This window comes from Bubalus bubalis, chromosome 24 (assembly GCF_019923935.1).
Source record: "Bubalus bubalis isolate 160015118507 breed Murrah chromosome 24, NDDB_SH_1, whole genome shotgun sequence".
In the NCBI taxonomy this organism is placed as follows: domain Eukaryota; kingdom Metazoa; phylum Chordata; class Mammalia; order Artiodactyla; family Bovidae; genus Bubalus; species Bubalus bubalis.
This window is the reverse complement of record NC_059180.1, coordinates 9164094-9435191: the sequence shown is the minus strand read 5'-3', so window position 1 is coordinate 9435191 and position 271098 is coordinate 9164094. Positions and strand designations below refer to the sequence as shown.

The 271098-nt window shown below is 53.3% G+C and overlaps 3 protein-coding genes across 8 annotated transcripts; 1 reads left to right on the top strand and 2 right to left on the bottom strand.

Annotated features, from left to right (window-relative positions):
• Window positions 1-37346: 37346 nt before the first annotated feature.
• GTF2IRD1 (GTF2I repeat domain containing 1) lies at window positions 37347-157780 on the bottom strand. 5 transcript variants are annotated; one of them, XM_025275718.3, is made up of 27 exons: window positions 157571-157771; window positions 118912-119040; window positions 112791-112932; window positions 110208-110363; window positions 107663-107846; window positions 106631-106941; window positions 105577-105666; window positions 103367-103450; window positions 97985-98168; window positions 92598-92623; window positions 91091-91199; window positions 90227-90264; window positions 89561-89641; window positions 88832-88921; window positions 84405-84452; window positions 83190-83255; window positions 81947-82130; window positions 78517-78566; window positions 78246-78302; window positions 76483-76566; window positions 74812-74995; window positions 74065-74093; window positions 50510-50587; window positions 47542-47734; window positions 44550-44587; window positions 41488-41627; window positions 37347-40424 (listed from the first exon to the last, which is right to left on the bottom strand). In XM_025275718.3, exons 2-27 carry the CDS (start codon window positions 119032-119034, stop codon window positions 40356-40358), a joined length of 2838 nt encoding a protein of 945 aa, XP_025131503.3. In that variant the 5' UTR covers window positions 119035-119040; window positions 157571-157771; the 3' UTR covers window positions 37347-40355. The 5 variants fall into 5 exon arrangements, with proteins under 5 accessions (XP_025131503.3, XP_044792280.2, XP_044792281.2 ...); XM_044936345.2 differs by lacking the exon at window positions 41488-41627 and having other exon boundaries at window positions 157571-157780; XM_044936346.2 differs by lacking the exon at window positions 110208-110363 and having other exon boundaries at window positions 157571-157772.
• Window positions 91880-92353, top strand: LOC102416106 (cytochrome b-c1 complex subunit 7-like). The gene has a single exon (XM_044936348.2). It carries the CDS (start codon window positions 91888-91890, stop codon window positions 92218-92220), a length of 333 nt encoding a protein of 110 aa, XP_044792283.2. The 5' UTR covers window positions 91880-91887; the 3' UTR covers window positions 92221-92353.
• Window positions 157781-190825: 33045 nt separating the features above from the next.
• On the bottom strand, window positions 190826-266349 carry CLIP2 (CAP-Gly domain containing linker protein 2). Of its 2 annotated transcripts, XM_025275615.3 has the most exons (17): window positions 265999-266349; window positions 243979-244168; window positions 226307-226857; window positions 222503-222627; window positions 220820-221033; window positions 219586-219783; window positions 218334-218437; window positions 216072-216132; window positions 210822-210926; window positions 207967-208902; window positions 205311-205368; window positions 202552-202635; window positions 201274-201430; window positions 199609-199768; window positions 197645-197836; window positions 197060-197122; window positions 190826-192867 (listed from the first exon to the last, which is right to left on the bottom strand). In XM_025275615.3, exons 2-17 carry the CDS (start codon window positions 244100-244102, stop codon window positions 192856-192858), a joined length of 3144 nt encoding a protein of 1047 aa, XP_025131400.3. In that variant the 5' UTR covers window positions 244103-244168; window positions 265999-266349; the 3' UTR covers window positions 190826-192855. The 2 variants fall into 2 exon arrangements, with proteins under 2 accessions (XP_025131400.3, XP_044792265.2); XM_044936330.2 differs by lacking the exon at window positions 210822-210926.
• Window positions 266350-271098: the final 4749 nt, after the last annotated feature.

Genomic DNA, 271098 nt, shown 5'->3' with positions numbered 1-271098 from the left:
GCGCACCCGCAGCACCGCCCAGCGGGAGTTGTAGTCTCTGATTCGTCCCCATCAACGCGACGGAGGGGGGCGCTGGACTACGACTCCCAGGAAGCCTCGCGCCGACCAGCCCGGAGCCAGAGGACGCGGCGAGCTCGGCGCCCGGCCCTCTCGGGCAAGGACTGTCAATGGAGGCGCGGGTGGTGGGAGCGAGGAACATGGCTGCACCTGGGGCCTGCGCGGCTGCCCGAGTGGGGGAGGGGAGCGGGGACGCAGGGATGAAAATCCAGGCCGAGTCGGCTCCCTTGCCAGGCTTCAGCCGGCCGCAGCCACGGTCCCATCGCTCGCGCTCACTCTTGCATCCGAGATTCCCTGCAAATTGGGAGGCTGGAATACAGCAAAAGCCGGGAGCCCCAGGCCGGCCTGCCGCCTTCCCTGCTTCGCCAAGGGACTTCCTCCGCCCTGCACCACCCTCCGGGACACAAAGAACTCCTGTTAGTTTTTAAAGCTTGCCTCGAGAGACTCTTGCCGCAACTTCGGACTGGGCGAGGGAAGGGCACCATTCTGTTTTTATTTACCCCTCCACCTCCAGGCTTTGCTCACTTTTCACTCGACATGTAGAAGGAAACTTAAGACGGAAAAGCCATGGAGGGCGAGCAGAAAACGTGATTTGCAGCCCGTTTTGTTCTGTCAACCGCTAAGCAATTTTCCTCAAACCCCACCCCCCCGGTATTTTTTTTTTTTTTTTTTTTTTGCATCTCAACTTTCATTAGCTTGCGAATTTCGAAAATGGTGAGATATTACTGTTCACCCCAAGTTAGAAGTTTAAAAAACTCGAGGCCAGAGATTTTAGATGTTTATGTAAAAACACAAAATCGGGTGATTATGTGATGTTTCTCCCTGCCGGAGATTAGGGCCACGCCGGCCATCCTCCCCCCTCCCCCTCCTCCTCGGTAGGTGGCGACCACGGCGCTTTTTTCAGCCTTTGTCGCTCGCAAGAAAACTTTCCGAGCAGCTAGTCTTTTGATGTAGGGCCAAGACCTTTCCTTTGAATTTGGGTTCGCAGATTAGCCTTCCCCATCTTCTTCCGTAGACCGCACCCATAAAGCCTCATCCAGAATGTCCATGTTGGATTTCTTTTAAAATAGATGGAGAATTTAAAGATCCCTGCGAAGCAATCCGATTCCAGAAGACGTCTATATTTTCCCTATTTCCCCTGCAATCTTTTACTGTCATTTTGTCCTCGATTAATTCAATTAGGACTCTTTCTTTGTCAAGTTTCTGCACAGCATTTAGTTTTTCATAAGAACAATTTTCTTTTTGCACTCATACTTCATTAACATTTTGGAATATTTAAATTCCATCTTCCCAATATCAAGTACAACTGACGTACTTAGGGATAAACATTAACTCTTGAGAAGCCTACAATTCAGCTGGTAATAGCAACCACCACAGGAGCTGCAAACTCAGCTGCTGTGAGCATCAGTTGAGGATGTTTTATGGAGAGATAGGAACCCTGAGGGCTTACCTGGTGGCTCAGACGGTATAGAATCCGCCTGCAATGCAAGGGGGTCCAGGGTTTAGTCCCTGGGTTGGGAAGATCTCTGGAGAAGGGAATGGCTAAAGCGTCTGCCTGCAACACGGGAGACCTGGGTTCAATCCCTGGGTCGGAAAGATCCCCTGGAGAAGGAAATGGCAACCCACTCCAGTGTTCTTGCCTGGGAAATCCCATGGACAGAGAAGCCTGGTAGGGTACAGTCCATGGGGTCGCAAAGAGTTGGACACGGCTAAGCAACTTCACTTCACTTCACTTCACCCACTCCTGTATTCCTGCCTGGAGAATTCCATGGACAGAAAAGTTCATGGGATTGCAAGAAGTCCAACACGACTGAGGGACTAACACAACTTTTTTTGTGTGTCCTGAACGGATTATTGGGAATACTGAGAAATTAAGGACAGTGATGGGATGATGCACTGGGTGTGGTGAAGTAATGGAGGAGCACTGGAAGGGTGTTAGGAAGTAAGAGTTCATTTAGTCACTATTACCCTTGTCATTGGAGAAGGCAATGGCAACCCACTCCAGTACTCTTGCCTGGAAAATCCCATGAGCGGAGGAGCCTGGTAGGCTGCAGTCCATGGGGTCGCTAAGAGTAGAAAACCACTGACTGACTTCACCTTCACTTTTCACTTTCACGCATTGGAGAAGGAAATGGCAATCCACTCCAGTGTTCTTGCCTGGAGAATCCCAGGGACGGGGGAGCCTGGTGGGCTGCCGTCTATGGGGTAGCACAGAGTCGGACACGACTGAAGCGACTTAGCAGCAGCAGCAGCAGCACCCTTGTCATTAAAAACTTACGTGGGAGATAGTCCCCTTTTTATGCAGTTAACAGTTCCGTGTGAAATTTTGCTGCTGCTTCATGAACAACTCCAGCTTCCTTGAGGTTAAGGTTGAACTGTCGAATCCTAAAGCTGGTCTTAAAACTTTAGGTGGCTTTGAATTGCCTCTGGACAGAAAGCTGGCCCTTTGGGGACAATGAGCAATGTATAGAAGTCAACCTTTTTTCCCGTGTACTGCTATTAGCAGGTTTAACCCTCAAATTCATACTTACAGTCATAAATATCACACATGTTCAGTCTTAAGACCTGGCTCATCTTGCGTGTTAGTGGTGCACTTGCTGTTGGTTAACCAGTTTTTCCCTCACCTCATTGGTACAGTGAAGTCGCTCAGTCGTGTCTGACTCTTAGTGACCCCATGGACTGCAGCCTACCAGGCTCCTCCGTCCATGGGATTTTTCCAGGCAAGAGTACTGGAGCGGGGTGCCATTGCCTTCTCCATCATTGGTACAGGTGCTATGTTAATGGTGATCAGAATTACATGCCACTTGAGATACCAACTCAGCACAGCCAGCTGTTTTCCAACACAATATTACACTGCTGTTTTAGGGGTTGAGCAACAAATGAAAAATACCAAAAAGAAAAATTGATTTGTATATTTCGGAATGATTTCTTATGGAATCCTCCTTTGTTCAAATCACACTCAACTTTTGTTTAGAATCACATTCAACATAACACGATGTGTGTACCAAAACTGAGATTGCAGTCTGACCGCACCATGCGGCATGTTGGATCTTAGTTCCCTGACCAGAGATCAAACCTGTACCAGTGTAAGCTCAGAGTCCTAACCACTGAACTGCCAGGGAATTACCAGCTGGCAGAATCTTGCAGGTTATTTCAAATTATTTCATATACATCTCTTTTTAATGTTTAACCTAGCATATGCAGTCCTGCAGGTGAGTGTCCAAAAACAGGACACTCCATTCTATTGCATACAGTAGCCCCTCCTTATCTATGAGGATAGTACTGAATTCTCTATATACTATGTTTTTTCCTGTATGTACATACCTATAATAAAGTTCCTTGTTTTGGGGGCATTTTTTGGCCATGCATGAGTATCTTATTTCCCCAACCAATGGTTGAACCCAAGTTCCCTGCAGTGGAAGCACAGGATCTTAACCATTGGACCACCAGGTTAGTCCCTTATAACAAAGTTTAACTTATATATTATGCAGGGTGAGAGATTAATGGGCTTTCCAGGTGGCGCAGTGGTAAAGAATCCACCTACCAATTCAGGAGATGCAGGTTCGATCCCTGGGTTGGAAAGATACCCTGGAGAAGGAAGTGGCAACCCATTCCAGTATTCTTGCCTGGAAAATTCCATGGACAGAGGAGCCTGGTGGGCTACAGTCCAGGGGGTCGCAGAGAGACACAATTGAGCGAACATACACAAGAGATTAATAATAACTAAGAACAATATAACAATACGTATTGCAATAAAAGTTACATGAATGTGGTGTCTCTCTCTTTCTCGAAATATCTTATTACACTATACTCACCCTTCTTATGATGAGGTGAGCTTCCAGGTATCACCAGAGTTAATCTGTTCTTCTGCATTTTACGCCTTGGTGCCTCCTTTGCACTTTTATGAATAAAGGTTCTATTGGACATCTTCTTCCGGAAGAGCCCGGTTTCATCACAGTTGAAGACTCTCTTAGGATAACATCCTTTCTCCTTAATCAACTTCTTCAACTCCGCTGGAAACAGGGCAGCAGCTGCTTCCTCAGGAGGCACAGCCTGTCCAGTAATTTTTATATTTTTCAGTCCAAACCTATTCCTGAATCTGTATAGCCATCCCTTACTGGCAGTAAAGGGCTTGGTGTCACTTGTTTCAGGGGCTCCCTGGCTGAAGTCCTCATAGAGGGTCAGTGCTTTCTGACGCAACACGTTGCTGTCAATAGGAACACGCTTTCTGTTCATGTCTTCCACCCACAAATCTAATGCCTCTTCCATCTTAACTATGCACTCATCACGGACTGTGGCTGTAACTTTTGCAGTTCGGGGCGCTACAGCAAAACTAGCACGAATTTCTTTTTCCTTCTTCATAATTTCACGGATAGAAGATTCGTTCTTACCGTAGATCTTAGCAACCTCAGCATAAGATTTTTTTTCTTTCCTTACTAAGTCGAGAACTTTCACTTTTTCAATCAAAGGAAGCACTTTACGGCTTCTCTTTGGCATATCTGAACCACCAGCATCACTACTCTTGCGCTTTGGAGCCATTATTTAGTAAAAGAAGGGTTAACTTGAGCACAAGCTCTGCTGATACCTCGGCAGTAGATCTGATAACCCAGGCAGCTACCAAGAGACTACCGGGCAGGATACGCTGGACAAAGAGATGATTCACGACCCGGGGCAGGACGGAGCGGGCGGGCGTGAAATTTAAAACTTATGAATTGTTTATTTCTGGAATTTTCCATCTGCAGCCAGCCCTCCATATCCGCGGGTTCTGCATCTGCGGATTCAACAAACCGTGGATGGAAAATATTCCAAAACAAACAAACAAAAAAATGCCAGAAACTTTCAAAAAAGCAAAACTTGCCTTTGCTGGGTGGGCGCCCAGCAACGATTTACATAGCATTTACATCGTATTTACAATGATTTACATAGCATTTATATTGTATTAGGTATTATAAATCCAGAGATCATTAAAAGTACAAGGGTGGGTGTGTGTACACTGTATATGAATCCTACAGCCATTTTATATAAGGGACTTAAGCTTCTGCAGATTTTGGCACCTGGGGGTTTGGGGAAGGTGGGGGGTCCCTGGAACCAATCACCCTTCTAGACCAAGGGATGGCTGTAATGTTTTCCAAATGCCTGTAACTGAAACCGTGGAAAGTGAAACCACAGATAAGGGCGGGGTGGGGGTGGGGGGTGGCTGCTGTCTGTGGGAGACAAAAGCCAAGTCAGAGGAGATTCAGAGATTCAGCCAGGCTAGAGATAGATCTAAACCAAGTGTGAGCTCTTCCACCAACTTAAATGCATCTTCACACAATCTCCAAGCACACACAGCCTTGTTAACTGCTTTTAAATAGCAAGTCACATGGAAATGTTGAAATGCCTTCACTAGTTCTGAAAAATCATCACCATCTTGGATTTTTAATACTGGTGTCAGGAATCTGCTTTCTCCATTATCACAGGACCCATCCCCCTATCAACCACCTTTATGACAGAAATGCACCTCCACCACTTGGTCAAGGTCACTGTGATTGAGCTTTTGTTTGATTTTTTCTTTTTTTTTTTTTGGTTTGTTTGCACAGCTTGCAGGATTTTAGCTCTCACACCAGAGACAGAACCCAAGCCCTGTCAGTGAAAGCTCCAAGTCCTAACCACTGGAGTGCCAGGAAATTTCCTAGTGCTCCTTTTAAAAAGATGTTTGGTTGGAATCCAAACTGAATAATTAATTTTTTGTGACCCTGTCCTATATTTTATATTGCCCCAAACCATAACTCTAGCAAAAGCTGAGACACTCTTGACATACCCATTTTTCAAAGTAGATCCATCTTTCGATGAACACTAAACAGAGGTCTTTTTCCCTATAATTCTGTTTGATGCGGGACCAATAAATTTCGGGTCCAGTTTCTTGGGTGCTCTTTATGGTATCAGTTCAGTTTAGTCGCTCAGTCGTATCCGACTCTTTGCGACCCCATGGACTGAGCATACCAGGCTTCGCTGTCCATCACCAACTCCCGGAGCTTGCAGAAACTCATGTCTATCGAGTCAGTGATGCCACCCAACCATTTAGTACTTATATAGAGAGAATGGGATGAAAAATATATATCTTGATTAAAATAATAGTTTGATCTTTTAGATCTGGGTTTCGTTAGGAATTGCACGCCTTGTCCAGATCACATGGGAAGGGCCAAAATGACATCTTTAGCTTCTGCCTGGGTATCTGCCCTCTAACAGATAAATCCTGTGTTATTACAAGCATGCTTTTTTTAAGGACTGTTTATAAAACACTATTTGTAAACAGCTTTTTGTTTGGACCATTTGAATATTACAACTGTGGAAACAGTATCTTTGACAGAACTCTTCCAAAGGTGGAAAAAATAAATAAACCCAAGTTATAATTTATTCATAATAATTAATAATGTAGATGTGACCTAAATAGACCTTCTTCTAGCTCTTGCTATGCCTTTTTGTGCAAACATCTGGCCTGTGCTGTGAATCTAATATTCATGTAACACCAATTGAAATAAACAGTTTTATGTGTTGGTTTGGTGGCTAGGTGGTAAAGAATCTGCCGGCAACGCGGGAGACCTGGGTTTGATCCCTGGGTTGAGAAGATACCCTGGAGAAGGGAACAGCAACCTACTCCAGTATTCTGGCCTGGAGAATTCCATGGAGAGAGGAACTTGGCAGGTTACAGTCCATGGGGTCGCCTAGATTCGGACACGACTAAATGCCTTCCCCTTTCACTTACTTAGCTGGATTTAGATGACTGTTGGGTTTCCCTGGTGGCTCAGATGGTAAAGAATCTGCCTACAATGCAGAAGACTTAAGTTCCAGAAGACCCCCTGGAGGAGGATCCAGAATTCTTGCCTGGAGAATCCCATGGACAGAGGCACCTGCCACACTACAGTCTATGGGGTCACACAGAGTTGTTCACAACTGAAGCGACTTAGCACGCATGCATGCAGATGAGTGTTATCTTCTATTTAGTTTTAATGTGACTTTTGCTGTAATTGTTGTATAACTTTTTTTTTTAAACTTCTTTTTTAAAACATAAAATCACTATAGTATTTTCACTGACCCCCTCAAGGATTTGGGGGAATCAGGTAATATGTAAGTGAAAATACTTTATAAAATCTTAGTTAAGTGTTCTATAAATATTAAGTGGTATAATTTAGCATTTAAAGCAGTATTTTAAAATATCTTAAGAACAAAATGTCCATGTTTCTTTTATAACTACTTAAGGATTTTTTAAATGCTTTTTATTCTACGATTTAGGAAAATATATTCACAGATACTTACATTTATCACTGGACATGATGAACATGAATTTGAGCAAAATCTGAGAGATAGCAAAGGACAGGGAAGCCTGGCATGCTGCAGTCCACGGGGTTACAAAGGGTTGGACACAACTGAGTGACTGAACAACAATAACACGTATTCGATTCAGTGAACCTGTAATCACATCTGACAGATCAGGTGATGCAACTAATAAAATAACTGGTATTATAAGCAGCACTTCCTTTTAGAATATTATCTCTGCCAGGAAGATTGTACCCGGAAACCTTTGAGTAAAAAATCCAATCAAATAAATTATTTCTAAATAAAATGTATAATTGATAGCCTTGCAACGTATCATTTGTAAAATCAGTGTTGGACTCAATACTGAGAAAAAAAAATAGCCCCATTCTTTTCCTTTGCTATTTTTGTTTCAAATATCAGCTTCACGTCTGGGTGCTTGATTCTTATCTTTGCATTTACCAGGTCTATTTTTCTGGTGAATCAAAGCAATCTTTTTAACCCCCTCCTGAACCTGTGTTTATTATAATTAAGGCAAATACAATGGGTAAGTTTTCGTCTAAGAATAAAGGGAGTTCTGAGGAAGGAAATGGCAACCTACTCCAGTATCCTTGCCTGGAAAATCCTATGGACAAAGTAGACTAGTGGGCTTCAGTCCATGGGGTCGCAAGAGTCAGACACGACTTAGCGACTAAACCACCAAAGGGAGTTCTTCCCTGATGGACTAGTGGCTAAGACTCCCAACTCGGGGACCCCAAGTTTGATCCTTGATCGGGGAACTAAGATCCCACAAACCACAACTGAGAGTTTCCATGCCACGACTAAAGATCCCCGATGGAGCTGCTAAGACTGAAGATTCCATGTGCTGCAATAAGACCCCACACAGCCAAATAAATAAAATAAAAATTTAAAAATATTAAAAGAAATTAAGAATAAAAGGAAATTTATTAGCGGGGAAAGAAGAAGCCAAAAATGATACTGTTCAAATGTGAAGTTAGCCCATCATCAGTGGGTCAAGTACTGTTTCCCCAGAAGTGGAATGGCACACCAATCATTGTCTCTCTTTCCCCAGAATCTAAGGAGAGAGGTTAGCCAGTCTTTGGGTTGTACCTGGGGTTCTTGGAAAGACTGATGTTGAAGCTGAAACTCCAATACTTTGGCCACCTGCTGCAAAGAGCTGACTCATTTGAAAAGACCTTGATGCTGGGAAAGATTGAAGGCAGGAGAAGGGGACAACAGAGGATGAGATGGTTGGATGGCATTTCTCAATGGACATGGGTTTGGGTAGACTCCAGCAGTTGGTGATGGACAGGGAGGCCTGGCGTGCTGTGGTTCATGGGGTTGCAAAAAGTCAGACACGACTGAGCGACTGAACTGAACTCAACTGGGCTTTTTGACTTCCATGTTTTCCAGCAGACTGTGCAGTTCAATCCCAAATGAACTCAGATTGATCCCAAAGTGAGCAACAGCAAAGAGGCTGAGCACTTATTAAATTCTGGAAAGACTGAGACAACGTTTCTGTCCTTCAGAAATGTATAATAAGGGGAAATACTTACTGAGCATTCCCTCCATGCCACATGCTGTGCTCAGCACTTGCGATTACCTCACTACATTGACAACTACCCCCTGTGGTAGGTGCTTAGAACTTCCTCATATGCTAAAAAAGGCTCAGAAAGGTTAAATTACTTGGCTAATGATATACAGATGGCAAAATCCAGATTCTAAGCTAAATCAGCATGTCTCCAAGTCTGGATTCTTCACTGTTGATGTCTTTGCAGGCTAGAGTCATCTCAGTTGGGCTGATGTGACAAATGAATCAAATACAAGGTACACTCAGATAAACACAATGAGACAGTATGAGATGGCTGGTGATAAAGCGAGCAACTTTATTTAATTCTTGGCTGCTCCTGTAGGCCATGTGGGAGCTTAGTTCCCTGACCGGGGATCGAACCCTGGGCCACTGCAGTGGAAGCTCAAGAGTCTTAAATCACTGGACTGTCAGGGAAGCCCTGAAAGCAGGCAATTTTAAATGGAAGAGGTAGTGTTTGCAATGAATATTAAAAGATGAGTGGAGAGGGAAATGGCAACCCACTCCAGTATTCTCACCTGGAAAAGTCCATGAACAGAGGAGCCTGGTGGGCTGCAGTCCATGGAGTTATATGACTGAGCACACACGCATGAGCGTGGAGGGAGATGGGTTGGTTGCAATAAACCGGTAGAACTGAAAAGAAAAAAGATGACTACTTTCCTGGCAGTCCAGTGGCTCCACCCTGCCAATGTAGGGAGTAGGGGCTTCGATCTCTGGTCAGGGAACTAAGATCCCACATGAAGAGACTAAGAGTTCCCATGCTGCAACGAAAGATTCTGCATGCCACAACAAAGACCTGGTACAGCCAAATAAATCAATACTTAAAAAAAACAATAATTAAAATAAACACATATATCTCAAAAAAAAGAATTTAAAAAAAAGAATTTTTTTTTAATTGAGGAGAAACTCTCTTAGATTTCTGTGAAACAAAATGCATGTTTTATGGCAAGACAAGAGAAATGTAAACAGAAAAACTCTTGTCTGCCTTCCTCCTTCTCTGACCTCCTATCTCTGCCCACTGGGCATCTGTGTTGTATCTGCATTTTGCATCAGCCACACCTCCCGCATCCTCAACATGCTCAACCACAAAAAGCAACCTTCTCAGCATCAACAAGACAACTCCTTAAAAGACATCATTCCTGAGGGATGGGTGGGAGTTTGGCTTAGTAGATGCAAACTATTACATCAATATACAGGATTGCTAAACACCAAGGTCCTGCTGTGTAGTGCAGGGGACTATATTCAATACCCTGTGATAAACCAGAATAGAAAAGAACATGAAAAAGGATGTACAGAAACGTATAATGGAATCACTCTGCCGTACAGCAGAAATTAACACATTACAAATCAACTATGCTTTAATAAAATCAATTTTAAAAATCATAAGTCATTTGATGTACATTAATGAAATGTCCCAGAAAACTTACACAACTGTGCTTTGACTTCTAACAGGCAGACAGATCTCAGAGTTTTCTGAGATGCTCTTCCTGGGTTATAATCCTCAAATTTGGCTCGAATAAGTTTTCCATTTCTTTCTTAGATTGACTGCTTAATTTTTCATTGACACGTCCCATACCTCTAATCAGAGGCATCCTGGGGGGTGGGGCAGGCAGGGAAACCTATAGTGGTATATCTGTTGTTGTTATTCAGTGGCTAAGCCATGTCCAACTCTTTTGCGACCCCATGGACTGTAGCCTGCCAGGTTCCTCTGTCCATGGGATTTTCCAGGCAAGAATACTGGAGAGGGTTGCCATTTTCTCCTCCAGGGGATCTTCCTGACCCAGGGATCAATCCCATGTCTCCTGTGTCTCCTGCATTGCAGGTGGATTCTTTACCCTCTGAGCCATCAAGGAAGCCCATATGGAATACTGTTCATCCTTTAAAAAGGAGAGTCTGCAGTATGCAAGAACATAGATGAAGCTTGAGGACATTACGCTAAGTGAAATAAGCCAGTCACAGAAAGACAAATACAGCTCTTTCACTAATGTGAAGTATCTAAAACAGTGAGACTCGTAGACTCACAGAGTAGAATGGTGGTTGTCAGGGGTTGAGGAAAAGGAGAAATGGGCAGATGTTAATCAACAGGAATAAAGTTCATTAAGCAAGGTGAACAGGTTCTAGAATTCTGCTGTAAATTACTGGACCTGTAGTCAACTATAATATACACTGGAAACTTTAACAGCACAGCTCTCACGTCACATATTCTTACCACAATAAAAAATTTAAATGATTTTTTTAATGTAAAAGAAAAAAAATCCATGGACCTAAAATTTTGATCCACACTGTGTATTGTGTTCACTCTCCAGATAGCACCACTATACATATGCAGTGTGAAAATGCCCATTTCCTCCACATCTGCCCAAACTCAGTGAAAAGGGAAGATTTTTCAGCGGTTCTAATGTGCACACTGTGAACGAAGTTGGGCATCTTTTCATATTTTTATTATCCATTTGCATTTATGTTTTTGCAAACTAATCATTTGCATTTTCACAGTTAGGTCCTTTGGTCTCTTTTTTTCCCTTTATTTCTTGCATGAGTGCTGTTTATTTATTTTTAATTGAGGTATGGTTGATTTACAACCCTGTGTTAGTTTCAGGTATATAGCAAAGTGGTTCAAATATAGACATGTTTTATATATATATATATATATATATATAATGTCTATTCTTTTTCAAATTCTTTTCCCTTATAGGTTTTACAAAATATAGAGCTCCCTGTGCCATAGGGAACTGTTCCCTGTCCTTGTTAATTATCTATTTTATACACAATATTGTATATATATTCATTCCAAACTCCTAATTTATCCCTCCTCCTTCCTTAACTGCTTTTCTAAATGAAAGCAAATTTTGTGTTTAAGGGATTACAAATATTTCCCCAGTTTGTCTTTGTGACATTTTTTTTGTGTTGCTGTTGTACTGAGAAGTTTCATTTTTACGTGGTCCGAGTTATCCATTTCCCCCCTATGTCTTTGGTGTTAACCAATGGTAAAAAAATCCTCGCCCACACCAAGAGAGAAGAGCGAGAAAGAAGGGTGAGGGGAGGGACAGAGCTGCCTGTATACACAAACACCCATATGTTCTCCCCACAGCAAGATTTCTGTATTTCTCTCATCTTCACCCTCCTTTGCTTGGCCTGCCTGGGGTTTTCCAGTTCACTGCCCCATTTAAGGCTCTTCCTCTGGGTCCCCGCGGGTCCAGGTGGGGCGCGCGGACCGTCCTCGCCTGGGACCGCCTCCTGGGCTCCCAGACCCCGAAGGCTTCTTCACTTCCCTCGCAGCCCCGGACCATCGTTTTCCAGGCGCGCGGCCGAGGTAGACCTGGTGTACCCCTCCGCTGGCACCACCGGCTGACCGGCTTCATCGGTGGCCCGCAGCGCGCTGATTTCGAGCATCCGTGCCAATCCCGGAAGCACGTGGCCGAAGGAACTGTTTCCTAGGGTACTTCGGTCCTGAATGCGGAGGCGGAAGAAAGGGCTGAGGGTACCGCTGAACCGTGCCGCAGTCTCTCCGGCCGCGGCCAGTCAGCGGGGAAATCCCCAGCCAGGCAGGGATTTCCCATTCCCTACAGTTTGCAGGCAGAACATAAACAGCTTAGAACAAAAGCACCTTTGGTCCATCGCACGTTTCTGCTTCTCATTATAAACTGTGACTAGGTGAATGGGTATTTTGGTTTTTCTAGTTCAGTCTGCGCAAGCTTGTTTAGCATGGCTTCACCTCCTTAATCCTTATCCGAGTCCTGTTCAGACAAACAGCATCATTACCTAAAGAGTGAGAAAGATTTCCCTTTGACGTGTCCTTTCTGTCTTTATAAGTAGCTGAAGAGTAAGTTTCAGTTTAATATGGATTTCAGTTTTGTTTTATTGTAGTAAAATAGATACGTATAACATAAAATCTACCATTGAAATCATTTTAAGTGTATAATTCAGTGGTATTACATGCATTCCTCACGTTGTGTAACCATCACCCTATTTCCAGAACTTTTGTCATCATCCCAAACAGCTATCCATTAAGCGATAACCCCCACACTTCTCTTTCTCCCTGCTCCTAGTAAACTCTATTCTACTTTCTGTCTCTTTGACTTTGCTTATTGTATTTTCCTATATATTTATTTTTACTTATTTATTTGGTGGCGCTAGGTCTTGGTTGCAGCTTGTGGGATCGAGTTCCCCATCCAGGGATCAAACCTGAGCCCCCTGCATTGGGAACACGGTATCATAGCCACTGGACCACCAGAAAAGTCAGTGGACTTGCCTACTTTGGATGCCTCTTCAGAGTGGAGTCATACAACATTTGTCCTTCTGTGACTGGCTTCAATCAACATATTTTTAAGATTATATGTTGTTATATGCTTCAGAAATTCATCCTTTTTATGGCTGAATAATATTCCATTGTATGTATATACTATGTTTGCTTATCTATTCATTGGCTAGATCATTGCCATCTATTGTAATGCTCAAAATTCTCCAAGCCAGGCTTCAGCAATACGTGAACCGTGAACTTACAGATGTTCAAGCTGGATTTAGAAAAGGCAGAGGAACCAGAGATCGAATTGCCAACATCCTCTGGATCATCAAAAAAGCAAGAGAGTTCCAGAAAAACATCTATTTCTGCTTTATTGACTATGCCAAAGCCTTAGACTGTGTGGATCACAATAAGCTGTGGAAAATTCTGAAAGAGATGGAAATACCAGACCACCTGACCTGCCTCTTGAGCAAACCTTATGTGCAGGTCAGGAAGCAACAGTTAGAACTGGACATGGAAAAACAGACTGGTTCCAAATAGGAAAAGGAGTTCGTCAAGGCTGTATATTGTCACCCTGCTTATTTAACTTATATGCAGAGTACATCATGAGAAACGCTGGGCTGGAAGAAGCACAAGCTGGAATCAAGATTGCCGGGAGAAATATCAATAACCTCAGATATGCAGATGACACCACCCTTATGGCAGAAAGTGAAGAAGAACTAAAGAGCCTCTTGATGAAAGTGAAAGAGGAGAGTGAAAAAGTTGGCTTAAAGCTCAACATTCAGAAAACTAAGATCATGGCATCTGGTCCCATCGCTTCATGGCAAATAGACGGGGAAACAGTGGCAACAGTGGCAGACTTTATTTTGGGGGCTCCAAAATCGCTGCAGATGGTGATTGCAGCCATGAAATTAAAAGACGCTTACTCCTTGGAAGAAAAGATATGACCAACCTAGATAGCATATTCAAAAGCAGAGACATTACTTTGCCAACAAAGGTTCATCTAGTCAAGGCTATGGTCTTTCCAGTAGTCATGTACGGATGTGAGGGTTGGACTATAAAGAAAGCTGAATGCTGAAGAATTGATGCTTTTGAGCTGTGGTGTTGGAGAAGACTCTTGAGAGTCCCTTGGACTGCAAGGAGATCCAACCAGTCCATCCTAAAGGAGATCAGTCCTGAGTGTTCATTGGAAGGACTGATGTTGAAGCTGTAACTCCAATACTTTGGCCACCTGATGCGAAGAGCTAACTCATTTGAAAAGACCCTGATGCTGGGAAGGATTGAAGGTGGAAGGAGAAGGGGAAGACAGAGGAGGAGATGGTTGAATGGCATCACCAACTCAATGAACATGCATTTGGGTAAGCTCCAGGAGTTGGTGATGGACAGAGAGGACTGGTGTGATGCAGTCCATGGGCTCGCAAAGAGTTGGACGCGACTGAGCGACTTAACTGAACTGAACTGAACTGATTGGCTATGGGCTGCAGTCCATGGGGTTACATGACTGAGCATGTGTGCATGAGGGTGGAGGGAGATGGATTGGTAGCAATAAACTGGTAGAACTAAAAAAAAACAATAATAATGCTGCTATGGACATTCATGTGCAAGTATCTGTTTGAGTCCTTGTTTTCATTTTTTTTTTAGATATAGACCTACAAGAGGAATTGTCCAGTCGTATGGTAATTCTGTGTTTAACTTTATGAGGAATCATCAAACTGTTTTCCACAGGGACTGCCCCGTTTTACATTCCTACTTAACAGTAATTGGAGGATTCCAATTTTTCCACATCCACGCTACCACTTGCAATTTTCTTTTTTTATTAGTGTGTGTGTCTGTGCTTGCCAGCTTTTAATACTAGTTATACTAGTAGGTGTGGGGGCTTCTCAGGTGGCACAGTGGTAAAGAATCTGCCAAGCAGGAGACATGGGTTCAATCCCTAGGTTGGGAAGATCCCCTGGAGGAGGAAATGGCAACCCTCTCCAGTATTCTTGCCTGGGAAATCCCATGGACAGGGGAGCCTGGCAGGGTACAGTCCATGGGGTCACAAACAGCTGGACATGACTTAGCAACTAAACAATGACAAACAAATACACTAAGTCACCACCACCACTGGTGATTATAAAGTGGTATCTCATTGTGCCTGTTTAGACTTGTATTTCGCTAATGATGAATGAAGTTGTGCATCTTTTTAAGCGCTTATTGAAATCACCAATCACTTATTGAAAGCCATTTTGAAATCACTGGAGAAATTGAGTCCTTGGTCAATATTTTTTTTAAATTATTCATTTATTTTTAGCTGTGCCGGGTCTTCATTGCTGCTTGGGGCTTTCTCTGGTTGCGGTGAATGGGGGCTCTTCTTCATTGCAGCACCCAGGCTTCTCATTGTGTGGCTCCTCTTGCTGCACAGCACAGGCTCTGGACTCTTGGGCTTCAGTAGTTGCAGCACATGGGCTCAGTCGTGGTGTAGGGCTTGGTTGCTCCAAGGCCTGTGCGATCTTCCCGGACCAGGGATCAAACCGGTGTCCCCTGCATTGGCAGGCAGATTCTTATCCACCATGCCACCAGGGAAGTCGGGGCCATTTTTCAATTAGGCTGTCTGTTTTGTCCTTGACGTGTAGCAGTAGTTCTTTATATATTCTGGATATCAGTCTCTCATCAGATTTATCTATTGCAAGTATTTTCTCCCATTCTGTGCGTTGTCTCTTCACTCTTTTTTTTAAAAAAGTTTTTATTGGGATATAGTTGATTTACAATGTTGTGTTAGTTTCAAGTGCACAGCAAAGTGAATCAGTTACACATATATTAACTCCTTTTTAGAGTCTTTTCTCATACAGGTCATTACACTGTATTGAGCAGAGTTCCTTGTGCTGTAGAGCAAGTTTTTAATAGTTATCTATTTTATATTGGTTTGGTCAAAAGTTCGTTCAAGGTCCATAACATCTTACTGGAAAACCAAAACGAACTTTTTGGCCAGCACGATATATAGTAGTGTATATACTCCACTCCCAACCTCCCAACTGATTCCTTTGCCCTCTTCAGGAATGAAATAACATGTACTTTGATGCACAAAATTTTAATTTTGATGAAGTCTAATTCACCTGCTTATTTACTCGCCAGTGCTTTTGGTATCATATTTAAGAAACCATTGCTAAATCTCAGGCCATGAAGATATTCCCCTATGTTTTCTTGGAACAGTTTCATAGTTTTAGCTCTTACATTTAGGTCTGATCCATTTTGAGTTAATTTTTGTATGTGGTTCAGGGTCGAGGTCTAATTTCATTCTTATGCATATGAATATTTAGTTTCCAGTTTCCCAGCACCATTTGTCAAAAAGACTGTCCTTTCCCTATGGAATGGCCTTGGGGTTATTTCTGGGCTTTCTCTGCTGTTCTGTTCCATTGGTCTAAATGTCTGTCCTGCCATTATCACTGCTATGATTACTGTAGCTTTGTAATAAGTTTTGAAACTGCGAAGTGTGCATCCTTCAACTTTTCTTTGTTGACCAGTTTCTGATTTCAAGAGAAAAGCTGAAACCATAAGTAAATAAAAATCATAAAAAATAAGTAAATGGAATCATGATGTGTACATACTGTTTTGTATTCTTTTCCTCCCTCAATATTGTGAGATTCATCCACGTTGTTCTAAGTAGCAATTCTTTGTTTCATCATAGCTTGATGATAGGTGTTTTTCGCTTGTTTGTTTTGCTTTTCTGGCCATGCCTCATGGCACTTGGGATCTTAGTTCCCTGACCTGGGATCAAACTGGTGCCCCCTGCAGTGGGAGCTCAGAGTCTTAACCCCTGGACCACCAGGGAAGTCCAAATAGGTTTAATTCTTGTAAAAACATAAAGCAAAATATTGGTACTAATTTCTAAATTGCATTGTTCTGGGTGGGACCATGTATTAATAGTAAAACAGCACAGTTTTTTCTGTTTCACCAATGAATTGGAAAGCAAGAGAAAACAAGTAACACTCAGCCGCAAATTAAAGGTTAACTTTGTTTTCAAGTAAAGTGAAATGATCTCTGAGCTATTTCCTGACATATCGCAGACAGACATAGGAAATGAAAGATATTTTTTTCTTTAGAACTCAGACTAAGAAAGTCCATTCTCTCAAAATCAAGTTTCAGCAATTGAAACGGACAAAAACTTATTCATAACAAATATCTGCACATTTGCTATATTTCAACATTGTTCAAGGCCCCAGAAAAGCCCTTAAATGTATGAACTGATAGGAAAAGTCATGTTTGGCCCTTTTCATGTGTGATGGCCACATATTCCAAATTTAGATTCTAGCAAAAATGCAAACAGTGCCGGCATAAACCTAGTTAATAAACCAACCAGATTTTTTTCTAATACAATACAAAACACAGCTGTGACTATAAGCCTACTAAAGAACTGCAAATCCATTAGCCCAAGCAATCCCTCAGATCTATAGCTGGCTGCATTTGAGAGGGAGTAGGCAAAGGTTCTCTGGTTTAGGTTCCTCCAGGGTGGGGGGTGGGAGAGTCCAGAAGAAATGGGGCACGTGCTGTATATATAGGTGCATGCTGGCGCAGAAAGCAAAAGGGGGAAAGGTAGCTTGTACTCATTCATTTATTCACTCACTCACTCATTCAGTGTTACTATCCAGTATACATTTCCCCTCTTCGTGAACTTTTCTCCTCTATGACCTTCATTTTTTAAAAATGCCTATTTATTCATTCTTGGCTGCATCAGGTCTTAATTGTGGTGTACAGGATCTTTGATGTTCCATTGTGGCGTGTGGGCTTAGTTGGCCTGAGGCACGTGGGATCTACGTTCCCTGACTAGGAATTGAACTGGTGTCCCCTGCGTTGGAAGGCAGATTGTTAACCACTGGACCACCAGGCAAGTCCCTCTATGAGCTTCATTTATTGTCCCACCCTCTGGGCTTCCCTGGTGTCTCAAAATCCGTCTGCGATGCAGGAGACCTGGGTTCAATACCTGGGTTGGTAAGATTCCCTGGAGAAGGGCATGGCAACCCACTCCAGTATTCTTGCCTGAGAAATCCCCATAAACAGTGGAACCTGGTGGGCTATAGTCCATATGGTCGCACAGAGTCGGACATGACTGAGCGACTAAGCACAGCTGGGTTTAGGACAACAATGCCTCAGCACACAGTAGGCCTTTGGTGTTTGTTGACTGACTGAAGGAAGGTAAAGCTCAGGCTCTGAAACCTTAGAATTAACCCCACCACATCTTGCCTCTGAGATATTCAGCATCCTTGCCTAAACTCTCTGAGCTACATGTCCTTATCTGCATGTTGGAGAGAACACCATCTATTTCTTAGGGAGACTATGAGAACTTATTTAGGTCTGCCATATTGCCTATATCTTTGCGACCCCATGGACTGTTGCCCACTAGGCTCCTCTGTCCATGGAAGTTTCCAGGCAAGAATATTGGAGTGGGTTGCCATTTCCTACTCTAGGGAAACTTTCTAACCCAGGGATCGAAACCGAGTCTCTTGTGTCTCCTGCAGTGGCGGGCAGATTCTTTACCACTGTGCCACCTGGGAAGTCCACCATATTGACTAACAGGCATTCAAGAGAATATGCTTGAATGCTTTGGAGGATGCAGGGAGAAATATGGGCCTGTCCTCTGGGAGTCTACAGACTGGTGGGAGCTCAGAGTCATAAAGAGGTCATCACATAGTATGACTAATGCACTGTCAGGAGGCCCAGAAGAGGTAGGGAAGGGACCCTTGAGTCAGGCTTTGAAGGACACATGGAAGTTTCTAGCAAAGAAGATGGAGGGTGGAGGATATTAAAGGCAATGTGAAAGTGTTAGTTGCTTAGTTGTGTCCAACTCTTTGCAACCCCCTGGACTGTAGCCTGGCAGGCTTCTCTGTCCCCAGGATTCTCTAGGCAAGAATTCTGGAGTAGGTTGCCATGTCTTTCTCCAGGGGATCTCCCCAACCCAGGGATTGAACCCAGGTTTCCCAAATTGCAAGCGGATTCTTTACCACTGAGCCACCTGGGAAGGCAAAGAGAAGAGCATGTCAAAGGTACCGAAGTGTCAAGGTGCACAGCTCACAGAGGGGGCGGCAGTCAGTGCCAGCCGGGACTTGGGGCCAGGAACAGACCAGGCTGCAGAGGGACTCACAGCTGACGACAATGGGCCTTCTGTGCCGCCTAAGAAGTGTGTGCTGGACATGCTAGTCAGGATGCCTGTCATTCCAGCTGCTATTTCCAGGCGAAATTGTGCCACCCACTCAGGGAAGCCGGACTAAGCCGCTTTAAACGGACAACAAAACCTTCATTCAAGTATTTTATTTACATGGAATAAAATGATTCCTTTTTGTGTGTTTAGTTAAAGGAGTTTTGACAAATGTGTTTACCCTTGCAACCCCCCGCCACCATCAACATACAGCACCTTTCTATCACCCTGAAAAAAATCCCCTCCCGCCCCTCTGCACGTGTTGATCGTCTCCCCCGAACTCCAGGCCCAGCCTCACCTGATCTGCTTTCTGTCACTACTGTGCCTTTTCCAGAATTTCATAGAAATTTATATTTATTTTTATCGCGATAGTGGGATCTAGTTCCCTGACCAGGTGTCGAACCCCAGGCCCCTTGCATCGGGAGCACGGAGTCTTAGCCACTGGACCACTAGGGAAATCCCCGCTATGTAGTTTTTGTGTCAGACTTATTCCCTTCACTCAGTCGAACGTTTTGGAGATGAATTCACGCTACTGTAGTATCAGTAATCCGTTTCTCTTTACTGCTGGATACTAATCCTTTGTACAAATGTACCACTCACTGTTCATCCATGATGAACCTTTGGATGGTCTCCAGTCTGGGGTTATTATGGACAAAGCTGGATGTTCCTGTGTAATCCTTTGTGTGGACATATTTTCACTTTTCTTGGATTAATAGCTGGAGGTAGAACTGTTGGGTGTTAAGGAAAATGTGTGTTTAACTTTTAAGAAGCTGCAGAACTGTGAGAGAAGAGGAAGGAAGTGGGGGGTGGTGGGTAGAGGGGCAGAGAGATAAGAGAGAGGAGACAGGGACTTTCCTGGTGGCCCAGGGGTTAAGACTCTGCAGGGCACGTGGGTTCGATCCCTGGTCGGGGAACAAAAAAGAAAAAAAGAGAGGGAGAAAGAGTGAGCTTCTCTCAGGCCAGGGGGGCAGTTAAGTTAGAATGCAAGGGGATCTTTTGAGGGAGGGAGGCTCCCGCAGGGCAGCCCCACAGCACTCACTCACGCACGCTCATCTGTGTCCCCGCCGCACCATCGTGGCCGCAGCATCCCAAGGAAGCCAGGCCTCCTCCCAGTCCATAAAACCACACGGAATATTACATGGCACCCTAGGCGCCCCCATGGAAAAGCCCCAGGCAGGTGCAGCCAGGAGTCCCTGGAAGCCAGAAGCCGAGTGCAGACTGGGGGCGGAGCCAGTCTTGAGGCCCGGGATCTAGGCCTCGGGAAGCAGGCAAGGTGGACAGGGTGGGAGGTGGGCAGGCAAGGTGGGGCACGGCGGGAGGTGGGCTGCCTGGAGAGGCAGCGCCCACTCGGCCTTGGCAAGGCCCTGGGCTTGAGGCTGGAGGCCAGGAGGCCCGAGGAGGCGCCTCTCCCATGAGCTCACTTGGCAGGCCCGGGGGAGCCGTCTGTTCTGGCCCACTGGAGCGCTGGCGGCCAGCACAGGGGGCCAGTCCCTACAAGCCCTCTGGGAGGGAAGAACTATCTGGATGGATTCACAGCAGCAAAGGGAGAGGGGAAGAGGAACAGCGCAGAGCCCTGTGAAGGCCCCTTCCCACCCACAGGCCTGACATCCCTCCTATGGACGTGGGAAGCCACAGGCTAGGAGCCCTGAACCGGGTCCCTGGCAGCACGGGACACCCAGTTGGACGGCCTCTGTGGGGCCTAATCTGGCCCCGTCACCAACAGACCAGCCAGCCATGGCTTCCACCCCTGAGCAAACTAGCCAGAACCTTTCCTAAAGGAAGAACACAGTGGCTTTCAGCGTGAAGACAGTAAGAAGTGTTCCCCATGGGGCTTCCTGTCGCCATCCGCAGGGCACCGGCTCTCCGGTTTCTCTTGGATCTAGTCTGCCTTGACCCTGGGCCAAATTGGCCTGGGAGATGCAAATCACATTGGGAGGCCTAGGAAGCCAGCCTCAAAGCCAAACCTGCAGAACCAGAAGGAGCCCTCTGCGCAATTCCCAGGCCAGAGTTCTGAGCCCCAAGGCCTCTTTGCACACCTGGCCCTGGGTGTGCTCTTGGAGGTGGCTGCTGTTGCCTCTGGCAACTGGTTGCCTGTCAACTTTCAGCTCCAGGTTGTGTCCCAAGAACCTTCTCTGCAGGTCCATTCTTGTGTAACTTGAAAGACCTTGACCCTTCCCGGCTCCCACAAGCACACCTTTATTTTCTGCTCCCTCAGACGAAACACCTGTGGCAGCAGGCTTGCACAACAGCCCTTCGATGGCCCCCACAGACGGACTCTGTCCCAAGCTCAGGGCTGTGGGAAGCGTGTGGTCTGCAGTCTGTGTGTAAATCTGTTTTACATACTTACAAAGTTCAAGTTTTCTGATTGTCTGCCCTCTGGCTGTGAACTGGATGGGACACAATTATAGTTCAAAACATTTGCCTGAAAAAAAATTAAAAACAAAACCAAACATTTGCTTGCACAAAAAAGACAAATATTGTATGATTCCACTTGTATGCAGTACTTAGAGTAGTCGCATTCACAGAGACAGAAAATAGAATGGTGGTTGCCAGGGGCTGAGAAATGGGCGGGCGGTGGGGAAGAGGGGTTGTTGGATGGGTTTCAGTTTTGCAAGATGGAAAGAGTTCTGGAGCTGGGTTGCACAACACCATGAATATACTTAACACTACTGAACTGTACACTTAAAAATGGTTATGAGGGCATGTCTCATGTTATGTTCACTTGACCACAATTGAAACAGTTTATGGGGGGTAAGGAAGAGAAGGATTGGGAGTTTGGGATTAGCAGGTACAAGCTATTATATATAGGATGGATAAACCACAAGGTCCTATTGTATAGCACAGGGAACTGTATTCAACATCCTGTAATAAAGCATAATAGAAAAGAATATGAAAAAATATATTTACGTATAACTGAATCACTTTGCTGTACAGCAGAAATTAATGCAACGTTGGAAACCAACAATAAAATTTTTTTTAATTTACTTTATCTGCAGAAGATCGTGACTGTTTTATGGCTTTGTAAGTCTCACAGAGGATGACTTTATGTGTGGGGATAGTTGTCAAAAATAAGCACTTTGTAGGCACAGAGTATGAAGAAGTTAGGATGCTGAGGGGAGAGGGAGTGAAACTGGTGAAGGGAATTAAGAGTTATGAGCCTCCAGTTATAAAGTGAATCAGCCACAGGGATGTAAAATAGCATAAGGGATATAGTCAATAATATTGTAATAACCTTGTTATTACAAAGGGGCAGACGTTGTCTGCAGACTAAGTCTATTATCAGACTTATCATGATGATCACTTTGTGCTGTATGCAAATGCTGAATTACTGTGAAGTACACCTGAAACTGGGCTTCTCAGTGGCTCACCTGCCAGAGCAGGAGACATGCGAGATGCAGGTTCGATCGCTGGGTTAGGAAGACCCCCTGGAAAAGGAAATGGCAACCCACTCTAGTATTCTTGCCCGGAGAATTCCCATGGACAGAGGAGCCTGGCGGGCTACAGTCCATGTGGTCTCAAAGAGCTGGACTGAGCAACTGAGGACATACACACATCTAAAATATTAGAGTGCATCAACTATATTTGAAGTAAGAAATGAAAGAAGAAGTAGTGAGGCTGGGCCAAGGATGTGGTTAGGATGATACAACAAAGGCGCTACAGACACGCAGTGTGGCCGCATCCCAGGGGATGTGTGGCCTGTAATAGAGAAGTACCTGGACCCCAGCAGCCTCAGTTTTGCTTTTGGCCACAAGTTGCTGCCTTGGTTTCCAAGGCTGCAAGACACTGTTGATTCTGAAGAGGGGATGTTCAATGCACATTTATTGTCTACTGGGACATTTTAGGACCACATTTTACAAGAAGGCCTTGTTTCATTTGCTGTTAATCCTGGGAAGTTATATGAAGCTTTTTGTTTTATTACAGAATAGTGTTTTTTTTTTTTTTCATTTAGGACTTATTTTGAAAAATAATGAGTTCTATTCAAATGTATGCAGATACCTTCCAGAGAAAGGTAATATAGCAAATTGATCTTGATCAGATAGTATGGACAACATTTCTGGATTTTTATTTTTTCTTTTTTTTTTTGGTCATGCTGTGCAGCATGTAGGATCTTAGTTCCCTGACTACATATGGAACCTGGACCCCATGCATTGGAAGTGTGGAGTCTTAACTACTCACTGGACTGCCAGGGAATTTCCTGGAATATTTATATTTGATGACTCTATTAATTAATGCCTCTGACTTAAAAGTAACCAAAAACTGCTAATATTTTTACTAGAGGGACTTACTAAACACGGTCACAATAAATGAAGTACTTAAAATTAGTTAAAAGCTCTGAATCTAAGCATCATTTTGAAGAAGAGATGAGGAATAGAGGAAGGTGTTGAAATAATGTACCGTGGTAGTCATCTAGTGCCTTTGGTTATTTGGACATTAATTTCAGAAGTGTCCCTATAATTATATTAAATTAAAGATCTCTCAAATTACAGGCCATAGATATGCACTTTCAATGTTGAATAATTCTATAAAGGTGCTAGTTAAAATGCTGCTCTGAGACTAGAATGAAAGGATGTCCATTTAACTCAGTGAGGTCAGGCCGGCTTTAGCCCCCAAGGGATCTGTTAGGTTGAATCTGAAGCAGCTGTTTAAGAGATTCATTTAAGCAAAAGCTTTGGTTTCTTGGCTGGCAGTGTCCCCAGCAAGGAAACCACGTGACCACTCGGGGTAAGGCCAAGTCCCGTCAAGGACATTCAGAGGTTTATGAAGTGGCTGCTTCAAGTCCACACCCCACCCCAAAAGGACTGTGTCCATTGCCCCGGGCTGGGGTGAGGGCTCCCTGGTGACTCTGATGTGCAGCCAGGGAGGAAAACCAGCCAAGAATTGATTGACAGGAGGGTGATGACTTTGGTTTTACTTCCATTGTCTGTCCTGGATTGGAGTCCCACAGATTAAAAAAAGCCAGTGGGTAAAAATATTTTAGTGACCTGGTAAATGGCTGCTCTAAGTCCAGCTAACATGTATAGCACATGAAGCATTTAAAGTGTTTTCAAGGATGTTCTCTGCTTCGGAGGCTTCCCTGGTGACCCTGCAGCAAAGGATCTGCTTGCAATGCAGGCGACACGGGTTTGATCCCTGGGTCAGGCAGATCCCCTGGAGAAGGAAATGGCAACCCACTCCAGTAGTCTTGCCTGGGAGATCTCATGGACAGAGAAGCTTAGCGGGCTACAGTCCATGGGGTCACAAAGAGTCCGACACCACTTAGTGACTAAACATCAACAACAACAACTCCGCTTTGCTCTCTACAATCCTGTGAATAGATCTCGTTGTCATTATGTTTGTGGTTGAATAAAGCTGGTTTAGAGAGATCAGGTGAGGGGCCCAGCTGGCAAGGGGCGGAGCCCGGGCTCAGACTGGCTTCATCCATCTGTCCCTTTGTTCTGAGACTGAAACAATTCTCTTCTGTAAGGGCCCATCCATTCTACCTTTTGTTCTCTGCTGCAATTCAGCCAGCTTGGTTCTTTTTCTTATTCTTTCTCTTACGTGTAAATTGAGATCAGTGTAATTGCCGAGAAACTAGGAATTAAGAGGGCAGCCATCCTGAGAGTGAAAAGTGAGGGACACAGTTGGTCGGTCTTGAAGCATGAAACACTTCCAGATGCCAAAATCACTTACCGCCCGCTTCACTTTGTTTGGCAGGGCTAAAATTAAATACCGCTTTGCAGTAGCTGCGGTGGGAATTGAATTTTTGCATCTTTTGTTAGACACTTTGGAAATGACCTTGAAAGAGAGGAGAACCTCAATTCGTGTTCCTTGGGAAAAAATACTGTCAAGAGAAGAGCAGCAACACTTGAAAACAGTTTCCATTTTTTAAATCAAAGGACTCGTAAATCACGGATTTTATTTCAAGACAGGCAAGATTCAAGCGCAGGAAAGAGAGCACTTCATTGGTAAAAATGTTTTTAAAAATTTCAAGTGAGATTATTTGCTGCAACTACTTGAAGAACTGCTGCCACCTCATGGAAAATTTTGATAAACTTCCAGTTCAGTGGAGAATCCACGTTTGCTGTCTTCCAGGATCTTCTAGTCACCGCTACTGGGACCAAAACCTCTGAAAATCTTTGATCTGCAAACTGAAACTTTTATTTATTTTTTTGTTATTTTTATTTCTTCTTATTATTTTTAAAGAGTTTTTTTTGATGTGGACCATTTTTAAAGTCTTCGTTGATTTGTTATAATATTGTTTCTGTTTTACGTTTTGGTCTTTTTTGGCTATGAGGTGTCTGCGGAGGGACCCCACCCCCTTACCCCCTCACCCCCCCAGCCCAACAGGGATGGACCTGTAATCCCTGCATTAGAAGGCAAAGCCCTAACCTCTGGATCTCCAAGACTGTTCCTGAAGCTTTTATATCCTTGGAAGTCACTTCAAGAATGGTTAGCATGTCATAGAATCAATGGGATTAGCTAGTAAGTAACAATACTTATTTTCAAAACATTTTAAATGAAAAAAAGTTTAATTTAAAAATTTAAATAGTTACTTTTAAAATAAAGAAAGATGATTTCAATTGCAATTGAAATGAGCAGAGAGGACCTAATGATGAACTGTGTTCCCTTAAGCCCTTCATCTTTAATATTTTAAGAACACTTCTGGAACAAAGAGACCAACGCTAGCTAAACATGGCCAACCCCTTCACACCTGCCTGGTCTCATACACGCATGAAACGACCTTCCCACCACTGGGTTCAGGTGAATTCTTTTTCAAAGCTCCACTAAGAGATGCTCCTTCCTGGAAACATCCTTCAGCCCATCCGGGCAGAGTGGGTCATGTTTCCCTCTTTGTTTCTGCAGGAAACTGTGCCCACTCTTAGGGTCATATTTACTCTTACCGTATTTACTGTTGTAGCACCTTATTATTCTTCCTTTTACTGTAATAGTTTTGTGGAGAGAATGAATAGTGTGAGAGCTGGGAGTTCTCACTCCGAGTTCAAATGCTGGCTTTGCCTATTACTAGCTTTATAGCCTTGAGCAAGTTTTCTCTGACGCAAAGGGGAGATAATAATAGTCTTACCTCAAAGGGTTATTATAAGCTTTCAATGAGCTAGTATCTATTGGGTGCTTAGAGCAGGGCCTGGCACAGAGGCAACCCTCTGGAAGTGTGACCTCTCATTGCTCCTGTCCACATTTTTTTTTTTAATTTATTTTTTAATCGGAGGGAAATCACTTTACAATGTTTGTGTTGGTTTCTGCCATATAACAACACCGATCAGCCATAATCATACATATATCCCCTTCCTCTTGAACCTCCCTCCCCTCCCCTCATCTCCCCCCTCTAGGGCATCACAGAGCACCAGGCTGGGCTCCCTGTGTTATATAGCAACTTCTCCCCCCTCATCTCCCCCCTCTAGGGCATCACAGAGCACCAGGCTGCGCTCCCTGTGTTATATAGCAACTTCTCACCACTGTCCACATTTGTTTTTTGAATTTTGGCTGCACCGTGCTGCATGTGGGATCTTAGTTCCCCGACAAGGGATCAAACCCAGGCCGCTGCATTGGAAGCACAGCATCTTAACCACTGGACCACCAGGGACAACCGCACTGTCCACATTGTAATAGCCCATGTGCAGGTCTGTCTCTCCCTAGGACGGGCTCTTTTCATCTGATTCCTCCATTTAGAACAAAGTGAGTCGATCAGTTGTGTTTAGTGAATGCAGGCATACACAAACCGAGATGCTTAAAAGCTCATTTTCCACACAAATACTGTCCCAATAGTGATCTCTGACGGAGCGTGTGTGTGTGCTGGGACCAGAGCTCTCTCGCCCCTGCCCTGGCATGTTCCAGCTCCACTCTCCAAGTCCAGTTCTAACATGTACACGTTACACCGGGCTCCAGGCCGCCTTGGGCACCAAAGTAGACACAGAAAACATGTAGCCCAGAACTGAATCTGTGCCCATGATGGTAACGCATCTGGGTCAGAAGCCCAACGTGGGAACCGAGGTTTCCTTTCCAGATCCTGAGCTACAGACACCCCTGGCTGCCCCCCAATATGTCCATTTTCCCCTCTTAGTTTTTTTTTCTCTTTCTTTTTTTAAAAAATGTTGTATATGAATCACTGGTGGCTCAGACAGTAAAGAAACTGCCTGCAATGCAGGAGTCCTGCGTTCGATCCCTAAGTCAAGGAAGATCCCCTGGAGAAGGGAATGGCTACCCACTCCAGTATTCTTGCCTGGAAAGTTCCGTGGAGCCTGTCGGGCTACAGTCCATAGGGTCGCAAAGAGTCGTACACGACTGAGCAACTAACACATTCTTTCACTTTATAAGTGCAATGAAATAGTAGTATATATACATAAATACAAATATATATATATTTAATATATAAATATAAATGTTTGGATGTCTATCATTGAGTCTTTATTCAAATTCAGTTAAAAAGATCTTTATTGAGTTTGTTACCATACTGTTTCTGTTTTACGTTTTGGTTTTTTGACCACGAGGCATATGGGATCCTAGCTCCCCCACCGTGGATCAAACTCACATCCCCTGCATTGGAAGGCGATGTCTTAACCACTGGACCACCAGGGAAGTCCCTCTTAGTTATTGCGTTAACCTCCTCGGGCCATCAAGATAAAGTACCATAAACTGAAAATAAAAACATCAGAAATGTATTGTCTCATAGTTCTGGAGGCTAGAAGTCCAAGATCAAGGTACCAGCAGGGGTGGTTCCTTCTAAGGGTGGGAGGGAGCACCTTCTAAGGGTGGGGGGGAGCATCTCCTCAAGGTCTCTCTTCCTTGGCTTCCAGTGGTTTATCAGTGGTCTCTGGAATTCCTTTGCTTTCACGTGGCATTCTCCCTGTATCTCTTCATATTGTCTTCCCCAGTGCTTGTCAGTTTCTGTGTCCAAATTCCCCCCGTTACTTGTGCATTTAGGGTCTTCATTGCTGCGAGAGGGCTTTCTCTAGTTGTGGTGAGCAGGGGCTACTCTTCATTGCCCTGCACGAGCTTCTCATTGGAGTGGCTTCTCTTATTGCAGAGCACAGGCTCTAGGCTCAAGAGTTTCAGTAGCTGCATGCCGAGGGCTGTAGAGCGCAGGCTCAGTAGTTGTGGTGCAAAGGCTTAATTGCCCCAAGGGGCATGGCCAAGGGAACCTGGGGCCAGGGGATGCACAGCAGGAGCCCTGTCCTGTGACCTAGCAGGGCTGGTGGAATGTAGCGCTGGCCCCGGGCTCCCAAGTGACCCTGGCTTTCAGGAGCAGGGCTCAGTTACCTCTCCTGCTCTGGGGGTGGGGTGGGGCTTGACTTGCAGCTGGATCCCACCGTACCTGCAGCTAAGAAGGGCTGCGTCACACAGGATCCAGGTGTCCAGACCAAATCACAGACAAAATCATGCCGCTGATCTATGGCTTTCCAGTGAGTCTTCAATTTCTGGAGCCTTCATGCTCCCCACCCTGTGGCACCGAGGGGTGGGCGTGTGGGCCACAGGGGTTCTGTCCTGGCCCCGCCTCCCCCAGTGCTTCCTCCTGGCTCCAATTTCCTCTCTGTGGCAGCCAGGGGCTTCCTGTCCTCTCTGGCTGTCTGAACAACTTCCTCATCTTGCAGCAGGTGTCTGGATTGCTTCTGAGAAACACAGACAGGCTGGGAGCAAGCGGAGAGCCTCTGGGATTGTTCAAAGCTGTTCATCAACAGCTCAGCTTGATGAGGGCTTGCTAGGCTCAGCCATGGGTAGCGGGGGAGTTGAACTGAGCCTGTCTGAACTGAGCTCTGCTTCTTCCTCCATCTCCCCCAGCTCAAAGACCACCTTCTCTTTGCAGATTAACAGAGTCTGGCTGCCAAGGTAAGGTTGCCAGAAAAATACAGGAATTTGAATTTCAGATCAACAACAAATAATTATTTTTAGTGTTAAGTTCTATCTCAAATATTGCACAAGATGTACATAGACTAAAGGATGATTGGGTGTTGATCTGAAAGTCACATTTAACGGAGCACCCCAAATTTTCATTTGCTAAATCTTAGGATGAGATGCCTCTGGCTTTCAGTGTTCAAATCAGATTTCTCACAAAGAGAACAAAATAAAAGAAAAAGAAAAAAAAACATCTGGTGGAGAGAGTAGTGTCTGGCAACAGCTGCCACTGCTCAGGGTCTGAGGGTGAAGAGACCTCTTCCCGGTGAGGGGGCACCCCTGAGATACAGAGAGAGGCCCAGACTGGGAGTGGGCGCCCAGGTTCAATCATGACTCAGCCACCAACTTCCTGTGGGTCACCCTGGGCAGGGGGAGGCCTTGCCTGGCTTCCAACATGCTGTCTGTGGCCTCAAGCACCCATTTATTCATCCCAGTGGTCCCAAGAAACCCTTACGTGTGTCAGACTCAGGCTTGGGAGAGAAGCGTGACTCCTGGAGCTTTGAGCAGCTGGCCAGCAGTTGGTATGTGTAGGATAGAGAAACGAAAAAGGATCCTGGGACTTCCATGGTGGTCCAGGGGTTAAGACTTTGCACTTCCAATGCAGGGAGTGAGAGTTCGATCCCTTTTTGGGAGACTAAGATCCCACATGCTGTTAAGTGTGGCCAAAAACTTTTTTTAAAAAATGAAAAAGGATCCCCATGATCCAAGGAGATAGAATTTCCTCTTCCCTCCTCCAGATAGAGAGTTATTCAGCTCCCACTGGGCCCTGAACCATTCTTTTACTGGTGCCCGTGGCCGCTCAGTGATCTACAGGGGCTGCCTCTTGGCAGCATCACCTACTGTGGCATTTAGAGTACTTAGCACTGGCACCACCATCACCAGCAAAAAGCCCTCTCGCCAGGTACTTTTTCTTTACAATGAGGGAGTTTCAAGATGCTCTGGAGGGACTTGCAGGATTGGGTTGGATCAACACAAGCTTGAGTCTCCCAGACACCCACCTATAAGTGTCTATGGGCTTCTGATCACCTGGGTTTGGGCCAGGGAATCTTTGATGGCAAGCTGAGGATGGTATGGTCAATATTACATGTTTTTCCCAGGATGGATGGATGGTAGGAAAAATGGTCTTTTGTGTGTCTGTTGCTCAGTTATATCCGACTCTTTGCGATCCCATGGACTGTAACCCACCAGGCTCCTCTGTCCATGGGATTCTTCAGGCAAGAATACTGGAGTGGGTCGTCATTTCCTCCTCTAGGGGATCTTCTCAACCCAGGGATCGAACCCACGTCTCTTATGTCTCTTGCATCGGCAGGCGGGTTCTTTACCACTAGCGCCACCTGGGAAGCCCAGATGATGGGGTACATAGGGCCAGATACAGAAGGGTCCAGAGCGCAGGGACTTCTGTCCCAGTGGAGTTTGAGGTGTGCTAACCTCCTGGCATGTGGAGGCATTCTGGTTCATCCACTTGGAAGCTCTCTGAACCTGTACCGTAGAGATTTTTATGATGACTCCATTACGTAAGCAAGACTGATGAAATCATTGGCTACTGGTGGATAGTCAAATCCAGCCTAAGGTCTGTTCACCTGTCAACCAGCCCCCTTCCTTAGGGGCGGTCCAAAAGTCACCTCATTAACATAACATATGCTTCAAGGGCTTGTTATGAACTACAAAAGACATTTTGTTGTTTCATCAGGAAATCCCAAGGGTTTTAGGAGCTGATACTGGGAAAACAGATTAAAGCCAAAATATATATTTCTTCTCATATAGCAATATCCCACTGGTTGCATGATAATTCTATGTTTAACTTTTTGAGAAACCCACAGAACCTTCACCATTTCACATTCCCACCAGCAATGAAGGAAGATTCCAATTTCTCCACATCCTCATCAACCCTTGCTATTTTCTGTTTTATTTTTTATAATAGCCTTCTTTGGCTCACAGATCAATAATCTATTTGAAATGCAGGAGACCCGGGTTCGATCCCTGGGTCGGGAAGATCCCCTAGAGAAGGGAAGGGCAACCCACTCTGGTATTCTTGCCTGGAAAATTCCATGGACAGAGAAGCCTGGAGGGCTAAAGTCCATGGGGTTCGTCACGACTGAGTGACGAACACAGCTAGAAGGTGGTACCTCATTGTGGTTTTGATTTGCATTTCCCTAATGATTAATGTGAAGAAAGCTGAGCGCTGAAGAATTGATGCTTTTGAACTGTGGTGTTGGAGAGGACTCTTGAGAGTCCCTAGGACTGCAAGGAGATCCAACCAGTCCATTCTAAAGGAAATCAGTCCTGGGTGTTCTTTGGAAGGAATGATGCTAAAGCTGAAACTCCAGTACTTTGGCCACCTCATGTGAAGAGTTGACTCATTGGAAAAGACTCTGATGCTGGGAGGGATTGGGGGCAGGAGGAGAAGGGGACGACAGAGGATGAGATGGCTGGATGACATCACCGACTCAATGGACGTGAGTTTGAGTGAACTCTGGGAGTTGGTGATGGACAGGGAGGCCTGGCGTGTTGCGATTCATGAGGTCGCAAAGAGTCCGGACACGACTGAGCGACTGAACTGAACTGAACTGAATGAGTAATGATGTTGAGCAGCTTTTGATGACTTGATGGGCCATTTGCATATCTTCTTTGGAGAAATATCCACCTAAGTCTTCTGCCCATTTTTCAGTTGGGTCGTATGTATTTTCTTTTGAGTTGTTGGAGTTCTTTAGATTCTCCACACAGCAACCAGAGTGAGTTTTTAAAAAGCATCAATTGGATGGTATTGCTCCCCTGACGAAATAAAACTATTTGGTGGCAGCCAGGGCACTGTGGATGAAGTCTTGCCCCCCCAGCCCCATCTCACACTCTCTCCCCTTCACCCATCGTTCACCCCACCTCTACAGAAAGCAGCCTGCGTCCTCCCCACTCCCCTCCCCAGGGCCCCATGCCCTGCTCCCTCTCTCTTGAGGCGTTTGCCTGCCTTCTGCTCTTTGCTTGGCTGACTCCTACTGACCTTTAAGGGCTCAGTTTCATCCTTGACTCTTCCCTGGCCAACTTCAGCCTTGGTTCCTTATATCTTGTTCATTTCCTTCACAGTTCTGATCTTGTAGTTACATGTTGGCTGTTGTTGTTTTTTTAATCCGAGGATGAGATGGTTAGATGACATCACCATCTCAATGGACATGAATCTGTGCAAACTCTGGGAGAGAGTGGAGGACAGAGGAACCTGGCATGCTACAGTCCATGGGGTTGGAAAGAGTCAGACACGACTTAATGACTGAACAACAATTTATTTATTTATTTGGCTGTTCTGTGGCACATAGGATTTTAGTCGCTGAGCAGGGCAAGCTCTTGGAGAAGGAAAGAGTGTCAGAGACCTCCCTCCTCCTCAAAATGAGGCTTCAACAACCTAACAAATGGGAGAAACGATTTGCAAATCATACAGTTGATAAGGGGTTAATGTGGTACTAGTGGTAAAGAATCCTCCACCTGCCAATGCAAGAGACAGAAGAGATTCCGATTTGATCCCAGGGTTGGGAAGATCCCCTGGAGGAGGAAATGGCAACCCACTCCAGGATTCTTCCCTGGAAAATTCCATGGACAGAGGAGCCTGGCAGGCTACACTCTATAAGGTTGCAAAGAATCAGACACGACTGAGCGACTTAACACGTACAACACACATCCAAGGTATATAAAGAACTCAAAAGTTAATAGCAAAAGTAAACAATCTGATTAAAAAATGGGCAGAGGGGGAATTCCTGGTGGTCCAGAGGTTAGAACTCCATGCTGAGGGTCCAGGTTCAGTCTCTGGTTGGGAAATTAAAATCCTATAAGCCACGAAGGTGCAGGCCAAAAAAAAAAACCAAAAACGACAGAGGAAGTAAGACAGAGAAAGACAAACATCATATGATATCACTTAAATATAGAATCTAATAAAAATGATACCAATGAACTTCTTTTCTAAAATGGAAACCGAGTCACAGATCTCAAAATCTTTAGAAAATTGGCATTAACATATATACACTACCGGGGACTTGCCTGGCAGTCCAGTGGTCAAGATTTTGCCTTCCAATGCAGGGGGCATGAGTTCAATCCCTGGTTATGGAACTAAGATCCCACATGCCTCATGGTGTCACCCTCCCACCCCACCCCACCCCCCCAAAAAAAAGAAGAGTGCATTTCAGGGAATCCCTTGGCAGGCCAATGGTTAGGACTTCTCACTCTCACTGTGGGGCTTCCCTGGTGGCTCAGATAGTAAAGAATCTGCCTGCAATGTGGAAGACCCAGGTCCAATCCCTGGGTTCGGAAGACCCCGGAGAAGGAAATGGCAGGCTACAATCCATGGGGTCGCAATGAGTCAGACATGACTGTGCAACTACCATTTCACTTCACTTCGCTCTCACTGTGGAGGGCTTGGGTTCAAGCCCTGGTCGGGGAGCTGATTCCACAAGCTGTGCAGTACTGCGAAAAGACTCCCAAAACACAAAAAACAAGACACATATACACAGTACTGTATAGAAAACTGATAACTAACAAGGACCTCCTGGATAGCACAGGGAGCTCTAGCCTCATTTTGAGGGGGAGGGAGGTCTCTGACACTCTTTCCTTCTCCAAGAACTTGCCCTGCTCCACAACTAAAAGATCCTATGTGCCACAGCTAAGGCCTGGCACAGCCAAATCAATAAATAAATTGTTGTTCTGTCATTAAGTCATGTCTGACTCTTTCCAACCCCATGGAGTGTAGCATGCCGGGTTCCTATCTATATCAATATTCTGCTACCATGCCATCAATATTCTGTAATAACCTATATGAGAAAATATATAAATAAACACGCACACACAATGGATTATCAGCCACAAAAAGAATGAAATCCTCCTATTTTCTACAACGTGGATGGACTTAGACGGTATTGCTGTTGTTCAGTTGGCAAGTCGTGTCTGACTCTTTGCGACCCCATGGACTGCAGCATGCCAGACTCTTCTGTCCTTCACTATCTCCTGCAGTTTGCACAAATTCGTGTCCATTGAGTTGGTGATGCTATCTAATCATCTCATTCTCCGTTGCTGGACACAAAGTCAGACACGACTAAAGCGACTGAGCGCACATGTGCGTTTAGGAGATGTTAGGAGCTACTGTTTCAGGCCGTGTGTTCAATAAACTTTTTTTTTCACCCCCAGGGGACAATAGCACATTGTGTGGCGTCTTCTGAGAGCACCTGCTGGGCCGGGACTGCCTGGGGAGGCTGCACAAGAAGAGGACCTTCCTGCTGGACCACAGAATGGGGCAGACCCTTGTCAAGCAAAGCAAAGGGGGCGGGCCAGCCAGGCTGAAAGCCGGGGCAGAGGCGTGGAGGTATGTGAGCCTCTAGAATGTTCTGAGAACAGCGAGGACATGGTTTGGCTGGAGCCCAAGGCACACTGGGACATACAGAAGGAGCTGTAAGGGGCTGGGCCCCAGATGCCAGAGCGAGGCCGGAGGATTTCCTCCCGGGGCCAGCGCGGGAGGGAGTGTTCAGAGCTGTGGTTGAGGAAGGTTCCTCTCTGCGGCACTTTCTCAGATGCCAATCCCAACATCTGTGAGCCAAGGACTCGGCTATAATTGGGGATTGTGACAACACGTCTAATTAACAGTTTTAAAAATATGTGTATGAGCCTGCGTGTGAATGTGTAGACGTGTGAGTGTGTGTGTTGTGTTTTCTCTAGTCCTTCCAGCTGTGCCTCCTGCTCATGTCCCTTTCCTGTGGACTGAGAAGAGTGTCTTAGCAACTTTCCTGGGCAAGCCTTGAACTGGCTGGTACCCACTTCCCCCCACCCCTTTTTAAATGTACTTCTGTTCTTCATCAAACAAGGAAGAAACCAGAAGAGAACCCTTCCAGATGGAGGTTGCCCACTGCTTTTCTGTCCGGAGTTGGAGAGGGTCAGCTCCATGTAGGACCCACCCTGGGGCAGTGCTTGGTGGCCTGAATTCTCTGAGTCAGCCAGGCTTAGTTTTGAATCCTGGCTCAGTGCTCAATTTTTCCTAGTTGTGTAACCCCAGATAATAGCCCTTGATCTTCTGTGAACCTCAAATTCTTCATCTGGAAGAGGAAGAAGGAATATTTACTTTGCAGGGCTGCAAGGATTAGCATTGCACACAAAAGGTCTTACCTAATGGCTCTGACATTGTAGACGGTTAGCACAGAGTGGTTATTTTATTATTATCTGCAAGAGTGTAAGCCAGGTGGAATGTTTTTGGTACCTCTTGTAGCACCGAGTGTTTATCCTGGCTCCCACTTCCTGCATCTTAAGTGGGTGTTTCAGGGACACGGATGTTGAAACAGCGGGCTTCTGGAGTCCAAACACTTGACCAGAATTCAAGCAAGCAGGCTTTCATGGTGGAAAAATGGGCAGAGGCACCTGTCATGGTTCCCCAGAGACGGACTTGGGGTAGGGTGGTGGCGGCAAGCTTACTGGATTCACTAGGAAGGAGGATTTAGAGTTATAGGAAAGAAATTTCCTTGTAGTCCAGTGGTTAGGACTCCATGCTGAGGGCGCAGGTTCGATCCCTGATGGGGGAACTGAGATCCTACAAGCAGTGAGGTGCAGCCAAAAAAAATTAAGGGAAGAATCATAATACATGTTTTTTGTTTTCCTTTTTTTTTAAAGGAGATGAAATGTAAAACTTATGAAGTAGAGAGTATCTGATTTAGACTAGGTGGTCTGGAGATGCCCCAAAGGAGGGGACATTTCAGTGATAGGTAAAACGGGAAGGCATAGCTACGTGGGTTGGGAAGAAGAGAGAGGCTGCTTTGTGATAGAAAGGCGGTGCTGGGGAGACAAGATCAAGGGGGCACAGAGGACAATCAGCCAAAGAGAGTCTTGGGGATGCTGGGGTCTGCTTTAATCCACATCTCAACTACTACCTACCTTTCCACTCCTGCATCCTCCAACCTCGACCCAGAAACCTCTAGCCCCGCTCCTTCCCTGTTTTCATGCTTCAGTTTCCTCATTGAAAAATCCTGAAGACCATTTCCCCCAAAGAGCACTGACCTCTTATTGAGCCACTAACACAAGGCTTCAAAGAGGTGCTACAGTCCATCTTCTCTTTCTTCTTCTCTGCCGGGGCCAGGTGGGAGGGAGGAGACCCTCTACCTTGGAGGTCAGTAAACAACCCTCAATAAAACTTGGACTTTTTTTTTTTTTTTTAATGTATTTTGGCTGCTCAGTAATTGCAGCAGGCAGGCTCTTAGTTCCCTGACCAGGGATTAAACCCAGGCCCCCTGCATTGGGAACCTGGAATTTTATCCACTGGACCACCAGGGAAGTCCCCTGGCTCCTTATTTAAAGAAGTATCTGGAAGGGCTGTTGTGAAGCCCCTGCCAGCAGAGCTCGGGCTCACCTTCCTCTTTTCAGTAGAAGGGGGGCAGCTGGGCAGGTGAGGGAAGCTCCCTGCAGGGGAGCAGGTGTATGGAACTGCTGCCCTTCCCCCCTCCAGCCTCACCCTCGCTTTGTCCCTGCTTCGATGATGATTGCTTTATTACTGTTTTCAGTCTGATATAATTCCGGCATTTTCCATAATCTTGATCTTTTCATTGATACCAGATTTCTATACAAAGATTTGTATATAACATGATTATGTACCCACCAGAATACATTCCCCAGCAATTAGAACGTTTAAGATGCAGCTCCTAACGTTGCTTCTGCACATTCCTCATTTATTACTTTTGAAAGTGTTTTGTGAATTTTTTTTTTTTGGTGCATGTGTTTACACATTCAATAACAATTCTCATTTAGAGTTGCAAAACACGAAGCCAATTTTGAACCCAGACAGATGGCAGCTAAATGAAGTTTAATTAAAGAATGAGCGCTTTGAATCAAATCACTTTAAAAAAGTACAGTACACTGAGATTCTGGGGAGGTTGCATAAACAGCATCTGGGCTCTCTTGCGGAAAGCAGGGCCTGCTGGCAGATCTGGGGGGGAGGGGAGGGGCGGGGTGGGCACACTGTGGACCCAGCGAGCAGGCGGGGTAGAGGGTGGAGGGAGGCGGCCAGAGGCCCCTAAGCACATCCTCGGTACTCAGCCCGGACACACCTCCCAAAGCCCCGAGCCCCTGGGACGGGAAGGAAAACGCTTACAGATCACCTCTTGGTTCAAAAGCTTTGACTTGGGAAGGGGGATCCCCTTTATTTCTGCAATGAAGCCTGGCACCAAGGCACGAAGTTTCGCTGCACCAACCCGCCTATTTGCATGCGTCCGAAAGATGACAAAGGCGGAGAGTCCGGCCTTTCGGGGTTCCAGCGCCCTTCCCCGGGGCTCCCCGCCTCTCCGCGCAGCCGCCTGCTGCACCGTCTGCAGCACGCAGAGCCCCGCCCGCCCCGGGCAGGAGCCACTTCCGGCTCTGGCCGCAGATCTGAGCGCGGGGGCGGGGAGGCCCGGACCGGTCTAGACAACCCGGAGGCGCCAGCCCGGCGGCTGGGGCGCCAGGTGGGCCCGAGCCTCGGGTCGGCCGGACTGCAGGGACGCAGGCCAGTGGCCAGGCTGGAGGCGCGCTCACTGCCCGGTGGCTGCCGTGGAGAAGAAAAGGGCACAGATCTGTGGGGTGGGAGGCAGAGGAGGGGGACAGACAGGGAGGGCCGGGAAGTTGGCACTGAATGCTGCAGGGGAGGGAACGCAGTGGGGGCTTTTTAATGCCGGGAGAGACAGGATTAGATGGAGGAAGGCTGAGTGCCAGGAGAGAGGGTCTGACGGCAAGGTGGCAGTTACCATGCGGTCCTTGATCTCCTAGGCAGTTGATGCCTTGAGTGCGGTGGGTGGTCAATGGTAGTGGGTCACCCCTCCCCTGATCTTGGAGATTAAAGGCGGACTGGGCTCAAAGCCAGGGAACTGAAGATGGAGTGGAGGGCGCCAGCGGGTCCCGGGGCCACTGGAATGTGGCAGAGAGAGGAAAAGTCTGGGTGGGGGCATGCCAAGTTTGTGGTTCCTGCTTCTTGTGTCCTTCCAGGAGGAAGAGAGTCTGGAAGGCTGGGACAGGACCTTGCCTCTCAGCTCTGAGCACTGGCTGACCCAGAGGGCTGGCAGGAGCTCCTGGCCTGTTTGGATTGTGTACTTAGCTGACTCAGGACTCAGTTCCTCCACATCGTAGGCTTCCTGCTGGACCCTGGCTGGACGCCGCAGTCCACCCTGACCCCTCCACGCCCCAGCACTGGCGTCTAATTGACCTCCAAGTCCTGTTGGCTGACCTCCTTGTTATTCTTCACCTGGCCCAAACCCCCACCAGCTCTGTCTGGAACAACGGCAAGAGCCTCCCACGTGGACTCTGGCTTCTCTCTCTGCGGGGGAAGCCAGGCCCTTCCAAAATACAGACCTGGTCTTGGTTCTCCCCTGGCACTCTGTGCTGTGGCTCTCACCAGCGTCCCTCCTCACCTCTGCCCAGCCCACAAGGTCTTCCACTAGGACCAGGGGGAAAGGATAGTGTGGCTGCAGAGCACCAGGCTGGGCCAGCAGAGCTCACGCTGCATTTCTGCCCAGGTTCACCCCTCATCTAGTACCACATGCAGGGCACAGCCTGTGGACTACCCTTGCCTACCTTTCCATCTCACTTCCAGCCACTCTTCCCCTGCTCCAGCGACTCCTTCTCGTCCCTAGAACGCCCAGGTTCTCAGTCCAGTCTCCCTGCCTTTGCACATGTGGCTCTCCCCCACGACAGTGTCCAGCCGCAGCCCTCCCTGTTTTGTCCTGCCAACTCCTAAGACCCTGATGCTGGAAAAATTGAAGGCAGGAGGAGAAGGGGACGACCGAGGTCGAGGTGGTTGGATGGCATCACTCACTCAATGGACGTGAGTTTGAGCAAGCTCTGGGAGATAGTGAAGGACTGGGAATCCTGGCAGGCTGTAGTCCATGGGGTCGCAGAGTTGGACACGACTGAGCAACTGAACAACAGTCCGTTTCTTGAGTCTGTGCTGGGTAAAGGCACCCTGCCATGTGCTTCCAGGGCGTCCTGTCCTTCCCCGGCTTTCCCATCAGGACTGAAGGAGTGGCCAGTATGGCAAGCCTGAATGACTGCCAGACCCTTTGACTTGTCTTTCTGAAGTCCAGTCTCATCACTTCCTTCACCTTTCTACCTGTCACCAAACTGGTCTTTCTGACCAGTAGCTGTGACCCACCACTCTGCTTAAATATCCTGAGCTCTAGCAAAAACCTGGGGCTTTCCAGGTGGTTCAGCTGTAAAGAATCTGCCTGCAAATGCAGGAGACACAGTTCGATCCTTAAGTTGGAGGGTTCCCTTGGAATAGGAAATGGCAACCCACTCCAGTATTCTTGCTTGGAGGTTCCAAGACAGAGGCGCCTGGTGGGCTACAGCCCATGGGGTTAAAAAGAGTCAGACATAACTGAGAGACTGAGCACGTGCACACAGTAGCAAAAACCCGCCTCAGGGACTTCCTGAGCAGTCTGTGGTTGAGACTCCATGCTTTCAAAGCAAGGGGTGCAGGTTCAATCCCTGGTCTGGGAACTAAGATCCCACGTGCCGCACAGCGTGGCCAAAAAATAAAAAACAAACCAAAAGCCATGTCAACTCTCCAGGCCCAACCCAAAGGCCCCGTCTCCAAGATGTCTTCCCTCCAGCTATGGAGATTCCATGTCTGCTTATCATATCTGACCTTCTTGACGGCACCTTTTATTGGGGCCAGGACAAGACAACCCTCCACCACACTGCACGCTCCCTGAGGCCAGGGGCTCGGCCCTGCACTTCACCTGCCTCTGGTACTGCGTCCTGAGGTCATGTGACCCCAGCAGCAGCAGCAAAATGAATGAAGCCTGTACCCAGGGCCCTGTGATCAGGGCCGTGGCCTCTGTTCTTGGCAAAGACGGAAGGCCTGGGCAGACCAGCTGAGCCAAACTTCCTGACCTCATTCCAGGGACGGCAGCTGCAGCCACAAATTCCAAAAGAGAACAAGTAACAGGAACAGAGGCAATGCTTTTTTTTTCTTTTTTTTTCTTTTTTTTACTTATTTAAAAAGGCCTTGGTGGCAGGAATATAGTGTAAAAATCATTGGAAAAACTAAAAGGCATCGATACATATCCGAATATACACTTTGTACATAAATTACATTTCCTTTAGTCTTTCTGAGTGAGGTCCTGATTCAGCACTGAGGTCTAGTAATTCAGAGGTCCCGGGAGTTGCACGTTCAGGCCGGCATAGTCCACCATGTACATTGGCCATTGCTAGAGAGAGGGGGGACAGACAGCCTGGGTTAGGACTCCAGGTGACTCTGAGAGCCCCCCGGGACGCTTTCTGAAGGACTTCCTCGGATGCTATTTATTTTGAGGCTGTGGGAGGCCCAGAGAGGGGGGTGTGACCTAAGATCTCACGGTTCACCAGTGGTCGTGGGGCCAGGGCTGGAGCTTTCTGACCTGTTCCCACCTGTGTCCCAGGGACCAACCGTGTGGGCAGACATGGGCAAGAAATTGGGGATTGCTCAGAACAGGTGGCCTGAGCCCCACAAACTCAGCCTCCTCCAGGCCTCAGACTCCAGAGCAAGCCTTCCTGTCTCTCTGGGTGGCAGGAGGGTTGAAGGACCCTCTGTGAGCACCCTGGCAGGGACAGAGGCAAAGCCTGAACTTCTGTGCTTTTCGGGAAGGGGTCCGAGCATAAACAAACCCTAAAGTCGTTTTCAACTGGCTTCCAATATTCTCCCCATTTGGACTTGGGATTCCAAAGCTAGTATTTTAAATCAGAAAGAACCCTTGAACTGTGCCTTTAATGAGGCTTTCCTCTCGAGAGGAGCCACGTGACAGAGCAGGTGGTGATCTGGAGGTGGGGTGTCCATCCACCACTGACCAGCGTGAGGCCGCAGAATTAATGGGCTTCTGTCCCAGGTTTTCCTCCGTACTGTGGGTAACACCCATGCCTTGCAGCTCTGTGGCTCAGAGCATGTGATGTGAGCACAGAGATTAGTCTAGCATCCGACTGTCCTGGAAACCCGGAAGTCTGCTCAAGGTCCTATCGAGTGGAAGGAGGTGTCAAGTCCCTTCCCACTCTGAGGCCTCAGCTTGCTTATCTGCATAGTGGGCCTGTGAATTCCTTCCCCGGGGTGCCTGTTAGCGCCTGATGAGAGGAGAGGTGGACTAGCTCATGGGTGGGGCAGGCAGGAGAGTCTGCAGACCCTGCTCAGCACCCGGCGTCTCCCCGCACCCTGGACCCATGCCCCAGCGTAGACGACCCTGCCCGAGTGCCAGCTGAAAGCCAGAGGGAAGAGCGGTCAGGTCCTGTTCTGCGCAACTTTACCACGAGCGAGATCTGGTTGGTGGATGCTACCGACTCCGGGTTAGAGGAGGAAGAAGAGGAAGACGAGGAGGAGGAGGAGGAGACGGAGTTCCCTTCGGAGACCCGCTTTCTCTTGCGCTTGGGAATGCTGCTGTCTTTGGCTGGTGGGAGAAAGGGTTGCTGATGCCGGGTGCCAGGGCCACTGTGTCTCGGCTTCCTGACCCTTCCTTGGAGAAGGTCTTATTCGCAGGTTTGAAGTCCCCTTCTCAGCACTCAAGGCTCCTGATCCCCCAGCGGCTGAGGCCCATCTCCGCAGCCGCCTTCCCTGAGCAGCCCCCACGCCAGACTTGCCCACTCTCCTCCTCCCGCTCACTGTCTGCTTTGCTGACACTATGGCCTCCTCCTCCAGTGAGGCTTCCCCAGCAGGCTCAGCTCAGGCCCAGGGTTTCCTTATACCCTTCCCGGATCAGGTAGAGTCCAAGGTCCCAGGCTCCCCAGAACTCCCAGACTCAGAGCCGTGCAGCCTTGGGTCTCAGGGAGAGTCACTCAATGGCCTTGTACCTTCGGTTTTGTCACAGGTAGAATGTGAGTGAGATTCTGCAGGTTTGCTGGGAGCGTCTCACGAGATAATGTACCTGGTCCCCAGTAAATACTCAGCAACTAAGAACTGCTATCAGTATGGTTGCTACTGTTACCGCCGACATGTGATGACCCAGATCTGACAATGCTGTGACAAACGACAGGTCACAGGCACTGGTGAACAGGCAGCGTCCCAGTGGAGAGAAAGCCTGGTTTAGAGCCCGAAGCCCAAAGTTCAAACTCCACAGCTGCCACTTACTAGCTGTGTGACCCTGGGAAAATGATGAACCTCTCTGAGCCAAAAGGGTTTGGAAACTGTATGATATAAGACTCAAAGGAGACTAAGAGTATGAAGGAACCCAGTACTAAGCCCAGCGCAGAGCAGGACCAGCAAGGGTTGTGCTGTTACTGAATCCAGTTCATGTGATTATGAAAGACTTAGCAAAAAGATTTGCAGTTATGTGTGGGGGACTTCCCTGATGGGCCAGGGGTTAAGAATCCGCCTGACAATGCAGGGGACACGGGTTCGATCCCTGGTCCGGGAAGATTCCACATGCTGAGGGGCAACAAAGCCCGTGTATCACAACTACTGAAGCCCGCACGCCCTAGAGCCTGTGCTCCTCAACAAGAGAAGCCACCGTGATGAGGAGCCCTCGCACCGCATCCAAGAGGAGACCCTGCTTGCCACAACTAGGGAAAGCCCGCCCATAGCAATGAAGGTCTAGTGCAGCCAAAAATTAAAAAGATAAAGATTTGCAGCTGTGTATTGGGAACTTCTCTGGTGGTCCAGTGTCAGGACTCCACGCTTCCACTCCAGGAGCTACAAGTTCCACCCCTGGTCAGGGAACTAAGATCTCCCTGCACGGTGTGGCTCCCCTCAAATATTTGCAGCTGTGTGCTGCGTAAGTGGAGATTTGGGCTTGACTGAGGGGATACAGCTTATTGACACAGCCCACGGAAAGGTCTTAATGACACAGATAAGGGCGTGCTGGGCCTGGGTGGGCAACTGTCTAGCTGGTGAAGCAAAGCCAGAGGCTGGGGTCTGAATGCGGTATAAGTGGAGATCCCGGGAAATAGAAGACTGTGGAGGCAGAAGGAACCCAGGCTGTGAGCCAGAGAGGAGGGATTTTTGCAGGAGGCTCCATGTGCAGACAACTCAGAGGTGCTCACCCCGGGCAGTGGCCACCATGGAGGTTCACTGTAAGACCCTAAAGATGGCCATGGTGGGGGGTGGTGGATATGTCTCTGATAAAGTGAAAGTGTTAGTTGCTCAGTCATGTCTGATTCTTTGCGATCCCATGGACTGCAGCCCACCAGGCTCCTCTGTCCATGGGGATTCTCCAGGCAAGAATACTGGAGTGGGTGGCCATTCTCTTCTCCAGGGGATCTTCCAGGCCCAGGGATCGAACCCAGGTCTCCTACATTGGCGGGTGGATTTTTTTACGGTCTGAGCCACTAGGGAAGCCCGTAAGTCTCTGATAATTTGTCCCAAACTCTCCTCCCAGAGGCCTCCATGAGGCCTTCTGCATGTTTGCCTCTGACTTGGGAGCAGCTCCCAAACCTAATCACCTCCCTATCCCATGCCATGCCCTTGGCATCAGCACATGCTAGAAGGCTGTGGCATTCCAGGGGAACCCTGACCATTTGGAGTTAGGACCTTACGTCTTGGGCTGGGGTGGGGTAGCCTCGTTGAATCCTGTCACTGTCCCCACTGAACAGCCACGCTGGGGCCCACAGTCCACGGTGGCCTGTGGTTCAGATGGATGGTCAGCACACCAGGCTCGAGGAGGCCACCAGCTCACTTTGTGGCCTTGCTAAGTCCCTCCCCCCCCGCCCCCCGGGCCTCAGTTTCCCAGCTGTACCATGAGAGGTGGGACTAGATCAGTGTTGTTGTTGTTGTTTGGCCGTGGCATGCGGCCTGCGAGATCTTAGTTCCCCAACCAGGGATTGAACCTGGACCCTCAGTAGTGAGAGTGCAAAGTCCTAACCTGGACTGCTGGGGAATTCCCTGTAAATCAGTGTTTCTTAACCAGAGGTGCACCTCCCAATCCCTGGGGCTCCAGCCTCTCGAGTCCTGTGACACACCTGCTTGATCAGAATCCCAGAGTTTCCCAGGTTCCAGGACCCCGAAAGGTTCTAGAAGACTAGGGCCTAGTGCAGGTGTTGCCCTGAAAATGCAGGCAGAGTCCAGGGGCCCAGCCAGTCTTGGGCAGCGCCCACAGGCCTCACCCCTGCAGGGCACAGGTCACCCCCTCTCCCCACCCCAGGTGGCTTCCCCATCCTACCTGACGCCCCCTCCTGCTGGCTCCTGCCTGTCCCTCCTTCTCTCTAGCTGATCTGCCAGGCTCAGCTCTCCATGGCAGGGCCTCCCTGAAGGGCACCTGTAGGCTCCCTGGGGAAGTTCCAGGCAGGACGACTACTCTTTCCTCTATCGCGTGCCCCCTGGCTCAGCTGTGTCTGATCCCCGAGAAGCAGAAGGGTGGCCTCCTCAGCCTCTGACTTACCTGGCACCTTGGCATCACTACAGATTTCTGCAAAAGGTCTGAAAAAGAGAGAAATGAGGTGGCAGTCAGAACACCAGGTTGCCCCTCCCCCTCCTCACCTGCTCCCTGAATGTGGGCGACATTGTGAGATGAAGAAGCTGCCACCAATGCTGGAACATTAGCCAGGAAAGACCCGGATGAAAGCGGTCAGTGTCCCCGCCCGGAGCAGGCGGGGTGATGGCAAGCCTGGCACTGTCAGTGCCCAGCCAGGTAGGTCACCCCTCGGACTGGTTTCCTCTAGAAAGCGAGGGTGTCGTCTGACCAAGTGATCTGAAGTGTGTGCCTACATTTATGTAAATGGATATACGAGATAGTACTATTTTTTAAATATATATATATTTTTAAAAAGGAACCTGGATTCTTTTTTTTTTTTCTTTTAATGTTTATTTTTATTTATTTAGTTTTGGCTGTGCTGGGTCTTCGTTGCTCTCTCTAGTTGCGGCAAGTGGGGGCTACCCTCTAGCTGCAGTTCCAGGGCTTCTCACTGCGGTGGCTTCTCTTGTTTCAAAGCATAGGCCCCAGGGCACGCGGGCTTCAGGAGTTGTGGCTCCCAGGCTCTGGAGCACAAGCTTAGCAGTTGTGGCACACAGGCTTTGTTGCCACGCGGCATGTGGGATCTTCCTGGATCAGGGATCGAACTCTTGTCTCCTGCATTAGCAGGTGGTTTCTTTACCACTGAGTCACCAGGGAAGCCCTAATATGTCTTTTACTTTTTATTTTAATGATTATTTTACTTGCAGCATTATTATAAGAACCCCCCCAATTAGATGTAACCTAATCTTACATGTATGTGTATATATATATATAAAATGGGTATTAAAAGAAAAAAGAAAGTAGAAACATGGAAGGAAAAGCCCAGAATGTCTTCTCTCTGGGAGGTACATCTATTGGGGATGGCTGTGCATTTTCTCCTATTTGCCAGAAGTTACTTCAGGGGGTGAACATACATGGGAAGGGAGGGAAACCTCTACTTTTCATCTGAGGCCCCGCTGAATAACGTGGGGCTTCCCTGGTGGTTTAGCTGGTAAAGAATCTGCCTGCAATGCGGGAGACCCGGGTTCCATCCCTGGGTTGGGAAGATCGCCTGGAGAAAGGGAAGGCTACCCACTCCAGTATTCTGGCCTAGAGAATTCCATGGACTATATAGTCCATGGGGTCACAAAGAGTCAGACATGACTGAGCGACTTTCACTTTCACTGCATAATGTGATTTCTCCCCCCAGATCTATAGATATTTTATTGTATCTTTAAAGTATCACGAGTCCAAACAATCCTCTGGCATACAGCTATTTCCATAGCTGGACAACTCAGATCAATTGAATGATACAATTTTTTGGACACAATTATTTTACTTTATATTATTTTATTAAAAAATAATTCTTGGCTGCCCCCCCCCAAAAAAAAAGTTGTATTTTTTAAATAAAAAAGCCACAATACGTGTGGCTTATGGAATCTTAGCTCCCTGACCAGGGATCAAACCCAGGCCACCGCAGTGAAAACGCTGAATCCTGATCACTGAACCGCCAGGAAGGGTGCGACTCCACGCTCCCACTGCAGGCAGTGTGGGTTTGACCCCTGGTCGGGGAACTAGATCTCATATGCTGAAACTTTGTACAAGGACTTCAGTATTGGGAGCTGCAATGAAGACCCAGCATAGCCAAAATAAATGAATGAGTGAATAAATACATAAAAACTTAAAAAACCCTCAAAAACATGGAGTGTAAAATTGGAAAGAAAATGTGGGTAGAAGAGAAAGTCAAAGAAAGGCACCACCAATGTTAACTCTAAATAGGAGGGTTATGGGTTATCTTCCTTCCTTCTACCTTTTTGTATTTTCCAGGTTTGCTGTGTGTATTTTTTTAAAATCCGAAAAATAATCAAATAAACTATTGTATTTAAAAAAGTATATAGGGATATACAGTAAAATACAGACAGAGGCTATTTCTAGGGTTGGGGGTACTGAATTACTGTTATTTTCTAAATACAGTAAAACAGGTAAAAATGGTATAGTAAAAAAAAAATCAAGTTTAATTAAAATTGAAAAAATAAATACCTATGAATGCTGAGGCCATGTGTTTCAGTTGAAAGGGGTTAGAATCAGCACATCTGGCACTATAGCCTAAGTGCTTGTGTCCCTGAAGAATTCAAATGTTGAAAAAAAACCTAATCCCCAGTGTGGCGATATTTGTTGGTGGCACCTTTGAGAAGTGATTAGATATGGAGGGTGGAGCCCTCATGAATAGGATTAGTGCCTTTATATAAGAGGTTCCAGATTGCTCCCTCATCCCTTCCACCCTGTGAGGACATAGTGAGAAGATGCTCACTTGTGAACCTGGAAGAGCCTCACCAGGGACCAAATCTGCTGACGCGTTGATCTTGCACTTCTCAGCCTCCATAATAGTGAGAAATAAAGTTCTGTTGTTTAAGCCACCTGGCGCATGGTACTCTGTTACAGCAGCCTGCCCAGACTAAGATGTCTGGGTCTGGAGCCCAGCTGACCCACTGTGACTTACACTGTCCCTGTCTCACTCTGGATATCTGTTTCTTCATCTTTTAAGAGGAGACTGCTGGGACTTCCCTGGCAGTCCAGTGGTTAGGATGTGGCCTTCCAGTGCAACACGTGCGGGTTCAAGCCCTTGTCAAGGGAGTTAAGATCCCAAACACCTCGAGGCCAAAAAACCAAAACACAAAACAGAAGCAATACTGTAACAAATTCAATAAAGACTTTTAAAATGGTCCACATCAAAAAAAAAAAAAAAAAAAAGATGAAAGACAGCTAGGCTGTCTACCAGATTCTGTGCAAGTGAGAGTTTCCTCTCTCTCCTTTTCTCGCTGTTTCTGTTTTGGATTCCTGGCTGGGCCGGTTCTGGGGGTTCCCCTCCCAGATCCAGACAGCACCCTCCCTCCCCCACGCACCCCCCCCACCCGCTGGGGCAGGTGCCGGGGGCACTCACTGGAGCTGGTTGATGATGACCATGCGGACATGCTCGCGGGCCTTCAGGATCTTCTCCAGCCGGTGGATGTCGTATGTGTTGGGGTTCCGGAAAGGGATGTCATCAGGCAGGCCCGTGACCTCAACGGCGTCTGGGCTGTCCCGGATCAGTTTGTAAGGGACCAGCACGGGCCGGTTCAGGCCCAGAGCCTCGCCTAGAGCGCACAGGAGGTCAGGGTGAGGAAAGATTCCCCAGTCTAAGGCGAGCTCTCTGGGGAAGGGCTGGGACCTAGCATGGCCCACTCGGTAGCCACTGTACCCCAGAGAGTTTGTAAGTCAACACACACCACTGGTTTGTTTGTTTGTTTTAACCCAATCAGCAAAACTAAAAATCCAGGGGTGGGGGATGAGGAGGGAAGGATTGGGAGTCTGGGATTAGCAGGTACAAGCTATTATATATATATATATATATATATATATAGGATGGATAAACACCAAGGTCCTACTGTGTAGCACAGGGAATTGTATTTAATATCCTGTGATAAACGAGAATGGAAAAGAATATGAAAAAGAATATATATCAGATCAGATCAGATCAGATCAGTCGCTCAGTCGTGTCCGACTCTTTGCGACCCCAGGAATCGCAGCACGCCAGGCCTCCCTGTCCATCACCAACTCCCGGAGTTCACTCAGACTCATGTCCATCGAGTCAGTGATGCCATCCAGCCATCTACTTATAAAACTGAGTCACCTTGTACAGCAGAAATTAACACAGCATTGTAAATCAACTATACTTCAATAAATTAAAAAAAAAAAAATCCAAGGAATTCCCTGGAGGTCCAGTGCTTAGGACTGCTTGCTTCCACTGCAGGGGGCATGGGTTTGATCCCTGATTGGGGAACTAAGATCCCGCAAGGCCAAAAAAAACCATATATAGATGTAAAATCTACTCCTGTTGTGTTGGAAAAAATAAAAGTCCTTACTTAGGTATTTATGGACGAAATGACGGAATGTCTTAGGTTTGTTTTAAAGTACTAAAGCTATCAAACCATGCCTATGGAATTCTGTCCATGGGATTCTCTGTGGAGAATACTGGAATTCTCTATGGAGAATTCTCTAAGCAAGAATACTGGAATGGATTGCCATGCCCTCCACCAGGGGATCTTCCCAACCTAGGGACTGAACCTAAGTCTCCCGCATTGGCAGGTGGGCTCTTTACCACTAGCACCACCCAGGAAGCCCAATGAACTGGGCTTAGATACAAGATATAAGCACAGAAGCCAGGTCTGTGGATTACACGGTGGGTCACTGAGTCATTCTCTCTGCTTTGAAAACTGATTTCAAAATAAAAAAGTGAAAAAGCCACAGCAAACCACACAGCAGAGTCGCTTCCTGTTACTGTCAAAATGAAACCCCAAGTCCTGGGCTGCCCCCCTCTCTGCACTCATCGAGAACCTCTGCCCCCGCACCTTCCCACTCCTGGCCCACCTGCCTTCTCGCTGCTCCGCAGTCACTGAGCTGTTCCCTACACCTGGCAAGCATCCCTGTCTGTCCCCCCTGATGCGCAAGTTCCTGCTCAAACGTCCCTTCTTCCAAGGAGCTTTCTTGTTCACGGATCCAGCCATGCCTACGCTCCCATTACCCCTGCCTCCTCATCACACTTCTATACTTTTCTGTTTTCCTTCGTCCCTCTCTGAAATTCTTAAAAAGAAAAAAAAGTCTTCTAACTCTCAACTACAATACAAAGTAGATAATACTGCTAAATTCATCACAAACAAAACACATACAGAGCTGCCCAAGAGGCAAGGGGTGCAAGCAACAGGTGTCTTTCGGTGGATGAATGGACAAACAAAACCTAATACACACACTGCTGCTGCTGCTAAGTCGCTTCAGTCGTGTCTGACTCTGTGCGACCCCATAGACGGCATATACTAGGGAATCTTATTCAACCTTCAAGAGGCAGAAAATTCTGACACAAGCTGCAACTTGGATGAGCCACAAACACTGTATCTTTTCACTTATGTGAAGTATGCTGCTGCTGCTGCTGCTGCTAAGTTGCTTCAGTCGTGTCCGACTCTGTGCGACCCCATAGACCGCAGCCCACCAGGCTCCCCCCATCCCTGGGATTCTTCAGGCAAGAACACTGGAGTGGGTTGCCATTTCCTTCTCCAATGAATGAAAGTGAAAAGTCAAAGTGAAGTCGCTCAGTCGTCTCCGACTCTTCGCGACCCCATGGACTGCAGCCCACCAGGCTCCTCCATCCATGGGATTTTCCAGGCAAGAGTACTGGAGTGGGGTGCCATCGCCTTCTCCAATGTGAGGTATGAGAGTAGTCAAATTCAGAGAAACAGAAAGTAGGAGGGGAAACGGTGAGCTGTTATTTAATGGGTGTGAGTTTCAGTTTTGCAAAATAAAAAAGTGGTGGGAAAAAAAAATGTATACAGAGCACCTAGTGCTGCCTGACACTCAGTAATCTAGAAACTGCTTCATTGGTGGTGGCTGTATTATCAACTGTACCATCCTGGGTTCTTCCCTAGCACCTGGATGCCTTCTGCAGGGGACTTGGCACTTTGCATCTATTCCATGGCCAGTGCCCTCACCACATTGAGCCTCCCTGATGGCGGGATCAGACTCCTTCCTCTCGATTCTCAGGGCTGAATGTGTGCTGGGCAGACAAGCGTCCGCATGAACAGGCACTCGGCCGTGGGCCACGGCCTCTGCCCCGCAGCCCAGCCCTAGAGGCGCTTAAGGCTGACCGCTGTCCCAGCTGTGTGCACCGCTGATTGTTTCCTCCGCCCGGCCCCCGCCCCGCTTTCTTGGTTGGGGGGCAGAATGAGGAGTCAGGTCTCATCAGTCACAGGGCAACTATGTCCCCAGGGAGCACACAGGCCAGCTGGGGACAACTGGATGCCAGGCTGGCTGCAGAGGAAGGGGGACCCCAAGGAAGGCTGCCCTGCAGCCCTGCCCTCCCGCCCTCACTATGCACTGACCGTATTTCTCGTTGAAGAGCTCCTTCACCTGCTCCCGGAGGATCACCTTCTCCCCGAGCCTGTTGGCATCATCTTCGTCTACAAGAGGAAGGCAAGGGGGCGTGAGGGTCCCCACAGGCTCGGCCCCGGGACCTGCTCCTTCTCCCACTTGGTGGCCCAGACCACCACTGGCTGGCACAGGCTCTCCAGGGCCCGCCCACTCCCCTGCAACCTGTTGCTGGCCTCAGCCATCTGTCTGTACACCCATCCACCCATCCTGCATTCTCTGAACAGCTTCCCCAGCGCAGGCCCTGCATCAGGCATGCAGCACCCCGAGGAGAAGGAGGCCAGGAGCCTCCTCCCAGGGACTCACAGCCTAGTGGGGGTGACAGCCAGGCCGCGCGCCCACCCAGAAGTGTGACCGGGGACACCCCCGAGGAGATGGGAGAGGGGGTGTGTTCAAGGCGGGGTCTCTTGGAAGGCAGGATGGAGTGGGGGTGGGGAAAGACACCTCAGGTGTAGGATCAGCCCCCGTGCACGGGCATCGAAAGGTGAAAGGTCACAGTGTGCTGGCTGGGGCTGAAGCACAGGGTGGGGCCGGGGAAGTGGATGGAGTGGGTCGGGGGGCAGGGAGGTGGGGGGCTTGTGCCGCCTGACTGAGCTGGGCTTGCAGGAAGTCACCTGGCTGCCTCGCAGACCCAGAGTCCAAAGCTTGTGACCAGGCAGGTTTTGGGATTGTAGGGGCTGCACACGTTTCCTGGTCAGTGTCCAGGGGGGCTCTTGAGGGGGCACCTTCTGCCCGGACCCTGTGCTCCCCTCCCTCAGCCCTCTTCTTGGCCTGGAAGAGCAGCTGGGGTCAGTGGAGCTCCCAGAGACAAGCCTGGGCTGGGCCAGGGAGAAGCGGGGCAGGACGGCATAGAGGAGGTCCTGGCAGAGCAGTCGTGGGCATGTGTCCCGGGAGCGGGCGTTCCAGGAAGGGCCCCGGGGCACCGTGGCACAGTTCACCACACGGGCTGGGCCTCGGGGGGCGGGGGCAGGGAGCTGGAAGCCGGCAGGGAGCCAGGGCCTGGGAGGTGAGGGGCAGAGCAGACAGAATGGGTCGGCGAAGAAAAACAACTCCTGTTCTAATCTGGAAAAATCTCACAGAACTCAGTTCCATTTGGGAGGCCCAGGGCTCTGTGCCACTCAGACTGTCTGCTGCCCCCGCCTGCACTTCACACCCTGGGCAAGAGGCCCAGCCCAGCTCCACCGCCAGGGAGGGGCCTCGCCCGCCCAGCCCTGCAGGGCAGAGAGCTTCCCACACTGCCTGGCACCCCTCCTCCATCACCCGCTGCCCTCCCAGTACCCCCTCCCCCTCCACCCACCCACTGTAGCCCTGTCTGGTCCCGTTCATGCCCACGCTTCTAATTCTAGCATCCAGATATCCGAATCTCAGAGTTCTGGGATCTCTCTCTCTTCAAGCACAACCAACCAGCCACCCAGGTGCCAGGGGACACTGCCAGCGTCAGGCATCCCAGATAACATCTTCCTCCTGCGTCCCCAACTCGGGGAGTGATGGCTGCACCTGGCCACACTGAGACCCCGAACTCGGCACCCGGGAGCCCTCCCACCTTCCCACACACCCCATCACAGCCCTTCCCCATGGTCTTCAGGACCCCAGGGGTGGCAGCATCAACCTGACCTCCGTCCACGTCAGCAGACAACTAAGACAGAGTCTTGGGCCCCGGGGCCACCTTGAGCCTGCGGGGAGGTGGAAGACACTTTCTATCCAGCTACTCCCCCTGCCGCCAGGGATGGCTCCGGGACTCTGCCCGGACATGGCAGCGCCACAGAGGCCAGGGAAAGATCAACCTGGATCCACCCAATGTGCACTGGACACTCCGCCGGCCGCTTTCCCAGACATGGTCATGGCTGTTGCTCACCACAGTCGAGGCCACAAAGGTTCAGAGAGGTTAAATAACCTGCCCAAGGTCACACAGCCGCGCAGGGCCAGGAAGACCCTATTTGACCCAGAAGTCCGGGTCTTTCGCTCTACCAGGCACACTGGGTTTCCTGAATTTTCAGTTTCCCATCTCTAGATTGGGAGAAAAGGGTTGATCTTTAAGGTGTTTCCTCTAAATCTCTCGTTCTATCAGCTCATAGTTCCACGCCTCTGTCTCCTCTCAAGCCCAGGGCAGGGCCAGGACTCAGTCAGTATATGACAATGCCTTCTGGATTAAAAGGAAGTAAGACAGTGGACTTTCCTGGTGGTCCAGTGGTTAAGAATCCGCCTCCCAATGGAGGGGACGTAGGTTCGATCCCTGGTCGGGGAAGATCCCACGTGCTGCAGGGCAGCTAAGCTGGTACGCCACCACTACTGAAGCCCGAGAGAAGCCACCACAGTGAGAAGCCTGGCACTGCGGCTAGGTCGTCCCCGCTGGCAAAAGGAAGTCGACAGCACCTCAAAGACAAGCCCGAAAGCTCAGGTTCTCGTGGTTGCTGGATGTGACTATCACCTGGGCACATGGGTGTGTCTGGGAGCGTGGGACTCACTCACCCACCCCGCCTTCCCCTGCAGACCCCTGCTGCTCCAAGGCCAGTGGGTGGAGAGAGACACAGGGCGGCCCTGAGCCTTACACTGCCCTCGCCTTGTGGGGGAGGCAACGCCAGGCTCTGGGAGGGCGAAGAACTTGGAGTCGAAATCCTAGGCTTGTGTTGGTTCAGTCACGGGTGGGTTGTGTCACCTCTCAGCATTTCTGCTCACTGTCCTGAAACAATATTTGTCTTGGACAAATATTTCACAAGCATGGTCCCATGCGGATACAGTGCTGACCTTGCGTCAGAGCACAGAAAAAGTCCGAGATGAGGCAGGAGACAGTGAGGAACACGGTGTGACCCATCGGGCTTGAGAACTGTCAGTGAGAGCCTGGTGGAAGCACGGGGGGCGAGGGGGACCTCCCAACCCAGCCGGGGAGCATGGAGGGCTTCTCAGAGGGGGTAACAGCTGTGCCCCCCAAGGCCCTGTGGGACTCGGCCTGATCGGCACATGTCGGGGCTCCAGGCGATCCACGAGTGCTCAACAAATGTTTTGTGAGTGTGTGTGTGTGCACGCGTGCTCAGTTGTGTCCGACCTTTTGCAACCCCACAGATTGTAGCCCACCAGGCTCCTCTGTCCTTCATTATCTCCCAGTTTGCTCAAACTCATGTCCATTGAGTCAGTGATGCCATCCAACCATCTTATCCTCTGTCATCCCTGTCTCTTCCTGCTTTCAATCTTTCCCAGCATCAGGGTCTTTTCCAATGAGTCAGTTCTTTGCATCAGGTGGACAAAGTATTGGAGCTTCAGCTTCAGCATCAGTCTTTCCAATGAATATTCAGGGTTGATTTCCTTTAGGATTGACTGGTTTGATCTCCTTGCAGGGACTCTCCAAGTCCCTGGTTTGATTTCCTCCAAGGGACTCTGTGTACTTGGACGAAAAAGGAGGGAAGCCCTTGTGGGATGAAGGCCAAGGAGGGACCCAATATTTGGGAGGTTGAACTTGAACCACAGGTGCCCTCACTTGACCTCCAGCCTTGCAGGGGCAGGGATGAACACACTCGGGTCCAGGCTCAGAGATGCCCAGGACAGAGCTGGCCTGCTGTGACGTGAATTGTGGTCACTGTCCCCAGCTGGTCCCCACAAGTCCTGGCAAGCCCCGGACATGGGGGAGGAAGGCCACGCTTCGTCCTAGCCTGCATGGCTCAGCCCAATGGGCCTCTTGGCAGGCTGTGGGTTGGTCACCTCCTTCCTGACACTGCCAGGCTCCTGCCACCACCATCATACGCCCACTGCCTGGAGAGGCGGCAGCCAGGCCGGTGGTCACCAGGGACCTCCCCAAGGACGGCTGTGGGCAGGGCGGGGCGGCCCTGGCAACCATCACCACTGAGTCTGGTTTGCTAATGAGCAAAACGAGGGTCAGAGAACATGAGAGAGAGAGCGTGTGTGTGTGTTGTGTGTGGTGGTGGTGAGGCACAATCCCTGGGGCCTGTGGGGTCTCGGCCAGAAGCCCCATGGTCTTTCGTAGACTGAGCCCTGTTGCCGGAATGTAAGACCGATTAAGACCACACGCTCTGAAGTTTGACTGCCTGGTCTCAAGTCTCGGCTGTTATTAGCTCATGATCTTGGGTCACCACTGCATTTCCTCATTTGGAAAGTTGCAACAACGACCACACGGAGCTGAGGACGTCCTGCCTGTGCCTGGCATGGTCTCGGGCTAGTTGTCATTACTCTTCTTCCCTGGGGGGACCTGATGGAGTGTCTGCAAACCCAGGCTGGCTATAAGGACTCCAACAGTTGCAAATGTTTCAGAACATTCTCCATTTGGAACATCACAGGGCTCCATGAGGAGGCTGTGTAGCCTCCAGGTACCTGCTTGAATGCCTGTAGACAGTGGGGAGAAAGGGCATCCCCAGGGCCAGCGACAGCAGATTCCAAGGCAATCTTGACCATACCCCTAATGCTGTGTGGTGTCTGGAAAAGCACTCAACCTCTCCGAGTCAGTTCTGACATCCCTCCAATGGGAATCCTGGCTTGTCAGGGAGGGATTTAATGATACTACATTAAAAAGAAAAAAAGTAAGGTCTTATGCCATCAATGTCCAGTTATCTTTGACATGATTAGCAGACCACGGTCTCAGTCATCTCACAGAGTCTCAGGAAATGAAATCTTACACAGGCAACTCTTCCAGAAGATGGAAGTTTATTTCTTTTAAGTCTCTGGGTTTGCTTGACTCATTTAGGGGAGGACATTTTCTAAAACTCATCGAGCGGGCTTCCTCGGTGACTCGGGGTAAAGAATCCGCTGGCCAATGCAGGAGACCTGATTTCGATCCCTGATCCAGGAAGATCCCACGTACTTTGGGGCAACTAAGCCTGTGTGCCACAACGACTGAGCCTGCGCTCTGGGGCCCGGAAGCTGCAACGACTGAGCCCGCGTGCCTAGAGCCCGTGCTCATGACGAGAGGCCACTGTCATGAGAAGGTCGTGTGCCACAACGACAGAATAGCCCCCTCTCGCCACAACCAGAGAAAAGCCTGCACAGCAACGAAGACCCAGCACAGCCAGAAATGAATACAAATAAACATAAAACAACCCCATACCAAATACCCCTTTTCTAATTAAGCACACAATTTGGGGGTAGGGGGAGGTCACCCTCATGACCTGAACCCCAGTGCCATCCAGAAAGTGCTGCTGAACTTGCCCTGGCTGCAGTGACCTGTCCCCCACTGCCCTGGGCTGGCATTTCTCCTGCCCATTTTGGCTTTTTCCAGTTTTCTGGTTTCTCTCTCTATGGTCTGCCCCCAGGAGCTCTCCTCTTGTCCTTTCTAATCGGCTGTCTGTTAGTCCAAGGATTAACTGAATTTTGCCAGGGGAAAGCAAGCAACCAAGCTCATTAAATCACAGCCACGCTGGGTACACAGGTTTAAGCCAGGCAGCTCAGGGTGACGCCTGGGGTGGCCCCACAGCGCTCTCCGGGGGCAAAGTACAAGAGCCCGGAGCAGCCTGGCCTTTCTGCGCCTAGTCTGAGGTGACCAGCTCAGGTTGATGACTGTATGCTGGGAATTACGTTCCAAAATGACACAGAGGCAGCCGGCAGCGAGAGAGGGGAGAGGCCAATCTCTGGGGGAAGAATATAATAAGTATTTCTCCTCTCTCCTCTTGAAGCAGCCTCTCCTCTCTGCCGGGCTTGGACTGGGCGATCCAGCCATAAACCAGACCCATGGACCCCCCTGGTGGTCCAGTGCTTAAGAAGAACCTGCCTGCCAATGCAGGTGACCTAGGTTCAATCCCTGCTCCAGGAAGATCTAATATGTGGCAGGGCAACTAAGCCCATGTGCCTTAAATCCTGAAACAAGAGAAACAACTGAAATGAGAAGCCCACAGAGTGCAACTAGAGAAAGCCCATGCACAGCAACGAAGACCCAGGGCAGTCAAAAATAAATTCACTAAAATAATAACAGTTGTTTTTAATTGTTATTTTTGATTGTCACCTGGCTTCCCAGGTGGCGCTAGTGGTAAAGAATCCACCTGCTGATACAGGAGATGCAAGAGATGCAGGTTTGATCCCTGGGTCGGGAAGATTCCCTGGAGAAGAAAATGGCAACCCACTCCAGTATTCTTGCCTGGAGAATCCCATGAACAGAGGAGCCTGGTGGGCTACAGTTCATGGGGTTGCAAAGAGCACACACACACAGAATGATAATAATAGTTTAAAGTAAAAAAGTAGAGCCAGGCGGGCCTGGCTCTCAAGAGACCAGAAGATGGATATCCATGGGCACCCCACCTTGGTGGAATAGCTGCCTTGTGCAGGGAGCAGGGGTCACTCAGATAGGGGACAAGCCACATCCTTCCCTGGGCCCCTGTGACTTGTAGGATACTGCACTTTCCTGGCACCAGGCCTTCGCCAGGATGAAAGGATACACTCAGTTCACCTCTTAACCCTTTCCAGGATCTGTGTGTAGGGGCAGCAGAGTTCCGTCATCTGTTTTGCAGATGGACAAACTGAGACTCAGAGAGGGCACAGCCATGCTGCAGTGGGGTGGGAGCCCTCGCCCTCGCCCGTGATCTCATGTACCCAAGAGAATCTTTCGTACGTGTGCCAAAGGAAACATGCTCAGGTGGGCTAAAGAGCACTCTTAGTAACAGCAAGTAACAGCAAGACCCAGACAGCCTAGGACAGGAGAATGAATGAATTGATTGTGGTATAGTCAATGCAGTGGAATATTACAGAGCCCTGAAAAAAAACAGCTATGGCGAAACATTGTAACGCTATGTTATGTCTTGTTAGGTGACAGAAGCAAGTTCCAGACTTTCTATAATAGGATACCTTGGGGACTTCCCCGGTGGTCCAGAGGTTAAGAATCTGCCTTCCAGTGCAGGGAAAGCAGGTTTGATCCCTGGTCAGGGAACTAAGATCCCACATGTGACAAGACCCCATATGCCACTGAGCAACTAAGCTGGCAATGAGGAGCCCGAATGCCACAACTAAGACCCTATGCAGCCAAAAATAGACACATTAAAAAAAAAAACTCTAAAAAATAAGACACCTTGGTTATAAAAGTTTAAAAAAATAAGCAAAATGAAACAATTTTGGTTTAAGCAAGTATTTTATGCAATAGACATTAAAAAAAAAAAAAGTGTGAGCAGTGATTAAATCACAGGGGATGACACCATCAAAGACATTTTTGGGAATCTGAATACAAACTGTATACTAGATGAGAGGGAGTTAGCAAGTTTCACAAGCGTGACAACGGTATTATGGGTCTGCAAAAAAGAAGAGCATTGTTCTGGAGAGATGTGTGTTGAAATATTTAGGCGTGAAGAGTCAAGATGTGCCTGCAAGTTACTTTGATGGAGAAAGAGGCAGAGACAGAAACCAATGGGGGTGGGGTCTGTGGGTGGGAGAGAGACAAGGAGGGAGGGAGGGAAGGAATTTGGCAAAATGTTAAGAATTAATGTGCTGTGCTTAGTCGCTCAGTCGTGTCCGACTCTGTGCAACCTCATGGACTGCAGCCTGCCAGGCTCCTCTGTCCATGGGATTCTCCAGGCAAGAATACTGGAGTGGGTTGTCATGCCCTCCTCCCGGGAATCTTCCTGACCCAGGGATCAAACCCAGGTCTCCTGCATTGCAGGTGGATTCTATACTGTGTGAACCACCAGCTTCCAATGACTCCAGGGAATTCCCTGGCAGTCCAGTGGTTAGGACTCCGCTCTTTCACTGCAGAAGGCCCAGGTTCAACCCCTGGTTTGGGGAACTAAGATCCTGTAAGATGAGAGTCTTAGCAAAAAAAAAAAAGAATTAGTGAATTCAGTGAAAGAATATACTGACAGGCATTATACTATTCTATTCTTTTTTTCCTGTAGTTTTGAAATTTTGCAGGAATAAAAAAACCCCAAGAGAAAGAGACACATAAAATTCAGAATATTTGTTCCAGGGGGAGAGGCAGACAAAACGAAGGAGAGCGTGTGGGTGGGTATGTTACTGGCTCTGTTCTGATTCTTAGATGGGTGGTGGGTTCACAGGCATTCACTGTAGTATTTATTAACAAGCGCCCAAACAAGTATGCATGCATACGAATGAAAGAATAAAAATAAATGAATACAAATGCAGTGTGGTATCCTGCATTGGAGTCTGGAATGTGAAGAGGGTATCAATGGAACAGCTGAAGAAATCTAGCCTGAGCTTAGTCCACTGCAGGCACCACCTGATGTCGAGTTTTGATAAGTGGACCATGGTTCTACAAGATGTTAGCGTCCTACATGGGTCAGACCGTATTTCGGAATTCTGTACTATCTTTGCAAGTATTTGTAAATTAAAAATTATTTCAAAATAAAAAGTTACAGCCATCAATCAATTGATCGCTCATTACATGCAGGGATGGATGGCAGAGTGTCATGTGCTGGGGACCATGATGGAGCTGATCAGTGCATGGGTTCCCTGGGTGGAGGGAGGGAAGAAGACATGCCTTCTCTCCCAGAGTTCTCTAGGGCTGGGCTCTATGCCTCCATCAATCCATCTCCCTTCTCCAGGATGGAGGTGGGTGGTGGGTGGATCACAGCCTGCCTGGGCAGGTGATTCAGGTTCCTCCTGGAGCCCAGCTGCCTGGCCTCCAGCTGACCCACTGCAACAAGAGCCTGAAACAATGGCCAACGGAGGGCTGTTTGGCCGGGGCCTCCCCTTCTGGGGCTCCTCCAGGCCCTCCCCTCTGCCAAACACCAGGATGCAAGCCCTCCACCGGCTAACGACACATGCCTGGCAGAGACAGGACCTGGCGGTTTACACAGTCATGCTCTTTATTCCTCACAAGCCTGACCTCTAGGTGTTATGATCCCCGTTTTACAGATAAGGAACCTGAGGCTCAGAGGAGTCAAGGTGCCTGGTCTCAGCCGCCAAGGTCACATGGTTTGCGACGGATGGCACTAAGGCTCAAACCCAGGTCTGTCTGACCCCTGGCTGCCATTTTCCCACCTGAGAACAGCCCAGAAGCTTGGCAGAGGGCTTCCTCCCAAATTCTCTTGCAGCTTCATTTAATTGTAAATTAAAAATTCGCTTACAGCTTGAACCTACAAGCCAAGCTGGGCAGAGCAAACATCAGGTTTTCTTGGGGTGGTGGCGGGGGGGCATCTATCCTGGGTGGACGGTCCTGGGAGCGGACATACTCATGGCCCTTCCTAAGGGAAGTTACCTCCTTCCTTCTCCCCTCCCCTTCCCTCTTCCATGGTCCCAAGGCCAACAAGGCCTAGGCTGAACTGTGAAATGTGGGCACAACCAGCCAGGTGCAGAAGGCCGCCCACTAAGTGTGACTGGCAGAGCATCAGTGCCCAACTTGGGCAAGATGGGCAGAGGCAGTCAGTGGACCACATAGGCTGGGGCTCTGCTGTGCCAGGGGCCAGGGAGAAACGAAGTATTTTGAGGCCACGATCCTTACCCTACAACAGCGGTGAACTCTGCAGCCAGGGACCTGAGAACAGATGTTCCCTGTGGGCCGAGCATGTGGTCTGTCTGCACGTGTTCACGATTACAGCCCCAGCACCCACAGCAACGCCCGACGCATCACAAGCACTCGGCAAATAATTGTCCAAGAAATTAAACTCCCACGTGCCAGGCACTCTTCTTAGACCTCGGCACGCATTCACTTAACCCTTCCGACAACAACAGGAAGTCGGTCCTAGGAGTATCTCCCTCCTGCAGATGGGGGGACCAGGCACAGAGAGAAAGCCACCTGCCCAGGTGACACAGGGAGTAAGCAGGAGAGCCACGATTCATCCCAGATCACTGACCACCAGGCAGTACAGCCTCTCCGCCGAGGCTGCGAGGACAGGCAGAGGGTCTGAAATCGTACTGAAGGCTCATCACGACTCAGTTTCTGCACGTGAGGAGGAACCAGATCTTCCTTCTACCCCGTCCAGCTCTCTCTGCACCCATAACCCCAAACCCATGTTTCCACCTGCCTCCCCGAGCACCTTTGTTCTACACATCCCTGACCAGTCTCTGCCCAGGCCTCCCTCAAACCTGTCCCTCCTCCCGTCTCATGGGACCCTGACCCCACCCTCCCACACGGTCACTCAGGAGGGAAACCTCGGCTGAATAGTGGCCCCCAAAGCTGTCCATCCCCTAATCCCTGGAGGCTGTTTCTTCACATGGCAGAAGGGACTATGCTGCTACACTTAAGGATCTTGAGATGGGGAGATGATGCAGGATTACTTGAGTGGACCCCAAATGTAATCACAAGAGTCCCTGGAAGAAAGAGACGAGGTCAAAAGCAGGAGAGGGGACAACAGAGGTTGGATGGATACGCTCTGAAGATGGAGGAGGGGCCACAAGCCAAGGAAGGTAGGCAGCTTCTAGAAGATGGAAAAGACACAGAAACAGATTCCCCCGAAGAGCCCTTAGAAGGAACCCACCATGTGGACACCCTGACTACTCCTGTAACGAAATGAACCTGTGCTGCTTTCAGCCACTGAGTTACTGCAGCCACAGGAAACTCCACCCCTCTGCGCCCCTTTGCCTCCAGCTACATTTTTTTCAGGTCGTCCCAGGTGGTAAAGAACCCATCTGCCAATACGGGAGACATAAGAGATGTGGGTTCAATCCCTGGGTTGGGAAGATCTCCTGGAGGAAGAAATGGCAACCCACTCCAGTATTCTGGCCTGGAGAATCCCTTGGACAGAGAAGCCTGGCGGGCTACAGTCTATAGGGTTGCAAAGAGTCAGACACAACTGAAACGACTTAGCACGCATGGTTTTTCAAGTAATCATGTACGGATGTGAGAGATGGACCATAAAGAAGGCTGAGGGCCAAAGAATCGATGCTTTCACACCGTGGTGTTGGAGAAGACTCTTGAGAGTCCCTTGGACTGCAAGGAGATTGAATGAGGCAATCCTAAAGGAGATCAGTCCTGAATATTCATTGGAAGGACTGATGCTGACGCAGAAGCTCCAATACTTTGGCCACCTGATGCGAAGAGCTGATTCACTGGAAAAGATCCTGATGCTGGGAAAGACCGAAGGCGAAAGGAGAGGGGGGCCGGTGGAGGATGAGCGTCACTGATTCAATGGACATGAGTTTGAGCAAACTCCGGAAGATAATGGAGGATGGAGGAGCCTGGCGGGCTACAGTCCATGAGGTTGGGAAGAATCAAACGTGACTTAGTGACCAAACAACAACAACAACAAAATCCAGGTACATCCCGTCACCTTTGATGCGGTGAGAACTTCTCGGCTGGCCTCCCTGATTCCACCCTCTGCTTTGCAAGCCGCTCAGATTTATCTAAACTGTCCGTCTGACCATGTCCTTCTGTTGCTTTAAACTCACTGAGGGCCTCTGTTGTTTGTGGGGCAAATCCATCCTCCTTCCCCTGGTGAACAAGACCCTCTGCTGGAGTTTTCACCCAGCCCTGCACTCCCCGGGTCCCCACTTGAGAGGTCATAGGGAACCTGTTGTTTCATGAAACAGACAACAGAAACCTGGGGCTCCCCTACTTTGTGGGGCGGAGAGGAAGCCTCTTCCCACTCACCTTGTGGGGCATCTATAATCCTAAGCTGTGGGGACTGGGGCCTGTTGAGACGCCATCGTCGCTCAGGGCCTGACGTCTGATGTCCTTGCAAGATGCTCAGCCACGTCTCTGGGCCGTGGGACCCTCAGGGTCACAAGGGGAGAAGGGCCTCCCCCCAGGGAGAAGGGGGTTCTTCCACTCACCCCCAGGACACCACCCCCTCCTGGCTCCTCCCGGTGTTTTCCTGACCTACAAAGACTGAAGGTACCAGGGTCCCGACCTGCTGACTCCACTCATTTCTGATGATCTCATTCTGTTTGGGCTTTATTTATGTATTTTTATTTTTTGGTCTCATTAGGCGGCGTGTGGGATCTTCGTTCCCCGGACGATGGATGTGACCCCCTGAATTGGAAGTGCGGAGTCTTAACCATTGGACCACCAGGGAAGTCCCCGTTTGGGCTTCAAATATTACCAGCAATGCGCTTGTGATTCTCCAAATGACATATCAAGTCTGGACCGCTCCCCTGAGCCCCCTGCTTGTACGTCAAACTGCTCTTGGAGATGGGTGCATGCTTAGTCCTGTCCGACTCTTTGCGAGCCCAAGAACTGCAGCCCGCCAGCTCCTCTGTCCTTGGGATTCTCCAGGCAAGATCACTGGAGTGGGTTGCCATTTCCTCCTCCAGGGGATTTTCCTGACCCTGGGATCGAACCCGCATCTCCTGTGTCTCCTGCACTGGCAGGCAGATTCCTTATCGCTGAGCCACCTGGGAAGCCCCCAGACTTAATGAGCCACAAACATGCCTGAGACCTCCCCCACTCCCCACCCTGGCACCTCTTCCTGCATCTTCCGAATCTCAGCTACCTACCAGCACCTCCATCCTTGCAGAAGCTCACTCCAAATCCCTGAGGTCAAGCTCGACTCCCCTACCCATCCTCTTGCTCCCAGCCCCCACCAGCAAGCAAATTGTTGGTTTTAGCTACAAACTCTGCCTAGAGTCAAAAACTCATCATGGCTGCAGCCACACCCGGGGCCTCGCATGTGTTGCTATGACCACCTCCTTACATCGCCCCCTCGCTGCCTCCCTGCGTGTCCTTACCCAGCAGCCTGAAGGGTCCTGTTAGATCCTAAACTGGATTCTGTTTCTCCTCTGCTCCGAAGCCTGCACTGGCTCCCAGCTCCCTTGGAATAAGGGTCAGCATCCTGATCCAGCCCCCACAATCGGCCTTCTCTCCCATTTCCACCCCACCTCCCACCCTGGCAGGGGACCTCAGGGTCTCTGCAGTCTATACTTGGCCTGCAAGATTCTTCCCTGCGCGCCCTCTGGCTCACTACTGCCCCCTTCAGGCCTTTGCTCACAGGCTTTTCCTGGCCACCCCCATATCAACCCACTGCGACTCCCTAAAAATAAACACAACTTCTCCCATCTGCTTCTCAGCCCTCAACATCTGGTACCCTTGATCCTTCGCACATCGTCTGTTCTCTGCAACCACACCAGAATGTAAATCCCACGAGGCAGGGTGAAGAAAGTGAAAACATCAGTCACTCAGTTGTGTCCGCCTCTTTGCAGCCCCATGGGCTGCAGCCCTCCAGGCTCTTCTGCCCAAGGGATTCTCCAGGCAAGAATACTGGAGTGGGTTGCCATTCCCTTCTCCAGGAGATCTTCCCTACCCAGGGATCAAGCCCTGGTCTCCTACATTGCAGGCAGATTTTTAACCGTCTGAGCCACCAGGGAAGCCCTCAGCTCAGTGCCCGGTCCAGCAGACACTTCGAGACTGTTCACGGACTAAGTAACTGGCCCTTTGCTCCCAAACTTGAAGGGGTCCCTTCTGAAGGTCCTGTCCCCAAGCCTGCAGAGGGACTGCTGTGTCCCCATCCCCACCTCCCACCACCGCAAGGTCTCTTTTGCCACCAGACCCTGGAGGTGGCTCAGACGGTAAAGAATCTGCCTGCGATATAGGAGACCTGGGTTCGATCCCTGGTTCAGGAAGATCTTCTGGAGGAGGAAATGGCAACACACTCCAGTGTTCTCGTGTGGAGAATCCATGGACAGAGGAGCCTGGTGGGCTATAGTCCGTGGAATCGCAATGAGTCGGACACGACTGAGGGACTAACACTTTTACTTTCTTTCCCTGGAGGTTGGTAAGATCCAGTCCACCCAGGAAACCACGTGTGCTGAACCATCCTTTGTGCCCCCCTCCCCCCCAGGCCTCCACTTTCTGTGGCTCAAAGACGCATTTATCAGCCAGAGAGCTTCGGTTGGGCACGAGGTGCCTGGTGACCCCAGAGCTGATCCCATTCCAGCGCAAATAAAGGCATTGGTTATTCCCATCGGCTTGGATGGTCCCAGCTGGGGAACTAGTTTCGGTGAGGTTTTCTGGAATGCTACAGAAGAGTTTGAAGCCCCTCACTGTTCCCTTCTGGGGCCCGAGCCCCCTGCCTAACAACTGCTGGGAACCTTGGGGTAGCCCTCCCCTCACCTGGCAGAGCTAGGGGAGGACAGGGCTGGGACCACCACCGACCACCCCAGGGGCAGGGTGGGGGGCAGCCTGCGACCCCCGCTGGGCCCCCACAAGCCAGGAAAGGGCGGGGCCTCCTGACACCACATTGTTCCACGGCCCACGGGGCCGCCTCGCCTGGAAGAAAGGAGGCAGCCGGCCAATTCTGGGCCTGGCAGCCAGTCGTCTGCCCACAAAGGCCTCCGGGCCCCGCCCAGCAGATGCCAGCTCCTCCCGGGATGGCAGAAGGGAGATCATTACTGGAGCCTAATTAACAAAGAAAAGCAGAGATAATTAAGTGGAGAAACATGTGGCTGGCGCTGGAATTGCGGTATCTTTAGAAACTTGAGAAAGGACGATCTTATTTTGAGCTCTCGAGAGCCTGACGGAGTTGGAAGGGTGGAGAGGGGGTGGGGTAGGGAAGACAGAAAGGGGGGTTGTGTGCGTGACAAGGCTGGAGAGTGGACCACGGAGGCTGTCCCTGCTCCGTGTGACCTCAAGGCTGAGAGATAGCAAGGTTACTTTCCCAGGTCAAAGACAGTGCGTTAATTCATCCAAGGTCACAGACAGTAAATCCAAGGTCACCTAGCTCCTGAGTGGGGCCAGCAGGGGACTTTCCCCTGTTTCTATTCAGTCCCTTCCCCAATGCCCTCTGCTGAGGTCAATGTCAGGCCCTTTTCCGGAAACCCCACCCCTCCCAGCACCCAGTGAGTGACAGGAGACCTAGAAGAGGCCCCAGTGGGGACAATGACAAGAGGTGCCATGTGGGGCTGGGGCCATTCCTTCCTCATGAAAAGTGAAAGTGTTAGTCGCTCAGTCGTGTCTTACTCTTTGCAACCCCATAGACTGCAGCCCGCCAGGCTCCTCTGTCTATGGGATTCTCCGGGAAAGAATACTGGAGTGGGTTGCCATGCCCTCCTCCAGGGGATCTTCCCCATGGAGGGATGGAACCTGCATCTCCTGCATTGGCAGGCAGATTCTTTCCCATCTGAGCCACCAGGGACCCTCCCCACAAAAGGGATCAGAGTCCTCCCCTTGGCCGACCCTTCACCCAGAAATGAGCTTCTCAAACTGGGCCTCAGGCAACACTGGGGTGGGAAGTAGGTCAAATGGGATGCCAGCAAGTCATATTTTCTCAGCAGGATGTAATCCGACAGAGTTCCTTAAATGAAAAGCCAAGTGGAGCGTTTGTGGAGCGGGGCCCTTCCGAGGTAAAGCTGGGGCTCAGCAGAGCTTGGACCCTGGCCTGTGGGGGTGCTCGGGCTCCGGCCGTGGAGACATCAGCGGAAGGGCTTGCCAAGGCCGGGTCTGCAGGGTCCAGTCCACGCTGCAAAGCCAGGCCTTCCAGGCCCTCCACGCTCAGGCCTAGCCGGCCTCTTGGCCTTGCCCGCCCGCCCGAACACGACAGGCCATTTATTCCTCTTCTTCTTGCCTCTCTGGGACACCCAAGACAGCCCTGGTTTGGCTGGGGGTGGTGCAGGTCAAGGGCAAAATCGGACTTGCTAGCCTTACAGAGGAAGTCGGTAGCTCTGCTCTGACTATGGGGTCCCTAGCCCCTTTTCTCGGGTGGTGAGTGGGAGTAGGGGGGGTGCCTGGCTGCTCACCACTGAGTTCCCTCAAGCTGGCAGGGAGGATGAGCTGCTGGAGACCAGAGAACCCAACCAAAAGAAGAGGAAGCTGGCTGAGGCCTAGGGCAACTGTGTGTTTGGCCAGAAGACAGCCAGGATAGACAGCTGTGAGTAGGGCAGCAGGGATGTCAGTGGGTGGGGAGGCCCCTGGGTCTGCACCCTCCCTGGTTCTAAAGGGCTGGGGCTCTGGGCAGACATGGCATGCACAAGCCAAAGGTAGCTGCAATGGGTAAAGCCTTCTCCCATGTCCTGCAGCGACCCGAGGTGAGTGGCTGCTTGGATGCCTCCAGTGACAGAGAACTCACTACCTAACAAGACTTTTTTTTTTTTAACTGCTGCGCTTCAAGATCAGTTCTAGAATATTCATTTCCTTGATCCCGCTGGTGTTGCCTAGGCCTCTGCTGTCATCTGAGATCTGCAAAGAGCTGCCTGACTCAGCTCTTCGGACCTGCAAATCCCTCCACCTCCTTCCCTCGGGCTCCACCTCCTGTGTTCCTTCACAGGCTCCTCACCCTCAAGGTCCCGTGAGGGCAGTGAGCCCCTGGGCTCTGCCCTGGGACCTCTCTGCCTGCCCCACGCTATCCAGAGTTTATGGTTGCAGCTGCCACCTTCACCCAGGCTGGGCCCAGCCCCAGTGCCACCCTACAGGCTCAGGGCACCACTTGGGTCCTGCCAACTGCACACGTGCTCCTGGGTTTCTTGCAGGCCTACAGATCCAGCCCTGAAGATGGATACCGCCATCACCCTTCTGGAACCTTCTGCCCTCTCTCCTTCCTCACTCCCCACTGCCACCTCTAGATCCTAATTCCACCTACCCCTGGGTCCTGCCGCCCACGCTGCCCCAGTTTTGCCTTCTCCCATCTACCTCGGTGGGTAGAAGAGTGGTTACCATGGTAATGATAAGACAAGACAAACCCAACCCTATCATTTCCTTGACAGAAAAAGCCTCCAATACTATGGGAGAGAGCTTGAGTCACCAGCGTTTACGTCAAGGCCGGGTATGATTCCGGCCTCACCCTGGTGCTGCCATCCACCCCCGCTGCCCAACGCCACTGGCCCAGTCTCCAGAATGGAATGGCCCTGAGCACGACTGTGGCCCTGTGTTAACCACCTGACTGCTTCCTTCAGCCTCAGTGTGCTCAGCAGCAAAAATGGGAATGAAGAGAGTACCGACGTTGCAGGCTTGCTGTGAAGACACCACGAGCCTCGGGTCAAAGGCCCAGGGCCAGGCATGCTGTGGGCGCTCAGCGAGGCACTGAACTTGCACGGGACTCTGGAAACCCAGGCTGCTCCCGTCCTACTTCCCGGGGATCAACCTGCTGGCAGACACGCCTTCCAAGCCCCTGACCCTCCCTGTCCTGACGACCTCTCCTCCCTCCAGCCACGTCTAAACCTCTTGGTCATCAACAGTGGTGGCCTCTCCACAGTGTCCAGGTCATACATTCTTCTGGGACTGTTCCTTCCCATCTTCCCAGTCCTTCCCCTAGGACCCTGACTCCAATAATCCTTCCTCCCACACCCCTCCGCCACAAGACACACAGTCTTCTGTCCCTATCACCTTTCCCCTGTCCCTCTCTGGGCAGAGGGGCTCTATCTGGCACGTGGTCTCAGCATCCCCCATAACCCTCCTATTCTCAGGGGGACGCCCCTCCTCTGGCCACCTCCCCATCCGCTCTGCCACTAGGTCACTCATTTCTCTAAAAATCACACCATCACTATTCACTCTCCAAACCCCTCTGCTAAATCCCATTCCACCCTGCAGCTCCTACCCCATTTCTCCCTTGACCCTGCTGAGTTCCATGTCTTTCCTCTCGTTTTGCCCCCGAGCTCACGATTCCAATCAGGCCCCCTGCCCTCCTTGAAACCGCTCTTGACTGCGCCGCCCCTGGGCCCCCGGGCTGCTCCACCCCACCGCCCCATCTCGGGTCTGTACCTGACCCTGCAGCAGCTCTGGGCCCGGGCGATCTGTTTCCTTTTCCAACAGTTTGTCACTGAGTTTCCAGGACATCACTCCCTCTGGGGGGGTTCACTTATCTCTCCTCTGCTCTCAAAGGGCCCCAGGGTTCATCCTCGGACCCCTTGTGACTGTCCATGCCCAACACCACTATGACCCATTTTCATGACTGATATACACGTGTCTCCAGAGGGACTCTCTGCAGCTGAATGCTCTGCCCCTGAGTCACAGTCTCCCCCAAATGGGACTCTCTCTTGTTTACAGATCCAACTGCCTTCCCAACTTACCCACTTGGGTGTCAAATCTGCCCACCACTCAGATCCTACCTCCCCTCCTCCTCCAAAGTCTTGATGCCATCTTTGATCTTTCTTTCCCATACCCCTCATCCACACTCAGAAATCCTGCTGGGGGACTTCCCTGGTGGTCCAATAATTAAGACTTCGCACTTCCATTGCAGGGGGCACAGGTTCAATCCCTGGTCTAATCCCTGGAACTAAAATCCCACATACCATGAGGCTTGGCCAAAAAAATAAAAAGCAATCCTGTTGACCCTATTTTCAAAATATGTCCAGGGCCCCAGGGCCTTTGCACTGATGGACTCTTCTCCCTGGATGTCTTGACCTAGATTTCTACATGGCTTATACCCTCTCTTCATTCAGGCTTTTACTCCTGGTAGCCTCTAAAACTGTGCTCTTGAAAGAAAATCCTAATTTTGCATTTGTCTCCATGGTACTCATCACTATTGAATATATTATTTGTTCTTATTTATCTGCCTCCCTGACTAGAATATAAGCACCATAATGGCAGAGTTTTTTTTTCTATTTTGTATTCCCAGATATCGCTTGGCATAGAGAAGGCAGACATTCAATAACGTTTTGTTGTTGTGCAAACAAGTGAGCTCAGAGGACTGTGAGCCTAAAGGGTTAGACAGGACTAATGTTATAGATTGGAGAAGGCAATGGCACCCCACTCCAGTACTCTTGCCTGGAAAATCCCATGGATGGAGGAGCCTGGTGGGCTGCAGTCCATGGGGTTGCGAAGAGTCGGACTCAACTGAGCGACTTCACTTTCACTTTTCACTTTCATGCATTGGAGAAGGAAACAGCAACCCACTCCAGTCTTCTTGCCTGGAGAATCCCAGGGACGGGGGAGCCTGGTGGGCTGCCGTCTATGGGGTCGCACAGAGTTGGACACGACTGAAGTGACTTAGCAGCAGCAGTAGCAATGTTATAGATGCTGATAGCCAGAAGGGGGCAGCAAAGGCCTATCTAGTGTGGATAGGGGGTTGTGGTGGGAAGAGCCTGGGAGCGGGCTGTGTGACCTCCAGTGAGCTCCTTAACCTCTCTGAGCCTGTTTCCTCCTGTAGGGCTGGTTATGGGGGGCAGGGAGGAGATCATATGTGTTAGTATGGGAAGGCTTGGTAGCTGGCAGACCATCGGATGAGCGGATGTTAGGTGTCCATGGTGTGAGGAGTTGCCCCGTTGTCCACTCTTGGGGGACTGGGCTGTCATTTAACTACAATGCACCCTGATGACAGAGCATTATAAAGTGATTTAAAGACATGGGAAAATGCTTATGCTTTAAGCATACGTGTTTGTAAGTTTAGAGAAAGCATAAGATATACAATTAATAAGCTTGGGGGGAAATCTGGAAGAAATTATCATCATAAAAGTGAACAGCCATTTATGGACGTCCCTGGTGGTCCAGTGGTTAAGAATCCGCCTGTCAATGCAGGGGACACGGGTTCTATTCCTGGTCTGGGAAGATTCTACATGCTGCAGGGCAATTGAGTCTGCGCACCACAAGGTGACTGAGCCTAAGGTGGACCCTTGAGACACAACTGCTGAAGCCCATTCGCCTAGACCCCATGCTCCACAGGAGAAACCACCACAGCTCAATGAAGAGTAGCCTCTGCTCGCCACAAATAGAGAAAGCCCACGCGCAGCAAATAAAGACCCAGCACAGCAAAAGAAAAAAAAGAGAGAGAGAACCTCCTCCAGGAAGCCTTCCTGACCCCCTGGAATAACAAAATTGCCTGCCAACCCCACTGGCCAAGCCCTTCCCATCACAGCTGGTCCAGAACTGACAGCTTTACAAATACTTCTCTGAATCATCAGCAGGGGGAAACCGTGCTCCATGGCTGACCCACCGCTGCCCACCACTCAGCTACCCAGATCACCTGGGGAAGCAGGTATGACCAGCTCCATCTCACCAAAGGGGAAGTGGAGGCTTGGAGATGAGAAATAAGGGCCCCAGGGTCACACGGTGAGTAAGAAGGGTCAGGGCTCTCGGCCTGGGTCTGTCTGTGCGCCAGCCTGTGCTCTCCCACGGCCCCCACCCCCAAAATACATTATCTGTCACCCCCCACGTGCCCAGGGCTCCCGCCTCCGGTACAGCCCCCCTTCCTCCAGGCTCTGGTGCCTGCTGCCGTTCCGCCTTCCCTTGAGACCTGATCTCCTGCTCCCATTCCCCTGGGAACCCCAGGAGCTGGTCCATATCAGACTTCCGTGACTGTCCGACAGTCTGGGAACAACCCTTTCTGGGGCAGGAGCGGCACCCAGTGACCTCTGGTGAACCCTTGGAGGCCCCTGGGAGCCTGGACACCTTCCCAGCCCAGTGTGACAAGTGGCATGAGTAAGCGCAGAGCGGGCCAGCTCCAGCCCCTCCAGGCTGACACCTGGCCCGGGGAGTCAATGCCTGGAAAGGCACTGGCAGTTCCCTCTCTGAGGCCTGGGGCCAGGCCCACATTTCCGTCTCCTCTTCCAGGCAGTCTGCCATCCTCTCCTGTACCATGTGGGCAGAGAAAGCATTTCCAAGGGGCTTCCCTGGTGGCTCAGACGGTAAAGAATTTGTCTGCAATGCAGAAGACCCGAGTTTGATCCTGGGTTGAGAAGATACCCTTGGAGAAGGAAATGGCAACCCACTCCAGTATTCTTGCCTGGAAAATTCCATGGACAGAGGAGCCTGGTGGGCTACAGTCCATGGCATTGCAACGAGTCGGACACAACTGAGTGACTAACACTTTCATTTTCTCTACACACACAGGGGCTATGGGGAAGGCTGATGGGTGGGTGGGCAGACTGGCACAGAGAAATGGGGGGCAGGTGGCCGCCACGGGGTAAAGGCTGGGATTCAAGAAGCTGCTCAAACAGGAAATGTGCCATCAAAACCCCCTTGTGGGAGGGCGAGCCGTGGTCATGGGAACAGGTCACCCCAGAAGGACGAGAAGGCTGCTGGCTGCCTCTCTGCCCCCAGTGTTTCTCCCCAAAGCCCGACTTGCCACTATTTGGTGGCTGCTCTGAATGACGTGCCACCTGCCTGACATCAGATGGAGCAGGGAGCCAGGTGTGGGGTCAATGCTTCCTCCACTACGGGCTGGGCATCCTGGGAAAGTCACTGAAGTTCCCTCGGCCTACTTTTTCATCCATAAAAAAGGGACAGAAGGATTTTCCTGGTGGTACAGTGGATAAAAATCTGCCTGCCAATGTGGGGGACACGGGTTCAATCCCTGGTGGGGGAAAATTCCACACGCCGCGGAGCAACCAACCCCGTGTGCCACAACTCCCGAGCCTGCACGCTGCAAGTACTGAAGCCCACGAGCCCTAGAGGCTGTGCTCCACAACAAGAGAAGCCACCGCAATGAGAAGCCTGCACACCACAGAGCCCCTGTTCGCCACAACTAGAGAAACCCCGTGCACAGCAGTGAAGACCCAGCGCAATAAAAAAAGGCGGGGGAGCGGGCAAGGGACAGAAAAAGGTAACAGGGCCAAGCGCTGAACTCGTAGTCCAGGACACATCAGGGGTCAGAAATGACGTTTTCTTGCTTCGTTTTTCCAACTCATTAAAACACATGCCCGCTCTGGGAGCTGCTGTATTTTCAGGCCTCTACAGGGCCTGGGTAGGAAGCCCTACACGCACAGGGCGTGTCGTGGGGAGGCCATTGGACCACCTCGCCATGTTTCTCCAGCAGAGGGAGGCCTGCCCGCTCCCACGGCCGCCGCTCGTAGGAGCAGGATGGACACTGCCCAGCATGGACACCTACTGGGCAGAAACAGAAGTCGGGGCGGGCAGCAGCTTGAAGCTGATTCAGTGGTACAAGTGCTGACGGGGTCGCGGGGCCCCTGCTTCGGGATAGGCGAGTGGACCAGAGGCCACCGGCCATGGCCCTGGAGCCAGGCAGGTCCACGGCCCAGCCACAGTCACCAGGGCAAGGATGGGCCCGGGAATGTGATGAGAAGGGGATCCACGGGCCTGTGATGTCCTCACGAGCACCTGAGCCCTCCTTTCCGTGTTCTGTCCTGCAGACCCCGGCAGCCGAGGCCCCACCTCCCCATGGGGGCGACCAGCTGCAGATCACAGGCCCAGAGGCCAGCTAGGCCACCTGCTGGCCGTGTGATGCAGGCTCATCGCTGAGATGCGAGTCTCAGTTTCCCCCTGAAAGTTGGGCTTTCGTGCCAAACTCCCAGATCGAGGGAGTAAACGAGATGCCTCCTGTGTGTGTCCATTGCTGTAACCATGGTACCCAGAACACTGCCTGGCGATGGCAGGAAGGACCTCCAGAAACACGTGTAAAACGGACCCAGGTGAAGCGATCTGCACTGGGTCTGATGCCCAGAAACGTCTTGGCAAGGTTTCCTCCAGGGCCACTGTCTCTACCTTACTGACATCATCCGATGGCACCTCTGAGAGTTCTAGAAAAACACCTTGGGCGTGGGCCTTGGACTTCTCCTACTCACCCATCTGACCGCCTGCTTCTCCTCCCCTCTCCTCCTGGCTCTCCAGTCCGGCTCTCCCGAGGCCCCGTCAAAGCCTTCCTCTCCTGAAACCCTCTCTGAGCACCCTTCCCTCTGCTTCTCCTCCTGAGGGTTCCTGCAGCCAACGGCAACTGCCGCATCACTATACGCCTTGGTGAGTCTGACCCCTCCTGGTCACACCCTCCCAGAAGCCCACCAAGCCAGGCCGGGGCACAGGGAGCAGGTCCAGGCGGGAGGGTCAGGGTGTACAGAGACAGGTGGTGAGTGATGTGGCCGGGGCCATAACATCAAATTCCTGTTGTTGTTTAGTCACTAAGTCGTGTCTGACTCTTTTGCGACCCCACGGACTGTAACCCACCAGGTTCCTCTGTCCGTGGAATTCTCCAGGCAAGAATACTGGAGTGGGTAGCCAGTCCCTTTTCCAGGGGATCTTCCTGGCCCAGGAATTGAACCCACATCTCCTGCATTGCAGGCGGGTTCTTTACCACTGAGCCACCCGAGAAGCCCTCAGATTCCTGTACTGCAGGCTCTTTATGTTCCCAGCAAGCCTCCCCAAGGGCCTGGGGCTGCCAGTGGCTCTGGGTAGGAGGAGAGGAGAGGCAGCAAGGCTCTGGGCTCAGCACAGGCAGCCACCTCCTCGGAGGCCTGGGCCATCCCTAGGTGCTGATCGGGTGGTCATGTCACCCGCGCGGGGACAGCCTCTGCTCATTCAGGGTTTGGGAGGGCCAGGACATAGCCTGGGGGAGGATGGATGGGAGTGGATGTCTTGAGAAGGGTCAGGAGAGGCGTTTAACCAGTGGGTAAATGCTTACCCACATCTCACGACCAAGCTCGCGGGTTCCCACGCAGACACTCCTCTCTCTGAAGTTAGGAACCCACCTGCCATCAACCTTATCCACTCAGCAAGGACCCTCATGGGGGAAGTTGGGGGTCACTGACCCAGCCAGGCCCTTCCCTCCTGAATCCTGGCTGGGTGAAGCTTAAAAGTCACCTGTGCCCTACCACCATCCCTTTCTGCGTCGCGGGAACTGGGTCCCAGTTCTAACTTGACCTTACTTCCCGCTTCCCCAGCCCCGGGGCCAGTTCCCAGGGCAGACATGGCAGGGCTCCTGCTCCAGGGCCCCAGAAGCTGTGCCCCACGGTGAGCTCCGCTCTGGCCGCTGCCCCTAGCACTATGACCCGCCCCTGCCCCCCTACGCCAAGTGGCCCTCCCATAGCCAGCACCTCTTACCAGGCTTCGGGATGAGTCCTTGGAAAGGCCTGGAAAAGAAACAGAGACAGGAGTGTCAGGGGAGAGCCTGGGAGCTTGCAAGGAATGTGTGGGGCCTGCCCCAGAACAGCTAAACCAGTATCTGCAATTTTCAGGAGGGAAGTGGGCTGCATGGTGTGGCCTCTGGGATCTTAGTTCCCTGATCTGGGATCAAACCCGGGACTCTGGCAGTGAGAACATCGAGTCCTAATTCCCAGACAGCCAGGGAATTCCCCAGAAACTGCATTTAACAGGATGTCTGGGGCTCTGTGTGCACGGGACCTTGGGACCCTGGGATGCTGGGACGGTCGGCAGGGCCTCTGTGCACCAGGTGGAGCAGGGTCTCCTGCTGGCGCCGCCCTGCCAGCTCCGCAGCGCCATGCACATCACTTGTCTCGGTCTCCTCCCCTCTGACATGGGCCAAAGGCCTCTCTCCGGGGGAACAGGAGTGCAGCGAGCAGCCACCGAGGCAGGGAGATGGGGCCCATGAAGGCTGCCCCTGCTATGGTGTATGGGGGTGCGGGGGACCTAGTCTCATCTCTTTGGGGCTCTGTGCACCCCAGCTGGCCTGCGGGGCCCCCTCCTCCAACCCCCAGGATCCAGGTGGTGCTGGGAAAGCCACCTTGTTCCGCCGGAAGGGCAGGATCACCCGAAGGCCAGGCCAAGGGTCCGCGACGTGAGGCCCCTCCTGGCCCTTGCCTCCTCTCTCTTCCCCCGTCCCCTGAGTACCTGGTGACGGTGAACTTGATCTTGTCAGCCACCGCGAGGATCCTCTCCAGGTTCTGGGAGCCAAAGGTGCAGGGCTTTCGGAACGGGATCCCCGGGGGCAGCCCCTCGATGATGACCGAGCCAGGGTTACTCTTGATCCGCTTGTAGGGCACCTGGACTGGGTACTTGATACCCAAGGCCTCCCCTGCGGACAAGAGGGACGGAGAAGTGTTGTTGGGAGCCACAGGCAGGGCTGGTGTGTTGTCAGCAGCCGGGGGTGCTCTGTATATATGAGTGTGATACACTCCTGTACATGGGGGAATGGGAGGTATCGTGTAGCGCAACAGACAGGCACAATCAGTAGGAGACTGGGAAGTGGGGGGCCTAGGGGGCTGTGGAGTGGGTCTGTGCCTGAGCCGGGCTGAGGAGCAGGCAGGGGATGTGTGGCTATAGTTGCTGGGGAGAAGACTGCTCCTAACGTGTCAGCCTCACAGCTCGAGAATCTGAAAGCCATCTTGCAGATGGTACCTTGTGGGCACACCTGGTCCTTCTCTACAACACTTGACCCTCCTCCCTCAGTGAGGTTCCGCCTCACCCTGGCTCTGGACTGGCCTGGCCAGAGAGGGCAGATCGCATGTGGGAGCAGGGAAGCTAGCCAGGGTGTGGCTCAGACCTCAGGGCCCTCTTTCCATATCTGGGGCCCGGCCTCACTTCTGCTGCCCACCTTCTGCAGAGGGCAGTGGCATGTCCATCCCAGGGCCTGTGCTGACAGCCTGGGGGCTGTCCTGAGGCCACTGCTGACCCACCGTCAGGCTGACATGAACATCCATGGCTCCCTGCCTAGGCAGGGTGCACCACGGAAGCATCCTCCTGGACCAAGGGTTGGACACCCCTCAGTGTCCCAGGTAGCCCGCTTATGAAGACAAGCCTGCGGAAATCTCCCACGTCATGGACAAGGAGAAACAGCTGAATTTTTTCTGGGCAATAAACTAATTTTTATCTCGTGGACACTGAGAATGGTATCCAGTTCCAATTCAGTCGCTCAGTCACGTCTGACTCTTGGCGACCCCATGAACCGTAGCACGCCAGGCCTCCCTGTCCATCACCAACTCCAAGAGTCTACCCAAACCCATGTCCATTGAGTCGGTGATGCCATTCAACCATCTCATCCCCTGTCGTCCCCTTCTCCTCCTGCTCTCAATCTTTCCCAGTATCAGGGTCTTTTCAAATGAGTCAGCTCTTTGCATCAGAATGGTATAACTGGTCTCATTTCCCCTTTTGCTCTGGCTCCTAGGAAACTCAGAGCCCCACATTCATTAAGTATAGAACTGCTGAGTCTTCATGTCACCCCTGGTTTGCGCCATTGCTTCAGCTTGTCTGTTCGGTGTTTCTGAGACATAATTCACATATCATAACATTTACCATCTTAAATAATCCAGTGGTTTTATTATTATTAGTAGTAGTAGCAGCAGTAATGTTTTTTTTGGCTACATCCGTGGCATGTGTGGTCTTAGTTCCCTGACCAGGGATTGAACCTGTGGCCCCTGCATTGGAAGCGTGGAGTCTTAACCACTGGATCGCCAGGGAAGTCCCAGTGCTCAAGAAATGTTTGCATGCGGGTTGAGTGGTCTTCCCAGAGGAGACCACGGCCCCACCTCTCTTCCCTTCCGGCCGGGGCGCCCTGGGGCTCACCATATTTCTTATTGAACAGATCCTGAACTTGCTCCCTCAGTGTGTTGGCAATGTCGATCCGTGAGAGTCTGGCGTCATAATTTTCTGCCAAGTGAAAAACAATTACGGATTTGGGCTGTTAAATGAAAAGGCACTTGATGACTTTCACAGAATATGATTTTCTAATTATGGGGAACTCCTTCTCGGGCAATTATCAGCTCCTTGGAGGGGCCCCTCGGAGAACTCCAGCACTAACATCTTGACGGGGACGTGTGTTTGCTCCGGAAGGACGCACACTGTTGCGATGATAGCAATGAGTGGGAAATTAAGTTAATTGTTGACATTCGAAAACCACACCAAGGAGCCAGCCCTGGAGGGGCGAGACCGCACGAAAGGGAGCAGCCCTGCATCACGAAGAGCGGAACGGGGCCTCGGTCAGGGTCAGCAGGGAGGCGGGAGGCTAAGCAGGGAGCTGAGGTCACTGACCACGACCCCGTGGAGCCAGGGCAGTTCCCACGGTCACTCGCTCACTCACCCGGAGGCTATTTGCTAAGAAGCCCACGCGTCCACCTGCCATGAGGCCCCCGGATGTTGGGGGAGATTAGAGCCTGACACTGCCTTGTGGGCAAAGAGAGGTGGGGGGAGGCTGGAGGGAGGGGATGGGTCTCTGGGTAGTTGGATCCCAGTTTGCTAAAAGGGCCGAGTATGAACAGCCACGGGGTAAGGTGAGAGACTCGACTCTCCCATCATAGAAAGTTCTGGCCTGGGGAAGAGTGAGAGGCTTGGTGCTAAGCAGGTGCCCCTCTGGGATTTGGGGCCCAGGACCCCATGCTCCTCCACCCCCAGGGGCTGGCCCTTCTTGTCTCTGGTCTGGCTGACCCCACTTTCTCCTTAGAGTCATAGGGCCCACCTGGGGAAGACCCACCCTGTGGGACTCCTAGCCACTCTCCAGAGCTGCTCTGACGTGCACGTGGACAGCTGCTCTCAGTCACAGCAGCCCCCACTGATGCTATGCACACACACACGCATGCTCAGTCATGTTCAACTCTTTGAGACCCTGTGGATTGTACAGAGCCCACCAGGCTCCTCTGTCCATGGGATCTCCCAGGCAAGAAAACTGGGGTGGATTGCCGTTTCCTCCTCCAGGGGATCTTCCTGACCAGAGAGCGAACCTGCATCCACTGCATTGACAGGCAGTCTTTACCGCTGAGCCCCCTGGGCAGCCCACTGATTTGATCTCAACCAAAAGGCAGAGTAGTCCTACCAGCCCCCACCATCGGGAGGGATGGGACGGAGCCTCCCTGGCCCACTGTTTCTTACCCAGGGTCCCCCCTTCAGCCCTGAGCTCAGGCTTTGCCCCATCCTCCACCCCTCTCCCTCCACACTCATGTCCTTCCACCCCTCCTTGGCCTGGCCACAGTACTCCCTTTCAGGAGAATCCTCCTTGCCCTCGGCAACTCCTCTCCTCTGATTTCAAAGCACGAAGGGCATGGCCGGCTGCCTGACACAAAGCAGGCAGGTCAGCTGCCTCCCCAGACTGACAGCGAGTGGCTCCTTCACCCCGCACCCCACTGTCCCCTGAACCCCTAGACGCTGGCAGAGAGTCTCCCTAGAGCTAATGCACTACAGCCCTGCTTGGCTGCCTGCCCACATGGCTTAGACCACCCTCCTCGGGGGGCCCTGAGGTTGGCAGCCAGCCCCTCCCACCCCCAGCCTGGCCCTCCAAGGCCAGGTCAAGGTCATGGCATTGGGCCAGGAAACCCCATCCTGAGCTGCAACCTTACCTTGAAAGCCCTGTCTCTTCAGGCTCTCGTCCACAAGAGGGTCCCCGGAATCCCTCTCTGGGGGCGTTGGGGGAGGGGAGAGAAGCCAGGGTGAGCGGGTAGCTCCTGGGACCCAGGACAGAGGTTGGCATCTGGTGGGGACAAACTTGGTGGGGAGGGTGGTGGGGGAATGCCAGGGGAGACGGAACCAGGAAGGAGGAAGCAGGAGGAGAGGCGGTGGCAGACGCCTGGGACCCTTCCCAAGCCCAGCCCGTAACCCTGGGCAGGGTACCTTGGCTGTCCGCAAGGGGCTCTTTGACTCCTTCCGTGAGCAGCTCAGGCCTGCAAAACACAAGAGGGGCTATCACTAAGGTCCCTTGAGGCCTCCCCAGCTCTGCCCTCTGGGCCTCAGTCTGCACATCTGTGCAATGGGCCCTCTTGATTCTGGACAGTCCAGGTCTGGGGTCCCTGTGCCCAGGCAGGGTCCTGCCAACAGATCTGGGGGTGTGAGATCTGGCAGCTGTGCTGGGCTCTGAGGATCCAGCCAGGAGCGAGATCTTGGTTCCCCGAACAGGAATTGAACCCGTGCCCCCTGCATTGGAAGTTCAGAGTCTTAACCAGGGGACCACCAGGAAGTCCCAGGTTTTAGTATATTCAGCAAAGTTGTTTATGCAGCCATGCGAGCATGCATGCTAAGTCGCTTCAGTCCTGTCTGACTCTTTGTGACCCCATGGACTGTAGCCCACCAGGCTCCTGTCTAAGGTTTTTTCCAGGCAAGAATACTGGAGTGGATTGCCATCTCCTTCTCCAGGGGATCTTCCCGACCCAGGGACTGAACCCACATCTCTTAGGTCTCCTGCACTGGCAGGGGTTTCTTTACCACGAGCACCGTCGGGGAAGCTAATTTCAGAACATTTACATCTCCATCCAAAATGTACCCTTTTTAAAAGTAAAATCAGTAAGAAGTGGCTATTTTTTTTTTACTAATATTCTCAATAGTATTTTTAGCTAACTTTTTAAAAGGAGGAATACCAAAATAAAATAAATATATTCAAGTGCTCAATCTCTCTCTTCCAATTATCTCCTACAATCACCCCAACTAGTCCTTAATCTTAACATCCCAAAGGTCCCACTGGACAAAGTTAATCACTCTTTTCTACTTGAATTATTTTTTCCACTTGGCATTCAGGAAACTGGGATTACTTAAATTCATTTAAAAATCTGGTGTATATATATATTTATTTTAAGAAATGAACTCCTGATACTGGCAACCACATGGATGAGTCTCAAAAGCCGAGTGAAAGAAGTCAGACCCAGTGAGATGCACAGTGCATGATGCCATTTATATGACATTCTGGAAAAGGCAAAATGACAGAAAACTGATCAACGGTTGCCGGGAGCTGGGGTAGCCAGCAAAGGGGCACAAGGGAAGCTTCTGTATCTTTTTAAAATTTTTTATTTGTTTTTTAAATCTTTTGCTTATGCCACAGAGCATGTGGGATCTTAGTTTCCCAACCAGGGCTCGAACCTGCGCCCTCTGTGTTGGCAGCACGGAGTCTTAACCACTGGACCACCAGAGAAGTCCTGCTTTGTATTTTGAGGGTAGTCATGGGACTGTATGAGCTTGCCAAAAATCAAAGAGCTGCACATTTAAAAAGGGTAAAATTAAACCTCAATAAACCTGATACTAAAAAACACACAAAAAACTCCAAACCATCTTGATTGAGTGTGACAAGCCCTTTGCTAAGCCTTGACCTTCAGAGCCACCCTATAAACGGTACAGTGTGCCCCAGCGGACACCTGAGCAACCTGCCCAAGGTCAAGGGGAGGAACAGGAAGAGCCAGACTCAGACCCACGAGTCTGGGAGCCACCCAAGTACTTCCGGTTCAGTTTGAGGAGATGGATGAGGCAGGTGGCCCCCACGTGTTATGCTCCTCCTGGATTCTGACAGCTTCCCACGTTCTGTCTGCCCCCCAACCTCTCCCTTGTGTCTGAGCCCTGTAATCCACCTGCCATCCCTCTCTGCAAGGTTCCCCCACACCGCAAACCTAACAAAAGTCAGAGCCAACTCTTACATTGTTTTTTATGTTTTGGCCATACTGTGCGGCATGTGGAATCTTAGTTCCCAGACCAGTGATCAAACCGGTGCCCCCTGCATCAGAAGTGTGGAGTCTCAACCACTGGACTGCAGGGTAAGTCCCTCAGCTCTTGACTTTGACCTCCAACCTCATCATCGGCATCTTGGAAAACGGCATCACCACCATCCTAGCTGCTCAGTCCCCAACCTTCAGTCATTCAGCCCCTCTTCCTCTCACACCCACATCGTATACATTGGCAGATTCTACCAGCTGCATCTTCAAAACACTGCCTGAATCTGATGACTTCTCACCATCACACCTTTACGGAGTCCAAGATGCCACTGTGTCTTCAGGGCCAGTTACAGCCTCCTTACTGGTCCCACCCTTCTCAAAACCGTCCAGTGAGTTCTCATTACATGTGAAATAAAATCCAAACCCTTTACGCCAGCCCAAGACCCTGTATAATCCAGCTCTTTCTACCTTTTGTCTCGCCACTCACACTCTTCTCTCGCTCAATCCACACCAGTTACACTGGCACCTTGCTAGACTTGAAACGCACAAGCATGTCCCTGCCTCAGGCCTTTGCACCTGTCGTTCCCACTGCTTCAATGCTCTTCCACCAGATATCTGCAAGGCTTGCATCATTAGGTCTCTACTCTGATGTCCCCTCCATTGACAGGTTCCTCCTGCCCCTCTCTGCCCCTTTAACCTGCGTTACAGCATTTACCTCTACCTGATATTATATTGGGATTTTATTTGATGAGGTCAGCCAACTCAACAGCAGGACTCAGTGGCATTCACTGATGTATCACTGCTGGCACATGGTGGGCACTCAAGGTGCATTTGTGGAAGGAAAGAATCATGTATCCACTATCTGTACCTGGAGCACCACCCTCCCTGCTTAATCTGGTGCAAGCCAGGCTCCACAAGAGCTCCCTGCCCTGCACCCCAATGCCAGTCTGCCACTCTAGGCGTGAAGGACACCCTGAGTCTCCCAATTTGGGGGCCATCTACTCCTGTGGGCAGAGCAAACCTTTAAATATCCCCTCTTTCTTGTTACTTTCAACCAAACCAAACCTAAGTTTGCAAGACATCCCAGTAACACAGAGAAGAGTGAAACAGGTCACCCCCAGGCCCTCCTTCCTCTTTTAAAAATTCAATAGCTGCCTCCATCTCCTCCAGAGGGACTTTATATCTCAGTTGGGCACACAGGCTGGATACAATGGACCTCCTTGGGTCCTCGCTGATGAAAACTAGATGCTTGAGGAAAGAGAAGACACCTGAAATGCCAACGCCCGATTTTCCAATCCAGGGAAAATGGGGCATTGTCAGTCCGGATGCCTCCAACCCCCAGAGGATGCTCAGAATGAGCCAGTAGGCGTATTCCTGTCTTACATCCAGGCAAGCTGGGGACTGCTGTCCTGGGGACTGAGAGGCATCAATCCGGTTGCTTTAGGTCCTTCAGGCCTCGGCTGGGGCTGGCAAACTTGTACCTGCACAGTTGAGGCCAAACTTCATCTAGTGCCCTATCATCAAAATACAAAAGCGCCTTCCCCAATCTAAAGAGGAAAATAGCTACTTGGCACTTCTCCTTGGTGCTGAGCAAGCCTGAAGCGGCTCCCGTGGACCCTGTCGGGCCTTACCTCTTGATGACAAACTGGATGCTGTTGCTGGCTTCCAGGATCTTCCGGAGCTTGGCGATCCCAAAGCAGTTGGGCCTGCGGAGGGAGATGCCTTCAGGCAGCCCCACCACAAACAGCTCCTCTGGGTACATCAGGAACTTGGAGTAGGGCACCTTGACAGGCTCCGAGATGCCAATGGCCTTGGCTGCAGAGATACGGCTGCTGTAGGGCCATCCAGATCTACGGGGCCACGAGCCTCGATTCCCACCTCCCATGTCTGCATGGGGGGGCCAGAGCCCTTTTGAAACTTAGCTCTCAGCTGAACCTTCCTGACCCTCCTGAGAGGTTAAGTACCGTCAGCCTCAGTCTTGGGGGTAAGTGGCCCAGAGCCCAGAGGGGATGTGACTTGTCTCAGGTCCCGGGATCCCTCAGGTCCCGGGGATTGGAATCCAAGTCAGCGGGACCCTCAATCTTACGTTCAGTCCACGCCCTCATGCCCTGGCAGTGCAGGAGAAACCACTGACAGCTGGTGAAACCTGGTATCGGCTCCACCCAAGTCCACTCATCCCCGTGCTGCCAGAAAGGCCCTCTGGAAGGTCCCTCTGCCACCATAAATAACCCCAATCCCGTGTGGTCCAACACCACTCCTCGCGAACTGGAGAGATCTGAGGCCCAGGCCAGGCACTACCACTCACTAGTCGTGGGGCCTCAGACAAGCCATGGCACTTCCCCAGGCCTCGATTTTCCTCATCTGTAAAATGGGTATTAGGACACAGGGATTTTTGTGAGACGGATGGGAGAAGGTGTGTGAAGCACCTTGCCAGCGCCTGGCCAACCACAGGGGCTGAATGAAGAGTAGGCTTCTCCCCTGCCTTTCTAGTAGGAAAGATCTTGCCATGCGTGCATCCTCCTGAGGACCCTGAATGAGGGTGTCTGTGGGGGACAGAGGGGCAGTTACAGCTGACACAGCGGCCTCTCCCAACTGAGGCTAAGGCAGACCATGAGTGTGAGTGTGTTGATGGAGAAGACAGCGGTGCTGTGTTTCAGAGGGTGGGGTTCTCCAGCAGTGCCTCAGTCTCCCCAGGCGGGATGTCTGGAGCTGAGGAGGGGGCTGGGCAGCAGCCCCTGCAGTGCTCCAGCGCCCCCCCCTCCCCCGGCTCCTCCCTGTTCAGGAAGCAGCTGCGATGGGGGGTCAGTCCCTCTGATAACAGGGCAGCTGGAGGGAGACCCAGATAACCCCAACCCTGCCCGGCTCCTCGCTCACCGTATCGCGTGTTGAAAAGCAGTTCCACCTGCTTCCGCAGAGGCCGGATCACATCGCCGTGACTGTCTGGAAGGCAAAGGGCAGTGTGCTGAACCTCCCCAGTGGCAGCAGGACCCTGCTTCTCAGCTCATGTCCCAGCTTTGCTGGCACTAAGGATGCCCTACGCTGAAACCTTGGAAAGGGGAAGGGTGGTGATGGCAGATAACCTATTTCCTCAGAAGTGGCCTCTCTGCAGACAGGTCCACAATTCCTGGGCTCAAATATCTGCTTGTGAAATCGGGTCTAGGGCATCACCAGGCCTGAATGGAAGGTTCTGAGGCCTAAGGATGACCATGAGATTTTCTATGTGAATGTCACTCTCGACCAGCACAGTGACTTATGTATGTATGTATGTATGTATGTGTGCTCAGTCATGTCCAACTCTTTGTAACCCCCTGGGCTGTAGCCCACCAGGTTCCTCTGTCCATGGGATGTGTCAGGCAAGAATACTGAAGTGGGTTGCCATTTCCTCTCCAGGGGACCTTCCTGACCCAGGGATTGAACCTGCATCTCCTGCATTGGCAGGTGGATTCTTTACCACTGCGCCACCTGGGAAGTCTAGTCAAGCACAGTGACTTAGCTAGTGTGTGTACACTAAGCCTGCAAATTGAGTGTGCTGCCACCAGATGGCAGTAGACATCTGTTAAAATTTTAGAGTCACACTCCCCACTTTTGGGATTGGGAAAGAGACACTCCTCTCCTCTGACACCCACTCATTCCATTCCAGGGGCAGACACAGCCCCATCCTCACCTTGACCTCCCTGCCTGTCCTACTCCCACTCTTTGCAGGCTGGGAATGAGCCATGTTCCTGAGACTAAACATGTCTACTGGACCCAAAGCCAATTTTGTGCTTTCAGGCCTTGTTCGACTTGTTCAGGAAGACTAGGCTCAGACCTCAGCCTTAAAAGCTTTCTGGAAAGAAGTAGGGTGTATATAAAACAAAATAAGAAAGTCTTACAGTGTCTCTTACCAGGAACAGCTGCTCCTACCTCTGACCACGTACCTCCTAGTTCTAGAAAACAGGTCTATAAACCTTCTCCCAATTCAAGTAGCCTATAGGACACCCACCCCCAAACCCAGTGTCTGGAGAGAGACAAAAGGGAGCTGTCGGACAGGGGAGGGGAGGAGGCCTGGGTAGGGAGGGAGAGAGAAGTGGGAAGCAGACAGTGCCTTACCCTCCACTGGCCTTTCCTCGGGCCGAGGGTCCTCGCCGGCGCCTTTGTCTGAAAGAGAAGAGGGAGCCATGCAGCCACATTCATCATCTCTGCACCTCCAAAGTGAGGTCGGACAGGCAGGGAGCGCAGGCCGAGTCCGGAGAACAGCACGGTGACCCCCAGACAGGATCAGGGACCCCAGTTTTGCACAAGCACCCACCCTCGCCTCCACGTGAGCTTTCGAGACCGGACACCTTTGGGATGCGTGGCCTGGAGACCAGCCCCACGCCACCCCATCCTTCCTTCCACTGCCTCCAGGCTCTGCTCCAGGAACAGAGGAAACGCAGCAACAAGACAACGCCTGTCCTCCTAGCGTGACGCCAGACACAACACGTGATGTCAGACGGCAGTGACGCCATAAAGACAGACAGAAGCACAGGACTTCTCTGGGGGTCCAGTGGTTAAGACTTTGCCTTCCAATGCAGGGGTTGTGGGTTCGATCCCAGATCAGCAAGCCCACACGGCTCATGGCCAAAAATCCAAAACATAAAACAGTAGCAATATTATAACAAGTTCAATAAAGGTTTTAAAATGGTCTGTATACAAATAAAAAAAAATCTTAAAAATGGAGACGGATAAGGGGATGGGGATGTGAACCTATCTAAGGTCATAAGGTTCCAGGGCCTCTGACAAGGTGACTTGGCCCTGGCAAGGACTCAACCTTGTCCCCAGATGTGGGTCCAACTGGCAGCAAAGACATGGCACAGGGAACAACACGGGAGGTTAGGGCTTAGGCTGTAAGCGGGAGGGGGGAGATTGGCCTTGGGGGGGACCGGGGAGAGGAATACGTGGGTCGGATCCAAGTGTCCAGGAAGGAGAGGGACACAGGCAGGGAGAGGGGAGCCGTGCCTGTGGGAAGGGTGGCTGCAAACTCAAGAGATGGACAGATTTTGGCAGGAAGATGAGATACAAGTGCAGACAGGAGTTGGGTGCCGGGGCGGGACCTCCATCTGCAGCAACTCTTTCGTGCCAGCACTGGAAGAAGGCACAGGGATTTTCAACGCTTGAAACAACCGGAAGGTAACTGCAACTTAGGAAGCTTGCCCTGTGTTGCCAGGTGCTGTCTCACGCGGGGCCAACCCTTGGACGGCCCCTTTTCAGCCCACAAGGCTGGGCCGAGGAGGAGGGGTGGAGCAGGTGGATCCCGGGTCTGCACTCGGCCAGCTGGTGGAGAGGATACTCCATGAGAAGGGACGCAGGGACTCCCGTGACAGGGAGAGCTCCCATGACGTGGTCAAGGCCCCACTCTCTCGGTGCGGGAAAAAGGGAGCCTGCTTTTCAGATCACCAGACGAGCTGGAGCCTTGGGGCTCAACCCCGAAGGTTCTGGAAGGTTTCATCTCTGCTCAGCCCCTGATTTTAAAAGGGCCAGAGCTTTAGGACTAAACTTTCATCAGGGAAACAGGTACGTTGTGGGCAGTGGATGCTGGGCCCACCTGACTCCGCCTAGACAGGCAGTTCCGAGGGCTGACATCAATTCCTGGAAACAGTGATGGAGGGTGACCAGGCGGATCACCAGCCCAGCCCCCAGCTCCACACACACAGCTCCCCGCTTCCTGTCTTCTCCCTTGTCCCCTCCCCTGCTTCTGTCCCCAGCCTTACCCAGGTGCTGATCCCCAGGGCAGCCCCTAAAAAACACCCCACATGCTAGGCTCCATCTCAGAGACTGGTCCCCAGTGAACGCAACCCACAACACACATCCTGGGGTTGTGACTTTCTCCTGTGCGTTTCAGCGCAGTGTTCCCGTCTGTCAAGGCCATGGGGAACATCATTCTTGGACAGATGGACCATTCCTCCCCAGGGATCTGCAATCTGCATAATCTTGCTGCCTAAGGTCTCACCAATACATGTTCAAGGAGGGACCAAGCCCTCCAGGACACTGGGGGAAATCTTCCCCCAGTGGAGGCTGGGATCCCCCTAGAGCCCCCTTTTCTTGCTTGAAATTAAAATAACTTTTTCTTTTTTCTTGGCAGTGCTGAGTAGCATGTGGGATCTCAGTTCCCCAATCAGGGGTCAAACCCCGTGCCCCTTGCATTGGGAGTGGGGAGTCTTAACTACTGAACCGCCAGGGAAGTCCTCAGCTACCTTTCATTTAAACTGAAAACACTACTTAAAACTGTGTTTAGAGTCGAAACCCTTTTGTTTATAAAAGTCATAAGGAGCTTCTCCAGCCAGCCCAGGGTCAGTTGGAAATGTTGATGGCATAATGAGTCGACCCACTCCTGTGGCTGACCCCACACGGGGTCCTTTCTGAGGGCTCACGGTCGCCCATGTAGACACCCGTCCCAGAACTGCGCCTGGGACTGAGTCCACCTGTCTTTGCTTTGGGCAAAACCTCATCTCCAAGTCTGTCGTCAGCTCATCTTTGTCCGCCGTGACTTCTCACATCCTATAGACAGCGGATCGCAGGTATTACCTGGAGACCCATTCACCCACAGCAGACCTGGGGACCCTCGATACCTCCTCCTGCTCTAGACTCCCAGGTCCAGGTCACTCTCCTGTTTTCCAGACCGTTTTTCCTGACAGGGAAGACGGAAGCAGACAAGCAGCAGAGACGCTCTGCCTTTATTCTGTCACCACCCATCTGGGCCCGTAGGAAGCCTTCTTATTTATTTTTCTAGTCATTTGTTTATTTTTGGTAGGGGAAAATTAAAAAGTGCAGCAAGGCATACAGAGTATGGTAACCAACCCTCATGGACCCACCAGCCGGAATGAATATATGTGAGCATTTTGTCATATTTGCACATGATTTTTTAAAACATTAATAAAACATTAGCGATACTATTTTTACATTTCAAATTTGGAAAAATGCTATATTGTCCATATCTTTTTGCACTTGCTTCTCACACTGAACATGATGAGCTTTTTTTTGCACTGTTCATTGAAATACACCTACTATGCTTTTGCACGGTGTCCTTAAGTAACACCCCCCCTCCACCCCACCAGTCCCCATCCCCCCATCAAGCCCATACTTGACATCACACGCAACGGTAACAAACTCCAGCCCTCTTCCTAAAGTTTCCTGCCCTGGCCCAGCAGCCCTTGTTACAGAGTTTTCCAAACTCAAATCATTTAAGGACTAATATAATTTTCCACCATATCTGGAAACCTTGTATAATTTACTATTTGTCTTTCTAATGACTTACTTTTCAAAAATGTTAACTATGTATAATTCTTTTTTTTTAATGAAAAAAATTTTGGTTATACCTCATGGCACGTGGGATCTTAGTTCCCTGACCAGGGATTGAACCCACAGCCGACGCAATTGGAAGTGTGCAGTTTTAACCACTGCACCACTAAGGAAGTTCAAATTCTTATTTCTTATTACCTATGATAACATCTGTTGATAATGGTTGGAGCCGAGCGTGTGAGATTCATTAAATTATTCTCAACTTTTTGTGGTTTTGAACATTTCCGAAAAACAAAACATGGAGAACTCCACCCTCCTCCTGCTAATCTCCACCTGCCCAATCATTCCTCTTGTCTAAATTATCACAAGTGTCTGTCTTTCTCTCTAGCCCTCTAGCATCTATTCTCAGCTCCCACGGTCAGAGTGGGTGAGTGTGTGTGCTCAGTCATGTCCGACTTTTCGCGACCCCATGGCCTGCAGCCCGACAGGTTCCTCTATGCATGGAATTCTCCAGGCAAGGGAGTGGGTTGCCATTCCCTCCTGCAGGGGATCTTCCTGACCCAGGGATCGAACCAGGGTCTCCCACACTGCAGGCAGACTCTCCCACACTGCAGGCAGACTCTTTACTTTTGGAGCCACCAGGGAAGCCCCGTAAACACTAGACCACCAGGGAATTTCCCTATTTTTCTATTGCTTTGCTTACTGTCTGTCTTCCTGCACTGGCATGTCAGCCCACAAGGGCGGGGGCTTTGCGGTCTGTTGGGTTCACTGCTCTGTCCCCAGCACTTTGCATGGGACCTGGTATATAATAGGTGCTCGATAAGTAGCTACTGAATAAATGAACAAATTTATCCACATGGGAGCTCCTGGGAAAGACAGAGTAACCAAGCGGAATATAACTCAGAGTCTAGTTCAAGTTTTCAGAAAGGAACCTAGCCTGGCTGGGGGAGCCAGGCATATACTGAGTTTCTTCTAAGGGGGGCAGTCAATACCCAGAAAAATCCCAGGGAGGTGGGTTCCAGCCCATCTCTTTTCTGTTCCTGTTAGTTGCTCAGTCGTGTCTGATTCATTGTGACCCCATGGACCATAGCCTGCCAGGCTCCTCTGTCCTTGGGATTTCCCAGACAAGAACACCGGAGTGGGTTCCCATTCCCTTCTCCAGGGGATCTTCCCCACCCAGGGATCGAATCTGGGTCTCCCACGCTGCAGGCAGATTCTTTACTGTCTGAGGCACCAGAGGAGCCCAGCCCGTCTCTTACCAGTCAGCATCTCCATCCCGTAACCAGAATCTTCTGAGGGCAGATGTCCAGGCATCGAGTCTGTCATTTCCTCAGAGGCTGGGGAAGGGTCTGGAGGCAAAACTCCACATGATGAGAGGATCTTCTGTCTGTCCCACCTTACCATGGTCCCCAGGGACCCCCAGCCCTGTACACCCCTAGAGCAGGACCCTACTGGAAACCTCCCCTTGGACTCTGGGAGGGTAGCTGTGCCAGGGGTCAGCGGGAGCCCAAGGGGCCTGGAGCCCTGGATTTACCCCATACTGACCCTCCAGAGGCCAAGGACATGCCCCACTTCACAGACGTGGAAACTGAGGCCCAGAGGGATCCAGGTCTGGAGTCAAACTCAAGTCTTCTTATTTCAACGACCTTCTCTTTTTTATTTTCTTTTTTTCTTAAAATTCTTTCCATTCTATTTGCTTTTTGGCTGTGTGGCATATAGGACCTTAGTTTCCCGACCAGGGATTGAACCTGGGCCCCCTGCACTGGCAGGGATGGCTGCAGAAAGCACCCAGAATGCTGCACCCTTTCATGGTCAGACCAGACCGAAAAACAGTGGCCTGGAGACACCTTCTTGGCCAGGGCAGGTGCTAGAGAGACAGTGGGTCAGCCCAGGAGGGGACGTGTTGGTTGCGGCAGTCCCAGGGCCCCCGTTTTGGGAGCTGCTCCATCTCTGAAGGTTCAGGTGTGGGCGGCAGGATCAGCCCTTACCTGGGACGGTGACCTGGATGATATCCGGATCCTCTGGCTCAATTTTGATGGGTCTCAACCCACCCAGCTCCCCGGAGGTTCCTGCGAAACGAGGAGGAGATGAGGGATCCGGTCATGTGGGGGCATGAACTTGGCCCGGTAAGGTAGGTCACTCCTGAACACTCCCCTGTCTGGGACTCGTTAGTAGCACCAGAGAAAGTCAAATCAGCTCTGGTGTCTGATCTATAGGCAGATGCGGCATATAGACCTGGCCACTGAGACTGGAATTGCCAAGGATGAGGAGGCAGTGGTAGAATCCTACACAAAGCCACCACATCCCACGTGCCCCTCCGCGGCCCTCAGCCTGCTCTGCAGCTGGGAAGGGGGGACAGTGGTGAGCAGAGGATTTTCCTTAGTCCTCCAGGAAAGACTGATGGGGGGAGGAGAAGGGGATGACAGAGGATGAGATGGCTGGATGGCATCACTGACTTGATGGACATGAGTTTGAGTAAACTCCAGGAGTTGGTGATGGACAGGGAAGCCTGGCGTGCTGCAGTCCATGGGGTCGCAAGGAGTCGGACGTGACTGAGCAACTGAACTGAACTGAACCGGGCTCATAGTCTGAGCCTGCTTCCTGCCCAAGGCACCCACCGCTCCGGACACATGCAGTGGGTTCCAGCTCCTCACCTGGCCCGCAGTCTTCGGAGAGACTGCTCTTGTCTGACCTGTGGGAAGGAAGTCGAGAAACGACATGGCATCACCCCCTGTTCTCGCCCTTCGAGCAGTCAGGGGCCCTCAGTGGCTGCCAATCCAGAACACACCCCTGACCGTACCGGCTCCCACCCCAGCAAGACTCCCAGGGCCCCGTCGCCCAGGACAACAGTCTCCTGGCTGCCCCGGCCAAGGCTCTGCTCCCTCTCCTGGGGTGACCTTCCAGGTGCCCACCTTGCCCACCTGCTGGCAGCTCCCGAGGCCTGGGTCTGGCCGGTCTGGGAGCCCCACAGCTTAGCACGAGGTGGGGGTGTGATCAGGGCTTGCTGGGGGGGACTGAGCTGTAGGGACCACCAGCCTGGAGGGGGTTGGGGGCTCTGGGGTGGGGGGAAGTGAAGCTGGGGAGGGCCCTGGGCTGGATGATTCAGTTCATTCACAGAGCACCGTCAGGGCAGAACCAGACCAGACGAGGGGACTCAGGGACAGATGGCCCATTCCTGGCGCCCAGGAGCCCAGGGCCTCCGTGCGGACATTGGTGAAGGGTGACCAGGCCATGAGCAGAGTGCAGGGCCTTGTGGCCACGCAGGGCAGACGCCGGTCTAGTCTGGGTGGCAAGGAAGGTTTCTTAGATCCCGAGGGTTGACGAGAGTCCTCTGGGTGAAAGAAAATCAGCGGAGTCTCTGTTCCTTCTGGGTCGCTTTAGAGTCTCCCGGGCCCGCAGTGGGGTGGGGCACACAGTGTCTGTGTAGAACGGCCCTGTGCGGGGTGTCCAGGTGGAGGGAGCCGGCCTGTCCCTGCTCCTCCCCGCAGAGGTGGGGTGGGGATGGCGGATGGCCTTACCGGGTGGTCCCAGCCAGATCCAGGACGGCAGCACGGGCCACCTCCGGAGAGGCGTCCTCTGGCGGGCTGGCTGGCTCCAGCTTCGTGGGGTCTTTGGTAAACTTGTTCCCTGGTAGGGAGAGCCAGGGAGGGGCAGGGTGGTCAGGCAGGAGGCTCGCCAGCCTTCTTGGCCTGGGGGGGCGCCTGGGGGCAGTTGCTAGGGGGCACCCATCATGTATGGCCTGGCCTCTGCCCCTCCCTGTGGTCTCTGTATCCAGCCGAGCTGGAAAGGGGTCCAGGGAGAGAGACCCCTCCTGGGACGAGGAGTAAGGATGGCAAGGATCTCAGAGGACTGGGCAGGAAGGAGAAGCTGGAAATGACCACTCTGACCGCACATGTGCTACTGGGGCTCAGGGAGCCCTTGGGAAAGGGGCCAAGTCTTCCCAAGGCTGTACCACGGGACCACCCTCTACATTTAGTTATCCCAGGAACCCAGAGCACCAACCCAGAGGATGGAGCTCTTACCACTTCACGGGTGTGGAAACTGAGGCCCATCTGACCTTGCCCAAGGTCACAAAGCTGGGGGGAGGTAGGGACCCAGATACATTGCACCCCAAGATGCGAGCTCCCTTTGCAGTACGCAGCAGAGCCCACCTCTTTTTCATGAGAGGCGGCCCGCCCACTGCTCAAGGCCTGGGCACTTGGGTTTGCATCCAGACCCCGGAGCTCACTAGCTGGACTTCAGGGAAAAGAACAGAACCCACTTAAGAGACTATTGAAAACTAAAAGTTAAAAATGCTAACAGCTGTCAGATCAACATGGCGGGCCGGCCAACTGTTTCAGCATCAAGCAGGTGGCTGGAAGGTATTCGAAAATGGTATTACAGTGCTGCCGGGTTCAATAAACTGGGCTTAATGCGAGATGACACAATATATGAGAATGACGATGTAAAAGAAGCCATAAGGCTTCCTGAGAACCTTTATAATGACAGAGTGTTTCGCATTAAGAGAGCACTGGACCTCAGCATGAGGCAGCAAATCCTGCCTAAAGAGCAGTGGACAAAATATGAGGAGGATAAATTCTACCTTGAACCGTATCTGAAAGAGGTTATTCGGGAAAGAAAAGAGAGAGAAGAATGGGCAAAGAAATAATTCAGTAATCTATATCTGTGGATACAGCTGTTCTCAAGTATTTTTATGAAGTTGGTTAAACCTGAAGTGTACAATGTAGAACTATTTGGGCTGTAAATGTATTACTTTAAATACATATTATAACTATTGTTGGGAAAAAAAAAATGCTAAGAGCTGAGGAGAGTACCTCTCACGTGTTCGCATTTGACAACATCTGGGGCTGGGTGTCCTGATGGTCTGTCTGCACCTGGGAGCTGGGGGCCCCCATGTCTGCCCCAGAATGCAGAAGCCACCCCCAGGCTCCCTTCCCACACCAGGGTCCGGTGTGATGGCAGCTCAGGCACTCAGGGGCATCAGCTTGGTGGCTTTAGAACAAACTGGACAGTCCCCACACATACCTGTGAAAATTCGCTCGTCGAACATCCTGGGGAGAGAGGAGAGATGGGCGTGAGAGGGGAGCCGGGCTCGGGCCCCTTCCGTGACAGTCACTCTAGCCCCACATGCAGGCTGCAGCTGCAGACCTGGCACCAGGTTGGCCGCACATGGGGGCAGGAGAGGGCACGGTCCAGAGGAGCCAGATAACCGCCAACAGCCAAACACCCCAAACCATTTCTCCACAGTCAGGGGAAGCATCGATTGGCCAGGCCCTGGGGGGGTCCCAGAGGGTCCAACCTATTCATCGCGACACCCGGGGGCATGGGGGGGCTTCCTACAGACCTCAGTTCTCCTTGGCCACAGTTGCTGGATAACTCACACCTCTCTCCCCCAGGGCTCCACACCCTTTACCCACCAACACCCGCATCTCAACGACGGGAGATCCCGATCCCCCAGCACAGGCTGGGCTTGTCCCAGATTGTAGCCTTGTAGGGTGACGCATGGGACCTCTCAGGGGTGTCTCAGAAGCCTATGGGACCCAAGCAGGGAGGGGGTCGGAAAAGACTTCCTGGAGTTGAGGATGAGGAGCTCAGGTGAGAGGCCAGAGAGGTGGGCCAGGTAGAGACACGGGGGAGGGCTGGCAGTTCCACAGGGCCAGCTGGAGGTGTCCCGTGGGAGGTGACCAGCCTGCAGCGCTGTGCCCTGGCAGGTGGTCTCTACCCCATGGGCAAAGGGAGCCTCCAGGAGGGCATGGCACCCTTGGATCACTCCATCAGCACACAGAGAGCAGACTGCAGCGGGGATGGCGGATGGCCCAGGGGCCACGCAGGGACTCCTGAGTCATTCTGATAAGACACCTGGAATTCTTATTCCAGGAAACAGAATGGAGTAAAGGTCGGCAAGGCTAGCTGCCTGCATCCGGGGCTGCTGTTCTCGCTGCTTTGCTCCCAGCCCCCACCAGGGTGGCCCCCAGCAGGCTGAGGAGCTTCACGCAGCTGGTCGGGGGGCAGGGGGCGGCTGCAGTACAGCCTGTGTGCCATGGAGTGGCTGGACAAGGGGCCAGGGCTTTGGGTACTAAACTCAGGCTGCAGAGGTGACATGGGACAGATGAAGGGATGTGTGTGTATGTTAGGGGCTCAGTCGTGTCTGACTCTTTGCAGCCCCACGGACTGTATAGCCCACCAGGCTCCTCCGTCCATGGGATTCTCCAGGCAAGAACACTGGAGTGGGTTGCCATGCCCTTCCACAGGGGAATCTTCCCAACCCAGGGGTCGAACCCGGGTCTCCCACATTGCAGGTGGATTCTTTACCCTCTGAGCCACCAGGGAAGCCCCAAAAAGGAACGGATGTCTGAGTCGAAATACAACGGGACCCGACAGTGCCCAAGGCAGACCCAGAGGGAAATTGAAACAGAGGCAAAAAGGTTGCTGACACAAGGCAGAGCCTGGGTGGCCGGGGCGGTGAGCCTCCAAGCAAGACGCCTTCTCTTATTCTGAGAGGCCTCTGGCTCCTCCCATGCCCCTGGAGGCTCATGCTTGTTGGGGTCCCCCGAGGCTGAGCAGCAGCTGCAGGGAGGAATTCTGGGGACACCTGCCTTCTTCTCCGAACCACTTCCTCAGCCCCGCCCAGCAATGGGAGGCCGCCAGCATTAATGATGGTTTTATGATCTATGGTCACATTTACTTATCAGGGAGCCCAGGGGAGGGGGCTTGAGACCTTGGCCTGCAGTTCCTGGTAGAACTGGAGGCAGCGGGCAGATGACAGGGAGAAGGTCTGATGTGGGAAGCCCCTAAGCCCCTTACTCACATCCATTTAGTCCCCAATCAGTGTTATGAGGCTTGAACAATCATCAGCCCCATTTTACAGATGAGGCAAGTGAGGCACGGAGCAGTTCAGTAACTTGCCCAAGGACACACAGCTGGGAAATGGTAGGGCCATTCAAACCTAGGTTGTCGGCACTGATACACTCAAGTACTCTTCTATATGGAGGGAGATGAGGTCGAGGGAAAGGTCTTGTGTTTGCTGAGCAGCTACTACAGGCCAGGTATGTTAGGTCCACCTCCTCATTTTAGGATGAGAAAAACCTGAAAGGTGGGGCATCACTTTTTTAAAAAAATATTTATTTGGCTGGGCTGGGACTTAGTTGCGGCATGAGGGATCTTTAGTCGTGCGTGCAAATTCTTTTTTTTTTTTTTTTTTTTGTGCATGCAAATTCTTACTTGTGGCATGTGGGATCTAGTTCCCTGACCAGGGATCAAACTCGGGCCCCCTGCATTGGGAGCGCAGTCTTAGCCACTGGACTATGTCAGTGGGGGGTGCGGGTACCATTATCTCTGTTTTTACAAATGAAGACACTGAGGCTTAGAAGAGAAGTGCTATTCTAGGTTATCACACAGTGTGTGATTTCAAACCCGGTCTGCCTGATTCCAAGCCTCCTCCTCCAGGAAGTCCCACAGGCTTGCTGCTCTGATGCCACCGAGTCTGCACCTGGAAACATGTTGTTTTGATTCTCCCGGAACTCATCACAGGAGTGACCATCACTCCTGGGGGCAGGTGAGGATTGTGCCTGTTGTTTCATGAGGTCCTCAGTAGAGCTCAGTGAAGGGCTTGGCCCTCAGGAGGCGCCTGGCAAATACTAGTGAAGGATTAAACAAACTACAGTTTGGATAGAGGGAGATGAAGGTGAGGTATTTGTGTCACAGCGAGGACGCAAATACCACGGTCAGGTATGTAAAGGGTCACAGGGATGTCCTTGCTGCTTTCCGCCCCACCTCCCTCGCTACCAGGAGTCAACTGAAGGCAAAGGACCCAGGCAGCAGCAAAAGAGATTTAAGCTAGACAACAGTAGGCACTTCCTGAAAGAAGGGCGCTTGATTCCAATTCACCTCCAGAGTGATTTATCAAGTGGGATCCCCGCCCCGGGGAAGGGGTTCAAAGGGCACAAGAGGCGGCTCAGAGGTGGTCCCCCTGCCACCGTGTGACGGCGGGTGGTGGGGGCGCTGATGGGGGGAAGAAGCCACCTGCTGCCGGAGGGGTAAGTTCTTTCTGAGTGAGGACAGGGGACGGCTTCCAGGCAGGAAAGGGAGCCTTAAAAGACAAGACAGGTGGGAAGGAGGGTGGGGAGCAGCGCCAGGTAGAGGGAAGGGTTTCAGCAAAGGATGGAGACAGGTGAGGCGGCAGGAGCTCAGAGAACCAGGAACGAAGGTGGAGAGAAACCGAGGTGTGTATGGAGGTGGCTGACAGATGACAGCGTGGCACCCTGGGAGCAGTCACATGGTGAAGGGTTCTGAGAGGGGGTCCCCCACCGTTAGAGCTGGCTTTCAGAGTCACCACCCCCAGTGGCAGCGAGATGCCTGCCCAGCTCTGGGCCATGCTCAGCCTCCTCTGCTGGTGACCCCTCCTCTTCCCAACCCCAGCCTCTAACATGGGGATCCCAGGGTCCAATGTGGGCCCTCTTCTCGTCTCACCTCTATTTCTCTCCTCTGCCCTGTGATCCCTTCCTGGACCACACTGCCAACTCTCGAGATTTCTTATAGTTTTTTTTTTTTATTTTTTTTGGCCATGCTGCACAGCATGAGGGATCTTAGTTCCCTCACCAGGGATTGAACCCAAGCCCCCTGCACTGGGAGCGTGAAGTCTTAACCACTGGACCACCAGGGAAGTCTGCAACTCTCAGATTTCTATCTCCAACTCAGACCTGAGCTTCTGACCTCTCAGTGGGGCTTCTGAAAATTTCATCTCCTGAGCATCTCCAAGATGAACTCAAGCAGCCATGTGGGGGTGATCCTTCTTTCCTGCCCTCCACCCCATTTCCACGGTCCACCCACCAGCACACAACATCGGCATCACCCCTCAGATTCGATCCCCAATCCAGCCACTTCTCTCCCTCCGCGCATCATGCCAACCAGGCCTGAGGCCACAGCCACCAACTCACACCAGTCTCCCCCAGCAGCCAGGCTGGCATCCAGCAACCCTACAGAGGTCCTTCCCAAAGCTCCAGAACAATTCCATGTTCTCAAAGACAATCCCCACCGTCTGGAACCCCGGGTGTCTGGGCTGCTCACTAAAGTCAATTCTTATGCCCAGATAGTGCCCAGCTGGGTGCGGGCGGTCTTTCTCAGCCTCCAGGTCTGGCTTAACAGATGGGACCCTCAGAGGCCCACCTTCAACAGGTATTCAGCCCCCCTCCACCACCATTTTTCCTTTCTCCCATGACTCTGTTTATTTCCTACGCTCTAAGAAATCAGATGGCACGAGTCCAAATTTGGACAAGCACTTCCATCCATCCATCCATCCATCCATCTGTTCCACAGATAGGTACTGGCATCTCGCACATAGCAGGGACTGCTGTGGGTGCTGGGGATTCGGCAACGAGCCACAGCCCCAGCTTACAGTCTAGTGCATCAAACGTGCAAGCAGGCACGTGAGTCCACACACACGGTGGGAGCGCGCCCCAGAGAGCTCCCGGAACAGACGCCTGGGAGGGGGCCAATGCAATCAGTGACGCTGGAGGCAGGGGGGCTGGACAGAATGGCCTCTGGCCCCCTCCCTATCATCTCAAACTATTTGGGAGGAAGCATCCCAGGAAGTCTGGCCTTGCCTGGAGACGCTGGCTCGGCAGTGAGTTGAGCCGGATGTGAGGGCAAGGTCCTCTGCGGGAGTTGGGAGACAAGGCGGGGATTGGGGGTGGAGGAGCAGGTGGTAGGTCTAGGTCTAGGAGGCAGGGGCTGCCATTCTGGAGTCCGTCGTGCCTGCCCTCTCCCACCCACCTGCACCAGGGAAACTGATCACCTGGAAGAGCAGGAAAGGCAGAAAACTGCCAGCAGGCAGGGCCACCCAACGAATGGGAGGTGCAGAAGGCGAGGCTGGCCCATCCCACCCGAGCTCAGGGGGGCTCCCCTCTGAAGGCAGTTAAGGGCAAAGGCCTCAGCTCGTCTTCATTGTTGTTTAGATACACAGTCGAGTCCAACTCTTCTGTGACCCCATAGACTGTAGCCCGCCAGGCTCCTCTGTCCATGGGATTTCCCAGGCAAGAATACTGGAGTGGGTTGCCATTTTCTCCTCCAGGGGATCTTCCTGACCCAGGGATGGAACCTGCGTCTCCTGCATCGGCAGTTGGATTCTTCACCACTGCACCACCATGAAACCCTCGGTTCTTCTTTAGGGGCAGGAAAACACCTCTAAAAACTTAGCAAGTGCCCACTTGGGCCAAGCACTGTGCCTCCATTTTTCCATTTCATTCTCAGAAGAGGCCAGGAGGAGGAGGCCACACAACTGTCAGAGAATCCCTTCATTCACCCCACCCCCTTGTCACTGCCCGAGGGCCCCGCTTCATGCCTGTTGTTCCCCCCTGCCCAGCTCTGCTACCCTGGTACCCCAAGCCCAGGCTCCCCTGCTCCCCGCCCCCTACCTCTTAATGACAAAGTGGATGCTGTGCCGCTCCTCCAGGATCCGCTTCAGCTTGGGTACTCCGTAGGTGCAGGGGCGCTTGAAGGGGATCTTGTCTGGGATGCCCACGATCTCCACGGCCTCCGGGTCGCAAGCGATCTTCCTGTAGGGGACGGGGACCATGTGGTCCAGGCCCAGGGCTTCCGCTGGAAGGGCAACGGCAAGGCTGAACGCAGGATGGAGGCTGCAGGACATGCGGGGCCCCAGGGCCTGGTCATCACCACCTCCCACCTCCCAGGTGTACCAACCACTCTGGCCACACAGCAGCCAGAGGGGATCCTCCTGAAATATGTCACTCTGCCCTTTAAAAAATGCCCATAGTTTCCCATCTCACTCAGCAGCAGCCAAAGTCCCACAAAGCCCTGTGTGACCAGAACCTCTGACCTGATCTCCCTCCTTTCACCGCTCTCTGCTTGCTCGTCCCAGTCTCCCCAGCTTTCTCTTTTTTGCCATGTGAGATCTTAGTTCCCCAATCAGGGACTGAACCTGTGTCCCCTGAATTGGAGGGCGGAGTCCTGATCACTGGACCACCAGGGAAGTCCCTCTCCAGCCTCCCTGTTGCTTCCCTAACGCGCCAGGCACACACTCACCCCAGGGCCTTTGCACCTGCTCTTCTATCTCCTCAGACACTCTTCTCCCAGATCACAATAGCCTTCCTTCCCTCCCTCTCCCCACTCAAGCGTCCTCTCAGCTGTCACCTTACCAGCCTAGAGCAGCCCCTCCATCCCTCCCTAGCCCACCCCGCTTTGTTTTTCATCCTACATTTATCATAACCTGATGTTACAAACACATTTATCTGCGCGTTGGTTCACTGTCTGGGACTGAGCTAGGGCAGGACACACAGTAGCTGCTCCCTGTGTATCTGGGAGTCAATGAGCGGCTTCAGGAAGCTTCCAGGCTCATGCTGGGCTCTTGGCAAGATGCTTCCGGTCATACAGGTATGCCCTTTCCTCCAGGGAGGGGCCCAGTACGCTGCTCACTCGTCAGTGACATAGATAAGACGCTGCTGGAAGCTCACAGCTTTGCCAACAGCAGCGTAGATGGAATCTGAGCTTGGGAAGCAGTTCCTTGTTCTTTTCTTTCAGACCGTTTGGTGTGGTCCTGCCATTTCGGTCACTCATACACCCCAGCTTTTCCTTTCTGCTCTTTTTTAGTATTTTAAAAAATTAATTAATTAATTTGACTGCATCGAGTCTTAGTTGTGGCAAGCAGGATCTTTCCTTGTGGTGTGTGGGCTCAGTAGTTGACATGCGTGGGCTTAGCTGCTCCATGGCATGTGGGACCTTAGTTCCCCAACCATGGATCAAACCCACGTTCCCTGCATTGCAAGGTGGATTCTTAACCACTGGGCCATCAGGGAAGTCCCTTAGCTCCTCCTTTCCATTTATTCTCTCACCCAGTAGTTTTGAATGCCTAGTATGTGCTTGATGGTGCTATCATGGGGCCCCAAAGCCTGGGAGACAAAGCTGGGCCGGCTGTCCACTTCGCTCGTGCCTTGCCCAAGGGTGTCTCCAGCCTGTCCCAAGGCCCTGCCAGCTCCCCTCTGCCCCTCAGGCCGCCCGCCATCTTGGCCTGGCTCCTCGGGTCATGCCAGGCTTCATCTGCATCCAGACAAGTGCCAACCCAGACCTGGGCCGCCTTCCCTGCCATCAGCCACGCCGGGACCCGGGCAGGACACAGTCCCCGTCCGGGACGCCGCCAAGACTGTTTCTCTGTTGACGCGGCCCAGGTCTGCGTTGGCGGCTTTGGCAGCCAAATCCCACTGTGAAGATCACACTTGGCTCGTTGTCTAATTAAACCCTCGAAATCTCAGCAGCTGTCAAACCATTTCTCTCTCTCTCCCCACTGCCACCGGTTCCCGAGCATCACCAGCCACCCCCCAGCCTCAGCACTTGAGTGATGGGTTCTTGGGTTTTTCGAGTCCATGTGAATCCAGCTCCGCTCGGGTTCATCTGACTTACTGGGCCTGTCCTGCCACCAGCCCGGACAGAGATCTGGTTCGCAGAAGCCCCAGCTGCTGACTGCTTGGAAGGGGAGGATGGAGCCCCCATGTACAATCCTTGGACCCTTGTATCATTTCAACCTCTCCTCAGTGGTAGAGACGTTGAGGCTTCCTGAAGGCTGGGGTCCCCTCATTCCTTTTCTTTTTTTCTCTCTGAACCCCAGCCCCATCACTGGCCCACTTCGCCCAGAGTTGGGAGCTGAAATGGTGGCGGTGAGAACCAGGAGCAAGATCTGCAAGTCCTGGGTCTGTGGGATGCTTCAGGCATCCAGACAACATCCCCACCCACCCAGAGGGTCTCCCAATACTCATGGGGGGCAGCTTCTCCCCTGGGGAGCCGAAGGGACAGCTCAGAGGGAGCCCTGGCCTGAGCGGGGGCGAGGTCTCAACCACTTCAACCCCAACACTCCTCCTTGGGTTTGGCCATGGTGGTGGGCCCAAGGTACTGGCCTTGGGGACAGGCGGAACATTCTGGAAACATCCAGCACACACAACAGGCTAAAGACTGGCAGTGGCTGTGCCCATGTGGTGAGGGCAGAACCCACCCACTGCAGATGGAACCAGCCTTCCCCAGCTACCCTCTCTCTGCTCCCCCATCCAGCTCACACCTGGCTGGGGAGGAAGGGGAGAAACTCAGCTGACAGCCCTCTGCAGTACCCCGCCTCGCTCAGCCCCACCCCAACCCACCAGCCCACCAAGCCCACGTGACTCAAGCTTCCCCAGCCCCAGGGTGGATCAAAGAACACCTCCTCCAGGAAGCCACCCCTGACTCCCCAAGCCTGGCTCTGAGTCATCCTCCCTTTCTAAGGCCCCCCACTCCTGCATGCCACTACACACCAGCACGTACTACAGTATACCACCGTGTACCACCGCAGACACATCTTTAGGCACCTGCTGAAGCACCTTGAGACCAGAGCTGGTCTGAGTGCCCGACACAAGGTCGGGGGCTCAAAACGCATTACTGAGAAGTGAGCCAACAGGTCAGTGAGTGAGAACAAAAATGAAGGGAAGAAAGGGGGCTTCCCTGATGGTTCACTGGTGAAGAATCCACCTGCCAATGCAGGAGACATGGGTTCAATCCTTGATGTGGGAAGATCCCACACGCCTAGGGGCAACTAAGCCCATGCCCCACAACTACTGAGTCTGTGCCCTAGAGCCTGTGCTCCGCAACAAGAGAAGCCACCACAATGAGAAGCCCACGTACCACACCTAGAGAGCAGCCCCCGAGCCTTGCAACTAGAGAAATGCCTGTGCAGCAACAAAGACCCAGCACAGACAAAAGAAATAAATAAAATTAAATTTTTTTAAAAAAGGGAAGAAGCAAGTGCGATATGTGATATAGTAAGGACACATGTGATCTTCAACTCTGCTGTGCGTGTGCGTGTGCGTGTGTGTGTGTGTGTTTGAGTATGTGTGTATACTTAGTCGCTTCAGTTGTGTCCGACTCTTTGAGATCACACGGACTATAGCCCACCAGGCTTCTCTGTGATAATACTGGAGTGGGTTCCCATTTCTCCTCCAGGGTATCTCCTGCGTCTCCTGCACTGGCAGGTGGATGCCTCACCGCTGAGCCACCTGGGAATCCTTCTGGCAAACTGCCAAATCCCTGGAGGGGGTCGTGGGAACTGCAGATGGGTAGACAAGTTGGACAGAAGTGTGGGTGCCCTGGGCACCCATTACTTGTGAATGGTGTCTGAAGTAGGGGTGCGATCTTGGGGGACTGAGCCCTTAACCTGGGGGAGGGTGTCTGTAACCACGGGGAGTTAGGGTCAGAATTAAAACAAATGTAGGGCCCCAAGCTGGTATTCACAGAGAACTGCAGGGTTGCGTGGCATGGTAAACACTGATTTCTGCTGTCAGAAGTGTTGTGAGCAGAGAAAGAGGGTTTTTTTCAGCCAAGCAGCGGGGGAGAGGAGCCGGCCAGGTGGCTCAGCGGTCATGAATCCACCTGCCAAGCAGGAGACTCGGGTTTGATCCCTGGGTCAGGAAGATCCCCTGGAGAAGGAAATGGCAACCCACTCCAGTATTCTTGCCTGGAGAATCCCATGGACAGAGGAACCTGGAGGGCTACAGTCCGTGGGGCCGCAAAAGAGTCGGACACCCCTTAGTGACTGAACAACAGCAAGGAGGGAGGGGGAGCAGAGGAGCCGTCTTGATTTGGGGCTGGTCTGGTTATGGTGAGAAGGTCAAGGTTAGGGAGGACTGGGCACCTCCAGGGCACCTGGCAAGTGGCTGTGGACTCCCAGGGCAGTGCTCTCCCCCGACCCCACAGGCGCAGCAGTTCCCCAGCCCCGGACCCTCCTCTCTGTCCCTGTGGCTCTGGGTGGTGCCCCTCCCCCGGTCTCCTCATGCAGAGGGACCACCCCCCGGGGGCTGCGTGATGCTGGTGAGTTCAGTGACATCACAGCTGCGAGCCGAGTGATCTGGGGGTACGTGCGTCACCTCATCCCACCCTGGCCAGGGCCACACTGCATCTGATCAGAGCGGGGCTCACAGGCAGAGCTCCACAGAGGCTGAGCTAATCAGTGAGGGTGAGACGGGACTGCTGATGGGACAAAGAGGACCAGGTGTGGGAGGGGACTTGGGGATCCCAGGACTCAGCGTGAATTTCCAGGTCTGGCCCCTGCCTCCGAGCCAACCAGTGGCTGCCCTGCACGCTTGGCTGAAGCACCACCATGTGGGAGACCCCCCACCCTGGCCCCGGTTACCACCTGTGTCTGTTGCCCAGGATACCATGAGCTGACATGTGCTCTGAGCCCAGCTCTGGCCTAGGTGCCGGGGACACCGAGGGGCCAGGGCTGCCTGGGCCCCTCATGGGGACAGATACAGACATGGTGCATCAAGCATGCGACATGGAACAGAGAGGAAACCATCGGGGTTTTGAGGGCCCAGACTGAATTTTGAAGAACAAGTAAGGAGTCTGGTCCGAAAAACCTGCAAAGGGCTCGTCGGGCAGGGGGCACACCAGGAAGGGGGCACAAATGAGGTGGCGGGATACGGCACGATGCAACGGGGAACTTGTGGGCACACCAGGCCGACAAACATTTCTCTGGATGGTCCCCTAGATGGGCAGTCACCCCACCAGGCTTCCAGCCCGCCTCCCACAGGTGAGTCAAAGTCTGGGGCTATGCCATCAGTCCCCCCGCCCCCACCCGGGGAATCTGGAAGGGAAATATTGACACAACCACCCCCTCCCCAGACAGGAGATGACATTCGCGTTGATGGTGCGCGGGTACCAGCATATGGCTCCTGCTGTCATGTTGGGGAACAGGAGTGATTGCCACATAATGAGCTGCTCAGCGCGCTGCCGGGGCCACCCCACGGCCCGCGCCGCCCACTCACCATATCTGCTGTTAAACAGGATCTGCACGCACTCCCGCAGAGTGTTGATGTCCTCGGTTTCCTTTATGAAGGCGTCCCATTTCTCTATCAAAACACAGGAGGGACAAGTGAGGCCCGTCCGAGCAGGAACCCCACGGTCTGGAGGCCGCTGGCCTCTGTCCACCCACCGCATGGGTGTGCTCTGTTTTCTGCGGTCCTGCCTGACTCTGTGTGACCCCATGGACTGCAGTCCCCCAGGCTCCTCCGTCCACGGGATTCTCCAAGCAAGAATACTGGAGGGGGTCGCCACGCCCTCCTCCTCCAGGGGATCATCAAGACCCAGGGATCGAACTCATGTCTCCTGCACTGCAGGTGGATTCTTTACCCTCGGAGCCACCTGGGAAACCCCCGGTCCGCCCCATGAGCAGTGCGTATCATGCAGGCACAGCCAGTCCATCCTGGGCCTCTCCTGAGTCTCGACCTTCAAAACCTAACTGTCATGTCTGATGTATCCGGGTTCTCACCCAGCTTTGGCCTTGTCGGCATCCCCTCGAACCCTCAGCCCTGCTGGCCTCTCCCACAGAGCCAAAGTCTCTGCCACAATTTAGCGTGAATCACTAAAGAGATCATTTGGTTCATTAAAATGAAAAAAAGGAACATCTTTAATTTATTAAGTGGCTATCTGGGCTAAGTACTTTATTCATATGTAACATCCTAGTTGGGGCTTCCCAGGTGGCGCTAGTGGTAAAGAACCCGCCTGCCAGTGTAGGAGATGTAGGAGATGCGGGTTCAATCCCTGGGTGGGGAAGATCCCCTGGAGGAGGGCATGGCAACCCACTCCAGTATTCTTGCCTGGAGAATCCCATGGACAGAGAAGCCTGGCAGGCTACAGCCCACGGGGTTGCAAAGAGTTGGGCATGACAGAAGCAATTTAGCACGCAGTATCCTAATCAATCCCTCAGAACAATTTGTTAACATAGATAACAAACGCAGCATTATTTCCATTTTGTATGTGGGAAAACTGAGTCTCAGAGAGGCTGAGTAACTTGCCTGAGATCACCCCGCTAGTACCTGGTTTCTTAACAAACCTCTCATCAAAGTGAGGCTGAGACCTCCACAAGGCAAAGTTGCTGCAAAGTCTCACCTCATCCTTTTTTGGGTATAAATGAATTCCACATTTTCCTGTCCCCTATAACTGCGTGGTACTTTAAAAATGTGTCCACAGGATTTCCCTGGTGGTCCAGGGGCTGAGACTCTGGACTCCCAAAGCAGGGGGCCTGGGGTTGATCCCTGGTCGGGGGAACTAGATCCCACAAACCACAACTAAGAGTTCACGAGCCCCAAGTAAAGACTCTGAGCGCTGCAACAAGGACTGGCAGAGCCGAACAAACAAACAAATATATTCTTAAGAAGCCTCTCCCTTGCTTGAAAGGCCTGAAATTGAAACAAAAAACATCTATCCATCTGGCCACATATTTCTTGGACACCTGTTCTTTCACGAGGTGGAGTTTAATTCCTCTCTCTCCGTTTTGAGTATGAACTGGATCAAGTTCTTGGCTTCATTTTTTTTTTATGGCCATGCCATGCAGCTTGCAGGATCTTAGCTCCCTGAGCAGGGACTAAACCTGTCTGTGCCCCGTGCAGTGGAAGCATGGAGTCCTCACCACTGGACCCCCAGGAAAGTCCCAAATTCCTGGCTTCTAATGGGTAGAACGTGGCAGAAGGGACAAGTGATTTCTGAGGCTCGGTCATAAAAGACAAGTGGCTCCCTCCTTACTCTCTCAGATCACTAATTCCAGGAAGCCAGCCGCCACATTGTGAGGGTACTCAAGCAGCCCTGTAGAGGCCCATGTACTAAGGAATATGAATCCTGCCAACAGCCACATGGGCGAGCTTGAGGTGGATCCTCCAGCCCCAACTGAGCCTTCAGATGATCACAGCCCCAGCTGACATCTTGATCAACGGCCTCATGAGAGATACCAAAACCACAGGCAGCTGGCTACACTGCTCCTGAATTCCTGACCCACAGAAACCATAAGGCATCAATGCTTGGTGTTTTAAGTTTTGGGGCAATTTGTTACGCAGCACTGTGTAACTATTACATATTGGTTTTGCACACAAGTCTCTTGTGCAGTGCTGGTCCTCCTACCTCTCACAAAGACTCAGGGGACACACCACCCCAGTCCTGGATCCCCACTCTGGACAGGATGCCGCCACGGGCACTGCCCTACCTGACTTGTCGTGGACGATGGAGAAGAGGATCCGCTTAGAGGCATGCACATTCTGAATGAGAGGACCGCCAGGACCAGTGGGCTTCTGTCCTGGACAAGGGAGCGGAAAGGTACAGGTTCAAGGTGGGCCCTAAGAGGGGCTCCCCTAGATCTGGCCTGGGTGCACAGGTTGGGGCTCTGGGGTAACATTTCCCCCACCAGCGAGAACCCAGAACTGAGCCCCGTGATCAGGAACTCAAGGCAGCTTCGCTGATCAGAGGCCTGAGACACTCTGTAGCGGAGTCTGCTCTCTGGATGGCACAATTCCAGGTCACCTTTTACAGGTGGGGACACTTGTTTCAGGCATATAAACCCTGTCCTCCGGCTCAGCCCACACGTCTGTGGAGGGGAGGGTGGGCTCCCTTTTTCTCCTTCTCGTAACTTATAAGCACCTACTCTGTGCCGAGCATTGCATTCAGGGCTGCAGTACAGTGGTTCTCAGGCTTGAGCACCCACTGGAACCACTCGGCACACTTGTCAGTTTGCAGGCGGCTGGGCCCGAGAACGTGCACTGCTAACGTGCCCTGTCATTTCAACGTGATGACAACCCAGCTAGACAGGTACTCTCCGCATCTCCATTTTACAGAGGAGGAAACAGGCTCAGAGAGGTAGAGAGATTTGCCCTGGGACACACAGCCACTATGTAGAGGGGCCAAAATAAGGACACAGGTCTTTCTCATGCCCAGTTTTTCCTTATGTTTCCGGTACCCCTAATTCCATGCTGGGTATGCAGTAGGTGCTCATTAAACGCATGGACCTGATTAGTATGCTTACTCTCCACCTCCAGAGATTCCCCCGGGGATCCTCTTGGGCATCTCTTGTCCCAGGTCACAGATGACTGGGCGGAGGCTGGGGTCTGACGGAGTCCAAGCTAGGACGCCAGCTGCCCCACCCCAGCCCCTGGCTTCGAGACGCCTCCTGCAGCCCTGAGCACCCCGACCTCCCCTGGGAAGCTGCCCCTGCAGGAGTGACCTCTGTCCCACTCCCAGACTCAGGGGCCCCGGAAGCAGCTTACCACAGCAGTCCGGGAAGTCCTGGGCAGCGGGGGCCTTGGGCTCCGGCCCGGGCCGGCCGAGGCCCAGGTCACCGGGGCCGAGCGGGCAGGCGGGCGCCTCTTGCTTGAGCTCCCGCACTGCGTGGTTGGGGAGGGCCGTGCTGTACAGAAAGCTGGCCACGGACGAGGAGGTGGCAGGGGGAGGCAGGTCCTGGGGTGGCCCCTTGGGGGTCTGGCCGTGCAGGCCACAGTCCCGAGCCCCCTTGGCTAGCAGAGAGACGCCATTCAGCTCCACCAGGGCCTTCGAGTCCCGTCCGCCATCCTCGAGCGGCCTGGGTGAAGCAAAGGACGCAGGATGGCTGTGCACCCCCGTCCAGCCAGGGCTACGTCTGCCCCCAGCCCTCCCTGCAGAGAGCCTGTGAGGCACACGGGACGGGAGCTAGTCCTCGTTTACAGGCGAAGGTGCAGGCCCAGGCGGGCTGACATGTGCAGGGCCCCACGCCTGGGCTCTCCCCAAGGACCACCCATCGCATCCTTTCAGCTGCAGCCAATCAGCTTTCATCTCCTAACGCATCCCTCCTTCCCGGGCTCATGTCCTGGCCTCGCCTAACCCCGATGGGTGACTCAGGCTGCTTCCCGGCTGACCGGGCGATCGGTACCCTTCCCCGCTCACCAGCCCCTAATGGAAGCCTTGCTTAACAACCCCAAGGAGCACCACGATGCGGCTTCCCGCCTCCACACAGGCTGTTCCTGATACCTGTGGGGCTGCTGGTGCTATTTCTTCCCCAGCCGAGCCTCTCTGCACACAGAAGTCCCCGGGGAAGACTTCTGTGACCACACCTGGCTCGGAGCATGCGCTGTGCTTGCATTTCTGCCTCACTCCTGGCATCAGACTGGGAGCTCTTACAAGCAGGGTCCCCGGTAGGGATGCTAAAGTCCCCTCCCCTCCGGCCAGGCCAGAGGCCATAGCACGGAAGCAGGTCATCGCCCGGCCCAGCCCCCACCGTCCGGCCACTGGCTCTTGGCCACTCCCGGGCCGGCGGCCTCACTCACCTCTTGAGCTTGAAGCGGATCCGGTGGCTGTGCTCCAGGATGGCCATGAGGGCCTTGGGGTCGTAGTCAGCCGGCCTCCGGAAGGCCAGGCCCTCGGGCAGCCCCTGCACGGCCAGCAGCCCCGGCTCCCGGAGCAGCCGCTCGTAGGGCAGCGGCACCACGCTGGCCCTGCCCAGGGCCTCACCTGCAGGCACGGGGGGTGGAGGAGAGGCCTGATGAGAGGGCAGCCAGGCTGGGGCGGGGGCCGGGTGCGCCCCAGAGCTGGGGCCGTGCTGAGCCACTTCCTATGGTGCCAGGCCCCCAGGAGATGGACCCCACTGGCCCTTTAGCCTGCAAACCTCACACAGACTGACCCCTCTGCAGGTGGAGCAGGTTGGGGCTGTGGATGGCCCCCCTGCAGCCGAGGGCCATGGCTGCCCATCAACAGGGTCCCCTGGCTTCCCTGCCATTCTCTTCTCCGGGCATCTGGGTGGAAGGGAAAGCAGGGCCGGGAGCTCAGGCAGGAGGGGAGGAGGGGGCGGCGAGAGACGGAGGACACACAGGGGAAGGGCAACTGCCGCAGGGAGGAAGGAGAAAGGATGAGAGAGGGGAGGGCAGGGGAGGGAGAGAGGGATGGAGAGGAAGCGAGAGGTAGAACAGACAGGCTGAGAAGACAGGGAAGGGCTTCCCTGGTGGACCCGTGGTTAAGACTCCGCACTCCCCATGCAGGGGTGCAAGTACCCCCCTACCCTGGCTGGGGTGCTAAGTAAGATCCCACACTCCACATGCTGTGGCCAAAAAAAAAAGATGCTGAGCACGAGAGAATGGGGGATGGAAGGGGTGGCCGAGGGGCCTGGGCTCATGGACTTCTGCCACCCCCCACCAGGGGCCAGAGGGCTTCCCAGGTGGCGCTGGTGATAAAGAACCTGCCTGCCAATGCAGGAGACGTAAGAGGTGCAGGCTCCATCCCTGGGTCGGGAAAATCCCCTGGAGAAGGAAATGGCAGCCCACTCCAGTATTCCTGCCTGGAGGATCCCATGGACAGAGGAGACTGGTGGGCTACAGTCTGTGCGTGTGTGTGCGCTAAGTCGCTTCAGTTATGTCCGACTCTTTGCAACCTTGTGGACTATGGCCTGCCAGGCTTCTATGTCCTTGGGATTCTCTAGGCAGGAATACTGGAGTGGGTTGCCCTGACCTCCTCCAGGGGATCGTCCCAACTCAGGGATCGAACCCGAATCTCCTATGTCTCTTGCACTGCATGCGGGTTCTTTACCACTAGTACCACCTGGGAAGCCCAGGGGGCTAAGGTCCATGGGGTTGCAAAGACTCAGACACAGCTGAAGCGACTGAGCATGTACCACCAGGAGCCAGAAGGAAGCTCCGCCCCTAGTAGCCACATCTGCAGGCAGGCAGAGTCGGGGTACAGTGAGCAGGGATGCAGGGGCTCTGGGCATGTGCCCTGTATCTGGCAAGAGTGTCTGCAGTGACACAGCCCACCACGCATGACCAGTCCTCCCATCCCAGGGGGCCAGCCTGCCCACCAGGGCCTCCAGACCCCGACTCCTTTTGGCTTCCTTCTATTGACATCTAGACTCCAGCAGGGTTTCCCCACTCGCCCAGACCTCTGCTCCAGAGAGCCAAAGGCTGCAGGAGGGGAAGGAATAAAGCGAATGAGAAATAATGGGGGGGCCCTTAGGGATGGAAGGGACCTGCCTGAGGTCACCCAGGGAGCATGGAGGTCACCACTGGGCCAGAGACCTGGCAGCAACCTGACATTTCCCGAGGGAGGCCAGGCCTGCTCATCCCTTCCCCTTCTCCCACTCCAGGGGAACAACTTGGATGGCCAGGTAGCCTTCATTCAGTCATTCAACAAACACCCTCTGGGTTCCTGCTGTTGCTGGGTTCTGAAACTGCAGGCTAAGAACAGCAGAAAGTGCAGGCAGGTCCCAGATTCTGGAGAGCAACTGGGTGAACCCACAGGGCACAGTGGTGTCCACAGGGGACCCTAACCCAGCTCCGAGCTGGGGGCTTCCTGGAGCTGAGCCTCAGAGAGCAATGCTGTGCTCACCAGACAGAGGGGAGGGCCGGCCCGACAGGCGCAGCAGAGCAAAGATGAGGAGGTGTGAAATGAAGCCGCAGTGAGTGGGAGAAGAGGAAGGGGGTCAGAAGGGCTGGAGTGGGGGTTGGTGGTGGGGGCGGGGGCGGGGGCTGATGCCACACCCAGGGTGATGGGGAGCCCAAGAAGGGAGCGGAGGAAAGAGCTCTGTGGTCAGACCTGTGCTTTAAGAAGATGTCTGGCACAGGGCAGGCTGGGGGTGGCAGGGAGCTGGAGGCTAGGAGATCAGGGCAGGGATGGTGGTTCAAGGAAATGGGGCTGGGATGGGGGATCCATGCCTGGGGATGCAGAATGGGGGAGATATGGGGGGTGAGGGGGAGAAGGCCCCCATGCCTTGAGGTTTTGCCCACGGCCTGCAGTGGTGGGAGCGGGGCCTCCTCAGCTGGGGAGGGTGGGGCCGGGGGCTCCCACCCACCTGGGGGCCCCAAATGGAATGAGGAAGGATCTTACTATAAAGAACATCAAACACCTCCTCTACCATCTTCCGCAGAAGGTACACGTCCGAGCCATGTTCCAGGGCAGACCGTGGGACGTTCCGGCCGCCACCCTCACCCCGTGGCACCTTCTTGGGGTGCTCTGCCTCCGGCTCCTTCCACGGGGGCCCTCCTGTGGGACACAGAGCATGTGAGGCCGTGGTGAGTTCTCACCTCACCACCAGCCCAGTGAGCAGGGATGTCCCTGGCTTGGGTCGAGTCCTGCAGCTGGGCAAGCAACACGGAGTGCCCACAGAGGAATGAAGGAAGGATTAATGAGTGAGTGAGGTCTGCCCCAGCCACCCTGCCTAGGGCCAGGCTGGTCATCTGAGTGCCCAGTGCCCAGCACAGGGCACTCATCCCTGCTTACCTCTAACTCACCGGCTGACCCTGGGTAAGTCTCTTCCTTCTCCAGGCCTCAGCCTGTGAGCTCTCAGCCAGGAGACCAGCTGGCCTGGGGCAGAACTGGGGTTCAACGAATGTTCAGTCCAGCACCTCTTTCTATCTTAACCAATCAAGGTCCTACCTCTGTGCTCTGCCAAATGGGGAGATGATGGGGACCCCAGCAGGAGGCTGAAGGGGGCTGTGAAGCGCTTCATGCCAGGCTGGGCCAGGGTGGGGGCCTGGGAGCGTGGGGAAGATGCTAGAAACTTCGTTGGAAAGAGAATGAGAGGAGGGCCTGGGCACCCCCCTCCATCTCAGCTTGGAGTCTGCTCTCCTTGGGGACCTGTGAAGCTTGAAATAAACCAGCCAAGTTCCCGGCGCTATAAATAGCGGCTCTGCCTGGCTCTGGGAAGCCAGGTGCACCTTCCCCAGGCTCCGGGCTGGCTCCCAGGCTGGCCCACTAGGGCCACAGACCCCCGCCACTGCCCACCCTACCCAGGTCCAGGTCTCCTGCCCAAGCCTGGAGAGGGGACAGGTTCCGAGAGCCGGGTGAGAGAGGGGTTTGGCTGGGGAAGCAGCTGGACCCTAGTAAGGATACAATGATGTGTCCCAGCACTGGGGGTCAGCCTTCCCAGAAATGGCTAATCCCAGAGTCCAGGACCCGGGGTGGGGTAATGAAACTAACAGCAAGGAAAACAATGGCTGGTGTTTATGGAGCATGAACTATGTGCCCGGCACTGTTCTAGGTGCTCGCCATGTATTAATCCGTTTAATCCTCAGCTTGACCCAGGAGAGGGTAGCACCGCGGTCCCCTTTCACAGATGAGGAGACTGAGGCCCAGCAGGTGGCAGAGCCGGGATGAGGCCCCAGGCGTCTGGCTCCAGGGCCTGCTCTTAGCCCCCAAGAGCTCTGAGTCCCCCAAACCATGGGCTTGCATGCCCACCTGGGCTCTAACCTCCCACAGAGGGGAAGCCAACCCCCTTCCTGGGGAGCTCACTGCCAAGCTGGGGCACCAGGCATGCAGATGGAAGTTGTGGGCACAGGAGGAGTGCATGGAGTGGGCGGGGGGCTGCCACAGCCTGGGTGCTGGGGCGGAGGGGCATGGATGAGGCCGGGAGGGGTGTGAGTCTGAAGGCTGGGGGGCGTCTGCCAGGCACAGGGCGGGCAGGAGGGCCTGTCAGGAGAGGGGAACAGCAGGGATGGAGGCGGCGGTGAGCAGGGACACACACGGAGCCGGGGATGTGTGCTTGGGCACCAGGGATGCGGGGAGGAGAGAACGCAGAGGCCCGGCCTGCTTCCAAGGAGCCCTGTAGGCCCAGGTAGCACTGAAGAGTTGGGGGCTTCAGAGTGACCCCTCTGGATCGGGGTTACTGGCTCACAGCTCGGAGGGCTCATCTCTTCTGGGAGCGACCAGGAGTCCTTGGCAGGGGTCCCAGGGGGTGCACAGAGGCTGCACCCCCCATTTAGAAAGGGCACACCCCGCCTCCATCACCTGTCGGCTGCGTTTTGCACTCCCCCCCCCAACCCCGGCCCGTGGTTATGCTCACTGCATCTCATGTTCTCATCTGTATATTGGGGACGACTGTCCCCTGGGCCTGCTGGGAACAGCAAAGAGCGCCAGCACCCAGCCCTCTTCATCATTTCATCCCTAACTGCTCCTGTTTCTAGAGCGTTCCCTACGTGCTGGACGAGTCCTCGGTCACTTCATCCCCAGGGGCCTCCAGGAGGCGGCTCCAAGATTCTTTTACCGTGACGGGGTCAGCGCCAGCCTCCCAGGGCTGACATCAGGATGAGGGAGTTAGTGCTTCAGGGGTGTTGCACGCAGCAGGCGCTCAATAATTATTAGCCAAGCACGTGGACTCGGTCCCCGCGTCAGGGATGCGCAGGAATGGGGCCACAGTGCTGGCCTTAGTGTCCCATTCTGTCCCTGAGCGGATGGAGGTGGCCGCATCTGGACCACCCAGGGTTGGGTCGGCTCATCTCTCTTGGCCGAGGGACTGTGGTGTGATTCCACCCCGAAAATGCCACGTTGGGAAGCCTGCACCCACCCTGCTTGCCCCGTGTCTCCCCGACACAGGGCCGGCCACCTGGTGTTGCGCCAGGGACCCAGCGAGGTGCCAGCTCTCCTGTCCTCCAGGACTGCGGGCCCCAGCCCTCTGGAGCCCCGAGTACTCACGGCAGAACCTGAGGAAGTCTGACTGCAGCTCCTTGCGTGCGTTCAGGAACATTCTCCCCTTCTCGGTGCCGACCACAAAGGCGCTCTCATCATGCACAGCGACGCAGGCCACCTCGGCGTTCAGCTTGGAGAGCGCTGAGCACTGCGCAGGGAGCAGGGATGTGAGCCCAGGAAAGGGCCTCCCGCTCTGGACACCCCCAGGGCCAGCTTTGGCAGGTGAGAGCTGAGGCCCCAGCTGCCAGAGATCCCCTCAGCAGCTCAGCGTCTTGGTTCTTAGATGCTGCAGTGGGAATGAATGACCCGCATAGAGCTTGGCCAAGGCCAGGGGAAGAGGACAAGGTTATGGTTTCTGGAGGATGACAAAGGCGCACAAGGTCTGTGTCCCACCCCCAGGCCCTCCTGCTCTTGGTGGGCTTCTGGCCTCAGGCCTGGCCCCAGATGAGGGGCCAGGATGAGAGGCCCCTGTCCTGGGCTCTAAGTCCCAGATGAGGAGGTGGGATGGGTCCTAGGAGAATCAAGGCTCAGACAGACTTAGGCTTTAATTCTGCACCAGCTTCTTCCTAAAAGTCATGCCCTCCTCTGGGCCTCAGTTTCTCAGTCTGTAAAATGGAGACAAACCGTCCAGCTCCCAGAGGTGCAATGGCCTTGTTCTGGGGATTCAATGGGGCCTGGCTGGTGGGAAAGAATCTCTAAATCAGGCCAGCCAGTGCAGGGATGAGGCAAAGAGGTTCTTTCTGCAGCCCCAGAGTTGAGACTGGTGGGCCGACTGCATAGGAAGTCCTAACATGGGGGCCCTGCAACCAAGACCACCAGCATCTCAGGCCTCTGACCTACCTCACTGGGAAACCTGCCTGCAAAGCTTGTGGCATGCAGTATAGTCAGTCAGTCAGTTCAGTCGCTCAGTCGCGTCCGACTCTTTGCAACCCCACGGACTGCACCACGCCAGGCTTCCCTGTCCATCACCAACTCCCGGAGCTTGCTCAAACCCATGTCCATTGAGTCGGTGGTGCCATCCAACCATCTCATCCTTGGTCACCCCCTTCTCCTTCTGCCCTCAATCTTTCCCAGCATCCGGGTCTTTTCCAATGAGTCAGTTCTTTGCATTAGATGGCCAAAGTACTGGAGCTTTAGCTTCAGCATCAGTCCCTCCAATGAATATTCAGGACTGATTTCCTTTAGGCATGAAGTCAGCGTCTGATAAGTGCTGGTTTTTATCTGAGTTAGCACTCTGTGGACAGTCAGAAGTCTGGCTTCTAATCACAATTCCGCTGCTAGGAATGTGATATAGGTCAGGTTCTAGACTCTCTCTGGGCCATGATCATGCCTTGAGTGGCAGTTCTGGCCGCTAGTCGCCCTGGGGAGGAAGCTGGAGACATCTCAGGGCCAGCAAGACTGTCCCCTGGGGCGGGGATGCTGTTCATTTCCTCTCTCTAAGATTAAAACCAAACCCTGCCGATCCTTTTCCCCGAGGCAACATGGTAAAACAAACAAACAGATTCAGCTGTCTCCAAGGGGAGGAGCAACCCCACATCCAAGGAGCTGTGGCCGCGCGGGAGCAGGAGGGCCTAGAGGAGCTACTCCACGTTCAAGGTCAGGAGGGGTGGCGGTGAGGAGACACCCCTCGTCCAAGGTAAGGAGCAGCGGCTGCGCTTTGCTGGAACAGCCATGAAGAGATACCCCACGTCTAAGGTAAGAGTTACCCAAGTAAGACGGTAGGTGTTGCAAGAGTGCATCAGAGGGCAGACACACTGAAACCATAATCATAGAAAACTAGTCAATCTAATCACACTAGGACCACAGCCTTGTCTAACTCAATGAAACTAAGCCATGCCCGTGGGGCCACCCAAGACGGGTGGGTCATGGTGGAGAGGTCTGACAGAATGTGGTCCACTGGAGAAGGGAATGGCAAACCACTTCAGTATTCTTGCCTTGAGAACCCCAGGAACAGTATGAAAAGGCAAAATGATAGGACACTGAAAGAGAAACTCCCCAGGTCAGTAGGTGCCCAGTATGCTACTGGAGATCAGTGGAAAAATAACTCCAGAAAGAATGAAGGGATGGAGCCAAAGCAAAAACAATACCCAGCTGTGGATGTGACTGGTGATAGAAGCAAGGTCCGATGCTGTAAAGAGAAATATTGCATAGGAACCTGGAATGTCAGGTTCATGAATCAAGGCAAATTGGAAGTGGTCAAACAAGAGATGGCAAGAGTGAACGTCGACATTCTAGGAATCAGCAAACTAAAATGGACTGGAATGGGTGAATTTAACTCAGATGACCATTATATCTACTACTGCGGGCAGGAATCCCTTAGAAGAAATGGAGTAGAGATGATGGTCAACAAAAGAGTCCAAAATGCAGTACTTGGATGCAATCTCAAAAATGACAGAATGATCTCTGTTTGTTTCCAAGGCAAACCATTCAATATCATGGTAATCCAAGTCTATGCCTCAATCAGTAACGCCGAAGAAGCTGAAGTTGAATGGTTCTATGAAGACCTACAAGACCTTTTAGAACTAACACCCAAAAAAGATGTCTTTTTCATTATAGGGGACTGGAATGCAAAAGTAGGAAGTCAAGAAACACCTGGAGTAACAGGCAAATTTGGCCTTGGAATACGGAATGAAGCAGGGCAAAGGCTAACAGAGTTTTGTCAAAAGAACGCACTGGTCATAGCAAACACCCTCTTCCAACAACACAAGAAAAGACTCTACATATGGACATCACCAGATGGTCAACCCCGAAATCAGATGGATTATATTCTTTGCAGCCAAAGATGGAGAAGCTCTATACAGTCAGCAAAAACAGACCAGGAGCTGACTGTGGCTCAGATCATGAACTCCTTATTGCTAAATTCAGACTTAAATTGAAGAAAGTAGGAAAAACCACTAGACCATTCAGGTATGACCTAAATCAAATCCCTTATTATTATACAGTGGTAGTAAGAAATAGATTTAAGGGACTAGATCTGATAGATAGAGTGCCTGATGAACTATGGACTGAGGTTCATGACATTGTACAGGAGACAGGGATCAAGACCATCCTCTTGGAAAAGAAATGCAAAAAAGCAAAATGGCTGTCTGGGGAGGCCTTACAAATAGCTGTGAAAAGAAGAGAAGCAAAAAGCAAAGGAGAAAAGGAAAGATATAAGCATCTGAATGCAGAGTTCTAAAGAATAGCAAGAAGAGATAAGAAAGCCTTCCTCAGCGATCAATGCAAAGAAATAGAGGAAAACAACAGAATGGGAAAGACTAGATATCTCTTCAAGAAAATTAGAGATACCAAGGGAATATTTCATGCAAAGATGGGCTCGATAAAGGACAGAAATGGTATGGACCTAACAGAAGCAGAAGATATTAAGAAGAGGTGGCAAGAATACACAGAAGAACTGTACAAAAAAGAGCTTCACGACCCAGATAATCACGATGGTGTGATCACTGACCTAGAGCCAGACATCCTGGAATGTGAAGTCAAGTGGGCCTTAGAAAGCATCACTATGAACAAAGCTAGTGGAGGTGATGGAATTCCAATGGAGCTATTTCAAATCCTGAAAGATGATGCTGTGAAAGTGCTGCACTCAATATGACAGAAAATTTGGAAAACTCAGCAGTGACCACAGGACTGGAAAAGGTCAGTTTTCATTCCAATCCCAAAGAAAGGCAATGCCAAAGAATGCTCAAACTACCGCACAATTGCACTCATCTCACATGCTAGTAAAGTAATGCTCAAAATTCTCTAAGCCAGGCTTCAGCAATATGTGAACCGTGAACTTCCTGATGTTCAAGCTGGTTTTAGAAAGGCAGAGGAACCAGAGATCAAATTGCCAACATCCTCTGGATCATCAAAAAAGCAAGAGAGTTCCAGAAAAACATCTATTTCTGCTTTATTGACTATGCCAAAGCTTTTGACTATGTGGATCACAATAAACTGTGGAAAATTCTGAAAGAGATGGGAATACCAGACCACCTGACCTGCCTCTTGAGAAACCTATATACAGGTCAGGAAGCAACAGTTAGAACTGGACATGGAACAACAGACTGGTTCCAAATAGGAAAAGGAGTACGTCAAGGCTGTATATTGTCACCCTGCTTATTTAATTTATATGCAGAGTACATCATGAGAAATGCTGGGCTGGAAGAAGCACAAGCTGGAATCAAGATTGCCGGGAGAAATATCAATAACCTCAGATATGCAGATGACACCACCCTTATGGCAGAAAAGGAAGAGGAACTAAAAAGCCTCTCGATGAAAGTGAAAGAGGAGAGTGAAAAAATTGGCTTAAAGCTCAACATTCAGAAAATGAAGATCATGGCATCTGGTCCCATCACTTCATGGGAAATAAATGGGGAAACAGTGGAAAAAGTGTCAGACTTTATTTTTTGGGGCTCCAAAATCACTGCAGATGGTGACTGCAGCCATGAAATTAAAAGACACTTACTCCTTGGAAGGAAAGTTATGACCAACCTAGACAGCATATTGAAAAGCAGAGACATTACTTTGCCAACAAAGGTCCGTCTAGTCAAGGCTATGGTTTTTCCAGTGGTCATGTATGGATGTGAGAGTTGGACTGTGAAGAAGGCTGAGCGCCGAAGAATTGATGCTTTTCAACTGTGGTGTTGGAGAAGACTCTTGAGAGTCCCTTGGACTGCAAGGAGATCCAACCAGTCCATTCGGAAGGAGATCAGCCCTGGGATTTCTTTGGAAGGAATGATGCTAAAGCTGAAACTCCAGTACTTTGGCCACCTCATGCGAAGAGTTGACTCATTGGAAAAGACTCTGATGCTGGGAGGGATTGGGGGCAGGAGGAGAAGGGGACGACAGAGGATGAGATGGCTGGAGGGCATCACTGACTCGATGGACGTGAGTCTGAGTGAACTCCGGGAGCTGGTGATGGACAGGGAGGCCTGGTGTGCTACAATTCATGGGGTCGCAAAGAGTCGGACACGACTGAGCGACTGAACTGAACTGAACTGAACTGAAGGGGAGGCCACCAGGGCTGGAGGCGAGCCTCTGCTATGTGGTTACTTCACAGCCGAAGAAGCTAAGGTCACAGCAGGGAGTGGATTCGCCCAGAGGCACAGAGAATGGGCGTCACAAGGAAGTTTCTGGAAAAGGGTCGCAGACTGGATGAGGGGAGGTGATGAGCAGACAGCACTTTGCCCCCTTGTCCCCCTCCACTGCAGACTCCCGAGGACCCGGCCCAAGGCCTGCAGGGTGCCAGCAGAGTTAAGGCAGTGTCAATCAAGTGCCGCTGCCATCCACGACAGTCCCTCAGGACACCTGTAAAGGCCTTGTTGCAGGGTCTGGGGGAGCCCGGGGGAGTCTGTCCTGGTCATGGCACAAGGACAGAGGGCCATCAGTACCTCCAGGGAGCCTCTGAAACACTCTCCACAGCAGCACTGCCAGCCGTACTCAGTCATGTCCCACTCTTTGTGACCCTATGGACTGTAGCCCGCCAGGCTCCTCTGTCCATGGGATTCTCCAGGCAAGAATACTGCAGCAGGTTGCCATTCTCTTCTCCAGGGGATCTTTCCAACCCAGGTCTCCTGCATTGCAGGTGGATTCTTTGCTGCTGAGCCATCGGAGATGGTCCCCTAGAATTTCTGCAGTGACGGAGATGTTCTATTTCTACACTGTCTGATAACATGACCACTAGCCACATGTGGCCCCCCAAGCTCCATAAACAATGCTTAGTGTAACGGAATCACAGAAATAGTTTATCTGGTTATTCATAAACATTTATTTGGCTGCTCCGGGTCTTAGCTATAGCACAAGGGATCTGTGATCTTGGCTGCAGCGTGTGGGATCTTTAGTTCCCTGACCAGGGATCGAACCCGGGCCTCCTACATTGGGAGCATAGAGTCCTATCCACTGGACCACTAGGGAAGCCCCAGGGAGGGAGACTTGTGACCATCCCAGGGATGGGACTTGAACTCTGAGAGGTGACGAAATGAAGACAAGGGGTGAGGGGATGAGGGCTGAGGTTTCACAGGCTTGATCTCATGCTGGTGAGGGCAGAGGCCTTGGGGCAGGCGGGGGACACTGAGGCCTAGATCAGCGGGGCTCCTGTGAGCACCAGAGTTACGAAGGCCGGCTGTCCCACTGCCCCCGGGGCACTCACCATGGAATCTAAGGCAGACACGAGGCTGGTGATGATCTCGTCTTTGCGGGCGAAGGCGGAGGTCCAGCGGTCAGGCCCGCAGCCGTTGGCGGGGATGTCACAGCGCTTTCCCAGCAAGGCCATGGTCGCCTGGATGGAGCGGGGGGGAGCAGGCGGAGGTGGGTGGGGCGGGGCACGCATAGCATCTGTCCCCACCATAATCCGCCGAGCCCCAGAGACCACCTCCACCTCCCAGGTGGGACGAGTCAAGGACTGGTCTTCTCCTCCCCCAAGGGCCTTCCATGCATGAAGGACTCTGAGCTCTAACAGGCCTGGAGCCTCTGCAGCCTGCACAGCGCGTCACAGGTGTGGGACACAGGCGGCGGAGCAACTGAGGGTCTGTCTCCCCAAGTCTGCACCCCGGAGCCAAGCCCAGTGTCATGAGCAGTCTGCCTGGCAGGCCCTAAATGCCAGCTCTCCCCACACACACTGCTCTGGCATGGCCCTCCCTTGCTCACACACCCTCCATAGCTCCCTACTGCCCATGCTAGCTCTCAGCTCCTCAGCTCGGTATTCCAGGTTCCAGACTTGTCCCTTGCCTCAGCTCCTCCTTATACCCCCATGCTCTGAGTCCTCTAAAAGTCACCATCCCCCAGACATATGACCACCCTTTATGGGTCCTCAGCTGTCACAGGTTCTATTCTCTGAATACCCTCCCTGGCCCCTTCGGCATTTACTGACTGCTTTCTTAGCTTTAAAAGAAAACAATTTTTTTTTTAGTATTTGGCCACACTGCACAGCATGGCGGGGGTGGGGGGTAGGGGTGTGTGTGTCTTAGATCTCCAATCAGGGATTGAACCCCTGCCCCCTGAATTGAAAGGCAGAGTTTTAACCACTGGACCATCAGGGAAACCCCTGCCCCCTTAGCTTTCAATTGTCATCTCTGCTGGGAAGGCTCCCTGGATTGCCCCCTCTCCTACTCTTTCCTTCGCAGGATGGGTCAGGCACCACTGGCCTCCCCTCTATCCCTGACCGACCCCATCACAGTTCCCAGGGGCAAGGCTGCTGCTGCCCCAAGGCTGTGGAGCTGCAGTCTACTTCCTGGCTGTCAGGACTGAATCTCAGGGGTGCAGAGAGATACAGCAGGGCAGAGGCCCCTTCATCCCAGATGAGGTTTCCCCAAGACAGGACTTTGCCCCTTGTCATGAGACTCCCGGAGGACAGAGCTGGGGCGCCCTCAGACCAGGGCCCCGTATCGGGGCTGCGCCTGGCGAGGACAGGCCTGCTGGCCCTACATCACCCGGCCGGGCCGGGGCCCCACTGGATAACAAACGTCAGCCTCCCTTGCCCCCTGCCCCAATCCATCCTGCCCCTCCCTTTCCTGACCCCAAGAATCAGGTCCAGGGATCCCTCCCCCAGAATGCCCCAGTGCCAGCATCTTCCTATGGGCAACCTGCCCCCTCGCCAGTCCAAGCAAAGGAGAGGGCAGAGAGCAGACAGGGACCCTCGATCCCCTCCCCAGGCTCAGGCCTTCTAGTGCTCTGTACAGAGGCCCCAGGTGGCCAGTTCTGGCCAGGGAACAGGCAGCAGAGCTGCAAGCATCAGAGGGAGTCTGTGAATCCTGCCCTCTTGGCTTCCGGGCGGGGAAGGAGTCTGTGCACAAAACTGGGGCCGGGGGTTGGAGAGCCCCGGCAGTGACATCTGGACCTGCTGCCTTGGTGCTAAGTCCAGAGTGTCTTCTGCCATCAGAGCTGCCACCCAACCAGACCATAAACTCTATGAGGGCAGGGACTGGTCGGCCAATTCCCGCTGCACCCCCAGGGCCCAGCTCAGGGTGGTCCAAACCGCAGGCTGTGGCCTTTTAGTGGGTCGTGAAATCGATGACACAGAACAGCAAATATCAGAGCCTGTCACATGTGACATGGTGAGACATGTCCAACTTCATTGACGGAAACATTCAAAGGAATCAGGGATGCGCTAGAGCTTTTCTCATGAAATTAAAAGACGCTTGCTCCTTGGAAGAAAAGCTATGACAAACCTAGACACCGTATTAAAAAGCATAGACATCACTTTGCTGACAGAGGTCCATACAGTCAAAGCTATGGTTTTTCCAGTAGTCATGTACAGATGTGAAAGCTGGACCATAAAGAAGGCTGAGTGCTGAAGAATGGATGCTTTTGAATTGTGGTGTTGGAGAAGACTCTTGAGAGTCCCTTGGACTACAAAGAGATCAAACCAGTCAATCCTAAAGGAAAGCAACCCTGAATATTTATTGGAAGCACTGATGCTGAAGCTGAAGCTCCAATACTTTAGCCACCTGATGCGAAGAGCCGACTCACTGGAAAAGATCCTGATGCTGGGAAAGACTGAAGGCAGGAAGAGAAAGAGGGGACAGCAGATGAGATGGTTGGATGTCATCAACTCAATGGACTTGAGTTTGAGAAAACTCTGGGAGAAAGTGAAGGACGGGGAAGCCTGGCGTGCTGCAGTCCATGGGGGTCACAAAGAGTCAGACAGGACTTAGTGATGAAACAACAAGAGCTTGGCTCTGGATGCTGTCCTGGCCCAAGCTGGCTACTTAGTTGTACATAAATATTAATTTTAATAACTGGCCAGGTCAGCAGTTGCCCCAAGTGAGTATGGGTTCACTTATAAATGTTTTAAAATGTATTTATTCTCCTAAGTTGTCTTACCTAAGGGGGAAAAAAAATCCACAATTACAGTCAAATGTTTTAATACCCCATTCTCAGTAACTTTGATAACAAGCAGACAGGAAAGCTACGGAACACCTGAAATACACTATCAACCATCTTTTTTTTTGGCTGCTGGCATGTAGGATCTTAGTTCCCCAAGCAGGGATCGCACTCACACCCCTCGCAGTAGATGCGAGGCATCTTAACCACTGGACAAGTTCTTGCCTTATTTTTTAATAAAAGCTTGAAACTGGCAGCATTAAGGGATGCTGAGGGTTATGCCAGGCCCTGGATAGGACATGCGAATGGACCAAGCAGCAACCAGGGGCTTTCTGCGACACGAAGCCTAATTGTGGGGGTGTTGCGAGAGCAGCTGAGAGGCTGGCCTGACTGGGGTGCATGGAGCCTTGCCCCCTCCCCTCAGCCACCCCCCAGCCCTCCCCAGTCCCTTGAGCCACTTCCAGAAAGGCCTCAGGCTGCCAGCCTCCCAGCTGCTGGGGCGCAAATCAAATCAGGGCAAAGCAGGAGGCACCAGACAGTGCTCCAGGCCTGGCCTCCGGGTCACCCCAGACGGCTGCCCGGCTCCTTCCGGCAAAGGTCCTAATCCGTTTAGGAAGGAGCCAGGGACTTAGGGAAGGAGGAGGGGAGTGTGGAGGGGGCTGGGCTGTGGGCCGTCCCCTGATTCCTGTCCATCGTGCTCCCAGGACAGAGAAGATCCTCCTGAGCCCCTGAGAGGGGCAGGTTCCTGCGGCTTGAGCTGCTGCTAGTGGAAGAGGCGGGGCCCAGAGTGCTGGAAAGAGGCGGGGCCCAGAGTGCTGGAAAGAGGCGGGGCCCAGAGTGCTGGAAAGAGGCGGGGCCCAGAGTGCTGGAAAGGGGCGGGGCCCAGAGTGCTGGAAAGGCCGGGAGCTAGGAGCTGGGAACCATGCATATGTGATGAGACCCAGGCCTGGGGCTGCCAGGACCACACGGGGTCAACCACCTAGACCCTATTTTCTCATGTGCAAGGTGGGAAAAGTGAAAGTGAAGTCGCTCAGTCGTGTCCCACTCTTTGTGACCCCATGGATTGTAGCCCGCCAGGCTCCTCTGTCCATGGGATTCTCCAGGCAAGAATACTGGAGTGGGTTGACATTCCCTTCTCCAGGGGATCTTCCCGACCCAGGGATCGAACCCAGGTCTCCTGCAGTGCAGGAAAAACTCTTTACCATCTGAGCCACCAGGGAATCCCAATGTAAGGTATAAGGTGAGAAATGTGTCAGGTGGGGCTACTTCTAATCTGAAAATGAGGCAGAAGAAAACCACCCAATAAGACCAACAGACTGCACAGAACAGAGAGCATGAATATGCTAGCTGAGCAAGAGGCAAGTGACTCAGAAAGTACAGGAGACGGTCCCTGGGGGCAACAGATGGGAGGCCAGCGCCTGAGCCACGACACAGGTCACACGCCAGCGAGGATGGGGACAGGGTGAGGCTGGGGCAGCTAAGGGCTGCTCTGTGTCACCCAGAGAGGCCATCAGAAGTGACATCACGGGTGACCGGCTCCCAACCTGGGGCACAAGTAGCAAGGAAGCCCTGAGTGACAAGGGACTTCCACTCACGCCCCAGTTCCTCGGGGGACAAGGTCAGCAGGGGCCGAGAGGCAGCAGTGGGGCCGTGAGCATCCCACCGCAAACATTTCTCCCAAGGGCACCAGGGCCACACACCTGGCTTCCCCACCCTCCTGGTGCTGCCGGCTGAGGGTCCAAGGCCCTCTCCCCACCCTTCTCCCACTCCCTCCCTGGCTGGGAGGCAATCTCTCCCTTGAAAGGGAAAGTTGCTCAGTCCTGTCTGATCTCTTTGCAACCCCATGGACTACAAAGTCCATGGAATTCTCCAGGCCAGAATACTGGAGTGGGTAGCCTTTCCCTTCTCCAGGGGATCTTCCCAACCCAGGGATCGAACCCAGGTCTCCCACACTGCAGGCAGATTCTTTACCAGCTAAGTCATCAGGGAAGCCCAAGAATACTGGGGTGGGTAGCTTATACCTTCTCCAGCAGATCTTTCCAACCTAGGAATTGAACCCGGGTCTCCCACATTGCAGGCGGATTCTTTACCAGCTGAACTATCACGGAAGCCCATTCCCTTGTGGCTCAACTGGTAAAGAGCTGTAATTACAGAAAAGTCGCTCAGTTGTGTCCGACTCTTTGCGACCCCATGGACAGTTGCCTACCAGGCTCCTTCATCCATGGTATTTTCCAGGCAAGAATACTGGAGTGGGTTGCCATTTCCTTCTCCAGGCAACTGGTAAAGAATCCCCTGGAGAAGGGATAGGCTACCCACTCCAGTATTCTGGCCTAGAGAATTCCATGGACTGTGTAGTCCATGGGGTCGCAAAGAGTGGGACATGACTGAGCAACTTTCACTTTCTTTCGGCTTACACATCATCTATTCGCTGGTGCTTCTCCACCTCTCTCCCTCCTCTCCTGGGATGCTGCCTCCTCCACATCAACTGTTCAGTGCCCAGCAAGCAATCCAAACACAACACGGCCCACATTCCCCACTCAGATCCTCTCCTCTCCCACCATCAGCTCAGGTGCAGGCGGACACCGAGGGACCTCATCCCCGGTCCCACCTCTCTCACCCCTGAAACGATCCGGGGGGAGGGGGGGAGTCCCATGAGCTCAGCTCCAGAATGCACCCAGGTCTGCCCACCTCTCGCCACCTCCCCATCCAGGCTGCCCTCCTCGCTCACCCACTCCATGGCAATGGCCTCTCACAGGTCTCTCTGACCTCCTCCTGCCCCCACGGGCTCCCTGCAAACAGCAGCCACATCATCTCACGTGGCTTTCCCGTAAGAAGCTTCCAGGGGGTTCCCACCACTGGCAGAAGGTCGCCTCCCCAAGCGGTAGGCCCATGGGTCCCAGGCCCATCTGCCCCTTTCCTTGCCGCTCCAGCCCCACTGTACTGGGCTCCAGCGCCACCCTCTTTCCGTTGCCCAGACACACCGTGTGCACCCCTCGGGGGCCTTGGACTCGACTCCTCTGGAAGAGAAGGTTCTGGCAGGTCTCTCTTCTCCCGTTGCCCCCTTCGCTCCATCAGCTCCCTGACCCGGCAGCCACATGGCAGCCCACCCCCATCTCTTCATTCATTTCCTTCATAGTGTCTGAAGCGACCTGCTCACGTGCTTCCTGCCAGATTTCCCCAACTGGAACTCGGCTCCGGGAGACCAGAGGGTGTCTGCTTTACTGTATTTTCACTGCCTCAAATGCCTGCTTGAGTTTTCAAGGACACTCAACGAATATTAGGGGAGTTAGGGACTTCCCTAGCTCCAGGGTCCAGGGGTTAAGACTCTGAGCTCCCACTATATGAGTTCAATCCCCAGCTGGGGAACTAAGATCCCCATGCAAATTGCATGGGGTAATAATAAATGTGATGGTCAGCCACTTTGGCTGGGAGCCAGGGTGTTCAAAAGCTATTGTCTGGCAACGACGGGCTTGCCTGGCTCCCAACAGGTAATCTGGGGGATTGCAATTTTGAACGTATTTGGATCACGGAGGAGGAATGGTCCCGGAACTGAAAGTGAGGGATCTGACAGGTGTCCTGTACAGGTGCTCCTGCAAGTATGGTCCCAGGACTGGCAGCATCAGCACCACCTCAAAGCTTGTCAGAACGTCCAGAGTGGCGCATCTGCACGTGAGCATCCTTCCTCGCTACATCATCCTTCCATCACAGAGACTCGCCTAAGGCCCCAGTCAGTGGGTAGTGAGGATGAGGTCTGTCCATCTGTCTCTCTGACCCCAAACCTGGTCCTTTCCCCTTGAGGTGCGCCGTGAGGACTGTACTGCTCACACCTGCCAGGATGCAGGAAGCAGGAAGATCAGCTGATGGAATCGACAGCTGATGCTCAGCCAGACTGACCAACTCGCCCCGGTTTGCCTGGGACTGTCCTGGTTTTAGCACAGAATCCCCTTAGTCCCAGGCAGAGCGGTCTCCCCAGGACACAGGCATCAGGAGGACCAGGAGCCCAGACACCCCTCTTGGCCACTGAGAACAAGGACAGACACCAAATAAGGGAGACAAAGCCACAGACAATAGGTCCTGCCTTTGGGTCCAAAATACCCAATTTCACCTAGAGATGAGAGATGGTCTTGGGAGCTCCTCAGGGGAGGGGGACAAAAGGGGGGTCTCCCAGAGGAGGGGGGCGCTGCTTCATCCAGGAGATCACAGCAGCGGGGAGGAAGCCACTCTCCTGATGTGCTTGAAGGGCACACGGGTAGCAGACAGGACAACCTTTGAGGCTTTTATGAAGCCCCTAAGAGCAGATCGGGCTTCCCTGGTGGCTCAGCAGTAAAGAATCCACTTGCCAATGCAGGAGACTGGAGTTCAATCCCTGGGTGGGGAAAGGAGAAGGACATGGCAGCCCACTCCCGTATTCTTGCCTGGAAAATGTCATAGACAGAGGAGCCTGGCGGGCTACAGTCCACAGGGAGACAACAAAAGGCGGAGTTGGGGGAGGTGGAGGGCAGACCCTGGGTCCCTGGTCTGCAGGGACACTGCTGTGTGACACCATCCCTGTCACCCAGCTTCCCAGCTTTGCTCTGCCCACCTGTGAGTGAGGAGGGCAGGCAGCCCAGCTGCCACCCACACCTGCCAGTCCAGCTTCCTAGGCCCCACCCCCCAGAAGCCCCGGGGTCTGCCTTGAACTCAGGACACTGTACGTTTCAGTGTCCCAAGGATTCTGACATGCAATCGGGTATTGGGCCTGGATAATCTCCGGGGAAGTTTCCAAGCATCTTGGCTTTTCCTGCCCGCTACCCGCCTCCCACACTTGCTCAGGATTCCTGGCCCAGACAGTGGCAGCTTTGCTGGCCGCCGACAGCTGGAGGCCTGCCCGGTGTCAGAGCCAAAGCTTAGCTGAGTGCTGTGTCCACGGCTGAGTCACGGCTGCCCTGATTCAAGGTAGACTTGCCCCGGGAGGGAGGCCCCCACGGGAGCCGGGCCCAGAAAGACCACTCTGTCCGGCACTGGGGCTAGGGCGAGGGCAAGGAGACAGCACTTTGGCAGGGGTTTCCAGTCCTAAAGGCCCCACACTGGGCGCTCAGGGCCAGCTGGAAGGCTGGGGGTGGGGGGCTGTTCTTGAACTTGTCCTCACTGCTGTGCATGGCCTGGGTGCTTGGGAAGACCTCACTCTGATGGGAACCGGACCTTCTCCAGCAACGGGTGGCCCCTTCGTCCAGGGGTTCAACACCCCAATACTTAGGCCACCTGATGCAAAGAGCAGATTCATTTGAAAAGACCCCGATGCTGGGAAAGATTGAGGACAGGAAGAGAAGGGGACAACAGAGGATGAGATGGTTGGATGGCATCACCGACTCAATGCCCATGAGTTTGGGTAAACTCTGGGAGTTGGTGATGGACAGGGAGCCCTGGCGTGCTGCAGTTAACGGGGTCGCAAAGAGTCGGACACGACTGAGCAGCTGAACTGAACTGAACCCTCCTTGCCCTGCTTCCCCCTCCAGCTCCCTCCTCCTCTCTTTGTCCACCTCCCCTGGGAGTGCCCGTTTACCAGCATGCCGACGGCTATGACCTCCATCCCTGGAGTGTAACAGGGCCCATTCTTTCTTAAATTAGCCACTTTTAAAACATTTTATTTATTTTTGGCTGTGCTGGGTCTTCGTTGCTGTGTAGGCTTTTCTGTAGCGAGCAGGGGTTACTGTCTGATTGCGGTGCCTGGGCTTTTTACTTCAGTGGCTCCTCTTGCTGCGGAGCACGGGCGCTAGGGTGCACGGGCTTCAGTATTTGTGGCACGTGGGCTCCTTAGTTGTGGTTCCTGGGGTTTAGAGCACAGGCTCACTAGCTGTGGCACGTTGGGCTCAGTTGCTCCGAGGCATTGGGATCTTCCTGGACCAAGGATCGAACCTGTGTCTCTGGCACTGGCAGGTGGATTCTTTACCACTGAGCCACCAGGGAAGCCCTTTAATATTTATTTATTTGGCTGTGCCAGGTCTTGGTTTGGGCATGGCGGGATCTTTAGTTGTGGCGTCTAATTCCCTGACCGGGGATTGAACCCGGGCCCCCTGTATTAGAAGCATGGAGTCTTAGCTACTGGACCACTAGGGAAGTCCCCTGGGCCCATCTTAAAGGTGGAAGAAAACCAAGCCCCCAGAGGGATGACATTTTTCCTCAAAGTGAGTGGTGAAGTCAGGATGAGATTCGGGACATCTGACACACGGTCTGTTCTCTTTCTGCGCCTCCCTGGGGCAAGACCCCTAACTCAGAGGAACCCCAGGCACAGGGACAGCCCAGCTGGGTGGCTGGCTGATGAGACCGGTGGGCTGGCCCTGCCCCTGGCTGGAGGCAGGCAGGCGGGAACCAGGTCAGGGCTTATGAACTTGACTGCAGGAGCCCGGGTGCCAGTCCTCCATGCCATGAGGGACCTGGGGCACCAGCAGGGGACACACAGAGGGGGTCAGAGTCAGGGCAGGGGGTGCCCGGGGGGAGGGGGAGAGCCACAGGGCTGCTTCTCAGGTCCCAGGACTGGGTTAGACCCCAAAGCACTTAATTCTGACAACCATCCTCATTTTTTTCCTTTTCTTTTTTTCTCAGTCCTTATACTATCTTCATCTTTTTTGGAACTTTTTAGTTTGTATTGGGGTACATGCCAAGTCGCTTCAGGCGTGTCTGACTCTTTGCGACACTACGGACTAAAGCCCGTCAGGCTCCTCTGTCCATGAAGATTCTCCAGGCACGAATACTGGAGTGAGTAGCCATTCCCCACTCCAGGGGATCTCTCCGATCCGGGGACTGAACCCGTCTGCTACGTCTCTAGCGTTGGCAGGCGGGTTCTTTACCATTAGCGTCACCTGGGAAGCCCATATTGGGGAACAGCTGATTAATAATGTCGTGACAGTTTCAGGTCAACAGTGAAGGGACTCAGCCATACACACACATGGATCCATTCTCCCCCCAAGGGGAAGCCGGTAAAGAACCCGCCTGCTATGCAGGAAACCTGTGTTTGATCAGGAAGATCCCCTAGATAAGGGAATGGCTACCCACTCCAGTATTCTTGCCTGGAGAATTCCATGGACAGAGGAGCCTGGCGGGCGACAGTCCGTGGGGTCGCAGAGTCAGACACGATTGAGCAACTGAGCACGCACACATTCTCCCCCAAACCCACCTCCCATCCAGGCTGCCGCGTACACCGAGCAGAGTTCCCTGCGCTCTACAGAAGGTCCTTGTTGGTGATCCACTCTAAATACAGCAATACAACCGTCCTCATTCCACAGAGGAGGATTTCAAGGCTTGAGCATCCCAAAGCCAGGATGCAGCAAAGCCAGGGCCTGAGTCCAGATCACACCAGCTAAGCCCGGTTCCTTCCACCCCAGGACTGAGCCTTCAACTCACTTCCCCCTGCAGCAGTGAAAAAGATCGGTGGTCTTGGCTGGCTGGCAGAGAGGGGGCCCACCCGGCACCCTGCTTCCTTATCTGTGAGACCCCAGTGCAGGCGCAGGTGAGGAGACATCTGAGAGGACGATCTGTTTCTCCTTCCTGGGCTTGCAGGAAGCGAGCTTGTCCCCAGAACCCAGGGCCACTTTGGCGGAGGCCATCCCTGGCCAGTGGCCCAAATGGGAATCCCCAGACCTTCAAAGTCACCCCAGAGGTTGAAGAGTGTGCTTAAAGGGGTGGAGGTGAGTGAGCATCTGCGTTCGAAAGGGGATGGGTTAAAAGAAAAGAGAGAGAGAGAGAGACAGTGTGTATGTAACACACACATAACAAGAGCAGCCCCCAGCCAGAGTGAGACCAAGAGGCTGGACCCCACCAGGCTGCGGATGGTCACCTGTGCCTCTGGCTTAGGAGTGAACCAAGATACAAACGCCACCGGCCCTCCTGCAAACAGCGTGTCTGGGGCGGTGATGAGCGACGAGCCACCCACGGGCTGGGTGTGCAGCAGCCGAAGTCCTCCTCCCACGTGCCTACATGTCCGGGTCCCCCCATATCAGGGGCACATGTGGTGGGTGCCCCCCTTCCCTTCCATACACAGTTGTTAAACTCCTAGGGCTACATTGGGTGCTCGGTGGCCACGCAGCAAAGCCACAGTGGGAGAGAACAGAGAGCATACCCACCCGGCCATCGGTTGGGACGCAGTCCCCAGGCAGTGCACTCTTGGGGGATCAGGGGCAGCCTGCATCAGCATGACAGAAGCTGGAGGCCTGGCTACTGTGGGGAGGCCCCAGGGGCAACGCTTCCTGGTCCTCCCTTCACCCCCATTCATTTACTGCACAGCTCCTAGAAACACCTCCCTGCTGGCCCAGACAACAGGGTTTGACACGAGGAAAAAAGGACCATCTCCCTTTCATTTAAATAATTTCTGTTTGTTTAGCCTTTGGGGAGTCAGGGTTTCCAAACAAGGTTTCCCTGAGTTGATGACTGTTGAAAGGATTTTGAAGGGTGAGTAGGAGTTCTCTGGGAACTCTGGATAGATGGTATTGTCACTTCTGTGGAGAGAGGCATAGGCAGGAAGCTTGGCTTGGAGATATACAACCCTCATTCTATGAGTCAGGGGAAGTGTTTGGGATTGGCTGGTTTGTTCATTTATTTGGCCGTGCCAGGTTTTAACTGCAGCACACAGGATCTTTTTAGTTGTGGCATGCAAACTTTCAGGGGTGGCATGTGGGATTTAGTGCTCTGACCAGCAATCGAACCTGGGCCCCCTGCACTGGAAGCAGTCTCAGCACTGGACCACCAAGGAAGTCCCCCCCAACTATCTTTTGGCCATAATTGCAGGAGAAACCCCAAGTAAGAGCCATCTTGCTGAGTCTAGTCAAAACCCACATTGTGTGAAACTGAGAAATGACTGCTGCTTGATATTGCTAGGTTTGGGACTATTTGTTATGCAGTGACAGGTAACTGACACGCCCGAGGGCAGAGTATGAAGGTGTAGGTGCATCCCCAGGGGGCAGCTGTTTGGGAGAATGAATAGAACTTGAATATATACTTAGAATGTCCACAGGCACGAGGGCAAGGCCACACCAGTGTGGGGCAGAGCTGAGCTGGGAAGAGAAGAGAGGTTGCTGGGAATTTCCACCCCCTCCTTCTTCCTGCTGCTGCTGCTAAGTCGCTTCAGTTGTGTCTGACTCAGTGCAACCCCATAGATGGCAGCCCACCAGGCTCCCCCATCCCTGGGATTCTTCAGGCAAGAACACTGGAGTGGGTTGCCATTTCCTTCTCCAGTGCATGAAAGTGAAAAGTGAAAGTGAAGTCACTCAGTCGTGTCCGACTCCTTCTTCCTAGTTGGTATATACTACCAGAGAGTCCTTCTATAAGAATGGCTGCTCAAATTTGCCCTTAAGGACCTGTGGTAGGTCCCCAAAACAGTCATGTCTGAAGCCTGAAATGTCACTTTATATGGAAAAATCATTTTTTGCAGATATGATTAAGTTAATGACCTTGAGATGCAGGGATTATCCTGGATTATCTGGGTGGGCCCTAAATGCCATTACATGTAAACTTTTTTTAAATTAATTTGAAAAATATTTATTTATTTATTTAATTTGGCTGCTCTAGAGCTTAGCCGCAGCACGAAGGATCTTTTTGTTTTTAGTTTGGGCGTGGAGGATAGTTTAAAGTTGCTCAGTCATGTCCGATTCTTTGTGACCCCATCGACTATAGCCCACCAGGCTCCTCTGTCCATGAGATTCTCAGAGTAAGAATACTGGAGTGGGTAGACATTCCCTTCTCCAGGGGATCTTCCCCACTGAGGGATGGAACCTGGGTCTCCTGCATTGTAGGCAGATTCCTCACTGTCTGAGCTACCAGGGAAGACCTAAGATCTTACAGTTGCACCACTTGAACTCTTAGTTGAAGCGTATGGGATCTAGTTCCCTGACCAGTGATCGAACCCAGGCCCCCTGTGTTGGTAGCGTGGAGTCTTAGCCACTGGACCACCAGGGAAGTCCCCATATATCTCAACACAGAGACATAAGGAGGTGTGACAAACACAGAAGGTCACATGAAGACAAAGCAGACAGATGGGAAGATGCTGGCCTTGAGGACCAGAGTGATGCGGCCACGAGCCGTGACATGCCAGCAGCCACCAGAAACCAGAAGGCAAGTAACAGATGCTCCCCGAGAGCCACTAAAGGGAGCACAGGTTTTGGCCGAGTGGTGTTGATTCAGTTCTGTTCTCCAGAACGGCGAGAGAATAAATTCGGGTTGTTTCAAGGCACCAAGTTTACAGTAATCCATTACAGGACCCTCTGGAATGAATCCAGGACCCTTCACTCACCATGAAAGTCACTCAGTCGTGTCTGACTCTTTGAAACCCCATGGACTACACAGTTCATGGGATTCTCCAGGCCAGAATACCGGAGTGGGTAGCCTTTCCCTTCTCCAGGGGATCTTCCCAACCCAGGGATCGAACCCAGGTCTCCCGCATTGCAGGCAGATTCTTTACCAGCTGAGCCACCAGGGAGGCCCAAGAATACTGGAGTGGGTAGCCTATCCCTTCTCCAGTGACTCTTCCCGACCCAGGAATCCAGCCAGGGTCTCCTGCATTGCAGGCAGATTCTTTACCAACTGAGCTATCAGGGAAGTGTGTGTTAGTTGCAAAGAGTCAGACGCAACTGAGCGACTGACTCTTTGCAACCCCATGGGCTGTAGACCGCCAGGCTCCTCTGTCCATGGGATTCTCCAGGCAAGAATACTGGAGTGGGCTGCCATTCCCTTCTCCAGGGGATCTTCCTGACTAAGGGACTGAACCCCGTGTCTCCTGCATTACAGGCAGCTTCTTTACCACTGAGCCACCACATCCCCCCTCACAAATTCTGGCCCCCATCCTTGATCTCCTGGACACACATTCCTCAGCTCAGACCTCTAAAAAGCTCAGATCTGGGTTTGCTGGAAACTTCTCCCATCCCTTCCCTATGGGAAATGCCAGAAGCCACTGCTGGGAAGAGCTAAAATTCTTCCGGATACCGGGGAGCACCTGACTGAAGTCTCACTGCCCGATGCACCAGCTGGGCACTAGAGCCCGTGGGAAAAAAAAATACTATCACCACGCAAAAGGCAAAGGCAAGAGCAGAGACACCACCCAAACACGGCCCCCGCACCATCCGCTGCCATATGCCTGTGTTTCTTGAAAAAGAAGCTTGAGAGAACAAACAAAAAGTATTTTCTCCCTTCCTGAGGTGGAGGGGGGCATCCCTGTCCCCCCCCCGCCCAGCAGCCCTACTCTCCACTGCATATCCTGTCCCAGGGGCTCCCCAGTGGGGAAGAAATTGCCCGGGGCCCTGAATTCTCGCCCCCTCCCCACTGCCCACCCATCGCTGCAGCTGGCAGAGAACAAGAGAGGCCACGGCCCTGACTTCCACTCCCGTCTGCCCAGGCTGGCTCGACTCGGACAGCTGGAGCTGGGGGTCTTACAATGGCTGCTGTACTATGAAAGACAGTCTGGACTTTTTAAATTTAATTAATTGTATTTATTTATGGCTGCACCGGGTCTTCGTTGCTACACACGAAGGGCTTTCTCTAGCTGCAGTGAGTGGGGGCTACTCTTGCTTGCAGTACGCGGGCATCTCATCGCAGTGGCTTCTCTTGTTGCAGAGCACGGGCTTCAGAAGTCGTGGCTCGCAGGCTCTCAAGTTGTGGCGCACGGGCTTAGTTGCCCTGAGGCACGGGGGATCTTCCCAGAGTAAAGAGGGAACCCGTGTCTCCTGCACTGGCAGGCGGATTCCTAACCACTGGACCACCAGGGATGTCCAGCCCAGATTTCTGGTTGAGACACCTGAATCACGATCCCACCTCTGACCCCCAGTCCTTTCCCTCCTCCCTGCTAAGAGAGTGTCCACTGTGTCCCGCCACCTAAAGGCAGGTGCCCAGGGCAGGGAATTTTGGTGATGCTCTGAGGCTTAGATCAAAGCGATCCCAATCCCTCTCCTGGGACTGGTTTAAAGAGAAGCACAGAACCCACTTCTGGCCACTGAGACACGAAGCATGTAGCAAAGTTTCCCCTGCTCTTAGAAAGGGACTGAAGTGAGGATGTCTGGATGGTCTGAAAGTGACACCTCCAAGCCATCTGAGGACCACGAGGGGGGCCACCCAGGAGGTGGAGCCATCTCGCAGAGGACGGCAGAGTTCACTGGTAGGAAAACCGGGACCCCCGTGACTCAGGATGCACCACCTCCGGGCTTCAAGCTGGCTGATAAAAGTCTGTGTTTTGTAAGCTGCGTTCGACGGAAGTTTCTCTTCCTTGCAGCTAAAAGCATCCTAGTTAAGTCAACCTTTACTTTCTGTTGTTTAGTCATTAAGTCATGCCTGACTCTTTCTGATCCCGTGGACTGTAGCCTGCCAGGCTCCTTCCTCTGTCTATGGGATTGCTCAATCAACCTTTACCAGTTATTAAAAAAAAAAAGAAAAGAACACTCACTGAATTATCTGGCAGTCCAGTGGTTAGGACTTGGTGCTTTCACTGCCGGGACCCCACGTTCGAGTCCCAGTCGAGGAACTAAGATCCTACAAGTCACAGCCAAAAAAAAAAAAATCATCCATTTGTTTTTGTCTCCTGGTGTATCATATAACAGACCAACACTCCCTTTCCAACTGGCAACTAGAGAGTGGCCATCCCATTGGTGATTAACGAACAGAAAGAATCTAGGGTTCTGGGGCTCACTCAGCCCCTACCTGATGCTCTTCTCTCCCACCCACGGAGCAGGCACTGACTGGCCCACCCGTCCCCCTGCTGCCTGGTGGCCCGCACTCCCTTGAGACCAGGGTGACCAAAGCCACCACCTAGGATGGAAGAGCCAGGGCAGGGAAGGCACTGCTCTCCCTGAAGTCGCAGAAGGCCACGCCCCAGGGCTGGGCCACCCGCCTCCAGACTCCTCATTACAGGAGAAAACAAACCCCTCACTTCTCAAGTCCCTGTTTATCAGATTACCTACAACCGATCACAATGCTAACGGAAACAGATTCCACGGCATGCATTTTCATCAAATTCAGATTCACTTCTGCTTCCGCGCTAGGATACAACTCCTGTGTTACTGTCTTCTTTCTACCATCTTCCTGTATAGTTTATGTTTCTTTATCAGTCTTTCAAATCACTTCTGAAATAAGGTGGGATATAAAGCAATGAAAATAAATCCATCCATTAATCCTTTTGTTTCTTTGGCTGCGTGAGTTCTTCATTGTGGTGCATGGACTTTCTCTAGTTGCGGCGTGGGTGGCTTCTCTAGTTGAGATGTGTGGCTTTAGTTGCTCCAAGGCTCATGGGATCTTAGTTCCCCGACAAGGGATCAAGCCAGCGTCCTCTGCACTGCAAGGCGGATTCTCAACCACTGGACCACCAGGGAAGTCCCCCAATAACTTTTAGAAAGCCCTGGTGCCGGGCACTGCTGCAGGAGAGAAAAGCCCTGCCTTGCAGGAAGTAAGTTATTTCACCTCCCCAAACCTTGTTCCCAATGCGGCAGGCCCAGGTTCGATCCCTGGTCAGGGAACTAGATCCCACATGCTGCAACTGAGAGTTTGCAAGACACAACTAAAGATCTCACATGCCACAACTAAGACCCGGTGAAGCCAAAAAAAAAAAAAAAACCCACACACATGCACACAACAAACATCTCCTCAACTAAGAAAAAAGTTAAGAACATTAACAGCAGCAGCTACCATTTACCAAGCACTAGCAAGGGAGCCCGTGATGCAGGCCTGGTGATGCCCATCGTCCCCCCAGTCCTTGGTTCCGTGGCTGGCTCCTGAAGCCCCACACCAGTCCAGGTGCACTGACATCACTCTGGTAGAGGGTACAGGGACACAGGCTTTGACTCTATACAGGAAATGCTTCCCCACGGGGAGGGCTATTCCCAAATGGTGGGCCCGGGGCTTCCCCATCCCTGGGGATTTTCAAGGGAAAGCTGCCCACTTCCCAAGGCCTCTTAGAGACTCGGGTCTGTGGCTGTTTTTAAAGAACAGATGGACACCACCTGCAAAGATCCTTCAGTCAAGTCACCTGGCCTGGTGGTAACGCGGGCAGAGATCAAGAACTGTTCACGTCCACTTTATGTAGAAAGTGAAGCAAGTGGGACTTCCCTGGTGGTCCAGTGGCTAACACTTCATGTTCCCAATACAGGGGGTCCGGGTTTGATCCCTGGTCAGGGAACTAGATCCTATGCAGCCAAATGAAGACTGAAGATCCCTGTGCAACTAAGACCCAGTGCAGACAAATAAATATTTTTTTTCAAAAGTGAAGCAAGCTGGTAAACAGGATCGCAGGAGCAAACTTCACCCACTTAAGAAAAGCACTCTTAGTGTCTCTAAGTGTATAGAGTCCAAGCATTCAGGGCAGGATCGACCCTCATCCTACAACCTCCATGTGTCTCTGGGGAAACCAAGATCCAGAGGGCACAGACTGTACCTCGATCCCTGCACACCCAGCGCATGGTCGCCCCAGAGCATGGCATGCTCTCCCATGAGCTTAAGTGCTGCACTGGTTGCCGAGTCCTTCCTATTCATCAGAGCAAGGCCTTTATGGAAACGTACTTCATGTCTTTGAAAACGGTCAATAATTCAGACGGTATCTTGTTTTCAGCGTACTGATCACATGCTTGCCTTCACTGCGTTCTCTCTAGTGCCTGGTCTGTTGAAAAAGACATCAGACGTATGAACTAACCACAGTGACAGGCCACGCCACGGCTGAAATCTCTCCAATATGATGCAGGAATCCAGGCGCGAAAGATCAGGCTGTAGGAGCCCCTTTATGTTCGTTTCAAACACAGGCTGAACTCTGATGTTACAGGTCAGGATGGTGGTCATGTTGGCAGGAAGGCAGGGTAGGGTGATTGATGGAAGAGGGCATGATAGAGGCTTCTGGGCGGCTGGGAATGCTCTGAGCTTGGTCTGGGTGGTTATCTGGGTGACTTGGTTTCTAACATTCATCGAGTTGCTGATTTTTAAATAGCTTTTATTTTTCCCCTTAATAATAAGTTTTTAAAAAGACAGATTTGGGATCCCCAGTTACACAGCAAAGTTGTCTTGGACTTCCCTGGTGGTTCAGTGATTAAGAATCCACCTGCCAATGCAGAGGACACGGGTTCAACCCCTGGTCCGGGAAGAGTCCACATGCCAAGGGGTAACTAAGCCCGAGTACCGCAACTACTGCTCTGGAGTACTACTACCCACACTCTGGAGCCTCTGATCCCGCACAACGAGAGTAGCCCTGCTCGCCACGACTAGAGAAAGCCCGCGCGCAGCAACGAGGACCCAGCACAGCCCCAAATAAACATAAATAATTTCTTAAACACCTTAAGAAAAAAAACAGAAAAAAAGAAAGTTGTCTTGATAAGTCTCCAGAGCTTTAACCGAGTTGCCACCCTTTGACCGAACCCTGAATATTCACTGGAAGGACTGATGCTGAGGATGAAGCTCCAATACTCTGGCCACCTGATTCAAAAAGCCGACTCATTGGAAAAGACCCTGATGCTGCGAAAGACTGAGGGCGGGAGAAGTGGATGACCAAGGATGGGACGGTTGGATGGCATCACCGACTCGTTGGACACGAGTTTGAGCAAGCTCTGGGAGATGGTGAAGGACAGGGAAGCCTGGTGTGCAGCAGTCCATAGGGTCCCAGAGTCAGACACAATTGAGAGACTGAACAACAACAATCCTTTGACCCAGTTCCTTTTCTCAATTTAGACATTTTTTTTCCTGGTCACACAGCTTGTAGGATCTTGTCTCCGTGACCAGGGATTGAACCCAGGCTCGACAGTGAACGCTCACAGTTCTAACCCCTGGACCATCAGGGAATTCCCTATCAATGTATCCTGAGAAAATTACGCAAAACACAAAGATTTATGTACAAGATGTTTCACCCAAGCAGGACCTCCATAAATAAACACACCAGCACACAAGAATGAGAAATGGCAGGCAACCTAAGTGCCCCACGGGGGCTGAAAACCAGCTTCATACAGACAGACGATGTCATGGAAAAGCCTAGATGGAGATTCTAGACGTTTTATCTCCAACAGGCGGCATCCACAAATGGCTTTCTCCCCTCTACTGTTCTGCAGTTTTGTGGTCTGAGATGAGGAGTATGACTTTTTGCCATTTGGAAAGAAGTAACAGAAACCATATTCTTAAAAAGTTTTTTTTTTTTTTTTAAAGAACCAACCCACTTGCCGCCCACGCCCAGCACAGGAAAGCAGCCCAGGCCAGGGCAAAGGGCAGACTCAGGGATACACGTGCATCATGCCACTTCCTGGGAAAACCACAGAGGCCTTCCCCATTCCTGGAGGAGGAGATGGGGCCTGGCCAAGCAAAGCCCCGTCGCTGATGAGCCCTGGGTTCTGGAAGACAGGGCTTTACCCCTCCCAGGTGGGGAAGGGGGCTCATGATGGTGTTCTCTTCTCAGATGGGGGCCCCCAGGACCAGGCTAGGGCCATGCCTGCGCTCTGGGCGCTAAGACAAGGAAGGGAAACCCTGAAACCCAGGCTGTGCCCCAGAGGAGACGGGGCGGGTGCTGTTGGCAGCATCGAGTGTCTGGGTCACCCTCGGGCCTGCCCCAGCAGGAGGGGAGGCCAGGCTCTCGTGGGCAGACAGCTCCCCAGGGTCAGGTTTCCACTTCGTTATTTAAAGCCCGGCTCCGGCTCCTGGCGGGCGGGCAGGGGCGGCCACCGCCTGCGTGACCAGGATGAGCAATCGCGATCCTGACTCGGGCCCGCGTGCCTATGGCAACTGGCCTTGTGGCCTTGGAAACTAATCTCCAGGCTGCCAGCCGGTAGGGGCCTCTCCGGGCGGGGCGGCGGCTCCCTGCGGAGGCCCCGGGCCGGGGAGCAGGATCAGGCCCTCTCCCAGCCAAGGATGGGGCATCTGGCCTTGCAGCAGGGCCAGGCTCTAAACGCACAGGTTCCCACAGCCACAGCCCCTGCCGTGCTCCACCCCTAAGGCATGATCACGCACGTGGGGACGTGACCACACGCACACACACACCAGAACCATCACACTTCCTTCCACAGAGCAGAGAGACAGACAGCAGGCACTCCTGCTCTGGAAGACAGTCCCAGGCTGGGAGTTGAAAGGACAGTTAAAATAGGTTCAGAAAGAAGAGATTAAAACAGGATAACACTTCTTGATTTGAGTGCTGGTTACATGGGGTACTGGAGAATTCCATGGCCAGAGGAGCCTGGTGGACTATAGTCCACGTGGTTGAAATGACTTGGACACGACTGAACGACTAACACATACTACGTGGGGTTATATATATAGGTTAAGGGCTTCCCTGGTGGCTCTGATAGTAAAGAATACACCTGCAGTGTGGGAGACCCGGGTTCGATTCCTGAGTTGGGAAGATCCCCTGAAGGAGGGACTGGCTACCTACTCCACTATTCTTGCCTGGAGAATTCCATGGACAGAGGAGCCTGGTGGGCTACTGTCCATGGGGTTGGAACGAGTAGGACATGACCGAGTGACTAACACACATACACAGGTGAAAATTCATCACTGGATACTTAAGATTTATGCATTTTGATGTAAGTAAATTATACTTTCATCAAAGGTAAAAATGAGTGACACGTAAGAAGCACGGGGTGGCAGGAGGTGGAATCAGGGAAGGCTCCTTGGAGGAGGTGACACCCAACCCGAGTGCAGGGTCATGTCACGGGGGAGCAGGGGTTTGTGGGGGAGGGGCAGAGCCAGGGGACCGATACCCAGGCACTGTTCATCAACAAGGGGGACCACTGCCCTGCCCCCTGCTGGGCCCACCTCCTTGGAATCAAATGCTGAGCAAATACGGCAGGACTGTTTGAAGGAGAGCCAAATTACCCGCTGCCCAGAAAACCCAACCACCAGCCCGGGCCACCCACGTGTCTCGGTCTCAGTCGAGTCGAGCAGAGCAGTGAATGGGGTGGGGAAGCGGCCAGGCTCCCCATGGCTGGGCAGGAAGTGGTGGGTGAAGATACGGGCACGGCCACTGGGGTCAGGTCAAGGACCTCAGAAGGTCATCATCCTTTAGGGCAGCAGTCCCCAACCTTTTTGGCACGGGGCACTGGTTTCGTGGAAGACAATTTTTCCACAGATAGGGGTGAGGATGGTTCAGGCGGAAATGCAAGCAATGGGGAGCGGCAAAGCTTCACTCGCCCACCTGCTGTGCAGCCCAGTTCTTAAGTTCCACGGACCAGTACCATGGGTTGGGGATCCGGCTCCAGGGCATGGGAACCACCAATGGGTTGGGAACTTTAGGGGGTCCTGGCAGGTGAACTTTAGGGGGCAGGACCAGAGATGGGGAAGTGGCAGCTGTCCAGCTTATGCAACAGTCCAGGCCTGAGATGGCCACATCTCAGGGCGAGGCTGGGGGGTGGGGGTGGTTGGTGAAGGAGTGGATGGATGTGATTTGACCAGCAAACAAGGCAGAGCTCCATGATTGAGTGGTTGGGGGAAGCGGTGGGGCTGAGGAAGCCTAAGGGACACCTGGAGTGATATCCAGGTTTCTAATCCTGCTGATGGAGTAGATGACGGTGCCCCCAGCTGAGCAGGGAACAGAAGGAGAAGGCTGGACAGGAGGCCGAGAGGGTGGGCCTGGCGTCCCCAGGGATGATCAGGGCTTGACTGGGAGCCCTAGGCGGGAGGGACAAGATCTGATACGGGGTAGGTAGGGTGGCAGCCAAGGCCGTGCGTGGACTGGCGTGCCTGGGAGAACACAGTGGGAGAAACCAGGGAAAGCCGGGACTCAAGCGAGTCAGAGAGTCAGGGGAGGGGAGAAGGGCAGAGGTCAGAGGTCAGGGGGCTGGGCAAGGAGCCTAGAGGAACACAAGGAAGGCAGACAGCAAATGGGTGGGCTGAGGGGAGTGGAGGCAAAGAGCTGAGTGGAAGTCGGTGGAGGCTGCTGGGGTCCATGTGATAAAGGAGGTACGGAAAGTGCTGCTGTTGCTGCTGCTGCTAAGTCACTTCAGTCGTGTCCGACTCTGTGTGATCCCATAGACAGCAGCCCACCAGGCTCCCTCGTCCCTGGAATTCTCCAGGCAAGAACACTGGAGTGGGTTGCCATTTCCTTCTCCAATGCATGAAAGTGAAAAGTGAAAGTGAAGTCACTCAGTTGTGCCCGATTCTTCGCGACCCCATGGACTGCAGCCCACCAGGCTCCTCCGACCATGGGATTTTCCAGGCAAGAGCACTGGGGTGGGGGCCGTTGCCTTCTCCAACGGAAAGTGGGGTGGGCTCAAAAGGGCTTCATTCTTTTTTTTCTTAATTTATTTGACTGTGCTGGGTCTGAGTTGAGGCACGCAGGATCTTAAGCTGAGGCACGTGAGATCTTTCAGTCGAAGCATGTGGGATCTTTAGTCATAGCATGCAGGATCTCAGTTGAGGCATATTGGATCTAGTTCCCTGACCAAGGATAGAACCCCAGGCCCCTGCATTGGGAGTGCGGAGTCTTAGCCACTGGACCACCAGGGAACTCCCAGGGCTTCCTTCTTTAGGATGAGATAACCCAGAACCAGGTGACCCAAAGGGGAGGAAAGGACTCTCAAGGCTCAGGTAACAGCGAGATAGAGGCTTCCCAGTGGCTCACTGGTAAAGAATCCACCTGCTAAGCAGGAGACTCGAGACACAGGTTTGATCCCTAGGTCAGGAAAATTCCCCTGGAGGAGAGCATAGCAACCCACTCCAGTATTCTTGCCTGGAGAATCCCCATGGACAGAGGAGCCTGGGGGCTACAGTCCACAGGGCTGCAAAGAGTCGGACACGACTGGGCAACCAGAGAGCAGCAGCAGCAACCCAGACAGAACCAGTGCGGCTGGAGGGAAACACAGTCTCTGCTGCGGCCCAAGCCTCCCGGGTCCTTCCAGATGGACCCAAACCCTTTAAGTTCTAGAACCAGACAGAAGAACCCTTATGCCAAGCCCTCCACCAATCCAGGACAACGAAGCGTCCCGATCCCACAGCCGCTTCATTCCATTGGACGGGAAGGTGTGTGCGAGCTGGCGGAGGCTGGATCGGAAGGCCAGCCCGGGAGGCAGGGAAAGTGGTTTCGCCAGTCTCTCAAACAGGACATGCACACGTGGGGAGGGAACTTTTTTTTTTTTTTTTTTAATATTTGGCTGCACCAGGTCTTAGTTCTGGCACACGGGATCTTCGTTGAGGCATGCAGGATCTGTTTAGTTGCAGCAGGACAGATGCATGTGAGATCTAGTTCCCTGACCAGGGATCGAACCTGAGTCCCCTGCCTTGGGAGCGTGAAGTCTTAGTCACTGGACTGCCAGGGAAGTCCCAAGGAGGGCATTTTAGTTTGCCCATGGCTGTCCCCCAGAACCACAGCAGGCAGTCCATAATACGTGCTGGGTGGATGAATGAGTTGCTAAAAGGAAGCACAAGTCTGAGAGTGAGGGAAAGGCAAAAAACAGGCTGAGCCAAACTCCGCCACCCTTGGCATCCGAGGCCCTCCCCCGGCATGTCCAACCCCGTCCCATGTGCATTCAGCCGGCTGGCCTGAGTTCCCATGCTGTCCTGTCTGCCCCTCTCAGTGTGAGGAGGCGGGGGGAAATGCCTGGGCTTTAGGGTGCACCAAAGCTGGGGTCTGGTATCCACCCAGCTATCACCGGCCTGTGACTCCCACTGGGCACCCAAACTCTCCATGCCTGTTTCCTCCTGAGCGAAACGGCACCACCAAATCTGCTGGTCTTAGCATCATAAAGACCATGTGTGAGATAAGATGTGAAAAATTGTCTGCCTCCAGCCTGGAGATCATTCAGGCTCTTTGAAGAAGCGGCCGGGACGATGGTGACGACTTCACGTTGACGTCACCTGCTGAGTGGCTGTCTCTCCTGACATCACCTGTCTCATCAACTCCAGGTGAGCTCACCTGGGGCTCCTGACGGGTGGCACAAGGGCCCTTCTGTTCCCCTAAGTGCTGGGCGGGAAGGAAACGAAGGCCTGGCACTCAGCTGCCCCTGGGCAGCTCAGCTGTGTACCATATGCACTGGTTCTTGGGCATGTGTAGAGCTGGGGGGCTGGGTGTCTGGAGACGGTGGGGAGAAGCCAGCACTGGGGTGGTGCCAGCCCCCGTGGCGACCGCATCTCCCGAGAGCCCCCTCGCCAGACGTAAACAGGACTTCTCAGAAGGATGTGGACGAGGAGCCTCAGGCCTTTTCTTGTTAGGAAAAGACTGAGCCAAAAAAAAAAAAAAAGCTAATCACTTGTGGGTGAGCTAATCCCCCAGGCACTGGGCTGGCACCCAGGCTCCCACCCTCCACTGGCAACCTAGCCCCGCCTGCCAGCTCCCTCCTTCCTCCTGTTTATGGCTCCCACTCCACCCACTGCCCTGACCTCTGAGCCAGCAGGGGTGGAGGGCTAAGGTCCCAGGGAAGGGACCTGGCTTCTAACTCTTGATGACACCCTGAAGTGGAGCCTGGGCACCACCCCCCTCCCGGAGCCTCAGTTTCCCCATCGGGAAGGCAAGTCCTTGGACGTGAAGTTCTCAGGTCCAGACAGAAGGTGCACCACCGCCCCACCCGGCCATCCGCCCTCTATACCTGCTCCGATCTGCCCCAGAGCACCCACCAGAGTCACTCGCTCCTCACTGCTGGCCTATCCACAGGCCTCAACCCCCCCAACTTGGATGCTCTCCAGCCCCGTCACCTCTTGTTCCTGCTCCTTTATTTTACTTATTTTTTAAAAATATTTTATTTGGCTGCGCCGCATCTTAGTCGTGGCATGTGGGCTCTTCAATCTTCGTTGCAGCATGCGGCATCTTCAGTTGCAGCCTGCTAACTCTTAGATGTGGCATGCGGGATCTAGTTCTCAGGCCAGGGTTTGAACTCAGGACCCGTTCACTGGAAGCTTACCACCAGGGAAGTCCCTGTTCATGCTCTTTTAAATCCTGACACTACACCCTACCCCCAGGACCCTTTCTCGTTGACCTCCCCATTCCGGGGGCTCCCCCAGTCCCAGTCCAGTCCACTCTCCTGAGTCTCTCATCCACCGAAAGGATACCGTGGGATTCTGACTGATACGGGTGTTCTCAGTCATGTCCCACTCTTTGCAACCCTGTGGACTGTAGCCCACCAGGCTCCTCTGTCCGTAGGATTTCTCAGGCAAGAATACTGGAGTGGGTTGCCATTTCCTTCTCCGGAGATCTTCCCGACCCAGGGATCGAAGCCGCGCTCCTGCATCGGCAGGCGGGTTCTTTACCACTGAGCCACCCGGGAAGCCCTGGGACTCAGACTGCACAGTATCTTCATGGCACTTGCTGTGAGCGGGACCCAGAACTGGGATGGATCAGGCCCAGTTCCCGCCCCAGAGCTCCCAGGTGAAGAAAGAGAAGCCAAAGGTTGTAAATGGTGACCCACACATGAGAGGAGGTGACCACCATCCAGATGTCCGTTTAACAGGTATGTTAACTGCACCTGCCACCTCCCCAGCGTGTGTACACACACCCTCTGTCTACACGCATACACGTCTTAGCCGACATTTGCCAACGCCCCAAGTCCCATCCATTCCTTTCACAATTATTTAAGTACCACCTGCACACCCACTGTGTCTCTAGATGAGGAAGACCACCAAACACGACGGAGACACAGGGGTGTCGTGGTGATCGGGGGTTGCTCACTCAGTCGTGTCCCACTCTTCGAGACCCCATGGCCTGTAGCCCGCCAGGCTCATCTGTCCATGAGATTCTCCAGGCAAGAATACTGGAGTGGGTTGCCATCTTCTCCTCCAAGGAATCTTCCCGACACAGAGATCGAATCCACGTCTCGTGTGTCTCCTGTGGAGTTTTTACCACTGAGCCATCTGGGAATAACCAGGTCCCCAGAGGGGTGACATGCATTTTGTGGCTGGATGCTCACAGACCCCAACACACCAGTGCACACCCACCACCCTTCTCCAGCCACAGCTTTCACACACCATCACGTCTGAGGCCCCAGCACCATGGGAGGGAGGCAGGATCTAGACCATCATCCGCCCTATGCTGGACGGTTGAGGCCCAGTGTGTAGGTGACCTGCCCTCCATCACACAAGCCAGCGGGAGCCAGGGCTCCCAGCCTCCTTCTGGCTCCTCTCCCTGGCCCTCCTCCTGAGTATACTCAGACTCATGCAGACACCACTTCCTTCTCCAAACTCGTCACCCCCACCTCTACCCTCACTCAGGTAAGGTGAGGTGAGCCTGGCTACCTTGATCCACCAGGGACAACCCAGGACTCCCCTCAAGCTCTAGCCAGGTGGTGTGATCCAATAAAGTGACCCATGCCTGTCCTCGCCCAACCCCAGAGTCAGGGAGAGCCTGGAGGAGCCCAGCCCAGGTCACACCATCCCCTCCTTAGGTCCTAATCGCTGCTGATGGGCAGACCCCCATCAGCCCATGGTCTCAGGAGTATGCAGGGGTCCAGCCCCTGGGAGATCTGGGTCCAGCTGAGGCTCCACCACCCACCAGGAAAGTGATGCTGGGCAACCTGCTCTCCCCCTCTCGGCCTCAGTCTCCCCCTGCCAGGTAAAGACATCCATGGCACCCTGTTCCTCCCCCCCTCACAGAGCAGTGGTGGGAGGTTAAGAGCCAGGCCCCCACGGAGCTGTTCTGTCCAAATCCTACCTTGGCCTTGGGTCTGGCTGAACTCCACGAAACCTGAGTCACATCATCAGCAACCCTGTGTGGCCACCCAGTGCTGTGCTGTTAGCGTCTCTCTTTCAGTTCCCCACAGCCAGCCTCCAAGCACAAAGCCTCTCCCCATCTGACAGATGAGCACACGGACGCTCAGAAAGGCTGAGTAACTTCCCCGGGGGCACACAGCAGAAGCCTTAGGGGCCAACTTCAAAGCAAAGCCTGTCAGAGGAGCAAACATTCGCCTGACTCCCCCCAGCCCTTCCCCTGAGCAGAGCCCCCAGCACAGCCCACCGCCCAGTGACGTGTGTAGATGTTTGCAGAAGGGCTGAGTGGTTCTCCCAGGGTTCAACATCCCAAGCTGTCTTTTCTGCCTCCCTTCAGAGAGCAAGGGGCTTCGGGACAGGGGCTTGGCCTCCTTTCTAGGGTCACAGGGAGGCCCAGGGTGGGCTTCCCGGAGTTGTTGGGGGCCCTGACCACCAGAAGGGACCCCAGAGATACAAAGATGTCATCCTCTGAGCCAAAAACAGGACAGAGGGTGCTGCCAAGGTCACGGGGCTTCCAGGATGTTGGGGGGGGGGGGTGGAGAAAGCAAAGAATTCTGGGAGCTGCCAGCCCTCCACGTGGTCCCCAGGCTCTGGGTCACCCAGTCTGCGCCCTCATGTCTGAAGCAGGAGATGCCGAGCCAAGACAAGAGAGCGAGGAGGCACTGGTTCACGCTCTAAGAGCAACCTGTCTGGAGCCTGGCATGAGAAAACCACTCCTCTCTGGTCCCCGCAGAGGGGCAGGTCAGCGTCCCAGACGGTGCCCCTGGCAACCGTATGTCCCCTCCCACTGGGCTCCCAGGTACCCCCCACCCCAAGGCCTGCAGAGAACCCTCCTGGTGGGGCTGACAGTTCTGAACTGGCTCCCCGAGGTGGGCAGTGGGCACCTGGACGTGAGCCAGCTTGATGCCACGCCCACCTACCCACCACCTCCAGAGCTCTGAGCAGCGCCATGAGGATGAGCATGGCCCACATGGGCAATGACTCAACATCACACCAGATAAATGCAGGGCCCGTCTCACCAAGACTAGGTCCCCCTCCCCTGGGAGCCTCACCACCCCCAACACCCCATCTGCCCACCCCCATCTGCCCACCCCCCACCCCGGGCTCCAGGGGGCTCTCCTGTAGGTGGTTCTTCCAGTTCGTCAGCCCCACCCTACAGACCCCAAGGACTGCCTCTTCTGGGATATACCTGGGCACGTAATGACGCTTGAGGGTTCCCTGAGGTGACGCCACGGGCTCCCAGGGGGCAGAAACCGGAGACCCCCTCCTGCCTGGTCCCAAGGGCCATCAGCCTACAGTCCATTGCATCAACTTACTGAGCAGCCTCTCACCTCCAGGCAGAATCTACAGTCGCCGAGTCCCACTGGGGACTCTCCCTCCTCTCATCTGGGGGTGTTTCCAAAGCCCTGATCACTCTCACCCCTCTACTGCCCCCCGATTCACCATGGTCTGCTCCCAAACCTCCCACCAGCTGTTCTGCTTCCAAGTGCCTGCCCAGCCTCCTGGATCAGGCAGCCAGGGGAGGCTCCCGGGCACCTACAGTGGGGCAGGGAGCCCCAGACCGAGGGTCATGAGATGTGGTTTCAGATCCTGATTTTTGTAACTCTGGGACCTTAGCCATGTGTCTTCCCAGCTCTGGGTCTCAGCTTCCCCATCTGAAAAGGAAAAGAGGTCAACATACTCCTAGGTACCCCCCAACCCAGGAGGCTCAGAAGTGGAGAAGGGTGCCTGAGGGAGGTGCCAGGGGGACCCCCACAGAAGCCCTGGGCCCCAGCCCCAGGCAGAAGTCAAATCAGCCATCCTGACAGACAGACCCCAACCAGCTGCCAGGGGATGGGTGTGTGTATACGAGTGTCTGTGTGTGTGCGTCTACTTAATGAGTCGGGACTTCTTTTTGGGTGATGAAATGCTCTGAAATTAGACCGTGGTGAACAAGAACACAACACAACTTTGGGAATATACGAAAACACACTGAAGTGTACATTTTACTTTTTATCGGCCATGCCATGTGGCACGTAGGCTCTTAGTTCCCCCATCAGGGATTAAACCCGTGCCCCCAGCACTAGAAGCTCAGAGTCTTACTCACTGGACCACCAAGGACGTCCTGAAGTGGACGTGTTAAAGGAAATAATTTTCAAATAAACTAAAAGAAAAACCCAACAATGCTAGAGAAGAAAAGAACAAAGTTCCCGAAGGCACGCCGAGCCCCTACTCAAGGCTCTGAGGACCAGCCTACAGGCTTTTTCCTGGGGAGAGTACATAAACTCATTTTTTAAAAAATTATTTATCTATTTATCTGACTGCAACAGGTCGTAGCTGTGAGACATGAGATCTCCAACCTTCACTGCAGCATGTGGGATCAGGTTCCCTGATCAGGGATCGAACCCAGGCCCCTTGCATTGGGAGCGTGGAGTCTTAGCCACTGGACCACCAGGGAAGCCCCAAACCCCTCCTTCAGGGGTTTATGCCTCTACACTCGGGTCTTCTATTATGTGGGGCCAAACATGCTCCTAACTGATGTTCTGTCCCCTGTGCCACCCGCCAGGACTAGAGGGGGCCCCACACACTTGGCAGTCGGTGTCCAAGGCTGGTGGTCAGGATTCAGCCAAACATCAAGTTACTGGGCATGGTCTACCAGCCGCAGCCTCTGGATCACCGCACACCCGTGCACACACACACACACGTGCACACACAAAAGCGTGTGTCTAAATAGCCCAGGGGATTAACTGTTCTGAGGCTTCACACTTGTGCGTTCTTCACACACACCACCTGCCCTTCACGGAGGGGGGAACCCCCCAAACTGGGCTGTACCCGGCCCAGGGAGACAAGGTGCCCCCCACCACCATCACCCTCTAGATGCCTCTGAGAATCACAGCCAGGCCGGGAGAGGCAGCAACTGGGGATGGTGGGGTGGGCCAGTGAGAGTTGTGATCGAAGGGTGGGAAAGCCCCTTGCCCCTCCAAGGCCCTGCCCTGAATGTCCCAGCACTCAGCTTGCTTCTAATTCACTTAACAAGTTGGTCCAGGACACTCGCTGTGTCAAGCAGGGAGAGCCGGGGGCAGGGGTGTGGGGGGACAAGCCGGCATGGCCCCAACCCCTTGGAGGGGGACAGACAAGTATGGGGCAGCTGGAAGACAGCAAGTAAGAAAGGCTGGGAGGTAGGAATGCAGCGCAGGGGCTAACACAGACCTGGGAAGAGGTTATCAGGGAGGGCTTCCAGAGGGAGGTGACATCCAAGCTGAGACCTGCAAGAATGAGCCCAGAGAGATGGACGGGCAGCAGAAAAACCTGTTCCAAGGAGAAGCAACAGCACGCTGGGAAGCAAGCTGGAATGCAGTATGTTCTAGAAAACGATGAAGCTCAGCATGGCTGTCACAGAAAGAGGCAGGGCCTGGCAGGAAGGGAGGCAGTCGGATGAAGGTCCTTGCTTGGGTCTGAAATGAGGTCCCGCGGATCCCCATGGAAGGTCTTGCCACATCCGGAGTCCCACTTCCCGTCTCTAGACCCTTCTTACATTGCTCACTCCCCACCCGATGCCCACCCCAGCCTACTCCTGGGTCAGAATCGCACCCACCCTCCAGGCACCTCCTGCAGGCTGCCCTCAGCAAGCGGGGGGGAGGTGTGTCTCCAAAACCCAGCCACAGGGCCCAGAGCCCGGCACCGAGGTAGGGCTTGGCATGTGGGAAGCCTGATCACCCACTCCAAGGGGCTGAGGGGTGGATAGGTCGTGGGGACTAAGCGCTTCGGCCTCTGGGCTTTTCCCAGCTTGCATAAACTCAGACACTGCACCACCCGTGCTCCGTGAGCACAGTAGCTAAGAGCAGAACAGGACAGTGGTGTCCAGCTCCTCTCGGGGCAGGCCTGGGGCTCTCCAAGGGCCAGCCTCTGGGACCAGCATCTGACCAAGTGGAGAAAACATTCTTCTCTGGGATGAGGACTAGCTTCCCCCAACTGAACATGCAGATCCTCCCAAACCTCAACCACGCTCCTTTGTTCAGATGAGGCTCAGAGAGGTAAAGTCACTTTTCTGAAGCCACACAGCTGGCTGGTGGTAGAAGTGGGCCTCAAACCCTTGCCTGTCTGGTTTCAAAGGCACCCTGCTGGAAAGCGGGTAAGCTCTGGCATAGCGAAAGGAGCCCACCCCCAAGGAGGGGCACTGGTCTCCCACCCAGGGCAACCAAGAGCATCTCTCTCCCGGATGGGCTGAGAACGGAGTGTCTCAGGCAGTGACTGGCCCAAGGCAGGTGGGCGGTGGACCAGGATCAGAGGGGAGATGTGGTTAGCTCACCTGCCCAGAGGGCTGCACCCCCAGCTGGAAGCCAGGTACACGTGGAGAACAGGGGCAACCAGCTCCGTCCCAAAGGCCCTACCTCTCCCGAGCTGGGCCTCTGTTGAAAGCGGCCACACCTGAAAAACCAGCTCCTGGATCAACGTGAAACACCACCCGGCCTCGTCACAAGACCCCCTTGGAGCCCAAAGGGACCACCTTGGAGCTGGCTGGCTGGGTGGGCGGGCAGGGGTCCTGCCTGCTCCAGGGAGCCACCCAGGGGCACCTGAGAGCCCTTCTGCACAGGCCCTCCACCAAGTACAGCCCAAGGGTGCCTCTGGCCTTTGAGGACACGGGGGAGGGGGCAATGGCAGAAAGGCGGGGGCAGCCGGCTCATCAGGAAAAGTCCGTGATCCTCACAAGAAACGACGTTAAAACCTCCAATCTCATGCTGCTGTCTCCCACGGTGCTCCGTTCCCTTAGGAAGCCATAACCCCTGGGGCACCCCCAAGGGCCTACTGGGTACTTGCTTCACTCAGGTGCTGTCATTCGTGAGCCCACAGGCAGAGCTGTGTCCACTTCCTAGAGGGACAAACTGAGGCTCAGCCGGTTATGCAGCCGTCCAAGCCACGCACAGTGGGCAAGCAGCAGACCTGGAATCGTCCTGACTAGTCTGTGACCAACCAAAGTCTCAGCGCTGCTACCCATGCGCGCATTCAGGAGAGCAGCCACAGCCAGCCATGGACCTCAGTCTCAGCGCTGCTGCCCATGCGCACATGCAGGAGAGTGGCCACGGCCAGCCATGGACCTCAGCTGTTTGTCAACCAAGTTTTCTTTAGGGCCCTGACAGGTAACTCTTCTCCTGGGTCAGGAAGATCTCCTGGAGGAGGAAATAGCAACCCACTCCAGTATTCTTGCCTGGAGAATCCCATGGACAGAGAAGCCTGGCGGGCAGTCCATGGGGTCGCAAAGAATTGGACGCGACTGAGCAATTTCAATTTTTTGAAACTGAATTTTTCAAACTTTTCAACAGGTAACTCGAACAGAAGTGGCCCCAGTGCAGAGGCGGACACCAGTCACTGGAGGCCCACACGGCCCCACCTCTGTCCCCTGGATGGGGTCTCGTGCCCTCCAGGGCTCTGGGGAAGTCCAGGGGCTTGTGGGACCCCAGTTGACTCTCACATTCGCCCTGGAAACCACGTGCTGTTCTCTTGTTCACAGATGACCACGCCAAAGCACAGAGACACAGTGTAGCTCACTGGAGGTCACACAGCCCGGTTGAAAGTGAAAGTGAAGTGAAAGTGAAAGTCGCTCAGTCATGTCCAACTCTTTGCATTCCCGTGGACTATACAGTCCGTGGAATTCTCCAGGCCAGAATACTGGAGTAGGTAGCCTTTCCTCTTCCAGGGGATCTTCCCAACCCAGGGTTCGAACCCAGGTCTCCCGCATTGCAGGCGGATTCTTTATCAGCTGAGCCACCAGGGAAGCCCAAGAATACTGGAGTGGGTAGCCTATCCCTTCTTCAGGGGATTTTCTCAACCCAGGAATCGAACCGGGGTCTCCTGCACAGCCCCATTGTTTGATCCTAAATCATGCTCCCGTTTGCCCTCCTTCCCTACCCCCTTGTTTCAGGAAAACACAGAATATGTATCCCAAACCATACAGCCACAGAAGTGGAGATCAGGGACTCACAGCCAGGGACTCCCAGGCTCCCTCAGGGAGGGGGGCACGTGGAGATGGCTGAGACACCTCCAGGCCCGCCCTCTGCCCCCACCCAGAGCATCCGCTGTTCCCGGAGCCCACCTGCACTACGGGCGGGTGGAGGACCGCAGCCCTGAGGGCGGCCGCAGGCAGGTGTAATTTCATCAGGAGCCTCCCGTCTGTGCAAGTCACCAGAAACGGAGGATGAAATTCCAGCTCTGCGGACAGAGAGGTGCAGCGATCCTGGCTCAGGGTCGGCTCTCAGTGGGGGGTGGGGACACGGATGGGGTACCTCTGTGAACACGATGGAAAAGGCACGCCTTCTGCTGGGCAGCCCCAAGCCAGGTAAGGGCTCAGCAAGCTGGGAGGGCCTGATCTCCATCACGAGAGCAGCAGGGCTCTGTGCTACAGCCGTGCCGTGGAATACTACTCAGTCACCAAAAAGCAGTTCCAGGTTCCCAGACCAGGCATCATGCAGGGTGAAAGAAGCTAGATGTGGGCTGCATACCAGCGGTTGCCAGGGGCTGGGGAAAAGCAGCGGGCTGCCTGTGTATAGGCTTGAGGGGACTTTTGGGGGGTGATGGAATGTTTCATGTCTTGACAGGGGCTGGGCGATGTGAATGCAGACACTGGTCGAGCTCCTTGGACAGCACACTTGAGACCTGGGCCTTTCACCAGCTATTCCTCACCCCTCGACAATATATATGGTAACACGTGGGGTGAGCCCTTCCTATGTGCCAGCCTGGGGCTCAATGCCAGGACCTGAGCCATATGCTTTTGCAAGTTTCTCACCAGCCTGCAGAGAGACCGATGAACGGATGGACAGATACATACGCTCCATACGGTAGTAGTTTTGCCAGGTGTCAGAAAACGTACCTTGAGACCCCACCAGCAAACAGGCCTGGCCCTGCCCAAGCCTCCAGGAGAGAAGCAGCCTGGAGGGTCTCTTCCAGCTGCAGGCCAGGGAGGGACATGGCCCTGGCTGTCCCCAGCTCAGAGCTGGCCCTCTTCCCCCAGCCACACAGCCTGGCCAGGCATCTGCAAGCTGCCCAGGACCCCAACCCCTCAGGCTGGGGCCTCTCACATCCGGCTTCCCACCCCATCTCCACTTTGGACCTGCACTGGGGTGACCCACCCACCTCAATAGAGAGCCCCCAGCATGTACCACCAAGCTCCGGATCCAACCCACAGGGCCAGCCTGGGGCTTCAGCAGAAGCGGGGGCATCACTGCCATCTTATGTATGAGCACACAGCCCAGACAGGTGGCAGGGGGCCCCCCCAGAGACAATAACCCCAGCCTCGATGGGGGAGCATCAGAGAAACAGCCCCCCAGTACTGGGGTTTGGCTCTGTGAATCTTGGGACCACAAATCCTAATTTGGTGTCTGAGAGGGTGTCCCCAGCAAGTTCCTGCTCCTCCCAACAAACTCTCTTTTTTCAAACTTTTTATTTTATATCGGAGTTGTTGTTCAGCCACTAAGGTGTGTCCAACTCTTCACGACCCCAACATGCCAGGCTTCCCTGTCCTTCACCATCTCCCGGAGCTTGCTCAAACTCACGTCCATGGGGTCGATGTTGATTAACAATGCCGTGTTAGCCTCGGTGTACAGTGAAGTGATTCAGCCACACACAGAGGTGCATCCATTCTTTCTCAAACTCCCCTCCCATCTAGGCTGCCATGTAACACTCAGCAGAGTTCCCTGTAGCACAGGGAACTCCTCTTAATACCCCGTATGGACCACAGTTCTGGAGAAGGAAACAGCACCCCACTCCAATATTCTTGCCTAGAGAATCCTGTGGACAGAGGAGCCTGGTGGGCTGCCGTCTAAGGGGTCACACAGAGTTGGACACGACTGAAGCGACTTAGCAGCAGCAGCAGCAGCATAGACCACAGTGGCACAGAAAATTCTGAAACACAAGGCCTCCCAGACTGGGGTTCCCTGAGCTCCCCCTGCCACACCATCCAGGTCTAATAGATCTGGATGCTTGAACCCCAGACTGGAGAACTGAGGAAATCACACACAGCACCACCTGATTCAATCTCACTCTAGACCATCCCCGGAGCCTCAGGTTGAATCCTGACCCCAACCTAGGCCCCAACCACACCTGAGTCCCCCCGACCCCAATCGTCTCACTGCCCAGAGGCTGCAGGGGGAGAGTTACCAGATAAAACATAAGACCGCCAGTTCAGTCTACACTTGAGCTAAACAAGCAAATCTGTAGTGTCATTTATAATCCCCACGGGCTTCCCAGGAGGCGCCAATGTAGGAGATGTAAGAGACGCGAGTTCGATCCCTGGGTTGGGAAGATCCTCTGGAGGAGGGCATGGCAACCCACTCCAGTATTCTTGCCTGGAGAATCCCATGGACAAGAGGAGCCTGGCAGGCTATGATCCATAGGGTCACAAACACTCAGACATGACTGAAGTGATTTAGTACGGACGCACATAACCCCCATACCGCATTATCCGTCAGTTAACCAAAATCCAAATTTAACCGGACATCCCTATTTTAACTGGCTAAATCGGGCCACCCGGAGCAGGTGGTCCTGAAGGAGGGAGACAGGTGGGCACACAAATAGCTCTGGGGCAGTCAGGCCCAGCTCAGGACCAAGAGGAAGGGTGTCTGGAATGAGAGTTTTGTTCCCAGCCTGACACACCCCAGCGCTCACCCCCAGCCAGCGCCTGGACAAAGCACAGCCTCCCCCAGCTCACTCAGGACACCTAACCCACCCCAAAGTGAAGAAGGGCGGTGCCCTGGATGTCATCCTCCCCAGGGCTCTGAGCCCCTTTGCTGTCGTCAGACATAACCCATGGCACTGCAGCTGAAGGGACAAAATATCAGGAGTTCCCTGCAGGTCCAGTGGTTAAGACTCTGGGCGTCCAATGCAAACAGCAAGGGTCGGATCCCTGGTCGGGAAACTAAGACCCCACACGCTATGCGGGAAAACCACAAATGCAAAAAAACCACTTGAAATGACAAACTATTGGCCCCAGTGAGATGGTCCCAGCCAGACATCCCTGCCAGTGAGGAACCTGGGTGCCCATCGAGGCTGGCTCCCCTTGGGACTCAGCTGGGCAACTCAACACTTACACCCAGGAGTCTCTCTTGTCACCCTGTCACCAACGGGGTGACCCGCCTCTGTGTTCTGACCAGGTCCCTCTCCTTCACCTCTCCCACAGAAAACAATCCTTTCACCTTCCGGTCTCCATAAGCGTTTGTATCTCACGGGCCCCACACACCCCCCCCAGGAGATCCTGAGCCCTAGGTCCTCGGTCCCACTCTGCTCGCCAGAACTAGTGAATTAACCCCATAGGTCCTGTTCCCGGTGCCCCCCGAGGCCTCCACAGGCCCCCCGGAGCTGGGCGCACACTGCTGGTCTGTCCCAAGGAACATGGCTGTGTCCCTGGTTGCCGAGCATCAAAGAGATGCCCACAGATGGCATGGTCCGAGAGAAACTGCATGGACGATGCTCGGGGAGCAGAGCCCCAGGCTCAGGTCTGGGGTAATGGGGGGAGGAACCTCCCAGAGGATGTGGGGCAGGAAGCTTGGGGAAAGACCCGCGGGGTCCCACCATTGTGGGGACCTACCTCAGAGATGGAAATTCAGGAACAACAAGAGAGCCTGCTTAGCTATTCAGACCCTGGGGCAGGATTTCATTCATTCATTCATTCACTCAGTAAGTATTTGGGGAGCAGCCCTGGAGCTCCAACACTTTGGCCACCTGATGCAAAAAGCCGACTCATTGGAAAACACCCCGATGCTGGGAAAGAGTGAAGGCAAAAAGAAGGGAGCGGCAGAGAACGAGATGGGTAGTGTCACTGACTCAACGCACATGAATCGGAGCAAACTCCGGGAGACGGTGGAGGAGAGGGGAGCTTGGTAGTGCTGCAGTCCGTGGGGTCACAGCGTCGGACACCGACTCAGCGACTGAACAACAGCCCGGGGCACCATGCAACCGAAAGCAAGCCTCGGTCCCTGTCCAATCCCCAGTACAATCGGGGACGTGTAACTCTCGAGTGAGATCAATACCGGGATGGGGAAGGACAGGATGTCACGGGGACACAGAGGTAGCACCTTGGCCAGTCCTGGGGACATTCCTGGGCAGGTTTCCAGCCCGAGGACAGGAGACCCAGCTGAGTCCTGACAGAGGAGGGGAGAAAGACAAATTCTACAGCCCCTACCCACCTTCATCCTAAGCAGGGAGGGCATTTCAAGGAAGCCCCGCCCCCTCAGGTGGGAAGAAGCCCTGAGGTTTAGAGGAATAGCAGGAGCAAAGGCCTTTCAGGAAAGGTGCAGTTTTCAAAGAGTGGGCCCAGGAGGCAGTGGGGGGCCAGAGGAGAGCCGGAGGACTCGAACCAGAACCCAGAATGAGGATGGACCCGCAGATACGGTCTTCGGTTCCAAGGTCAGGCTGAGGACACGAGAGCCCCAAGCTGTCACCCACCACATCACCTGGGGTCTCCAACAACAGGCCGTTACCAAACTGGGGACACCCCGGCTGTCGGGGAGACGGGGAGGCTGCACAAACAGGTGCCTCCAGGACCCCTATCATGACGTCTGCCTTCTCGACTATTTGCAAGCATCAGATACCACAACTGGCAGCTCGCAGAGGCTTCCTGAAATGAACAAATGAAGCACACTTGCAAATACATGACCCTTCCTCCAGCATCCAGAAAACAGTCCTCCTAAGTAGGTTAAGCCTGCCCCTCCAGTGCTATCTTCCAGACCCAGTTTTGCAACCTTTCTCCCCAGGTCCTCCCCCATTTTGAACGAGCCGGCACCCACGTCTCCTCCGCTGGGGTCCTCTGGGACCCTCTGAGTCAGAGCTACAACTTTCTAGGTCACCCTCAGAGCAGGCTACGGGATGGGGTGTGGTCTGAAGCTCCCCACATCCCCAAAGCAGGTTGGGGGTTCCGACATCCCATCCTCTCAGCCAGGCCTGTCCCTTGGTCCACAGGTCCCTGTTCAGAAGAAGGCAAAGGGTGACTTCCACCCTCCTGGGCCCCCTCTCCTGACCTGACGGCCCCCATCCTTGTCGCCCTTGTGCCCGGCGCCTCCCTGCCAGCAGCCACCAGCCTGCCTGCCACCACTGCCTCCCTCTCTCGCTGAATAAATAATCGATGCTTATGCCCTTTCCCTTTGGGAATGACGCTGCTGAAATAAATGGGTTGCTCCAAGGCACCTCCCCAGTCCCGAGGCCCCAGGTCAGTAGCGGGGGGCAGCAGTCCTCCCCAGGGGTGCAACCAAACACATGAGGGAGACGAGGGCCAGCGGGGTCGGGGCGGCTTCTGGCCACCCCTTCCTTCTGCTGTGAGCAGGAAGAGGAGCCCCTGCAAATGCCCACTCCTCGAGAAGCTGTCCGGGCCTGCCCACCTCATCAGCAGCATACTCCATGCATGACCCGACGAGGGGACCCCTACATGCCGGGCCCCCTCACTCGGGCTGTGACCGGGACCCGGGAGCCTCCCACCTCAGGTCTAGTCCTGGGAGCCTGGGTCACAGGGCCAGATGTCCAGGGCTTGACCCCTCTCCAGCAAGGCCAGGAGGGCAGAACTCTCAGAGGCACGGTCCCCCTCTATCCTGGGCCCAGGCCAGGGAACCTTCCCTCTTCCTGGCCACAGGCTGGGGCACCCAAGACCCTTCATTCCCAGAGACTCAGGATGGTGGTGGTGGTGGTGGTGGGAGGCATCTAGCCGGCTCCAGGGGCCTCCCCACCCATCTGCAGGAACTCAGAGACCACCCACAGACAGGGCATCCCCAACTTGCTCCTCTGAAACCTTTGTGACCTCCTACTGCCATCCTCTAAGCCTCCTTCCCTTGCACTCGATCAGGAGCCCAGCGGCCACCACTCAGGCCAGGCCCCCCTCCCCAGGGACCCCAGCAGGAACCACTGTGTTGGAGCAGTACTGGCTGTATGGAACTCAGCCTGTGAGTGGGTTGGGGGGCCACCGGCCAGGAGATCGGCTCGGCCCCAGCAAGGCGGAGGTGGGGGAGAGTTGGGGGGGCGGGGGCCGCGGCCTGCCCAGCCCCCCTCGGCTCCCACACTGGCGCCCGCCGCCGCCCGGGTAGCACAACTGACCTCATTCGCCAACTGCAGCAGCCTGCGGGCGCCCGCTGCCCGTCCGGGGTGGCCCCCCACCTCCGGAAGGGCCCCGGAGTCGGGGGGGGGGGGGTGGAGAGGGGGCGGCGGCGGTGACAGCTCCCGGCTCCCCCTCTCGGCAGGTGGGGGCAGCCGTCCCTCCCCGCCCCCGGCCCGAATTATAATCCCGGTCACGTGCCTCCCGAGGCACCCAAAAGCCGGACCCAGATTCTGGAACACCTGGAGGGGGAGGGGCGGGCCCCCCCCCCCGAGGGTGGGAGGAGAAGGGGAGAAGGGCCTCGGCGCCCGCCCTCCCCTCCACCCCCCGCAAAAGTTTCTCCTACCTTGGAGGATCCTCAAGCGCTCCTGCCAGCGGCGCCCCGGCCCCGGCCCGCGGCCAGGACTCAGCCTCCTGCCGCTGCCTCCTTAATTAATCCGGGAGAATGGGGGAAGGAGAGGCGGAGGGAGGCGCGGAGCGGCGGCGGGGGCGGGCGGGAGGCGAGCGGGGCGCGGGGCGGGGAGGGGGCCCGGCGGGGGCTCTCGGGCCGGCCGGGGGGCTGGCGCTCGGCGGCCCCCACCCCCGGCGCGGGCTGCGGCGGAGGGCGGGGCGCGGCGCGGGGAGCCGAGCCGAGAGCGGGAGCGCAGGGAGGCTCTTTGTTCTGTAATCCCAGTAAGATTGCCAGCCATTCGCCCCGGCCCTAATCCCAGCCCCGCGCAACACCACCCTCCATTGGCTGCCATTTACATACGGGATTAGCCCGCCCCGCGCCCCGGCCTGGGCACCGCGGGGGGAGCGCCGCGCCCCCCGCCCCGCGCCGGGCGCCCCGAGCGCGCGCCGCCCCAGCGCTCGCCGCCAGGGGGGCCCGCGGGAGGGGCGGCCCCGGCGCCCCCTGGCTGCCCGCGGCGCCCCTCCGCCTCCTCAGCGCCCCGCCGCCCCGACGGATTAGAAACCCAGGACTCGTCCCCGGAGACCCCCCCTCACCCCCGCCCCGGGCGCGGGAGCCGGGCCCGGAGGGTCAAGGTCACTCAGCGGGCGCCGGGAGGATCCCCGGAGACACCGGGGCCCGCGCGCTGGGGAAACTGAAGTGGCAGCGGCTGGTCACCTCTGCCGTGCCCAGGTTATTTCCCCCCCGTGGCGTGGCCCGGGTGCTTCTTTCAGCCTTTGTCCCCTGGGATGGGAAGGAAAGCAGTGACAAGCCCAAGGTCGCAGCTGATCCGATTGGACATGCCAGGTCCCATCTTGTCTGGGCAGCGCTCCTTCTGATCGCAGGACCCAGGCTTCTGCCACCCTCTTCCCCTCCATACCAGGCTCCCTACGGAGTCAGAAGCACACCTCCCATCTTCTGCAGAGCATGCATCTTAAATCGTTGGGAGGAGCCTGGAGATTCACCACAGTGTCCTGAGCCCTGTGCTAGACCCTGGCTATGCTGGACACTGTGGAGGAGGACAGGCAGGCCGCCACCCCAGGGAGCACCTGGTCTACAGGGAGAGAGCCAGACTGAGAATCTACTAGGTCCTAGCAAAGCCCACCCGCCCTTGGCGCTTGGTAAAGGCTAACCTTGGCTGGTCTGGTTTCCCCCTGGCCAGCCCACCAGACAGAGCTTCTCCCTGGCAGGCCCATGTCCACTGTGCCCAACCCAAAGTGAAAGAAAGTAAAGTCTCTCAGTTGTGTTCGACTCTTTGTGATCCCATGGACTGTAGCCCACCAGGCTCCTCCATCCTTGGGATTTTCCAGGCGAGAATACTGGAGTGGGTTGCCATTTTCTTTTCCAGGAGATCTTCGCAATCCAGGGATTGAACCTGGGTCTCCCGCGTTGTAGGCAGATGCTTTACCGTCTGAGCCACCAGCGAAGTCCATAAGAGCCAAGCCAAGAGGGGCCCTTGTGCCCACCGAACACTTTGCCCACAGAGGGTATTGGCCATAGCAGGGGATTGGGAATGAGGCCACAGACGCCCCTCCATCCCACGTCACCCCTGCCCTCTTGGGGACACCCACCATCCCCCTTGTCACCCTGACGCCTGGGGACACTTCGAGGCACCCTGTCTTGTGGTCCCCCCTCAGATGCACATCCCTATCCACCCTGTGCTGGCCCTGGTGTGGCAGAGTGTCTAAGGGGAAGGGCCAGGGTCTGGAGCCTAACCATGTGGGCTCAAATCCTGGCTCTTCCTCTTACCACCTGTGCCCTTGGGCAAGGCAGTTCATTCCTCAGAGCCTCGGTTTTCTCCCCTTCCCGCAGCCCCTGAGTCAACCACAGAGTTGCCTCGGTGGATATCAGTGATGATGGCGAGAGAGTCATTTCCTAGGCAGGTTGATAAGAAGTCTAGGGGTCCCCAAGGAGAGAGGGGTCTGGAATTCTCAAGGAGGAAGAAAGGACAAACTTTTTTTCCCTTCTACATTCCTTAGGGTTATATAACAATAATGTATCCTGCCTGAGGACAGTCTTTGGATTAAACCTTCTAGCTAAACCTGTTATCTTAAAATGTAAATTATGGGAGTAGGTCTGGTGAGGTCTTTACAAGGATTATATAACAATAAAGTATCCTGCTTGAGGACAGACTCTGGATTAAACCTTCTGGCTAATCCTGTTATCTTAAAATGTAAATTATGGGAGTAGGTCTGGTGAGGTCTTTACAACCTCCAGACGTTCTTTTGATTCATTGGAGAGTATATAACTCCACTGCTAACACTAGAAGGGGGTACTCTTTCTGCCCCCTTCTGATGCCTATGTCATAAGCTTTCTCTATCTCCTTTATACTTTAATAAAACTTTATTACACAAAAGCTCTGGGCGATCAAGCCTCATCTCTAGCCCCGGATTAAATTCCTCTCCTCCGGAGGCCAAAAATCCCAGCGTCTTTTCATGGTTCAGCAACAACCTTTCAAAGGACTTGCTAGTTAAGGGTCTACTAGGCATATTACCTAGGTGTCTGTTCCTGACCTGAACCCTGCAAGGGCTGTCCTATTGGCCTCGTTTCACACTAAGCTGAAGTGATTGTTTCCGGACATACAGCATGTCAGTGTCATTGCTGCGTCTGGCTCCTTAGCCCTTGTTTGTCCCACTGACTTATGCTCCCTCCATTACCATGAGGATTTGGGGGTTAGGCATGGCTTCAGTGGGCCCAGCTGGGGGAAGCTGGTCCCAGGAAGGAAGGGCTGGCTGGTTGGGCTGTTGGCTTCTGGACAGAACGCTTCCTGGACCTGAAGTCCAGGTACAGAGTGCCAGAAACCTCTGGACCCCAGGGCTTAAAGGAACTGAAGCCAGGTGCATGCTCAGGACTGCCCTCTGCAGGCAGAATCGGGAGCGGCGGACATGTAAGTGGAGCGCTGGGAGGGAAAGGTGCCCTCCTGCCTCTGGCCTCTGGGCTGCTCCTCCCAGGGGCAACAGCCTGCCTGCCCCCAAGCTCACCCAGGCCGAGACTGGGGGCAGTGTGATACAGCAGAAGGCGTTGGCCTACCATGTCCAGGTCCCACTCAGTTGGGTGTGACTGGGGTATGACCGCTGGCTTCACATTCACTGGCCGTGTGACCTAGGCCCAGTCAGTTGCCCTCTCTGGGCCTCAGCTTCCTCACCTGTAAAGTGGAGCCAAGGGAGTCCTTTCTTCATATGACTGCTATGAGGGTGAATGACATATTACACAGGAAAAGTTTATCTAAGAGCCTGGTGTGTGGTAGGTGCTCAATAAAGGGCGATTCCCCCTCTTTTCCTTTTTTTGGCAGCACCATGTGGCTTGCAAGATCTCAGTTCCCTGACAAGGGATCAAACTGGTACCCCCTGCAGTGGAAGTGCAGAGTCTTAACCCCTGGACTGCCGGGAAATTTCCAAAGACAGTTCTCATTTTTAAAATTTGTTGGTTTCATCTAGGGGCAAAGTCAGACTTGGAGTTTTTGCTGAACTGTTCTTCATGAGGAGGTGGGATTCTAAGGACAAGGTCATGGACATTCACATTTCTGTCAAGTTTAATTCCTTCTCCTGGGAAGGGCAGCAACAGCTGTTTAAGCAGAGAGGGGAGTTTGTTTGAGAAGTCCTTGCCAGTGGCTACCTCCTGCCTACAGGAACGTCTCCTGCCGGCTTTATGAAGCTCATTTGCACTGGCCCTGCCCCATCCTTGCCCTGTCAGGTCCCCCTTCTATGTATGTACATGTGGAAACCAAGGTTCGTCCCTCCTCCTTCTTCCTAACTCCCTCACAGCCACAGGGTTGGGACTTCCTTGGCGGTCCAATGGTTAAGACTTCACCTTCCAGTTCAGGGGGTGGAGGTTCGATCCCTGGTCAAGGAGCTGAGATCCCACATGCCTCCTGGCCAAAAAACCAAAACAGAAAATAGAAGCAATATTGTAACAAATTCAGTAAAGACCATTAAAATGGTCCACATCAAAAAATCTTTAAAAAGCAACAACAAAAAAACCCCCAAGACTACTCCCATTACAAAGCCCTTCTACACTTTATTTCACTTAACCAGGTGGGCCTGCTTTTCACAGATGGGAATATAGAACAGTGGGTCATGTGTGGAAGTGACAGGGGGTCTGGGCATCCTGTCCCCCCATTAGCCCAGGAGCTCCCGGGCCCAGCATGTGTGGTGCAGGGTCTCGGACCAGCAGACAGGCCACCAGAGTGAACTGCCGTGTCAACTCTGCCCTCTGCTCCCCTGGGGTTTGGGCCCAGCCTGAATCCCTACCTTCTTGCACAGTTTCCTTTCCCATCATTCTGGGCCACTTCTGGCTCCTTGTTCCTTGGAATGGAGACTCTCTGGGGTAGGAGGGGATGTGGATAGAAGGTCAGCCCAGCCATCTCCATCAGGGTATTTCTTCTTTGACACTGGGGCAAGTCCGGAGGAAGCCAGGGGCTTGGCTGCCCTGGATGTGACTACAGGGACCAAAGGTGAGGACGGTGAGCCCAGTGCCCTCATCATACAGGTAAGCATCCCTCGGTACCCAGCCGGGCAGCACTGACCCACAGCACCCCTGCGGTGAGTGACAGGGTGGACTTCAAGGTCTCCCAGTCCCCCACCTGCCATTCTTTTCTGCCATCTCCTTGGCTTTCTTTGGATTTCCAGGATGATGATTTTATCTGATAATTACTATTTAGCCTTTAAAAGTGAGACTTGAATGGTTTCTGGATTTAACTACTCCAATTTCTCTTCAGTCACCTATCTCTTATTCCATCTTGGAAACCAAAGGGAAAAGAGATTCAATGTATGGAAATGTGCTTTCAAGGCAGCATGCAGGATCCATGAACCAAGGTCAAGCAAGGTGAGCAGAGAATCTGTAAGTCTAGATGTTAAATGTTATCCCTACCAGCTAGGGGGGCTTCCCTTGTGGCTCAGCAGTAAAAAATCTGCCTGCAGTGCAGGGGACAGAGGAAATTCAGGAGACGTGGGTTTGATCCCTGGGTCAGCAAGATCCCTTGGAGGAGGCCATGGCAACCCACTTCAGTATTCTTACCTGGAGAATCCCATGGACAGAGGAGCCTGGTACAGTCCATAGGGTCGCAAAGAGTTGGACACGACTGAAGCGACTGAGCACTCACACAGCTAGGGTGCTCAGATGGTTTGAGGGCTGTGAAGGGACAAAGGGTTGGTGATGGGCTTGCTTGAGGTTCCCAAGTTTGTGACCCAGATTTCCAACCCCCTCCACCGACAAAGGACCATTCCCCAGGCTTCCGGGCATCTCCTTTCATCCCCTGCCTGGGCCCCATCCTCCCAGATTTTTGTTCCCTGGCTCACCCAGACTGCTCAGGGTAGAAATCATTTCCCTCACTGGGGCATCTGATCAGAAGAGGAACCTACTAGAGTCTTACAGACCCCCAGAAGCAAAGCCCTAGTCCTGGGATTTCAGGCACCCTGGCAAGCTGGGGTGGACACCTGGGATGCAAGGAGGTCTTCTGTTCACAACACAAGCAGGTAGATCTGCAACCCCAGCTCCCAGGCCCCAGGGTTTGGCTCTGGTGTATAGTCTATGGCAGCCCAGGCCAACAGAAATAGGACGTGAGCCACAAACACACGCCCCGGAGGAAATTTTAAATTTCCTAGTAGCTGCGTTAAAAGAATAAAAGAACTAGGTGAAATTCATTTTAGTCATATATTTGATTTAACCCAGTGATCCCCGGTGGCTCAGTGATAAAGAATCTGCCTGCCAATGCAGGAGATGAGAGTTCGATCCCTGGGTCGGGAAGATCCTTGGAAGAAGGAAATGGCAACCCACTTGAGTATTCTTGCCTGGAGAATTCCATGGATAGAGGAGCCTGATGGGCTACAGTCCATGGGGTTGCAAAGAGTCAGACATGACTGAGCGACTAAACAACAATGACAACCCAAAATGTGTTCATTTCAACATGTAATAATATTTTTTAAAATTGAGACTTTTTTTGGAGACATTTTTTATTCTTTTTCTTGTACCAAAGTCTTTGAAATCAGTGTCGATTTCACACTTATACCAGCAATCCAGTGGTTGGGACTCGGTGCTTTCACTGCCACAGGCCTGGGTTCAACCCCTGGTCAGGGAACCAAGATCCTGTAAACCAAAAAAACAAAAACAGAAACCAGTAACTTTCATTTACTGAATGCTTACTGTAAGCCGGTATGTGTGCTAAGTCGCTTCAGTCATGTCTGACGCTTTGCGACCTATACAGCCTTCCAGGCCCCTCCATGGGATTCTCCAGGCAAGAATCCTGGAGTGGGTTGCCATGCTCTTCTCCAGGGAATCTTCCTAACCCAGGGATCGAACCCGCATCTTTTATAATGCCTACATGAGTAGGCAGGTTCTTTACCACTAGCACCACCTGGGAAGCCCACAGTAAGCCAGGCATGGTGCTAAACATCTTCCATCATGCCCATTCCATGGAAGACACAGGCTCAAGGAGGTCCCTGAGAAACACGATCAAGTTTAGCATTCCATCCGCCCACCCAGAAGCCAGTCTTCAGTGATCCCAATTTGAAGGAGCTGGAACAAGGAGGGTGCAAAGGCTTTGCCCCTCGTGTCATCCCCCACAACAGGCCCCTGCTTCTTAGGTCCTGGCCTGCCAGCCTCCCACCCCCACCCAGACCTCGACCCCCAGCAGGAAACAGCAGTACTAGGCCGCTGCTCTGCTAAGCAAATTTAGAGTTGTAAATTAGTGAAGATTTAGAACAACTTCAGGGCCAGAAGAGGAAAAAACAAGGGGAAAACACTCTTCAAAGCAACTTCCCCACACACTATAGGAAAAGAGCAAAGTCAGTAGAAAAGCTTCAGGGGGACTTCCGCTCTGCGCATGTGTCCATGGAGGGCGGTGGGGAGAGGGACTCTGAGCAGCCAACCGGCTCTCCACCCCACCCCCACCCCACGCTGGAAGTCTTGATCACAGCAAGATCAGAAACTCAGCTGCATCATTTGGGTAGTTTCTTCTCTCCAAGCTGCAGTTTTCTCATCTGCAAAAGGGGTTTCTACCACAGCCCAAGGCCTTCAGTGAGTTCAGCCCCAGGCCCGTGCTTGACACAAGGGCGGGGCCCACGTGCGGCAAGTGGACCAGCTGGAACTAGGGGTTGGTGTGTGGCATCTTCCGTTTGAGCTCCGATCAGATGGATGGGGGGGCTTCGGCCTCAATTTCCCTCTTGAGTCTTGTTAAAAGTGCAGGTCCAGGGGCTTCCCTGGAGGCCTGGTGGTTAAGAATCCACCTTCCAATGCAGGAGATGCGGGTTCCATCCCTGATGGAGCAACTGAGATCCCACAAGCCGTGGGGGCACCTAAGCCGTCGCAACGCAACTGCGAGTGCTCTAGCGCTCACGCACCACAGCTAGAGAAGACGGCACGCTGCAGCCAAAGATCCCACATGCCACAACTAAGATCCGATGCAGCCAAATGAATAAATAAATATATATATTAAAGCGCAGGCTTAGACCTTTTCCAGAGGTGGGTTGGCTCAGACACTGGAGGGGTCAGAATTTTGTACTTTAGTACGCAGTCCCCAGCTCTTTCTGATACACATTCAAGCTTGAGGAGCACTAGCTTTCATGTCAGAGAAGGCAATGCCACCCAACTCCAGTACTGTTGCCTGGAAAATCACATGGATGGAGGAGCTTGGTAGGCTGCAGTCCATGGGGTCACTAAGAGTCGGACACGGCTGAGCGACTTCACTTTCACTTTTCACTTTCATGCATTGGAGAAGGAAATGGCAACCCACTCCAGTGTTCTTGCCTGGAGAATCCCAGGGACGGGGGAGCCTGGTGGGCTGCCATCTATGGGGTCGCACAGAGGCAGACACGACTGAAGCGACTTAGCAGCAGCAGCTTTCATGTTCACCAAGGGTTGTCTTTTGCTTTGGAATTGTGGTGTTGGAGAAGACTCTTGAGAATCTCTTGGACAGCAAGGAGATCCAACCAGTCCATCCTAAAGGAAATCAGTCCTGAATATTCATTGGAAGGACTGATGCTGAAGCTGAAACTCCAATACTTTGGCCACCTGATGCAAAGATCTGACTCATTTGAAAAGATCCTGATGCTGGGAAACATTGAAGGCAGGAGGAGAAGGGGATGACAGAGGATGAGATGGTTGGATGGCATCACCGACTCAATGGACATGAGTTTGAGTAAACTCTGGGAGTTGGTGATGGACAGAGAGGCCTGGCATGCTGCAGTCCATGGGGTCGCAAAGAGTCAGACATGACTGAGCAACTGAACTGAACTGAAGGATCGTCTGGGCTCTGGCATCTGTGGTTTAACCACTCTCAGCCCCGCAGGTCCAGTCCAGAGCCACGTCCCTTGTGCCACATGGCACTCCGCACTGGCTCCTCTGTCACAGGCTGCCAGTGCCCAGCCTAGCAGTCAGGCAGGTCTGACATCTGGTTGGGCCATATCAGGCCTGTGATGGGGGATTCCACACGAAAACACCCTCCATGTAGCAGGCATCCTGTAGACCCAGTTGCCACCGGCCCCTGGGAGCCCTGGGCCAGGCATGAGCACAGTGTGGGCTGTGAAGCAATGAAGCGGCCCTGGGCACTGGAGCCAGAGGGTCACCCAGCTCAGCCTGAAGAGGAATGGGATGCTGAGGCCACGTCCTCCAGCCCTATGGGAAATAGTGAACCAAGAGCACAGCCCCCTCTGGCCTCCACTCCATGGGCCCACTGGTCCAGGGCCTCAGGAGGTGCTAAAATAGTCCTTTTTGCCCCAGGATTTTCTGCTGCATCCCCTCAACTCTAGGAACAGGCATCACATAGGGTCTCCCTGTCTCGCCCACCACCCTTCCATACCGCTGGAACTAGGGGTTGGTGTGTGGCAACCTCACCATCCTCCAGGGGGAGGTCTGGTCCAGACCTTGAAGCCAAGTCTTTGCTTGTGCATCAGCGCGTGCAAGTGGGTCTTTGCATACACAGTCCTTCTAAATCCAGCGCCCTGCCTGCCCCACCAGGTCAGCTCGCCCTCCTCTAGATCTCAGTCTTCCTGACCGCACTGACCTGGGCCCCACCCCACCAAAGCTCTCGGACCCCTCAGGAAAGAGCAAAGGGAAACTCTGAGCCCTGGCTCCAGTTGGGATTGTACGTTGGGTGAGTAATGATTCGAGCCATGCCTGATTCACCCATTAAACTCATGTGAGGGTGGACCTGGGGAGGGTCCTGGTGTGCCTCCGGGGTCCCCCACACCCAAGCTACCACTGTAGAGATCTACAAATGTTCGCTGAATGAATGAATGAAAAGGGCCTCATCTGTCTGCTGTTATGTGACTTGCTGGTCTTGTTTTCTCTGTCTCGCTCGCTCGCTCACTCTCCGTATGTTCGTTGCTGTCTTCTCGTGAAGTTCTCTCCAGCAAAATGTGCGTGTGAGTCTGTTTCTATGTCCTGTGCCTGCCCTGGCCTCGGTCTCTCCTTCTCCCTCATCATCTCCGTCTCTCTCTGCCTCTGTGTCCATCTCTCTGTGCGCATCGCTCCTTCGTGGGATGCTCCCTGGCCTCTCTGTCTCTCCCCAAGCCTGTGTCTCTCCCAGCTCTCCCGGGGTCAGTCGTTTCTCTCTGTCTCTGCGTCTCTGTGTTTCTGTCTCTCTCTGTCTCTGGGGGTCCTCGTGTCTCTTGCTCTCTGCAGTTTTCCTTGCACCTCGGTCTCTGCCGTCTCTGCCGTCTCTGCTCTCTGCCTCCTCCTCCGACTCTCCTCCGCTGGAATCTTTCAAGAACAGAGAGAGGCATGTAATTGAGCTGGGGCCGTCTCCATGGTTGCAGCTGTGGAGTAACTGAAAGATCAATTTGGAACAACCGTCTCTGTAATAATTGCACTGTAATAGTTTCTGGGAGACAAAGTGGGGCTTGGAGTGAGGTGGCCAGGATGGTCGGGGACCCTGGCGGGAAAGGGCCACCTGCAGCGACCAGTACCACAGGGCCAGGCTACGGAGGGGACGCTTGGCCTTGGCCAGAAATGAGAGAGGAGTGGGTGAGTAGGGAGGAAGGCCAATCTCAGCTCCCACACGCCCTGGCTCAGAGGTGTCCCTGCCTCCCTGCGCCTCCCGCGGGGCCCTGCTCCTGTTTATAATTTATGCTTATGATCGGAATTATCAGCAATAATGATAACATGATTATAATTGCTGAGCTGCCTGGCTCGATTGCAGCACTGTTGGTAAATATTATGCTAGAGAGTAGCATGAGGTCACTGCCTCCCAGAGCGTGAGGATGGGGTGGGGGACGGGGAGTCACAAGGGGTTAGGTGGTCCCTACCCCTCGGCCGCTCCCAGCCAAACTGACCTGCCCCTCCCCAGACAACTTCTGCTCGGCCATTTGCTGATGTATTTTAAGCCCAGCGATCCTCCCCATACCTGCCTTAAATCATTCCTGCTTTAGGCTCAGTGGTAACCACTTAGAAGCCTGCAGGTGTCGCCCCACCAGTAGAGGGCTCTGCAGAGCTCTCACCTGGGAGGTGAGTGTTAAGGGTTAGTCGCTCAGTTGTGTCTGACCCTGTGTGACCCTATGGACTGTAGCCTGCCCGGCTCCTCTGTCCATGGGATTCTCTGGGCAAGAAGACTGGAGTAGGTAGCCATTCCCTTCTCCAGGGGTCTTCCTGACCCAGGGATCCAACTGGGTCTCCTGCACTGCAGGCCGATTCTTTAGCATCTGAGCCACCGGGGAAGCCCTTGGGAGGTGAGGGGAGACAGGAAGGATGGTCCTTCCACTCCCAAGTTGGGTTTGACTGGCGACAGTCCCACAGGACTTGGGGGTGATCTGAGGGGTCTTGCCAGAGGGTTGAGGGGCAAGACAGAGCCACTGCCCCAAACACAGTCCCCGGGGACCGGGGACATTTCTGGCATCCAGAGGACCACCTTTCTACCCAGGGAAAATGAGGCCGGAGGCTCAGGGCGGGAACAAGAACAGGAAATGCCTCCTGCCTTCGATGTAAGAACAGCCATTTTAAGGAGCCCGCCCGGATCATCCAAGGACAGGGAGGAGTTTTGCCCACTGCAGTCGCCCGCGGTCCACTCTGAGCTGAGCCCACTTGGTCTCAGTGGGCCAGGCTCTCCCTAAGCCTACAGCCTCCAGCAGCGTGGAATGACCGTCCGTCCCTGACACTTTTAAGTGCGTGGTTAGAAAAGACAGGGATTCCCTGGTGGCTCAGCTGTGAAATAATCTGCCTGCAATGCAGGAGACCTGGGTTCGATCCATGGGTTGGGAAGATCCCCTGGAGAAGGGGGAGGCTACCCACTCCAGTCTTCTGTCCAGGAGAATTCACGGACATGACTGAGCATCTTTCACTAGGAAAGACAAGTGGGCTCTGAGAGTCAGAGTGAGGCTGTGAGTGAGCACAGCGGTGACCCAGGAGAGGGCCAGGGTGGTGGCAAGGACAGACCAGCCTTGTACGTGCTGCCTTGTGGGTGGCAGGGCGAGGCCCAGCACTCCTGTCTTATAGCTGGGGCCTCAGAGGCTCAGAGACACTTTCCAAATGCACAGGGCAGCCAGGGGGCACAGCCAGGAGGTGCCCTGGGCCTGCCATCTGTGGCGACTTGGAGCCTTCCCGGACAGGACGGAGCCGACAGGCCCCAGCCCCCGCCCCCAGTGTGCTGCATTATTCATGAGTCCCACATTCCCCCGGGGATAAACATTCAGAAGGAGCGTTGCAAATCCACTTTCCTGCTCTGAAAATAAATAAATGAGCAGAGAATGCCAGCGCACACGGAGGCCGTGGGCCGAGACTCCTTTGTGCCCTGGGAAAGCTCACAGATGGCCTGTTTCTGTCCCCTCACTCGGGGCCCCTGACCGGAAGGCCCTAGACCCACACACTTGGGAAGCCGGGTTGAGCCCAGAGGAGCGTCTGAGGCCAGAGGTCCCTCTCTGCCCGCTTTGCCTGCCCCAGCCCAGGGAGAGTCCACCCCACCCCCAGCCCAGGTGACCCAGGTGACTCTCTGGTCCTTGGCACTTCTTGAGTCCCAGGCACTTGGCACAATCTTGGGATCCTCCAGGGACTGGAAGCTGGCCCAACCTGGAGGAACTACCTTGGCCTGTTGCCAGGGTCAGGCTGAACACACACTTAACTGGTGCTTTTGTGGCCTGAAGAATAAATAAAAAGACGCAGCGCTCTCCTCCTGTCTCCACCGCCTGGAAGATGCTCCCGCACTCCCCCCACCCCGCAAGTTTCCTCTGCCCTTCCCCACCATCCCCTCAGGAAAAGAATGTCACCCAGGAGGCCCTGGGCCCAGAACTCAGGGTGGACCCTTCCCAGAAAGTGCATCGAAGATGGGAATGTTAATTCAATTCAACCCACGTCAATGGTAATTAAGAAAAGGAGGTCAGTGCTCTAGGCCAAGGTTACAGAAAATGGACTTGGCTTCAGCAGCAAGGGGGCAAATGGAGCACTGCCCATTTGAAGTTCAAGTAGAGACCTTGCATGGTTGGAGACCTGCAGGAGCTGTATCTTCAGGGCTGGGCTGATGGACGAGGGAGGGCAGGGCAGAGCCATCTGGGGAGCAAATTCGAAGGAATACATTCAACAAATTCATCGGCTCTGGCCCCCGAGGAAGGCAGAGCTGTGGGCGAAACGTGTGTTCTTGTTGTTCAGGAGGCGAGGGGGATACACAGACCCAGGGAGCCAGGGTCTCACCCTCAGAGCCTCCCTCTCGCATCCCCATAACCAGGGTCCCACTCCAGGGCTGCGTCCTGCTGCCAACAAGCTGAGTGCGGGTGAGATCTCAGCCTCCTCCTCCCCGTCAGCACAAACTGCCCAGTCTGGGAGTTCTCGCCTCCCAGGTCCCAGGAGGCTGAGGGACCCTTTGAGATCTCAGTGGGGAAGTATCCTTTGGGTGCCAGCATGGGACTGTTGGCTCTGCTCTGGAGTAGGGAGTCAGGAATTGCTCTGCAACTGCAGGCAAGTTCCTTTCCCTCTCTGAACCTGCTTTCTTTTTTTTCAAAATAGAAGTTATTTAACACTCGAATGGATTCATTCCCCTGGCCTTCATCCAAAATGATGTAAAAAGGGTCATCTAAGCCAGAACCTAAGGGAGCCAAGAGACAAAGAGAAAGAGATTGTTCAGACTGATGGTTAACAATGCACATCCCAGCTGCAGCCCCTGCTAGCTGTGTGTCTTTGGGCAAGTAACCTCACCTCTGTGCATCAGTGACCTCACGGATCAAATGGGGATGAGGAGCTTGCCCACCGCGAGGCGGTGCCGTAGGAGGGAGGGCAAGGAGTCCGTGCCTCTGAGTGGTCAGCACTCTGTCTGGCATGCATAAGCCTCCATGGCATCATCTCCAAGTGCCCCCACCTTCAGCTCTGAAGGGCCCTCTGGGGGAGGCAGGCCAGGGACCTGGTAGGACAGACACACCAGAGGTCCACACCCACCGAGCCAGGCCTGGTGGCTGGACAGGCTACGAGCAGGTGACCGGGGCTGATGCCCTCAGCTCACCTGGGCTCAGTGGTGTGAGGTTGCTTCCACGGCCAACTCATCACGCTTAGCGCCCAGCACAGCATCTGCCCGAAGCAGAGCCATGGTCTCACGTGTTTGGAGGCAACCAGTCCCTGCCCTCTGGGCCCTCCTGAGAGGCAACCCTCGACACCTGTGGAATCTGGGTCACCTGCCCAAGCTCCTGGAAAACAATGTCTGGTTCTTTTTATGGTCATGCTATGCAGCATGTGGGATCTTCCTTGACCAGGGATCGAACCTACATTGGGAGCCTAGGGTCTTAACCACTGGACCATCAGAGAAGTCCCACAGCTTCCTATTCTGAGATCCAGCTCATCCAGGCATGGACCTAGAGCTTCCTGTTGCCACTGATGGCTGAGACCATCTTTCCCTAAGCTCTCTTTTAAAAAAATAAATTATTGGCTATACTCGGTCTTCGCTGCTGTGCACAGGCTTCTCTCTAGTTGTGAGTGGAGTTGCGGTACCAGGGCCTCTCGTTGCGGCCCCTTTTCTCGTAGCTGAGCACTCTAGGGCGTGCGGGCTGCGGCAGTTGCGGTTTCTGGGCTCAGCAGTTGTGGTACACAGGCTTAGTTGCTCTGCGGCATGTGGGATCTTTCCAGACCAGGGATCGAACCCAGGTCTCCTGCATTGGCAGGCGGATTCTTTAACCACTGAGCCACCGTGGAAGCCCTGCCCAGGCTCTTGATCATTTCCAATCAGCTGTCCCCATGCTTCTAGGACTCTAGTCTGCTCTGTGTTCTGTGCCCAGAATGCTGCCGGAAGTGCAGTAGATGTGCATTCATTGAATGAGAAGTGGATGAAGCTAGGTAGGGCACGGACCTGCAGGGCTGGGCCCCCGTCCCTGGGACACCATCTTCCAGCTTGCCTTATGATGGGTCCTCAGGGGTCAGTGCCAGCCTGTCTGCAGCTCCCACTCAGGTGGGCACACGTGCCAGAGCCAGGCACTCAGAGACCCCCCAAGGCTCCGAGGTGGGTGGCCACTTGGCATTCTCAAAGCCCCTTGTCTGCCTGCCAGCCTTCTGTTCACCTCTCCTGGCTCAGCTCTCATGTCACTACCTCCAGGAAGGAGTCCCTGATCTCAAGTTGGTCAGCGGCCCCTCTGGGCCCCCATGGACCCACAACACTCTGACCCTGCTCAGTAAGGTTTGCAGAGACTTGAATAAAGAAAAAGAAAGCCACACAGCACATACCTGTCTTCCTACCTCACCTAGGGCTGGGGCCAGTGACAGAATTTCAGAATGAAGACAGAGGAGTGGGGTTGTGTGTGCTGTTCAACAAGCAGGAAAAAATGTGTCCTTAAGAGTTCTAAAATATGAAACTTTTTCCTTTCTTCCACAGCCTCTCTTTCAACTTATCATGGTATTTAAAAACATTTGCTCTTTAATGTCATTCTAAGAAAACGTTAAATGATTAGCATTGTGCCACTTCATTCTTTACCATTCGTCTTTATCTTGTTCAATGCCAGTTTTAAATGCAGCTGAAAGGGAGACTCTCCTGGTGGTCCAGTGGTTAAGACTCTGTGCTTCCTCTGCGGGGGGCTCAGGTTCGATCCCTGGTCAGGGAACTCAGATGTTGCGTGCTGGGAGGCATGGCCAAAAAATTAAAGAATAAGTAAATAAAACTTTAAATGCAGCTGTGAGAACATTTAACTCATGTGTGGAATCTCCTTGAAGTTACACAGTTTATATCATGCTTTGTACATGCCTGTGTATTTTATTCTGACTCCAGTAGGGGAAACAGTGCAAAACCAACTCAACTCTTAATTTTCAATATACGCACATTCAACCAACTCCCTTGACCTTTGGCTTTATGATGTGTGAGGAAGGACCAAAAGGAAAAGAAACTCTGAGTTGCCCTATCTTTTCCGTCATCATTTTTAGCATGTGCGGTTGGCTCATTCAGGGAAGTAAGAAAGGATATGTTAGGGTTCCCTGGTTCTTTGTGATTCTTAGAACATCATTGCCTTTGGACTTCTCTGATGGTCCAATGGTTAAGAATCTGCCTGCCAATGCAGGGGACACGGGTTCGATTCCTGGTCCAGGAAGATTTCACATGCCTCGGGGCAACTAAAGCTGTGCAGACGCAGCACAGCCATAAATAAATAAGTAACTGGGGGGGAAAAAAGTCATTGTCTTCTTTTTGCATTTGAAACAAGTTCTGCTTTGAACAGAAGGCAGGGCTTCTCCAGGTTGTCAGCAGCCCCCTCATCTGGCATGCTCACCTTGCACTTGCTTCGAGTCTCCTGCTCTTGGTGGATCCACTGGAATTTCACACCCAAGTGGAAGGGGTACCCGCTCTGTTCCCGCTCATGCTCATTTTCCTGTTGGACTTCACTTACAACACACGCACACATCCAAAGATAGAACTATTAAGAATTTCAAGATGGCAACAACAGAGCATTGTGTAACTGAGCGAGGAACCTTTCTGAGCTCAGGGCCCTGCGTGGCCCAGGATGTGGGTCCTGCCGAAGGGAGCAAGGTTTGGGTCCTATGCCTGTTACACATCATCAGTGCCCACCTACAGTTCATTTTGGTGTCCAAAGGGAGTCTGCGGAACCCTGGGGGTTTGCCTGAAGCCCCCACCCCGAGGCTGGTCAAAGGCATTGTCCCTAACTGTATCCTCCTCATGGACCCAAACTTTGGTTTCAGGAGCCTGTTTTCTGCTCTCTTTACCCTCTCCATCCACCCCAGGCTGGTCCTCCTTCCCAGAAACCAGAGACCTGCCTCTCTGCCTCTGCTGCTCACGAGCTGTGCATCCTTGAGTAGGGTACCTCCCCTCTCTGGGTCTCATTTTCCCTGGGGTGAGATGAGAGCTGAGAGCCGCGATGACGTGGCTGCTTCCTGGACTTGCCATCAGCCAGGCCAGCGCGGGGGGGAGTGTCCTTCTCTCTTGCCCACCTCTTTGTCAGACGTGGGGACGCTTTTAAGGAACTGTCGGTATTGACGGTCAGGTCAGGCGGCCAGGCCCCCTTCCTGGGGTGGGGTTGGGGACATTCATCCCCAAGTACATTGGTTTCCTACCAGTTGGAGTTTCTGCTGACACCGCTGTATTTTCAGCGCTGGCATTGTGCTTGTATTTAGGTCAGGCCTATTTTAATTCCACTGGGACCAGGGCTGGGCTGAGACCGGCTTTCAGGCCTGACCCAGAGAAGTACAGGGCTGGTTCAGTCCGACTGGGCTGCTGAGGGTTCTGGGAGGTGGCGAGGGGAGGAACCGGGAGGTGTGGAGGGAGACGGGACTGGACAGGCGGCCCTGGCCCCCAGACCCTGGAGCCCCTCCATCCTGGCTGGATCCCCCACCACACGCACTTAGCTGTTGAGGAGGAGAGAGACTCCTGGACGGAGCATCCAGGGACAAGGTTTCGATCCTACCAACGTGCAGTATGATTTTGGCAAGTGATGCCCTCTCCTGCCTCAGTTTTCCCACCTGTGTGACAAGGCCTCTTGATGACCCTAGCCAGCATCACATTGGTATGCTAGGTCCTCGCATCCCCATGCTTAAGAGTCCTGACTGGCGTCCTCACGCGGCCACTTGCTAGCTGTGTGACCTTGTCAAGTTACGAGACCTCTCTGTGTCCGAATGGTCCCAGCTGAAAAAGGGAGATAAAAATAGAACCGATCTCAGGAGGCTGGAGGGAGTGAAATGACAGAAAGCACATAAAAGCGGTCACGTGGGCCCCGCCTGGAACTCGGGAACCTCGGCAGTAGGGAACTGGCAGTGGGGGTTTATTTTCATCACCGACGTCCACCCAGGGTGCCCCTCAGCTCCCAGCCCCCGGCCTTGGCCCAGGCCCGAGCCACGGAGGCCCAGCGTTCATTGACATTCTGACCGCCAGCATCCTCACCTGGCCTGAGTCAACCTATCCCACATCTATCACTAGATCTGGTAATTAAATACCCTTGATGGTTTTTTATTGGAACGAGGCAGGACCTACACATGACTTGCTTTTTAATTAATAACCAGCCTCTCTCCTCGCTCCCCTCTCCACCCCCTGCTGTCCTTGAGGACAGGCCCAGATGAGGGACCCAAAGTCAACCCGGGTCTGTTCGGCCAGCTCTGGAGGGAGGCATGCAGTCATTCCTGACACCCATCCACCTCCCTGCCCCCCCGAACATGCTCTGTGCAGAAGAGTCGCCTCTGGGCGGGGCCAGGTCCAGAGGAGGCCCCTCCGACTTTGGGGAGCGTGTAGCGCCCCGGGGTGGTTAGACCCACAGATGCATCCATTCTAAGAGCAGGCTCTAGAGAAGTCTCTGGAAGAGCAGAGACAGAGCCAGCCTGGCTGGCCCGGAGGCGCCGAGAAGGTGCCTTTGAGCCACTAAAGTGAAGGATGACGTAGCTCTTCTGGTGGGAAGGAGGAGACTCGGCTCCCTCAGGAGCAGGAGCAGGAGCAGCCTGTGCAAAGGCTCTGAGTGCGGGCGCAGAGGCTGTTGTGGAGTCGCTCAGTCGTGTCCGGCTCTTTGTGACCCCGTGGCTGCAGCGCGCCAGGCCTCCCCTGTCCTTCACCATCTCCCGGAGTTTGCTCGCAGAGGGGATGATCAGGAAGGATGGTCCCTGGGCTGGAGTGCCAGGGAGCCCTGAGGATTTGGTGGGAGAAGAGTCTGAGGGAGCAGACAGGACGGGACTTGAGCGCAGGACTGAGGGTAAGTCTCAGGGCAACAGACAGGCACAGCAGGTTGTATACAGAAGAGCAGTGGGGTCAGATCTGATATTTAGAATCATTGCTCGGGTGTCCAGTGTGCAAAAGGGGCTTGTGGGCGGGGACTTCCCCAGTGGTCCAGTGGTTAAGACTCCATGCTGCCAATGCAGGGGGTGCAGCTTCGATTCCTGGTCCAGGAGCTAAGAATCCCACAGGCTACACTGTGCTGCCAAACCATTAAAAAAAAAAAGAGTCGTGGGATCCCGACTGCAGTGGGGACCCCAGGCTGTCAGAGATGGGCCCAGGGTATGAAGCCTGGACGCCCTACCAGGGACCCAGGAGCCTGGAGCCCCGCAAGGCACAGGGCCCACTGCCCCCCTCCAACCCCAAAGCTAATTCATCCTCCTGCTATTTTTAACATAGAACCTTGTTGAGGTTCAAATAAGCATCTCCAAGCCGGGCTCCTTTGCATAATGCCCCTCAATGAACATTTCTAAGGTACCAAAGAAGAAGACAGCTCACACACCCCCAAGCCCCTTGGCTTGGGGAGGAACCCCACTTTGCTGGTTAGGAGCTCATTGCCATCATCCTGAAAGCTCAGGCCTAGATGGGGTCTCACTGAGCCTGACAGAGGGCCCTCTGCCTCTCCGGGACTCAGTTTCCCCTTTGTGAAACGAGGGGGCTTGTGGTGTGACCTCTAAGGAGTTTTGCCTTCTCCTGGCTGAGAAACCACAAATTGTCTCCTTCCCTTCCAGCAAACCTTGGGCGATGAGGGTGATGAACCCATTTAACAGATGAGAACACTGAGACCCAGAGAAAGGGAGGGATTATCCATCACTCAGGGCTTCAACATCCTTGCATCTCATGCTGTAGGGCCTCCTGAGGAGGCTCTGTGAGTCCCCAGGGAATCTGGGGAGACCAGGCCCTCACAGGAAAATAAGGAAAGGAAAACCGAGGCAAGAAAAGGCCATGGTCCCTGAGGGCTGGGGCAGCCAGAAACCCTTCCTTTTTATTCTCCACACCTCAGCCCCAGCTCACCTCCTCACGGAAGTCTTCCTGGATCTCTCACTTCTCTGCGCTACTTCATCTTCGACTGCCCAGGTTGCCCACTGAGCCTGGTCCTCCAGGTGGTCCTCTTCCCCCAGGCTGCCCTGGTGTCCTCGATGGACCACGTCTTCACTGAGGGCAAGGAGGGATGCCTAGGTTTCCAGGCTTCCTGCATCCCAGTCCCACGAGTGGCTGAGCAAACAGGGCTTGGTTTGCTTGCTTGCTCGCTCAGTCATGTCCAACTCTTTGCAACCCTTTGGACAGTAGCCCACCAAGCTCCTCTATCTATGGGATTTTTCAGGCAAGAATACTGCAGAGTATTGTCATTTCCTTCTCCAGGGGATCTTCCCAACCCAGGGATCAAAACTGAGTCTTCTGAGTCTCCTGCACTAGCAGGCGGATTCTTTACCTGCTGAGCTGTTGAGGAAACCTGGTTTGGTCATCCTCAAATGCCTGCATTCCCAGCACATGGCAGGACTCCCCATGTGCTCTGAACGCGTGAATGAGTGCCAGTCCTCAGGCACTGACACAGGTCACTCTTTCCATGGCTGGACTGGACACTCCCGGGGGCAGGGACAAAGCAGTCACCTCTTTTCGATCAACAAGTCCTACCCCAGGATGTCCATGTATGCCGCTCAGTTTATGGGCTTCCCGTTGCTCAGTGGGTAAAGAACCCACCTGCCAAGGTAGGAGACATAAGAAACGCAGGTTGGATCCCTGGGTTGGGAAGATCCCCTGGAGGAAGGTATGGCAACCCACTCCAGTATTTTTGCCTGGAGAATCCCCATGGACCCTGTGGACTGGGGGCTACAGTCCATAGGGTTGCAAAGAGTCGGACACAACTGCAGGACTGAGCACGCACACATGACTCAGTTTACTGTTGGTGCGCCATAAGGCTTTTGGGATTTAAGTCACTTTGCTTCTTGGGTCCACGTCTCCGTCTGCAAAGTGAGAGTCCTTGAGCATTCCGTGGTGCATCTGCTACGTGCAGGCCCAGTGACGGACCCTGGGACCCACAGAAGAAGCGGCTCTGACCATCCCTGTCCTCTCGGAGCCCAAGGCTAGCTGGGGAGACAGGACATCCAGGAATAAATACGGGGCAGTTGGATGGATGCTCTGAGGAAGGCAATAACAGGCCATGGGGATGAGAGAGAGATCAAGAGAAGGGGTTGGGGACACACACTAGCTTCTGAGCTGGATCTAAATGATGGGAGAGGAGCAAGGACAGATCAGCAGAAGGAAATGCCTGAGGACAATCCAGGAGGCAGAGACAGTGGAGGAAGCATCAGAAATGGTGAGTTGTCCAGCTTGACCCAAATGTGGGAGAGAAGAGAGGATGTGGCAGGCTTACTGGGAAGAGCCCTGCAGGCAGGGGCAGGGGTGGACCACAGGCCTGATGTTGGGAGGACACGATGCTGTTTGTGACACTTTTGCTGTTGGTGTCCTTCCCATATACGTTTGTTTGTTTGTTTTCTGGCTGCGCTGGGTGTTCGTCACTGCACACTGGCTTTTCTCCGGTTGCAGCAAGCAGGGGCTACTCTTGAGTTGCGGTGCAGGGGCTACTCATTGCCGTGGCTTCTCTTGTTGCAGATCACGGGCTCTAGGGTGCTCGAGCTCAGTAGTTGCAGCCAAGGGGTTCGTTGTCCTACAGCATGTGGAATCTTCCCGGACCAGGGATCGAACCTGGATCCCCTGCATTGGCAGGTGGATTCTTAACCACTGGACCCCGAGGGAAGTCCCTCTCCATATACCCCTGACCCACCTGGCATCAGCTGCAAATAGCATCCTGTGACTCCACCTGGAGGCAGTGACTGGCTCCAGGTGCTACCTGGAGGAGGAGAGGACCATAAATCATTGAGAGGCAACAGTTGGAAGGTGAACTTCCCAGCTGCCCCTGCTTGATGGGACGATCCTGAGCCATGAAGCCAGCCACAGATCTCAGAATGTTCAAGGCCCCAGTTACCTGCAAACTCACCTGCTCACTGACACACCCTTGACTGGCTCTTCTCCCTGTCCCACCCCCTCATGGTCACCCTGGTTCACTTCCCAATCATGTGTACCCAAATCCTTGGGGAACATGAACAAAGATGGCCAGAATCTCCTATTTCTCTCAAATTGACTATTTAAGAAGCATCTGAGGAGGATGGAAATGGCAGCCCACTCCAGTATTCTTGCCTGGAGAATCCCATGAACAGAGGAGCCTGGTGGGCTACAGTCCAGGGGGTTGAAAAGGGTCAGACGCGACTGAGCAACTGTCATTGAGGAGGGCTGTGCTACAGAAGGCCCAGGGAAGAGGGATGTCTGAAATGATGATGAGACACCCCAGAAGTAAGCATCTGTGGTAAAAGGTTGCATCTTCACCCTTTCATTTATTCAGTTGTCTCAGCTGTACCTCGTTGCAGAGAAGATTTAAGGCCACTTTCAACAACACATGTGTAACACTCATGTCAGTTGGGTCACCCCGTGCCTTATCAAATGACGTCATGCCTTTGCAGTGGCTTGGTCCTTAGGGCACCACGTCCCCCTCCAGCGGTGTGTTCTGGGGTTCAGTGTGAACCTTGCCGGTTTGCCTCGAACCCCCCTGCTCAGACAAACACATCCTTTCTGGCCTTTGTTAGGTACGTGAGGGTAAGTTTCATGCACTGGGTTTTAATCTTTTTCTTATTGACTCATAGGAATTCTTTATATATGATAGATCTCAATGCTTTTGTGTAAAATTTTAAAACGTGTAGCTATATGCACTGCACATCTTTCCCCAAACTGAGTTAATGTTCACTTCTTTTCAAAATTTATTTACTAAAATAATTTGATTATTAGAAGTTTTATACTTTAATTTAGTGATAGTTGTCAATATTTTCCTTTAACATTTGCACTGTTTGTGTGTGTGTGTGTATGTTTTTTTTTGTTTTTTTTTTTTTCAGAAAAAATGTTCTATGGCTGATTGTGTTGGTGGCCTCCAATATTAATTCTATCCTTCTGCCTTAGTAACAGAATTCCAGTTTTTAGCTGGACATATTGCCACTCAGCTTAAAGACTACATTTCCAGTCCTTTTCCCAGTTGGGTATGGCCATTAGACTGATATCTGGCTGATGGTATGAGAGTGAAAGCATTTTGTGGGACTTCTGGGACATTTCCCTTCCCTACCTTCTTCATTCTGCCATCTAGAGTGTAGGTGTGATGTCTGGAGCTCCAGAAGCTGTTTTGGACTTTGAGGCAACCTCAGAATGGAAGCGACATACTGAATACGGCAGGGTAAAAGTTAGGAGCCTAATTCCTGGTATCACTGTGGATCAGTCGTAACAGTTTTTCTGGTTTTGTTTAGTTTTGTCTCATTGCCTACGTCTAGAGGGATTATACCTGAGATATAAATGGTATTAAGTAAGAGAGAGCTTACTTAAGCCACTATTGCTTTGGGTTTTTCAAGTTGAATACACTTCCCTATCCTACATTTTCTTTTAAAATTTCACAACTTTACTTTCCACATGTACTTCTTTAACTTGTCTGCAGTTGATTTTTGCTCATGTGGGAGGTGGGAATCTAATTTTATTCTTTTTCCATATGGACAGCTAATTGTCCTAGCATCATTTATTGAGTAGTTCAGAACAAAGTAAAAGGTGTTTTGGAATAAATACATTTAGTAAACAGTTACTCAAGACCCACGTAGATAGCACTGTAAAATTAACTTTGGGACACAAATTTTAAAAAAACCACTTAAATACAGGGGCTTCTCTGGTGGTCCAGGGATTAAGACTTCACACTTGCACTGCAGGGGGCATGGGTTCAATCCCTGATTAGGGAACTAAGACCTTGAAGCTTGGCCAAAACAAACTGACAAAAAACACTTCGATAAATGGAAAGATACACCATGCATATAGATGGAAGGATAATCCATGGATGGGAAGGTAATTCTCCCCTCAACTAACTTATAAATTCACTGCCACCCCCAATCAAATCCTAATGTAGGTTTTTCAAGTTATATTTGCAAAGATAAACAAAAACGGGTTAGGAAATTAGGGAAAAGAAGAAAAAACCAGAGATGATGGCTCTTGCAGTTGTCAGAGACGGGCCACAATTTCCCTGTGAAATTTTTGGCATCTGATATAGGGAGGGAAACATCTATTTTTATCCAAAAGGTAAAAGCAGACCACTGCCAAGCAGGAGGTGTGGATTCAACGCTTGGCTCGGGAAGATCCCCTGGAGGAGAAAATGGCAACTGGCTCCAGTATTCTTGCTGGGAGAATCCCATGGACAGAAGAGCCTGGCAGGCTACAGCCCATGGGGTTGCAAAGATCTGGACACGACTGAGTGAGTAAGCAACAATAATAAGGAGGTAAATGCCATTGTTCCTGGGAACAGTGGAGACATTTAGGGGGTGACCGCTCAGGGGAGCAGGGTTTCTTTGGGGGGTGATGAAAATGTTCTAAAATTGGTTGTGATGAGTCACACAACTCTGCAACCATATGAAAAACCATACCATTTTAAATGGATGAGCTGTATGGTATAAGAAATATATCTCAACAAAGCTGTTAAAAGAAAATAAAAAGAGGACAAAGAAAAACACACAGTAAGGTGTCATACATGTGTGGGTGTGAGCCCTGAGGCTTCCAGGCTCTAAATAAGATCCCAAACTCAGTGGGGTGACTTGCAGAAATGGGTTGTTATCTAAAAGTCTTTAAAAACTCACAGCATCTCCCAGAGTCGTGACCTGGGAGGTCTGAGCCCTCTGACTATGATAATTAGCGGGCTGGCCAGACCTGGTCTAGGCCCCCAGGAAAGTTATATTCTCTGCCTGCAGGAAAATGCTTCCTTTTTGGCTTTTTTTAGAAAAAATGTAGGGACTTCCCTCGTGGCTCAGTGGTTAAGACTTCTTCCAGTGCAGGATGTGTGGGTTTGATCCCTGGTTGGGAAGCTAAGATCCCACACGACTCTTGGCCAAAAAAAGAAAAAAACCAAAACACTTAAAAAAAAAAAAAAAAAAAGCAATATTGTAACGAATTCAATAAAGGCTTTACAAATTTTTTAAAATTTTTATTGAGGTATTGCATACAGAAGAAGGAAACGGCAACCCACTCCAGTATTCATGCCTGGAAAATCCCATGGACCGAGGAGCCTGGTGGGCTACAATCCATGGGGTCACAAAGAGTCGGACACAACTGAGCAACTTCTGTGTATTGCGTACAGAAAAGTACACACGACACAAGTGTACAACACATTGGATTTCACAAACTGAAAGCATGCACGTAACCAGCACGCAGGTGGAGAAATAGAATTTTCCAGGCCCCCAGAAGTGCCCCCATACCTCCTGCTAGTCATACCCTGACTTCCAGCAACGTCGATTATTGTTGCAGGTTTTATTCTGTATACAAATGGGATTGTACAATATGCGCTGTTTTGCCTGGCACCTTTTAACAGATCTATTCCTTTTTTTTTTTAACTGCCTACTATGCTTCTGTTCTTTGTTGCTGGGGGTGAAGGGTGGGAAGGAGGTGAGACAAGCCTAAGGAATGAGCATTTTAAGGGGTCCTGGTGACTGGTGTTGGTGCTGGCAGGAAAGGGCTGGGGATGGGGAGGTAATCTAAGGGTGGCCTAACTCATGAACCCCAAAGATGATCTCTGTTCACAATAAATTCTGAGAGAGCCAGCTGCTCCTTGACCCTTGGCCCACCAGGAGGACCTTCACACAGCATCCCTGCACAGGACTACATGAATAGCGCCCCCTGGAGCCTGCAACACGGTGGCTTGGCTTTCAAACTGCCTTTCAGAGAACAAGACTGGACCATCTGGGAAATGAGTGTCAGGGCAGCTTGGCGTAAAGCTGGGCTAGGTTCCTGGTGAAGACACTGTCTTGCCCCCATCACCAGCTACAGGACCCCAGCATCAGTCCCCACTGAAGACAGGGGGCGTGGGTGGGCCCTCCCGTCCAGCATGGCCTCTGGGTCCAGCCATTCTCCTGGCAGAATCTGTTCTGGCTCCGATGCTTTGGGCATCAGAGACCATGGATTCTAAAGCATGCAAGTCCTTAATGAAAGTCTGGGTAGCCTGGCTTGAGATTTGAGGCAACCATGTGCTTTGGTAAATCAAGGTGACATTTGCAAAGAGGCTAGGGAGTCCCTCGAGTCACTTGGAATGAGGTTTTGGGGAAAAACAGCAGTGAACGGGGAGGGAGATGCACAGGGCTGCCTGAGGGGGCCTGCAGAACAGTCAGGGGGAATGAGACAGTGAGTCGGGCCACGTGGACTCTTGGGGTGAAGCAGAGGCCGGAGCCAAGAGTGGGGGAAGCAGAGAGTGAGAGCCTGGACTCGGCCATGTGGCCCGGGCTGGTCATCCCTCCGCCACTCAGGTCACTCCTATGACCTCCAGCAACTGTTTATTCTCCTTGCATCTCGTCTGCTCACCTTTCAAACAGGGTTGGTGACAAACCTCGAATGCCAGTGGCGCAGGGTTTAGTGAGGACGAACGCCGAGAAGACGAAGAAAACATAATCCCTGAGAGAAATGGTGATTTTAAACTGAGACAATCAAAAGCCAGTGAAGACGTAGAGAATTTTTTGAAATGGAAAAGAAAATGAAGATGACAGCTTTAAATTGTGTATATATAACACAAAGTTGTAATCAACCAGGAAACCGGGCTTAAAGGTTACCCTGAACGAGAGATGAAAGTTAAGAGGTTTAAAATTATGATGAAATAAAGTGACAAAATGAATGTGATTTAAGATCGAAGATCAAAGCCTAAAGTCTGAGATTAAAAGATTAAACTTGGGAAAGGTAAAGAGGTAAAGAGTTTCAGCAGATGCAAACGACCACCCATGAGATAAAGAGAGTTTTTTCAAGGGGACGGGACCTTGGATGAAGATGTGACTTTGAGAATGAAGACAGTGCTGTTTACCTTCTAAACAAGAAGTAAACTTGAAAGAGGACTAAGAGAAAAACCTTTTTAAAGGGAATAACATCAAAAAGCTTGGAGAAGATTACAGATGTAGAAAATAAACTGAGATTATAAGTGAGTGAGAACAAATAAAGACTTTTAAGTGGCTACATTTTTAATTTTTTTAAACACCTAGGATGCACAATTGTCTGGAGAAGGAAATGGCAACCCACTCCAGTATTCTTGCTTGGAGAACCCCGTGGACAGAGGAGCCTGGCGGGTTACAGTCCCACGGGGTTGCAAAGAGTCAGACATGACTTAGCGACTGAACAACAACAATGCACAATTGTACATTTATTTCTACTTGTTTATTTACATTTGCCTGAGCTGGATCTCCATTGCTGCATGTAGGTTTTCTCTAGTTGTGGAGTGTGGGGGCTACTCTTCGTTACTGTGAGAAGGCTTTTCACTGCAGGGGCTTCTCTTGTTGTGGAGCGAGGGCTTTAGAATCTGAGGGCTCAGGAGTTGTGGCACCCGGGCTTAGCTGCCCGGCAGCAGGTGGGATCTTGCCAGATCAGGCATCGAACCCACGTCCCCTGCATTGGCAGGTGGATTCTTAACCACTGGCCACCAGGGAAGTCCCAAGGGCTACATGTTTTTAGAACAGAAGAAAAATCTGGGAATGTTTGGAGCTCAAGGAAGACGACCGTGAGGAGGGAGAGGTAAAAGATTTAGGTGTGTGTCTCAGGGCGGGGATAGAGCCATTCGACAACTGTTTACTGAGCATCTACTATGTACAGGCACTGGGCTAAAAGTGAGGGAGATGAATGAGCAATACATACGGCCTGCCTCTGGGAGGGGCAGGTGACACCCAAGTTCAGACTGTGGTCTCTGCCATGAGGGAGTGGGGAGCGTGCAGGGGGAGAAAAACGTGTGTGTGTGTGTGTGTGCTTGGAATGGTTTCTCCAAGGCTGTGGGGTTTGAGCCACGATCCGAGGGCTGAGCCCAGATGAGGGTGATAGGTACCTGGGGGAGGGCCATGCAGGACTGAGGGATGAAGGATAAGAAGGGATGAACCTAATGATGTCTAGGGATACACACCTGGTTAGAGGGGAAGATGAAGATGCCCCTGGTAAGTTTCAGGCTCAAGGCTTCTGGGAAATTGGAGGCAAAGTGGTCTGCATAGGTCAGAGGCCAGGGTGGTCGATGCGACCGGGAGACCGAGGCTGTGAGGGACATCTAGACGGGTGTTGGGGAAGCCCTGGAGGCAGCGGGTCCTTCTCTCTGCTGGGATACCCGAGGGAAAGAGCAGAAAGCTTTGCCCAAGATTCCAGAGAAGATTCTAGAACTAAGTCTCCTGTTATTCGCTCCATGCCATATTGTCTCCTAAATTTACACTGGCCCCCAAACTTCTGAATTAAGACATTTTTCAGCCCCTCTTGGGGAGTAGGAGGGGGAACAGAAAAAAGTACCCCAAGTTGGGGCTGGCCAGGGAGATGGGATGAAAAAGTTGAGAGATTCTAGGTCTAGGAGGCAGCTCCACGGAGCGGGGCAGGGCCTAGAGTGAGGAGGGGCACATTGAGACCCTAGGTCCTGCAGAGTGGGGAGGCCACAGTGATGTGAGGGGGGGATGGGTTAGCTCCTGGTCTGTAGGGTCCTGGTGATGGAATGAATGTCCACCTCGAGCTGGCCTTGGTCCCACACAGATACTCGCATAGAGGCCGGAAGCAAGACCAGGAGGCCACAGGGGCAGAAAGCTGGAGGGCCACACGCTGAGACGTCTGGGCCCGCATTCGGTTCTGGTTTGTGAATGTGGCCATGTGCCTTCGTGCTCTGGGCCTCAAGTCTCCTCCTCCCTGTCCAGGTAGTGGATTGATAGGCGGCGGTGAGAGAGCCGAGAGCGACACCTGGTGGCGACTGGGAAGCATCGCAGGCTTGGCCGGTTGGATGAGTCCCCAGGCAGTCAGGGGTGTGTGTTTCATCCATAGGCCAGTTTCACCCCCAGTTCCCTCTGGAGGAGACGGCCAAGACCTCCCAAATGACCTCGAGGGTCTGGCTGATGTCTCCCCAGGTCAGGCAGAGTAAAGAGAGAAAGTGGGACCAGAGAAATCCCAGTTCCTGAGACCTGCTTCCTCCAGGAGACAGACCTTGTGTTATGGGGAGAGGATGTCACATTTGATGTCACAGCAGACCCATGTGGTGTATTCCACTGTCCCTAACAAAGAGAGAGGGGAAACATGGCTCTGTGAGGTTGAGGGGTATGGCAAAGGTTATAAAACCTGGTAAGTGACTGAAATTCAAAACCAGACCATCCAATTCTGTTTGGGGATTTTTTTTTTTTGGCCATGCTTCACAGTATTCTTGCCTGGAGAATCCCATGGACAGAGAAGCCTGACAGGCTACAGTCCATGGGGTCGCAAAGAGTCAGACACCACTGAGCGACTAACACATATCGCAGCTTGTGGGATCTTAGCTCCCTGATCAGGGATCGAACCTGGGCCCTCAGCAGTGAAAGCACAGAGTCTTAACCACTGGACCGCCAGAGAATGCCCCACGCCATTCAATTCTTAAGCCTGCTCAGGTTCTTTGCACATCCCTGGGAGCCACTCTCCAAGGGCAGTGCTGTGAACATTGGGGCAGAGGTGTCGTGGGGACACCCTGCTCCTCTCTGCAGTCCCCAGGGGCTCAGTCCCACACCCCAGACACTGCTGTTCCAAGTCTTAATCTTCCCAAAGATTAATGGACCCCAGGAGGAGGGACCCAGAGAAATGCTCCCCCCACCCCTGCCCAACTCACCATTCCTAGCATTTCCCTTTGTGATCCTGACTCCTCACACTTGAGGACTGTTCTCCCCATGTACAGATGAGGACATTGAGGCCTTGCCCAGAGCTGCAGGTGATTTGGGGGGCCAACAAAAGGCACTCCCGGTGGCAGGGCCAGGACAATGTGAACAACAAAGTAAATAGCAATTGTATTGGATAATAACACAAAGGACAGAATAATTATCTATGAGTCCACGAAGTGAAGTGAAAGCCGCTCAGTCGTGTCCAACTCTTTGGGACCCCAAGGACTATACAGTCCATGGAATTCTCCAGGCCAGAATACTGGAGTGGGTAGCCTTTCCCTTCTCCAACGGATCTTCCCAACCCAGGGATTGAACCCAGGGCTCCCACATTACAGGCAGATTCTTTACCAGCTGAGCCACAAGCGAAGCCCAAGGATACTGGAGTTGGTAGCCTATCCCTTCTCCAGCAGATCTTCCTGACCCAGGAATCGAACTGGGGTCTCCTGCATTGCAGGTGGATTCTTTACCCGCTGAGCTATCAGGGAAGCCCTATGAGTCCATAGCAAAATAAATAAATAGATAGATAAATGGGGGAGGAGAAACAACTCTTTCTTAAGGAAGAATTCTAGTCAATAAATGGAGACAGAATAAATGGAGAACTAGCAAACTACTAGAATATCACAGTAGTAATTACAGCAGGCAAGCTCTGCACACAGATGCAAAAATCAGCAGCGAGGGAATTCCCTGGAGGTTCAATGGTTGCAACTCCAAGCTTTCACTGCTGAGGGTGCGAGTTTGATCCCTGGCCAGGGAGCTAAGATGCCACAAGCTGTGCAGCATGGCCAAAAAGTAAAAAGAAAAGAATCAGAGGTGAAACTTTAAGAAGAAAGGGGGGCATCTGCATAATCTCAAAGCATTTCCTCTAAAATAGTTATGAATTATAAATGGACAAAAGAGTAAGTTGATAGTGGAGAATCCTAGCACACATTACCTTAACCAAGTGATCCAAGTTAACCCTCACTGGTAGATGATGAAATCAGGTACCCCTGATATGGTGCCCCGACAGGGCACATCACCTTGGGGCTCCATCTAATTCTGAGAAAACACCAAAGTGGGGGACATTGGGCGAGTGTTCTTCAAATGTGTCAAGGTCGTGAAAGACCAGGAAAACTACAGACTGGATGATGCCCTGTGGGATCCTAGCTGGAATTCTGGAACAGGGATAGTTAGAAGGAAAACCAGTGAAATTCAAGTAAAGTCTGTACTTGAGTTCACAGTACCCTACCGATGTCCGTGTTCTACTTGGATTGCAGTCCTGTGATCGGGCAAGAAGTTGACAGGAGAGGAAGCTGGTGAAGGGTGTGTGGGAATTCTTACAATTCTGCACGGCTGACGTTATCTTAACACTTCAAAGTTAGGAAAGTCGACCCAGGGGTGGTGTGGAGACACCCTCTGGAGTGGCAGGCTCCCACCCCCTCCCACCGTACCCCAGACCTGGCCCTGGGGGAAGCACCCTTGCTGCCTCTAAACTGGACTGTCCAGGGGCCCAGCAAGCCAGGGCTGGGGGCTCCCAGAGGCAGATGGAGAAGGAACAACTTTTCTGCTTGGATGGGAGAGTACAGGAAACCACTGGGTGTATCCTTTAACCTAAGGGCTTCTGTGGACTCAGACTCCACAGTGCACAAGATTGGTTTTATGGTCTCCATTTTACAGATGAAGAAACTGAGACTCATGGAAGTGAAGCAACGCGCCTGGCCCGCAGTCAGAGGGTGGTGGGCTGGGCTGAACCCCAAGGGTGTCTGGTGCTTGGTCTCTTCCAGGGTGATGCAGTCAGAGACCACTGCCCGCCCCCCGCCCCGCCCTCCACCAGCTGAAGGGCTCCAGGCTGCCTTCCCAGGCTTTGACCTTGTAGCCACCTCTCTGAAGCTGCCCACCCCCCACAGCTGCAGCCCTGGGGCTTCCTACCCACCCGCCCAGGCTCTGAGCACCCTGTGAGCAGGGCTCTGTGTGGCAGACTGTCGTCACCGCTTCACACCTGGTGGAGGGCCCCCTCACCCTGCTTCAGGTGCCCACCTTCCGCCCTCCACCTTCTGGATGCCAAGCCCTGGGCAGACAAGGACTCAGGAAGCTCCTTTCGTGAGATTCAAGCCCTTGTTCACCCAGCCTCAGGTCCCACGCACCCTCTGGTGGCAGTAAGGGCCAGAGACACCATGCCCCTCTCCCTCCCCATGACAGTCCCTGTCTGCCCCCACTTCCTTCCTCCCTGCCACCCCTCACAATCCTTTCTTCATAGCAGTTAACATGGGGTTCCAATGACTGCTGGCCTGGGAGCCATGAGTGGGTGGGGATCTCACTCTTCTTTGACCACAAGCTCCCAGCGTTTCCACCAAAGGTTAAACTAGTCCCTGAAATGCTTTACCCTGGGGAGGGTGACCCATTCAGTGTCATTACCTGGCAGGGGACAGGGTCAACCCAGTGCCTTGGGTAAAATGGGGGAAAAACACATAGGTCACAGTGGTGTTTGGTCTCAGAGGAAAGAATCTTTCTGCAGAAGCTCTCTGAATTTCAAAATACTGGGATGATGCATTCTGGAAAAAGAGACCATTTATATTAGAGGCAGCGGAAGCCCAAGAATTGGGTGCTGTTTAAATCCAGCCCCAGGACTTCCCTGGTGGTCCAGTGGTTAGGACTCTGAGCCCCCACTGCAGGGAGCTGGGGTTGGTTCCTTGGTTAGGGATCCCAGGGACATGCAAAGAACATGAGCAGGTTTAAAAACTGGACGGTCTGGGGAATTCTCTGGCTGTCCAGTGTTTAAGACTCCGTGCTTTCACTGCCGAGGGCCTGGGTTCGATCCCTCGTAGGGGAACTAAGATCCCACAAGCTGTGACGCATGGTCAGAGCAAAGAAAACAAACAAAAAAGAACTGGACGGTCTGGTTTTGAATTTTGGTCACTTACCAGGTTTCTTACCTTCGCCAAACACCTCATGGTGCTGCACAGCAAAGCAAACAAAAAAACAACAGAGAAACAAAAACAAAACCCAAAGACAACAAAACCCACCCGCAATCTGTCTTTGGTGAACACTGCAGTCGACAGCGCTGCTTTAGTCCCCACCTTGCCTCCCTATCTCCAGCCTGGCTGTGCCCCCAGGGAATGACCTACACAGCCTCCAATAGGCTCCCTTGCCTTGGGTTCAGCCAATGGGAGGGGCCGGCAGAGGTTCAGCCAATGGGAGGGGCCGACAGAGGTTCAGCCAATGGGAGGGGCCGGCAGAGATTCGGCCAATGGGAGTGGTCGGCAGAAGGCAGGGACGGGAGTGGAGAGGCAGTTGCCGTCCTAGGGCTTCCATGATAGCTCAGTTGGTAAAGAATCCATCTGCGATGCAGGAGACCCTGGTTCGATTCCTGGGTGGGGATGATCCCCTGGAGCAGGGATAGGCTACCCACCGCAGTATTCTTGGGCTTCCCTTGTAGCTCAACTGGTAAAGACTCCTCCTGCAATGTGGGAGGCCTGGGTTTGATTCCTGGGTTGGGAAGATCCCCTGGAGAAGAGAAAGGCTGCCCACTCCAGTGTCCTGGCTTGGAGAGTTCCATGGACTGTAACCCATGGGGGTCACAAAAAGTCGGACACGACTTTCTTTCACTTTCTTTTTTCTCCTTCCCTACCGGGCCACACTGCCCGCTGGAATTCTGTCTGCAGTTGAGTCCCTCGTGGGTCCCTGTCCACACCTGAGCACACAGGCCCTCCTTTTAAATTCTCATTCCCCCACTGCACAGTCTCACTGCTTCCTCCAGGACTCTGCTGACGCAGTGCCCGACAAAGGGCACAGAGCTGGACACATTCAGCTGTTAACCTCGAGAGCCTTGTTTGGTCTCTATGGAGAGGGATGGGGGGTGGGAGGGACCCTCAATTGAACAGCCTGCAAAATGACCATAAAGCTGGCATAAGTGACTACGTGATCTAAAGACATCTTACTGCAGGGGGCAGCATTAGCTATCTTAAGCGTTCTCACTGAACTCATCGAATTTGTTAGGGGATCCATCACTGTTTTGTACAGGGGAGACTTCGATTTTTCCTTGTGGGCCCACTTACATCTCCAACAGATTCAAATCCAAACCGTCATGCCTCTCTGGCAGCCTTGCCCGGCTTACACTGCTGCCCCCTTTCTCTGGTTCTCTGCCGCTTTAGTTGAGCTCCCTCTTCTCAGACAAGGCAGCTCAGTTCCACACTTGTTCCACACCAGGCCCCCTGAGGCCTTTATTAGCCATTCACATTTGAGTAAGAATTAGCTATCAGTCCACCAGGAGAACAGGATCAAGTCAGACTCCTGGAACCTGGATGTTCATGAGCTAGGAGACATTGGGGGGAGGCCAGGAGGCCCACAGAGAGAGAGAAGCAGAAACTGCAGGGGTCCTGGACCTCAGTCACAAGCTTTATTGTCTCGAGCACGGACTCGCCACACTTCAACAATTCCACTTTGGGGAAGGGAAGGGGAGGGTGCAGGAGGGCTTGGGGAGGGGCACGGCTGAGCACGCACTGGGCAGGCGCAGATGCTCATGGGGAAAGCGCTTGCCACCTGCCAGCCCATCCCGGGGGCTCAACTCCTCTCAGAGTGGGCTTTTGGCTGTTAGTAGACTAATCAGTGCCTCCAGTGGGCAGGGCAGCTGCCTGATTTTGCTGGAAAGAGTAGTATTTGACTCTGGGTTAAGCCACTACAGCATTGCTTCTAGACCGTTGTTAATGAAACCGCATGCAAGAGCTACCGAAAGCCAACGGGGAGCGAGGAGGGGCCGATAGGACTAACTGGCTGCCCCTGGGGTGGGCTGCTTTGGGGCAAGGACGTGAAGACCACCCACCTGTACCTGGGAGCACTCAGGGGTGGCCTGGGCACCACCTGCATACCTGTCCTGGTGCAACTGGGGAACACCATGCTGGCCCATCAGGCACCCCCTCTACCCCTAGGGAGAGAGGCCCGTAAGCTGGGGGAGGTGGGGCAGGCCTCCACGGAGACGCTGCAGCGCAAGGCAACCATCTGTAGGTCTCCCGGCTCTAGAGGTGGGGCTTCAGGCAGACGCTGGCTTTCCCATCACAAACGAGGCTGGAGTAACTTGGAAGGCTTGGGGGAAGGTGGGGAGATTTTTCTTCCCCAGTCAATCCTTGGGTTCTTTTCTTGGCTACAGGAGACAGGACTTAAAATGCCCCAGGCAGACGCTTCGTACCACTGAAAGGGGACTGTTGGGCTGTGTGTTCAGATGCATGTGCATGGCCACGCCTCCCTGAAGGCTCACCCACGTGTACCTGGCTGATTCTGTGCACGAGGCTGCAGGCACATTTGTAGTGTGTGCAATCGCAGCCCTGCCAGGCCTGGGGCTCCATCCTGGAGCCCGAGGGTGAGCGTCCACGTGGTCCAAGCATGACTGACTGCAAAGGTCTCACCCACACGGCATGTGTGTATGCGTGACCCCTCAGTGTGCCAGTGCCAAGGGTCAGAAGGTGTATATGTCAGGGTCTGCATGGGTGAATCTGCCAGTGGGAGGCTGGTTTCAGAACATCAAGTCAACCCGGGGGACAGCACAGTCCTACCAGTCAAAACACACCCAAAGGGCTGGTCTGGGGCCTCCCTGTGACCTCCCTGCCCCAGCTCCAAGCCAGGTCTCTGGGGATGGGTGGGGGAAGGAAAGGGGCTTCCAGACTTTCCTAATACTGTGGCTCCTGGCCTTGGGGACCACCCTCCGGACATCAGCAGCTTGGAGCTGCGTGTGCGCTGGGGTCAGAACGAAGGGCCCACCTCCCAGCACTTTGAACCTGGGGCCTTGCTGGGCAGACGGGCCGAGGGGAACTTGTACCACTGTTTGCAAGAGGCTCAGTGTGTGGGGACAAGAAGCCCTGGAGACTGCCTTAGTCTGGAAGAGGCTGCAGAAAAGGGGGCCTCCTCCTGCCTCCAAATGACCAGACTTCTCTCCTTGGTGCCTGAAGGGGAAGCTGGGGCCCTCCTCTGGCCCCTTCCTGGGACAATGGCTCTCGGGGGTCTGAGAGGGACCCCCAGGAGAAGGAGGGGAAGAAAGGGAGTGGGGACACGCCCAGGGGCCAAGACGGTCCTCAGGGCAGCGCGTTCTGGGGAGAGGGGCCTGTTCGGATCACCCCAGCCTCCCCGAGCCAACTCCAGAAACTGCCGGGTGTCCAGGGCGTCCAGGCTGCAGGTCCTGGGGGGCCAGGCCAGGGCTGTACCGCTCTCTGTTGAAGGTCGTGCTTGAGGAAGCCTCCTGGTCCGGCAAGGGGGTCGGGGGTAGGGGATTGTCCACGGCGGTGGGTACATCATTGTTACAAACACTGTTCTCGTCTTCAAAGCGACAGTCCTGCCCCCTGCCTGGAGGGGGCGCCGCCGGGGCAGGCTGGAGGAGCTCTGGTCCAGACTGGGCCACTCCACGGTATCCCTCAGGGTCAGTGCTTGTCCTGCAGAGAGCAAGGGCTTGGTCAGCAAGGGTCTCAGGAGGCCCAGGGGCAAGGGGCAGAGGGGGTGGGGCGGGGCTGGGGGAGGAGAACTGGCTTGTGCCAGGAGTGGGAAGAACAGCACGTGCAAAGGCCCTGAGGCAGGAGCACTCTGTGCTGAGTGTTTGGGGCACAGCGAGACAGGAAGCGGGGTGGGAGTGGTTTATGGGAAGTTGAAGGGAAGAGGCAAGAGCAGGCAAGATTTACAAAGAGCTCTGAGGGCCTGTGTGGAGGCTGGATCCGAGGAAAGGAAAACTTGTGCTGAGACTCCAAGCCTCAGTTTTCACATCTGTAAACTGGGATGAACCCCGTGCGCCTTGCAGGACAAAGCCACACAAAGGTCTAGACATCAACTCCCAAGGGGCCCGGTACGGGTGGCTCCTCTGCAGACACAACCCTGACAGGTCCTGCTATAGCTTCCTGTTTCCACCCTGCTCTCAGGTCTGGTGCAGGTTCCCCACCTCCCCACATCCATCTCTCTCTGCTTCTCACCCCCAAGGCCAGGCCCTCGGCAGATGCTGTGGCCAGGGTTCTCTGGTCTCCAGGTGAGTGCCTGCAGCCATGGCCCCATCGGCTGAGCTGGAAGAACAAGCCTTCTTTCCTCCAGCCCAAGGCGCAAGGTCACACAGGGAGCCAGGGACAGAGCCTAACTGGGCTGGCACCTGGGCCCCAGGGGGGCTCTCTAACACTGTAGGCGAATGGCAGGAGCTAACTGTGGGGTGTGGGCCACCAGACACCCCCTTAATACAGAACCCAGCAAAACACATTCCCAGCAAGGGAGTCAGGCCCACGAAAGTCCTGGGAAACCAATTTTCCGCCCACAATTTTATAAAGCGTAGACTTTACAGAGACTGCTTAAAAAAGAGAGAAGATGCTACGTTTAAAATATTCAGTTGAAAAAAACCAGGAGGTGAAATTGAATATTAGAGCATGCTTTGTTGTTCAGTCGCTAAGTTGCATCTGACTCTTTGTGACCCCATGGACTGCAGCGCAACAGGCTTCCGTGTCCTTCACCATCTCCCGGAATTTGCTCAAACTCACATCCGTTGAGTTGGAGCACGCTATCTACTCCATTACATAATTTAGGGAGTTTCCTAGCGGTCAGGTGGTTAGGATTCCACCCTTCCACTGCAGGGGGCCAGGTTAGATCCCTGGTTGGAGAACCAAGATCCCAGAAGCAGTGTGGTATGGCCAAAAAGATTAAAATGAAATAATTCACGTGCTACTTTGCAACCATCACAATAAAGACAGCTCAGGCAAGATTCACAGACCGATGATGAATCCAGGGGGCATTTGAGTCAGGGACAGAGAATTCACAAGGTCTTCCAGGGTCTCCACTGAATATTCATTCAGAAAGAACCAGTAACCGTGCAGTAGGAGTCAGACAACACCTCGACCAGGTGATTAAGATTCACACATGGAATGAAGGGCAGATGGACATCACGTGCCTCAGTCATGATGCCTGGAGAAGAACATGACCTTGACCGAGTATTTCAGCCTGACTGGCAGAACCCGGCTCTAATCACCCCAAAGGACAGTCAAACCTCAAAGGAGGAATCTTCTATTAAACAAAGAGGGAGGGATTGTGTTTCAAAAATGCCAATGTCATCAAAATCCAAGCGAAATGGAGGAAATGTTCCAGATGCAAGGAGACTAAAGAAGACATAACAAGTAAATGCAACGAGCCTCATTAACCTTAGACTGGATCCTGGATTGGGGCAGGGAGACAGCCGTGAAGATACGCCAGGGTCAACTGAAGAAAACAGGTAGGGAGTATGACTGGCTGTATTAACAAATCTCATAACAGCATGACATTTGCTGAGATTGGTAACTGTACTGTGTTTATGTAAAATCACGGCCTGTTTCTCAGGGAATGCAGACTGAATATGCAATTATACTCAAATGGTTCAGAAAAATATTACATGCATATAACACACATCTACACACACGAGAACAAAAAGTAAAGCAAATGGGGCAAAATGTCAACCACGTGTTATGGGGGGAAAGAAGAGCTGATGCTCCAGGCACTATTTACTTTTAGTTTGTATCTGCATATAGGTATTTATGGGCGTCCCTGGTGGCTCAGCGGTAAAGAATCCGCCGGCAAGGCAGGAGACGAAGGTTCGATTCCTGGGTCAGGAAGATCCCCTGGAGGCGGGCATGGCAACCCACTCCAGTATTCTTGCCTGGAGAATCCCCATGGACAGAGGAGCCTGGCGGGCTACAGTCCACGGGGTCGCAAAGAGTCAGACATGACTGAGCGACTAACATCATCACTTGCATAGTTATTTATTTATTTGGCTGCACCAGGTCTTAGTTGCAGCACGAGGGATCTTAAGTCTTCATTGCAGCCTGTGGGGTTTTCTAACTGTGGCCTGTGGGATCTAGTTCCCCAACCAGGGATCCAACTGGGGCCCCCTGCAGGAGCTTGGAGTCTTTGCCACTGGACCACCAGGAAAGTCCTTCTAGGTGCTTTTTTAAAATTCTTGTAACTTTTTTGTCAATTAAAAATTATTTAGAAATAAAAAGAATGTGTAGGGACTTCTCCTTTGCCTTCCAATGCAGGAGGTACAGGTTCGATCCCTGGTCAGGAAGCTAAGATTCCACATGCCTTGGGGCCAAAAAACCAAAACAAAAAAAAAGAAGCAATACTGTAACACATTCAATAAAGACTTTACAAATGGTCCACATTAAAAAAAAAAATCTTAAAAATACAACTTTAAAAAAAGCATGTATATATGTCAACTATATGTATTAGTCACTCAGTCATGTCTGATTCTTTGCGCCCCATGGACTGTAGCCTGCCAGGCTCCTCTGTCCATGGAATTCTCCAGGCAAGAAAACTGGAGTCGGTTGCTATTTCCTTCTCCAGGGGATCTTCCCAACTGGGGATTGAACTTGGGTCTCCTGCATTGGCAGGCAGATTCTTTACTGTCTGAGCCACCAGGAATACATTTTTTTTTTTTAAGTTAATGTGTACATAGATTTACAGACATATATACACACACATAACAATCTTCGTTATTTGCAGGAGTCCTGTTCTATAGAATCAAACTGTCATGGAACCAGCAAAAACTGAACCATTGCTCTCAGTGGAAATACAAGGTTCCTGCAAATCTCTGATCTGACGTTTTCATCAATTGATCAACAGGTAACCATGTTTCATGCGCGCTTCTGTTTAAAACATTTCACTGAATATGTGTTGTTGACTCATTAATAATGAACTCAAGGCCGGCAGCACTATAACTCATGCCTGAATGCAGCTTCTCTAAAGTATTTTCTGGAAGGCACATTGCAGCCTTCCTGCACTTAGGAACTCTAGACGGCTCTTCTAGAACACAAGATGACGCTTGGGGACCATTTTAAACAGTGGAAATCACCAAGAAAAAAAGCATGAAAATGTGAGAAACGTGTCACTAAATAGACCGTGAGAAGGACACTTGTTTGCAGGATGTTTGTACAAGCACGCTGCTTTGTACAGGCTCGTTTGGGAACATGCCATGTCTCAGGCGATTACATTTTTCTCTGCTCTGCACGTGTCTGTGAATGACCACAAAAATGCTGTCAGTGTGGAATGTGGGGTTACAGATACATGTCACCAAGCAGGTGAGTTTGCAAACGGAATAGTTCGGACTGGCTGTACATGTGGACATAAACACACACACACACACACACACACGTGCATGCTTAGCAAAGTAATGTCAGCTTTGGTCATCTCTGGGTAGAAGAGCTACTGGTGAGTGTTTTTTTCTGTCCACGCTGCACAGCTTGTGGGATCTTAGTTCCCTGACCAGAGATAACACCTGTACCCCTTGCGGTGCACGTGAAGAGTGCTAACCACTGGACCACCAGGGAACGTCCAGTGTTTTCTTCCTTGTGTATTTTTGAGTTTTTTCCCCAAAGTTTCCAAATAGGTACATATTATTTTATAATAAAAGGTTTTTTGGAAAGGGGAACAAAGTTAAAAGAGCAGGATGGGAACTGAATCAAGTTTGGCTCCGCGGCCCCCCCTCTATGAGTAGCCCAAAGGCTCTTGAAAAATGTGTCTTTGTTCTTTTGCTGCCTTTTCAAAGTTTCCTCTCCAGACAAGTCAGCCTGCACGCGAGGGCCATAGGAGTGACGGAGCAAATCCCCCCGGGGACAGGGTGCCCCTTACCTCTTGTTTGTGGGCCTTGTCTTGCTGGTGGATGCCGTTTGCAGAACCAGAATTGCCGATGGCCTGTTAAGAGTCAAGGGCGAGAGGCTGAGCGAGGTGCACCAGCTAGCATTTCCCGGTTCGTCCACTAGATGGTGAGGTCTTCCCGACGGGACCATCGCAGGCTCTGAACTCTGAGCGTGCATTTGTGAGTGCTAAGTCTGCTAAGTCACTTAGTCGTGTCCGATTCTGTGCGACCCCATGGACCATAGCCTGCCAGGCTCCTCTGTCCATGGGATTTCCCAGGCAAGAATACTGAAGTGGGTTGCCATGCCCTCCTCTAGGGGATATTCCCTACCCAGGCATCGAACTTGTGTCTCTGTGTCTCCTGCATTGCAGGTGGGTTCTTTACCACCAGCACCACCTGGAAAGCCCAGAACTCTGAGCAGAGCCCATCAAAATGGGGAAATCTAGGCTCTCAGGGCAAGGCTGCATCTCCGCCCTTCGTCTGAGCTCCTCAGGATAAAGGCATGGACCCCTCGGGCTGGGACTTCCAGGGGGCAAGGCTGAGGCTCTCCCCCCAGACCTGGGGGGCACCCAGCTCACCTGGGACTTGTCGGGGCAGCTCCTCATGGCCTCCACGAGCCTCTCCACCTGCTGAGCCTGGTCCAGTGCGTCCCTCAGCGCGTCCTCCGTGCTTATCAGCTGGTGCTGCAGCCGCAGGAGCTCCGGTGCCGAGGATGAGGACGGGTCGATGAGGGAGTAGCGCCTCTGATCCGACAGGGACTTCTCTTTGTCCTGGAAGCAGCAGGAGAGAGGATGAGCATGTGTGTATGTGTGTGCGTGCGTGTGTGTGTAGAGAAGAAGAGTGTGTGTGTCTGTGCGTGCATGCATATGTGTGTGTATGCGTGTATGTGCTGCGGAAGGGTGACTTCTTCTCTGGCAGGACACTCATCTGTCCCACGTCATCTCTGGGTCAGGCCTGGGCATCACCAGGATGCCCCTCAAGCCTCCCTCCCTCACCTGAGGGTCCCTACAGAAGCATCTTTCCTGCTCCCTGCCCTGGATTCCCAGGTTCTATCAAATACTCCACGTTTTCCAAGTCTCCAAACCTAGGACCCCTCCCTCTCCTCTTTCCTTCCGGTATCCCCCGACTCCCTCCACACTGTCTTACGTGGGTCCTTCCTCTTCAGCCCTAGACCACCCATAGCCTCATCCCCTGAACCTCTCCTCAGAAACCCCCCACCGCCCTCCTCAATAGGACATTCCTTCCCTTCCCTTCCAAACGCTCTGCAGCTGACCCCGCCCACCATGGTGGAGGAGATGGAAGAAGAGGGGCCTCACAGGCGGGAGGAGAGCCCAGGACCCGCCTGCTACCACGGAGATGGGCAGACCACAAATCCTCCCTGCACTGCCCTCCTTGGGCGGGTGCTTCTAGGTCCTTCTGCTCTGCTCCGATCCTCTACCCAAACCTCCCACTCCATCCGAACCTCCCTCACTTAAGGAGGTTTCTAACCACCAAGCCCATCCCTAGTTCGCTGTGGTGCTGGGGACAGTACAGTGGGGACAGGGGAGAGGCTGGTCACGTGTAAACTTGACCAGCTTGTGGTTCATGGAGAAGGCGTGGCTCCGCCCCCTCCATGCAGCTCTCGGAAAGTCTTGGAATCAGAACTCCCAAGGCCCCACCACCCCCAGGGTCTTGGTTTCCAAGTCACACCCAAGCTCACAGCACCGTGAGGACCACAGAGGGGTCTGTAACCACTCTCTGCTGGGCAGACCTGCCAGGGCTGAAAGGCCGCAGAGCAGCTGGGCCCGGTGGTCCCCATGCCCACAATCTCGGTGCAAACAGAATAATGGACATCCCCCTCCCTTAACCCTGCAGGTCTAAGGCTGCTCCTATGGCAGCAGGCGGGTCCTGGGCTCCCCTCCTGCCTGCGAGGCCCCTCTTCTTCCATCTCCTCCACTGTGGCTGAACCCCTGTGGCTGGGCAGGTGGGCAGTGAGGGGCTTTGGAGCAGCTTCCCCTGACAGCAAACCTGTCCTCCTGGACCTAACCTGTCCACACCCTGGAGTTGACCAGGCCCAGGAACCGGCCACAGGCTAGTCTTGAATGCTGACCAATGGGGGATGGAGTGGGATGAGTCTGTCCTGTGCTACCAGCCTACCCCACCTGCACTTCTGGGGACTCCGCTCAGTCAGGCCTCTGTTCCCCTCTCGTCCCTGAGATGGATGCTTGAATCGCCACCGCAGGACCCTGAACAAGGAGCTGGCTTCTGGTTGATTACTTCCCTGGAAGGGGAGCTCACCACCTGGCAGTAGGCCACCCCATCTCTGGACTGGTCAGACTCTTAGGGAATCTTCTTTTGCACTGCATCACCCAGACAGCCACACAACCAGCCATGACGTCTACAAAACCCTGCCAGTGGTTCTAGGGGGTTTTGAACCCTCACTGTGACTTGGCAGTCCCTGGGGTGGCTCCAGAAGGTCACCAATCTCCAAGGCCTGAATAGCAGGTTGCCCCAGCCCCTCCCTGGTGTCCCCTATCCCCAGGCCGCCCCCTTCCCCACGTACCAGCCCCGTCAGCTTTTCCCGCAGGCCTCGGATGTCATCCTTGAGTTTCTGCTCCTTGATCCGCCACTCGGCCTTGTGGACCTCCCGGCTCAGGTCCCTCTCAGGCCCCGGGGAGTGGCGATTGGCCTCCAGCAGCAATACCCGCAGTTCATTCAGACTCCTGTAGGGGGCGGGGGTGGACAGAACAGCAGTCAGTCTGGGTCCCTCAGCTCTCATCCTCCACACTTAGCCAGGTGCCTGAGACTGGCCATCCCAAGGGGGATTCTGGCTACCAAGACACAGCGTCTGTGCCGGGAGGGGCCACAGAGGAAGCAGGAGGCTTGAAACCATCGGACCACAGCTGGAGAGACTAGGGTTTAGGAACCCAACAGTCAAGAGGACTCAGCCTTTCTTAGAATTTTTTTGAAGTTTTTTTTTTTAAGAGAATATATATTTGTTTAATTAAAAATAGTACAGAAGTAGAAATATAATGTATACACAAAACTTTTATAATGTTGTAAATAAATGTAACTTCCATAAAATACTTTTTATTTACTTATTTTTTAAAATATTTATATTTTTATTTGGCTGCATCAGGTCTTAGTTGTGGTGCACAGGCTTAGCTGCTGTGCGGTTTATGGGATCTTAGTTCCCCGACTAGGGATTAAACCTGTGTCCCCTGCACTGCAAGGCAGATTCTTAACCACTAGACCACCAGGTAAATCCCAATAAGATACATTTTTAAGATAATAATAAAATTAAATTAAATAAAAAATAAAGCATTTTTCCAAGAGAGCTCACGGGGCAAGACATTTTAAATACCTGATATCAAATAAGTTTTATTTCCTACGTCAACTCTTAATTAACTGGCAGCAGCTGCCTGGAATACTGTGGTGAGATTGATTCTGAGGTCACATCTGGACTTTGCAGAAAAAGAGTGCAGTGATCAATTAGCAATGTCTCCCATGGGCAGAGGCTGGGAGAAAAGGACACACCCCTTTTAAGTTCTTCCCCTTGCCAGAATCTACTTTAGAGGAGGGGAAAATTCCCTCTCTAGGTGGCCATATGTAGTTAAAAGAATAAAGTAAAAGTTTGCTGGCACTGACCCTTTCCCTTTCTTCCTTCTTCCTACTCTGAATGATGGCACCTGATGGCTGGAGCCTCAGCAGCCACCCTGCAATCATGAGGAAGAGTCTAACAGAACCCAAGAGAGCAAAGGTGTTGGCATTGGTACCTTGAGCCACTGAACCAAATGCCAGCTGTAGCTACCTCCAGATTTCTTGTTATGTGAGGAAAATAAATCTCTACTCGTTTAATCTGCCAACACATTTCTAGCTGATCTCCCACTCCCATCCTAAGTACCAAAGAAGCAAGGAGCTGCTCATGGTAGCCTACATCAACCAAGGAAGGCTTCAAGGAAGAGGAGGTGGGAGTCCTCAATAATTTTTAAGAGTTTCAAAGGGTCCCCAAGACCAAGATATTTGGGAACCACTAATCTTTCCTATGAGCACTGCTTGGAGAACTGTGTTAAGAAGGATTCTGAGGCTTCGTTGGAGCTTAGCAGCAGACAGTATGGTGATCACAGGTGATGCCAGTCATTTGTCTACACCTTCAAAAAAGACTGGGTACTATTAGCTGGTGGAGTGAGGGTCACGCTGGTCTAATCACCGCCCACGGCTTACTCACCGCTCCTTCCGGAGCAGCTCCTGGCTGATGAGGACCAGCTGGCCCGAGGCATCATGGGTCTTCCGGGACACGGCCTCCAGCTCCGCCTCTAAGCGCCGCTTCTCTTTCTGGAGGGTGTCCACCTTCTTCTCCCCCGACCTGCACTTGCTCTCCAGTGCTGAGGCCAGCCAGCAGGGCAAGAAGGGAGAGGGTTGGGATCGCCAAGGAAACCTGTCCCACCCAGGGGCCAAGGCCCGGGCAGGCAGCAGGCTTTCCTGGGGAGAGGGGGGTGTTAACAGGGACACACACCACTGAGCGGACCTCCCTTGTCCTGCAGGGCCAGGCAGCAAGGGGCCGAGAAGAGCTACTTAGGAAAAGCAGACCATGGCCCCCACACAGCAGCCGGGCCCTCTGGTGTCAGGAAAGCAGTCCAGCCTTCGAGAGACAGGGGTGTTTACAATGTTGCCTGGATGAGGGAAATCTACAACTTCACCTTGGCCCCGGAGGAACCTGAGGTCAACTGACCTTTGTCAGGACCCATTAAGCCACGTGAACATGATGGGGAGTGGAGAGAAGGGGGGGTGAGAACCGTTTCCCAGGATGGGGGCCGGCTCACGGGCACCACCACGGGCATTCTGGTGGACAAGAAGCACGGCCAGTTCGTCACCAAGTCACAGATTCCAGGCCCCCTCCCAATCCCCCCGCCCCACCAGGCTACCCTCTGGCTTCATCCCCATTTCCCCTGGGCCTTGACTTTTGCTGCAGCCAAAGTCCTTCCCCTCCCAATTCTGAAGTCCTGGTATTTCTTCCAGGGGCTGGTGCCCAAATACTATACCAAAAGGCAGAGAGATTGAAACCCAGGGGTCTTCAAGCCCAGAAAGAGATAAGTTGTGATGCGATTGCAGAACACAGGGCACAGAGGCCTGGCTCTGGGGAGAGAAGGTGGCTGGGGTCCCCCATTTGTTTTTTGTGTCTGTGCCATTCGGCCTATGGGATCTTAGTTCCCCCACCATGGATCAAACTACTGACCCCTGCATTGGAAGCGCAGAGTCCTAACCACCAAACCACCAGGGAAGTCCCTGGGGTCCCCACTTATATTACAGATGAAGTGTGGGCTACCATGCCCCCCTCACCGCTGCCCAGGTGGAAGTCCAGTGCAGGCCACCTGGGCCAGGCTGACTTCTCCTCAAGGCAGAGTGGGGAAGGGCACCCTGACCAGCGTCATCTCCCCCTCCCCCGCTGGACTGGCACGTGGTCCAATGAGAGCCCCCGCATCTGCCCGGAAGGAGGGAGACTTACCACTTACTTGGGCCCTGAGCATCTCGGTCTGAGATGTTAAGGCTGTCACCTCTTTGTCCCTTTTGTTCAGCTTGTCCTGCAGGCCTGGGGAGAAGGGAGAGATGAGGGGCCATCAGTACCCCAGAGCTAACAATGCAATCTGGTGGACGAGGGGCTGGCCCTCCCATCCGAACCCTAAAATGACATCACATTTGGCTTCCAGAGTCTAAGTTCTTTCTCAAGACAATCGACCTTCTGGGTGAAGTGAAAGTTGCTCAGTTGTGTCCAGCTCTTTCCAACTGCATGGACTATACAGTCCATGGAATTCTCTAGGCCAGAATACTGGAGTGCGTAGCCTTTCCCTTCTCCAGGGGATCTTCCCAACCCCGGGATCTAACCCAGGTCTCCTGCATTGCAGGCAGATTCTTTACCAGCTGAGCCACAAGGGAAGCCTGGGTAACCCACCCTGAAGAAGAGATGCCAGTGTTGTATGGTCTTGAGCAACTTAACTCTCAGACTCTCAGCTTCCTCAAGTGAAAAATGGGGCTAATAAAGGTGCTCATGTCACCTGGCCACATGCATTCAATACTGGATAGCCCAGGACAGTCATGAAAAAGATGCAAGCAAAGTTCTAGAAATGTGTTAACTTTCTGTACGTTAATTTATAAATTCAATGTGAAGCCAGTAAAAATGTCAGCCAGACTGTAATTTTTGTGAACCAGATAAGCTAATTCTAAAATCACTTGGAAAAAAAAAATTTTTAATAAGTAAATAAAAATTTTTAAAAAGGAAAAATATTTAAATAAAAATAAACAAAGTCACTTGGAAAAATAAGCAAGATCAGCCAAGAGAATTTGGCAAAAAAAAAAAAACTTCTTCAAAGAATTAAACACACAATTACCATGGGTGTGTGTGCTCAGTTGCTGAGTCATGTCCGACTCTTTGCGACCCCATGGACAGTAGCCCACCAGGCTCCTGTGTTCATGCAATTTTCTAGGCAAGAATACTGGAGCGGGTTGCCATTCCCTTCTCCAGGGGATCTTCCCGCTCTAAGGATCGAACCTGAGTCTCCTGCGTTAGCAGGCAGATTCTTTACCACTGCGCCACCAGGGAAGCCTGCAATTACTATACAATTTAACAATTCCCCTCCCGAGTATATACCCTCAAAGAGCTGAAAACAGGAGCTCGAGAAGTATCCCCACATGCACTCTTACAGCAACACTGTTCACAGTGGCTGAAAGGTGGAAGCCACCCAGCTGTGCATTGACAGGTGAACGGGTAACAAAACTGGGCGTATGCATACGATGGCCTTTGGTCCCACATGGGAATGAAGCACTGACGCGTGCTATAATGTGGATGAACCTTGAATATATTATGCAAAGTGAATAAGCCAGACATAAAAGGCCACATGTTATATGATGCTATCTATATGAAATATCCAGAAGAGGCAAATCCATAGAGACAGACAGCAGATTAGCACTTGTCAGCAGCTGCAATGAGGGGAACATAAGAGAATGACTGATAATGCATACGGGGCTTGCTCTTGGAGTGATGAAAAAGTTTTGGAACTAGACAGAAGAGATGATTGCACAACACTCTAAATATATCAAAGCCCCTGAATGGTTTGCTTTAAAATGGTTGATTTTACTTAAATTATGTCTCAATTAAAAAAAAAAAACGGTGGGGGGGGGGGGACTTCCCTAGTTGTCCAGTGGCCAAGACTCCATGCTCCCAAGGCAGGACACCTGGGGTTCAACGCCTGGTCAGGGAATTAGATCCCATATGCTGCAACCAAGATCCAGCAAAGCCAAATAAATAAAAAAAGAACGGGCGAGAGAATTTTGAAAAAAACAGAGCCAAAGACCAGCCTTGCCAATAACTGAAATATAAATGAAGCTTCAAAACACTGTTAAAGTGGTACATGAACAGACAGATTGGTCATTGGAAAGGAAAAAAAAAAATCTAGAGTCAATTACCTGATGGAATTTAAAGACAGTAAGTTTGGTTCATTCAAATCAGTGGAGACAGGGAGATGAGTTTTTCAAAAACGGTGCTGGGTTAAGTGGGCACTCTTGGGGAAAAAAATAAAAGTGGATCCTTACCTCACACCTGGAGTAAGAATTCTACATGAATCAGAGATTTACACAGAAAAAAAAATAAACCCAAGATCCCAAAAACAAAGATTGATTTTTAAAAATCTGCATGGCAAGGGACTTTCCCTGGTGGTCCAATGGTTAAGACTTTGCCTTCCAATGCAGGGCACGTGGGTTCGATGCCTGGTTGGGGAGCTATACTGTAAAACTTTTAAAATGGTCCACATCAAAAAATATCTTGAAAAAAAGAAAAATAACACCACCACACAGACAATCAAGTTCTCAATAAACAGCCTTTGCCCTCCTCCCATGGTGGGTGAGTGTTTGGTGCACACAGCAGGCGGCTCTTGCATGTGTGTGCTAAGTCACTTTAGTCATGTCCAACTCTGTGATTCTATGACTGTAGCCCGCCAGGCTCCTCTGTCCATGGGATTGTGCAGGTAAGAATACTGGAGTGGGTTGACATCCCCTCCTCCAGCCCATCTTCCTGACCCGGGGATTGAACCCGTGTCTCTTATGTTTCCTGCACTGGATGGTGGATTCTTTACCACTAGTGCCACCTGGGAAGCCCAGGCAGCTTTCACCAAACACCAGATGACGCAAAACAAAGTCGAACCGAGCTTGGAGGCAAAACCCACCAGCCTTTCCCCAAAGCCCCACATCCCACCAGGCCCAGTGGCCACTCACCCTCCACAGTCTCCTTCATCCTGATCTTCTCCCCTGAAATGTCGTTGGACTCAATCATCTGAAAGGAGAGCCCTGTAAGGGGGATGCTCGCCTCCCCGTCTCAGCCCCCAGCCCCAGCCAGCGCATGTCTCCCCAGTTCAAGGAGACTTTCATGGACTTGCTGTAGCAGGGGGCACAGATGTTCTAGGTCTGGCTTCCCTGACAAGAGGACCCCCGCTCTGCTCCCAGGGACCCCCAGGGCTGCCTACACAGCATCCATGTGATCACTGCCTGTCCTTTCCTGTTTGCAAATGTCTATCATATTAAACAGATGTCTCCTTCCTGGGGATGCCTACAGAGATGGGTCCTGGGACTGTTTCCACCATTATCCAGAGGCAAGACTTCCAGCCTCGGTTTCCCATCCATAAAACAAGAATCGACTGCCATGGGGCAGCGCATGCAGAGCACGCCTAGACAGCTCCCAGAGGGACTTCAAGAAACGCTACTTTCTTTCTCTGTGTGCGTGCACGCGTGCTAAGTCATTTCAGTCGTGTCTGACTCTGCGCGACCCTATGGACTGTAGCCCGCCAGGCTCCTCCCTCCATGGGATTCTCCAGGCAAGAATACTGGAGTGGGCTGCCATGCCCTACTCCAGGGGATCTAACACTTCCTTTAAAAAACAAACCCAGAAGCAAAGAAGCAAAAAAATCAACTAAGAAAAAAAAAAAAATCTGTGTGGCAAACATCAACAGGCTCCTTGCTGCTTCTTGGCAGAAATTTCTGGCTTCCTGCACAAGCGAAGCTGGCCGTCCCCTGAGCCTGCAGTTTGCCAGACCCTAGCACTGCATATCAGGGCAGCGCAGAGTTGAGCAGGCAGTCACCTCCATCCGCCTGCCCCTCATACCTCCGCTCATACATCCCCAGCCCTACTTCAGCCAGTCTGTTGTGATTAACAAAGCCCCCTAGGTCTTTATTTATACACATTGCAGGAAAAACGAGGCACAGGTTAAACTTTTTTTAAAAATTCCCATTCTTACACATGAAAACAAAAATCAAGTTGTCCTTGAACTTAAACCTTTGAATCTGGAGGGCATGTGGGTCCAGACCAAGGTCCCACGTGTGTGGAAATCAGTGGGCGTTTCTAAGGTCACCACCCATTCCCTGGGGTGAGGTCTGTGACAGAGGGGCAGCAAGGCCATCCTGTGGAACCACAGCAACTCCCAACCTCCCTGCTAAGGGAGTCCAGGTCCTGGGGCCCCAAGCCTGACCCTCCTGCCCTGAGCAGCCAACCAGGCCGTGTGCACACAGCTAACCTGGGGCTCTTCTTCTCCCCTCTGCCCAGCATCCTGGGAGGGCATTTGCTAACAGGGGCCCCCGCCTGGGAGAAGGGGGCAGATGGCTGGTGCGGTGGGGCCTTAAGGCATGACACAGGCAGGCCTTTTACAAAAAAGGCACCCCCTGTATGGAGAACTTCTGAATGCTGGTTGCTCAAACACTGAATTCTGGATTAAATGTACAAGGGGAACCAGAAGCTCAAGAACCACTGGGGCTGATAACAAGGCAACCATCTTGGGATTTCCCTGGTGGTCCAGTGGTTAGGACCCCAAGCTTCTACTGCAGGGGCCCGGGGTTCAATCTCTGGTCGGGTAGCTAAGATCCTACAAGCCTCGAGATAGGGGGCAGAGAGTGGGGGGAGGCAACGATTTTGCTGCAAATTGTCCCTTCATATAAGACTTTGTCATTCCGGGTACTTCTCTGGCCCTTAGGCAGTGGGGTTCAACAGGAACTCTGCCACTGATGGGCAAGAAACTCCGGGAAAGCTACTCCGCCTTGGAATCTGGGTTTGCTCATCTATGAAATGGAGCCAATATGGACCCCAAGGGAATCCAGGTGAGATGGGGCATCCTAGGGCCTGCACCGGGTGTGGTGCCCAGATCCACTCACGAGGCCCTTCCTGGCCCACGGGAGCACCTGTTCTTGACACCTGGGGTCCCAGCCTCCCCATTGTGCTCAGCTGGGACTTCTAGATTTGCAGCAAAGCTGATACGGGGGGCAGCAGTCTCCCCAGAGTCACAGCCCTCTGGCCTTGCAGAGCCCACTCCCGGGACCACTCCCCTACCCTACCGCTCCACTTGGGAAAGTGGCTGCCAGACTGTTGTTCCGTCTTGTTGGGACTGGCAAATAGGGGGCCACCCTCAGGTCCCCGAGGTCGGCGCTCGGGTCAGAAATGGGACTCTCTTACCCCTGCCCAGGGGTGGGCAGGGTTTGCCTTCCACATCTCTGCCAGCCCAGTGCTGGAGCTCCTGGTACCAACACCTTGAGGAGGCCTGGGAGCCTGCACGGTGGGACGTGCCTACCAGCTGGGGAGAAGGCTGCTGCCCAGGGACACTCCTTTCCAGGCTGGCCTGTGGGGACCCAGCCAGGTCTGCTCAGACTGCTTGGGGGCCCCACGGTCACTCAGACCTGCTGCCCTTCTGAGAGAGGGGCCAGGGGCTCCTCCTCTGAGCCAGGTGCCCTGTGATCTCAGACTGGTATGCTCCAGGTGGGGCGGGCAACGGGGACGCTTCCCTGGGCTGCAAATAAAAAGGTCAACAGACGCCGGAACCCTCCCCCAGCAGGGCCCTTGAGCCCGGGGCTGCTTGCCGCCCCATGGGCAGGAGGGGCGGCGGCCACCTACATGGGTGTGTTGGGCCGAACACAGGGACTCGACGGCCTGGAGTCTGTTTTCGGTGACCAGAAGCTTCTCCCGCAGCTTCTCGGCCTCCTGCTTGCTCTGGGCTTCGGAGCGCTGCAGCAGCTCATAGTCCAGCATCTTCTTCTCGGCCAGGGAGATCTGCTCCTTGAGGAACTCGATGGCCTGCGCCTGGCCCTGGTACTCCACGTCCAGCTTCTCCAGCTCGCGCACGCGCAGCTCGGCGTCGCGGCATTGGTCCTGGGCCTCCTGCAGCTCCAGCCGGTGCTGGCTGGCCTGCACCTCCAGCTGGGCACACCAGTGCTGCTGCATGGCAGCCAGCTCCTCCTGGGCCTCCTGCAGCTTCTGCCGCAGGCCCTCCTTCTCCTTCACGTGCACGGCTGTCTCAATGTCATGCTTGGCCCTCAGGTTGCCCAGCTCCAGCTGGTGCTCCATCTTGATGCCCTCCATCACAGCCTTCAGCTCCCCAATCTCCTTCTGCTGGGCGCCGGGGCCCGAGTTCAGGGTGGCCTTGAGATCCTCCAGGGACTTCTGGTGGTCCGAGGCCAGCGAGTCCAGCTTGGACTTCCAGTTGTCCATGAGGCCCATGTTCTCGCTGGTGGCCTGCTGGACCTTGGCCTTCAGGTCCACCACCTCCTGCGCGTACTTTTCGTTGGCCGCCCGCAGCTTGTCCACCTCCGCCTGGTAGGCCCTCAGCGCCTTCTCATACTTGTCCCTCAGCAGGCCGCTCTCCCGCTGGCGCTCCTTGCTGGCCGACAACAGTCGCTCTCGCAGCCGCAGGGTCTCGGCGGCCTCAGGGTGGTCAGCGGGTGGTGGGCCCGAGAGGAGCAGGCACTGCTGCAGCTCCTCGATCTCCTCGCGACGCAGGCTGAGTTCCTCCTCCAGCTGCAGCACCCGCGACTTCTCGGCCACCGTGGTCAGCTACCGGGAGAGAGGGAGACCGGGGTCAGTGGGCCGCAGGTGCGGGGGCAGGGGGGCACAGGAGGACACGACAGGGGAAGGTCACGGGAAGGACACCCCATCCCATCTGAGCACCGCCCCCTGCCTTGGGCCCCAGTGATTCGGGAACTCAATGGTCCCCGCTGCCCTAGCTGGCTTGTGACAAATCCGTGGTTAAAAGAAACCATCTGGGGGCTTCCCTGGTGGGTCCAGAGGTTGACTCCACACCCCAATGCTAGAGGTGCGGGTTCAGTCCCTGAAGGGGGAGCTAAGATCCGCGTGCTGCGTGGTGCAGCCAAAAATAAATAAATAAAGCAACCAAGGAAGAAAATGGTTGGATGGCATCGTCGACTCACTGAACGTGAGTCTGAGCAAACTCCAGGAGACAGTGAAGGACAGGGAAGCCTGGCGTGCTGCAGTCCACGGGGTCGCAAAGAGGCGGACATGACTGAGTGACTGAACAACAAAGAGGGGGAGAAAAAAAAGGAAACCGTCTATTTGAGGTTATGGTTTTCTTCAAGTTTAAATTATTTTTAAAGGGTGGACATGACAGAGGGGATTTTGCACTATCTTGCTCTAGAAAAGTCTCAGCTAGACTGAGTGGATTCACAGAGAGGCTGTTTGGAGGGGGTGGCCAAAGAAGGGTCTGCCATTTTAATGCCTAACGCAGAAAAAAATAAATAAATAAGGCCCAGACCCATCTTCTAATGGAAAACTCTGAGATCAGAGGCTCCACCTGCCCAAATCCACTTTGATCAAGTCGGTGGTCAGGGATTGCAAAATAATACACTTGAGAGTTTTAAATCTTTTATAAGCTTAGGGAATTTGTTTCTGCAGGTGATCTCTAGTTCAATAAACATGTTTTTGGTTTTTTAAGTTGAGTTGAACCCTTCCTAGAGGAAGATGCCTCAGTGTGGAGGGCTTTAGCCTGTCAACTGTTTCTGCAAGCAGCCGCTGTGTACACACGTGTGTACTGCACACGCAGTCACCTGGCAACGGCCAGCGTGTGGACAGGGACCGTGTGCATCTGCAGACACCCACAGGCACACGCACACTCACTCGTGTGCAGAGGCCAACCTGCAGAAACCGGTGGTCACTCACCCCACACCCACACACTGTGCACAGTGGTTTTCGTCAATCACTGCCGGCTGTCTGTTTAACTCTATCACCAGGGGCCCTGCAGCTGGGCTGGCCAGCTGTTTGGAGGTGGACCTGCATAGGAGGCCGGCCCCTGGCATGCATGGTGGGCAGGGAGGGGCCAGTAGGGTCTACAGACTGGATTCAGACCATGCCCTAGGACTCCGGGGGGACTTCACTCCCACACAGAGCTTTCCCTGACCTAGGAACCACTCAGACCCTAGGGCTGACGGAGAATCATATGCCCTGGGGATCCCCTACTCCCTCAAAGTCCCAACACTCCTTCAGCCCCAGGTCCTTCAGGCTGGCCCTTCGTGCCACCCTATTGAAGACCTTGGATCCCCAGTCTCCTGACCTCTGCCTTCCCCAGCCTGGGGAGAAGGGAGGGGTGGATGGGTCCTCCACACAAGGGGCAGAATGTTCCCAAGAGCCCCCAGTTGCTGAACACGACAGAGCATTGTCTGGGCAAGGCATGGGTGGGGCGGTGGGAGAGACTCTCACAGGACCTTCCCCAGGCAATAGGACCACGAGCTGGGGCCCAAAGTCCCGGAGAACAAGACCTCCCCCTCCTCCAACCAGCATCACACGGCGGAGGAGCGCAGAAGCACGTTCCTAAACCGGCACTGCCCTCCTAGAAGGGATGCAAAAGGGAGAAACAAAAACCCAACAAAACTGGGAGAAGAGCAGCCAGAGAGAGAGAAAATAATAAAACGGGGACGCTGACAGGGGCGTTGGCGGGCCGAGGCGCTGGCAGCGGCGGTTACCCGGTTGTCGGCTAGTTCTCGGAGCAGCCGCTCGGCCTGCGCTTTCTCCAGTAGCAGGTTTTGCTCCAGCTCCCCGATGCGTGCGTGCTCCAGCTGCGTCTGGGTCTGTCCACCCAGGGCGGGTGGCGAGGTGGGGACAGGAGAGAGGAGCACAGGCGAGAGGAAGCCGGAGAAAGAGAGAAAAAAAGAGAGAGAGAGAAGCAGGTCATCTTCTGTGCGCAAGACAGGAGAACAGGTGGAAGGAAGAGAGGAGGTCTGGGGAGGTGCCCGCCCCTCGCTGCCAGATCTGTTTAAGGGCGGAGGACAGGCTGCAGCAACCTTGCCCAAGCTGGCCGCTGGATGGGGCGACCACGGGCACCCGGGTCCCTTCTGTCACCCCCCACGTGGCCCTTCCTTTCGCAGCTCCTGGGGAAGAGCCCCGGCCTACTGCCCACCTCGCATCAGGGAGCCGAGCCCGTTTCTCACTTTAGGCACAGAAACCGGCGCCCAGGAAACCCCAGGATGGATGGATGAGTAAACGACCCCAGGACTCCTGGTCCCCAGGCCTGTCCTGAAGGTTGAACCAACTGAAAGGAAGGATTTCAAATACACCCACACCATCATGATTTCCCCCCGGCCAGCCTCCTAAGTGGAGGCCGGGCTGTGTCTCCCATCGCCCTGCCCTGAACCCGGCCCCAGTGGTGCCCACTCCCCGGGGCCCCCCGCCGCGGACGCCTGGTCTCCCGAAAGCACAAGGGTGCTTTTGTCCCAGCTTCACAACACCCGCTTCACACGCTAACAAAGCCCGACATTCTCAGGGCATCCAGGCTGGCATTTCGATTTTACCCCAACAGATCTGCGGGGGCAGCAGGAGGCTCAAGGCTCTGGGCATCCAGAAGGGTCTGGACCCCAAGTTCTCAGCAGGGAGAAGCCAGAGGGTTCGCTGCATCCTTCGGCTCAGCCCGTCATCACCAAGGAGAGACGAGGTGATAGCAGACCCGAGCGGCAGTCTGGGGAGGCAGGCTGAGCATCACGGCACTGCTGTGCAAAACCCAAGAATACACACCCAACACGACAAGGGAGACCGTGGCAGAGCAGACTGACAGAATCGCCTCAGCAACTCTCACGCAGTTCATCAAGAGCTATAGAGCCTTTATGTCCTTAGGCTCCCAATCTTATTCCTGTGAATTTTTCTAAAGGAACAAAGGTGTCTCTCTCTCCCCCAAGAGGGCAGCATGGCGCAGTGCTAAAACACAGCCATGCTTGGTCTCTTTCAGAAAGTTAAGGGCTAAAGATGGTTACTCAACCCCAGCCTCGCAGAGGCCATGTTCTCCCCTGCTTCTCTCCCCCTGATGGTGGGCATGGCAACCCTGCCCGGGACCCACACTAAATTGAAGGAAAAAAAAAAAAAAGTGAAAGTGTTGCTAAGTTGTGTCTGACTCTTTGCAACCCCAGGCACTAGACACAGCCTGATCACAAATACCACATTGGTGGTCTCAAGGGCCAGAAAAAGCCTCTAGCTTCACAATTTCAAGGTCAACTTCATTTGGTACCCCAACCACCGCAAAAGCCCCCTTCCTGTCACTTTCAGAACTCTCAGCCTCCTGTTCCCTGGATTGGGGTCTCCCTGTGGGCACAGGGGAACTCATGGGAGGTGCTTGCTTAATTTAATTAAGTTCAGTCCTAGGAGTTTGGGGCGGGAAAGCACCTCTGAAGGCTAGATTTTAGTGAGATGGACAATCTGGCTTTTATTCTGCTCCAAGGACACTGCCCAGGGCGTGAGGAGCAGCAGCCACCACGGTTATCCGCAGGGCGGTGTAAGAGTGGATGTAATTTTTGTCTCACACACCAACTTTAGAACCTACCCCATCCCACAGTGTCTCGGCTGTCTCTCCAACTCACAGGAGAGAGAGGCCATGCCAGCAGGACAACCTCAGGCTCAGAATCACCCAGCAACCTGGGACAGCGTGAAGCCTAGAACTCAGATGTCTGGATTTCGGAACCGGGGCCCCTCCCCAAACCAAGCCTGACTCCACGGAGGAGAGACATGGACTTCTGGCAACAACACGGAGCAGTGATGGAGGCTCCGGCAGTGGGGACTCCCTGTGTCCCCGCCCCCATCCAAATCCTGGAGGCTAGGTGAAGCCTGGCCTGAGTCTTTGACCTACTGTTTTTTCTCTTCTCCTTGCATGCACAGTGTCTACCCTACTCCAAAGCACAAAGCCTCTGCCTTGGGATGCCCTTAAGGTAACAGAGGCCTGGTATTATCAATCAATGGCGAGGGGCCGGCAGAGAGTTACCCCAGCTGCACAAGGGGCTCCTGAAGGTCGTCGCCCCTTTTCATCTCCCTGCAGGCCTCGAGCTGCACAGCCAGTCCCCAACAAACAGCTGATTCTGAGTTCTGTCTCTTCCTGTTACAGTGGGTGTTCCCAAGTCAATGAAAAATAACAGCGAGATGCTATCTAATCAACAGAACAATAACACAAGCCCCCTGGATAAATCCCCAAATTTCCCGTCTATTTCAGAACCTCAGAAGGTGACCTTGTCTTTGTACATGTAAACAGTTATGATGACGTCATCCTGGGTTCCGGTGGGCCTGATGACTTCCTTTTACGGTCACGTGAAGAGACACAGGGACACACAGGGAGGAAGGTCACGTGACCACGGAGGCAGGGATGCTGCGACAAGCCGAGGAACACCAGCGGCAGCCAGAAATCCTACTAGAGTTGAGAGAGAGGCATGGAATTGACCCTGCCCATACCTTGATTTCCGACTTCTGACCTCCAGCACTGTGAGAGCATCGATATATGTTGTCTGGAGCCGCTGCTGAATTGTGCCAGTTTTTCCTTCTGCAGCCCCAGAAGGTGTTACAAATGCCTGTCACTTGCTCCTCCTGGGGGAGATGTCCTGTGGGTATGCTGGTGCGGAGTTTGGGGGAGGACCAAGGAAATCGTGGGCTTATAAAGAGCATTTAATGCCACAGACTGGACGCTCTTAGCGAAAGTGAAGCCTGGGACTGAGCCCCTGGACAGGCCAACAGTCAAGGTCAGAAAGGCGGTGAGAGGTTGTCATGGGACATCTCGCACAGTTGGGGGAGGGACGACAAGCAGAGAAATGGGGTCACATAGCTGGAGGGGTCCTAGGAGGAGCTCGAGGAGGTGTCTGGGGGCTTATTTTTGACTTTCAGGTGGATGGGGATGAGAGGGACTTGGGTCCATGTGCCTTCCGGTTGCCATGAATATGGTCACAACAGAAACAGAAGCAATGGGACTCCACTGCCCTTGGACTGAACTAGCTGTCCGTCACCGTCTGCCCCACCCCCTCCTCTCTCAGCCAGGGCTGATTGGATCTGGGGTGGGCACCCGATCCAAAGCGAGACAACCCATTGGCTAGCCTCGCTAGCCAATCAGATTCTCTCAAGAGGACAGCTGGGAGGCAGTAAGTGCTGGAGCCTAGGCGGGGCCGGGCAGGTGGATGTCAGGGCAGAAGGGAGGAGACGTGTCAAGAGATCTGCAGACACAGTGAGAGACAGACAGACTGACCAGGAATCATGAGAAGAGGGAGGCGAGTGAGAGGGGAACAGACTCCGTTTCTGATGCTGCTCCTCCTTCCAGTTCTCTGAACTGTCTGCCTTTGGTGCTGTGAGATTTCCCTGCAGCCTTTTAGTAACCTGCCCGCCCACCCCCTACCCTTTGATGACTGAAGTTAGCAGCTACCAGATGTCTTTGCAATCACAGGTGCTTTTCCCGGGAGCGACCTCCACCCCCAATCCCTTCGGGAGGGCAGCCACCCCACAGAAGAGATTGCTAAATGTCAACCACATAACTGGCCCCTTGGCTAAGCGAGAAACTTATATTGGAACACCAGATGCCAGGCTGGGGTTCCTATACCAGATTGTGCCCCAGTAGCCATCCTTTAAGCTCAGGCAGCAAAACCCGTCCCAACAGGGGCAGCCGTCAGTGACCCTAGATCACACATATCCCTCCCCAGCCAGGGTCATTCAGGGATAGGACAGCCATTTGTACAATTTTGCTGAACGCTGGAAGTCAGAGGGGTTTTGACACGGCTCTTTCACAAAATCAGAAACCGTAGTTTCCCATCAGAGCTCAGAAATGATCCAGTGCAGTGATTCCCAAAGTGTGGTTCCCAGGTCAGCATCACCTGGCAACTCATTAGAAATGCACACCCTTGGATCCCACCCAGACCTACTGTATGGGCACTTGGGTCCAGAGTTCTGAGTCTGAACACACCTACTGGGTGACGAATTCTTAAGCTGGGAAATCACTGACCTGGTTCAACCTCCTCATTTAACAGAGGAGCAAGTGGAGGTCCAGGGAGAGGAAATGGCTGCCCAAGACCAGTTAGGGTCAGGACTGGAATGTGGAGAGGGACTGCCCTCTGCCTCATCTGATGGCTCTGGGAGTCCACATTTTCTGTCACCTTCCAGGGAGCAGGGAGGGTCATGGCAGAAAGGCATTCCTACCCACCTAACTGTGAGCAGGCCTAGTGAGCCCTGCAGACTCCAGACGGTTTGGTGAGGAGGGCTGGTGTCTGTCTTGGGTGGCAGGGGTCCTTAGGTGCTTTATTAATTGATGTGAGTGTCTTCCATCCCTCAGCTCAGAAAGGGTGGGTGGGATTGAAGAGGGAGAGTGAAATTCCACTGGTGCCCAGACCCCTTGGCCAGGTGGTGTGACTTGAAGAGGTGCTATCACTGGCATCCTTATGGGCTACACTCGGGAGTCAGGAGTCCTGGGTCCTGGTCCCAGTGGCTGCTGAGGTGCACCATGACTGCATGAGTCCCTCCTGCCTTTCTGAGCCTGTTTTCCCATCTATAAATTCTGTGACTCAAACACAAACTATTCCCAGCCAAAGTTTTAGCTGGAATTCAAGATGAACGGAGGGCCCAGGGAACACCTTTAGGGATACTGCCAAGAAAGAAGGGACAGGGAGCCCAGCCACCATGCCCTCAGGCCCAGCTCTGTGGATTCCCCGGGTGCATCCCACCCAGCTGCTGACCAGGAAGCATGGCCCCTCTGGGGCTCCTGGAGCTGAGCCATTTGACTTCTGATGCCCGAGTCTCTCGTGATGGGCCCCTCCCCACGCTCCCAGGGTATGACCTGTGACTCTTCCCCAGTTTGTCTACCTCATGGTTCCCATGGCCCCCTCCCACATGGCTCAGAGTTGCTGCCTGGACCTCATGATGATTTTCCCTTTGAGGGCTAAGCCTGGGGTGCAAACCTGGGGGGAAATTTGGGGGCCTTTGACCATTACCTCCAGGTCTCCCTTGGTGATGGACTCCTCTTCCACTCGGAACTGCAGGTCCTCGACCTTCCTGCGGAGGGGGGAGAGGGGGCTGAGCAGGCTTCACCCACAGGGGTCCGTCCATGCTCCTGCTCAGTCGTGTCTGACTCTTTGCGACCCCCTGGACTGTAGCCCACCAGGCTCCTCTGTCCATGGGATTCTCCAGGCAAGAATACTGGGGTGGGTTGTCATTTCCTCCTCCAGGGGATCTTCCTGACTCAGGCACTGAACCCGTGTTTCCTGCATTGCAGGTGGATTCTTTACCCGCTGAGCCATCAGGGAAGCCATAAGTGACCCCTACTCAGAGGGGTGGCCTTTGCCAAGTCAGCAATGGCAGAGAGAGCCAAGGCCACCAGAAGCTGCGAGTCCACATTCAGAGTACCCAGAAGGTACTGTCCCAGAGCCTCATGGCTGATGGGGGTGGAGCCTCCTGGAAACCCCCAGCCCTCCCAATTTCCTGGTCCAAGCTCTACAGAGAGAACATGGACTTCTCTAAAATAGGAGTGCAAAGGAGACATTGCTTAAGGAAAAGATCCCCGGTGTTCTCCTTACTTGCTGCAAGTAATAAATCCTTTCTTCTCCTGCAAAATAGTTGTGTTTAATGCAGCATCTTGCCCCTCTAGGGTGGTTGTGGGAATAAATGATAGAATGGATAGTAAATGAAGCAGAATCAGCTCTGTTTTCATGATAGCAGGGAGCAGATAGGCTGCATGAAACAGTCTATGGGGAAAGACAGAGGGTGGGCTTCTTCCCCTGCTGACCCCATCCTCACTCACTCCTTCCGCTCAGAATCAGGGCCCAGGGTTCCAGCCCCCACCACTTGGGCTGCTCCCTGATGTGGAGGGCCCCCAGTGCCCTGCTGCAGGTGTGGGGCCCACCCTCAAGTACACTCACCCACCCACTCACCCCCGAGAGAGCACCGGGGAGAGACACAGGCACGTTACAGCTCACAAAGTGGCTGCTCCTGGGCCTCCTGATGGCTCTCAGCACACAGAGGATGAAACTGAGGACCAGAAAGGGCCAGTGACCTGCCCAAGGTCACACAGCAAGCGCCGGGCAATGCTGGCCCTTGTACCCAGGACTTCCTGAACGCAACTCCCATGATGTCTCAGGGATCTGTTTTTGTTTGTTGGCATCAGGCGCGTTGCCATGGGAACCAATTGTGTGGGCCCTGCCTACGGTCTCAGGCAGATATAAATAAGCCCTCCTCTCTCAGAGTCAGACAGTAACAACAGCCCCTGGAGCACATGCCTGGGCTGAAAGCCCAAGAGCAGACCCAAGTTGGGGGAGGTGGGGGCTGGGGCTGGGGGCTGCCTGCTGCACAGGAGGAGCAGAAGAAGCTGCAGAAATCTGTATGTCAGCAGCTCAGAGACAAAGAGAGGCTCCTGGGCCAAAGGAAACCCTGGCCCTTGTGGGGTCTGAACCCCGCCAGGTGCTCCAGGACCAAGTCAGCCCAGAGACCCCACATGGAGGGAACACAAACCCCACTCACCACCCTGGCAGGTCACACAAAGAGCCAGTAGCACCACTGACAAGACTAGTGACCTCGGTAAGTCCCTTCCCTGCTCTGAGCCTCAGTTTTCTCATCTGTGAGCTGGGGGCAATACCTCCCTGGGTTAATAGTAAGACAGAGAGACGGTGCAGGTGAAGCACCCAGCCCGGGGGCTGATCCCCAGGTGCAAGGTGTTTCCAGTGGCCTTTTCCTGCTGCTTCTGAGCCTCAGTTTCCTGACACGTGAAATGGAAATGAAGCTTCAGGACACAGGCTTCACGCTTCACTGGGAGGACCTGCCTAGAGCAGAGGCGGGTATTCCCTGTGCTGAATTGGATCACGGCATAGGCACGTGGGGTATGCGTCTCCCTAGTGAGAGGTCCACCCCCCGCTGCCCTCCCTGGGCGTCCTCATGATGCTGCACAAGCCAGGCAGGGCGGAACAGTGAACCCCACGTCAGGAAGGAAAGCGTGACAGACATGGTGTCTCCCAGGTGCTCAGTGCTGTTGTCGGGCGCGTCACTGGGGTTAGCTTGCAAGTCCTCCCAACAGCCTGCAGAGGCGGGGGTCATCACCCCACTTTGCAGATGGGAGGACTGAGGCCTGCAGGGCTTGTGTCACCAGCCCAGGTGACACAGCCAGTACACGGTGGGGAGGCGGGGTTTGGGCCTGCTGGTCCCGAGCCATCCTCAGCGAGGCTCTGGGAGTGTCCCCCCGGGATGGGGCCCGGGGCGGCACGCACCTCCTCTCCTCCTCCAGCTGGTTGGACAGGTCCACCTTCTCTTTCCGCACGCTCTCCACCAGGAGCCGGGCCCGCTGCAGCTTTTCTTCTGCTTCTGCAACATACTGGGCCCCGAGCGGAGGGCCCGGACAGGGTCAGCCTCCTCCCGGGGGACTGGGAGCGGGAGTGGGGAGGGATGGGGAGCAGCAGGGGAGATGCGAGGAGACAGCCTGGGATCCCAGCCACCCCTACTCCCCCTCCAGCCCAGTCAGGCAGGAACTGTGGGTCTAGATGTGAGGGAAGAGGGCCAGCCTCACCCAGCGGGAACCTCAGGTCCACCTGCCCCCAGGACCTGCCCCCTCCCTCCACCCTTGAGGGCCTATAAGACCTTCTGTCTTGTGAATGCCCCTGTCACAGCACATACGTGAGCTTGGCCTTAATAATTCCAGAGCCCGAGGGAAGAGGGAGCTGGGCTCCAAATGGGGACAGGGGCCCAGGAGGGAGCTCCCAGGTAGGGGACAAGCGCCAGGGAAGAAGAGACACGTGATGGCGGCAGAATCGAGGTGATGGGTGATGCCTTCCTTCCCTGAAACCCAGCCCAGGAATCTGCTCAGAAACGTGATCTGAAATGTGGACTTCTGTACCTCCAAAAAAATTTAGTATTAGAAATTATTTAGAAAAAGTGAGGAACTGGAAAACCACGTGAACACCAGCAGGGAACAGGCCACGTGGGTAAGGACACAGCGTGTGATAGATGGCAATGCAGCCGTTCAAACGGGGAAGAATTTTCCATGACCTAGAAATCATGCTCGGGCTGTGTGTGTCAGTCGCTTCAGTCGGGTCTGACTCTTTGCGACTCCACGGACTGTAGCCCGCCAGGCTCCTCTGGCTGGCCTTGGGATTCTCCAGGCAAGAATACTGGAGTGGGCTGCCATTCCCTTCTCCAGGGGCTCTTGCCGAGCCTGGGATCGATCCCTGGTCTCCTGCATTGCAGGCGGATTCTTTACCGTCTGATCCACCAGGGAAGCCCTGCTCACACTATATGAAGTAGGGAAAAGCAGGATACGCAAAACTGTATCCAGGTTCTGGAGGAATGTGGGCCTGCCACTGGAAGGAAAATCACCAGGAGGACAGGGGAGGCTGGTAACCTGCATCTCAGTGTCTTTTGCACACCCCGAGTTCTCTTCTCTGAGCGTGAGGGATGGACATGACTGGCCCGAGGAGGCCACTGGTACCCTGCTGGGGACCCTACCGCCCCAGCCCGCCTACCCACCTGCTCATGCTGCGCCTTGAGCAGGGCGATTTCCTTCTCCACCTCGCAGATGTGGCTCGTGGCCTTGGCCACCTCGGCCCGCTCCAGGTCCCGTTCAGCCAGCAGCTGCTCTATGTGCTGCTGCTTCTCCTTCAGCGCCTCCTGCAAGGCCGTGGTGCCCGAGATCTTGCGGGCGTAGCGCGAGGAGGTCTCGGTGAGCTGCAGGGAGGTGCCGGAGCAGGCGGGACTCAGGGGTGTGGAGCTCCATCCAGACAACCCCCAGTTACCCCACAGGTTGCGGGGGCATGGGGCCCAAGTGCCTGGACTCTAGGGTCCAGCTCCTCCCCTTCCCAGGGCCCTAGACACTGCCTACTTACGTGGAGGGAATCGTGACGTTTGAGATCCAGGGAACTCCCCGCTCCCAGGCAAGTTACAGCCCCTGGGGCTCCTCCCCACCTCATGGCGGGGTCCCTCACCTGGGCCACCTTCTCCTGGACTAGGAGGAAGCCCGTGTAGACAGAGCTCTGCACGGCAACCTCACCTTCTCTCCTCACCCCAGGTGAGGTATCAGCCTTCCTAAACTGCTTGCCCTCCACCCGTATTACCTGCTCTGCATTTGTATGAACTTCTTTAATTCCTAAGAAAGGGTTTTAGACTAGTGACACATCAGTAATAGAAAAATAACAATAAATGTAAACGGGTCAATTTCTCTGTTACAAAAATGTACACTTGCTTTTTAAAACTTATTTCTTTGTTGGTGGTGCTGGTTGCGGCACCTGGGTGCTTGGTTGCTGCACGCAGGCTTTCTCTAGTTGTGGTGAGTCGGGGGCTACTCTCTAGCTGTGGCCTGTGGGCTCAGTGGTTATGGCTCACGGATTTAATTGCCCTGTGACCTGTGGGATCTTAGTTCCCAGACCAAGGATTGAACCCATGTCCCCTGCACTGGCAGGCAGATTCTTAACCACTGGTCCACCAGGGAAATCCTTACACTTTCATCTTTGTTCAAAAACTCCAAACTTCTACCTTAGCACCTGAAATGTACATTTCAGTTTAAGAGCCTAAGTTACCAAGTTTCCATGTTCTTTTATAGAAACTTCTATTAAATATTTAAAGGAAAAAAAAAAAAACAAAAAAACTCCAAACTGACAGATGCCTGGAGCCAGAGCAAGTCAGAGGACGCCTGAATCTCTATGGCCCCACCCTCCACATCCCCATATACACACCAGGGTAGCCCTCCCCAGTCCCCCATCCTTACCAGGCCACTGCGGCTGGGCCGGCCACCCACGGAGGAGGCCACGGAGCTGACAGAGCTGATGGAGGAGCTGCTGGGACTGTGGGTCAGCGCCGACACACCCATGGCCATACGCTTGGTCTTCTTGGCCTTGGCCGGGCTGGTGGACGGGAAGCCGATGCGGATCACCTTGTGGATGGGTGCAAAGAGACCAAACTTGGGTGGGCACTGGAAGTACCTGGAGGGGCAGGAGAGACCACACTGCCATTACTGCCCCACAGCCTGGAGCCTGGCCTGCCTTCCCCACCTTTTCAGAGCCCAGCAAAGAGAGAGAGATTCCTCCTTGGGGACCCATCACCCGTACCCTAAGACCAATAGACAGGACTCCCAGAAAAGGAACAGAGGTGAGCAGGGTCTGCTATTCTGCACAGCCATTGGACATATTTCTGGGGAATGGGGGAATAACAATCAATGAACCCCTGCTCTATGCCAGTCCCTTTTCATAAACGCTCATTTCAATCCCCCAACCACTCTATTGTAATCCAGTTTTCACAAATGAGACGTGGGCTCAGAGAGGTTAAGGAACTTGCCATAGTCACACAGCTGGTTAAATGGCAAAGTTGAGAGTGGATCCAGTGGACTCCAAAGCCCTCAATGTTTTGGCTCCACTCACATACCAGAGGCCCCCAGCCACATCTGCAGCCCTATTTTCATGGCTGCCCCTGGACCACCCCCAGAGCCAAGGCTCTCTGCCCATGCAGCTCCCTGCATGGAGAAGCAGAAATGGGAAGGAAGCACCTTAGGGGTCAGGTGGGGGATGCTGACCAACCTTCCTCTGAATTCTGAATGCAAGAGTAAGTTGAGAGAAACATTTGCCTTGAAAACAGGAAGGCAAATGTTGTCATGGAAACTGGAGCATCTTCTCTCAAAACCTCTCTGGCAGCGGATTCCACACGGGACCGGGAACTAGTCCTGCAGTTTCCGGCTCACCATGAAACTGCCACACCATCCCGCCACTTCCTGCATTCAGGTCTTTGTTCAGGCTGACCCCCAGCCTAGCAGACCTTCCTTCTCAGAGCTGTCCCAGCCTCACTTGGAGCACAGAATCCAGCCCAGGGATAAAAACAGGCTCGCGGGCCACCTCCCCTTAGCCCCACACCCCTGACACTGCTCACTCATCACATCACCCTTCCCATCCCCAATGGGCCCAGGAACAGCCTTAGACCCTTTCGATCGAGAATTCCTGACAGTCAATTCCCTTTAATTAGAGATGCTGAGAAACCTGGGACCTAGCTGTGAGCCTAACCTTGACTGTAGAGCACCAAGCACTGATTATTTCCTGTGTCACCCAGGGCATCTCCCAGAAGCAGGGACCACTGCCTCTCCTTTTCTGGTACTCTCACTGCACTTAGCCAAGGTGGCATGGGGAAAGGGACACAGGGACAGATGACTCTCCTAGCACTTGCTCGTGACTCTCTGCGTGATCTTGAGAAATGACCTCTCTGGCCTTGGTTATCTCATCTGTGAAATGGGAGTGACAGTCCCACCACCTGCTTCCATGAGCTGCTATGGCAGCACCTATACATGGTATCAGGCACAGCCACCAGATGCTCAACACGGGCATCCTCAGATGCCCCAACCCCGTCCCCTGCACCCATCCCAGAAGAGGACGCCCCCCTTCTCCTGCCCAGGGGAAGCCCACCATACCTGGTGCCCGCCACCGCCCCATCGTTCTTCCCAAGGGGCTCGTCCAGTTCCACGCCACACCACTCGCCCTTGGCAAAGTCTGTCTCCCCCACATACCGCACCACGCCAGTCTTCGTCCCGCCAACCTGTTGGCACACAGAGAGACTCGGGTCCAGAGGATGCAGTGGGAAGAGCAGAGATGGCACAGGTACCCAGGCACCCAGGCTCATCCCACCCCTTCCTTCCAGTATGCAAGGTTTAGGAGAGATGGAGGGAGGTCAAGGACAGCAGGGAGGGATACAGGTATAACCAGTGCTTCCCAAGGCTGTCCTGGGTGAGAGCTCTGGAGTCAGAAAGACAGACTTGTATTCAAATGCTGCCACTTACAAGCTGTGTGAGCTTGGGCCAGTTTAACTTCTCTGAGCTTTAGCCCTGCTTCATCTGTCAAAAGGGCTCTGGTGAGGATTACGTACTGTTTGTGCAGTGTCTGGTACATACAAGAGCTCAATAAATGTTATCCTTAAAAAATGGCTTGAATGGGGGTTGCCAGGAGCTGGGTGGAAGGGGAAATGGGGTTATTGTTTAATGGGAATGAGTTTCAGTTTCACAAGATAAAAGAGATCTATTGTACTACAACAACATGAATCTATTACTTAACATCACTGAACTGTACTCAAAAATGGTTAAGAAGGTAAATGTTATGTGTATTTTATTTTTTTAATTTTAAAATTAATTTTTACTGGAGTACAGCTGCTTTTCAATGTGGTGTTAATTTCTGCTGTGCAGCAAAGTGAGCCAGCTATGCACATACATGTATCCCCTCTGTTTTGGATTTCCTCCCCATTTAGGTCAGCAGGAGCACTGAGCAGAGTTCCCTGTGCTGCACAGTAGGGTCTCAGTTTTCGATTTTATACATAGCAGTGTATAGTGTATATGTCAACCCCGATCTCCCAGTTCATCCCACCTGCCTGTGGGTATATTTTACCACAGTTAAAAAAACTCATAGACCAGGCCAGTAATCTGGAATATTACTGTAAAAAATCATTTAAAAAACTTTTAGTTAAGTTTACATATATACATAACAGGGCTTCCCTGGTGGCTCAGAGGGTAAAGAATCTGCCTGCAATGCGAGAGACCTAGGTTCGATCCCTGGGTGGGGGAGATCCCCCGGAGAAGGAAATAGCAACCTACCCCAGTATTCTTGGCTGGGAAATCCCATGGACAGAGGAGCCTTGTGGGCTACAGTTCATGGGGTCACAAAGAGTTGGACACGATTGAGCGACTAACACACACGTATACATAAAGAGTCAAATACTTTCAAAGCCTTAAAAAGCCCCGGGAATTTCTCCACCTCTCCCCAGAAGCACTTTAACTCTTTATGATGTAGTTTTTGGTGTTGACTGCATATTTCTAATTGACATGCTTATGTTGCTACTTGTCAATTTTTCAGTTTGGGGTGACATCCATTGACTTCCCATCAAGGAAGGGGAGGCTGAACCCACCCCTACTGGCTCTCCACTCTTCCCACACATCAACGGCTTCATTTGATCAGACTCCAGGCTGACGGTGCTGGGACTTAGGTAAACACTAGTCACAGACACAGATGGGTGGATACAGAAACTTTTCCTTCCCACGACCAATTTTCCCCACAGATAACAACTGTCTTCTATGATTGTTTGTTAGGTTTTCACACTAGGTTAACCCCAAACTCTCTCAGCCCTCTAAAATCTCCTGCCAAGATGTGTAGAGCCATTGAGAACTCTATCAGATTCTTTCTGGAGAAGACTCTCCTGGAGCTGGGAGTCCCTCTGCTGCGTGGCCACCACTCCAGGGCCACCTGGCACCATCTCCCTGAGGAGTTCCTCTTCTTCCCTCCTGGGCTGGATTTCCCATTTCTTGGATGCAATATCTTCTGTTTTCTTGGTTTATTCACTTATTTTGGTAGAGCCTTCCACTGCTTTCTAAGAAGAGGTGCAAGAGGAAATAAAATATTTGAGCCTTTGCCTATCTGAAAAGAAAAATTTGCAGGATCTTAGTTCCTTGACCAGGGGTTGAAACCAGGCCAAGCCAGTGAAAGCACTAAATCTTAACCATTAGGCCGCCAGAGAACTCCTGAGTTGCGAAGTTTAGAATTCACATCTTCAATGTGTCTGGTGCATAGCTGGTCCTTAAGAAATGGTGGGAATGAAGTGAGTTCTAATCATGGAGCTGGTTCCTTTGAGGGTACACACCTGAGGCATACTTAGGGGTGTCAGAGAAGGTAACCTTTAGAAAGTCCTATTTTGGTTCACATAAATATGGTAGGGGCTTCCCTGGTGGCTCAGATGGCAAAGAATCTGCCTGCAACGCATGAAGTCCCAGGTTTGATCCTTGGGTCAGGAAGATCCCCTGGAGAAGGGAACGGCTACCCACTCCAGCATTCTTGCCTGGAGAATTTCACGGACAGAGCCTGGCGAGCTACAGTCTATGGGGCCGCATAACACCCAGACACAACTGGGCGACTAACACAAACATGGTAGATAAACACACGCATTTATTTTCAGCCTTCCTTCAATTTGCACTAGAAAGACAGTGAAGGGACTTTTTTTTAAAGGTATTAAGCTCTCAAAGGCAGAGAACAGGAGAAAAGATGGTAAGACACAGAGCTGGAAACCCAGGGCAACCAGGTCCACAGGCAGCTGCAGGGAAAGCAGAAAAGCAATCAATGTTTCTCTCAGAAGCCACCTGAGGCAGATCCTTTTATAATTATGGGATGATCTTTATATATATATATATATATATATATATATATATATATATATTTTTTTTTTTTTTTGGACCACGTCATGCGGCTTGCAGGATCTTAGTTCTCCAAACAGGGATCAACCCGGGGCCCTCGGCGGTGAAAGAGTGACATCCCAATCACTGGATTGCCCGGGAATTCCCAAGAAATATATGACACGTACCCCCCGTTACAGTATTTTACAGAATAGTTTCACTGCCCTAAAAATTCTCTGTGTTCCCCAAAGACCTCGAATAGCCAAAGCAATCTTGAGAAAGAAAAACGAAGCTGGAGGAAATCAGGTTCCCTGACTTCAGACTATGACAAAGTTACACTAATCTAGACAATATGGTACTGGCACAAAACAGAAATATAGATCCATAGAACACGATAGAAAGCCCAGAGATAAACCCACGCATCTGTGGTCATCTAATCTACGATAAAGGAAGCAAGAATATACAATGGAGAGAGGGCAGTCTCTTCAATAAGTGGTGCTGGGAAAACTGAAGAGCTACATGTAAAAGAATGAAATCAGAACACTCCCTAACACCATACACAAAGATAAACTCAAACTGGATTACTAATGTAAGGTTGGACACTATAAAATTCTTAAAGGAAAACACAGGCAGAACACTTTCTGACATAAATCACAGCAAGATCTTTTTAGATCCACCTTCTAGAACAACAGAAAGAAAAAAAAAAATAAACAAATGGGATCTAATTAAACTTACAAGCTTTTGCACAGCAAAGGAAACCATAAACAAAATGAAAAGACAATCCACAGAATGTAAATTGTACAACCATTATAGAGAACCCTATGGAGGCTCCTTAAAAAACTAGCTACAGGCCCAGAAAGGTTAAGACACTTGCCCAGGGTCACACAGCAACAGTCTCCAGGGCCCCCACTTCACTTGTCTCGCTGGCCCCTCTGTGGTTCTGACCAGGTGTGTGTGCCTCAGCCTGAATCCCACCCGAGGCCCGCGGGTCCCGGTCCCTGCCCAGGGCGGGGACTCCAGCTCGCCCACGTGGGGTGGGGGTGGGGTGGGGTGGGGGCTGGGACTCACCAGCACGCGGTCTCCGAGGCGCAGGTCCTTGTCGCCGCGTTTCACGGAGCCGCTGTCCGAGAGGTTGGAGCCCGACTCGTTGCCGGTCTTGACCGAGCTGTTGAGGACGCTTTCCCGCAGGGGGATGACGCGGCTGGTGAGCGGCGGCGTGGCGGTGCCCGAGTGCAGCGACAGGTTCTGGGCGGTCAGCGACTCGACCGAGTGGGCGTCGCTGCCCGAGCCCTCGGCCGCGGGCTGCCGCGTAAGCTTGGAGGGCCGCGTGAAGATGCCCTGCAGGGCCGGGCACTCGAAGTAGCGCACGCCGCCCACCGCGCCGTCGTTCTTGCCCACCGGCTCGTCCAGCACCACGCCCGCCCACTGGCCCGGCGCGAACTGCGTCTCCCCCAGGTACTGCACCACGCCCGGCTTCACGCCGTTCACCCACACGCGCTCGCCCACCACGAAGTCCCCGGCGAACTCGTCGCCCACCTCGGCCGCCTTGGCGCCGGGCTTCTCGGGGGCAGCAGGGGCCGCAGCCGGGGGGCCCGAAGCCTGCTTGTGCAGGGGGGAGCCTGTGGAGACAGGACAGAAGTGGCGGTTAGGGCTCGGGTCCAGGGAGCGGGTGGGGGGCTGGACCCTCGGCGGCCCCCCAGAGCGCGGTCTGGGAGGGGGCCGGTGCTGGCTGACAGATGGGTAAACTGAGGCAGGTGGGGCTGGGAGTGGGGCTTGAGGCGGGTCTCATGGCTCCTGGGCCGTGTGGGTATCCCCTCCTCTGCCAACCCCTCTGGAGGATTCTAAGGATGGAAAGCTCAGGACAGTGCCTCCTCAGAAGGCTTTCCACCCAAAATAAATAAGTAAATAAATAGAGTTATAGGGAGTTCCCTGGTGTCCTAGTGGTTAGGATTATGGTCTTTCACTGACAGGGCCCAGGTTCAATCCCTGGTGGGGAAACAGATCCTACAAGCCCCATGGTGTGGTCCCCCCGCCAAAAAAAAGTTACAGAGGACTTCTCTGGTGGCCCAGTGGTTAAGACTTCGCCTTCCAATGCAGGAGGTGCAGGTTCGATCTCTGGTCAGAGAGCTAAGGTCTCACTTGTGTGCTAAGTCACTTCAGCTGTTTCCAACTCTTTGTGACCCCATGGACTGTAGCCCGCCAGGCTCCTCTGTCCATGGGCTTCTCCAGGCAAGAATATGGAGTGGGTTGTCCGTGCCCTCCTCCAGGGGATCTACCCAACCCAGGGATCAAACCCACATCTCACATCTCCTGCACTGGCAGGCAGGTTTTTCACCACTAGGGCCACCTGGGAAGTCCTAAGATCCCCCAAACTCTGTGCTCAAAAAACCAAAACATGAAATACAAGAGCAGCAATATTGCAACAAATTCAATAAAGACTTTTAAATGGTTCACATAAAAAATATTTCAAAATTTTAAAATTTTAGAAAATTAAAAAAAAAAAAAAAGACTTTCCACTGCTCGGGGTCACTCAAAACTGAGGGCAGAATGAACCCATGATGGAGGGTTACAAGCTGCTACTTCCTCACCCTGGTGGGCTCAGGCCCTCAGCTGTTAATCTGAGACCACCCATGGCCCCATGTAGGACTCAGATCTTGTCGGGGGGATCTCTATGCTCCCCACTTTCCTCCCCAGACAGTTCTGGGCTCCCAACTGTTCCTGGACAGCTAGCCACAGACATCTCAGGACAAGGAAGGAGCCAGTAAACCCTCTTACTCCACTCCTGTTATCTTCCCCTCCTCCCCCACCCCCAAGCTGCAGCCCAAGCCTCAGGGTGCACAGACCAGGAAAAGAGGGGTTGAGGAGTATGGGAGGTGGAAGCAAGCACTTAACCTCATTCCTGGTCTGAACTTCAGGCTCTGTGGCCTGAACTGGGTCCCCTGATTTTGCCCTTCTTTATAGAAAGAATGACCCTGAGGCTCAGGCATGGGCCTTGCCCAAGGCCACACTGCAGAAATGGGGATAAAAACCCTCGCTGGGGGGCCTGACTCCCAGGCCTGGGCTCAGATGTGCTATAAACTCAGAAAAAGAATAGAAGGGGGCCAACCTGCTTGTATACGTGTGTGTGCGTGCCAAGTCTCTTCAGTCATGTCTGACTCTTTGTGACCCCATGGACTGTAGCCTACCAGGCTCCTGTGACCATGGGATTTCTCCAGGCAAGAATACTGGAGTGGGTTGCCATACCCTCCTCCAGGGGATCTTCCCAACCCAGGGATGGAACCTGCATCTCATGTCTCCTGCCTTGACAGGCTTGGTCACTCACAAAAGGACAGAGCAGAGCTCAAACCCACCATGTTTTGTGCATGTCTGGCTCCTGGGTTGCATGCAGGGCCCCGTGTGCAAGTGTTTGGAAAGCCTGCCCAGTTAAACCTCAAGGTTTGGAGGCTGCTCCTCCTTCCTGCCAGACAAAGTATCAGGCAGGGAAGGACTCATCCTTTTTTTCTTCTACTCCAGAGGCTGATGCGGTTGTCAAACAGAGATGGGGACAGAAGGCAAGCAGACACTGCCATGCCCCTATCAGAGATGCTTGTGTTTCTGGGTCTTTCCACAGGCAGCCAGTACAGGGGTCACAGGGGCAGCAGCTCTGCCAGCATCCTCCTGGTACCCAAGGTCAAGGAGGCCAGGGCCATAGGCCTGGCTACATGCTATCTTAAGGCTGGAAGGACAGAGCTCCTGGAGGATGAGGAAGTCACAAACTCCATGGCAGGACACACATACGAGGCCAAGCAGGCAGGGATCCGTCTGGGCCACTAGTAATGGTGGGAAAGCACGTGACCACCCAGGGCCTAGGCAGCCAGAATGGGGGTCTTAAGTGAGGGGCAAGGGGCTCCCTCTCAGCTGTAAGCTGGGCTCCCAGGAAATCTGTGAGCTTTGCTAGTGACCTTGATGAACAACCACAGTGACTGCACCCATGAACGGATGCCCTGTGCTAAGAGGCGGAGGTACAGTAGCTCATACGACCCTCACGGTCAACTGTGTGAAGTGATTTTGTGATCCCATTTTACAGATGAGGAAACTGAGGCTCAGAGTCATCAGTTGCTTTATCTAGGGACCCAGGCAAGAGGCAGCAGAGCCAAGCTCCAACCAAAGGCCTCTGGCTCTTGGTGCAGGGCACTTTCATTCATCCAACAAATGTGTACAAAACACTCACCACGTCAAGCCCCAAACTACAACCACTCTAACCTTGGACTCCCCTGCATGGACCCATTTCCTAGATTCTGGCCAAACCCTACAGTTCCCCTTCGAACAGGGAACGGTCTCATCTTATACTCTTCCTGGAGAGGGATGTGTCCTGTTTCTTGTGGGACCCTGGGTGGGTGGGTCCCCAAGGTTCTTCTCTCACACCCCTGAGATCCCCAGAGGTACAGGCCATGGTGGCTAAGGAAGCAGCCTCTGGAGCCCTACCTCCATCTCCTCGCCTGGCCCCCATCACAGGGCTGCTGAGCAGTGATGCACAGAAAGCCTTAGGAAGGGTGCCTGGGCCACACCAGTGAACAAGTGCCGACCATTCTTATTGTGATAGGAAATGACTGATACTCAAAAGAAAGGATTAGAAAAAATTTAAAATCACAAAAGGCCCAGGGGCAGAAGAAGGGCTTCCAGGGAGATTCTGGTGACCTTGGACCAATAGCTCACCCCACGCTCTGGAGCATCCGACTTCATCCCACTGTTCCCCACACCTGGGCCAAGCTCTGGGTCCCCAGTTTTCATCTAGGACCATCCTGTTACCAGGAACTTCTACTGGGATCACACCTGTATGGGGACTGGGAACCCTGCAAGTTCAGGTGGGTCCCTTCCTTATAAAAAAAAAGCTGCCTCAAAAAGCAGTCATAGCGGGAGGAAGCCACAAATCAGATGGAGCTCCAACCCCAGGTCCTGCATAGCACTGCCCAAGTAGCCCATGGGTCATGCTAACAAGAGTTCAAGGTTATCATCATTAAAACAGCAGCTACCATTCATGGAGTGCTCACTCCGTGCCCTTGATGGACTGGGTGCTTTTTATATTCTTATCTTGCAGATTAGGAAATGGAGTTTACAAAACTTGCTCAGAGTTACCCAGGCGGGCGTATTAAAAAGCAGAGACATCACTTTGCCGACAAAGGTTCACCTAGTCAAAGCTAGGGTTTTTCCATTAGTCATGTATGGATGTGAGAGCTGGACCATAAAGAAGGCTGAGCACCAAAGAATTGATGCTTTCAAACTGTGGTGCTGGAGAAGACCCTTGAGAATCCCCTGGACAGCAAGGAGGTCAAACCAGTCCATCCTAAAGGAAATCAACCTTGAACATTCTTTGGAAGGACTGATGCTGAAGCTGAAGGTCCAATATTTTGGCCACCTGATGGGAAGAGCTGACTCATTGGAAAAGACCCTGATGCTGGGAAAAATTGAAGGCAGGAGGAGGCAACAGACGATGAGATGGTTGGATGACATCATCAACTCAATGGATGTGCGTTTGAACAAACTCTGGGAGACAGTGAAAGACAGGGAAGCCTGGTGGGCTGCAGTTCTTGGGGTCGCAAAGAGTAAGACACGACAGAGTGACTGAACAACAACCCAGGCCAGAGCCGGGCCCAGCTGGTCCGGCTCAGAGCCTCCTGGTAAAGCAGGCCCCGCAGGGGCTTGGTAAGCATCCGTGCCTTTCCCATCGCCGCTTCCAGAACACTTCCTGGAGCAGAGGGGCTCTGTGATGTCTGCTTAACCTAACAGCCATGGCCCAGGTGAGAGCCTACCTGTTGTCTGTGCTGAGAACACAACTGGGACCTCCGGTCGAGGGGGACCCAGCGTGGCTATTCTTGGCCAGAAGCTGCCTACTCAGCTGTCCTCCCAGCTGTCCCAGCCCACGCAGACCCCAGGTAATCTCCATTCTTCCTCAACCCCAACCCTCCCAGGGGTCACAGGCCCAGGGACCAGTTGTTTCAACAGCTGCTAAAATCCAGGAGCTAGGCAGCCGCACTTGGGTGTTCTGCTGTGTTTTTCCTCTTTGGTGGCCCAGGCTGTCAGGCACAAACCTTCATCAAATCCTCCACTCACCCCGGGGCAGCTGGCAGCCGCCTGAGCTGTGGAAGGCATGGCAACCCCACAGAGCCCCTTCCCTCCAGGGAGCCATCCATCACATGCTGGCTGGGCCTGACCAAGCCCCTTCTCAGGTGTGGGCCTTGGTTTCCCCACGAGACTATGAAGGGTGAGGTCAGAAATTGCTAGGGTTCTGGGAAGTACGGACATTCTAGAAGCCTCACCTCTTCTCCCAGAGGAGCCGGCATGTCGTCAAAGACCTGGCTGATGGGTTGAGCCTCTGGGCCGGTTCTGGAAGCTCCCTGAAGGCAGGGCCTGGGCCTCCCTGCCCTCTTAATTCCCTCAGGGACCAGCAGCAAAGCCCCAAGAAAGCAAAGAGCAGCGACGGACCTAACCCTCACACTAGCAGCTGATCCTTCCCCAGACAGCAGGCACAAAGGAACTGACTGCTGGTTTCAAGTTCAAAGTAGAACTTTGATGAAAAGGGCTAAAGATGTGATGTGGAGGGACAGCAGCGGGTCGTCCGGGGCAGTGTGGCGGGGGAGGGGTTGCCCAGATGAGAGTGCATCCTTGCCTTTTCCAGCAAAGTCTTTGGTCCCACCCTCCCCGGGAAGCCATTGCCGTTGTCCAATCACTCAGTCGTGTCCGACTCTGCAACCCCATGGACTGCAGCACACCAGGCTTTCCTGTCCTTCACTATCTCCCAGAGCTTGCTCAAACTCATGTCCATTGAGTCGACAATGCCATCCAACCATCTCATCCACTGTCACCCCCTTCTCCTTCTGCCCTCAATCTTTCCCAGCACCAGGGTCTTTTCCAATGAGTCAGCTCTTCCCATCAGGTGGCCAAAGTACTGGAGCTTCAGCTTCAGCATCAGTCCTTCCAGTGAATTCAGGGTTGATTTCTTTAGGATGGACTGGTTGGATCTCCTTGCTGTCCAAGGGACTCTCAAGAGCCTTCTCCAGCACCACAGTTCGAGAGCATCAACATTTCAGCACTCAGCCTTCTTTACGGTCCAATGGGCAGAGGCATTTGTCACACCTGCTGAATCTCAGCCACCAGGTACCCCATTCGTTGAGCGCCCAGTCAAATGCCAGCTCAGCCAGAGAGGTGGGGAATGCCAGAACCTCAGCTACAACTCTGTGTCTGGCACTCAGTGTCTGGCACTGCCAGACCTCCTGCCTGGCAAGAAGGCACTAAGGGCATAGGGGCCCGGGGTTGGGGAGAGAGGCTCACTGTGAATGGGGGTGGAAGCACCTCCCTGAACCTCTGCCCCGACAGTCACCTGTTCATTCCCTTACCTCCCCCGAGAAGCCTTCTGTGACTGCTTCACCCACAAGCCCACCTGCCTGCAGTACCCTTTACCTGCTTCATTCTTCTAGAGATCTATCCCATCTTCAAAAAGCGCATGTCTGTCTTCCAGACTTAAATGGAAGCTCATAATGTGCTGTGTTTCCACTCTCGCACCCAGGCCGGGATCCCATAGCAGGCCCTGAGTGCCAGCCACTCTGCACAGCTCGCACAGAATTGCGATCCACCTGGCTCTGTGCTGGGTGCATGGAACATTCACTTCCTGTGCTGCAGGGAGTCAGTCCAGGAATCTGAGCCTCACTCCAGGCACCTTCCGGTTCACCTGGTCTCCCTCCCGCTTTTGGACCCCCCTGCTGCTACTGCTGCTGCTAAGTCGCTTCAGTCGTGTCTGACTCTGTGAGACCCCATAGACAGCAGCCCACCAGGCTCCCCCGTCCCTGGGATTCTCCAGGCAAGAACACTGGAGTGGGTTGCCATTTCCTTCTCCAATGCATGAAAGTGAAAAGTGAAAGTGAAGTTGCTCAGTCGTGTCCAACTCTTAGTGACCCCATGGACTGCAGCCTACCAGGCTCCTCCATCCATGGGATTTTCCAGGCAAGAAGCAAACCTCCATCCCCCTTTGGTCCTCCCTGGAACCCACCTCCCCACCACCTCTCTCCTCTCCCCACACCGGCCCTCTGACAGAGGACAGAGCCCACGTGTGGCATGCACACCCTCCTGGCCCACAAAACACCTTCCTTCACCTCACCCCCTCCTGCTGTCGCCCATTCTCCTTCCCAGAAAACAAGCTTTTCTCTCTCTATTTAAATGCTTATTACATGGATCACTCAGGTACACTGCAGAAAAAATTTCAAACATATAATAGTTACTGATTTTTAAAAAGGACCTAGAGTTCCATGGACGGGGGAGCCTGGTGGGCTGCCATCCATGGGGTCCCACAGAGTTGGACACGACTGAAGTGACTTAGCAGCAGCAGCAGCAGCAGCAGAGTTCCATCATATAAACATAATCACAGTTAACATCCTGAGCTTTGTTTTTCTAGGCTTTGTCCTGTGCACGTACGTGTGTGTGTGTGTGTACACAGTACTTAAAAGTTCAAAACACCAGCCAGGGTGTAGTTAGATACTTATTACTCGTAGACAGAGGAGGCTGGCGGGCTACAGTCCTCTGCTCTTCTTGCAGCGGGTGTTCTTCCATCCAGCAGCATCTAGAAGGGAGTGGTTCCATCCCCCGATAGGACTCTTGCTTCCTCATCCCTCTCTGACCCTCAGCTCCTGACCCCCACCCCTGACCCCTGGCTCTGGAAACTTCTGCAAGGATGCCCTGTCCTCCTCATTCACTGCAAGAGACCCTTCCTGGCCTTGTGGTGCCTGGCCCTGCTGTCCACGCCCCTCTCAAGGCTCCCTGCTCCCATGACAGGACTGGGTCCCCTCTGCCTCCCATTCCAGCCCGACCCCAGTGGTCCTCTCCAACGGGGCAGTCTCCATCTATCTCTTTCCACCTATATTCTGGCCAGTGGTGTGCTGGGAAAGGCTTAACTGATTCTCCAAGAGAAAATAATAGTAATATTGGGTTGGCCAAAAAGTTTATCCTGGTTTTTCTGTAAGATGCTATAGAAAAAACCAAATGAACTTCTTGGCCAGCCCAATAATAATAATAATAACCCTGATTTTTAGCCTATGCCAATTCCCATAATGTAAATTCTACCCCCGTGGTCCATCTCAAGATGCCAGCATGATGCCATTAAACACAGAGTTTGGAAGAGATTATATATAGTACTTCCAATATAGAGTAAAAAACCTCAAAAACAGGCTTCCCCGCTGGCTCAGCAGTAAAGAATCTGCCTGCAATACAGGAGACGCAGAAAATGTGAGTTCGATCTCTGGGTCAAGAAGATCCCCTGGAGGAGGGCTGGCAACTCACTCTACTATTCTTGCTGGGAAAATACCATAGACAGAGGAGGCTGGCAGCTACCATCCATGGGGTGGCAAAAAGTCAGACGCAATGAAGCGACTAAGCACGCATGCAACCTCAAAAACACAGATGCTAAAAATCTTACTAGGAGTAAACAGTAGTATTTTACCAATAAAACAATAGTCGTATTAGTGGTATAAATTAGTGGTGTAAATGCTACTAGGAGTACTACTAGACGTCATAAGTTTTGAATATTTATTACCTTAGTTTATAATAGAATGTGCTTAATTTTAAGTCCACACACAATCTGATTGTTTAAATAAGGGCTGTGAATCTGACTTGCAAAATTCCTGACAATTTCACAATTGGTTCTCATGAGCCAGCCTGGGCCAGGGCCAGCACACCACTGGCCATGTCCCAGCCCAAACCCTGGCTAGTGGCCCATCTGAGACCCATCTAAATTCTCCAGACCCTGTGAATGAGAGACAGGAAGAGGAGACAGAGAAAGACAAAGCCCCTGGCCTGTCTCCAACGCTGGGAGCGGGTGGGCAGGAGGCAAGAGGCAGGAAAAATATTCCTCTTCTGCGGTGAGTACCTGGGAACCCTGCTCCGCACTGTGCTCCCCTGTAATCCAACCGTCTCAATCTAACCCTCTCCTGCACCTTTAGCTGCTGTTTATATGCTGCCGTGTTTCTGCCTTTTTAAAAAAGATGTTAATAAATTCTCCTTGTAAAAGATCCAAGTAATGTGGACACAGTGGGGGAAGGAGAGGCGGGACGAGTTGAGAGAGTCACATTGAAACATACACATTATCATGTGTAAAACAGATAGCCGGTAGGAATTTGCTGTGTGACACAGGGAGCTGAAACCTGGTTCTCTGCGACAACCTAGAGGATGGGGTGCAAGGGAGATTCAAGAGGAAGGGAACACATACATGCCTATGGCTGACTCATGTTAATGTATGGCAGAACCAACACAATCAGTCTAGCTCAGTCGCTCAGTCGTGTCCAGCTCTTTGCGACCCCATGGACTGCAGCACGCCAACACAATACTGTAAAACAATTATCTTCCAATTAAAAATAAATAAATTTTTAAAAAAAGATCCAAGGGACACAAAAAGATGGAGAATGGAAAAAAAAAAGAAGATGGAGAATGAAGTTGAACCTCAGTTGTTCTCCCCAGTCCAGATCCCGTCCCTGGCTGCCAGCCTTGCCCTTCCAGCAGTTGCCTCCTCCTGGATGTCCTCCAGGACTTCACACTTGACATTCTGAACCACAGTGACCCTCCACCTCTGTCCTCCCTATCTCAGGAGTGCCTCCACCCACCCATTTTCTCAGGCCACTAACCCTCATTGCTCCTCCCCTTTCCTCCCATCTCTCCACTCCCAATCCAGTTATTCACCAAGACCTGGAAATTTCACAGAAGAAATAACTCCTAAATCCATACCTCCTTCAAGGGTCTCAGAGACCCCTTCTGAGATCAAGTCCTTGAGATTTCACACCTTGCCCAGCAAAGAAGCTTCCAGAAGGGTTTCCTAGCCTCCAGTCTCCAGCCCCCAGCTTCAGGCCCTCTTCCACAGCCATCAGAGCAAGCTCCCTGAAGGCAAACCCACCACATCCTCATTCCCCCGATTCACTTAACTTTCGATTTGGGGATCACTTTTTACGTTAACCTTTGACTTTTATGAGAAGCCCACGTTACTCGTGTAATAAAGTGAATAATGCACAATAAAAAACAAAATAGAATATTTGAGAAAGAAAATAATAAAATAGGGAATGTCATCTGCGGCCAATTCCCCAAGGAAATCATTTAGAAAAAAAAAAAACTGACTCAGTGTCTTGTCATTCACAAAACAAAACCCCCCAAATAGTAAGCAGTTATATAAATTATGATCAAGTCTTGCAGATTATTAAGTACTCTTTAAAAATAATTTTTTTTTAATTTTTCTTTCAAGTGACATGGGGAAGTGTTGATGATGTGGTATTTGGTTAGAAAGGGTTCAAGAGGGTCCCAAGGCAAAGTACACGGGCATGAATATCTAGGTGTGGGGGAAATGGGAACAGGGAACAGGATAAAAAGGAATCAACTTAAAAAAAATCAAGAGAGGCCTTGGAGGGACCCAGGGGCATGATGAAGTCAGCCCTCTGCCCATGAAGGCCAGAGGGGATAAAGCGTATCTGTCCATGTCCCATGGGGCTTCCCAGGTAGTGTTAGTTGTAAAGAGCCCACCTGTCAATGCAGGAGACATAGTAAGGACGCAGGTTCGCTCCCTGGGTTGGGAAAACCCCCTGGAGGAAGGCATGGCAATTCACTCCAGTATTCTTGCCTGAAGAATCCCATGGACAGAATCCCTGGACAGAATTCCTGGCAGGCCGTGGTCCATGGGATCCCAAAGAGTCAGACATGACTAAAGCGACTTAACATACACATAAATATCCCATAGAACGTAGTTCCACACAGTGTTAATAGGTCTCATGAAAACAAAACCTTAATCTCAAAATTCAGACAAACTTGAGAAGCAGGGGCTTAAGCAAAGTTAAGGTGACTTTGCTGCAAGACTTGTCAAAGCCTTTAATGTGCAAATGAGCAGTGTGATGACTTAGGAGGGGCCGTGAATGAAGTGACTACATGGTTTATCATCCAAAGCCAGACACTGTGGAGAGAAAGCAGTGCTATTAATACAGTATCATGCTAAGACTGCCAGCGTAAACCAGGGCTGTCCCAGGCAGTACATGGCCACTCTGACCTAAAATTACAGCATTTTTCCTCTCTGTGTCACTTAAGGAAACCCTGCCTGCCCATCAGACCAGCTCCGGCACCACTCGTGGGTACTGCCACGGAGCTCCATTCTGCCTCGGTTTGCACAGCCTGCCACCCAAACTGCCAGGGTACACGTCTGCACTGCTCCACCCAGAACACTAGTCCTGGGAAGCAGGGTCCACACAGACCGCCTCTCCAGCTCCAGAGCCCCAGGACGGGGCTCAAATGCAGCCAGGCCAAGACCCTGATCTCCCCTCCGTGGTGAACCCGAAGTAACACACATAAATGCCCCACAAGCCCCACAGCAGCTTTCTGCTCCAAGACCCCTGCTCTCCCAGCAGGTACTCAACACAAAGGTCGAAGGAAGGGATGGGGTCTCCAGAGCATTCCACAACGGCACCAACTTTCCCCTTGCCTGCTCCACCTCCCATCAGCTCCTTGACAGCACTCGCCCATATCATCTCCCAACGCACCCTGACCAAGGCAGGGCCCACCCTCTGTGGCCACCACAGGCCCAGCATCTCCCCTGCTATGCTGTCCCCAGCCATCCATCCCCCGAAGAAGGGACCCTCTACCAGCCCGCTAGGGGTGGGTCCCAGCCCTAGGGATCGCTCAGCATCCTTCCTGAGCCCAAGGGAACTCAGAAGCCCCTCTTCCATTCCCCTTACTCCCAAACCAGGTGGACAGAGCACCTACCCAGCAGACTCGGCTGGGGCCCCAGGGAGACAAAGACACGGGAGACTTACCCTGGAAAGAGCAGAGCCAGGTCCCCATGGAGAAGCCCTGCTATGGCCACGCCAGCCGTGGCGGGCGGGCACTGGCAGCTGGGCCCCTGCCTGCCCCTCCCTGCTCTCACCACCCCCCAACCATTCCCGATCGATTCTGGGAGCATTAGGAGGCTGCCCTGCCCCCCACCTGTCCACAGTCCAGCCACAGAAAAGCTCAGCTGGCTTGCCCCATCCTGAGGGCATAAAAAAAGTTTAGGATGTGGTTAGGGGAGGAGAGCAAGAGCGTTGACCTTGAAGGGCGTGCGTGCCGCCCGGGCCAGCACTGGCTCTGCAGGAGCAAGGGCTGGAAGCTCCTGGTTCCGCCCAGGCTTGCACAGCATCTGGGACAAGTCAGTTAAAACGGGCATGATGCCACCTACCCTCCTAGGGGGGACTTCTCAGGTGGCACTAGTGATAAAGAATCTGCCTGCAATGGAGGAGATGCAGGAGACTTGGGTTCAATCCCTGGGTCAGGCAGATCCCCTGGAGGAGGGCAGGGCAACCCACTCCCGTATTCTTGCCGGGAGAATCCCGTGGACAGAGGAGCTTGGTGGGCTACAGTCCATGGGGTCACAGAGTAGGACATGACTGAAGCGACTGAGAATGTGTGCGCGCGCACACACACACACACACACACCCTCCTCGGGAGCATGGGGACTGAGCTGAGAGACACAGACCTCCAGGGTGGAGTGGAAGGGGGTCAGTGTCTAGGACCAGAGGCCAGCTGTGAAGCTCTGTGAATGCCCCATCCCAGGCATGGCTGGCGCTCATGTCCAGAGCACCCACAGGGTGTGGGGGCACCCGGGCCCCAGCTCAATAAGCCAGACCTGAAAAGCTCTGTGCCCCTTGGGGGAGATCATAGAATAAGAGGTAGACCCTGTCCTGAGTGGGCACTCCTTGTGTGAAGGGAATGCCCATGCACACCGGTCCTTGGTCTCCTGTCCCCGACGCTCCGAATGGGGAAAGGCCACAGGCCCACAGGTCACACAGATCTCATCCTAATACAGACAGATGGCTCCTCCCACCTGCCCACCAGCTCCAGGTCTGAGCAGAGCGTGGGACTGGACTCAGCACTCCAGCCATCCCAGCCGCCTTACCCCTGGTGGGGGGCAGTGGGTGCCGGCAGCCTGAACCAGCTTTTTTTTAAAAATTTCTTTCTTTATTTATTTTTTAGCTGCACTGGACCCTCGTTGCTGCGCTCAGGCTTTCTCTAGTTGCAGTGCGCAGGCTTCTCACTGCAGCGGCTTCTCTTGTCGCGGAGCACGGGCTCTAGAGAGCTTGGGCTTCAGTAGTTGTGGCGCATGGGCCCAGCCGCTCCACAGCACGTGGGATCTTCCCAGACCAGGGATCGAACCCGTGTCCCCTGCATTGGCAGACGGACTCTCAACCACAAGACCACCAGGGAGGTCCCCTGAGCCGGCTTTAGACGCGTCTCACAACCCCAGTCCTGCCTCTCTCTGGCCCTGTAACTCTGGGCAACTCAGCTGAGAGCGCTAAGCCTCAGTTTTGTCACCTTTAAAATGGACAAAAGAGCAGTTCTTTTCACTGGCTAGTTAACGAGAAAGAGACGTGAAAAGCCACCTGCTGCTGGGCTGGCTTGTAACAAAGCAAGTGTCAAACGCCATCCCCGCCTAGATGCGACATCTCTGGGGCTGGACCACAGTTTGAGGGATGCGAGAGGGGAGAGACCCTCCAAGGACCCACCTGCCCCAGTTGGGGGCCAGGGCCAAGACCTCAACAGTGGTTTGTGGTCTGTCCCTTCGCTCAGCTGCCCTTGAGTCTCCTCCAGGTCCCTGCGGCCAGTCCTTGTTCCAGAGGGACACCCACGGCCTGGCCTGGCCTGTCCCCGACCTGAGGCTCAGAAGTGGACCCAGAAGGGCGAAGGGTCCTGTGCAAGCCCACCGTGGTCCCATCTTTCCCATGATGGCCCAGAAGTGTTGGACCACCGAGGGCTGCTCCTGACCCACAGCGAGGACCGCCACCAGCAGCATCTGGGGGCCTGGAGGCCTGAAATCCCCCCGTTGTCTTCCTCAGGCCCAGGATAGAGCCCCAACCCCCAGGGAAGCCCGGGTTTCAGCACCCCATCTCCCTTCCAGCCCCGCTCTTACCCTGGCCCACTCACAACCTTCCAAGGACCCCTCAACCTGCTCTCCATCCATTCTAGTCCTCAGAGACTTCAAGACTCAGAATCTTCGCCGGGGCGCCCTTTTCGTGGCCTCAGCTGGGCGGCTTCCTGCTCATCAACTCAGATCTTCAATCTGTGTCACCTCCTGAGCGAGGATCCCCCCCAGCCCCCGCCTGATCTGAAGCAGCCTCCAGGGGTTCCATCCCATCTGGCTGGGCTCCCCTGACCTCAACGCCCACCCAGGCCTTGGTCCACTGGTGGGTCCCAGACTCCCATCCTGTGCACCAGCCCTGACCACCTCTGGGCCAGCTCCTGGTATGGGAGACCCCCTCCCATGTCCCCCTCCACCCCGGGCCGTCCTCTCCCCGTGGGTCACCACTCTGGGAACCGACACAGGCTGGGGTGGGCTGGGGCATCAGTCCAGGCCCGGCCCTTGGCAGACCCTCTGCCCGGAGGCTGAGCTCATACTTTGGGAAGCTGCCACTGCCCTGATTCCCAGAGCAACTGCCCCCTCCAACCACCACCAGGCTCCAGCTTCTGCCAGACCCTCTCTCGGCGCCCCAGTGGCCACCCCCAGAGTCCCAGTGTCCCTTGGGGACGGGCACCTCCAGCACCTTGGAGAGCCGATGGCCAGCTCCATGGTATGGGTGAGGGAGCCCACAGGCCAATAGGAGTTGGGGGCAGACACCATCCTCCCCTGCTGCGGTCCCCCATCCCGGCTCTGCAGGGACTCTTGTTATGAGACCTGCAGCTGTGCCAAAAACGCCTCCCTTCCCCTCTCACAGGGTCCTCGCCCCGGCCAACTACTCCCTCCCCCAGCCCGGGGTCTGCGTCTCTCTGACCTGCAAAGGCAGGTGCCAGGGCAGGAAGGAGGCGGCACCCAGCACAGCTGCCCCCTTGGCCACCAGTATGTCCGTCAGTGGGGGGCGTGGCTCCTGATGGATCGGGCATTCAGGGAGTGGCACCCCCTCTGCCCAGAACAATCCCCCCTGCAGGATTGGGGTCCCGGCAGACCACCAAGCCACCACCCTCAGGGGCTCCCAGACCCGGGTGACCAGGAGGCAACCAGCAGGCCCCACAGTGTGGTCCGATCCCCTTCCCTCCAGGGACCACAACGATGGAGCCGTTCAAGACAAGACGGCAAAGATGACACTGCCTTAGCAGGGGGCACGTGCCACAGAAGGCAATGAAATGCCCAGCAGTCAGATGCTGGTTCGAATACAAACCATGCCTTAACTGCTTGAAACAACACGTGCAATAGCAAAGAAGACCAGAAGGAAATGGAGGACGATGGGTGGGGGGGTGTGATTAGGTTAAATGGAGGAGTAATGGGAGTTCCTTCTTTTATCATTCAGATCTTTCCGTAATGAGATTATGGATGGTTGAAAGGAAAAGAAATTACTCTCTAATGAGCCTTGTGCCTGCAGGCACTTAACGTTTATTAACTCAGTTGATTCCATGAGAGAAATGTTATTATCCCATTTGCGGCTCTGAGAGGTCAAGTAACTCTTTCAAGGTCACACAGCAGGGGCAGAGCTAGGAGGGACGTGAGAGCTGGGTCACCGCCAGAACTCAGGCTTCTCTAGATCAGAGCGGGGGCAAGGAGGAAAGAATCTAGAAGGTGCTATGGGCTCTCTTGAAGAGGGAAGAGGGCCAGCAAGGGGCCTCACTTAAGCCCTTCTCCAATCAGTGTGTGTGTGTGTGTGTGTGTGTGCACGCAAGCACACTCAGTTGTGTCTGACTCTCTGCAACCCCATGAACTGCAGCCCACCAGGCTCCTCCGTCCATGGAATTTTCCAGGCAAGAATACTGGAGTAGGCTGCCATTTCCTTCTCTAGGGGATTTTCCTGACCCAGAGATTGAGCCCACATCTCTTGTCCCTCCTGCACTGGCAGGCAGGTTCTTCACCTGCTGAGCCATCAGGGAAGCCCTCTCCAATCAAGGGGCTACACAACTCCCGCCCGCACTAGACCGAGCTCAGCCCACTTGGTGCCTCTGCCCAGGCTCTTCCTCCAGGTCCCATGTCACCCTCCTTCACATTTACATTCCTCTCGCCTCCAGGCTGAGCTCACTCACACTTCCTCCAGGAAGTCTTCTGCAGCCCACTCATGGTGGTCGGTCCCTTGACCTCTTCACAGCCCTGGCAGTGAGTGCAAACATCCTCACCTGGGTGACCACATGCCTCCTCGTCCATCTCCCCAATCCCGTTCTTAACCCCTGCAACCCTCTCTCCAAGCTTGAAGGATGCTTAGCAACACCCAGATGTTCTCTGCCATAATAACATCTTCCAACAGGTCCCATCACACTTAAAACAAACCCAGTCCCCCTGCCCTTCATCACCTGCCTCTGCCGCCCTCCCCAACCTCATACGCCTCATTTCCCAATTCCCTCTATCATATTCCTTTTGATTGAAAATTTCTCAGCAGCTTCTCACCATTAGGATGGAAGTGAAACTCCCTGTATAACCCCAACTTGTCCCCCGCAACCAGCCTACCCCTATCTCACCGGCACACTTCCCACTGGTCACGTAGCCACAGTCGCTTTCTTCCCCTCCCTTATACTCACCACGCTCCCTTCTGCCACTGGGCCTTTGCACGTCCTGTTCCCTCTGCCTGGAATGCCTTCCCCTCCTCATCTAGTAAACCGTCACCCTCACACCTCAGCTCACACGTGCCCTCCTCAGGGAAGGTTTTGCTGACCTTCGGGACCGTGTCAGGCCCCAGTTAGAGGACCTCGTGATCCTCAGCACCCCGCCCCCACCAGGCTGGCAGTCCCCTAAGGGCTGGGACCACATCCGGTTTTGCTCAAAATGAGAGCTCCAGTGGTTAGGACTGCGTCCACAGAGCAGGCCCTTGATTTATATTTGTGGAGTGAACAGGATATTCTACAGCCATTTATAAATGATGGACACGTGAGATTTTTAGTGACATGAGAAAATCCACTTGATCATGTTAAAAGGGAAAAAGCAGATTTTCAGGTTGTATATGCAGCATGATTGCAAACAGCTAAGAAAAAAGGGAAAAGATAAAAACCAAAGTAATAATACCAGGTTGGCCAAAAAGTTTGTTTGAGTTTTACTGGTATATCGTACGGAAAAACCCGAATGAACGCTCTGGCCAACCCAGCAGTTGCCTTTAGAGACGATGACTGGTGATTTTACCCCCGCATCAAACTTCAACTAGTACACAGTGGACTATCTTAGTTTTGTCACCAGAAAAAGCCAACAGCTAATACAGCTGTCCTCAACCATTTGCCTTCAGAGCTGGTGCCTCCAGCCAGAGTGCCCGGCCTTAGCCCTGCCCTGCGGGCACCCTGTGCCCACCCGCAGGAGGTTACATGAGTAAAGCAAGCTCAAAGGGCACGGGTCTGGTTGGCACACAAGAAAGCTAGTGTGGGGGACCATCTCAGACCCCAGAAGGGGAATGAGTGGGTGCAGGGAGGTTGGTAGAGGTTGGAGTGCGAACAGGGCTGTGTCTTCCAGGCTGAGTGATGTGGGCAAGGTGCCATGCCTCCCCAGGCTTCCACTGCCTCGTCCCTAAGGGAAGGCAACAGCGGTACCTGCCTCCTGGAGCTGGAAGAGTGTCAAAAGGAACAATGAACCCAAAGCACGTGTTACTGCCCATCGCTAGTTAATTTTCAGACGGATGTGGGCAGACATCAAGAAGAACTTCCCAGAACCACGGGCCTCCGGGCTGGTCAGAAGTGGCTCAAGTCCTTTCAGCTCTTCCAGAAGAACCACTACCCGCCACCCTCCTCCAGCCCCTCACCCCTCTACCCTTGGTCCTACGCACCTTCCTTAGAGCCAGTGGGCGCTACGGTGGTAGAGGCCGAGGCTGACCCAGTGGACGTCCGACCCATGGGGCTTGAGTGCTTCCCCCCACGGCCGGGGGGCTTCAGGCCGCTGGGCTTCTGCATGGTGGTGCCACTGGGTGGGCACAGAAGGCCCGCGCAGGTCACGTGCTCTCCGCCATGGTCACTCACCTGTGGGCAGACAACAGAAGGGATGACATTACATCATCACCAGATGACATCACACCCCTGGCCCCGTGAAGCAGAGACCACGGTTACCCCCATTTTCCAGATGGGGAAGTTGAAGTACAGAGAAGTGGTCACAGGTGCGGGCTGTGCATGAGCAGATGTTGTCGGGACTCGTGTCCTGGTCTGCCGGACTCTCGGTCTGGCTTGCTCTCTCTGCCCAGGTCCTGGGCCCAGGAGGTGAGAATCGAGAGTGAGCTGGCTCGGGGGTCTGCGGCACTGGCTGTATTAACCCCAGACGCCCCGCAGGCCCACGTGGGTCATCACAGCCACCAACAGCTGGATGCGGCTCTCACCAGAGCACAGGCTGGCAGGTTCTGACATGCAGGGCAACCTGGTGGGTCACTCCCCAGCGGACCCCAGACCCTCTAGGACTAGCCAACAGCTCACATCCTTCTCGATGTGGGCGGACAAAGCAACATCTAATTTAATCAACCAGCTTCACCATGCAGGCCACATGCCAGCTATTGAGTCCAGCATCCGCCCACCCCATCCCTAGTGCAGGGACACACCCACACACAGAGAAGCTTAGACCTGCCCCAACCTCGCACCAGGATGGACTCAGCATGCCCTCTGCCTGCCCTCCCACCGTTACAGCTCCCTTCTTTTATGACTAAGCAGAGAAGAACGCAATGCACGCAGCACACAGGGCACTAGGTCTGACAAAGGGGACTCCTGAGAGGGGAAGTCCCCATGTCCGTGGTGATCAGTTCAGGGTACCAGGTGACAGCAAGATGGGCCTGGCTCAGAGGGCTTGGGGGAGCAGAAAGGACGGGCCCACCACTCCACCCCCACCGCACTGTGCGCACTCCCTCTCTTGTACGAGGTGCCCGTGGAGGACTCACCGCCCGCTGGGCCCTGTCCCGCCCCCAGAGCCGCAGGCAGGATGCGCCCTCTGCCTTGGGGGGTACACTGTCCAGTGGGGAGAGGGAATACAGAGCACCACGGACGGACAGAGGATTTGGGGAGAAGCATCACCCCCGCCAGGGGTGCCGTATCTCATCCCACCCTTGGACATAGAACACTATTTCTTTTTAGAGAACACTTTTCTCCATTCTTTTTTTCCCCCCCAATTTTAAAATTTTATTATTTATTTTTGGCTGTACTGGGTCTTCATTACTGCACTTGGGCTTTTCTCTAGTTGTGGTGAGGGGGACCTTCTCTCCAGTTGCAGTGTTCAGGCTTCTCTTGTCATGGAGCACAGGCTCTAGGGCACGCGGGCTTCAGGAGTTGCGGCTTCCGGGCTCTGGAGCACAGGCTCAATAGTTGCAGCACACGGGCTTAGTTGCTCCAAAGCATGTGGGATCTTCCCAGACCAGGAATCAAACCGGTGTCCCTGCATTGCCAGGTGGATTCTTTGCCACTGAGCCACCAGGGAGATCCCCTTTTCTCCATTCTTGATGCATATGATCTGTGTGTGCACACTGTCGTTTCAGTTGTGTCTGACTCTGTACAACCCTATGGACTGCAGCCTGCCAGGCTCCTCTGTCCATGGGAGTCTCCAGACAAGAATACTGGAGTAGGTTGCCATGCCCTCCTGCAGGGAAATCTTCCTGAACCAGGGATCGAAACTGCATCTCTTATGTCTCCTGCTTGGCAGGTGGGTTCTTTACCACTAGTGCCACTTGGGAAGCCCCATATGACTTATGTGAGCTGACCCCAAACCCCCACACCTAGAGTGGACACATGACCCAGGCCTGGCCAGAGCCCCATGGTTAGCTGAAGGAAGGTGGTGTGACCCAAGCAGCATCAGGGCCCGGACTCTGGTTGGAAGCTTTGGGAAGAGGTGCTCTTCTTGTTCTGGGGCTGCCTGGCTGGGGGATGAAAGCCAGGAGCTGCAGGGTTACCACATGGCAGAGCCTGCCAAGGAGCAGTGCCAGCACAGAGAAAGCAGATCTGAGTCCCAGGATTCCGAGAGCCTGGATCCAGCTGAACCTGAAGGTGGTCCCCTGAGCCCTTCATTCACATCAGCCAACAAATCCTCACACACACACAGGCATTGTTGTATCTTTTTGCCTAATTCTCTTTGAGGGACACCTGCAATTGACTTCCCAGGTGGGGCAGTGGTAAAGAATCTACCTGCCAATGCAAGAGACGTGGGTTCGATCCCTGGGTCTGGAAGATCCCCTGGAGGAGGGCATGGTAACCCACTCCAGTATTCTTGTCTGCATGGACAGAGAAGCCTGGCAGGGTACAGTCCATAGGGTTGGAAAGAGTCAGACGCAACTTAGCAACTGAGCACGCATGCACGTCACCCGCAATCAAATAAATTCTGACTAATACAGAAGCCAACCCACAGTGCTCCCAGCAGGAATATGCAAAGTGTCCCCAGAATGGCTCTCAGGCCAGCAAGATGAGCCAGCAACACTGTTACCCATCCTGGCACGGCCATGGGAAGAGTCAGCTCCTCATACAGGGCGGCTAGACATCAGAGCAGAGGAAAATGACCTCCCCTAAGCCACAGAATGGTGGCACCTACATGCCCAAGTGGGCTGATGGGGGCAAGGCATACGGGCCAGCCTTGACCTGCCCACCCCCCCAGAATCCACCAAATCCAGCATTCTAACCGCCTGCTGCTACTGCTGCCGCTGCTGCTGCTAAGTTGCTTCAGTCGTGTCCAACTCTGTGCGACCCCATAGATGGCAGCCCACCAGGCTCCCCTATCCCTGGGATTCTCCAGGCAAGAACACTGGAGTAGGTTGCCATTTCCTTCTCCAATGCATCAAAGTGAAAAGTGAAAGTGAATTCGCTCAGTCGTGTCCAACTCTTCGCGACCCCATGGACTGCAGCCTACCAGGCTCCTCCGTCCATGGGATTTTCCAGGCAAGAGTACTGGAGTGGGGTGCCATTGCTTTCTCCATCTAACCGCCTGACTAACAACCTAATACCCCAGGAATTCTGGGGCCCAGGAGTCACTTGCTGTTAGGCATGGGTCAAGCTACAAATCATGTATCTAATAAACATCATCCATCACCAACATATAAAGAACATTTGGACTTACCTGATGGTCTAGTGGTTGAGGATCCACCTGGCAATGCAGAGGACACCGGTTCAATCCCTAGTCCAAGAAGATTCCACCCACAACTAGTGAAACCTGTGTGCCCTAGAGCCCGTGCTCCAAAACAAGAGAAGCCACCACAATGAGAAGCCCTCACACCGAAACTAAAGCCCCACGTGTAGCAACAGACCCAGTGCAACCAAAAATAAACAACAAATGACTTTTAAAAAGAGAACACTTGACAACCTACTAAGACCTAATAAACAAAATGAACAAAAGAGCTGAATACCCACTTCACCAATGAAGATGTGGAAACAGCAACAAGCACGTGGAAAGATGGCCAACATCCTCGTTCATGAGGGTAATACGGATCAAAACCACACTGCAATACCACTTCACGCCGACTGGAGCAGCTAACATCAGAAAAACTGACAATATCAAGGGCTGATGACGATGTGCAATAATCAGAACAGATTGTTGGGAGACATGAAAAATGGTGCAAATCCATTGGAAAACAGTTTTTGACAGTTTCTTGAAAAGTTAATATATACCTACTATATGACCCAACCACCGAAGAGAAATAAAAACATGTATCCATACAAACATTTGTTTTTAAAAAAAATTGTTCATAGTGACCTTATTCACAAAATATGAAACACCCCAAATGTCCATCAACTGGTGAACACACGAACACATTTATACAATAGTACACAGAGGTCCCTCGGCATCCTCAGGGGATTGGTTCAGGACCCTCTGCAGATACCAAAATGGGAGGATGCTCAAGTCTCTCATATAAAATGATATCCTGCAGTCAGCACTTCTGACTGCAGATGCAGAACCCAACTATCCTTTTTCTTGGCCATGCCATATGGTATGGCCACCAGCGCTTCCCTGGTGGCTCAAAAACGGTAAAGAATCTGCCTGTAATGCGGTAGACCCGAGTTTGACCCCTGGGTTGGGAAGATCCCTTGGAGAAGGGAATGGCAACCCACTCCAGTATTCTTGCCCAGAGAATTCCATGGACAGAGGAGCCTGGCAGGCTACAGTCCATGTGGTCGCAGAGTCGGACACAACTGAGCAACTGGCACTTCCACTTTCCTGCGGCATGTAGGACCTTATTTTCCCAATCAGGGATTGAACACAAACCCCCTGCATTGGAAGGCAGAGTCTTCACCACTGGACCACCAGGGAAGTCCTTAACTACAGATATATGCAACAATATTGAATGAGCCTCCAAAAACACTATGCCAAGTGAAAGAAACCAGACACAAAAGACTACATATTGTTTGAAATCTCAAAACTATAGACACAGAAAGATCAGCAGTTGCTGGGGGCTGGGCAGGGACTGACTTCAAATATGCACAAGAGAACATTCTGGGTGGTAGAAATATTCTAACCTGAACTGTGGTGATGGCTGCCTACCCATATGTTTATACTAAAAGTCATCAAACTGTACACTTAAAATGGATAGATTTAATGGTAGGTAAATTAGATCTCAACTTTTTAAATCCATTAAAAAAAAAAAAATTCCTGAAGACTCCCCACAGAAGTTAGTGCAAATAGCCTTCAAGGTCCTCCTCATGCCCTACCACGGCCCTCCCTCGCCCACTCCACTCCAGCCACACTTGCTCACGCTAAGCATGTCCTGGCCTCAGGGCCTTTGCACATGCTGTTGCCTTTGCCTGGAGGGCTTTTCCCTCAGATATGCAGTGTGCCGCTCATCTCCTTCAAGCACCTGCTCCAATGTCCATTTGTAAGAGTACAAGCCCTCCCCACCCCTCCCCACCCCTCCCCACCCCTCCCCTGCTTTGTATTTCTCTACTGCCTGAGGATAGGACTTGAGTCCGTTTTGTTTCCAGAGGTATCCTTAGTCCTGATGTAGGCCTGGTGCCTACAGGTGCTCGGTGAACCACTTGAATGGTTAATGACACTGGCTTATAGCAATGGAAGGCCCGGGAGGCTCCCCTCACCTCCCCAGGGCCCAGGCTTCAGGACTCAGTGGCTTGTAATGATCAACCCAGCTGGTCGTCTCACACCGCAGCTTTTCAAGCAGCTGGTCCGCTCACTAGCTTGCCTGCTCTCTGAGACAGGGACCAGGCATCAAAACTGTGTCTGGCATTCCAGCCTGCCCAGCCAGCCTCGCTGACGACAACCCTGCATTTCCTCACCACTCGCCTGCCACTCCCGCACGTCCCAGACTCTTCCTGTGCCTTTTTCCCCCACCTGCTTCACTTCACATATTCCAGCCACATGAGACACTTGGCCCAATGCCTCCTCCTCCAGGAAGTCCCCCAGGACCTTTGACCCACAGAGGCTTGAGGATCACACACTGAGCCAAGAAGAGAGGATACTGTTCTCTTATCTTCATCTGCCTCCTGGGAGCCCACGGGCCACCCCGGGTCTCTCTGGGAACCCCAGCTTCAGCAGGGTACCTGGCACAGAGCTCGTGATTCAGAAACTCCATAGGACAGCACATTTGCTGTGGCTCAGAGGACAACAAATCTCCGGGCATACTGCTCTCAGGGGAGGCTTCCAGAGGCTCCCATAGTCGCCCTCCTGCCCTCCCAGGCCCTGATGACCCAGGAGCCTCCAGTATGAGGAACCTACTGTGTGCCAGACCATACGCCCTGGTGAGGCAATGGGGATCCTACAGGTGAACATCCAATGCCCAGGAAAGTCCGAAGATGCACCTAAAGCCACAGACCGCTCAGCAGCTGGGCGGGAGTCAGACCCAGATCTGGCCCCGCCTCCCCGCGCTGCTTGGACCAGGCCTGGAATAACATTTGTAGGACCCCTGGCCTCTGGGGAGGGCGCCCACGTGCCTCACTGACAAAGGAGACCAGAAGAGCAGGCGGAAGAGAGCAGAACCCCGGTGGTGTAACCCAGTCCCGGGAGGGCTGGGGTCAGGGGAGGAGAGGCCAGCCGCCCACCCCAGCCCCACCCCCGCGCAAGGCTCTAGCGCCGGGGGAGCATGGCGAGGGGGAAATGGAACAGGAAGAGGGGGAGGAGGGCCCTTTATGACTCAGGCCCGCTCGTGGGATACAGGAAGAGAGGGGTTTCTTGGAAAAAGCTGGGACGTGGGGACACGCTGGCCTTTGACCACGCTGCGGCCGATGGGGGAGGCCTGGGAGGAAGTATTGCTTTCAGTCTCACGGAGTCCAAACTCTAGACCCATCACGACTAGCTGTAGGGCCCTGGCCGGGTGTGAGCCTCAGCGTCATCACCTGTAAAATGGGAGGGAACACTGCTGCCACGTGGGAAGCACGGCCGTGCAAGGCCGCCGAGGCAGCCCCACGAGGGTGCCTCTGTGCCCAGCACACAGGCTGTGCAGAAAAGGGCGGCGTCTCTACGATCCGGTCTCTGTTATGTTCTCCGCAGGCCCGGAACGCACACGCCGCCTCCTCCTGGGACCCGGGGCCACAAGGCAGGCATCGCTGAGGCGGGCGAGGGCGGGCGGCATTCAAACCAACAGGCCCCTTTTGTGGCGCCTTCAATCGCCATTGACCGAAGACAAACCGGGCTGCATTTCAGGGTTTCCATTTCAGCTGTCCCGGGGGTGGCAGGCCGCAGTTTGGCGGGGGGAGGGGGAATGGGGCCCAAGAACTTTCTGCCAATCGGAGGCCCAGGATGCGGCCCGGCAGATCGGGGAAAGGTGCCAAATAGGACAGTGGAAAGCCCATGCCCTCGTGCCAGCGTCGCCCAAAGGGCGCGGGAGGCGGCACCAGGAAGTGGGCTTCCAGGACCAGACCTCAGCTCAGCCATCAGCCGCACCCTGGGCTCTCCTGCTGGAGGGCAGCCCGCCCCCTCAGCCCAACAGAGGCGGCTCTCCGGGCGGGGGGTGGGGGGCTGCGCCTCCTCCCCACCCCACGGATCCCCGTGGCTGGGGTGCCCACGCTCCCTCTGCTCTTCTGAGCCACGTGGCAACCAGAGATGGACTCAGTGTGGCCCCCTGCCCAAAGGCTGGGGACCACAACAGTGCCATGTGTGGGGTGGGGGAGGGGAGGAAGAGTGCTGTAACCGGGAGCACGGGGTGGGGGCTGGGGGCACAGACCCCACCCTGCCAAGTCGACCAAACAGCTGAGGATTTAGAGTGCTTACAATGGGGCGGGGGTGGGGGGGTATCCAGAGACTGAAAGGGACACTTGGCTGGCGGGGGGGTGGGCTGAGGGTCTCCTAGTGGTGCCCAGACATTGGGATGGGGGGGCGGGGGATAAAGCGCCACGGAAGACATCGAGCAAAGAATCCAACAGTTTGCATGGGCATTTTTTTTTTCTTGGAAAGCACAAAGAAATCAGCTTTATTATGTCAAGTATGTATATACGTTGTAGAGAATTTCTAATCAAATCCTTTCAAGTTTTTTGCTCTGTTTCATTTTTCTACACCTTTGAAGAATATTTGTTTTAATGTTTTAAAAAACTGTATTATTGGAGTATAACTGCTTGATGATGTTCTGTTAGTTTCTGCTGTACAACAAAGTAAAGGATACATATATGCTTTCCCTCTTGAACCTCCCACCCCCTGCCAGTCCCACCCCTCTAGATCCGCACGGAACACCGGGCTGTGCTCCCTGTGCTACACAGCAGCTTCCCACTAGCTATTCATTTTTATTTATTGATTTTATTTGGAGGACAATTACTTTACAATAGTGTGATGGTTTTTGCCATCCATCGATATGAGTTGGTCACAGGTATACCTGAAGCCCCCTCCCCCAGCTGCAATCCCAATCTGCCCGACTCCCCTGCCCCCCTTGGCCACATGTCCACTCTCCAGGTCTGCGTTTCTATTCCTACCCTAAAGATAGATTCGTCTGTACCATTTTTCTAGATTCCATATATATATGGGTTAATATACGATATTTTTTTTTCTTTTTGACTCACTTGCCTGTGTGTCCAGATAAGCATTTTAGCGAAACCTCCAGGAGCCGATGAGGATGAGGGGGGTGGGGGCTGCTGCGACAGGGACTCCAGGAAGCCTGAACTGAGACAGAGGCAGTGGCTGGAGGGGACAGAGAGGGGACAGACGCTGAGCACAGCGGTGGGGGATGGGAGGAGGCAGGGTAGGGAGGGCTAAGGAAAGGATGGCGGGAGAGTCAACGCCAGAAGGGACCTGGGAGATGGGAGGGGCTGGGGCGGGGGTGGTGCTCATTTGGGGACACGCTAGGTGGGAAGTGATGGGGGTCTGGGGCGCCCACCCAGTGTGCAGGGTCAGGGGCTAGAGGGGAAGAAGAAAGGGACCCCGGGCACCAAGCTGAGGGCACCAGATGACAGCAGGGTGGGAGCAGGCAGCTTTTGAGGAGACTGGTGGGGCCTCCCCAGTCGCAGGGAAATGCAAATCCAAGCCGCCAGGAGATCCTGTTTCCCACCCAATCAGATGGGCGCAAAGTCAAAGAGCCAGGTGATACCAAGTTGCTGGAAAGGCCTCCGGGTAGAGCTCACCAGTGGGCACCGGTAAGGGAGGGGGGCAGGGAGACGTGAGGGTGCAGAGGACACCCAACCACGGACCTTGGCCGAGCGTCCAGGAAGCACCTCCATGGTGCTAATCCACAGCACCCCCAGCAAATGTGGCTTGACGGATGGGGCTGGGGCGGGGCAAGTGGGTGCTTCATTTCTATTTTTTTTTTAATGCAGGAGGCCTGGGTTCGATCCTTGGGTTGGGAAGATCCCCTGGAGAAGAGAATGGCTACCCACTCCAGTATTCTTGCCTGGAGAATCCCCATGAACAGAGGAGCCTGGTGGGCTACAGTCTGTAGTGTCCCAAAGAGCCTGACATGACTGAGCAAGTAACACTTTCACTTTTCATTATTTATTTGGCTGAGCTGGGTCTTTGATGCAGCACTCTCAAGCTTCAATTTTCCTTGTGGCATGTGGGATCTTTTTAGCTGGGCATGTGGGACCTAGTTCCCTGACTAGGGATCGAACTTGGGCCCCCCTGCATTGGGAGTGCAGAGTCTTAGCCACTGGACCACCACACACAAGTCCTGCTTCATTAGTATTTGTAAGATTTGCTTCTTTCAGTCCTGCATGCTGTACATGGGAGTTCACTGAGCCCTGTCTATTCTTTCGAGTGCCTAAAATATTTCAAAACATTAAAATTTTATTTTTATTTATTTTAAGACTGCCTGGTGAGGCATGCAGGATTTCGTTCCCCAGCCGGGGATCAAATCCATGCCCCCTGCAATAAAAGTGTGGATTCTTAACCACTGGTCTGCTAGGGAAGTCCCTCAAAATACTTTATAAATTAAAAATTTTTTTTTTTTAAGATAGACACAAGAAGAGAGGGAGAGAAAACAGTTTCCTCCCCTCCATGCACACCCACCAGGAGGAATGGGGGGCAGGCCCCAAACAGAGTGAACGCCAGGTGCTGAACCCAGGCTCCAAATGGTGGGCCCTTATACAAGCATGGTATGGGTGCCCCCAGCCCTGGCCCACTGGGCACCCCAATACTCACACCCGCACTAGAACCCCAGTGCTACCCAACCCCCAAATCCAGGGTGACCACTGCCCCCATGAGCCTCCACCCAGCTGGCACCCACGGCCCATCCCATCCTTCTGGGGAAGGAGGCCATTTGTTTGCATGTGACTGAGACTCGGGAAATTTCAGCCAGTGGTGAGGCTGGGATCCTCACGGTCAAGTGGAGAGTGGGGCACCCTCCCTGGAGCCCTGCCAGCTCAGAGCAGCCGCCCCGAGGCCGGGGAGGGCCGGGGTGGTGGGGCCTGTCTGCCTGTGACCCCGGTCCCACGCCCGCCCCTGCTCTCACCCGGTGGGGGGACCACAGGGCAGAATGTGTCAGCCCAACATTCACACAGCCGCCGGCCAGTGGCAGGACACTCCAGGAAGCATGGGGCAGCAGTGGGCCCCGTCAGGGGTCCGAGTCGCCCTGGGGATGCCTGGCAGCCATTCAAAACGTGCGGAAGGGACCCGGCCCAAGCCTCACAGCTGCGCTAGGGTAGGAACCCAGGCTCCACCAGCTGATGTGGCTTCCAGGAGCAGGGAGAGAGGATGAAGCTGGGGAGATGACAGGGCAGGCACGCCCACAGGACTGAGGAAGGAAGGACAGGCAGACCCAAGAGCCCTGGTCGACCTCCCATCTCCCTGGCACCTGCAGGGGGAGCCACGAGCAGGACTGAGTCCAGAAGGCCGGGATGTAGTCCCACCTGCTTGCCATCCTGCATCCTCACAGCTCCTGAGCTTGGGGCTGCGGTTCTTAATTTGTAAGTCAGTATCTTCCTTGTCCGGCCCACTGCCAGGGCGACTGTAGAGCTCTGGAAACGGCCAGCCTGTCAGTCCTCCCTGAGCTGGACAGACTGGGGTGTGGCCATCTTCCCTTGGGCTGGGAGTTCAGATCCTGTCTCCCAGCAAAGGGGATCAGGGCTTCCCCTCCCTGCCCTGCCAGTCCAGCGAGGGGAAGGAATGTGGATATACTTCTGTGCATTACACACACACACACACACACACACACAGCTGGCATGCTCAGAACCAGGGCACAGCCATGGCCCCAGAGCCCCAGCCCTAGCTGTGCAGCCACGCTCCAGACTCAGTGACCGGACAGCTGGGATCCTCCCACTACTGGTCCAGGACACTGGGCAGGCATCAGCCTGACTTTGCTGGATGGGGTCCCCCATTAGGCCCAAAGAGAAGGGCTAGTTGCCCCCTGACCCACCTTTATTCCCATTTCACGGGATGGGAAAACTGAGGCCCAGGGCAGAAATGTGAAGCGAACAGGACAGTAAGAGACAACTGCCCAAATGAAGAAGAGCTGGGCTGGGCAAGAAGGTCCTTGAGACCAGACAAAATTGGAGTCACAGGGAAGGGCGGGGCTGCTGAGGTCACCCAGACATCAGGGCAACAGGAAGGAACGGGCTCTGGTATCCTGCCTCCCCGGCCAGGATGCTGAGCCAGTCGTCTTTCACTACTGCCTCCTTCCCTTCTGGTTTCCATGGCAGCTCCATCTAACCCGTCCAGGCCAGCGCAGCTGCAGGAGGGTCACCCATCTCCTGGGTTCTCCTCCCCAACCCAGCATGCTGGGCCTCCTCCCTGGGGTTGGGATTTGCACAAGCAACTCAAAAAGACCCCTGAGCAAAAGGAGAGTCTTTACAATAAGTGGTGCTGGATCAAATGGATAGCCAAGAGGGAAAAAAACCAAAAACCAAAAAAACCCCATGATCTTTTTTGTGACTGGCAGAATAATGGCTTCATCCTGGTCCTTGTGAATTTATCAGTTTACGTGGCAAAAGGGAATTAAGGCTGCAGATAGAACTAAGCTGCTAATCAGCTGACCTGAGAGGAGAAGATTATTCTGAATGATCCAGGCAGACGCAATGTAATCTCGAGGGTCCTTATAGGTGGAAAGGGGAGGCAGGGGAGGCAGGAGAGTCAGAGAGATGGCTGCCTGCAAAGGACCCAGTCCGACATTGCTGGCTTTGAGGATGGAGGCAGGGGCTGACAGCCAAAGAATGCAAGTGGCCTCTAAGAAGCTGGAAAAGGTTTCCAGAAACAGATTTTTCCTTAGAATTCCTAGAAGGAATGTAGCCCTGCTGACATCTTGATTTCAGCCTGCTGAGATCCATTTCAGACTTCTGACCTCCAGAAGTGTAAGATAATACATTTGTGTTGTTTTAAACCACTAAGTTTGTGGTCATTTGTTATAAGAGCTACAGGAAATTAATACGCTTGCTTCACATCATACACGACAATCAGCTCCAGACAGAGGGCAGGATCTAAACGTGAAAGGTAAAACAATACAGTTTTTAGAAGACATGAAAGAGGATCTGCCTAACGCTGGAGAAAGGCAGAGATTTCAACACAGAAAGTGCTGAAAGGGAAGAGATGGAAAAACTGGACAATATGCTTCTGTGACTCAAATGATACCACTGGGGTTGGGGGGAAGGAGAGCGAGAGAATGAATTTGTAATTCCTGTATTCTGCAAAGGATTCCTATTCAGAATATGGGAAAAACTCAACAAATCAAGTCAGAAAAAACTCAGCAAAACTTGAACAAGCACTTCAGCCCAGAAAAGGGTATTCAAACGACCCATAAACAGATGAAAAGAAGTTCACCTTCATTAGTCACCATGACAACACTACATCCGCTGGAATGTATAAAAGGAAGCATGGACCCAAGTGTTGGTGAGGACATGGAATATCCAGAACGCTCGTGCTCTGCTAGCACGAGTGCAAAGTGGTGTCAGCAACGTGGAAAACAGTCTGGCGTCACACACCGCAGCTGAGCGTGACCCCGCAATCCCACTCCTAGCTATGTGTGCATGCGTGCTCAGTCACTTCAGTCGTGTCCCACTCTTTGTGGCCCCCATGGACTATGGCCCGCCAGGCTCCTCTGTCCATGGGGATTCTCCAGGCAAGAATACTGGAGTGGGTTGTCATGCCCTCCTGTAGGGGATCTTTCCAACCCAGGGATCGAACCAGCATCTCTTATGTCTCCTGTATTGGCTCTTTACCGCTAGAGCCACCCGAGAAGCCCACCCTGAGCTATGTTGCCGCAGGAAAGTGCACATACATGCCCCAGGAGACACGGACTGTTCCTAATATCCTCGAACCGAAAATAACCCAAATACCCATCACCATCAGAGTGAGTAAATAAGTGGTGGTTTGTTCACACAACAGAATAAAGCACAGCAGTGAGAATGGGCGAACCACAACTACACGCAACCATATGTGTGAGCCTTGTGAATCTCGAGTGAAAGAAGGCAGCTGTGAAAGTGCTTAAAGTTTGATTGCATGCTTCCATTTAAAAAGAAGGTCGGGGATTTCCCTGGTGGTCCAGTGGTTAAGAATCCCCCTTGCAATGCACGACGCACCAGTTCGAACTCTGGTCCGGGAAGATCCCACATACTGCATGGCAACTGAGCTTGTGAGCTGCAGCTACTGAAGTCTGCATGCTCTAGGGCCCAGGCTCTGCAAAAGAGGCCACCGCAAAGAGAAGTCCATGCACCATGACTCGAGAGTAGCCCCTGCTCACTGCCACTAGAGAAAGCCCGCACACAGCAACGCAGACCCAGTGCAGCCAAAAATAAACAAAGTTTTTAAAAATAAAAAGAAGCTCAAAGGCAGGCAATGGTGCCAGAAATCAGGGAAGGGGTCACCTTTAGGTCAGGGGTATAGACTGGAAGGAAAAACAAGAGGGGCTCTGGGGGAGCTAGCAGGTTCTGATTCTGGATTTGAGTGCCACACAGGTATTTCAGTTTGAGTAAAGTCAACAAAATACTACACTCATGATACACACACTTGTCTGTATTGATGCTGTACTTCAACAAAAAGGCTTGTTTTTGTTTTTAATTCCCTGGGCTTGGGGGGAGTGGCAGCAGGAGTAGAGGAGGCAGGGCAGGCCCAGATCATTACACCACGCGTAATCCCTGCTGCTCTGGGTCCTCCCCCACCCTGCAGATGACCCCAGCCAGCACCTAAGCACGTGGACCCACTGATGTATCCGACTCTCCCAGGGTCTGTGGACTGCCCACGGGCAGGCTCAAGCCCCACGGGGCTCCAGCTCCCAGGACCTGGCACAGAGGGGTTCTGTGCTCACCGAACAGCCTTCCAGCCCCAGATTTCCTCCCTAAAGAAGGCATGCTGACTCCCACTCCAGCAGCCTCTCACTCCCAGGGCTTCCCCTGTAGGCAGGGGGCAGGGGGAGGCTGAGCCCGCTGAGGTCACAGCCTGGCTCCTCAATCCACACGAGAGGAGAGGACACCAACCGGGGCCCACGAAGAACAGCCAGGATGCGGGTGGCGTGGCGAAGGGATGAACCAGCTAGGGTTCATGGGTACCACCTACACCTCTGAAGGCCAGCCAGGAGGGCTGGCAGCGTGCGGGGGGCAGTGCAAAGGAACGGGGGAGGCAGGGCAGAATTTAGTGGCCCCAGGGCTGAGTTCAGTGACTAACAAGCCCTCAAAGTCTGTATTTTCTTTTATTGCTTCCAGGAAGGCACTCTCCATCAATGTCCCCAGTCACCAAATTCTGGCAGAATATCGCCAACGCCCAGGCACAGCCACGCACAGTCTGTCACATCTCCAGGCCTTTGCACTCTCTGTCCCTTCTGCTAGAATCCCTTCCTGTCATCCACTGGCAAGACCCCTGGCCTCTCTCACTGAGAACAGCTTTAATGGGCAGGTTCCTAGAGTATCTTGTTTGTTGCAGGGCTCTTGGTACCTAGGACAGCGCCCAACCCACAGTGGCGCTCAAAAGATGTTTAAGGAATACATGAATGAATAAAACACCCTCCTCTGCCTTCATCAGCTTCCCAGGTGGCATTAGTGGTAAAAAACCCGCCTACCGCTGCAAGAGACATAAGAGATGCAGGTTTGATCCCTGGGTCAGGAAGATCTGGATGAGGGCATGCAACCCACTCCAGTATTCTTGCCTGGAGAATGCCATGGACAGAGGAGCCTGGCGGGCTATGGTCCATAGGGTTGCAAAGAGTTGGACACGACTGAGGTGACTTAGCATGCACACATGCATGCCTCCAACACCATTCTCATGTTGAGTTGGAGGCCCAGGGCAGTTTGTCACACCCCATGGCCACACTCACTGGCCAGCTTGGCATGATCTCTGGAAAGGAGAGAGAGGAGTAACTAAACATTCCAACTAACTCACATTCTTCTAGAATCCCAGTGCCAAGCACACCTGGCACAGAGCCACTGCTCACCAGTGAGTCCAACAAGCAAAGAATCAGGGAGTGAGCCCCCTGTCACTGGGGGTAATCAAGAAAGGACTGAAGCCTACTCTCAGAATGGTTCTTGCCTCAGTTCCTGCTGCCCTGAGAGGCTCTTGTAAGCTGGCACGGCTATTATCACTGTCGATAACAACATGAACCAGAACTTGCTGAGCATCTCCCCCAGTCCAGGGCTGGGCCACCACCGCTGCGCTCTGCACTGTGCCTGACTGTGAATCTGGGTGGTGTACCAGGTGCAGGAGTCTGGGTGGGAGAGTGCTGTACCCCCACCAAGCTGTTTCAGCACAAGGAGTCACAGACCTGTAACACTCATTCTGCTGCAGGCACGTCTAAGCCCTTCATAGATATGAACCTGTCCAGCATGCACAGCAACCCTGTGAAGAAGATGCTGTCATAAGCTCCACTTACTAACCGGGAAACTGAGGCCCAGAGCCAGCAGGTCGCTTGCCGGGGATGATACAACTGAGCGGTGGCAGGTGGGATTCCCGCTCAAGTCCCCTGGCCATGGAGTTCACATTCTTAAACACTGCTCTTTTTAAAAACGTATTTATTTGGGGCCATGCTGCACAGCATGTGGGATCTTAGTTCCCCAACCAGGGATCGAACTTGTGCCCCCTGCACTAGAAGCATGGAGTCTTAACCACTGGATCACCAGGGAAGTGCCCCTTAACCACTGCTCTTTACTTCCTCAGAACTGAGACCAACGCTCCTCCAGGCACTGGGTTGGGAGAACAAGGGCACAGTTTGAAGCAGGAGGTCAGGGGGGCATCCCACGGCCCTGGGTGCTGAGACCACAGTCCATAGCGTGTCTGCAAGCTCCTTCCTGCTTCTGGCCTGTTTCCTGGGCCCCTTCCACCCAGCGCCCTGAGCTCCAGCTTCCCTGAGCTTCTCCCTGCTCCTGAAGACACCCCAGCCAGTTGCCTGCTATGCCAGAATGCCCTCACCCCTCTTCTGCATGCGTGCTAAGTCGCTTTAGGCATGTGCAACTCTGTGCAGCCCTAAAGACTATAGCCTGCCAGGCTCCTCTGTCCACGGGATTCCCCAGGCAAGAATACTGGAGTGGGTTGCCATGCCCTCCTCCAGGGGATCTTCTCGACCCAAGGATTGAACCGCATCTCTTATGTCTCCTGCACCGGAGGTGAGTTCTTTACCACTAGCGCCACCTGGGAAGCCCTTCACCCCTCTTCTACCCGAGTCAAGTCCTGGGGCCCAGTGGGTGTGTCCAGAGCTTTCTGCACACCCCTGTATCACAGACTCCCAGGCATCCTTGCAGGATGGGGATTCTCTGGCAGGGACCAGTTGGGCTCCTGGTTCCCAGGGTCTCACTCCTTCCCCTAGAGCCCGTCAGGCCCTCGTGGAGGGGACTGGCTGTGAGAACCAGCCCCCGCTCTCGGCTCCCCTGCAGCTGCTGCTAAGAAGCCTCCGGGAGGAGGGTTATTAAGATCACAAGGCGGCTGCGGTCCTCCCTTCCCTCTGCCAGGGACCCCCTCCCAGGACCTGCTGCCCCTCACTCAGGCTTTCATGTTATATATAGCAGGGGCTTACACAAGACAGCATGACAATGCGAAGCCACTCCAAACTCCTATGCCCCCTGGATCTGGCTGCTAGAAAGCTGGGTCAAATTACCACCAATAGAAGGTGCCGCAGCCCCTCCGGCTTCATCTGATGTTTGCTACCCCGGGCTCCCCCTGCTCCGATTGTCTCACGTCTTTTCCATCTCCTTAGACTGCGTTTATCTTTGTAAATCACCTCGAGTCCTTTCTGGATTGGACAAAGAACACAGGAGACCCTTCTGGGCATCTTCTCTCCTCTGCTCTGCATTCCCAGTGCCCAGCGCAGCCCTCGGTCAGAGAGAAGCTGAATGCAGGCTGAGTGAAGTGAACCTACAAGCAGGTGAACTCAGGCAGGGAAGTCTACAGCAGAAGAGGGAACAGCAGGAGCAAAATCAGGATATGTGCCATGCATGTATGTGTGTGCCAAGTCGCTTCAGTCGTGTCCGACTCTGTGATCCTATGGACTGTAGCCTGCCAGGCTCCTCTGTCCATGGGATTCTCCAGGCAAGAATACTGGAGTAGGTGGTCATGCCCTCCTCCAAGAGATCTTCCTGACCCTGGGATGGAACCTGCATCTCTTATGCCTCCTGCATTGGCAGGCAGGTTCTTTACCACTAGTGCCACCTGGGAAGTCCCCAAAATCAGGATACAGGGTAGCAAAAAAAAAATCAGAAAACACCTCATGTCATTTCCTCCTTCATCGCAGGAAGCGGCCTTCAACCAGATGCCTGGCCTCACAGCGGGCCTGGAATAATGGTGGGCTCCATGCTGAGCCTCCAGGCCGGACACTCAATGCCCCACTGCGCCCAAACTTCTTCACTTTTCTCTCTCTGCGCCCCTCAGGAAGGCGCGCCTTATCCACCCCGAGTCCGCCCATCCTTCAGGACACAGCACACTCCTGTTTCCCCCCGAGAACCCCCTCAGCCATCCCACCCACGCCGTGCCCTGCCTCTGAGTCATTCTCAGGGACTTGAACCATTGTCGGGGGCAGTGACCCCACTGGGTATGGAGGCTCTTCTACTCTGGCCTTAAAAATGTTCCTCGAAGGTACTGATGTCATTTATACTTTCAGGAAGGGGACTTATGTCTTCCTGATTCGGCAAACGCCTCTTGAAGGCGGGGTCTGAAACTAAGGTGTCCTCTGCTCTGTCCGCGCTGAGGGGCTCAGCCATCACCCACTCCCACCTACCACGCTGGATGCTGGAGAGTGAGGCTGGGGCACCCCAGGGGTAGCTGAGGCCAGGCTGGGGGCAAGAGGAGTGGATCGGCCCTGAGTCACCTCCTTTAGGGACGAGAGATTGGAAAACCAGGCCCTCATCGTGAGCTCCCAATTTCCCCTCTCCTGGTAAAGAGACCAAAAAGGCGAAGATGGAAGTGAATGAGGGGCGGGCATCTCCCTGGGCTGTGGCTGGAGTCAGAGGCACGTTCCAGGGTTGGAGCCAGGGCGCTCCTTGAAGCCGGAAGCCGGTAAGTGGACGTGGCCCCAAACTCATGCCTTGTTAATCAAAACCACCTGCTATGCTTTACTTTCTATTCAGAGGGGAAATGTTTCATTATCGTTTTGAAGCATTTCCTCTGAAAACGTAAGCTCTGTGTTACTGTTTCTGTATGCCGGCAAGGAAAGGAGAGGTGGGATGGGGTGGGTCCCCTGCTGGCACCGCCCCTCCCCGACCCCAGTCCCCTGGTGCCAAAGGGGAGCCCATCCTGGGCCCCAAGCCTGGTGCGGAGGCCTGCAGTGGGCTCCCAGAGATGGCGAGCCCCCACTCCCCTGTCCGCCCTGCAGCCCACACACCCCACATCATAACCCCATACCAGCTGTGCCCAGCCATGTCCCCCACTCGCAGACCCAGAGTCGGCACGGCCTGCTCTCCACCAGCCCAGCAGATGGGGTGGGTGCCCTCACCGAAGCTGGGCCCATCCGGCTCTCCAGCACCCAGAGACTGAGGGGAGCGCCCCTGGGTGGTCCTGTGGCCTCCAGCTGAAGCCACCCTTCAGGGAGGCCACACCAGAGAGAGGAGCCACGACAGAGGCATCAGGAGAGGACAGCAAATGAAACCGGAGTCCAGAGAGAGGAAGGCTGGAGGAGGGGCTGCCTGCCGGCTTCCCGGGTCCTGGGGGAGCCAGGCCGCCTGCAACCGTTTCCTGCAAAGTTCCTTTCCTCTCAACTCCCCTTTCACTTAACCTAATTGGAGGCAGTCCCTGTTCTCAGCAACAGAATAAACCAAAGCGAGGTGTCGGGGGGCCATCCCATCTCTTCTCCCATCCCTTCTCCCATCAAGCCTTCCCCTCAAGGCCTGCCCATCAAGCCTAGGTCACTAGACAGTTTATAAAAGGTGAGGCCCTGGGTATATAAAAGGCAGGGCCCCACCAGCTGGGAGCGGGCCCTGAGAGCCAAAGAGGGTCTGGACTTTGAACCTGAGCCCACGGGATGGAGGCGTCTGAGGAAGGGATGGCCAAAACCTTGCTTTCCAGAAGTGAACCCGATGGGCAAGTGGGATGGCGGAAGGAACTTATGTTGTCCAGGCACACTACTAGTGGGTGCTCAATAAATGCATGGAGGGACTTCCCTGGTGGTCCAGTGGCTAAGACTCTGAGCTGCCAATGCAGAGGGGTCAGGTTTGATCCCTGGTGAGGGAACTAAAGAGCTTGCATGCTGAAACTAAGACCCGGAGCAGCCAAAATAAATAAATAAATGTAAATGCGTGGGGGGCAAACAGGGATACCTCTCCTCGTCTTGAATTCCTCATCCATAAAATGTAAGCAATGTTATCAAGATATCCACAAACTAAGACACGCGTTCAAAGAGCTTAAAACAGTTCCTGGCAGAGTAAGCACTCAGCATTGTTGTTGCTGTTTTTTAACCTAAACAAAGGCTGACATTCTCCCCAAAGACCGCTGGGCAGCGGCTTTGGTCTGAAGGTGCCCTCCCTCCTCCAGCTTCATAAGTTGAAATCCTATCCCCCAGGGAGACAGTATTAGGAGGTGGGGCCTTTGGGGTGATTAGGTCAGGAGGGTGGAGTGCTCATGAATGGGATTAGTGCCCTTGTAGAAGAGACCCCACAGAGCTCCAAGCCCCTCTACAGCTTGAGAACACAAAAATAAGTGTGACTCGGAAAAGGGTCCTCACCCAACCATGCTGACACGTGGATCTCAGCCTTCCAGCCTCCAGAGATGTGAGAAGTAAATGGGCTGTTTAAAGCCACCCAGTTTGCAGTCGTTTGTTAGAACCGCTCAGACTAAGGTAACAGGGAACCCGGAGGGTCAAGAATACAGCTTCTCTCCTCTGGGTGCTGAAGCACAGGTTGGGGGAGATGGCATCAAGAGGGCAGGATCAATCTTTAGGGTGGCAGCTCTAGGGACAGAAAGGTCAAGAGGAAATTGTCCCCCACCTCGTGGGCTGGAGCAGAGGGAGCAAGAATGGCATCACCAAGGGAGGCTGGACCAGGAAAGACAGAACAGCCCAGGGAGGAGGCTGCACTGAGGCAGAGAACAGCACGGCCTCGGGTGAGGCTGACCGGCAGGACTGCCTGACAGGGGACAAACAGCAGGGGACAAACCCACGGGCCACTCGTGTGTGGAGATGGAGGCTGAAGGGCTACAAACACCGGGCATGCTCTCCATTGCAGTACACGCACTTCGCACACACTTATCTATCCATTCAGTTCTCTCAACAACCCTAAAAGGTGACACCTTGAGTATCCTCATGTTACAGATGGGAAAACTGAAGCGGAGAGAGGTATCACGACTTGTCTGAGGTCACACAACTAGTAAGTGGCAGGGCTGGGCTTTGAACCCAGGCTGTCAGGCTCCAGCAGTCAAACTTCATTGCCAGAGGGGAGAGCAGATGCTGAAAAAAGATTGCTGCCTCTGCGAGTGGGTTCCTCACTTGGGACTCCAGGCTCTGGGTACAGAATTCGAGGCACCTCCTTCCCAGCCTTCTGGCTGCACCTGGGAACCCACAGGTGCACAGTCCTGCTTGCTAAGGCTCCCTCCAGGTCTCCTCTGCCAGACTCTTCTGCCTTTGAAACTCCCCTCCAGCCCATCCCCCTTCACCAGTCCCACCATCCCTCCCAGGCCAGGACTGCAGATGCCAACACATCCTGGGCTTATGGAGAAGGGCATCATGCCCCAGTCACCCACATCCTTTGCTGCCCTTCTGACCCACCAGCCACCTGGTCTCTTGCCTCTTTTTCTGACTCCCACCCCTTGCCCACGCTATGTCCTCTCTCTCCAGCCCCCCTTTTGGGATCCTGGCAGCAAACTTCTACGCCCAGGCTCTGTCAAGCTTCCTGCTCCACCCCATCCTCCAGGTATGCTCCCAGCTCCCGATGCTGCTGGGCTATGCTGCATGGGGGCCAGGAAGCACCAGCCCTGTATACCTGCCAGCCCCTGGCAGTGCTGTGCCAGGTGACAGCAGCTGGATGAATGAAGGGCTCATTGTTTACGGTTACAACTGGTGTGGAGTCTTCCCCCCACGTGGTCCTCCCAGCCTCCTCCTCCTCCTCTGCCTGCTATCCCTAGACCAGCACCATCCCCCACAAGCCTCCCTTGGGCATCTCACAGCAGCAAGGGCAGCCCCCCCCCCCACCCACCCCCCACCCCCACCCCCCCCCCCCCCCCCCGCCAAGCTGGACCTCCCACTTCTCACCCAGAAGGGAAGAGGCGGCAAATCAGAGGTTGGGGCATTCGCAGCTGAGTGGGTGACTTCCCCCCAGGTGCCCCCTCTTATCCAGGGTGAGGCTGGGGCTTGCGTGGCAGTGCCCAGTGGGCACCCTGCCCCGCCCAGGCCCCGCCTAAAGGACCCAAACGGGCGGGCCCTGGAGGCCCAGCTGTAGCATCCTTGGGGCAGCCAGGGCCCCTCCCCGTAGGGAGGGCAGAAAATGTGCTGCCTCACCAGCCACCAGCGCCAGCCTTGGGGGGGAGGGGGGCACCCTGCGGGAAGACGCCCCACCTCATCCGTCTATTCCCCCTGCGCCATGCACTTTAACCAAGTTTTGCAAAGGGCATTGCCCAAGCGACCACAGCCCGTGGGGCGGGGGCTCCACGTCCTCCGAGACCCCGGGTCTGGAGAAGGGCCGTGTGGCCGCGCCCACCAGGCTCAGCTCCCCCCATCCCCCGCGCGGGGCCTGGGAGCCCAGAGCCCTGCAGCGCGTCCAGCCGCTCAGCGCTGCCCTTGGAAGGAGCGACGGGCGGCTCCCTAGCATCTGTGCCGAACCCCTGTTAGGGGCACCGAGGGCGCTGGGAATGACTCCACCGAGGGGACCCGCAGGTCGGGAAGGGTTCCCCAACGCCGGCAGCAGCCCCTCCTCGCCTGCAGGCGACGGGGAAGTTGGGGCGGGGGGTGCACCCAGAAGGAGCTCCCGCTCACGCCCACCCGCCGGGCCCCGACCCCTTCAGCCTCCCCTCACTCCCCGACAATGCCTCCGTGTCGGCCGCCCGGCTCAGGACCAGGCCCGGGACTACCGCCGCCTCCCGCAATCCCTCGGTCCTTTGTTGCCCGGCGAGCCCCCTCCCTCGGGGTTCGTCCGGCTGTTCCTACCTTCGCCCCTCCAGCAGCAGGCGGAGCGGCGGGCGGCGGGGGCGCCCGACCCCCGTCCTCTCCCGGCGCCGGGGCACCGGCGGGGGCAGAGGATGCTGCGGTCCCCCTCCCCGCGCGCCGCTGCCCACCGCCTGCAGCCCCTCCCGGCGCCGGGGTTCCGCGTTCGCGCTCCGGGTCCGGGCCTCGCGCGCCGCGTGTGCGGCCGGCTGGGCGGCGGCAGGAAAGCGGGTAGGCGCTGAGCGAGGCAGCCCTAGCCGCCGCCTGCGCTCCTTGCGGCGGAGCCCGAGCCGAGCTGAGCGGGAGCGGAGCGAGCGGCCCGGCTCCAGGAGGGAACAAAAGGGGCCGGCGCTGGGGCGGGCGCGGGAGGGCGGGGCCTGGCGCGGCGGGGGTCAGGCGGGCGCTCGCGCGGCCTCGCGTTTCTCAGGCTGCAGCGCAGCGCCGCAAGGGGGCGGGCGGGCGGAAAACGCCCCGGCACCTCGTCCACCGGCTCCTAGAGGCGGTCAGTGGCTGGGCGTCCGAAGCGTGCCAGCCCCCCACCTCGGCGCCGGGCACCTATCGGCGCTTCCATCGTATGTGACGGAAGAGAGCATCCTCAGCCTTGCTCGGCTCACAAGGATGTCCCAGACCCCTGAGAGAGGTGGAAGCTGCGCAGAGGGCTGGGGAGGTTTCTGGAGTTTCCGGGAAGGCTTCACTGGGGCGGTGACGTTTGAACTGGACAGGATGAGGAGGAGACAGTGTAACGGAGCTGCAAACTCCAGGTCTTCCTGGACGGTCCAGAGGCCAAAACGGAGTCTTGGTGATTTGCTCCCAACGCTTGTTTGGAAAAAGTGGTCCCCAAGATACAGATTGAACCCTGCACCATCCTCCCAAGGCAGGCGCTGTCTCCCGGAATATCAGAGGACTGATGCGGCTACCCGCCTACCCCGCCTACCCCTCCACCCCGGGGGAAGTCGAGGGCACAGGCTAAGTGGCAGCCGAGGGGTGAGAAGGAACTGGGTCCCAGCACGCATAGGTGCCTGGCTGTGGTTGGTCGCTGTGCTTTTTGTTCTCCTTTTCTTTTCCCCTCAATGAGCTAACCTCAATGCCTTTGCCCCTTGCTGGTTCCTCCCCACTTTCTCTGTCTGACAAGTCATCTTTCCCCTTGAAGCCCACCTTTAATTCACCTCCCCCTTACTGTATGGGAATGTGGGTGTTGGGGGAGGTGCGGTCAGTACAGTAGGACTCTGGGGAGGGCAGGGACCAGGCCCAGGCTTGTTTATATGCCCTAAGGCATCCAGTGCAGAGCTTGGCCCAGCAAGCCTTAGAACACATAATGACACCTGTTGAGTTGGGCTTCCCCTGTGGCTCAGCAGTAAAGAATTTGCCTGCAGTGCCGGAGATGAAGGTTTGATCTCTGGTGGCTCAGATGGTAAGGAGTCTGACCAAATGCAGGAGACCCAGGTTCGATCCCTGGGTCAGGAAGATCCCTTGGAGAAGGGAATGGCAACTCACTTCAGAATTCTTGCCTGGAGAATTCCATGGACAGAGGAGCGTGGTTCCCTACAGTCCACTGGGGTCCCAAAGAGTTGGACATGACTGAGCACACACATACACACATTTCCCTCCACTGGAATCCATAATCTTTGAGAAATGAGTTAATTTATTTAAATATATATATACATATATATATATATATACACACACATATATGTGTGTATATATATATATAGGCCACCTGGGACTTCCCTGGTGGTCCAGTGGCTAAGACTCTAAGCTCCCAATGCAGGGGGCCAGGGTTTGATCCCTGATCAGGGAACTAGATCCCTCATGCCACAAGGAAGATGGAAGATTCTGTAGACCGTCACTAAGACCCAGCATAGCCTAAATAAATATATTTTTAAAATTTTTCAGCTGTGCCACATGGCATGCACAATCTTAATACCGAATCAAGAATTGAACCCATGTCCCCTGCAGTAGAGTCTTTACCACTGGACCACCAAGGAAGTCCTCTTAACCTCTTAAACTCAGTTTGCTGCTGCTGCTGCTAAGTCACCTCAGTCGTGTCCGACTCTGTACGACCCCATAGATGGCAGCCCACCAGACTCCCCCGTCCCTGGGATTCTCCAGGCAAGAACACTGGAGTGGGTTGCCATTTCCTTCTCCAATGCATGAAAGTGAAAAGTGAAAGTGAAGTCGCTCAGTCGCGTCCAACTCTTAGCGACCCCATGGACTGCAGCCTACCAGGCTCCTCCATCCATGGGATTTTCCAGGCAAGAGTACTGGAGTGGGGTGCCAAAATTGGGTATAGTGTTTCCCTTCACCTCAGCAAACTGGTCATGGTATTGATGATGGAGGCTGGAGCACTGGACCAGCCTTGAGAAGGTCCTTGGCTGGTTGGGAGAGCCAGACCTGGAGACCAGACCAGAGCCTGGTGGACTGCAAGCTTCTGGAGGAGGTCTCCACATGATGGGAAGGATATGAAGAGGGCTGTGCTCAGAAAACATGGAGTGAATTGTTTCACATGGCTGGGATGGACAGTCTTGCTACTAAGAAATAAGATCCGGGGCAAAGTGCAGTGATAAGAATCCAGCTCCATCACCTACCAGCTAGTGGGCAGTCCTCTCTGGGCCTTGGTTTCCTCCGTCTGTAAAATGGTCTAGTGACGCACTTATCTGCCAGGGCCGGCCATTATCGAGCTTGAATACATTAATCTAGGTGAAGTGCTAAGAATGAATAGCGCCTGCATTCATGAAATATGACCCTTTTTTTTCCAAAGGGCGAGGTTAGAAAAGGACTTGAGTGCATATTGTGAGCAGTGCCCTCCCACAGCTACCCAACTTGGGCTTCCCTGGTGTCTCAGATGGTAAAGAATCTGCCTGCACTGCAGGAGACCTTGGTTGGGAAGATTCCCCTGGAGAAGGGAATGTCTACCTACTCCAGTATGCTTGCCTGGAGAATCCCGTGGACAGAGGAGCCTAGCGAGCTACAGTCCACCAGGTTACAGTCAGACACGACTTAGTGACTGAACAACGACGATGACAGGAAGGGAGCCCAGGATGATCCCGGAGGCCACGGGGCGCCTGATGACGGAAAGTAGGTAGGACCCAATCAGAAGCAACTCAGGAAGTTCTCCAGGCAGCTGGTGGGGGCAGACTGAAGCCCTAAGAAACCAGCTGGAAGGCTGTGGGGCTCCAGGCTAGAGCTGGGGGGCTGGGAAGCTGTAGGGGAGGAGGACAGCACGGGAAAGAAAGGGACGGGGACAACCAGGGGTTCTCACACGTCTTTAGGGTCGCACGTGCCTTGGAACTCTGAAATGCATGGATACTCTCCCCAGAAACACGCAATATGCTTACCCGCCTACATGTGTTCACACATGCACACACACACACACACACACACACACACACACACACACGAGTTTTGCAGCAGGTTCAGGCCATTCACAGACGCTGGAAGCCCACCTGGTCTGTGCACCCAGGTTCGAGGGTGGTAGAGAGAGCTCAGAACAGACAGGGGTCAGTAGGATGTAACAGAAAGTGTGATTTGTTCAAATTAGGGCGGTGGGGGTGGGGGGAAGGGAGTGACCCAGATCAAAAGATACCTGGGCCCTGGAGGCACCTCTCCCTTCTGTGACATCCAAGGCTTCCGGAACCAGAAAATTGGCCAAAGTTCCCAGGACCTCAGCCCACCAGGGATGAACTAAGAAGTTTAAGTTTCCTTGCTGGAAATGAAACCACCATTTAGTCCTGGTCCCTCTTTGCACAGGTGGGGAAACCAAGGTCTAAAGAGAGGCAAGTGGACTCCCCTGGTGGTTCAGCGTTTAGGATTCTGTGCTCCCAATGCTGAAAGCATGGGTTTGATCCCTAGTCGGGGAATTAAGATCCCACATGGCAAAAAATAAAAAAGAGAGGCAAGGGTTTACCCAAGTGCCACGGCAATACACCTGAGCCCACCTGTGCCGCCCCAGCAGGTTCAGTCACCGCCTCCTCCCACCTCAGCCCCCACCAGCCCCCTCCTCACTGACAGCCGCACCCCCACTTATTCAGAGCAGCAAGACACACCCCAGGGTACTAGCTTCCCCTCACCTGAATGGTGTGGGCAGAGCTGCAAAGGGGCGACTGCCCTGAGAGGGAACAAGCCAGGCTTGTTCCAGATGAGCAAGGAGACCGGCTTCTACCCTGGTGAAGCTCGGATGGGCGTTTCCTGCTGTGGATGTGGACAGTGGAGCCGGGCATAATGTCCTGGGCATCAGACCTGGGGAGGAGGACTGGGGGGGCCGGGGGAGGGGCTCTCCCCGCAGACCTCTCACCCAGCCCTTTTGTCTCCACAGAAAGTGCTGATTTGCCCGTTTTCTTGCTGACACGGGCAGTGACTGGCAGCCCCACAAGAGGTGGGGGGGGGTTTCATGGGAAGAGCCTGTTGGGAATAACTGGCCAGCCAGGGCAAAGCTCTCTGGGGAGGTGGGGGGTGCTTGCAGGGGGGACAGTCCCTCTCCTGGGACACTTGTTATTGTTTAATTTGTTAGGACCAACGGGACATTCACCTGATAGAATTTTGTAACCTCCGAATTGCTGTTCACAAGGAATTTGTAATAACCTGAGAAACACGCCTGGATTTCTGTCAAATGAAAAAAGCAAAGCATGAAATCGTGGTCCAGTTGAATCTCATCCTGGTAACCCATCGAGAGGGGAACTTGTAACCGTGGTGACCTTTGGGTGGGGAGAACCAATGGGACTTTTCCCTTTTCTGCCTTTTCCAACAAAAGAAATGTAAACCCAATCCTATCTCTGTTCAAACAACTGCTTGGATGTTGTGCGTCTGTTAAAAACAAAAAAAATGATTGTTTGGATGTTGTCCTGGCCTTGGACTGGGAGTGACATCACCATGGAGACGTCAGCTGAGGCCGCCTCACTCTGAAAGCCACACCCTTACTTTCAAACACAAGGACGTTGCCTGAGCCCTGTTCTTTCTCAAGAGGAAGCCGTGTCCCCTCCCTCCAGTGGATAGAGGCTTGATAACAGCCCATACGGGCTCGATGAGTGACCCAATGCTGGCATTTGAGTAATTATTACAGGGTGAAAGTGAAAGTCACTTAGTCATGTCTGACTCTTTGCGACCCCA

What these genes read in the sequence shown, in the direction of transcription:
- GTF2IRD1 (XM_025275718.3), bottom strand. Translation starts at nt 119,034, where the DNA reads ATGGCCTTGCTGGGAAAGCGCTGTGACATCCCCGCCAACGGCTGCGGG. An exon ending in CATCGTCCACGACAAGTCAG is followed by an intron (nt 103,451 to 105,576) that starts GTAGGGCAGTGC and finishes GTGTTTTGATAG; the next exon opens with AGAAATGGGACGCCTTCATA. An exon ending in GTCATCATCAACCAGCTCCA is followed by an intron (nt 44,588 to 47,541) that starts GTGAGTGCCCCC and finishes TCTCTTTTTCAG; the next exon opens with ACCTTTTGCAGAAATCTGTA.
- LOC102416106 (XM_044936348.2), top strand. Translation starts at nt 91,888, where the DNA reads ATGGCGGGCCGGCCAACTGTTTCAGCATCAAGCAGGTGGCTGGAAGGT.
- CLIP2 (XM_025275615.3), bottom strand. Translation starts at nt 244,102, where the DNA reads ATGCAGAAGCCCAGCGGCCTGAAGCCCCCCGGCCGTGGGGGGAAGCAC. An exon ending in GCCTCGGAGACCGCGTGCTG is followed by an intron (nt 222,628 to 226,306) that starts GTGAGTCCCAGC and finishes GTGTGCCAACAG; the next exon opens with GTTGGCGGGACGAAGACTGG. An exon ending in GGCCCAGCCGCAGTGGCCTG is followed by an intron (nt 219,784 to 220,819) that starts GTAAGGATGGGG and finishes ACCTCCCTGCAG; the next exon opens with CTCACCGAGACCTCCTCGCG.